At 38.3% G+C, this 288,358-nt stretch overlaps 1 protein-coding gene across 10 annotated transcripts; it reads left to right on the top strand.

The window, feature by feature from the left end:
- Positions 1-57,669: 57,669 nt before the first annotated feature.
- On the top strand, positions 57,670-267,067 carry MAN1A2 (mannosidase alpha class 1A member 2). 10 transcript variants are annotated; one of them, XM_070608060.1, is made up of 13 exons: positions 57,670-59,300; positions 104,785-105,040; positions 118,329-118,425; positions 135,368-135,486; positions 139,165-139,245; positions 153,067-153,161; positions 172,696-172,819; positions 177,507-177,600; positions 197,744-197,859; positions 201,707-201,926; positions 207,122-207,294; positions 210,762-210,877; positions 264,582-267,067. In XM_070608060.1, exons 1-13 carry the CDS (start codon positions 58,999-59,001, stop codon positions 264,583-264,585), a joined length of 1,797 nt encoding a protein of 598 aa, XP_070464161.1. In that variant the 5' UTR covers positions 57,670-58,998; the 3' UTR covers positions 264,586-267,067. The 10 variants fall into 10 exon arrangements, with proteins under 10 accessions (XP_070464161.1, XP_070464163.1, XP_070464160.1 ...); XM_070608062.1 differs by having other exon boundaries at positions 207,122-207,216; positions 264,582-265,060; XM_070608059.1 differs by lacking the exon at positions 264,582-267,067 and adding an exon at positions 242,138-248,214 and having other exon boundaries at positions 207,122-207,216.
- Positions 267,068-288,358: the final 21,291 nt, after the last annotated feature.

Here is a 288,358-nt window from a genome sequence, read left to right as displayed (position 1 = left end):
AGCAGCCCGCTTGAATTACCTGAAGTGAAGTTGGGCAAACATATTTATGTTGCCCCAACTTTTGCATATGTGTGTGCCGATGTTTATCATGCATAATTTATGGACAGTCAGCTCTTGATTACCCACACAAATGCCAGTGAGCATTGGCACATATCATTCAAAACAGCAGATGATCACAAAATTAGGGTTTTGGATAGCTGTCCTTGGAATGTAATTGGTGATTCTTTTTAATATAGATCATTTTCCACATAGATTTGCTTGAATTAAAATTAACTTGTAGTCTTTGTTTCATATCTGCTGAATATAACAGGACTGAGGGAAGGTAGAGCAAATCGACCAGAGATTAAAGATTTATTTTGCATAATCTGCATGGAGGGATTGAGATCACTCTATTTAAAATCATACTTAGGTTTCTCTTTCTGTTGTAACATAGCAGCCTTTCTGCAAAACTAAACATTCAACCTAAGCCAAAGTAGCTTTTCTTCAAAATGTTTTCTTGTCTTTAATAAAATTCTTTTATGTGTGTGGTCTTAATAAATTTGATTTTACAAAGCATCCAAAACCTTCTGTTATTTTAGTGGTAGCCACTTGAATCTAGGTCAGTTTCAAACCACTTTCTCTGGTCTTGTCTTCAGAGAGAAGCATCACCAGCTCATGAACTTTTAGGATGTTGGCACTAAATACCGTTAAGTAAGACTTGCTGCATTGTCACAATTACAAACATAAATGGAACTTCACATTTTGACTGTTGCCTTTCAGGCTTAGGGTACCAGGAGAATGGGTTTTCCAATATATTAATTACATGTACTAGATGAGTGTGCATGCGTGCGTGTGTGTGTTTACCCATGTTTTGTGAGGGTTATGCCTGATCCAGACACACATTTTATCAGAGTAACGTTTATCCACAGAGCAATACTGCTTCTCACATGACGGAATTAAGTTTACATATTCACTAATGGGCCTATCCATTATGACCCCTGCTCTAAAAAGTACAAAATAGATCACTGTTTGCTACAGCTATTGGAGCATTGAGAAGCAGGAAATTTTCCTTCTTTCTCTGTTCTTATTTTCATGGGGACTCCACTGCTCTACACTCGGCAGTCTGAGTGCTGCAAGTGACCCCAGAGTTTATACCCAAGGGAGAGGTGGGCAGGATCAGCCCAGCCCATATACAGGCCGGTCATTCGAGCAGCAAACTGCAGCTTGTGGCTCACCAGATAAATTTGCCAGGATTGAAATGTCAATTTCAGCAGATGTGTTTTCTGTTTTTATAATACAATTTAGAGAGATGGAATGGTTGTCATAGTGTAGGAGTTTTAGTGAGAGTTTTAGATTCAATAGAGAAAGAACCATGTGGTACATACACAAGCGAGGAATGAGAAAGGCTTTTCATAATTTATCAAGAAACTGATGCTCCCCCCTTATCCTTCACCTCAAAGATTTTTGAAAAACAGAGATGCTTGTTCCAAGTGCTAACAGCAATGCCATGCAGAGGCAACCAGAGTTGTTTCATGATTAGAGGAGGCTGGCTTGTAACCAGCTGATTGCCTCACGCTTGAAAGCCAGAGTGGCTGCGTCGGGTTTAGCTGGGTTTGGAGCCAGGATCTGCCATTTACTGGCTGTGTGACCTTGGACAAGAGGCCCATCTCCTTACCTATAAAATGTGCCTATCTAGTGCTTCTCTAATAAGGTGACTAAGAGGATTACAGATAATAATACAGGTGGAAAATACATGTGGATTATGGATAATAATACCTGTAATAATGCATGTGGATTACGGATAATAATACACGTAGATTATGGATAATAATTCAGATAATAATACATGTGGATTATGGATAATAATTCAGATAATAATACATGTAAAGGGTTTGGCACAGTGCCCAGTAAGTGCTCAATGAAAATGTACTTATCATTATGCTTAAGTATCTGAAAACAGTATGTCTTCTTAAGTAGGCTAATCGCCTTGAATATTTTTCAACAAATGCTTCCTTCACAGAATACATACAAGTAAACTCCAATCAAACCCAGGTGAAATTATCATAAATTCCAAATTAGTGCTGGCTTAAATAAATGCCGTGTCACTGTTTTCTGTTATCTGTGTTAATACTCCCTTCCATTTGTACAGATAATGGAGAGCAGAATGTCGCCTAAATAAAATGTAAAAGCTGTAATGCCCAAGTGGAACTTATTTAAGGAGTGATTATGGCTAGAAAATGGTCTGTAAAAATAGCTCTCCTCCTTACATCACATCACTTGTTCCCAAGCCTTCCTGACAAACAGGCCTGCCCTCCTGCAGACCCTGGATCCTATTCCGCCTCACACATCCCCAGCACCACTGCCAGCTGAGTTCTAATTGCAGAATCTTCATTACCAGGGATGATTGAAACTATAAAAAGAACCCAGCTGAATTTTTCACATCCTGCTGGGTGAGCACAAGGACCAGCTCTCCTGCTCCTGCCCCCGCCTCCCCCCAGCAATTATCCTTGGTACATGTGTGGTCCAGCTTCTGCAGAAAGCTCTGAGCAGTTGATAGATGCTACCTCCCTTGTCCTCTGAACTCCCTCCGCAGGAGGTGGCTGACGACCATGACAGATATACCTGGCCTTCCTTCATAGCTGCAGAGGCAGGAGCGTCATTTCTTCACCTCCCCACCTCATGTATCTTGCCTAAAGTCACCTGAAAGTGTGCAAACAGAGAGAGATTATAGACATTTGTCCTGGCCCCTTAGGCCTCTGTGATAACCTAAAGGTAACTCTACCTGCAAATTAGCCTTTTTCAGTTACTTCCTTTCTTATTTTAGTCCATCAACAAGCATTTATAAAGCACCTGCTAGTGCTCAGTGTTGAGTTAATTGCTATGAAGAGAGGTAGCCTGAAGCAAGAGGCCACCAAGGAATTTAAAATCTAGTTAGACGGCAAAACTAGACAGGACTGTTTCTGGTGCCGCAGCTAAAATTTAAAAATCAAGGGAGTCATTTATGCAAACTTTGTATAAAATTTATGCAAAACCTTTTCTATCTGCAAGCATGTGTGTGTGTGTGTGTGTGTGTGTGAGAGAGAGAGAGAGAGAGCACATGTGTCTATCTAGAAAAAGAAAGACAGAAAAAGAAATGTCTGGAAGGATGTTCACCAAAAAAGGTAACAGTAGTCATCCTGAGACCTGTGTCACCAAATGATTGAGTGTATTCTCTGAAGACACAAGGCAAATTTAAACCCCAATTCTGCTACTGACTGTGTTACCTTGTCCACTTAGCTTCTCTAAGTGTCAGTTTTCTTGAAATGGGACAGTGATAGTAGTGTCTCATAGGGTTGTCCTAGGACTAACTAGGATAATGTATGTAGAGCATTTTTGCAGTGCCTCGTGTTTAAACACAAGTGTCCAATAAAAGGAACTATTCACAGCGATGAGATGTTGGAAGAGCAGGGGTGTGGGCCAGGAAGTCTGGAAAAGGCAGCACTGGAACTGGTCCTCGAGAACAGTGAAGATTCGGATGGCTAGAGGGAAGGCTGGAGGTGTCTGGGTTAGGGAGACATTCTGAGCAGAGGCAAGCCTCATGCGTTCTCCAGGAGAGAGAGGCTGTGTGTGAAGTGAGAAGCAGGGTTGCACCAGAAGGGAACCTGAGATAGTGGAGGGCCTCAAGGATTTCAGTTGTCCAATCAGAAAAGAAAGCTCTTGAATGTGTTTGAGCCAAGAAGAATCTAATCAGTTTAGTGTGTCAGAAAATTGCCTCCTAGATGAGATAAAAAAGTGGCGCTGGAAGGGGAATAGAGGCAAGATGGCGACTACAATGGTGTGGTTTTTAATCTCCCTGACTTCCCTCAATAAACATAGAGACAAAAACCAAGATAGCAAAACAAGCAAGAAAGAAGCAACTGGACTAGAAGGCAGCAGAGGAAAGACAGTCTTAAAAGCGAGAGAACCTAGAGATTACTACTAAGTACTCACCCTCAGAAGAGGGGTTTCACAAAGGTGTAGAAGGCCAGCAGACCCCACTGAGACTGTGGCCGGTCCACAAAGGCTCTGGATGGTGGTTTACAGGGGGTGTGTGGCCAACGCCCCTTCAAAGGGAGCATCAAAAGTGAAGAAAACTTTTTAAAAGATTTGAAAAGAGAAGTGCCCTGGATGGATCACTGCCCGCCCCAACGTTATTGAGAGACAGGAAAAGGGAACTCCAGGCCAGTAGAGGGTTGGTGTGTTAACATTACGTGAGTCTAGAAGCCTGTTGTGACGAGAAGTGAATGAATAGACACAGAAGCAAAGCTTAAACCAGGGTGTCCTTTCTTCATGCCTTCCTGTCAAGGGAGTAAAACTCCTAAAAAACAGTGCCAAGGACAGAAGTGTGGGGACTTGGACTATGGGGACAAGGTTGCCCTATTAGGCGATAGCAATCAGGGATGGTCAAACTCAGACTCTGATCCATTGATTCTTTCCCCTATCCTCCTTTAAATCAGCAGGAATGACACACATGAGAAGCTGAGTTTAGGTTTCTCCCCACTAAAGACACATAAGCAGCCAAATAGCTGACACCTATAAGGCAAAAAAACTCACAGAAAAAAATACCCACATAACTGAATAATGCAACCACTAATAAAAGAAAGGTAATAAACTGAATTACCCACACTAGATGGGATAGACAGATTTAAAAAATGAAATAAGTATAATATATATTATTAAAGAGGGACAAATAGTATATTAACATGAAATTAATACAATATTTTTAAAAGATCAAGAAAAATATTGAGTAGGAAAAATATAACAGTTTAATTAAGGAACTCAACTGAAGAGATGAATAACAGAATGGATACAGACAAATTTGAATTAGTGAACAAAAGATTAGGTTGAGGAACTATCTTACAAGTCCTCAGGAAGAAATAAAGTGAAGAAAAATGTATTAGAAAAGGTAAGAGTAATGAAAGCTAGAAGTAGAAATTTTAACATTCATATAATAGGAGTCCCAGAAGGAGAGGAAAAAAAAGGTAAACAGGGAGATGTGGTCGATTGTAAGACTGTGGGCCCTAGTGAATCAGAGCTCTTATGATGTACAGTCAGTCCCCCTCACATGGACACTGAGCTTGGCAGTGTGCCTGACTTTGACCAATGGGATATCAATAAACATGAAGCAAGCAGAGAGGTGCTAAGGACATGTGCCTTTGGTGGGAGAACGTGTGACCATGTGACTTACTTTGATTTACTTTGACTAATGTAGCATCAATAAATTTGAAGCAAGCAGAGACTTAGCAAGCACTTGTGCATGCTGCCCGGACCATGTGAGGAAGCCTAGTCTAGCCTCCTTGAGGATGAAAGGCCTCCTGAAGAGGGAAGCCCAGTCATCGCAGCTGTCCGGAAGAGCCTAGTCCTCCGCAGCCTGTTCAGCTGAAAGCAGCCACAGGAGTATTCCCAGGTGAAATCAACACAAGGACCACCCAGCCAACTCAGAGAATCATAAGAAATCATTGCTGTTCTTTTAAGCCACTATGTTTGGGGTCATTTATTATGTAAGCAGCAATAGATAATTGATATAGGAGGTATGGATAAATAATGACCTAACATTCCCAAGGTAAAAGATTTTAGACTGAAAGGCTAGTACAGTGTGAAAAGGATAAGCAGAAAAAGAGAAAAAAAATCCTCATCCAGGATTTATAGTACAATGTGATATCTTCAAATTCCAAAAGGCAATTCTAAAAGCATGCAGAAGGAGAATATATAACTTGCAAAGTAACATGAATTTGTTGATATCAGATTTCACAGTTGTGACTCCGAAATCAAGAAATCAACGGAGTATTATTTTCAAGGAGTAAAAATAAAAGAACTTCTAACCTAGAGCTAAACTATCCCATTTAAATGTGAAGATTCAATTAAGATATTCTTAGATAAACAAGGATACAGGAATTTTAACCTGCAAGAGACACGCCTAAAATACTCCTGGACCAAAAACTAATGAGTTATCAACTAAAAAAGTTAAATATAACAAAGAAAAACCAATATATATATATATCCAAGGTATATAATATATAAAAAACAAAAATACACATTTATATATATGATAAATACATAGAACAAAATATAATAAAGAAGAAAAGCAAAACCAGAATTTTCTTTGAAAACATTAATAATGTAGACAAACCTCTGGCAAGAGTAATGAGAAAAAATAGTGAGATGCTACAAATAAATAAAACACAGAATAAAAGGGAAAAATAACTAACGATACAACAAAGGTCTTAAACATAATCAAAAAGTACGTGAAGAACTATGTGCTAATAAATTTGATAACATGAAATAGGGGAGCAACTGTTCAGGCAAAATTATTGAGGCAAGAAGAAATAGAAAATTTAAATCAACCACTATAAATTAAAACAGTCATCAAAAACTTTCTACCTAAAAATTCACACATAAACATACCTCAAGTAAATTTTACCAAACTTTCAAGGAATGGACAATCACTATCATTGAAGATGTTCCAGGAAAATTTAAAAGACTGAAAACTACATAACTCATTTTTTTTCATAAAATATTTTCAAAGTTTCTTAAAGATATCTTTAGTTTTTCTATTCAAGTCAGTTTTTTTAAACATGAGGTAATTTGTATGACAATCTTTTTTTCAACTTTTTATTGAGATTATGATAGTTTACAACCTTGTGAAATTTCAGTTGTACATTATTGTTTGTCAGTTGTGTTGTAGGTGCACCACTTCACCCTTTGTGCCCATCCCTTGCCCCACCCCCTGCCGACCCCGCTTTCCCCTGGTAACCACTAATCTGTTCTCTTTGTCTACATGTTTAACTTCCACATATGAGTGGAGTCATACAGAGATTGTCTTTCACTATCTGGCTCATTTCACTTAACATAATACCCTGAAGGTCCATCCATGTTGTTGTGAATGGGATGATTTTATCCTTGTCTATGGCTGAGCAGTATTCCATTGTATATATATACCATGTCTTCTTTATCCATTCATCAGTTGATGGGCACTTAGGTTGCTTCCACGTCTTGGCTATTGTAAATAAGGCTGCAATGAACATAGGGGTGCATGAGACTTTTGGAATTGCTGATTTCAAGTTCTTTGGATAGAGACACCCAGTAGTGGAAGGGCTGGGTCATATGGTATTTCTATTTTTAATTTTTTGAGAAATCTCCACACTGTTTTCCATAGTGGCTATACCAGTTTGCATTCCCACCAGCAGTGTATGAGGGATCCTTTTTCTCCACAACCTCTCCAACATTTGTTACTTTTTGTTTTTGCCATTCTAATGGATGTAAGGTGATATCGTAGAGTAGTTTTGATTTGCATTTCCCTGATGACCAGTAATGATGAGCATCTTTTCATGTGCCTATTGGCCATCCATATATCCTCTTTGGAGAAATGTGTGTTCATGTCCCCTGCCCATTTTTTGATCGAGTTGTTTGATTTTTTGTCGTTGAGTTATGTGAGTTCTTTATATAGTATGGAGATTAAGCCTTTGTCAGATATATGATTTGTAAATATTTTTTCCCAATTGGTGGGTTGTTTTTTGTTTCAATCCTGTTTTCCCTTGCCTTGAAGAAGCTCTATAGTCTGATGAAGTCCCCTTTGTTTGTCCTTTCTATTGTTTCCCTTGTCTGAGAAGACATGGTGTCTGAAAAGATCTTTTTAAGACTTATGTCAAAGAGTGTACTGCCTACATTTTCTTCTAGAAGCCTTATGGTTTCAGGTCTTATTTTTAGATCTTTGATCCATTTTGAGTTAATTTTTGTGAATGGTGAAAAAGAGTGGTCAATTTTCATTCTTTTACATGTGGCTGTCCAGTTTTCCCAGCACCATTTGTTGAAAAGACTTTCTTTTCTCCATTGTATGCCCTCAGTTCCTTTGTCAAAGATTAGCTGTCCATTGATGTGTGGTTTTATTTCTGGGCTTTCAATTCTGTCCCATTGATCTGTGCACCTATTTCTGTACCAGCACCATGCTGTTTTGATTACTGTAGCTTTGTAGTATGTCTTGAAGTCAGGGATTGTGATGCCCCCTGCTTTGTTCTTTTTTCTTAGGATAGCTTTAGCAATTCAGGGTCTTTTGTTACCCCATATGAATTTTAGGATTCTTTGCTCTATTTCTGTAAAGAGCGTCACTGGGATTCTGACTGGGATTTTGTTGAATCTGTCGATTGTTTTAGGTAGTATGGACATTTTAACTATGTTTATTCTTCCAATCCATGTGCATGGAATGTCTTTCCATCTCTTTATGTCGTTGTCAATTTCTTTCAGGAAAGTCTTGTAGTTTTCATTGTATAGGTCTATCATTTCCTTGGTTAAATTTACCCCAAAGTATTTTATTCTTTTTATGGCGATTGTGAATGGGATTGTGTTTTTGAGTTCTTTTTTCTGTTAGTTCATTGTTAGAGAATAGAAATGCTACTGATTTATGTGAGTTGATTTTATACCCTGCAACTTTGCTGTAGTTGTTGATTATTTCTAATAGTTTTCCAATGGATTCTTTGGGGTTTTCTGTATATAAGATCACGTCTTCTGCAAACAGTGAGAGTTTCACTTCTTCATTGCCTATTTGAATTCCTTTTCTTTCTTTTTCCTGCCTAATTGCTCTGGCCAAAACCTCCAGTACTATACTGAATAAGAGTGGTGAGAGTGGGCAACCTTGTCTGGTTCCTGTTCTCAGAGGGATGGCTTTCAGTTTTTGCCCATTGAGTATGATATTGGCTGTGGGTTTGTCATATACGGCCTTTATTATGTTGAGGTACTTTCTTTCTATGTCCATTTTATTGAGAGTTTTTTATCATAAATGGATGTAGGATCTTGTCGAACGCTTTCTCTGGGTCTTCAGATGATCAAGTGGCTTTTGTTTCTCATTTTGTTAATGTGGTGTATCACGTTGATTGACTTGCGGATGTTGAACCATCCCTATGTCCCTGGTATAAATCCCACTTGATCATGGTGTATGATCTTTTTAATGTATTGCTGTATTCAGTTTGCCAAAATTTTGTTGAGGATTTTTGCATCTATGTTCATCAGTGATATTGGCTGGTAGTTTTCCTTCTTTGTGTTGTCCTTGTCTGGTTTTGGGATCAGGGTGATGTTGGCTTCATAGAATGTGTTAGGGAGTGCTCCATCTTCCTCAGTTTTCTGGAACAGTTTGAGAAGGATAGGTATTAAATCTTCTTCGAATGTTTGGTAGAATTCTCCAGAGAAGCCATCTGGTCCTGGACTTTTATTTTTGGGGAGGTTTTTGATTACTGTTTCAATTTCTTTACTTGTAATTTGTCTATTCAGATTCTCTATTTCTTCTTGCTTCAGTTTTGGGAGGTTATAAGTGTCTAAGAATTTGTCCATTTCTTCTAGGTTGTCCAATTTGTTGGCATATAGTTTTTCATAGTATTCTCTTATAATCTTTTGTATTTCTGTGGTATCCATTGTGATTTCTCCTCTTTCATTTCTAATTTTATTCATTTGAGTCTTCTCTTTTTTTCTTAGTGAGCCTGGCTAAGGGTTTGTCAATTTTGTTTATTTTCTCAAAGAACCAACTCTTTGTTTCATTGACCCTTCTACTGTCTTTTTTGTTTCAGTTTCATTTATTTCTGCTCTAATTTTTATTATTTTCCTCCTTCTACTGATTTTGGGCTTTGTTCTTCTTTTTCTAACTCTTTTAGGTGTAGCTTGAGATTGCTTATCTGAAATTTTTCTTGTTTATTGAGGTGAACCTGTATTGAAATGATTTTCCCTCTTAGGACCACTTTTGCTGCATCCCAAATGAGTTGGTATGGCGTGTTTTCATTTTCATTTGTCTCCACTGGTTGTTCAGTAGCATGCTGTTTACTCTCCACATTTTTCCCCCTTTCCCAGCTTTAGTCTTGTAGTTGGTTTCTAGTTTCATAGCATTATGGTCAGAAAAGATGCTTGAAATTATTTCAACCCCCTTAAATTTGTTGAGGCTTGCTTCATTTCCCAACACATGGTCTATCCTTGAGAATGTTCCATGCACACTTGAGAAGAATGTGTAACCTGCTGTTTTTGGATGGAGTGTTCTACATATAGCTATTAAGTCCACCTGGTCTAATTTTTCGTTTAATTCTACAATTTCCTTCTTGACTTTCTCTCTGGATGATCTATCCATTGGTGTTAGTGAGGTGTTAAGGTCCCCTACTGTTATTGTATTGTTGTTTATATCTCCTTTCAGTTTTGTTAATAGTTGCTTTACATACTTTGATGCTCTTCTGTTGGATGCATACATATTTATAAGTGTTATGTCTTCTTGGTGGAGAGTCCCTTTTATCATTATAAACTGCCTCTCTTTGTCTCTCTTTACCTATTTTGCTTTGAAGTCTATTTTGTCTGATATAAGTATGGCGGCACTTGCTTTCTTATGCTCATTATTAGCTTGGAGAATCATCTTCCATCCCTTCACTCTGAGTCTGTGTTTGTCTTTGGGGCTGAGGTGTGTTTCCTGGAGGCAGCATATTGTTGGGTCTTGTTCTTTAATCCATCCTGACACTCTGTGTCTTTTGATTGGAGAGTTCAATCCATTTACATTTACAGTGATTATCGAAATGTGGGGGCCTAATACTGCCATTTTATCACTTGTTTTCCAGTTCTCCTGCATTTCCCTTGTTTCTCTTTGTTTTTGGACTACCGATTCAGGTAGGTAGTTTTCTATATTGGCTTTCTTCTTATTTGTAATTTGTGCCTCTATTCTTGTTATTGGTTTAGTGGTTACCATGTGGTTTGTATAAAACATCTCATAGATGAGATAGTCCATTTTCTGATAGCCTCTTATTTCCTTAGATTAAGCTGTTCCATCCCTTTCCTCTTCCCCTTCTAGGTTGTTATTGTCAGATCTTTTTTTTCTTCCTTCTTGTGTTGTGAGTTTGTGGTTAAAATGACAAGATTATATTTATTCTTGGTATTTCCCTTCCTTTTATCTTTAATGTTATACTAACCTGTTTGCTAACCTGTTCTGATGGAGATCTGCAATTTTCTGATTTTGTCTTTCTACTTATCTCCTTTGCTCTGGGTTTTGTAATCCCTTTCCTTTTTTTTCAGGTATGAGGGTCTTCCTGAGCATTTCTTGTAGGGGGGGTCTTGTGGCAATGAACTCCCTTAACTTTTGTTTATCTGAGAAAGCTTTTATTTCTCCATCATATTTGAAGGATATTTTCGCTGGATAGAGTATTCTTGGCTGCAAGTTTTTGTCCTTCAGAGTTTTCAATATATCACTCCACTCTCTTCTAGCCTGTAAGGTATCTGCTGAGAAATCTGCTGACAGTCTGATGAGGGTTCCTTTGTAGGTTATTTCCTTCTGCCTTGCTGCCCTTAATATTTTCTCTGTCATTGACTTTTGCAAGCTTCACTACTATAGGCCTTGGGGTTGGTCTTTTTACATTGATAAAGTTTGGAGATATATTAGCTTCTGTCACATGGATTTCCATCTCTTCCCCAGGTTTGGGAAATTCTCAGCCATTATTTCTTTGAACAGACTTTCTGCCTCCTTCTCCTTCTCTTCTCCTGGGATACCTATAATCCTTATGTTGCATTTCCTAATTGAGTCAGATATTTCTTGGAGAGTTTCTTCATTTATTTTTAGCCTTAGTTCTCTCTTCTCCTCTATCTGAAGCATTTCTATATTCCTATCCTCCAAATTGCTAATTCTGTCCTCCATATTATCAACCCTACTGTTCAGAGAGTCCAGCTTTTTCTTGATCTCCTCCACTGTGTTCTTCATCTCCAACACTTCTAATTGTTTCTTCTTTATAGTATCAAGCTCTTTTGTGACATAGCTCCTGAACTCATTGAGTTGTCTATCTGTATTCTCTTTTAATTCATTGAAGTTTTTAATGATAGCTATTTTGAATTCATTGCCATTTAGGTTATAGATTTCAGTGTCTTTGGGATTGTTTTCTGGGTACTTGTCATTTTCCTTCTGTCCTGGAGATTTAATATATTCTTTCATAAGGCTTTATGACGTGTATTTGTGCCTCTGCATAGAGACAGAATTTGGTTACTGCTTCCACTTGCTTCTACTTGTGGGGAGGGGGCAGCAACTGTGTAATTTGTGCTGACAAGGATTCCTGTCAGCTGTTCCTGACCAAGCCTGGGCCCCTCCTTGCGATCACAGTGGCCCTGTGAGGTCTCCTGTCAGCTGGGGGAACAATCGCAAGGGAGCCTCAGATTGCTGGTGCCTGCTCTCGCAGACCACCCAGACACGTTCCCTCCTTAGGGCCTGCAGCAGTATTATGGGCTTTCACAGCAGCCAGGAGCAGGTTCACCTAGACTTGCAGCTCTGCCACTGTCAGGTCTCGCAGGATCTCACTTTTCCACTCTGGGCTGCAGCAGAGCTATGGGTATCTAATGCAGCCTGTGGTTAGCTTACCCAGCCATGCCACTTTTGCCCCATGCCTCCCAGTCTTTCTGTTTGATGGGCAGGGCCTCTCTACTAAGGCTGAGTAGAGGCTTTCCCTGTGGCTGCTGTGGGACTGTGGATTTTCCCCTTGGACCAAGGAGCAGTCACACTGAGGCTCCAAATTGTCACTGCCTGCTTGTGTGATCCCACTGGGTCACCCTTGCCCCCTCAGGGCCTCAGCAGGGCTGTGTCTATTATACGTGGCTGGTAGGTTGTTCAGCTGGCCAAGCCCCTTTTGCCCCAAGCCCTCCCAGCCTTTGCAATTGCCAGGTGGGGCCTCTCCACTAAGGCCAAGTAAAGGCTTTCCCTGCAGTTGCCGTGGGACTGTGGTTTTTCCCACTGGACTAAGGAGCAATCACCGGGGGCTTAGGGCTGCAGTCACCTGTTTCTACAGTCGAGCCACCGATGCGCACACATGCCCGGCTTCAGTGACATGGCGATGCTATGAGAGTGTCAGCTGGGAGAGAGTTGCTTGCAGGTACTAGGCTGTCTGGGGGTCAGAGAGTTTTCACCTATCTCCACCTCCTCCCGGGGGAAAGTCCATCCACCTTCCACTGTATAGCAGCGTGGGTCTCTCAGGCATCCCGAGGTGCTGTGTGGATATCTTTTGTTGCATGCTGACTGTCCAATTAGTTGTAGTTCGAAGGGGGAGAGACAAAGAAAACTGCTCACTCTGCCATGTTGCTGACGTCACCAGCCTAACTCATTTTATAAAGCATATATAAGCCAGATTTCAAAATTGGATAAGAAGCACAAGAAAGCATCTTCTATACCAGCAAGATCCAGCTGAAAAATGTAATATAAAATAAGATGCTATTTACAATAGCAGAAAGGTAATAATGCATCTGAGAATGAACCTAAGAAAAAAGAATGTCATAGAGAAAATTTTTAAACTCTATTAAATGACATAAGTGATTCTGCATAAATGAAAAAATATACCATGTTCATGGATGGAAAAATTCAAAATTTTAAAGAAGTCGTTCTCTCCCAAATTAATCTGCCTACTGTAATTTCAATGTTTTCAAAGTAATATTTTAAGATTCTAAATATTACATAGAATAAAGGTCTGTAAATAGTACAGCAATTTTGAAAATAATGAATAAATGGCAAGAAGGAGGAATGAGAGGAGAGAAGTAGGACAGGTCTCACTGTACTGGATATTTAGTATATAACATAAAGCTGTAATAATTAATATATTGATATACCTAAAAAATATGTAAAGGTAGACTGGAGACAGTAGGATCAACTGCAATCTCAGATGATTCCAATAGTGCAGGCAAAGAATGATGAGGCTTGGTACTATGTTGATAGAACAGCAGTGGGAATAGCATGGCAGGGGTGGCTATGAGATGTAGTTCGTTAAACTGTCAGGAGGAGTTTCTGAGTGAATGGATTTGGGGGTTAAGGAAAAGAGAAGGCTGAGTTGCATGACGGGAGTGGAGGCTGGCAAGATGGATTAGGGACAGACTGTGCAGGACTTTTATATGAGTAAATCTTAGAAAGGTTAAGTGTGGGGGCAGCACAGAGGATGAACTGGAAAAGAAAGAGACCACTTAGAGAAATTAGAGCCCAATTGGAGAAACACCCATTAAACTATTACTATAGACTGAAGGGCTGAACTAAGACTGGGGGAATTGGGATGGGAAGGAGTTAGACACAGGAGATATCAAAAATATTGAGTCTGAATGATTTGGTAGATTAGTTGAAAGTCTATGGGGAAGGGAGGGAAAAGTTCAAGGAAACTGAGTTTTCTAGTTTTGTTAGGAGGTAAGTGACAGCAGCATTAACCAAGATAGGAAATTCAGGGGGCACTGTTTTAGCCAGAAATTAGTTTAATTTTGAATATGCAAGTATGGATGCTTCCAATTACACATGTCCAGTGGGTAATTAGAAATGTAGGTCCAGGGGCCAGCCCAGTGCCATAGCAAAGTCTGCACTTTCCATTTCAGCGGCCCAGGGTTCTCTGGTTTGGATCCCAGGTGCAGACATGGCACCACTTGGCAAGCCATGCTGTGGTAGGCATCCCACATATAAAGTAGAGGAAGATGGGCACGGATGTTAGCTCAGGGCCTGTCTTCCTCAGCAAAAAGAGGAGGATTGGCATCAGATGTTAGCTCAGGGCTAACCTCCCCCCCTCCCCAAAAAAAGAAAGAAATGTAGGTCTGGAATTTAAGAGAGAGGTTAGGGCTGAGAACATAGAATTGAGATTCAGCAGAGTTTGGGAAAGTAATTGAAGCCATGGATATGACTAAGACTTCACAGAAAATGAATACGAAAGGTTAATATCAAGTAGTTAAGTTCTCTGGGAGTCCGTGGTCTGAAGGCAGAATCTGGTCATGACTTTGAAGGGTACAGGGAATACTGGGAAAAGTGAGCCACATTTGGCAACTGTCAGATCGCATCTGCTTTTGGTGGCGTGGTTTCCTCACTGACTGACAATCGGAATACATAAATATATGTAACACAACAAACAGACAAATCCACTCTGCACAGACTTGCCTAAATATTTAGACACAGCCAAGCAGTGAGAGAAATTATTAAGAAATTGAAATTCTAGTCACTAAAGGTGATCAGTGAAACAGAGAACAGCTTTCATTCCAACCTGACTCTCGTCATCAGACCTGTGGTTGATTTGTCACTTCTGGAATGAGGAAAGGACAGTTCAACAAATGTGGAAGTTTCTCTCTCTATTTAACTGATTGTGTGCACCTTATCCCACAATCCTCCTTTGGTGAATTTTCTTCTCATGGCGTCCCACTGTGAGAGGGTAGAATGGGGAAGTGAGCAAATGGCTGGGCACAGGTATAGGTAAAAGTATACTAAATTTGGCATCAGGAGACTGAGTTCAAGTACCAGCTCTACTGGTTACTACTTACCAGTAGATAGGTAGTAGATACTACCTACCAGTATCTAGTAGATACTACCTACTAGTATCTATATCTATCATGTGTCACAACCTCCCTGAACCTGTTCATATCTATAAAATAAGAACACTATGCCGTTCCTGATCTACTACTTTACAGGGCACATGAGAGTCAAGAGCTAACGCACATCAGTGGTTTTCGAATTGTAGTCTTCTGGCTTCCAGGCTTCCTCAGCGGTCCCTCAGGAGCCACAGCCATAAGGGGGAGGGAAGCTGGGAGTTATCACCGGGGGCAGGGCTCTGGTGCCCCCATGCCTGTCTACACCAGAGCAGCTCCATTTTTATCTGCTTTATATACTAAAGTTCCAAAGGAAATTTTGTTTGAAACTTTGTATTTGCTGCTAAAAACATCCTTGAAAACCACTAACATATGTACACGAAAGGGCCACACATAAACATGAATTATTATTATTAAAAGGTAAATTCACAGCCCTGGATAAATGCTGGATGAAAAAAAACACATATCTGAAATGAACTTTTTGGATTATCTGTGCTCTGCAATTTCTGATGTCCCCTCCTGAGCTTCATTATCAGATAATTAAGAATTCAGCATATGCAAATTTTTGCTACAATAATTATAACTTGGCTACCAGTACCACCCTGAATTACATCTCCTATAAGACCACAGACTTACTTATCTTGATTATCTCTACAGACCAGGTGCTGAGTAGCCAGGTAAGGACTGCCACCATCTTCCACTGATCCAGGTTTAATCATGATCCCCCATCCTGCAGCCCAGTGGAAGTGTTGGGAAGAGACAGTGTCCCAGCTGTTCCCCACTGTGGAGACATCATTCAGGACAGTGAACTGCCCCCTCAGCCCAGAGTTCCTGTGGGAGAACTCAATTTTCTTCCAAGTTTTGGCACATCATTCCACACCATTGGACAAGGCTCTATCACAAAAGAGGGTCCCAGACAGGAGAGGCACAGCTTCGCTTTTCTGCAGGCAGATCGTTAATGACTTACTCTGATGTGTTTTAATAGGATTCCCAGGAGCCCAGGATCTGAATTGTCTGTAGTGTTAATCTGCTGAATAAAAGGAAATTGGTTAACAAAGGAAAAATTTCTGACCCCCTCTAGTTTTAAGAAGAGCGGCATAAATCCTGACCAGGGGTAGTGACCATGGAAGCTGGAAGCAGTTAATTATTATTCATGTGTAAGAATATGATGGGTTAGCCATGGGTCCCTCCTTTTCAGCAAAGCACCCAAGAAATGCCAGTCAAGAATAAAGGGAAGATTCAATTTCAGAAAGCTCTTAAATTCTTAATTATCCTAGCCTCGGAAGACTGCGGACCTTTCAATCAACATCTCTCCAAGCTGTAGCTTTTGTAGTCAACTTCCTTCTCTTAAGTCTGCTTCCGCCTCCTCAGGGATGTATCACACAGCAGCTTGGCTCTCTTCAAGCATTGCTTTCTCTAATGCCACCTGGTCCTCCAGCCAGGACACTGGGAGGAAGGCTTGCAGATTTTTTTTCCATTTCTACTCAACCTGGGAAAAGGGAGGATTGGAACAGTGTTTCCTAAAGTCATGTTCCAGGTTTGGGTGGCCTCTATCACGGTAGGACAATGAGAAAAGTTTTGGGTCTCTAAATGGTAAACAGGATGTTATATAGGAGCTAAAGGGAAATTCCAGAATCCTTCATCTGTCCAAGCTGGAGCAGGAAAGAGACACAGAACCCTGTTGCCTCCTAGAAAAGCCAGAGGATCCCACCTCCTGTCAGCTTGCATCATTGAGGTTTGGAGTGAGGACAACGTAACTGAAGGGTAGGGCCCGAAGACCATGGCCCATACTGGCAGACCTCATTTGGGAACTTACTAGGAACTTTCAGCTGCTTCTTCAGATAGCTTAACAACACAAGAATTGCCACAGGAGCTCCAAACATGATTCACCCAGCCTAGAATTTGCTTTATCATGAAAATTCTGGAGGTGTATTATGGGAAGGCATGCTGCCTGCAAAGCCTCAGAGCCCAATGTTCTTAGTATCCAGAATGAGTATTTCTAAGAGCAAAATCTCCATAATTTAGAAGAGCCCTTCTGCACTATGGCCTGAGGAGAAGAAAAGGAAATGCGGGAGAAAACAAGTATTTGTGGAAAATCTGTTTTGTACAAGGCCCTGTGATAGACGCTTTTACATACAGCACTTTTAAAGCTCTTAACAGTCTTATGAATTAGGTATTATTACTCCCCATTTTCTAAATGAGAAAACTGAGAATCGGAGATGTCAGACACTGTGCCCAAGGGTACATCACTAATACGGAGTGGAAGGAGTTTCTCTCTCCATCCATGGTGTTCAAATAACTGATCACCAAATCCTATTGGTTCTGCCCCTTAAAGGAGACTCAGTCAGTCTCCTCTTAGCCAGTCTTATCACTATGAGGTTAGTTCAGTCTGGACCATTGCGATGACCACTTAGCTGGTCTCCCAACTTCTCTCACTACCCCTGGCTTTCTCTGCCCCACCTCTCGTCACCACCCCATCCTCTGCACTGGCCATATTTTCCTTTCTCAAATACAGAGCTGATCGGATTACTCTACTGCTTAGAAACCTTCCGTGACTCTGACATCTGTGGGATCCTTTGTGTGACTTTTGAGGCCCTCCATGGCCTGGTTCCTGCCAGCAACTCCAGTCTCCTCTCTGGCCACACCCATTCTAACCTTAAACTCCACGCATGTTCAATTCTCTTGCAATCCTCCACCATGGCATGCTGTTTCATGCCTTGGTACGTGCTGTTTCCCTGAACTACGATGCCCCTCCCACCTACCCTAGACTGTCTTAGTAAAGTCTTTTTTCTCCTTTAAGTCCCAACTTAGAACATCACCTCCTCTGAGAAGCCTACCTGGATACTCAGAGGCTTAGAAGATCCTGCCCCACTGCAGTACCTCTTAAAGATGTCCTTTATAGCAGTGATGGCATTATATCATAATTGGCTCTTTAAGGATGTGTCTGTATCCTCACCAGACTGAGCTTTTTGGGGACAGTTATTATGTCTCTTTTCATCCATTTACCCCTCACACTTAGCACAGTGTTTTGCCCATAGTAGGCACTAAAAAAGAACTTGTTGAATAAAATGAATTAAAGAGTGAGATTTTTAAAAACTCTTTGAATGAAATAGATGAATAAATGAAATTTTAGAAAACCAGATATCTCTCACTGAAAAGCTGTACTGAATCTTGAATCAATACTAGAATGTTAGAGTTCTCTTGCAAACACAAAAGGAATAGGAAAATTAACTATAGAACAAACTTGATATGTAAAATTTGAATTCAAAACAGATAAGATAATATTATCCATTTCAGTTTGCAAAAAGCATATGAAGAACTGTGATAAATTATACTGTAATATTTCACACTTTTCAAAGAATACTTATATATTTTATTTCATTTGAACATAACAGCAACCCAGTAGGGTAAAGCAGAGGAGGTATTTATTATTCCCATTTTTCAAATGAGGAAACTAAGGATCAAAGAGGTTAAAGTGACACACCCATACTTATACAGAGGCAGAGATAGGACAGAACCCAAGAATCATGAGTGCAAGTTTAGAATTCTTTCCTCTCTACCAGATGACCTCTGAGAGCAGGCTTTCATCATTCAACTGATGGTGAAAATATACGATGATTTCTAGTTGACAGCTCTGACAGACTTGTCAAATCCCTTTCTGACAATAGGCAATAGGGTCCCAGGCACCTCAAGACCCAAAGTGGATAATTCCTTCAGAGTCAAGACTTCACTCTCTCAATCTTCCTAGCAAACAGTTGACACAGGGGTTGATTTGACTGCTCCATTGTCTCAAGCTTTAGAATCATCTTTCTGAAGACTGTGGCCAGAGAGGGTAGGTAGGGCAAGGACAGGCAAGGGTGGGGACAGAAAATAGTGAAGGGAAGTAGAAAGAGGCAGACAGACCTAGGGTCAAACTCCAACTCTACCTAGCTGCTTGTCCATACAGATATCCAGTTGTTCCAGCACCATTTGTTGAAAACACTTTTTTTCTCTGTTGGTTTGTTTTGGTGCCTTGTTGAAAAACACTGGAGTGTATGTATAAATGGTCTATTCTTACGTACTCTATTGGATTCCCTTGATTGATTTATTTGTCTCTCTTAACACACTGTCTTGATAGTGGAGCTTGATAGTAAGTCTTGAAGCCAGTTTAAGTTCTCCAAGTTCTCTTGTTCTTTTTCAGCAATTTTTGGGGCACTCTAAATTCTTTGCATATAAATGTGAGTCAGTCTGAGAATTGCTACAAAAAACCTTGATGAGATTATGATTGGAATTGTTTTGAATCTATTAATCAATATGGGGAGAATTAACACCTTAACAATGTTGAGTCTTCCAATCCATAAACACATTTATTTAGGTCTTTCAAAATTTGTCTTAGTCATCTTTTGTGGTTTCCAGTGTAGAGGTCTTGCACATCTTTTGTTAAACTTATTCCTAAGTATTGTGTTTTTTGCTGTCATTGAAAATGGAGTTACAAGTTTTAAAAGATTTTTCATTTTCCAGTTCTACCTACAAACAGCAAACGTGAGCTTATCCTGGAGTTAATAAGGCTTAAGCATCAGAGTCCTCCCTTGTGAAGACCCTTTGCAAGACTTTTGGAGCTACCCTAGTTGTTATGTAATCATAATTTTGTATTATTTTTCTTAAATGGGATCCCCTAAATTGTAAAACATTCAGACAATACAAAACTTAGATCTGTCCCCTAATAGATGATCTGATAGTAATGTTCTTGATCTTTCTAAGATCCTCAGTCTTCTTATCTGTAAAATTGAGATAATGATATCTACCTCCTAGGATTATATTGTTTTATTGTGATAAAATATGCATAACAAAATTTACCATTTTCAAGTGTACAATTCAATGGCACTAGGTACACAATGTTGTGTAACCATCACCACTACCTAGTTTCAGGAGTTTTTCATGACCCTAAAAGGAAACCCTGTACCCAATAAGCAATTACACTCCCTTCTGCCTGCCTCCAGCCTCTAGTAATCATTAACCATCTTTCTGTCTGTGGATTTGCCTATTCTGGATATTTCGTATAAATGGAATCATGCAATCTGTGGCCTTTTGTGTCTGGCTTCTTTCACTTAACATAATGTTTTCAAGGTTCATCCATGTTGTAGCATGTATCAGTACTTGATTTCTTTTTATGATTGAGTAATATTCCATACTAAATACTATGTTTTGTTTAACCATTCATCTGTTGACATACATTCGGGTTGTTTCCATTTTTGGTTATTGTGAATAGTGTTGCCATGAACATTTGTGTACAAGTTTTTATTTAAATGCCTCTTTCCAATTCTTTTGGTTGTACATAAACCCAGGAGTGGAACTGCTGGCTCATATGGTAATTCTAGGTTTAACTTATTGAGGAAACGCCAAACTATTTTCCCTCCTAGGGTTATTTTTAGGATCAGATGAGCCTACACATTTGTCAAGTTTTTAGTATAGCGCCTGGCACATAGCAAGACTCAATAAATCACTGCTAAAAGATATGATCAAAATTATACACAAGTTATCAGCAATAGAGTACGTTTCTTGTAAAATATGTCGTGTGTAGGAGGGAACAATTAGTCCCTATTCCTCACCTTTTTGCATAGAGGGACTGCCATTAGAATAACATTCCAAGCCTCTTGCTCCATCCCTTTCCTTACTCCTTCCAGGGAAAGAGGAGCGGCTTTCCTTCCGGAAGACCAAACTTGGTGTGCTTATATCAACCCATTTCATTCTTCCTTTGGGATCTACATGTACTCAGCCTCCTACTCTGTCATGCCATGAAATCTAAAGGGGAAAAGAGAAGTCTGAGGCTGTTTAGCTCTGACTGAGGCTACCATAGCAGCGTGGTGGGCAAATTTAATCTGAGACATACTGCTAGCAAGCACACTTGCTAACAGATCTAAACCATCTTCTCCCAACACTTTCTTCATGAGTAACAAAGATTATATTTTTGATTTACATCTGCCTGACCCCTGTGTGTCTTACACAATTGGTTCTGTCAACGGGAAGGACAGCAATATTATATATTGCCCACCCCCCAAAAAGCCCTGAACATATCCCGAAAAATTAACAAGCCTGCTTCTAATTCCTAAGTTCTTCTACCTCAAAGATAAATAGGTTAAAAGACAAACTATAAATTGAGATAAAATATAATGAGTGACTATTGGTGTTTTTTCAGAGAGTTTTTTATTCTTTGATCTTGGAAAAGTTAGAATTAAAATGGAAAGGCTTTGGGCTATTCTGTGGTATTGTTATAGTAAACCTTGATATAGAAAATGTTTTGTAAGCAATTCTCCATTGTGGCGAGGCTTCATTTCAGAGTCTCCATATTCTTAAATTACCTTGAGATAGCATTTGTTTTCATTTTTACACTTAATATACCATAGCATCACATTCATTCTTTTCTCTTCTGGGGTGAGTGTGGAATTGATAAGTAGTGAATTTTTTTATTTCAATTCAATAAACATTTATTTAACACCTGCTATGTGCCAGGCACTGTGCCAGACATTTTGGGGAAGACCAAGACGAACAACCTTCAGTTTCATATATGAGAAGCTTTCAGTCTCGTAGCAAATGAAGGAAGATACTTACATAAGCAAATACACAGCACAATTTAGCTTATCTGGCTTTAAATGAGTTTTAGCCATTTGGTTTAGATGATTAAAATCTAATACATTTCATCAAAGGAAATTGGATTCAAAATTTTCATTTCATTACTACTCCCATGTTGGTTATCCTCCCTTCTGTCAGGCTCAATTCCTCTCTCCCTTTGGAAAATGACATGTTTCCTATAGTTGCAAACACATCATGACCTATTCAACAAATAGTTTATTTCATCGTTATGAACCAGTTCTCTAAGTAGTTTAACTGTTCAGTTTTGCTGCTATTTCTCAAGCAGGTGGCAGGCAACATCAGGCTGATGAATGAAAAAGCTAATGAAGAAATAGAATCCTGGACTGTGACCAGAAAACCTGAATTTTAATTTCATCTCACCTATCTCCCTTAGAAATTCCTTTTCCCAAAGCCACTTCCCAGGGTGCTAGCTTACACTGTCTAAATTTACTTGACAGGTAGATTGAGAGGAGTAGAAAAAAATGACATCAAGAACATCTATGTCCAGGCAAACCTAAGTATGAATGTATCCTCAAGGACAGCTATAGGTATGTTTAAGGCCCAAAGGAGAGGCAGCTGTAGCTACATGATTTAAGATGGGGCTTTGAAGCCAGACTGCACGGCCTCGAATCTTGTCTCTTTCCCTTACCAGCTATGTGACCTTGGGTAAGTAAGGTGACTTAACGTACTCATCTGTAAAATGAGGATAATCATAGTGTCTGCTTCACTTTGTTGTGGGGAATAAAAGTGAATCACTATTTGCATGTGTGTGGACCAGTGCCTGGCACATGGTAAGGACTCAGGCACATCAGTCGAAACTCAGTCACAAGTGTGGAACCCAGAAGGAGGGATGAAAACAGAGCCTTCAAAGGACACAAAGAGGGCAGAATGAGGTAGAACAGAATGAAACAAAAGAATGGGCAGGATGAAGGGAAAGTTATAGGATGGAAAAGAATACAAGGCAAATGCCTGGCTCAGAGGGAGGTGATGACCCTCTGCAGAGTTGGAAGGAAAGGACCAAAGCCCTTCTGCTTCCTGTTCCATGTGACCTTGTGCAACTCACATGACCTTCCTGCTCCTCTGACTCCTTCCCTGCAAAACAGACGAGAGGCAATAGAACATCGTGGTTACACACCAGCATCACCACTAACAAGCTATGTGACCTTGGGCAAGTCACTTAACTGCTCTGGGCCTTAGTTTCAATGGTTCCATGAGGATACCAATAATGCCTACCTTATAGGTACTACGGGGTCAGGGAGGGTGTGTTCAAGTCAAGAGTTCTCAGGATGTCAGTTTGTATATAAAGGCATTTTGTAAACTTCAAAGGAATCCACCCCCATAAAAATTAGAGATTATTATGGCCTTCAGATTCATTTACCATTTTTCATTTAGGCAGTGATATGGCCTGAACATTTTCTTTCTCTCCTCATCCAACTGATTTTTGAAACTAATTGAGAATCTCGGTCAGTGGAGAGATTTCATAGCTTCTATCCTCTCTGTGAGCTGACTTCCTGGCTAATTCTCTCCCTCTGGATAGCTGTAAAAGCAAGAACCACTGCCAGGACAGCTCTTATCAAAATATTTTAGCACTCCTGCATCTGGTGCTGGCCATAAAATAGAAGTGAAGAAACACTTATGTAAAGCTTTCGGAGCTGTGAAGGAAAAAGAGAGCTCTTATTTTATTGGCTCTGGTTCATGCATCTCCAGGACAGGAAGGAAAAAATAACTTAAAGATTCAAACCAAAAAGGCATTCAGTGAAAGAAACTTAAAGATATGACATGAGCCTCAGCAACTAAGATAAATAAGGGAGGAAAAAAGAGTGAATGCTTTTGAGTGAATTCTCTTTCCCTTGGGCTCTGTTTAGCTCTGTGTACCGAGTAAACTAATGAGCTGGGCCAGTGGGAGAACTCAATGATCCATGTGCTAACAAATCAGCTTTCCACACAATCCTTCCCAGGCTTGCCCAACCACTGCGCTGGTGGCCCACATCCACGCCAACGAGTTTCCCAGGACCCAAACCACTTCTTCCTCCCACTTTTTTCTGCAGTCCAGTCTTTCTGTCTCAGCCCTTCTTGTGATCAGATAGGAAATGGATAAGAAAGACAGCATGCATTTAATATTTATCAGGCATCTACCATGTTCCAGACGCCGAGCTACGATGTGGGGTATGAAGATAAATAAGACAAAAGCCCTGTACTCAGGAGTTCTCTGAGTGATGGAAGAAACAACTATAATGCGATGTGGCAAGAACTAGCATGGGGGATGCCCTGGAGCACAGATGGGGGATAACACTCTCTGAAGGTGGTGGGAAAGGCAGAAGCTTTAACTAGGCATTTCTTATATCAATCATCTCATATAGTCCTTGTTTATCCCTTATGAGGGAGGCATTATTTTTATCACTTTATAGATTAGAAAAACGAGGCTCAATGTAGTTAAGTAACATACTCAAGGTCACAAGTTATTGAATCTAAATCTGACTCCAAAGCCTCTATTCTTCCCAGTAAATTTGTGTTGCTGGCATCAGAAAAGATGATAATGCTGGTGAGATTCAGAGGAAAAGACAAAGGGTAGGAAAGAGACCCTAGACAAAATGGTGGGGAATAAGTGGCAGAGAGGGAGGGTAATTGGGAAAAACAGGGAAGAGTGAAGAGAGAGATTATATGAAGAAAGAGAGAGGGAAGCAGTGGTATGCTGAAGGATGCCCTTACTGGCTCCCCTATTCAGGAATCTTGCTAGCTGGTTGTCAGACATTCATTGCTTGATCTGCCATAGTGGGAGAATTTATAGGCCAGAAATTGCCAAATGTTACAAATCAGTGTCTTTTTCCCCTCAAAAAAGCCAGTTTATGAGCACACCACTGGAGGGAAGGCATGGGAGAGAGTGTGGATGGTCACTGAAGCATTTACAAATAGTAAATATCTTTGAAGGGATGGGAAACTGAAGTCTCAAGTGGTACACATCCCGTCATTCACATGCCACTATTTCTAGTGATCAGAGAAGAGTTCTGCATGGAGACCATGTTGTGTAAACATTAGCTGACTTTTCCCTCTTTAACGTGCTGTCATGGTCAGAATTCTTTGGATAACGAGTAACAGCAACCAAACTCAAACAACATTGAGCACAAAGGGACATTTATTTGATCAGACTCTCTAACCAGTGAGTCCAGGACAGAATTGGCCGTAGGCATCCCTGAGAGTTAGAAAGGGCTGTCAGTTACCAGATCTAGATCTTTTTCTCCCTCTCCATTTTTTCAACTTTATTCTGGGTGTTTGCCTTATTCTTTCCAATTTCATAGGGTGTTTCTATGCAGAGGAGGTGGGAGTAAGGGAATCTAGAGTGGGAAAGGGAGGAAATGGTCCCAGATATTGTCAAGCTTGCAACATCCTAGCCTGGTGACCCCAGAGGGAAAAGAAAGCTTCTCCCTTCCAGCATCCAACTGTATCCTAGGAAACAACTGTCTTAAGTCCTGGCTTAAGACATCTACCCATGTCTTGGCCAATCACTGTGGCCAGAGGAATGGGATACCCTGATTGGCTAGGCCTAGATGATGTGTGCAGGCTCGAGGCCAGAGAGAGTGAGGTTCTGTTTGGTAGATCCACCTTGTTTAGAGTAGCTCAGGTGGATACAGTTACCAGAAGAAATGGGAAAGGTAAGTCAAGTGGACCAAACCAAAAGACGTCCCTTTATCTACTAACCTTATTTTCAGAAGCATTAGCATTCTGGATCCTTAGAGTACTTAAATGGGGCACTCATGCTACATGGGACAAGGGCACAATCATTTGACTTCAGGATTATTTCTCTATCAAACTTAATTTCCCACTGCACTTAGAATAAAACCCCAAATCCCATAAGATCCTGCAAGATCTGGCCCTCTGCCTATATCTACATCTCTGACCTCCTTTTGTATCACTCCCTGGCCACCCCAATCCTTCCTTTATTTACTCCACTCCAGTGACGCTGGCTTTCTTCCTATTTCTAGAGGAAGTCAAGTTCATTCCCATCTCCCAGATTTCCAACTACTGTTCTCTCTGCCAGAAATGCTGGTCCCTGTGGCTGGCTCCTTCTCATAACTCATCTTAAATCTCACCTTTCAGAAGGACTTTCCTAAACTATCATATGTAAACTAGCTTTTCTCCCATCTCTAAACAACTGCTGTCTCACTATTCTTTATTGCATTTGCATCTATCACCATCTCACATTTTCTTTTTCGTGGATGGTTTATTTTCGTTGTTAATTGCTGTCTCTCTCTATTAGAGTGTAAGCTTAATCAGAGCAGGAGCCATGTCTGTCTTATTCACTGCTATGTTCCCTGCTCTAACACAGTGCCTTCTACAGAACAGTGCTAAATAAATACCTGTGGAATTAGTAAATAGATGAAATTGTGTGTATCATGCTGCTCTAAACAGCAGAATGAACTTGGGGCAAGAGAAGAGGTTCAGGCTTTATGTGATGTTAACTCAATTTCCTTGATACAATCCCCCTGTCTTTTATCCTCACTTCCACTCCACTTAAACTGCTCAAAAGTAAATAACGCTCACTTTCTGGCCAAATCTAATGATGTCTCTTAGATGCACTTCATCTTGATCTTTCTGCTGGCTTTGGCACTATTGCCGAACTACTCACTTGATTTTTCTCTTTCTAATATCCAGTTCCACAACTTGATGCTATCTTCCTTCCCCTCCCTACCTCTTCTGCCTTTGCTCATCTCTCCTTTGCTGGCTCCAAGTCTTCCTATTAATCCTGGGTATCCATCAGATCTCAATCTGTTTTATTTGCATATTTATCATCATGTGAACACAGTTCAGCTCAAATGAAACTTCTAGAAACCAAAGATTTACAGGAACCAAAGCTATTAAACCAACCAAGAGTAAGAACCAGAATTCACCAGTCTTATTGCTATAAGCCTATAATAATTTTTCCAGGAAATTTAATATCTAAATCATTTATATACTGACTAGAACAGATTTAGGAGTATTACTAAGCAAGTATCAATCTTTTACAAAATCTAATGTCAGAAGATATGACCTTAATGCAAGAAAAAATCAAAGATGAGGACAAATATCTATGCTTAAAGTTCTTCAGTGCATTCTTGTCCACAATAAGAAAACACTTGTGAGAAAAGCCAGTGTTCAACAAAAGGGGAAGAAATAAAGATAGCTTTAAAAATCATGATTGTTTAAAATAGTTAATGCATGGGAAAATAATCACACTATATTGTCAAATGAAAATGGAGGGCACAAAAAATTTAAATATGCGTACATATACACGTATATATAGAGAAAAATAACAAAGGGTACATTTATTATGGGTAATTTTCAATCACATTATTAGACATTTTTATACCTTTAAAATATTTTCTAAACTGTCTACAATAAGCAAGTATGATTTTATGATACCATTAACTTTTAAAAGAACATATGACTTTGCTTTACTGTAAGTACCTTACATACATTTCTTTGCATATATGATATATTTCTCAGTAATTTTTAAAAACATGACTTTGGACCATTTGCAAGGAATGTTTTTTTTTTCTTTTTGTAGTTTTTTTTAAGGAAGATTAGCCCTGAGCTAACATCTGCTGCCAATCTTCCTTTTTTTTCCCTTTTTTTTTGCTAAGGAAGACTGGCCCTGAGCTAACACCTGTGCCCATCTTCCCCTACTTTATATGTGCAACACCTGCCACAGCATGGCTTGATAAGTGGTGCATAGGTCTGCACCCAGGATCCGAACTGGTGAACCCTGGGCGGCTGAAGGGGAACGTGCGAACTTAACCACTGTGCCACCGCAGCAGCCCCCTTTTTGTAGTTTTTAAAAGAACAAAATTTATATAAAGTTCTGTAGAACCATGTCCCACACAGAGGTCAGAAGTTGACAGTTCTCACATAAACAGGATGGAGTAGCTGTAACGACACCAAGGTTTTGTGCGTCGAACGTCCGGGGTGGAAGAGGAAGTGGCAGAGCAAAGTGTGGAATCAACATTTAAAGTTTCTGTCAGTGCAGCTCGGCTTTGTTTAACGAGTGAAGGAGATTGTTTGTCAGCAGTGGTTTCTTGAGTTTTATGGGCAAGCCTCACGATGAGAAAACAACAGAAATTACAGATGAGGGGATGGATCTTTAATAGACAAGAAGAGCTGATACGTAGAAAAAGGGGTTCCGATTCATAAGTTGAAATGCATTATTTAATTATTAGAGATAATTGGTAAATCTTTACATCTGCTAATGGAATAAAACACAAATTTCATAGTCAGCACAGTTCAGGGGTGTCAAGCTATGAGGATAATGCTTAACAATAAAGAACAGCAGCTAAGTTAATTGACCATTTCCGTTTTTATTAATTGGAGAACTATATGGCAATCATTTAAATTGAAAAGAACTACATTTTGCAGAAAATGCATTTAACCATTCCAGATAACTTTCTTCAGTAAAATATTTATTTTCATCCTCTTATCAGATTATTTTTATTATTGAGTCTTTTTATATTAAAAGCCCAAGCAGTATGCAATATCTCTGGGCCTACATTTTCTTATCTGTAAAATAAGGGTGTTGGTTTTCATACTTCATTCTACGGCAGTGGGGCTACAGGATTTCACAAACATTTTACCCTATCTTGTAGAAGCTGTTGTTGACATAAGACTGTGATTGTCATCCTTATCTTTGGAGTTCCAACATTTCTTAATCCAACAGCCTAATCGATCTAATTGATAAGCTTTATAAGTAAATAGTACACATTTAAATTTATAAAATAAATTTACGCTGATGTTTTAAAATTGTTTTACTTATTGGGTAGAGTTCCACATAAGATTTTGTTGGGGGAAACATGGCTTAACTGCTTAAACAACAACAAGTTTGAAAACTACTGGGCTAGAGCAGCTTCGAGGCTGTGCCCAGTGCTCAGACTCCAAGATCATACACAGGCAGCACCCCCAAGCTTCTAGTTCCACCATGTATTAGATCCAGGCCTTGCCCTGCCCTAGCTCATCACCTCGAACTAATACCTTTGCAGGACCAGGGCCCATTCCCTACACTGCTTGTCACTTTTGAAAAATCACTCAAAGGATCTGATGATCTCTTTACACTTTTGAAACTGCCACACAAGGGAAGAAGTTCGTGCTATGTTGCTAAATGAAAAAAGCAAGCTACAAAGAAATATGAATACTTCTTTCCTACTTAATATGTAGCTGAATCTAGATACATAAATGTTAGATAAATATAGACAGCATTACTGTTATAGATCTTGCTATGCATCATCACTATTTGAAGCACTTTGTGTATACTAGCTCATGTTTTAGCCTCAATCACTCTGTGAGGTAGACAATATTATTATTATCTTCATTTACAGATGAGGAAAACTACACACAGCAATTAATTACCTAACTTACTTGAGGTTATACAAATGCATAGAAAAAATTTTCTGAAAGTATTTGTTGCAAAAGTTGTAAGACAGTGGATGATGTTTGCTCTTTTGCCTGTGTGTAATTTCTAAAAAAGAATTTATACTACTTATGTAACAAAGTGACAGGGGAGGTTGTTGAGTCCCCCTGCTCAGTTCTTCTGGAGACGCTCTCATTTGGAGTCTGAGTGGTAGAGGCCTCAGGATCAAAGAACTTGCTCTATTTGGGAATGGGGTAATGACCCATTCAGAGTTGCAGACGGATCTTTGCATAATATGGAATGGTATCAATTTTTATTCAGTTGGCGGGAAGAAATGGTTACAATAAAATGTCCTTAGAAAGAATCCTTGCCCTTACAGGCTTTTTCTCCCTTTTACTAAGGGTGAGTCTTCAACCTGCCCAACCAGGCTAGGCTAACTCTGTCAGCGCCATGCCCAGCCCCAGATAAGCCAGCCTTTCAGAAATTATGTCTGCATCCACTTGGCTCCACAAGAATCAGAGATCTGGAGCCAGCTCACATCAGTATTGTGTTAAAGGGCTTTTTTTTTTTTTTTTTTTTGGTGAGGAAGATTGGCCCTGAGCTAACATCTATGGCCAACCTTCCTCTTTTTGCTTGAGGAAGATTGTCACTGAGTTAACATTCATGACAATCTTCCTCTATTTTTTTTAGATGGGATGCTGCCACAGTGTGGATTAATGAGTGGTGTGTAGGTCCGTGCTTGAGACCAAAACCCAGGAAACCTGGATTGTGGAGCAGAGCTCACGGACTTAACCACTATGCCACAGAGCTGGCCCTGAACTGCTTATGTTTTGTGTGTGCTATTTATCTGCTTTAAGTCTCTGTGTTTAATTTCCCCAATGAGATTGTAAACTCCTGGACGTCAGTGATGCTCTGGGAAACACTTCTTTGCTTTTCCCAGAATGCATTAAGCATGGAAAGTGTTTGATGAATGGTAGTTGAAGGAAATGGAATCAAATATGCATAGTAATGGTAGATTTTAGCAATTTGGAATATTTATTTTCTGTTTTAGACCAATGGTCAGCACACTGATAATTAAATCCATCACTTCAAGGTAGTCTCCCATTCAAGAAAGATCACTTGGCTATATGTTCTAAAATAGAACAACACAAAAAGCCCTGGCTGTACCTGGTTATGCCAGGTCACACTGTGGTGCTATAAGCTACCTTAGAGGACCTGGACTGCAAAGGTGGACCCCATTGACAGTGCTTAACAAACAAAGAACAAAAGGGTCTTCTCTTTCTCTTCCCAATCCTCCTCTTCCTCTTCCCTTCCCCTTTCTGAACAATTCAGCCCTAAAGCCACTGTATAGGACAGAGCAAGGTAGACATCTATTCAGATGGGTGAACTGGTGCTAGATGTCAGAGCCCAAGCAGGATCAGGATGGCTTTATTTGGGAAAAGGGCAGTGGCAGTGATAGGAGATTGGCTACATACAGGGGAGTTGATTGAATCAATCAATATATTAACAATAATGGGAGACAAGTTTCTCACTGTTGCCTAAGAGAGTTACAAATAAGAGAAGGGAGAAAACGAGAATGAACACTGTGGTGCTGAATTGATATTGGAGGCATCAGCGTAAGCTCACAAATTTCAATAACTGTGTACACATAAGGAAATAAACAGATGTAAATATGTTTATGTATATCTATGTCTGCATATATATGTCTACATACATATACACATATGTATGTGTATGCACTTAAATACATACATATTCCTTACCCAAACATTTTTATGACTTTTTATATTTTCAATTCCACAACTACTTCATCTGGGATTTATTTTCATGCACAGCAAGAGATGGGGTGCCACATTTTTTTTGACCGAATAGCCAGCCAGTTTCACCAACACTATTTATTGAATAATTCATCTTTCCCCATTGATCTAAGATCATCCTTTTCCACATATTATGTTGACTGTAAACATCCTAGAAAAGCAACCTTGATCATCTCATTAATAATGAAGCAAGCCAACACGTCTCTGCTTATTCTCCTCTGACATCTTCTTGGGTGTCAATGGCCTATTTCCAACTGAGTGTCCAAAGGATGTCCTTGAGCTCAACACTTCCCAGACTAAACTGCTCCTGCTTGTCCTCAAGTACTCCTGACTTCAGGAAACAACGTCACCATCAGCCTAACTGCCCAATAGGCTCTCAACCACCTCTGACCCTGCACTCCCCTCTCACTAGTAAGTCTCTTCCTCCTTTCCCCTTCTTCTGCGACTCCTTAGTTTACACTGTCACCACTTTTCCCCGAGCCACTACAATAGCTTTTAAATGCTTACTCCTTCTATTTCACCCTTCATACTTATTTCTTAATAATGAAGACAAATAATAAACAAATGAGTAATACATAATATTAATAGTAATCTGAGCCTGTGCCTGTAACTGCAGCTCAGGAACCTTCAAGTTTGAGCATCATCCTAAACATCACAGTGGAACATTCAAGGTCACCGCGATTGACCTTCCAGCTGCTCTTTCTTCTACCTGACTTGCATTCTCATCACTCATACTAAGCTCCAGTCCTCAAATATGCCAAATACTTCCACAATTTAGTAATTTTTTCCCAGCCTGGAAAATCTATTCTCTTTCAAAAAAACTTTTCTCTTTTAAGGTCCAGCTTAAACACCGCCCTCTTCCATGAAGTGTTTCCCTATGACATAGGGGCTATTACTCTCCCCCTTTAGATTATTCCTCAAGAGTGCTCTCATATTTGGTAAGGGACAGAATGGGAATTCAAACTCAGATCTGTGCGATACCACTTGTCCCTAGCACCATGCCTTGCTGAAATATTTGTGCAACTGAAAAGGAGAAGTTTGTACTTTAAGAAGATTAAATAGCCTATCTCTTTAGGTGCTGACCAGAGAGGAAAACAATTATGTGTCACTGTTGCAAAAGCCATGACCCCATTTGCTATCTCTATGGTCTCAGAAAGTAGATAGAGAAACTGAGTCTTATACTCAAGTTGGATCCTTGTTCTGAGGGCCCACATTGCTTTATTATGGAAAATCGAACAGAAGGAAACTCACATTTATCGAAGTTGACACATCTACATAATTTACTTTTTAAAATCTTCATGAGAACACTGCAAAGTAGATACTGTTCATTTTTATAGGTGGGGAAACAGACCCGGGGAGAGGGGTTTAAACAACGGTCCACAATCACATAGCTATTTCTGTCATTATGTTTTAAAGGGAACTTTTATAAACACATATATAGAACTTGTATCCATCGAATCATATTAAAATGCGCATGGAGGAGTTGCTATTTAAAGGACTCCTTTAAAAGGTAGATTATTCAATAAATGGTAATTGGATTTACTGATTTGCCATTTGGGGGGAAAAAGACAAGTAAATCTGGATCCTTATCTCACTTCTTATACCAAAATAAGTTCCAGTTGGATCGAGATTTACATGTAAAACATGAAGTCTCAGACATCCTAGAAGAACACTTGGCTGCATATTTTTATAATTCTAGAATGGGCAAGACATTTTAAAATCTAACACAAAATCCAGAAGTTATAAAGGAAAAGACTGACAAATTTGATTACATAAAAATTAGAATTTTGTATAGCAAACTTCAGTCCCTTAAAAGAGAGGCAAGGGGCCGGCCCCATGGCCAAGTGGTTAAGTTCATGTGCTCCGCTTTGGTGGCCCAGGGTTTCACCAGTTCGGATCCTGGGCATGGACATGGCACTGCTCACCAGGCCATGCTGAGGTGGCATCCCACGTGCCACAACTAGTAGGACCTACAACTAAAATATACAACTATGTACTGGGAGAATTTGGGGAGAAAAAGCAAAAAACAAAAAAAGAGAGAGGCAAAAGGTAGACCTCAGCAAAGGATCACATTGAGGTTTGGAGTCTAATCCAGCTAGTAATATAGGACCGCATGGCCTGGCTTGTCTTCCGTAGGTATATCCATCTTGCTTGACAGTCTCAAGTGATAGTAGACAGCCAATCAAAACTAAGATTAGAGTCAGTTTTCTACATCCTGGACTATTTGTTTCTCCCTAGTCTCAAGTTACAACTAATTCACAAATTAGTACTTGGGGATCTTAACATAGGGAAATACATGATATGATTGATACCGACCCTGATATCAGTTTCCCCACATTAAACCCAGCATATATGGGGTTCAAACCAAAACACTCATTCCCTGCTTACTCTTTGGCTTCCTGGCTCCAGAATCCACTATCCTCCATGGAGACAGACACCATCAAGGACAAGCACCTGGATTATCTCCTCCCTGCAAAGAGATACAGGCTGGTGGGAAAGCTGCTGACCAGCAAGGTCATGGGCTCCCTCCTCTCTGCAAGTAGTCTCAAGGCCAAAGACAGGCTGGTGGGAAAGCTCTGACCAGCAAGGCCATATGCTCCCCCTTCCCACCTAAAACCCCAAATAAAAACCCTTCCTTTTAGCTTTTAGGGGAGTTTGGGATTTCAGCGTTAGCTGCCCTCTGCTCAGTGCTGTGCAACAATAAAATTCCTACTGCTTTCTTCCACCACACCAGATGTCAGAGATTGGCTTGCTGTGCAATGCATGAGCGAGCTCGCTTCAGGTTCGGTATCATGATACCTGAAGCTTTAAAAATGGAAAGAATGGATGTAATAGTGAAACATGTGGCCTGTTTGACAGTCAGGGCTGATCTGATGAATCTGAGTGACCAGATCCCTAGAGCTCCCTGCCACTCCTTGAAGCTGGGTCCCAGTCACAGAAGAGGGAAGAAAAGCAAGAACAAAAAGGGAGGTGAAATCTGTTTGACTCCTGGTGGAACTGGATTTCTGCACAAGGTACTACTTTGTTATTTTAAAAAGATATTAAGTTGAAGGGTAGCTGTGACTGAATTTATGTGACATCCCTTAGAAAAAATTATGGAATGAATCAATTTAGAAAACGTGAGGGACTGGGTTAGAGGCCTATGGTGGAATTTCTGTATATATATATATTGCATTTATATTTGCAAAGCGTGCATCCTCTCTTAAGCTCTTTGTTAGGCATGACAAACCTGAGCTTATTGGGGATGAGCAATAGACTTTTTTTTTTTTTTGTATAGCTGTGTTTTTATTCTCCATAGTCATTTAAGTTATTTTCTAATGAACCTTTTTGGATAATGCTGAAACTTTACTATAGGGAGCTAGGTGTCTAGAAAGGCCATTGACACATCCCAATCTAGTCAATTTTGCTTTGTGACAGAACCTCAGTGCTTGTGGTATGGCTCTGTGTGTGTGTGTGTGTGTGTGTGTGTGAGAGAGAGAGAGAGAGAGAGAGAGAGAGAGCAGGAGAGTTGAAAGAGCAGCATGATCAAAGAGCTATGCCACTTTGGGGCCCAGGCAGCTTTGTTGTGAGAAATCCTTAACTGAGCGTGACCCTGGGAAGATAAGTGAGGGAATCTTCTCTTTCCCACTTCAAAAAAGATTTCTGAGTCAGTCATAGAAGCCTGAGAATGAGATGTGAGATGAGGAGGAGCCAGTGAGAGCAAGGTGGATCATCACACCTGGAACTTTGAACAAGAGGGAAAGGGAGAGAGATTCCCAAACACGCATGATCAAGGTGGGCAGTTTCTGAGTGCCAGCTGCATCAGCAAGCTGGAGAGGATCTGTACAAACGCTCACAGGAACTCATGGAAACAGTTAAGCAGTGGAATGCAGGAAAGATTGGACTTAACGGTACATGAGCCAGGAGACGGGGAGTGGGCCTTGTAATCTGGGTGCAAATGTCCATGAGGCCTCACAGGGTGGTGGAGTTTCAATATTATCACATGTTAGAGTTCCTTCCAGGATTTTGGTGAATCCTAATGCTGTCCACACATGTAGCAAGGACTAATTATTCCCCATAAGAATTATAATCAGTTTGTATTTGGAAATGACAGTGGTATTGTAGGAGGCCCAATGCATGGAAATAGGTGTGGGTTCTCAGTTTGTTTGGGAGTTCCAGGAAACAGTGAAGAGCCTGAAATTAAAAACACCCAACAGTCTTCTATAAGGACTCCAGAAAAGAATAAAGTGCTTGACAAGTTTTTCAGAAAGTAAGAGAAAGCAAAGGCAGCTTTACTAGAGCTTAATTACTTTGTATCCCCTGGAGAGGTAAGTATCTGGAAGGCTGTCTTTCAGCCCTGCCCTCTCTACCTTGAATACTGAATTTCCACAGAGACTAAGTCTCTTCCTGGATCAAGACAGGCAATGAAGGTCAGACAGCAACAGAGTCCTTGGGTAAAAGATCACCCAGTGAATTTAAACCTAAACAGGCCACCTGCCATATGCACACAAGCTCATATTCTAGGATAGACAGTGGTGGAAACCATGGGAGGTCAGGGGCAAAAACTGGTGTGTTCTCAAGAGTATTACCACAGCACTGGAAAAAACATTTAAACTCTAGGGGAAACCACTTAGACACTGCAAAAATGGCAGGGGCCAGAAGTGAAATAATAACAGCACCAAATACAACCATGACAACAGCTCACATGTACTGATTGCTTACTAGGTGTTAGGCATGGTACAAAGCACTCGACAAGCGTTATCTCATTTAGGAAATTGAAGGAGGTTAATGGAGAGCCTTAAAGGCTGGACATTTGAGGCACATACATCTTAAGTCGCGAGGTACTTCAGTAAGAGTGGCTAGAGGTTTGAGAACTCTTAAGCAGGTATTTGGCGGTGTTATCAACAGTAGAGCTATACTGGCAAAATTGTTAAATCATCATTTAAGCCAAAAAAGAAAAAAAATCTTACTTATTAAAACCTGAGGGCCTTTGATGGAAAAATTGTAGAGAAGAAGGTATAGATCAGGCTCTCTGGGAACAAGCAATTATTGGGGCTGCCTTGAGTAGAATGCTCCAGTCAAAACTCCAGTCAGTCCAGGAGCAGGCCTGTAATTCCCTTCAGCTGTTAAGACGAGGGGCCGGAAGCAAGGAGTCAACAAAACCAACTGGAATATCCACTGAACTGCCAGGAAGGCAAAGGCCTGACCTTATATCTAGGGCTTCTGAGAAGACCTATTGGTGGCCTCTTGCCAGTCACAAGGCTCAAGCTTCCAAGAAAAAATGCAGGGAGCAGTGCCCAGAAAATTGTGAAACCAAACTGCCCCTTAATGAGTTATCAGTGTAGGGAGCCAGGCTACATGAAAAAAGCCTGTGATCAAGAAGAAAATCCATCTTTAGCATTCCCAAGGTAAAACAGCATCGCAGAGAGTTAGAAGTGGCAAAATGGCCCCAGATGTGAATTGGCCCTATCCCTCACAATGGCAGTCAGTAGGTGTGCAGAGATTGGAGGATATCAGAGTGCAGGCAAAAGGAACAAGGAGGGCTGTGGTCTTCAAGTGGTACAGGGCAGTGGATCACAAGCAATTATTACTGCTCAGTCACTCCATGACCTGCACCTGGCCCACTGCCTCTTACAAGAATTAGGTGGATTAGGATTATGTGGTTTTAGCACGAAGGTTTTACCCCTACTCACTTAGGAACTGTGAGCACAAGGCTCGAATTTTTCTGAAGGAAAGGATGCGGTGTGTGTGACGGCAGTGGCTGTGTGTCTGAAACAAGAAGGTAGGGCCAAGGAGAAGCTGCTTGGGTAAGAACCTGCTCCAGTTTATTGAAAGCTCTTGCTCCACACTGCCGACAGCAGGCTGGAACAGAGATCTGGAAGTTCTCCCCCCGCTCTGGCAAGTGAAGCCTATAGAAAACAGGTTTGGGCAAGAGCCAAAGGCTTCTACTCTTGAGGATGTTCCAATTGGATCCCCAAAAATAAACTTAGAAGTCTTCAAGAGTGCCTCTGCTGGACGAAAAGAGCAGCTGAGGAGAATGTAATCCCTAAGACCGAATTTTCCCTTTCTGGGTATGGGACTAAGCAGTCTTCAGGGAAAACAGCATAAAGAGAGCTGCATGGCCCTTCTCCCTTTAGGTAAAAGTTTGCAAAGATTGCATTGCTCGGGATTAATGAGATCACCTTGAATAATTCCTAATTAATAAATGTTAAAGTCTTGAAGTCCCATAGCCTCTATGCTTCCTCATGGCTGAGCGGGAAAAATGAGTAAAAAAGAAAAATAAGTGTAGACTTGAGCACTCTAAAGAGATTAATTAACCCAGACCACTGTACCCAGCCTGCCTCTGGAACACCAGCGATTTTCAGCGTCGGTTTGAAGAGAGGCTTGTCAAAACCCTACGACTGAAGGGAATTAAAAGAGACCGTGAAATAGTCTGTAACAGTTTCAAATGGAAAAATTTGGAAGTAGAATGGCTTGTGTCTAGACCTAGATGTTATTAACAAATATGCTTTGAAAACTAACATGTAATGCTATAGAGCAATAAGAAAAAACAAAAGTTGATGGAGTGATTCTAGGCTGATATTTCCCAAATGGTGAGATACCGCTACCCTCAACATTTTTGCCATTTCTTTGTGCTTACTTCACTTAACATTTTTCTTTAAACAGATCTGCACTTTAAATTTATGTATACCTTTTTAAAGAAGAAACTTCATATCATGACTGTAAAAAGAAAACCAATATCACTTGCCATAAATAGGAGGTAACAGTAAAAACAAAAATTTTTGTAATAAAAACCAATACAATGTTATAAAACTCTAGCCGAGTACTATTACATGCCAAAGGCTCTCAGCCCAAGGCCTGCTCTCTCTTTTAAAAAGGGAGATTAACAAGTGATAGATGTACGAGGACCAGATGGAAACTTTTTCCTTGTGGTAATCAGCAGAGCTGAGAGAGAATTGAAAAGGGAATAACAATCTCTCTATGTGATTCAGTGTTGCTTAGTGTCAGCGTCTGGGTACCACTGATAATCGTCTCCAGCGGCGTGTAAGCCCAAACCAGTTTGTGTGCTACGTACTTTGGGAAACATAGTTCTTGATTCTCCCAAGATGAAGTAAACCTCATCTACCCTGAATGGAGTAGAAATAAGATGGGGAATCAGAGAAAGTATTAAAGAATCTAAAAAGCAGGAAAATTATGAAACAGAAACAAAGCAGGAGCAAAAGACAAACAAACATGAGGCAAAACATATGAGAAGCTGAGAGAATGAATTTGTGTTTGAATGTAAACAAAGACAACTAAGAAAAGGAGAGAGCAAAGCTCTTTAAGGCTGAAAGTGGCTGTGAAGAGACCTCGCAGGCAGTGGAGATAAGCATGAGCAGAAAGGCAGATGGTTATCCAAATGAGCACGTGGACTAACTCCGTAGGCCACATCTACCGTTGTTCACCGACCTCTGTCCTTGAGGGGAAGTGGAGGAGCTGTGGGGCTGATTGCCCTCTCTTAGGTCATCTCAAGGTTGAGCTAACTGCCTGAGGTCATAGGACCAACTGGATATTTCAGCTACTTTAAAACAAACGCATTCTTCATCCCTCCCCTCCACCCCTGGGAAAAAGAAAACCAGGAATTTGTCCAGCTGAGTTTTACTTCTCGGATAGCTATTTTTGCATGTGGAATGTGAATTACCCATCGCCTAACTTGTTTTTCTAGAAGGTAATAAAATGTGATTTATAACTGGTAGGTTCAGTGGCCAGAAAGAGTGATAAAATTCCAAACCCAAAGCATTGGTATTCAGTACCTTTAGCCATTCTGCCATATAATCTAGTTTACAGCAAAGCAAAGATGGGTCGCTTGGGGCTCCTATAGTTGTCATTTATGTCTCAGAAAGTAATTTCTAATGATTGGGGCAAGATAAATAAATGGAAGACCAATAAAGCTCAGGGTAAAACCTATGCTTAGATCCCATCAGAAGCTACACATATGCTAACTAACATAAAACTGTGTTTTGTTGCTTTAAAAATTCCACCATCTGGGTTATAACAGTGATTCAACATCATAAACATGTAACAATATCCTTAATATATACATAATGTAAAAATATGTAAATATATATATATTTTTAAGCTTCAAAATGCTGTTTTTCAAGTACTGTTCCAAATATGCTTTTCTGAATTTTCAAAGTCCCTTCCAATTTTGGTTTGTTCTCACACTGACAGAATAAAGCGGAATAAGATTTACTAGATTTTAATATAAATTTTTTAAAAAGAATAGTTCATATTTATATGGTGCTTTGCAGCCGATAGAGTATTTTCCCATACATAACATATCCCCCCTGATTTCACTATGATCCGATGAGGCAGGTAGGCTTTATGGAGGAGTTAAGTGGCTCAACAAGATTAAATGACTTACTCAAGCTCACACAGCCAGTACATGAAGTTGACATTCAAAATGAGCATGGGTTGAAGCTGCTGTGTTGCCAGGGGAGGAGAGGCTGGCTGTCTCCTCAGAGTCCTCACAGGTGGCCTTACTCCATTGAGTCACCAGGTTGCAAGCTCTGTCCCTAGCTTGTCAATGTCCCAGAATTTTGCTCTGAAAGTCAACTGAAGAACAGTGACCAAACCCACAAGGGACCAAAGTCTACACCAGAAGGCCGATTTATTTATTGTGAGAAATATTATTGCCATGTGAACCAGACAGAAGGCAGTTGCTGGCACACCACAGTATTCTCTCCCTGTGGGAAGAATTACAGGGGATGTCAGACTACAATCACGAGATTGAACAATGGGCATCAAGGGAGGGGAGGAGGCAGATGTTGAGGAGTGGACAAGGTAAAACCTGACATGTATTGACACAATGCGCCTATCATTATTATCAATTCCCTTTTTGCCGGTACTTATTACCATTATCTGTCCCATTCCAGAAAGGAGGAAATTTAGACACAATGAGATTAATTAACTTGCCTAAAGTCATACAACTAGTATGAGAGACAGGATTCAAACCCTGGTCTATCTGCTTTCAAGGCTCTTGGACCCTCTAGGAGGGAATGTGGTAGTGATGATGGGGGATGGTGGCAATGATAGAAGAGAGGGAAGAGGAAGGAGAGGAGGAAAGGGAAGAATGAGAAAGGACAAGGTGAGGGGGAGCCAAGGCGGGAGAGAAGAGGAACAGTGAGGCAGGGGGAGAGGTAGGATGGAGAGGAGGAAGAGAGAGAGGGAGGAGATCAAGGAAGAAAGGAAAGAGGAGGGTGAAGAGATGGGGGAAGGAGAGGGAGGGCCAGGATATAGGCTCTAATTGAAGTAAATCTCAACATTTTCTAGAGGCACCTTGCAGTACCTCAAGTGTGCGCAGTCTGCAGGGCAGGGTTGAAAGTGCTACCCTGGGGAGCAAGGCCATTCTTCTGGGGCCAGTGGCAGGGGAGAAGGTTGTGGGGAGAGCCCGGCAGGCATTGCCGCAGCTGGTGCCAGCCGGCGCCAACCGGCAGCCCTTCTTCCCACTCGTGATTGGGGATTTGTAGAACAACCAACGACATGAAACAAATTCTAGCTCAGATCACTTAGAAGTGACTCTACTGTATCGCTAGACCACTAATTTGGGATCCTGGACTCACCGTTAATTTTCTAACTTAAATACATCATCACTTAAACTATCTGAGCCTCAGTTTCCCTATCTGTAAAATGGAACTAAAACTACTTTTCCTACTTTCCTTAAAATACTTAATATTTCTTAAGCACTTACCAGGTGCCAGCACTGTGCTCAGTGCTCTCTCTATAGGCACCATTGTTTTTAATACTTATAACAGTCTTGGGCTTCATAAAATAAATTATGATTATACTTGTTTTATAAATGATTAAAATGAGGCTCACCAAGGCTAAGTATCTTGCCTGAGGTGGTATTGGGATACCTTTGTTATAAAAATCTCAGAGATTTAGCCTAAAAGTTTTTTGACTCAGGGAAAACTTTTTGTTTTTGAATCTTAGCCCATGGGACCACTGGAAACTCATGAGGAATAAAACATTTGTTTGATTTCATTTCTAGGCACTGCCCCTTGAGATGGTGTTCTCACACTTGAGCCGCAAGCTACTTGCTCCGAATTATGGCAAAAGAAAGGGGAGGAAAGAACTTCTCCTGTAGTGAGCTGGAGCGTACAAGCTTGCAAGGAGTGGATCTGTCTGTGGGTAAACACTCCATGTCAAGGGCCAGGGTGATTCCTTTTGAGTCTCAGCTTCTTGACTGGCAGCATCAGTGAATATATTTAGCAGGATGCTTCATACACAGCCTGAGACATTAAGTGCTGCCCTCTGGAACGCCACCCTGTGCAGAGGTGCCCTCGTGCAGTGGAGCAGGTCCGTCAGACTAGAACTGGTTCAGGTCTTGGATTTAAAGTTTTCAAAAAACTTTTAAAAATTCTTTTTTGAGGAGTGCCATATATACCCTATGACTAACTTATAATTTGATGAGCAGTAAGAGAAGACCCTTATTCCTGCTCCTTTTGTAGTTTTATAGCTTCCACATTACTTTTTAGAGCTTTAAATATATCATCTCTTCAGGACGCTGTAGATTTTAATTACCATAGCAGCTACATCAGTTTTTACCAAAAGCAGAGTGACCTTATCTTACAACTGAAACAAAGCTCAAAGCTTGGTCCCAGCAGCAGGCAGTTAGTAGGTCACTCCATAAAGATTTATATGTGCTTTGTGGACAGAGAAGAATTTCACATAGGGTAAATCAAACGTATGGATTCGCTTATCTTTAATCACTTCAGGCAAGTTAAGATTTACTTCAGTTAGACGCCGCATGCTGGTTAAATGAGGTTTGTTTTTTAGGAAGACTCCAAAAAATACTGCCATTTAGCAGTTGAGAGAATAGTAAATTCAGCCACTAATTTTAATACACCTATGGGGGAAACAAAAACAACCACCAAGTTTTCTTTTGTTTCAGCTTGAAGGTAGCTTCACAGTGGGACTAGAGAAACAGGCAGTGATTCATAATTGCGTTTGTTCACCTGACGTAAGAAAATGTTCCTCCGCAGCGAAAGCAGAAACTGGGACAGAAATAGCGGGGTGCTGGAGGGAGGTGGGTGTGTGTAGCGGAGAGTGAGGGCCTCTCTTCTGTTATCTCTTGGATTTGGCAATAGCAATATCAACCTCTCTTTCAGCTCACTTTGCCACTGTGGAATTCTTGAGAAAAAAAATCTGCGATTCAAATCCTCAACCTCTGCCTCTCTATTCCCACACCCACTATCCTCTTACCTCAAAGGAATCTGTTGCCAGTGCCTTTGCTATGAGCCTTTCCTGGTGTGGGTTTCCTCTCTGGAATAACAGCTAAATCAGGAAAAGGTCTTGGCTGCAGCTCACTGCTTCAGTGACGACCTCAAGACCCAGCTGGGGACCAACAGCTCAGGCACCGGCCAGTTGCCACAGCCGCAACGGCATTGAAAGCAGGTTCTCCTCCCTGTTACCCTCATGCAGAAAAATGAACATGGGAAACGCGGTGATATTTTATTCAGTTTCCTCCTGCTCACTCGAGGAGTTAGAACCAAGGCAACATATAAAGGGATTGAAGTGAGGCTTTTCTTATCAAATAAACATTCCACATGCAGAATCAGTACAAAATGTGCTTTAGAGGCTATTCTAAAAACATTAATGGCCATTCTTTATCTTCCTATCGTGGGGGGCTAGGGGAGGCGTTGTAAATGGTTGATGAGAACAAGCCTCATTATTCTTGTTTTTGAAAATAGCATTGAAATGTATATACACTTTACAAACTATAATTTTGTCATTACGGATAGAAGTATACTTTAAACATGTTTTGGTGAGATACGAGGAAATGTGGTTGTTATGATGTTTTGAGATCTCAGTTGAGACCATTAGAATTTTCTGCAATATGCGTTATCCTTCATCTGCAGTGTGAAGCCCAGAGCACCTTTCCTCTCAGAGATGAATATCAGGAGGGCTGGGCCTCAAAGTGAGAAAGACACCAAGAGCAAGTGGAATGGGAGCGGCAGTTTGCTCCCAAATATAGTCTACATCTTTCAGCCCTGACACAGTGAATACACGCTCCTAATAACCTGCCTGTTCCCGGCTCTCTTTCTCCCCTACAGCTCATTCTGTCAGTTAATGGTCTTTTTCGTCTGTCTGAGTGGCTGTGTCCCCTGTGTGGGGGAGCTCGCTGGGGCCCACAAGCCTAAATGAGCAGAGAGAGGCGTTACCCTGGTATAATCCTGCCGTGAAATCACAGCATTCTCTTCACTGTGGGAATGGCAAGGGCCAGGCTCCCTATAACCCGGACGCCGGGTGAGCCAGCAGGAAATATTACCCTGATTAACTAGACTGAGAGAGACGCTGCTTGGCCCAGGGGCTGGAAGAGCTCAGCCTCAGAAACCAGATTCCAGAATGAGACGGGAAGTCAGGATGGAGGCCAGACCTGCCCGGCCAGTGGGAGAGGAGGCTGCTGTCTCTGGAGGCAGTTCTGTGCAGTGATTGTAAGTCCAGGCTGTGGGGTCAGACAGTCGGGTTCCTACTGACCAAGTGATCTTGGGCACATTTCTAAACCTCTATAGCTTCAGTGGCAGCCCTGAGTTTCCTTATCTCTAAAATGGAAATAACTGTGTTCTGACAATTATAAGAGAGAATGTGGATGAATTGTCTGGCATGTAGTAAGCACTTAATAAATGTTAGATATTATCATCATCAAAAGCAAAACAGACACCAGTTTTTCAGACGGCCTCTCATGTGGTGACTGATGGTCCTTTTGTCCTTGAGTCCGGGTTCTTGGATGGGCAAGGAGAAAGGCACGTTTAGCTGGGCTTTGAATTGTCTTTTACTTCAGTTCTGCAAATGTTGATTTTGTGTTGGATTAATTTCTGTGCGGAGGACCTGAAATGAAAGCAGGCTGAGCTCTCAGTTGGGCATTTTCCCTTTATGCTCTACCTGGTTTCTACAAGTTGTCTAATGAATATCAATAAATCAGTATTAACAAATGTCTACCTGAGAGAATTGCAGAGCAGTAACCTCTGTCCTTTCATCCTGTCTCCCCTGTTTTCTAGGGGTTTGATACTGACAATTATGGCTATAACATCCATTTTTATTAAATAAGAAAAGAGACAAAATGAGGAAAATGAAAGTCGTGGGTGCACTTGGCTGTGCTGCTTTTTAAAACGTGTGTTAACTAGTAACGTTAACTTTGTTCTGGGCACTGTGCCAGCTGCCTGCCTCGTGCTCCATCCTTTAGTCATTGCAAGAACCTACCAGGAAGTAATTTAGCTCTGGTTTATTGAGGATCAGAGAAGCCAAGTAGCCTGCTCCAAGTTACACAGCTGCAAGTGGCAGAGTCCTAACCCATCAATAGCTAGATCTATCTATTCACTCCTCAAATATTATTAGAGTGCCTGCTATGTGTTATTCACGGTGCTAGGTGCTGAGGACACAATGGCGACCCAGGCTGACCCAATCCTGGTCCTCTCAGAGCTTTCAGCCTGGAAGGCTGACAGTAAATAGGCAATTGTAATTCAAGGTCACAATACAGAGGGTGTTCAGTGGAAAAGGCATTCTAGGCAGGAAGAACAGACTCTGCCAAGGTCCCGGGGCAGAAAGGAGCACGGCCCTTTTGGGGAACTGCAAGGAATTCACTGAGGTGTTAACTGTTGCAGGCACAGGTGGAGGTCTGTGGGCTCTCCCTCTGATTGGGGGGAGTTAGGTGGAGTGTGAGTTTATTTGACAAATTGTGGTGTGGGACTCTGATGTTTCCGAAGCAGTAATATTAGGCTTTAAGGATGATTATGTTTCATTTCTCTGATTAGAATTTTCCAAGAAGGAGCAGAACTCCAGATTTCTCCCTGATTGTTCCGTGTTCCTGTGCCTCAACCTGAGCTGAGGAGCAGCCCTGACTGGGTCACAGCACACCAAAATCACCAAAGAAGTTATCAAAACAAGACACAGCATGTGTATGTGGGCCCATGTGAGGTCCTGGTGTCCAAAGGCCATGACATCTCTCCTATTAATATCAGTTGACCCTGTACACCTAACATTTTGTGCCAGGCAATATTCTCCAGCTGCACAGGGCCCGACTCATTGCGTCTTCATAATAACTCTATGAGGTAGGAGCAATTACTCCTAATGCTTCAGGTGAGGAAACTGAGGCACAGAGAGCTTAACTGAGTAAGATACCAATGCTCACATAATGAACAGGTGCCAGAGCCAATGTTTAAACCCTGGGCAGTCTATGCTCCTACTCACAGCCCTGCACCTCCTCCTCCCTTCCGACTGTTGGAAGTGTATTCGAATTGCCAAAAGTTCATTAAATCGTCTATGTAAATTATGGAAGTTAAGCCATAGTTTCATTCTCTGGCAGAATATGAATTCAACCATTTATAGGCAGTCTCATGGATAAATCTACCACCACCCACCTCTGCCTCCAGGGCTTGTGACTCATCACCTTTCCACCTTCACCAAAAAACCAGATGTTGTAAAGCTGTCCCCGTCAGGGGAGCAGTAAGCAAAGGCATCCTGCTCACACCTTGATGATCTTTCACGGAACTGGACTCATTGCCTATAGGTGGGTGTTTTTTCATCCAAGCCCTGAACCCTGGCTCCTCCTCAGAGAGCTCCAGAAAGGCTCAACCTAAGGTGGATGGTGGGGACACTGTGGCAGCCTTTTGCTCCCAGTGAAGCACCTTAGGGTTTATTGCATGACCACATCCTGCCACAGGAGATTCTAATTCAGTGTCTCAGGGAAGAGGCTGAGGCATGCAGATTAAAAAACCCCAAAAACTCCCTGAGTGACTATGATATACAGCTAGAATTGAGAACCGCTGGAACTGGTCAATCAGATGGGGCTCATTAATCTGTCTGGTTAACAGAGAGGTGAAGAATGCCAGACACCAATGAGGACGATGACAATGTGGTAATATTAATAATAAATTAAATTAGTTGAATGAATGATTGAAGTAATGCTTCCATGAAGCCTTGGAATTTAAATGCTCCCAGACTAGTTGTCCCTCTGTGTCCCTTACCCATAATCAACTCACAGCTCTGTGCCCCTTGGTCCATCTCCCTCCAGATTTTATTCAGAATGCTCTCCAGTGTACTTTTTCCATATTTATGCAGAACTAAGTTTGATTGCTTACCTTGGGGTTAGTGGTTACCCCCCAGCTCTGCTTTTCTCTGCATATGGAATTTCTGCTTCTGTTACATTAGCCGAAGTGAACTTGAGGCCCAGGAGATGCTGTGATTAGCATTTTCCCCATTGCCTACAGGAGTCACTGGGAGAGTAGTTCAGTTGAGATGCAGAGAACAACTTTGTATGAGATAGCAAGACACACATTTAAGGAGGCTTCATTTTCCTCAAATTCATAAAAATAAGATAGTCTACATCTTGTGTGGATAGTGGGTATTTCACTGAAAAATGAGAGAAAGCACTAAAGACCTTTCCAGCTTCCCTGTTATTATGCTATTATAATGATTAACATTGCTACTGTAGAAATGATATAACTAATTTTTTTCCTGATGGGTGCTGATTATATCTTCAAACCTTGATGAATCTTTCTGTGTAGTGTGGATAAATTTTGAGCATTATTTACATCTATTGGTGCATTAGTTTCTTCCTTCCTTCTTTCCTCCTTTCCTTCCTTCTTTCTTTCCTTCCATGCATATATATTTCCAGGAAGTACAAAGATCTGAAGAAAAAATTACCACCAACACAAAACCAAAGACAATAAAACCCTCAACTTTGATACATATCTGGCTCAAATGGAAATATAAAGAACTATAATTTCATTACTGTGGCCTAATTTTTTCCATGCTGTTTAAAACTAACAAATGGTTACAATTTTGAAAAATATCAAAAAGCATAGTGCATCACTTCTTTCAGCTTACATAATAGGGAGAAGAACCCTACCACATCTTGATAGCAGGACCTCTGTGATTTTAGCATTTCTCCATTAAGAGAGAGATGTCCATATAGAATGATGGTAACCAAATCATGCTTTAGGTTGGGTGATATAGCAACTGACCCTAAAGGAGAAGAGCCCACTTCACTATTTTGGTTGAACTGCTCCTGAATGCAGAGGGCTGCAATTAAAGACGTGATGTTGTCTGAAGTAAAATGATAGGATAATGGCTTGTAATAAACAGCAGACTCCATGTGTGAAATTTAATGCAATATTAGCCCTCAAATAAGTGTTAACTTTAAACATCAGACACAAGAAAGATTTTATCTTTTAAAACACATCTTTGCCATCATTTAAGAAGCAATACTAGAGTTACACATCTCATGCCTCTATCACTACCAGGAAGCTTCTGGTCTGCAGCCTCCCAAGCAGATTCCCTTTAATGTTCCAAAGGGTTTTGTGGCTTTTTGAGCAGTCCTGTTCTGGATTACAGGCTCAAAATTTACTCGATGCATTAGAATATTAGGCTGAGATTGCACAGCACGTTTGGAACTTTAAATCCTGTTTGCATTTTGGAATGGCTGTAAAACAAATACAAAACCTTAAAATTCATAATTGGAAATCTGTATGTCCTTTACACCTTTTTCATGCTTGAAGCTATTAAATAAAGTGCCTTTGGAATAATCGCTCTATAATTTTCAGCATTTATAAGTAACCTCAGTTTGGTTGTATAACACGTATACCCCTCCCAACTTCATTCAACGCAAAATCATTGTTCTCTGAAGGATAAACACACGTCATAAACTCAAACATTAGTTTAATAACAACCAGGAAAAAGAGAGGAGTTATGTGCCAGGAAATTTACAACTTTCTGTAAGAATTCACGGGTCAACAGATTGGATTTACTTATTCCTAATACCAGCTATGCATTAAGGAAAGTCATGATTACTTTGTGACTTCAGTAGTTAAGCATATAGGTGTGTCTAAAAATCCATTATGTATAGAAAAGTATGAAAATCTGCAATAAAAATATAAGTAATCTTAAAGGACTATTATTATTATGTGGAAAATGATTATTTAGAATATACACACATTTTTCTGGTCTTGTTAAACTGTAATTTCACCCCTGATTATTGAAACATCCCCTAAGCACAACAGTTTAAAATAGAATACTTTCTGATAGACATCTTATAAAATTGATTTACATGCTTCTTGTACATTGAGTATAATTTAACTTTTTAATGAACCATTTGAATGTCAAATTGAGGGGCTGAGAGTTAAGTGGTATAATCAGAAATAGGAAACAATATCTTCTGCCCCCCTCAAAAAAACCCTGCTCTTCCTCCTCATTGCCAGGCATCAAGTTTTCTAGAGCAGGAATATGGATGCTATCTCTGATGCCCTCCCTGCCATCCAACCAGCTATGCTATCTGAATGCCTCTTGAAATGCCTGCTCTCCTTTGCCAATGATACTACTATAGTTCAGCGCATTACTGTCTGTTGGCTAGATGGTAGGAAAAGTTTTCTAAGTGGTCTCTCTGCCTTTAGGTAGTCTGACCACCCTGAAGTCCATTCTCCATTGTTTAGCCAGCGTGATCCTTCTAAAAACACACATCTGATCTAATCATTTCTCTGCTTAAAACCCTTTAATGGCTTTCTATTGCTCTCAGAATAAAACCTAACTCCTTAATGCAGCCTCCTTAGAGGCCCTTGATGATTCAATCTCTATTACCTCTGTTTTTCGTCTGCTTGATCTAGCTGTGTCTGACAGATTGTTAAAATCTCCCACTTAGACAGTGGGCTTGTCAATTTCTCTTTGTAATTCTGGTGGTTTTGCTTTGCATAATAGAAAACCATGTTGTTAGGCATACTCAACTTCTTGGGAGTGACCCTCTTTATTTCTATTAATATGTTTGGTTTAAAAGACTTTTTTTGTCTGATATTAATAATGCTTCATCAGCTTTCCTTTTGATAGTTTTTTGATAATTTATCTTTTTTTATTGCCTTATGTCCAGTATTTCTGTGGTTCAGTTTTGTGTGTCTTTTGCTAGCATTACATACCTGAATATTATTTTAAGCCAACCTGATAATCTGTCTTTTAATAAGTAATTTAAATGAGTTTAGGTATTGTGCTTGCTGATATATTTGGACTTAATTCTACTATTTTATGTGTGTGTTTTGTTTGACATGACTTTCCTTTCTTCTTTTTTTCTCCTTTTCTTGAATTTTGAATGACTTTTGAATATTGAATGATCAGTTTTCTATATCAAATCTCTCCAACCCTTGGCCGCTCTTTTCTCTCTGTAGGTTTAGAAGCTCTAGATCAGCTTTTTATTAATATAAAATATCTTATAGACAAAGTATTCAGATAAAGTCATTATTTCTACTCCTCTCCCAAACATGACAAAGGCCTTAGTATGCTTAAACTACCCATTGTTAATTTCCTTCCTTCTTGTTATTTTTTTTACCATTAAAGTGGTTATTTTTAATTCTACCATCACATTTTATTAATCTCCTCCCTCACTAGTATCTCTTTACCCTGTGCTTCTCCTCTGGGCTTATTCTTCCTGTCGGGGAAGCACATTCTTCAGCAGTTCTAGTCTGGGTCTCTGGGTGGCAAACTCTCTCAGTCTTTTATGATCGAAAATGTCTTTGTTTTACTGTCTTCCTTAAGTGATAGTTTATCTGGAAGTGAAACTTGTGGTAATACTGTTCGATTCAATACTTTGAAGATATTCAATTGTCTTCTTGTTTCTGTTGTTGCTTTTGAGAACTCTAGTTATAGTCCCTTTGCAGATAATCTGTGTTTTCCCTTTGGTAATTTGAGATTTTATCTTTATCCTTATTGCTCTGTGAAATTACAGAGTGACAAAAAGTGACAAAAGTGTTACTTTTTTATTTATCTTGCTCAGGACACATGGTGTTCTGATGTTTTGACTAGAAAACCTCAGTCATTTCTTTCTTCGTTTTTTTTAAAGCATAGCTTCTCCACTCTTCCCTTCAGTTTCAGTTTTTCCTTCTGGAACTCCTATTAGACATATGTTGGAGCCACTTAATGGAACTCCATGAATCAAATTTTTTTCAATCTCTTTATTTTTATATACTGTTTTCTGGGTGAATACTCAGTAGTTTCCTATAATTCATTACTTTTTCTCTTCAACTTTGACCAGCTCCAGAGTTAACCCCATCTGTTGACTTCTTCATTTCAATGATCAAATTTTTTTTTTTTTTTTTTTTTTGCTGAGGAAGACTTGCCCCAAGCTAACACCTGCTGCCAATCTTGCTCTTTTTGTATGTGAGCTGCTACATCATGGCGACTGACAGACGAATGGTGTAGGTCTGCACCTGGGAACCAAACCCTGGGCCACTGATGTGGAACATGCCAAACTTAACCACTAGGGCACTGGGCCTGGCCTCAATGTTCAAATTTTTATTTTCAGGATTTCTATTAGTTCTTTTTCATTTTTACCTGTTCTTTATTTGGCTTATATCTGCTCCCTAATTTCTTATCCTTTTAAAATGAGTGCTATGCTTTCATTTATTTGAGAATACAAAAATATTAATTTTAAAAATCTTTGTCAGTTCCATAGAGTTCACTTTATCTGGAGTAAATTCATGCTCTGAGTGTTCATTTTGTTGGCCATCTTTCTTAGCATTAGACGTCTGTATGTGTTTGCAATTTGGTGGTCAGGCTCATTTTGAGTGGGAAATTTTTATTTGCTTTGTTCTGTTTTATTTTAGTTTAGTGCTGTTTGTTTTCCTCTCACCTGCTCTGTGCTCTCCCCTCCATGTTCAGTGATTTTTGCCTCCATCTGCCTCCCTAGACCTCCATTCTAGAATTGGATCTAATGTTGGCATTTTGATGCTCCTACCCACAGTGATGTTGGGGATATCACAGAACCAGCCACTTGGCTAGCTGCTTGGCTTAGTTCCTGATTCTGAGGCTGCGTCTTTGTCCTTCTGTTTCCCCAGGCAGTGGGTTGGCAGCAGTTTATTTTTGGCTTCCTTTCACAAACTCCTGACTTCAAGAACTAAGCCTGGCTCCTGTCCTCCACCTTGTTTGGAGCATCTTTAGTTCTTGTCACCTTGCAGGAGACAAAAATCTTGGCTTTTGAACCTGAGACCCCAGGGGGCCTATGGCCTCAGACTTGCTAAGTGCTTTCTGTTTTGGTTCCATTTCTGGTCTATGAAAAGGGTTATTTTGTTTTTGAGCCTGGTTATACCTTTTTGGTTTTCTCTTTCTGTATTTTAACTATAATTACTATTTGCGTGGATCAAATAGTGGACTTGTAAAGGGAGTGGATCAAAGCATGACCTTACTGTACCAACTAGAGCAGAAATCTTTCTGTGTTTACCTCTCCAGCCTTCTCTTTCACCATCCCTTCCTCTGCAATCTATGATCTAACCATAGTTAATCACTTTAGAGGATCAATAAATTGCATGCCTTTTCTCCTGCCTCCCTCCCACCGATTTTGGATGAAATAAGACACAGAGGATAGTCAAGTGGAGACTTTAAAAATATCAGCTTTATTACAGACAAGCTGATAAAGAACAAGGTTCTGGATCTGTAACCCAAAGAGCTTGCTAATCCTCTACTGACTCCCAACCCCGACAGAACTTAGCCTCAGAACTGCCCACCGAAGGGGAAGGTTGGGTCTGCAGGGCAGACATGTTCACCCAAGATTATTGTCTGCACTGGTCTGGGGCAGAAAGTGAACAGGAGAATAAATTCTCAGTAATTGGGGCCTTCTAATAGATTAGTTCCATCTAGTTAAGAAGTACCAGCCAATGAATGCAACAGTAGTCACCAATCAAGTAACTCACTCCTACGTGGGAAGGATAGTGGTGTAAGGAGCCAAAAGTTATCTTCTAATGGAACAGCCTCCTACCCACCCTGCTCCATGGAAAAATGAGGCCATGGGAAAGCAGCTTACCCTAGCACATGCCATGCTCTTTCTCCTTCCTCCAAGTATTTTCACATGTTCTTCCCATCTTTTTCGTCTGCCAGCTCCTCCTCATCCTGATGCCTATAATAAAAATAATAGTAAATATTTATGGAATCCCAACTATGGAGGAAGCACTATCACATACATTATCTCCTTTAATTGGTATAACAATCCTATGAGGTATGTATTGTTATTTTAACCTATGGATGAAGAAACTAAGCATAAGGAAGGTTTTCAATGTTTCCAAGATCACACAGGTAAATGGCGGAGACAGGATTAGGCCCGGGATTCTCTAGTTCCAGAGCCTATATTCTCTTCATCATATGCGGCTGCCTTTCATATTTTATTCATCTTTGAATATCTAGAACACAGCATAGCATCAGCAGAGAGTTGGATGCTCAATAATATTTAACAAATGAATGTGTAAATCAGTGAAACATATTCTCAAGCTAACTGCCTTGAGTGGATTAAAAACAACTTTAATATGAGGATTTATGAAGAATGGTTAACCTCCTTTGGCATCAGTTTGCTCTTTATAAAGGTGGATGTAGAATCTAATTTTGAAGCTTTCTGTAGGGGCTACTAAATTTGATATACCTCTGCTGTCACTTTCAATTTTAGGTTTTCTCCCCTTGGCTGCCCAAAGGGAGCACTTGGTTCTACCCTACTTTTGTCCCTGGCCCAAGCCTGTTGGCCACCTGAAAGAGTGGGTTCCTTCTGGTCCCTGATCCTTTACACTTGTACAACTACTGATGCTTCACATACTACTTGCAGCCACAGCACCTTCATGCAAAGACATGCTGTGTATTAGTCAAGACTTTTTACATTGCAAACCACAGAAACTAATTCCGACTGAAAAAGAAATTTACAGGCTTGTATAGCTGAGAAGTTCAAAGCATGACTAGCCTTAGATATGGCTGGACTCAGAGCAGAGGGAAATTTACTATGAGCCCAATGAAGCGTAAGCTTCTGGGTTCCTCATTGATTGGCTCTGTTTTAGGCACTGGGAGAGGCCCTAGCAATGTGTTGACATAATCATTTGTTTTTCTAAAATTTGAAAGTTTTGTAACTGCGGGCCCTCCAGTACCAGTTCAGCTGATCCCATCTCTTATCAACAGAGTGATTAAGAATTGCCTTTCAGAAAATGTGCAAAGTCACGGAGCCAGAGCATTGTGCAGAAGAAGAAATCTTGACGTGAAATGACTGCGGAACCAAAGATTCTCCTCCCCCAAGAACCAAAGGACCAGGACATGACTGCAACTTAAAAGTCAGACTCTTATCAGAAGCCAGGGGTCTGCCATTCAGGAAGTTCCAGTGTTAAAATTCCTTCCCCACTTCATCATAAATGTTTAGAACCCTGTCACAAATATTTAGAATTGTACCATAAATGCTTGAAGCCCACCAATCAAAACCTGTCCTGACAGTGTTTCCATGTGCCTGCCTGTTCTCCTTAACTTCTTAAATTTCACCCCAAATCCTGAATTGGGGAGACAGATCTGAGGGCACATGCCCCCCGTCTCCCTGCAGATGGATCTCACAGAATAAAGCTGATCTCTTTCCCCAAAGGCGGATGCCATAATTAATTGGCTTGTTTATGCACATTGGGCAGAGAACCCCAGTTTTGTGCGGTACCAATGTCACTTTCCCAGCTCAAGAGTATTGGGGGATTAGGGCCAGGCAAGCTATTTACTGGCAGAGTAAAACGGGAGGGTTCTAGATAAGCGGCAGGAAAAAGCAAGTAGGGGTGCCTGTGCATGTTCTGCTCTCTAGATTGGAACACCACCCTTCTCTTCTCCTGGTTAAACAAAGGCTCAGCTTGGGTGGCACCTGATCCAGGACCTTTCCCTGACACACTCCCAATCTCCCTCTCCTCAGGCTGGTGCCCCTCCTGTGTTCCCATGAACCCCTGGGGCTTTATTCCAAAAGCACTCTTCCCTGTCATGTAATTGTCAGTGCTCATCTATCTGCCCACACCAGACTTCAAGCTCATTGAGAGGGATTCTGACTTGTTTCTCTCTCTAGCACCTAGAAGAGGGCATGTCACACAATGGTCCTTATAACAAATGTGTCTTTTATAAGCAAATGAATCTCAAATACTTTGGCTCAGAGAGACAGCTGAAGCTTTTTTGGCTTTGCTGACTTTCACAGAGCTGACTTGAGAGTTTCATAACACTGAACTTCAGCTTATCCCTGACATGGAGGAAAAAAGCTTCATAGAAGAATGCAAGAGTGGAGAGAGCAGGGCCAAAGCCTGGTTATTTCTCTGCACATTTAGTAGTCATGTCTGGTAAGTTCTCCTTTAACATCTTCCTTGGATACTTTGGGAACCAGGTGAAACTAAGAATGAACAGGTTATGTAAGTAAACCCAAAGCCTCTTTTTTATACCAGCTGTATTTTTTTTTTCTCTAGCATATGAGTTCAGTTTCACTTAAAGCAGAGCTAGATGGTGTGTGTGTGTATAACAGAGGCTAAAATTGTTTCTACAATGGAAAAGTTACCACATGATTGAACAAATACAAGTAACTTTTACATTGCAATACGTAAGCGGATCTCAGTCATGGTCCTATAAATCTGAAATATGTAGGAGTAAATTTTGTTTTGTTAGGAATTTAATAATTCTGATTTCCCAAAATATTGATTAATTTATATGGATTTGTAAAAGGGAAATCATCACTTTATCTGCTACTTTGGAATCTTGTTTATGCCTTAGATCAAAGCATAGCTACTCTTTGAAAATGAAACATTCTCTTTACACTCTCTGGAATGAGATCCTTTCCTGTGGTGTATATACATATATATACACACACATGTATTCATTTATTTCAGGTACTCTCTGCTTTCTGTCGATTGCCCTCAGATGTGTGTTCACCTTGATACAACTGAGTCAACCTATTTGAAATCCGACCTTAAGTTTCAGAACTTGAGAAGTACCAGTTTCTTTAAAATTATTTATTTAATTATGAAAGTAACACAAACAGAACAACATGTGGGGAAAAATCATACGTAATGCCAATATCTTAACACAATGGCTATAATCTTTTTCGAATATTCCCTTTTGATCTTTTTATATGCATATTTTAATATATTTGTCATCATAATTTATGAATAAATTTGCAACTTGCTTTAAAAAAACCTGAGCAAAACAGTACTGATTCTTTTAAAACTCATCTGAGAGGGACCTAGTTTCTAGAAGAGAACACACATACACACACACACAATACTTTCTGACGCTGGTGTAGGATTACAATAGTCCCCTCTTATCTGCGGGGGATACATTCCAAGACCCCCAAAGGAGCCTGAAAACAAATAGTGCCGAACCCTATATATACTATGCTTTTTCCTATACATACATACCTATGATAAAGTTTAAAGTATAAATTAGGCACAGTAAGAGATTAACAACAATAACTAAAAATAGAACAATTGTAAAAATATACTATAATAAAAGTTATGTGAATGTGGTCTCTCTCTCTTAAAATATCTTATTGTACTGGGGCTGGCCCCGTGGCCGAGTGGTTAAGTTCGCGCGCTCCGCTGCAGGTGGCCCAGTGTTTCGTTGGTTCGAATCCTGGGCGCGGACATGGCACTGCTCATCAGACCACGCTGAGGCAGCGTCCCACATGCCTCAACTAGAAGGACCCACAACAAAGAATATACAACTATGTACCGGGGGGCTTTGGGGAGAAAAATGGAAAAAATAAAATCTTTAAAAATATATATATATATCTTATTGTACTGTACACATTCTTCTTGCGATGATGTGGGATGACACAACGCCTATGTGATGAGATGAAGTAGGGTGAATGACATAGGCATTGTAACACAGCATTTGGCTACTACTGACCTTCTGACCACACGTCAGGAGGATCATCCAGCTATAATGATGCTGATGGTTGGAGATCCAACAAAGGGATGATTCACGTCCTGGAATGGGATGCCTCGGGATTTCATTACGCTACTCAGAACAGAACTCAATTTAAAACTTAGGAATTGTTTATTTCTGAAATTTTCCGTGTAATATTTTCGGACCAAGATTGACTGCAGGTAACTGAAACCATGGAAAGCAAAATTGTGGATAAGGGGGACTACCGTATAATAAAATAACTGATAACATCGATGGCTTTGGAATCACACTGTATCTGGACATGTGCAATAAACCCTAATTTGAATAATGATGTTTTTACTCTCCTGAAGAAAAAAATGAGTTTTGCAAAACAGGAGGGCAATAAACAGGAGGGGCACATATAAGCCTGCTTCACAGGCTGTGAAGTTGAGCCCGCTTAAGTTACACTTGTCAACTAGGTTATGGCAGTTTTCATATGATTGATGTCACTGGGGTTAATGATTTGGCAGCAACCTAGAAATACTTACTTTTCAAGACGGGTAAGTATAACTCACTATTTCATTTAGAGGTCAATATTTATTTCCCCTGATCTTTTCATGGAAAATAAATAACTTTGACAGCCAGAAAGCAAAGTGGGTTTCTTTTCCTTTGTCTTAGAGCGGCTCAGCATTAGAAACTGTCAACTTGGCACCTTTTATAAGGACACGTGGAGAAGGCAGGAAGTTTACTACATTTACTCTGAACTGGGCACTCTTTACTGCCAGCTTGACTGGGTGAACTCGTGACAGGTGGCCTTTAACATGTTTGTCTTTATTTGGTGAAGCAAGTTCAACGACAATGGCTTCTTTTGTCGTATGGTAGGTAGTTAGACACGCAGAGCTTCTGGAAACAGTGTAGACTGGAATGTACTTTTAATTGTGCCAACGAACAGGACTTTTTGCTTGATATTTAACCTAAGGCCGACATTTTTTCCCCTCCTATTTAAGGGCCACCTCTCCAGTTCCCAGGCACCAGTAAGGATGTGTTGAGGGAATGACAACTTACCTTCATATTTGAATAAAACACCATCTGCAAGTAAATTGGAAGCAAGAATATATACGTATTAGAGAAACTTTTTGTACTTAATCACAACATGGTTCTTCTGAATACTATGGATAATAGAATTGACTCAGATTGCTTTTAAGCCTGAATTTAAACAACACTGTCATTTTGGATTTTAGCCCCTCCTCCTTCATACGTCTCTTTTACTGGAGGGGTGGTGGTGGGGTGTGGAGACGGCGGCAGAACGTCTTCAGAAATTGAAGTAGGAGGAAGCTGCTGTCATATAGGCTGCTGTCACAGATTCCTCAGAAAGGAAACCTAATCAAAAGGGCAAGATCGCCATTTTATTTTTAACACACAGCCTGGCACATGGTTGGGGCTCAGTATCGCTGAATCGAGCCTCAGGTGCCCAACAACGTGCCCATGGGCCGCCTGGAAGTCTGAGACCCTGTCACTGAGCCCTAGGCACCAATAGTCTATAATGGAAGACAAGACTTCCAGAGAGCAAGATGAATAGATTGAATAGAATAGATTGAATAGAAGAATAGGTTGAATAGAACCATAAACGTTAACCTCGGCCGTCAGCGCCCGTTAATTCCAGGAACCCTTAATTGCAAGAAACCTTCACGACCTGAGCCCTCCTCCCTCTCGCCCAAAGGCCGGGTCAACCCCGGAAAGCTGGCGATGGCCCAGCGCTCCGCGCCGGGGAAGCGACCACGGAAGCGTAGACGGGCGCCGTTCCCCTGTGGCGCGGCCGGCCGGCAGCGGCAGGACGCTTCCGGGGAGCGCGGGCGGCGGAGCCCGCAACGGCGCTAGGCCGGAGCGCGGCCGGGGGAGGGGCGGCGGCGGGGCCGGGCGCGTGCGCGCGCACCTCACACTCGCCGCCCGGGGACGCCCACTCGCGAGTCGGGGCGGTAGGCCGGCCCGCACAGTCCGCCCCTCGGCCCTCGGGCCCGCGCACGCGTCTGCCCAACGGGCTTCGGTTCCCGGCTGGTCGGCGCTCTGCGGGACGAGGGAGGCAGGGCCGAGGCCCGGGCCGCAGCCCCGCACCGCGTGGACGCGCTGCCTCTCCTGCCGCCGCCGCCGCCGCCGGCAGATCGAGCAGCTGCGAGCGCCCGGAGGCATCGCGGAGGAGGCCCGAGGGCGGCCGGCGGCCGGGCGGAGGGAGACGGAGCCGACCTCCGCGCGCCCGGGGCCGCCGCCGCCTCCCTAGGGCTGGGCGAGGAATGAGCAGGCGCCCGTCCCGGGCTCTCGGACCGAGGGGCCGTGGCTTGGCTTCTTCCCACGCAGCGGGGCTCGCGCGCCGGCGGCCTCGCTGAGGGAGCAAGCGCCGGGGCTGACTTAACCGGCCGCCGGGAGAAGGAGGAGGAGGAGGAGGAGGAGGGGAGGAGCCGGGCGGGGCGGCCGCCGCGCTCCCCTCCCCTCGCCCGCGCACGCCGGGGCCGCTCAGTGGCCGTCCGCGGAGGAAGTTCCGCTCCTCGCAGAGACGGGCGGTAGCAACAGCGGCGGCGGCGGCCGGCAGGGCAGGTAGCGCGGCGGCGAATGCCCTTCGCGCCGGCCGTCGAGGGGCAGCGTCGGAGCTCTCCCGGGGGCCCGGGGCTTGCGGGCGGCGTCGGGAGGCGCGGGCGTCCGAGCCCCGCCGCTCCTTCACCCGGCGCTGCTGCCTCGGCTTCAGCGAGGTGGGACCTTCCTCCCTCCCCGGGGGCGGACTTCCGAGCAGACCCTTCTTTTTCCACCGCCGAGGTGAAGGGATCCTGGCGTCGAAGCGTCATAGGGGGTTCAGCGAGCCTTCTACAACTCCTCGGATCTCATCAGGCCCCCTTTTGGGGCGGGAGACCACAGCAGAGCATCTGGCTGTGTACAGGAGTGGGAGAGCCCACCTTGCATCGTCTCCGCAGTGCTGCTTGCCTCGTCTACCCTTAGGAATGGAGAGGAGGCTTGGAATAACCCGATGAGGTACCGAAAGCCAAATGGCCAAGAAAATATAACAGAACATACACTAGCCATCGTTTGGGGGCCGCGCACGTTTCTGAATGTAATTGGGCGAGCGTGAAAGAGGTGCCCTATTAAAAAGCACAACAGTCCGTTAAGGGGAGAAAAATTGAGTTTCCCCATTTTTGCCAAGATTTTGAAGACTGTTCAATGCATTGTACATTTGATGTAAGATGAGAACTTTATAAAATATTCTGTCCAAGAGCGTAAACGATGACTACCCCAGCCCTGCTGCCCCTATCCGGACGAAGGATACCTCCTCTGAACCTGGGGCCGCCTTCCTTCCCCCATCACAGGGCGACTTTGAGACTTTCTGAGAAGTTTATCCTCCTCCTTATTCTAAGTGCCTTCATCACCCTGTGTTTTGGGGCATTCTTCTTCCTTCCAGACTCTTCAAAACACAAACGCTTTGATCTGGGTTTGGAAGATGTGTTAATTCCTCATGTAGATGCCAACAGAGGGGCTAAGAACCCTGGAGTCTTCCTGATCCATGGACCCGATGAACATAGACACAGGTTTGTTTATTTCAGAAGTTCTGACATTAACATTTGGCAGAGCAAGGTATGGCTTATTGCCTCAAATCGGTCATTTCTTTTTGCGTTGTACTTTTGAATGTAATTCTCCCTGAGTTGTAAGAGTTGTATTGTTATTTCAGAACTGGATGAATAGAACTATAAGCTGAAAGGACGCCTAGAGCCCCATCTAAAGACGACTCCTTCGTTTTATATAGGAGAAAAATTTGTGCTCAGAGATGTTGTGTCTAATGTGAACAACTGGGAATGGAGGTTATGAAAACTTAATCTAAAGCGATAGCAGCATATGCTGCGCCTTCATTTGTGAAGAATGTGTTGCATTGAGTTATTGTGTCACCCTGTGAAATAGATCCATGGTATCCTGATATCTATGGGTTTGTTCCCTACCAAAGGGCTGTCATTCTCTGGCTTGTAGTTGAAGCTTAGTAGTGAATCTTAGCTTTTTAGGAAGACAAAATGAGCAGAATATACCTGTCGTTTCTTAACATGCAAAAATATCCTGATTTTTGTTATTTTCAGCGGGTGTGTTTTGGTGCTCTGTGTGGAATTAGTTAACGATATCATTGAATCTTAAATCATTTCACTTTGTGAGTCTTGTAGACAAGATTTGATTATGTTTTTAATTTAATATTGCTCTGATTTTTTTTTTTAATGTGAGAGATAGAGGGTGTCAAGTAACTATTAGAATCTGTTCGATTAAAGAGGTCACGTTCTTTCAAATCAAATCTGAAGTGAGCTCTTGGGAGAGTATAGCAAATTAGGATAAAACGGGAGCTCTAGTTACATTTCCTTTGAATCATTTATGTAATTTGTATCAGAAGAGTTTGAGAAAGTAGTTTACTTTTTTCAAACCTACATTTTTTTTTACCTGTGAAATCTTTTCCCTTTCTTCTCTATTTCTTAAAATAATTTTTGAGTATATGAAAAAAAATCGTTTACTCGAGTTCTGTTTTCAGCTGACTTTAGTTTTAACTTTTTATCAAGTACCACGTTTTTGAAAAAGCTTGAGTTCAAATGTGAGTCTAAGTTAAATACTTGGGAGAATGCACTGTTGTAATGAGAGCTGGTTTTTCCTTTTTCTCAATCTGCTTAATTCATTATTTGCTTGTTGGTTCTTTGACTTTTGGCTGAACTTTATCGAGTTGTTAGTTCTAAAATTGTCTCATACCATTCTTCTGTCACTAAATTAATATGGAATTTTTGCCATCATTTTCAACTTCTGTAGTCTTTTGCATTTGTTTCTTTTATTTTGCCCTTTGCTCTTTGTGACTGAGAAAAATCTGATGTGATGTGTGAAATATGTTGCTGAAAAATTAACACTGAAAGTACTGTTTCCTTGAAAATCTGATTTCCCGTGGTATTTATATAAGCTATATAATATTTGAAAAAAAAGATGTAAGATTGGCTTTAGAACTCTTTGATAGTCACACATTAACATTTTTTAACTCTTTTATTACAGTCATCTGTCATATAGTAAACAGTTTTTTAAAATATTTTAAGTGTGATCTAAAGGTTAAAAATATGTGACAACATTTTAGTTTAAAAACATTTACGGGGGCCAGGTTGGTGGTGTAGTGGTTAAGTTCCCATGCTCCGCTTCCGTGGCCCGGGTTTCTGGTTCAGATCCCGGGTGCGGACCTAGCACTGCTTATCAAGCCATGCTGTGGTGGTGTCCCACTTAAAATAGAGGAAGATTGGTACAGGTGTTAGCTCAGCACAGTCTTCCTCAAGCAAAAATAGAGGAAGATTGGCAACAGTTGTTAGCTCAAGGCCAGTCTTCCTCACACACAAAAAAGAAATTTACAGAAAAATTCTCAGTTAACTGGAGGTAAAATTTAAATTTTGAGTGGAAATAATAGCTATGTGCATTTTATTCACATTTTTAAAAGCCTGCTTAAATCTCTTAAACAAGGATTCTTAAATTTATATAGCCTGTGAAGACATGTGCTTGTGTGTTGCTATCCAAAACTATTGGGTTCCTGAGTTTGGAGTGAGAGATGAATTATTCTGATAGCAAGGGTTGGTGAGTGAGCCAAATCCTGAGTTTTGGATAGGAAGAGTCTGGATAACAAGTGGTATATATGAGAATTTATTCGAATATGTTTGGTTCCTGAGTTTTGAAAAGCAAGACTCTAAATAGTGAGAGCTCAGGTAATGAGGGATCCGTGTATTATCTCTGTGTATATTTCTGTGGTTATATCAGTGTATTTTTATATTTGTTTAGTATGTTATTGATTGTCGCTTACCATATCTGAAAAGACAGTCTGTAATGATAAGAATTCTTCTAATTTGAGCAATGAAATACACTTCAAATTAGAGATTGTTCAAATGATGTTTAAAATGTGAGATGTAAAACATCAAACTAATGTATAAGCACTAACTTATTTAAAAGTAATTCAGAGAGATAGCTTTTTTTTTTCTTTTTTTCTGTGAGGAAGATTGGCAGTGAGCTAACGTGTGTTGCCAGCCTTCCTCTATTTTATATGGAATGCTGCCACAGCGTGGCTTGACGGGCAGTGCTAGGTCTGCACCTGAGATCTGGGCCTGCAGACACCAGGCCACCAAGCTGGAGCACGTGAACTTAAGCACTACGCCGCCAGGCGAGCCTAAGAAAGATAGCATTTTAACAGAATTAGTTGGTACTAAGATCATACCTGTTTTGGGTGTGGTCAAAAAATCTTTCTTAATTTGGAAAATACAAATTGATAATTTATATTAATTTTGCGTGTGTGGAGAAAGGTGCAGGATAGAGGGATGAGCAGCCTGACTTTAATGGATAAATAATGAAAAAGAAATCATGGCCATTATTTCTTATTCACAGTATTTACGAGATACTTGTTGAATAATGGCTTTTCTTTATTAATGAATCAGTATAGTAGTTAGGTGCTTAAGCTCTGGAGTCAGACTGCATGGATTCATACCCTAGTTTGTTATTGATTAGATATGGAATCTTGAGCAAATTTGTAAACTCTATGCCTAAGGTGCTTCCTCTGGATGACAGTGGGGCCTTCTTTACAGATTGTTATATTGAACGGGATAGTCCATGCAAAGTGTTCAACATAGTTCACGGGATAGTACATGTAAAGTGCTCAACATAGTTCCTAGCATTTAGTAAATGCTCAATAAATATTAGCTATTATTATTATCAATAATTATAGTTTTAATTGAATATTTTCATTCTGAGCCTACTTACCTTTAAATACCGTGCATGTTTCTGAAAAGTTGCGTATAGGTTAATTAATATTTTAAAAGTGCACGAGAACCTTATTGTCTAAAGGAACATTTTATAACCAAACCTAGTTAGCAACAAATGTATATTGCATATCTACTATGTGTCGGGCCCTGCTTTTATGGAGCTTCTGGTCTGGGGGGGATGATGGGCATGAAACAAATACACTTATTTTCGAGGTGTGGTGAGTGTTATGAAGTTGTGCTCACTGCTATTAGAACACATAATGGTGTGATTTAGCCATCGGGGGTGGGTGCGGTGGGCAGTGGGAATAGGGAAGGCTTTGCTGGGGAAGCAGTGGCTCAGAAACTTAGAACAGATAGGAGATGGATTGCTAAGTGAGGGGGAGATGTAGGAGAAAGTGGGCAAAGCAGAGGACATGACCTGTGTGAGAGCCCTAAGGTAAAAAATCTTGGCATCGTTGAGGGTCTGAGAAATGTTCGGTACGCTTGGAGTAGAGATCAGCGGTGTGGGGCTGGCTGAAGACACTAGAGGAGAGGTCAGATTCAACCTCCTTATTGTTGGGACGGTTTGAATTAGTTGCCAGCATTCACAGATTAGGAGATTGCGCATGAAAGTCTAGATTTCTGATTTCTCTTGAAAAATTTGAGGATATGGCAACCCCCAAGTCTGTATTTCAGATGGCAACACTCAGCTGCGTCTGGGCAGCAGCTACTCCCTCTAGAGGGCCATGTGCTCTTCATTTTATGCACTCAATTAGGTTGCCAGATAAGTAAATCTCTCTAATGAATCAATATTTAACCTGGTTGTTGTTGAGTTTGGAATCCCTAGGCAGGATCCTGGAGAGTTTGTAGTTAAGTATTTTGGTCTTTATCCTAAGTACTATAGGAAGTCATTGCAGAGTTTTCATTAAAGCAAGGGAATGACATAATCATTTTTAAAAAATTTAAATAATCACTTTGGTTGCAGTGTAAACATAGATTGGCGAGGAGCAGGAGGAAATGTAGTGAAAGCAGTTGGGGGTGTCTATGTCACAGAGGATATTGGCTTAGACCACAGTGGTGACAGTGGAGGAGGAGAGAAATTAGTGGAGAAAGGTGGTTGATTGAAGAGATGTTAAACTGTTCACTTTTGCAGAAGTTGGTGGTTGATTGAATATGGCGGCTAAGGTGGGAGGACGAAGGAGTCCAGGATAACTCCCAGTTTCTGTCTGACATGGCTATGGATTACTAAAAAATATACACTATATGTAATTAATACTTTATATAATTGATATTACATGAATTTAAGATAAAGTATTTTCATGAGAAAACCTATATGTCCCTTCTGTTAAGTGGTTCCTAAATAATCCAGAGTTTTTAAACAATATATACCTTTCAGATGATAGCAACATAAAATGTGTAGTTTGATGTCGATGATAGTCATTTTTAGCATCTGTGATTTTAAAGTAATCAAAACAGGTATTGGTTGTAATAGACATGAATGTTGTTATAAATATACACTGATAGACAAAATAGTGTGTTCATAATTTGTGCACATAATAGACTTATCTAATTAAAATTTTACTTACTAATTTCTTTCATTTCTTTTTCATTTCTTCTGACATTGGGCTTTGTGCTTTTGTTTTGTTTTTAAAATATTTATTCGAACTGCCAATAAGTTGCCTCCTGTAGTTAGCATTTAGTTAGTCTGAATTGAGTACTTGAGGGTCAGGTATATGTTAACTGCTGACGGTTTCCTCACACAGAAAGAACATAGGCTTTGGAATCAGAAGGAGCTGAGATTGTGACTTGGGTCTGCTAACTAGCTGTGTGATATTGTACTAGACATAATCACTCTAAGCCTGTGCTGGCCAGTGTGGTAGTCAGTAGTCACGTGTGGCTGTTGAACTTGACATGTGGCTGGTCCAGATTGCAGTATGCTTTAGTGAGATTTTCTTAAGATTTTTATGTCCTGATTTGTAGCTTTTCCTTGATTGAGTTTTGCTTTTTATTGTGAGTAGAGATTTTAAATCTCACTATTATGATTTTAATTTTCTTACTATCTTTCCTCATCTCGTCCTTCTTCCATGCCTTTTTTTCCCTATCTTGCTCTTTGCTTAGGGCTTTCTGCTCCTGTTTTGGGGCGGTCACATCATTTTATCCTTTAAGTCTGATGGACTTTCTCTTATATTTACCCCTACTGGCTCATGGTTGTTTTTCCTACTTCCCTTTACTCAGACGTGAGTAAGGTAAGGTCTGTTTGTACTTGATTTTATTGACAGTCTGATGTACGTGTCTTCGTTGCTTTTTCTTTTTTTTTGTTTGTTTCCTTATGTATTGAGTGAATAGCCTTTTAGCTCTGTAGTTGCAGCTCTCAGTCTGTTTTTCTCTGTTCTGCTATGATAGTAGCATCTTTAGTCCTCTCAACTGCTTTGGTGCTGGAGTAGATTTTTATGCACTTCCCACATTCAGAGCACAATTGGCCACATGGATGGCTACTGAGATTCTTCTTGTCTTGTCCCTTACCACCTAGAGTACAGTTTTTCAGTTTGCTTCTCATGCGCTTACTTCCCCCATTCTCCAGGAGCTGTTCTCTCACAGAACCTCGCTAGTTAGATAATAAGGTAAGAATTGGGAAGAGACTGTGAAGAAAGGCAAGTTGAACAGTGCGCTGACTGCGTGGAGATCTCTGTCACATTTTCTCACTGGGACAGGTGCTTCGGTCTCTGAGCTAAGTTGTAGTTGGGGTAAGGTGGTAGTTTGGGCATTGTTTATTTCATTGAGGTAAAGTTGGTTCTGTACAATCGAGGTGTGGTTATAAATTAATAAGAGTTCTTCCAGTTTCTGACATGATGACTCTTATTTCTTTGATAGTCTTAGTTTTTCTCATTTTCTACTTCTTTTGTAAGTATTAATAGTGACTTGGAAGAGCTGTATTTGGGGGCTGCTCACCAGATGACATTTTGTATACTCTTATTTAAAGTCTAATTTTGATCCTAAGCAAAGTGACAGTGACGTTGTTTTTATTAATTCAGCATTATAAAGTCACTGAGTATAGCAGTATGTTTTTCATTCTCCTCAGAAATGAATAAACTGTTTGTATGGTACGGTTAAAGTTCGGAATGCTGAGGTGGAAGTCGTGATTTTCACGTTTGGTTAATGAGTATTGAAAATTCCAGGAGATGACATACTGTGCAATGCCCCAGAAGCTGAATGTTAATATCTGAACAGTATTTATTGGATGAAGTTAAATATTTCAAGGAAATAAAATTTGTTCAAGCATTAGTTTATTTGCTTTAAAAGCTATAATAGCCTTTTCAGAATTTGTTTTTTTTTTTGAGGAAGATCAGCCCTGAACTAACATCTGTGCCCATCTTCCTCCCCTTTGTACGTGGGACACCTGCCACAGCATGGCTTGCTGAGTGGTGCCATGTTCGCACCTGGGATCCAAACCAGCGAACCTGGGCTGCCAAAGCAGAACATGCGAACTTAACCGCTGTGCCACCAGGCCGACCCCTGTCTTGGGTTTTATAAGAAGTGTTCTAGGCCTATGAAATATTTATTTACTCTTATTTATTAGTATTTCTTTTGGATTTTCTTCTTATTAAAGGATCAAGCACAATCTTAGAGTATTCCTTCCAAATTATTAACATAGACTGATGTAGATTTATTTATTTTTTTTGAGGAAGATTAGCCCTGTGCTGACTACTGCCAGCCCTCCTCTTTTTGCTGAGGAAGCCTGGCCTTAAGCTAACATCTGTGCCCATCTTCCTCTACTTTGTATGTGGGACGCCTACCACAGCATGGCTTACCAAGCAGTGCCATGTCCACACCCGGGATCCGAACAGGCGAACCCTGGGCTGCCGAGAAGCGGAACGTGCACACTTAACCGCTGCACCACCGGCCCGGCCCCTGATGTAGATTATATAGCCTGTATAACATGTAGTTTAAGATTAGATTTTATTTTTTTATCATTATTTATTGTAAATCTGTGCTTGAGTTACCTTGAGTGATTTACATTTAATCGTATTTACTAATAGTATTCTCTGGTCTACAGGGTTCTTGTTAATATTAATTTACCCGTTAACAGCTGAGATTGCCCAAACCCACATATAGATTTATTCCCTTATCTCCCCTGCCTTTAGGTAGTCTTTTTCCCGTGTACTTCTTTCTCCCGTATTGTCTGTGATTGCATATTTGCACTCATTTGCTTACTTATGTCTCTCCCAATAGAAGATGGGCTCCTTGAGGACAAATGACTGTCTTTTATTTCTCTTTATATCTCCAATGGTAGAAGTACATTCAATCCTTAATAAAAGTAAATACCTATTGAATAAATGATGCTCATGGCAAGGTGACAGATTCCACAAAGAGAAGGTCTAAACACAATGCAAGGAAGTATTGAGAGAGAAGATGCAAAAGTAGGAGGAATGATGTCTTAAGGTAAGAAGGATACAGTCTTTAATAAAGGCCGTTTATAAAAATAATTAAAAAAAAATTAGGCAATAATTTGTGTTCATCCTATCTAGAATGTACTTAATCCTACAAATATATCTAAGGTATTTGCATGCCCTCACATTGAGCTCCTTCTTTAGGAAAAAAGGAAGAAAACAGTAGAGAGTATGTGATGAGTATTTTCACATATTTAGCCTTTTGTGTTTACATCAAATCTGTAAGATAGGTATTACTAATCTCACGTTTACCACTATGGGTGCTGTAAAATTTAGATCATGCCGAAAGTTGGAAAGTTGGCACCGCAGAAGCTAAACGTCTATTCAAAATCAGTAGCATGTGGTAAACATTAATTTAATTGATTAACTGGACAAACATTATGTTTACTGTTGTTTGAAAACTATAGCAATATTTAACTTATGGTTTCAGCTGACTCCGTGTATTCATTAACTAGGAAAATGATTTTGCTGCTTTCATTTTCCATAATTATGCAAATTCTGTCAGAAAAGTTTATTTTGATTGCCGTTGAATTTTTGGTGGAACTTCTTCCTTTTAGCACATGGCTATAATGAGGAATGTACTGGAGATTTATTTTCAGACTGGGTTTTAAGATTTATTATAAAGAATAATAAAGAAAAGAACATTGGGCTCAGTGTTAAGAGAGAGAGTTTCTGGTTTCAGCATTGTCCTTAATTTTTGGAGTGTGTTTAGATAAGCTGTTTCACTTCTCTGTGCCTTATTTATGAAATGAGAGAATTGATTGGATCTTTAAAGATTTCCTTCGAGCTCATGCATATGAAATGCTAGTAATTTTATGAAGTAAGGAACTGAAGAATGTGTAGTAATGTAGTTCAAGACATCACAGAGCCAGCCCTGATGGCCCGGTGGTTAAAATCTGGTGCTCACTGCTGCGGCGGCCTGGGTTTACTTCCCGGTCGCAGAACCACGCCACCCACCTGTCAGTTGCCATGCTGTGGCGGTGGCTCACATAGAAGAGCTAGAATGACTTACAACTAAGATTTGCATCATGTACTGGGGCTTTGGGGAGGGGGAAAACAGAGGGAAAGATTGGCAACAGATGTTAGCTCAGGGCAAATCTTTCGCTGCCAAAAAAAGATCACAAATGCTGTGAAAATAAAACGTATTCTAAATAGGAATTAGCAGTGTCATTTTTATATATAAAAATTAAGATTTAAAAAATCATTTTATAAATGTAATTTATTTATATTATCATATGATTATTTATTTAGTCATGCACTGCATAGTGATGTTGTGGTCAATGTCTGACCACATATAGGATGGTGGTCCCATAAGATTAGTACTGTGTAGCCTGCCTGGGAGTGTAGTGAGTTACACCATCTAGGTTTGTGTAAGTACATGCTGTGATGTTCTCACAACAATGAAATTGCATAACAATGTATTTCTCAGAACATATCTATCATTATGTGACGCGTGACTGTAATGAAACTTGTACCAGTTTAAAAAGTGTAAATGAATGAAATGCTGTTTTATATATTTTTGTTTCTCATAAGCTTTAAAGTGGACTTTATTGAACATTTTGTATACCAACCTCAAGGCAATAGGTATATTTATAAAAATATCTCCAGGTGTCATTTTTGAGCCCAGTTAACAATTGCATATCTTAATTCATTACTTAAGACTTGAGGATAGAGTCTGTGGAAAACAAGAGTCCTTGAATAATTCAGGCCTTGGATTCTGTGAAGGCACTTATTACTCCTGATGCAAAATTTTCTTTGATGTAAGGCTATAGTTTCATTACCTTAATATTGAGAGATGCCATTGAAAATGTCTATTCTCTTTTGTTCTTTGTATCTTAATAAGAACTTTAGGGACAAGTTATATAGGTAGTTTAAAAAAAATGGTATGAAATAATCTGAAGACTACAAAGGGCGATGTGTGCACTGTTTTTCCTTTTACATTTTTGATGTTTATGTATTTATAAAATCAACCTCTATTACTTAGGAAGATTGCTTGGCCTCTCCTTAGTGATATTGATGTTAACCATTAAAAAATATTGGTCATGTTCATTTATTCAACAAGTGTCTTTGAGTATTTATTGTGTGTCAAGCATTATACTAAATATTGGGGATATGTTATAGAAGATTAATTTTGACTCAGACACTACTGAAAAATTTAAATCTTAGGTTCAAATCTTAACATCATTTTTAAAGTGTATATCATTATCTTTGGAGTCAGATTCTAGGAGTCTTAGAGAAACCTTTTTGCCCCGTTGAGGCTCTGGTGCGTGCATTTAGGTCATTGACATTTTTTGAGACTTCAGATAAATTATTGCCTTATCTCTCTTCCTCTTTGTTTTTTTTGAATATGCATTTATACCATTAATTTCTGCATTTCTGGCATATGGACTGGGTTATCTGGAAATAGGGTACAGTGTTCTGAAGCTTTTTTCAATCGGGAACCAGACCCTGGCATCTGAAAAAATATGCCAATCATTGTGCTAAATTGAGATCTGGCACAATGGTATGTATTTATGTATCTAAAACCATTTATATGTAGCTATCTATGGTTATATTTGTACATTTATTTATAAAGTTATATGTACATACATAAACTCTTCAATTACTTGAAAGAAAGGTGACATCTGATGCAAAGTTTATCTCTGTTTGGTGTGTATCTGTTTTGTATATAATAATAAAGGTGAATTATCTTTCCATTAATATATGATGCCATTAATAAACATTTACCTTTTCATGACCTAGATTTTTTTCCTTTACTTAAAAAGATTGGTAATACCTAGGGTGCAGTGAACATTGAGCAGTTGGGCTCCTCTTGTGCTTACACTGTTGGTGTAAGTGTAAATTAATAGAATTTTTGTGAAGAACAATTTAGTAATACCAACTAATTTAAAGTACATATTTTTTGATTCAGCAATTCTTCTAAGGACTTGTCCTTGGGAAGTCTTCACATCAGCGCACAAACAAATGTTCAAGAAGGTCCCCTGAAGCTATAACATGACGTACTGTAAATGATTCAAGTGTCTGTCAATAGGGGATTAGTTAAATAAATGATAATATATCTCAATATATAGAGTTCTTTTTTTTTTTTAAAAAAAAACCATATGGATCTTTCCAGTTACTCCTGAAAGTACCACAATATTTTAAATTCATAGTTTTATAATAGTATGTTTTGATATCTGGTCTAAGTCATTTGTATCATTCTTGTTTTATAAAAAGTTATACGCATACATAAAAGTTTCAACAGATAACATCACTGTGCCCACTATTTCAAATCTTAACATTTTCCTATTTTAGTTGAAGATTACCCTTGTTGAGGTAAATCTCTAGCCTGAGTTTGACATTGTCTTTTTCAGTTCATGGTTTTATACTACAGCATATATATTGATATAAATTATATAGAAAAATAAATATATATAATTATATATTATGTATATTATATATACTTTACATATAGAGTATATATGTAAAGTGTATATACATTATTATATTTGTAATGTATATATACGTTAAATATATCATTATGCAAGTTTTTTTAATGATTTATGTATGTTGATATATTGGGCTCTGGTTCAATTACTTTATCCACTTAGATATTCCATTGTATAATTAAACCTCAAATTATTTATATATTACCCTGTTGCTGTATTTTTAGGTTAAATCCATATTATTACTGCAAAAAATTCTCATACATGTGTTCTTGGGCATATGTGTTTTTTTTCTTCAGGGTAAAACTTAGTAATAGAATTATTGAGTTGTAAAATATGTGCATCATTGACTCTAAATTTTGTTGCTAAGTTAGTCTGTACATTAGTTGTACCAATTTATATACCCACCTGCATGTTACAAACCATGATATTGTTAGATTTTAAAAATCTTTACCAATCCAATGCTAATTTTAGTTTTTATTTCCCTGATTACTAGTGAAGTGGATTTTTTTAATAATGTATTTATTGGTTGTTTAGGTTTCCTAGTCTTCAAGTTGCTCATTCATAATTTTTGCCAATTTTTCTTTTGAGGTATTCTCTTTTTTCTTATTTATGCATTCTGGATGAATTCTTTGTTACATGCATTACACATATCTTCTTGCAATGGATGCCTTATTTTTATACTTTGTTTATGGTGTTTTTAGTTTTACAGAAATTTCAAATTTTAATGTAATTGAAATTGTCAGTATTTTCCCTTATGATATTGCTGTTTGGATTTTGCTTAGGGAATGCCTTTCTACCCTGAAGTTATAGTCTCTTATATTTTTAATTATGGTTGTTTTAAAGTTTTATTTTTCACATCTAGGGATTTAATCTACTTGATTTTGATTTTTGTGTATGATGAGGTAGAGATCGAATTTATGTTTTTTTATGTGGGTGTCCAGTTGTCCCTGTGCTCCTTATTGAATAGTCTGTCCTTTTCTATGGATTTGTAATGCCGTTTCTGCCATATAACAATTTTTCATATTTTCTTAGGTTTGTTTCTGGGTTTTCTACGTCCTTTTGTTTATTTCTGTTGTATTAGCATAGCATGCTGTTTTGATAATAAGTGTGATAATAAATGTTGCTTTAGATAAGCCTTGATATTAGGCAATGCTATGGACTGAATGTTTGTGTCTTCCCAAAATTTATATGTTGAAATCCTTGTTCCCAGTGTGACGGTATTAGGAGGTGGGGCCTTTGGGAGGCAATTATGTCATGAAGGTGAAACCTTCATGAATGGGATTAGTGGTGTCCTTATAAAAAGACACGAGCGAGCTTGCCTTCTCTCTCTCTGGTCTTTCTACCATGTGGGAAGTCAGAAGTCTGTAACCTGGAAAAGGGCTCTCACCAGAACTCAGCCATGCTGGCACCCTGATCTCAGACCTCTAGCCTGCAGAACTGTGAGAAATAAGTTTTTGTTGTTTATAAGCCATTCAGTCTATGGTACTTTGTTATAGCGGCACAAACTGACTGAGACAGGTAGAGTGGGTTCTTCTACTTTGTTCTTTAAAGTTGTATTTGCTCTTCTTGATTCTAAGTTCTTTCATAAGTATTTATTTTTTTGAGGTAAACTTTGCATAACAAAATTAACCATCTTAAGGTAAACAATTTAGTGGCGTTTAATGTGTTCACAGCATTGTCAAACCACCACTTCTATTTAGTTCTAAAACATTTTCATATCCCAAAAAGATACTCCATACCCATTAAGCAGTCACTCCCCACTCCCTCATCCCTGCCAGCCCCTGGCAAAACCAGCAGTCTGTTGTCTCTAAGGATTTACCTATTCTGGTAAATATTTTACTTATGTGGTAAATATTTCACATAAGTGGAATCATCCTATATAAGACATTTTGTGTCTGACTTGGTTCACTTAGGGTAATGTTTTTGAAACTCATCTACCTTGTAGCATGTATCAATACTTCATTCCTTTTTATGACTGAATAATATTCCATTGTATGTATATATACAATTTGTTTCTGCATTCATCTGGTGATGGACCTTTGGATTGTTTCCACCTTTTAGCTATTGTGAATAGTGCAGCTGTGAACATGTGTGTGCATGTATTTGTTTGAGTACCTGTTTCCAGTTCTCTTGAGTGTATACCTAGAAGTAGAAGTTTTGGGTCATATGATAATTCTATGTTTAACTTTTTGAGGAACTGCCAAGCTGTTTTGCAGTGCAGCTGAATGATTTCACATTTCCATCAGCAATGTCTGAGGGTTCCAATTTCTCCACATCCTTGTCAACACTTAAAAAAGTTATATCCACACTAGGAAGTGTGTGTGAAGTGGTATCTCTGTGGCTTTGATTTGCATTTCCCTAACTACTAGGGATGTTGAACATCTTTTCATGTCCTTCTTGGCCATTTGTATATCTTTTTTGGAGAAATGTCCGGCCAAGTTCTTTGTCCATTTTTAAAATTGGGTGGTTTGTCTCTTTGTTGTTGAGTTTTAGGAGTTCCTTATATTTTCTGGATACTAGACCCTTATCAGATGTTTGGTTTGCAATATTTTCTCTCTTTCTCTAGGTTCTCTTTCATTTTCTTGATAATGTCCTTTGATGCAAAGTGTTTTTAATTTTGTCGAAGCCCAACTTATTTTCTTTTGTCGTTTATGCTTTTGGTGTCATATTGAAGAATACTTTGCCAAACTAAGGTCGTGAAGATTTATTTTTCTTTTCTAAAGACTGTTGTGATTTTAACTTACATATTTATTTATTTATTTATTAAAGATTGGCCCTGAGCTATCATCTGTTGCCAATCTTCCTCTCTTTTTTTCCCCCCAAACTCTGCCAGTACATAGTTGTGTATCCTAGTTGTAGGTCCTTCTAGTTCTTCTGTATGGGACACCACCTCAGCATGGCTTGATGAGTGGTGCTGGGTCCATGCCCAGGATCCGAACTGGCAAACCCTGGGCCACTGAAGCGGAATGCATGAACTTAATCACTTAGCCATGGGGCTGGCCTCCTTAACTTAGATTTTTAGGTTGTGGATCCATCCTGAGTTTTTGTGTATGGTGTGAGATAGGGGTCTAACTTCATTATTTTGTATGTGGCTATCTGGTTGACCCAGCACCATTTGTTGAAGAGACTATTTTTCCCTGTTGAATAGGGTTGGCACTCTTGTTGAAAATCAGTTGGCTATCTAAGTATGAGTTTATTTGTAGACTCTCAGTTCTATTTCATTTATCTATATATTTTTATCCTATGCTGCTACCATACTTTTTCTTCTTTTTTCCTTTTTGAGGAAGAGTAGCCCTGAGCTAACATCTGCTGCCAATCTTTCTCTTTTTGCTGAGGAAAATTGGCCCTGAGCTAACATCTGTGCCCATCTTCCTCTATTTTATATGTGGGACACCTACCACAGCATGGCTTGGTAAGCAGTCTGTAGGTCCATGCCTTGGGTCCTATCTGGCGAACCCCAGGCTGAAGAAGTGGTGTATGTGAACTTAACCGCTGTGTCACCAGGCCAACCCCTGCGTTGCTTTGATTATTGTAGCTGTGTAGCAAGTTTTGACGCTGGGAAGTGTGAGTGCGCCAAAACTGGTATTCCTTTTCAGTATTGTTTTGACTATTTGGGGCCACTCGCAATTGCTTATGAATTTGAGGATCAGCTTTTCAGTTTCTGCAGATGCAGCTGTTGGAATTTTGGTAGGGATTGTGCTGAATTTGTAGATCACTTTGGGTAGTATTGTCATCTTAACAGTATTAAGTCTTCTGATCCATGAGCCCCTGACATCTTTCTGTTGTTTAGGTCTTCTCTAATTTCTTTCAGCAATGTTTGTAGTTTTCAGTTTACAAGTGTTTCACCTGCTTGGTTAAATTTATTCCTAGATACTTAGTTCTTTTGTATGTTATTGTGAAGAGAATTGTTTTCTCAATTTTATTGTTTGGATTTTTCGTTTCTGATGCATAGAAACACAACTGATTTTTGAGTGTGGTCTTATGCCCTCAACTTTACTGAATTCATTTTTTAGCTCTAGTATTCATTTTGTGGATTCTTTGGAACTTTCTTTATATATAGGATCATGCCATCTGTGAATAGAGATAGTTTTACTTCTTCCTTTTCAATTTGGATGCCTTTTATTTCTTTTTCTTGACTAATTGCTCTGGCTAGAACTTAGAATACATTGTTGAGTAGTAGTGGTGAAAGCAAGCATCTTTGTCTTATTCCTGATCTTAGGGGCAAAGCTTCCGATCTTTCACCATTGAGTATGATGTTAGCTGTGGATTTTTCATGAACGCCCTTTATCATGTTAAGGAAGTTTCTTTGTATTCCTAGTTTGCAGAATATGTTATTATGAAAGGGTGTTAGACTTTGTCAGATAGTTTTTCTGCATCAGTCGAGGTGATCATGTATTTTATTCCCTTAGTTCTATTAATGTGGTGGTTTACATTGATTGATTTTTTTGTGTTGAATCACTTTTGCATTTCTGGAATAAAGTCCTCTTGGCTCGTGGTATATAATCCTTTTAATATGCTCTTGGAATCAGCTTGCTATTATTTTGTCGAGGACTTTTGCTTATATATTTATAAAGGATATTGGTCTGTAGTTTTCTTGTCCTCTCTTTGTCTGGCTTTGATATCAGAACTAGCTTCACAGAGTGAGTTAGGAAGGGTTCCCTCCTCTTCTGTTTTTTGGGAAGAGTTTGAGAAGGATTGGTGTTAATTCTTCTTTAAATGTGGTAGCAGTCACCTGTGAAACCATCTTGTCCTGGGCTTTTCTTTGTTGGAAGGTTTTTGATTCCTGATTCAAGCTCTTTCCCTGTTAGAGATCTATTCAGATTTTCTATTTCTTCTTGAATCAGTTTTCGTAGTTTGTCTGTTTCTAGAAATGTGTCCACTTCATCTAGGTTATCTAATTTGTTGGTGTACAATTGTCACAGTATTCTCTTTAATCTTTTTTGTTTCTGTAAGATTAATAGTAATGTCCCCATTTTTATTTCTGATTTTGATTATTTGTATCATCTCTGTTCTTTTTCTTTTTCATTTAGATAAAGGTTTGTCAAATTTGTTGATCTTTTCAAAGAACCAACGTTTGGTTTTATTGATTGTCTCTATTGTTTTTCTATTCTTTATTTTGCTTATCTCTACTCTAATAGTCATTGTTTCTTTCTTCTGCTAGCTTTGGGTTTAGTTTGATCTTCTTTTTCTAGTTCCTTAAATTGTAAAGTTAGATTATTAATTTGAGATTTTCTTTTTAAATGTAGCTGTTTACTACTGTGAATTTCCCTCTGAGCATTGCTTTAGTTGTATCCCATAACTTTTGGTATATTGTTTTCCTTCATCTTGTATTTTCTAATTTGCCATGTGATTTCTTCTTTGACCCATTGGTTGTTTAAAGAGTATGTTGTTTAATTTCCATGTAGTTTTGAATTTTCATTTTCCTTTTGTTACTGATTTCTAATTTCATTCCATTGTGGTCAGTGAAGATACTTTGTATGATTTAATCTCTTTACGTTTATTGAGAATTATTTTGTAGTCTAACGTGATCTTTCTTGGAGAGTGTTCTATGTGCACTTGAGAAGTTGGATTCTGCTGTTGTTGGGTAGAGTATTCTGTATACGTTTGTTAGGTCTAGTGGGTTTGTAGTGTTGTTCAATTCTTCTCTTTCCATGTAGATCTTCTGTCTAGATGTTCTAACCATTATTAAAAGTAGGGCATTGAACTCTTCAACCGTTATTGTAAAATTGTCTATTTCTCCCTTCAGTCTTATCAGTGCTTGCTTCATATTTTTTTGGGTTCTTTTGTTTGCTGTGTATATAATTGTTATATCTTCTTGATGAATTGACTTTTGTATATATTTTAGAATTACGTTATCAAGATCCTATCCTTTGCTTTCCAGTCTCCCTTTAGTACTTCCAGTTGGTTGAACCCTATAGGAAACCAACTGACAAGAGAGGTAATTAGCAGAGTCAAAGCCCCTAGCATCATGAAGCAGAGTATGGAAGAGTGGATTTAGGATTGAGGGTTTTGGTTTACTCACTGGTGCTATCTGGCTTCCTTGTTTTTAGTATATGGAGTTTAATTAGGTCTAGATGAGCAGTCAGTGGAGCAGTCTATGAGAGGCCTTTTCTTTGCAGAGTTGGAGCTCAATAGTCAGCAGCTCACCTCAGGCAAATTGGATGCCTGTTGGGATGGGCCTTTTCTCTGGAGAGCTGGCAGTGTCCCTAAGGTGATAGTTTTGAACTGGGTAGATGATCAGGAGGACCTCTTCCCAGGAGTGACTGAGACAGGCCCTCTCAGCTTGTGCTGAAAGTTATAGCAGTTCTCAACTCAGGCAGGAAAGTAGCCTTGAAGGAAAGCATGCTATATAGGTTAGTGCCTTTCTAGGTCCCAGTCTCTTCTCAGATTCTTGAAAGTACCTTCTATATGAGTGAATAATAGTAAATAATAATTATGGGCTTGTTGACTGCCTTCCTGCATTCCACTATGTTCTCATTCATATCATATTTGGAATAACTTGAGGTTTTAAGCATGTAGGTGGAACTTCTCTATTTTTCAGTGGTGTTGGTGTGTCAGAATTTTCTATTCTACATTGGTTGAATTGCCTTAGCAGGCTTTGAGAGGGAGTGAGTCAAAGGCATGTGCTTAGGTCATGGTCCAAGAATACTTCTCCATTTGCATTAAAAAGAATTATAGAAGAGGAATCTTGGATACAAACAGTAGAAACCAACAGTAATGCATGTAAAAAAAGGTATTTATTAGTTGGCTTTCAGAATTATATAAAGTCTGGACAGCTAGTTTTAGAAAATAGTCCAGCATTAAAGGAAGCCGGGTTTGCAGAACTGTAGTAAAGGTTAAGGAACAGTTAGCGTACCACTACCGGTGCTGCTAGTCACTGAGTGCTGGTTATAGCTTTGTTACTTCTGGACGCTGAATTCCTCTGCTTTCTGAGTGATTTCTCAAACTGAGTCCTTGTTTCTTTATGTCACTTACTCCAGATCTGTAGAGCTAGCCAGAGCATCTGATTGCCTCAGTGTAGGTGATAGGCCCTTGCTTTGCTGTTAGATGATAAAGTCTCTTGAACATTCTGGCTTCTATAAGAAGAGAAGGGATTCTGCTACCAATATACTGATGAATTCCTGAATTTAGATAGAAGATTACATATTAACATCTTGAAGAAACATAAAGTAAACTGCAAAGAACCCGAAGTTTTATTACAGTGACTTGTATTTTAGTTGGGGATAAGTTCTTACTTGTGCTGTGCTATTTAGAAATATAGATATAGGGAGCAAAATGGTGGGGTGAGCTGACCCGGGATTCTCTCCCCTCCAAAATACAATAAAAGATTGGAAGAACTGAATTTCAGAGAACAAAAATAATGCCAGCTCATTAGAGACCTACAATTCCAGGAAGGCGGAGATCATAAACCTTGCTTTACACCTGCGGAGGTGCTGGAATGGTAGGAGAGAACATCGCTCCCTCCCCTAGAGTCTGCGATCGCTGCAGCGTGGGTCGGGAGGGAGTAGGGGAGGGATAGCGTGACTGGGGGATCATCCAGGATTCCTGCCGCTGATTCACTGGAGACCCGCTGACGGGGGAAAGCTTCCATCCGCGGGGACCCCATAAACCAAGGGCCTTGGGAGACCAGAGAACAGAACTGATCTGAACCCAGACCTGCACATGTGAGTAACAGCCCCTCCCCGCCAGCGAAGCCAGTGGGCGCAGCCATCTTGCCCCAAGGCGGAGAGCTAACACACTGCTCTTGACCCCCATCTAGTGGCGACAGGCTGTAACTGCAACTGAATTCTACCACCATGAGAAAAAACCGCTCATCTACCATCCAGCAATTTATAAAAGCCCCAGACCAGAAGGAAAACAATAAAAACACAGAATTAAGTCCTGAGGACTTGGAATTAGGTAAAGTAAGTGATAATGAATTCAGAGTAGCTGTAATTAAAAAACTCAATGAGGTAGAGAGAAAGAGAAACAAGTTGAGTTCTGGAGTTACTTCACAAAAGAGATTGAAATCATAAAGAAGAATCAAACAGAATTACTTGAGATGAAAAACACAATGGACCAGATAAAACAGAATGCGGATTCCCTGAATGCCCATGTAGACAACATAGAGGAGAAAATTAGCATAATCGAGGACAGACAGGCTGAATGGCGCCAGACAGAGCAAGAAACAGAACTAAGAATTAAAAAAAATGAGGAAAATCTCCAAGAGACAATGAATTCAATGAGGAGTAAGAACATAAGGATCATAGGAATTCCCGAGAATATGGAAAAGGAAAATGGAGCAGAAAGTGTGCTTAACGAAATTGTAGAAGAGAACTTCCCAAATCTAGGGATCAACGGAGAAATGTGTTTAGAGGAGGGTTTTAGATCTCCTAGATTTGTCAATGTAAAAAGAGCTATCCCAAGGCACATAGTAGTAAAGTTGGCAAATAGGAATGATAAGGAGAGAATACTCAGGGAAGTAAGGGAAAAAAAGAGAATAACCTATAAAGGAGCCCCTATCAGACTGTCAGCGGATTTCTCTACAGAAACCCTACAAGCTAGGAGAGAATGGAGTGATATATTCAAAGCTTTAAAGGATAAAAACCTTAGCCAAGAATACTCTATCCAGCAAGAATTTCCTTCAGATATGAGGGAGAAATTAAATCTTTTCCAGACAAACAAAAGTTAAGGGAATTTGTTACTAAAAGCCCTCCATTCCAAGAAATCCTCAAGAAGGCTCTCATACTTGAAAAAAGAAAAAAGGGAGAAAGGGGACACAATCCACAGACTAGGGAGACCGATGGATAGAACCAGAAGAGGATAGCAAATATTCAATTATAGCATTAGGGTAAAGGTAAGGAAACTACCAAAACCAGGGCGATCTTAGCACTCTAACTACAAATGAAAAAGACGAGTTGGAATAAAATGTGAAAATAATTATTTAGGAGGGGAAGAGCAAAGGGTCTAAATCAGTATTGGCCAAGTAGGTAAGAGACCACCAGAGAATAGACTATATTATACACAAGATTCTAAATACAAACTTCAAAGTAGACACTAAAAGTACAGAACAGAGTCACAAATCATAAATAAGGAAAAATCTAAGAAACCCAGCATAAGAAATTGCAGTATTAAATGGGTAGGCTAAAGCACACAGGAAAAAAAACACAGGAAAACAAGATAATGAGCGACAGATTAACAGCATTAAGTCCACATGCATCAATAATCACTCTCAATGTGAAGGGATTGAACTCTCCAATAAAAAGACACAGAGTGGCAAAATGGATTAAAGAACAACATCCAACAATTTGTTGCCTCCAAGAAACACACCTCAGCCCCAAGGACAAACACAGGCTCAGGGTGAAGGGGTGGAGGACAATACTTCAAGCAAATAGCAAGGAAAAAAAGGCAGGTGTGGCAAGTCTCATATCAGACCAAGTGGATTTCAAAATAAGACAGGTAAAGAGAGACACAGAGGGACAATATATAATGATCAAAGGGACACTTCATCAAGAAGAAATAACGCTTATAAATATCTATGCACCCAACACAGGAGCACCAAGATTCATAAAGCAACTATTAACAGACCTAAAGGAAGATGTTAAAAACAACATAATAATAGTAGGGCCCCCAACACCCCACTCACATCAATGGACAGATCATCCAGAAAGAAAATCAACAAGGAAATAGTGGAGCTAAATGAAAAACTAAAACAATTGGACTTAATAGACATATATAGATCACTCCACCCTGAAAGAGCTGAATACACATTCTTCTCAAGTGCATATGGAACATTCTCAAGGATAGACCATATGTTGGGAAACAAGGCAAGCCTCTACAAATTTAAAAAAATTGAAATAATAACAAGCATCTTCTCCGATCATAATGCTATAAGGCTAGAAATTAATTACAAGAAAAAAGCTGAGAAAGGCACAAAGATGTGGAGACTAAACAACACACTACTGAACAAGCAATGGGTCATTGAAGAAATAAAAAAATACTTGGAAACAAATGAAAATGATAGGATGCCCTACCAACTCATATGGGATACAGCAAAAGCTGTATTAAGAGGAAAATTCATCGCAATACAGGCACATCTTAACAAACAAGAAAAATCCCAAATAAGCAACCTTAAAGCACACCTAACTGAACTAGAGAAAAAAGAACAAATGAACCCAAAGTCAGCAGAAGGAGAGAAATAATAAAAATCAGAGCAGAAATAAATACTATTGAAATGAGAAAGGCAGTAGAAAGGATCAATGAGACAAAGAGCTGGTTTTTTGAGAAGATAAATAAAATTGACAACCCCCTAGCCAGGCTTACAAAGAAAAAAAGGGAGAAAGCTGAAATAAACAAAATCAGAAATGAGCGAGGAGAAATAACAGATTCTGCAGAAATACAACAGATTATAAGAGAACACTACAAAAAACTATATGCCAACAGAATGGATAACCTAGAGGAAATGGATAAATTCTTGGACTCCTACAATCTCCCAAAGCTCACTCAAGAAGAGGCAGACAATTTGAACAGACCAATAACAAGGAAAGAGATTGAAACAGCAATCAAAAACATCCCAAAGAATAAAACCCCAGGACCAGATGGCTTTCCTGGGGAATTCTACCAAACTGTCAGAGAGGATTTAATACCTATCCTTTTCAAGCTATTCCAAAAAATTAGGGAAGATGGAACACTTCCTAACACATTCTCTGAGGCTAACATCACACTGATACCAAAACCTGACAAGGACACCACGAAAAAAGAGAACTACAGGCCAATATCACTGATGAACATAGATGCAAAAATTCTAAACAAAATTTTGGCAACCAGAATTCATCAATTCATCAAAAGAATCATACATCATGATCAGGTGGGATTCATACCAGGGACACAGGGATGGTTCAACATCTGCAAATCAATCAACGTGATACACCACATCAACAAACTGAGGAATAAAAAGCACATGATCATCTCAATAGATGCAGAGAAGGCATCTGACAAGATCCAACAGCCATTTATGATAAAAACTCTGAACAAAATGGGCATAGAAGGAAACTACCTCAATATAATAGAGGCCATATATGACAAACCCATAGCCAACATCATACTCAATGGGGAAAAACTGAACACCATCCCCATGAAAACAGGAACGAGACAAGGATGCCCTCTATCACCACTTTTATTTAACATAGTACTGGAGGTCCTGGCCAGAGCAATCAGGCAAGAAAAAGGAATAAAAGGAATCCAAATTAGGGAGGGAAGAAGTGAAGCTCTCGCTGTTTGCAGACAACATGATCTTATATATAGAAAACCCCAAAGAATCCATTGGGAAATATTAGAAGTAATCAACAACTACAGCAAAGTTGCAGAGTATAAAATCAATTTGCATAAATCAGTAGGATTTCTATACTCCAGTAATGAACCAACAGAAAAAGAACTCAAGAACACAATACCATTCACAATCGCAACAAAAAGAATAAAATACCTTGGGGTAAACTTAACTAAGGAAGTGAAGGACCTATATAATGAAAATTACAAGGCCTTTCTGAGAGAATTGGATGACGACATAAGGAGATGGAAAGACATTCCATGTACATGGATTGGAAGAATAAACATAGTTAAGATGTCCATTCTACCTAAAGCAATCTACAGATTCAACGCCATCCCAATCAGAATCCCAATGACATTCTTTACAGAATTAGAACAAAGAATCCTAAAATTCATATGGGGCAACAAAAGACCCCGAATTTCTAAAGCAATCCTGAGAAAAAAGAACAACACGTGAGGCATCACAATCCCTGACTTCAAAACATACTACAAAGCTACAGTAATCAAAACAGCATGGTACTGGTACAAAAACAGGTGCACAGATCAATGGAACAGAATTGAAAGCCCAGAAATAAAACCACACATCTATGGACAGCTTATCTTTGACAAAGGAGCTGAGGGCATACAATGGAGGAAAGAAAGTCTTTTCAACAAATGGTGCTGGGAAAACTGGAAAGCCACATGTAAAAGAATGAAAAGTGACCATTCTTTTTCACCATTCACCAAAATAAACTCAAAATGGATCAAAGACCTAAAGGTGAGACCTGAAACCATAAGGCTTCTGGAAGAAAACGTAGGCAGTACACTCTTTGACATCAGTATTAAAAGGATCTTTTCGGACACCATGCCTTCTCAGAGAAGGGAAACAATAGAAAGAATAAACTAATGGGACTTCATCAGATTAAAGAGCTTCTTCAAGGCAAATGAAAACAGGATTGAAACAAAAAAACAACCCACTACCTGGGAAAAAATATTTGCAAGTCATATATCTGACAAAGGCTTAATATCCAGAATATATAAAGAACTCTCACAACTCAACAACCAAACATCAAACAACCCAATCAAAAAATGGGCTGGAGACATGAACAGACATTTCTGCAAAGAAGATATACTGATGGCCAATAGGCACATGAGAAGATGCTCCTCATCGCTGATCATCAGGGAAATGCAAATCAAAACTACACTAAGATATCACCTTACACCCGTTAGAATGACAAAAATATCTAAAACTAATAGCAACAAATGTTGGAGAGGTTGCGGAGCAAAAGGAACCCTCATACACTGCTGGTGGGAATGCAAACTGGTGCCGCCACTATGGAAAACAGTATGGAGATTCCTCAAAAAATTAAAAATAGAACTACCATACGATCCAGCCATCCCACTACTGGGTATTTATCCAAAGAGCTTGAAGTCAGCAATCCCAAAAGTCCTATGCACCCCAATGTTTATTGCAGCACTGTTTACAATAGCCAAGATGTGGAAGCAACCTAAGTGTCTAGCAACAGACGAATGGATAAAGAAGATGTGGTACATATATACAATGGAATACTACTCAGCTGCAAAACACAACAAAATCATTCCATTTGCAATAACATGGATGGACCTTGAGGGAATTATGTTAAGTGAAATAAGCCAGCGAGAGAAAGATAATCTGTGTATGACTCCACTCATATGAGGAATTTAAAATTATGGACTAAGAACAGTTTAGTGGATACCAGGGGAAAGGTGGGGTGGGTGGTGGGCACAAAGGGTGAAGTGGTGCACCTACAACATTACTGACAAACATTAATGTACAATTGAAATTTCACAAGATTGTAACCTATCAATAACTCAATAAAGAAAAAAAGAAATGTAGATATAAATAGTCTTTCTAGACTCTACCTTTTCAACACTTTCTGTGCAGTCGTTTAAAAAAGGGGCTGATATTACTCCCCTTCCATGTTCTTGGAAATGTGGAGGTACTTTTTGGTTGTCACAATGATGAGAAGGGTGGCACTGTTAGCATTTAGTGGATGGGGTCTAGGCATGCTAACCACTCCACAGTGCCCTGGTGGTTTTTCACAACAGATAATTGAATTATCTTGCCCCAGGTGCCCATAGTTCATTTGAGAACCACTAGGTTATATGGATTGTCTTAAGAAAGGGCTACAAATGATTATTGGCCTCCTTTGCTTCACTGTCTGCACTCTCTAGCTTGAGCATTATTTCTGACTTCCTTGCTTTGCTTCTTGGTCTCTTTCCTTAGTTCAAGGGACTTGATTCCTTTTCAAGACCCCCCAAAATTTAAAATCTGGCTTCAACAACATATACAAAAATTAACCCAAAATGGATCAAAAATGTAATGTAAGAGCTAAAACTATAAAACTCGTAGATGAAAACTTAGGGGAGAAGCTTCCTGACTTTTGATTTGGTAATAATTTCTTGGATATGACCCCAAAAGCACAGGCAACAAAATAAAACAGACAAGTTTGACTTCATTAAAATTAAAAAGTTTTATGCCATTGTTAGTTTGTGGACTGTAGGGCTTGGAAATTAAGATTGGGGATTGTCTTAGTCTGCTCAGGCTGACATAACAAAATACCATAGACTGGATGGCTTAAGTAACAGAAATTTATTTTTTATGGTTTTGGAGGCTGGAAAGTCCAAGATCAAGGTCCAGCAGGGTTTGGCTTCTGGTGGAGGCTCTCTTCCTGGCTTGCAGGTGTCCACCTTCTTGCTGCATTTTCTCATGGCCTTTCCTGTGCACTTCGGGCTGGGGGAGTGAGGGAGGAGAGAGAGGGAGAGAAACAGAAAGGAAGGAAGGAATGGAGATAGTAAGATGGTGGTGGTTAGAGTTTCAACATATGAATTTTTAGGGACACAAACATTCGGTCTAAGAGATAGTGTCTTATTAGGGATAAACCAAATAAACCTAGGCAGACCACAAAAACAAGTTGTCAGTTTGAAGGTACTAGAAGGGGAAGGAAGGTGTGAGCCAATAAGACCGAAATTAGAGAAACATGAAGAGAAGGAGGATTCAAACCAGAAAATGGGAAGGCAGAGCTTAGAGGAGTTACGTAGAACAAGAAGAGGTGGCTACAGCATTTGTTATTGGGTCGTACTGCCTCAGGTGTAGGCAACGGGGTACTTGGTAAAGTTGCTTACAGTGAAAATAGCAGCTCTGGGCCAGGGGCTGCGCTAAAGCCTGAATTGATAATGTTTTACTCCACATGAAAATAATGAATAACTTAACAAAAGCATTTTAAGAAGAGTGTTTTATGTCTTGACAGATGACTTATAGTGACATTTTGTTTTGAACTGATGATTTCTTATAATCAACAATCTAGTATATTAGTGTTGTCTCTGGCCTCTCTCCATTTAATGGTAACTTTTTGATGATATGTAATTTTTTTGGGAAAGGGTCTTTATAATAATCAGAAAATGATTCAACTTTTATCCTTAATGCTTTTTCAGTCTGTCAAAAGGACTACTTAAATACCAAATCACCCTCTAAGACAGAAAAACAGTGGAAGTCTTATAAAATATTGGAGCTGAGAGAAAGAAGAGGGAGGGAGTTACTGTGTGCATGCAAGTTTCTTCTTTTTTCTTTGAGTTTTATACCCATTTTCAGATTGTGATTCAATTGCAGGAACCCCAGGCTTTGTTTTATTTAGAACCTGTATACTGGGGTAGTGATTTTACTATTTTTTTAAATGTACTTTTAAGCTACAACAAAACAATTTGAAGGTCTTATAAGATCTGTTTTGTAATGAGTTTTTACATATGTGGTTTAATTATCTGTGTGTTTGCATTATCTATGGTTAGATTCTAGTCTCAGGCTACATGGAAACCTGAGGGAAGAGAAGTGAATTGACAAAATGTGTTTTTTTGCCTTCAATATAAACTGTAAAAATTGGCTTGGTTAAAAACAAGATACATGAGAGAAACAACAATCAAAATGGTCACATGAAGGAAATGGAAACTTATATAGCACTATATTAATTGTAGGGGGATGAAATAGTGTGGCCAACATAGATGACCAACTTGGAATAATATAGGGTCTGAGATACATGATGAGAATTAAGGTGACAGTCCATGTGATCATTCATCCATTCATTTATTCATCAAATATTTATTGAGTACTGTGTTTCAAACAGTGGGGATATAACATAGAGTAAGATAATACCCTAAACTCAAAGAGCTTAAGGAACTCACAGAAAAATGGTAAATATGAAGATAAGATTTATAAATAAAGGGCTATCAGAAGAGTGATGTCAGCATCATGCCTGGATAAGACGTCCTTCATTTTTGTCCCTTCCACCACCAACAAAATTTCAGCATCCATCCATGAACAAAAGTGCCTTTGTAGGTACTCTGGGATCCAGTACCATACACCAAGGGATCCAGGAGTCTCACCCACCCATGTGTTGGATAATAGGCAGACAGATCTCTGTCCCAACTGTGGACCCTGCACTGACCTGTGAACTGACTCCATCCTTTCTTGGGTGTGGTTTGGAATGTCTGGAGAACACTGACTTAGACCACCACCCAAGGACGAGAAAGCCTTGGTGGACATCTGGGTTTCCGGAGAAGTTCCAACACACCATTTGAACTAAAAAAATACGAGTTTGGATCATTGGAGTGGGTAAGAGGAACAAGTTGACTTTACTTGAATCACCCCCTTTCCCCAAGGTGGCACAGCTTAGGGCCGAAAGAGCCCATCTCAGCCTGTGATTTCTCCCATTGGGAAAAAGAAGAGCAAGTGATGAGTATCCAGCTTCCCCAGCTGTGCAGGATGCTGCCAAAGAGGCTCATTTTTCTCTCACCCCATCCGGAGTATTAAGTTGGGAGCTCCATGACTGGTGGGGGCAGGGAGTGGGGGACAAGTGAGAAAAGACTGGGGGAGTGGCAAATAGAACTCTTGGAGAACATTAAAGGGACATGGATCCTATTAACTGCTTCATGGACTCCATCAGGAAGCCCATTCACAAGTTGCTGTGAATGCCTCACCTGCAGATTCCTCCACCTGGCCCATAGGCACCCCTGGCATCCCATGTGTCTCACTTACACACCCTCCCACTCTGCAACCAGCTCTCTCTGCATGCTCCTGAGGCAGCGGTGAGGGTGAGGTTTGGCACACCGGAATCTGTGGACCAGGGAGAGAACACAAACTTGAACTGTAGTGCCACCTTTGGGAAAACAAAAGAGAGACTGTCAGCACTTGCCTGGTGCATTGCAGGATGGAGAGAAGGCATGCAAGCTTAAGAATTCTGTGACAAGAGGGAACAAGAAGCATGAAGCAGGTGTATCCATGGAAGGTCTGAGAAAGCCTCAGAATCTGTAACATGGCTGACAGAAAGTATTTCTCCCCAGAAGGCAGTTAATAAAGACTAGAGGAGGTGACTGATACTTCAAATGCAAAGGTAGCAACACAAAACTTCCAAGAACGTGAAAAACCAAGGAAACATGACACCATCAGAGGATCAGAATTATCTTCCAGTAACTGAACCCAAAGACATAGAGGTCTGTATAGGGATAGAAATCATAAAAAAGTAGCGAAGAGAAATTCTGGAGCTGAAGAATTTACTGAATGAAAGGAAAAAGGCAATAGAGAGCATCAGTATCAGACTGGACCAAGCAGAGGAAAGAATCTGTGATATAGAAGACAGGAACTTTGAAATCATACTGTCAGAGGAGAACAAATAAAGAATGAAAGAGTGGAGAAAGCCTACATGATCCATAGGTATGATCAGAAGAACTGGTTTGAGAATTATTAGAATTATTGGTGTTCCAGAAGAAGAGAGAGAGAAGGGGGCAGAAAACTTATTTAAAGAAATAATGAGTGGGGAAGGATTTTTGGATATCCAAATTCATGAACCTTATAGGTCACCAAACAACTAAACCTAAGGAGATCTTCTCCAAGACACATTACAATAAAACTGTCAACAATCAAAGACAAAAGAGAAACCAGAAGTCAATAATAGGAAAGCTGGGAAATTCACAAATATGTTGAAATTAAATGACGCAGTCTTAAACATTCACTGAGTCAAAGAAGAAATCCAAAGGGAAATCAAAAAATGAAAATGGAAACACAACATACCAAAACCTATGGAATTCTGTGAAAACAGTTTTAAGAGGGAAGTTTATAGTGATAAACATACATTAAAAAAATATCTTAAATAAACAGCCTAACTTTATACCTCAAGGAACCAAGAAAATGAAGAAACTAAGCTCATAGTTAGCACATGGAAGAGAATAACAAAGATCAGGACAGAAATAAGTGAAATAGAGACCAGAAGAGCAATAGAAAAGATCAACAAAACTAAGGTGTATTTTTTTGTAAAGATAAACAAAATCGATATACCTTTAGCTAGACTAACTAAGAAAAAAAGAGAGGACTCAGAAATGAAAGAGGAGACATTACAACTGATACTGCAGAAATAAAAGGATCATGAGAGAGTACTATGAACCATTACACACCAACAAATTGAATAACCTAGAAGAAATGGATGCATTTCTGAAAACATACTACCTACCAAGTTTGAATCATGAAGAAAGAGAAAATCTGAATAATCCCATAATGTGTAAGGTAATTGAATCAGTAATAAAAACCTTCCCAACAGGGAAAAGCCCAGGACCAGATGGTCTCATGAGTGAATTCTACTGAACATTTAAGGAAGAATTAATGCCAATCCTTCTCAGACTCATCAAATTTGAAGCGAATACTCCCAAACTCACTTAATGAGACCAGCATTACCCTGATACCAAAGCCAGATCAGGACACTACAAGTAAAGAAAATTACAAGCCAGTATCCCTGATGAATATAGGTGCAGAAATTCTCTAGAAGGTGTTAGCAAACCAAATTCAACATCACGTTAATAGAATCATACACCGTGATCAAGTGGGATTTATCCCTGAGATGCAAGGATGGCTCAAAATATGGGAATAAATATATATGATATGTCACATAAATAGAATGAAAGATAAAAATTATATGGTCATTTCAATAGATGCAAATGCAAAAAAAGCATTTGGCAAAATAAAACATCCTTTCATGATAAAAACTCTCAATAAATTGGGTATAGAAGGAACATACCTCAACATAATAAAAGCCATATATGACAAGCCCATAGCTAACATCAAACTCAACAGTGAATGGTTGAAAGCTTTTCCTTTAAGATCAGGAATAAAACCAGGGTGTCCACTCTCACCACTCCTATTCACCAGAATACTGGAAGTACTAGCTAAAGCGGTAAGGCAAAATAAAGAAATAAGAGGCATCCAATCAGAAAAGAAGAGGTAAAATTGTCTTTGTTTGCAGATAATGTGATCTTATGTATAGAAAATCCTAGACTCCACCAAAAAACTATTAGAACTAATCAATGAATTCAGTGAAGTTGCAGGATATAAAATCAACATACAGAAATCAGTTGTATTTCTATACACTAACAACAAACTATTTGAAAAAGAAATAAAGTAATCCCATTCACAGTAGCATCAAAAATAATGAAATACTTAGGAATAAATTTAAGGAGGTGAAAGATTTGTGCACTGAAAACTATAAGACTTTGATGAAAGAGATTGGACAAGACACAAATGAATGAGAAGATATCCCTTGTTCATGGATTGGAAGAATTAATATTGTTAAAACGTCCATATTACCCAAAGCCATCTATTCAGTCAATGCAATCCCTATCAAAATTCCAATGGCATTTTTCACAGAAAAGGAACACCAACTCTAAAATTAGTGTGGAACCACAGAAGACCCTGAATAGCCAAAGCAATCCTGAGAAAGAACAATAAAGCTAGAGACATTACACTTCTTGACTTCAAACCATACTAAAAAGCTATAGCAATCAAAACAGTATGATCCTGGCCAAAAATAGACACACAGACCAATGGAACAGAATCAAGAGCCCAGAAATAAATCCTGACATGTATGGTTAATAAAACTTGACAAGGGAGCCAAGAATATTCAGGGTGGGGAAAAGTGTTGAGAAAACTGGATAACCACATGCAGAAGAATGAAATTGGATCCCTATCTTATACTGCGCACAAAAATTAACTTGGCATGGATTAGAGATTTAAACAAAAGACCTGAAACTGTAAAACTAGTAGAAGAAAATAGGGGAAAACTCCTTTTCATTTGTCTTGGCAATGATTTTCTGGAAATGAAACCAAATGACGAACAAAAAAGTGAAAATTAATAACTGGACTACATCAAACTAAAAAGCTTATGTACAGCAAAATAAACATTCAACAAAATGAAAAGGCAATCTACAGAATGGGCAAAACTATTTGCAAATCATGCATCTGATAAGTGGTTAATATCCAAAATATATGAAGAACTCATACAACCCAATAGCAAAAAACCAAACAATGCAATTAAAAAATGGGCAGGGGAGCTGAATAGACATTTTTCCAGAGAAGAAATACAAATGGCCAAAAGGTACAAGAAAAGATGCTTAACACCACTAATCGTCAGGGAAATGCAAATCAAAAGCACAATGAGATATCACCTCACACCTGCCAGATGTTTATCTATTACCAAAAAGGCAAGAGATGACAAGTGTTGGCAGATATGTGGAGAAAAGGGAGCCCTTGTGCACTGTTGGTGGGAATGTACGATGTTGAGTAGGTTAAGTATTAAATGCATTTGCGACTTAACAATATTTTCAACTCATGATGGGTTTATCAGGACGTAATCCCATCATAAGTTGAGCAAGATCTGTGTAGTAGATATTATTTAAATTTTATTGCTGAGAAGATTAGGGCATGCAATTTAACTTGTTCCAGATCATATAGGTTTCAAGTTTTTCTGACCATACAGACCATATAAGCATAGACAATTGATAGTTTTCAAGTAGTCTATAGAATATAGCATAAGTAAATATAAGATTTTCATTAGACTTTTGAAATGTTGAAAATATCTCAAGGATCTTCATTGTTACCATCCTAGGGAATCTTAGTAATCTGTGGATCCCAGATTAGAACCATTCTTTTTCAGTGTAACTTACTATTTTGTTTGTTTTTTTGTTTTTGACTTCAGAATACAGTCTCTGAAGAGACACTTTCCTTTGTGAACACAATATTATATCCTGTGGCTATTTAGTTGTTTCAACACCATTTGTGCAAAAGAATTTAGTTTTTCCTTTGAATTGCTTGTGCACCTTTGTTGAAAATCATGTGACCATATATATGTGAGTCTGTTTTTATACTCTCTATTCCATTCTGTTATTTGTATGATTTTATGCTAATGTTATAATACTCTCTTGATTACTGTAACTTTATAATCTTGAAATCATGTATAAATCCTCCAATTTTGTTTCTTTTTCGAAGTTGTTTGACTCTTCGAGGTCCTTTGCATTTCCACATAAGTTTAAAATCAACTTTTCAATTTTTCTAAAAAAGCCTTTTGGGATTTTTGTTGGGATTGTATTGAATGTATAGATCAATTTGGGGAGAATTGATATCTTAATATTGAGTCTTCTGATTCGTGAACATGGCATATCTTTTCACTTATTTAGATTTTCTCTAATTTGTTTCGTCAGTATTTTGTAGTTTTAAGTATGCAGGTCTTGCACATTTTTCTCAAATTTATCCCTAAAGTAATTAATATTTTTTGATGCTAGTGTAAATATTTTAGAAATTTTGCCTTTGGTTCTTTGCTGGTGTATAAAAATGTAACTGATCTGTGAATATTGAGCCTGTATCTAGCAATCTTACTAAACTAATTTATTAGTTTTAGTGGCTTTTTTTTTGTTTTCTGTATTCCACAGGATTTTCTATAATCATGTCTGTGAATAAGTACAATTTTACTTCTTCCCTTCTGAAGTGGATGCCTGTTTTTTGCCCCCTATTGCACTGGCTAGAACCTCTAATACATTTTTAAATAGAAGTAGTGAGAGTGGGCATCCTTCCTTTGTTCCTTATCTTAGGGGGGAAGCCTTCAGACTTTCACTATTAAGGATGATGTTAGCGGTAGGTTGCCCTTTACTGGGTTAGGAAGTTCCCTTACGTTCCTAGTTTGCTGAGAGTTTTTATTAGGAATGGGTACTGGATATTGTCAAATGCTTTTTCTGTTTCTACTGAGATGATCACATAGTTGTTTTCTTTAAGTCTGTTAGTATGGTGAAGTACATTGTTTGGTTTTTTTGAATGTTAAACCCCATTTGGTCATTATATATTACTTTTTTAATAATACAAGTGGTTTTCTGTGTTCATGAGGAGTAATAGTCTCTAATTTTATTTATTTAGTCTGGTTATGGTATCAGATAGGTAATGTTGCCCTCATGAAATAAAGTATTGACATATTCATGAAATGAAAAATTATAAAGTATTCCCTCTTCAATTTCCTAGTTTCTGTAGAACTGATATTAATCCTTTCCTACTTGGTAGAATTCACCAATAAAGTCATCTGAACTGGAATTTGGTCTGTGGAAAGGTTTTTAACTGCACATTGTTTCTTTAATAGATATAGGCTATTCCCATAATCTAGGTCTTCTTGAGTTCGAGTACTTTTTTTTTTAATAAGGAATATAAACTATTGAATTTTTGGTGTAACATTGTTAATAATAGTCCCTTACTGTTATTTTAATATTTGTAGAATTGTAGTTATGCTACTTCTTTCATTCCTGTTATTGTAATTTGTGACTTCTTTTGTCCCCCCCCTTAGCAGTATTTTCAGAAATTTATCAATTTTTTTAAATCTCAAAGAACCAGCTTTTGGTTTTATTGGTTTTTCTCAATCTTCTGTTTTCTTTGTACTTTTATCTTTATTATCTCCTTTCTTCGGTGAACTTTCTCTTTTTCTATTTTCTTAAGTTAGAACCTGAGGTCCTTCATATAAGATCTCTTTTCTTTTATATTATAGATTGGTTCATTCTCTGACTTTCCCTTTGACCTTTCTTCTTTTCTTCAAATAGGCATTTAGTGCTATGAAATTTCCTTTAAGGATTCCTTTAGCTTCATCTGCAAACTTTGATATGTTTCCATTTTCTTTCAGTTAAAGGCACTTTCTAACTTCACTTTTTGAAAGAATAGCTGTATTGAGATAGAATTCACATAGCATAAAATTCACCTACTTAAAGTATACAATTCAGTGGTTTTTAGTATCTGCACATTTATATGCAACCATCTAGTCATTTAGTTTCACTTCTGATTTCTCTTTTGAGCTATGATTACTGAGAAGTATTTTACTTAGTTTCCAAATATTTGGAGATTATCCAGATGCCTTCACGTTACTGGTTTCCACTTTAATTCTATTGTGGCAAAGAACGTACTTTGTATGGTTTGAATCCTTTTAAGTTTGAGACTTGTTTTAAACAACAGACAATGTTCTATATTGATAAATGTTCTGTTTGCATTTGAACAGATTGCAAACTTTGCTGTTGTTGGGCATTGTGTTTTATAAACGTCAGTTAGATCAAGTGGTTGATAGAGCTGTCTTTTATGTCCTTACTGATTTCCTTCTACTTCTTTTACGAATTATTGGGTGAAGGGTGTTGAATTTACCTACTATATTGTGGATTTGTCTACTTTTACTTTTATTTCTATCAGTTTTGCTTCATATATTTCAAAACTTTCTTATTGGATGTGTAATGTTTAGTGTTGTTATATTTTCTTGATGTATTGACCCTGTTATTATAAAACTCTCTTTATCTCTGCTCTGAAAACTATTGTCTGATATCAATATAGCTGCTCCTGCTTTTTAATAAACATCTTTATTGAGGTGTACTTTACATACCATAAAATTCACCCATGTAAGTGAATAGTTAGGTGGGAGCTTCAACTGCCTCCTGTAGGCTGATGATTTCCAAATCCATGTCTTCAGTCTTGGACATCTTAACCTGTGTGCTTTGTTGACTTTTTAAACTTAGCACGTCTAAAACCATACTTATTTCTTTCTCACTCTTTCCCTTTATTCCAAGTCACTTTTCCTCTGTTCTCTGTCTAGTTAATGGTCCCCTTTCTATCCAGTAGTGAAATCATCCTTAACTCCTTTTCCTTTTCATGTTTAATCACTTACCTAAACTTATGGTTTTGCCTTTCTAAGGTCTCTGATATTTGGTTTCTCTTCTCTGTATCTATTTTAGATAGATTTTATTAGGCCTTTGTCATTTTTTGCCTAGATGGCTGCTCCTAACTCCATTTCCTACTTCCAGCCTGTATCATCTCCCTTTTTCCTTCCTCCTCCCAAGTCAATAATGAGGAGGGATTTTTTCCAGAATTTAAGTACACTTATGCCATTTTCAAGTGGAAGTTTTTTAGTGGCTTGTTTTAGTCCTCAGGATGCAGTACAAGCTCTATTTGTGATTGAGCTTTGTCTTCTCTGGCTTCCTTGTGATGGCCAGTGTATTCTACTCTACTGCACCCTCTCCCACCCTGCACGCTATACTTTAGTGTCCATACCAACTTGTTTGCTAACTGGTGTGTTGTGTCACTTCTTCCTTGTCTTTGTACACTCTCCCTTCCATACCTAGCATGCCCTTATTTTCTTGATTTGCCTAGCAAACTAGTGTTTTTTCCTTTTAATTTCTATTTGAAGATATGCATTTCTAATACTGTTTTCTTATGCTTGTGTGCTCAGCAAATGCCTATTCTTTCCTATGGATATCTTACCTCTTCTCTCTAACCTACTGTTTCTGGTACCCCACCTGTAGTCATTTACTTCCTCTGTTGTGATCCACCCATTTTGTACTTACTTTGTTTACTTATCTATTACACTGTGAATTCCTGTGGGCAAATAATGTGTCTTTACTTTGTATTCCCTGCTTCTAGCTCAATGCCCTTCACATTTGGTAAATGTTTGTTGATTATCATTGAGTTAAGCTGAAATTAATTCAATGACTGGTAACTATTGAGTTAACCTGAAATTACTATTAACTCAAACTAAAATCCCCTAAAACCCAAGATAATCTATAGCAGCTCTCTATGTAAACGAAATCTTTTAATAGACACATAAATGACCTATGTCTCAGTCACTTTAAGAGAGAGGCAGTGAGTTTGTGTTGATGGTCCATGAGCTGCATTGTTAAAACAGGAGCACTTAAAGAACTTGGTGTTTTGTAGGAACCATGTGACCAGAGTAATTGGGTTTGGTATAGAAGCGTGAAGGTCAATGGATTTCTCCGTGTTTCGCTTTGAATCTCTTTCAGGTGTCTGACCAATTACTTGTTTTGAGAAACAGTTGAGCTTTTCTGTTAACATTAACATTTTCTATTAACGTCCCATTCTCAAGAATGGGATTCACTCTTATGGAATAGGGAGCCCAAATGTGATACAGTTTGTTCTGTTTGGTGCTTAACTACAAATCAGTACACTGGAAGGTACATGGTTTAGCTTAAGATGGAACATTGAGAAAGTTCTTTGTTATCTATATGACAGTGTTATTTTGTGCAAATAGAGTATGCTCATTTGCTATTGAGAATCATCTTAGACTGTATTTGTGAACAAATCCCTTATAGCTGACACTGTTTTACCTCTTGGTTACCTTGAGTTTAAGGAGTTCTTCCTCCATGACCTTGAAGGAGTGGCACTTCTCTTTGAAAGGTCTTAAGTTGCTTGAGGCACTTGCCACTGAGCTCTGTAGAATACTGTTATTTCAGTATTTTCTGTCCCAATTGCTGACTATATGTAGCCATTTCCTAAAACCATATTTGGCCTATAATTGTGCATAAGTAGCTGTTTACATAACTGCTTCAACTATTTTTCTTGCACTTCCCTGGATCCTCTGAAATTTCTTTAGAGTGTTATTAAAATATTACGATGTTTGAAAAGGTTAATATCTAACTTTGTCATTTAAAAAAAGGCCATTGTATAGGGCATTGTCATTTATCTTTTAAAAGATAGCATTACATTGTTGATTCATTCAGCATGTCATTTAGTGGTACATAGGGGCCTTGGTGAGTCATTAGATTTGGAAATTAGTAAGAATCAATTAGTAAAATTGACTTATAATAGTTGAGAATAGTTATCTGCCAGAGTCTTTAAGGGCCCTCATGTATCTTGAATCTAAATCAGAAGAAGAAGGTCTGGAAATCTTAGCAGTGAAATAATGGATGTGAATGAAAGCTGATGTAAGCATAAGAGGAAAGAAGTTTAAATGCTTGGAGTCTGGAAAGATGAGACCCAACAGGTAGAAAGGGAAGGAGATTACATTTACTGAGGGCCTGCTGTCTGTTAGTTTCTTTCCTTTCCTCGCTGCACTCTTATTTATGATAATTTCTAGATTCTTTTTTTTTTTTTTAAAGATTTTATTTTTCCTTTTTCTCCCCAAAGCCCCCCAGTACATAGTTGTATATTCTTCGTTGTGGGTCCTTCTAGTTGTGGCAGCGTGGTTTGATGAGCAGTGCCATGTCCGCGCCCAGGATTCGAACCAACGAAACACTGGGCCGCCTGCAGCGGAGTGCGCGAACTTAACCACTCGGCCACAGGGCCAGCCTCTAGATTCTTTGGATTTTCTGTGTAGAAGTCACATTACCTGTGACAGAAGACATTTTTCTTAACTTTCTTTTTCTTATATTTTAATCTTATTTTCATCCTTTTGTTTTACTTTGCTGGCTAGGACATCTAGTACAGTCAAATAGAAGCTGTGAGGGGCCGGCCCAGTGGTGCAGCGGTTAAGTGCCCAAATTCCGCTTCGGCCACCTGGGGTTCGCCGGTTCGCATCCCGGGTGCAGACATGGTGCCGCTTGGCAAGCCGTGCTGAGGCAGGCATCCCACATATAAAGTAGAGGAAGATGGGCACGGATGTTAGCTCAGGGCCAGTCTTCCTCAGCAAAAAGAGGAGGATTAGTGGCAGGTGTTAACTCAGGACTGCTCTTCCTCAAAAAAAATAGAAGCTGTGATAGTGAGCATCCTTGTTTGTTTCCCTCATTTTCAAGGGAATGTTTCTAAAGTTTCACTGTTAAGAATGATATTTGCTGTAGATTTTGGACGATATCTTTTATTAGGTTGAAATTCTCTTTTTCTCTTTTGCTATAAGGTTTTAAGAATGGGTGTTGAATTTTTATCACTTTCCTTTTCTACCGAATGATTTATACAGTTTTTCTTCTTTAATCTGATAATAGGTAAATTACATAGATAGGATTTTCCCATGTTAAACTATTCTCATTTCTGGGGTAAGTCCAATTAGTTATGATATATTATCTTTTTTTTCTGTTTTTTAATGTTGCTGATTAATTTTGCTAATATTAAAAATTTTTTTCCAAATCTGTGTTCGTGAATGAGCTTAGCCTGTAATGATTGTCCTTTCCCCACAGTAATCATTCAGTTCTATTTTGGACATGCTGAATTGGAGGTGTTTGGGAAATAGTTGATGGCAGTGTCTTACACAGTGTTAGAAATTTGGACCTGGAGTACTTAGTAACCAGGTAAAGGCTGACTATATATATTTTGGTATAATAGTTGAGAAAATACAGTTGGATGATGTTGAATAGGAAGAGTGAGAAGAGAAGTGAGGATGGAAAACATTTTTGGGGTGCATTGACCATGGTAAAGCCAACGATCAGAGGCTTGTAAAGAGGGAATTTCAAAGGAAGGGTAAACTTAGCTATACATTTTTAACTGTAGTGGATAGAAGAGTGATAGGAGGTTAAGGAGTGGAGACAGCAAGTGTAGTACTCTGGAAAAGTATAGTGGTAAAAGGAAGGAGGGGGGACACCAATGAAGGTGGAGGCAGAGGCAGTTTCAGGGAAGTTTTTGTTTATTTTTTTAAGGATGGATGAAGCTTCATATTTGTAGGTGATAAAACTCTAGTGGAGAGGGAGAGAATGAATATAAAGGGGAAATATTTGTATCTCTGCTTAAATCTTTGCCAAACAAGATTTCAGTGTAATTTTATGTATCCTTATGTAATCTAGGATTGTATTTGTCCTTCAGAATGTTTCCAAATGTCATTTATTTAAATAGTTTAATTGGAGAAAGACATCTATCACTTGGTTAGTTTATTTCTGGCAAATCAACCCTCAGACACTAATGAGAGCCTCAGGGAAAGAGAACATCTAGGATGGAGAGTGGCTCAGTTAAGACTAGGTCACTTACCAGTCATAAAAATCACAAAATAACAGTGGCTTAAACAAGATAGAAGTTTATTTCTGATCAATAGGGCAGTTTCAATAAGGGAGGCTGAGAAATAGAGTTTTTATTTAGCAGGAGCATGTGCTTAGCTGAAAATTGAGGGCTGTAGGACTAAGGAAGAAGGGAGAAAAGATATTGAGAGTTAGGTATTAGTATCTACATAGTAAGAGACAAACTCTGAATTAAAATTTGTCCCTTGTATGAAAGGCAGGATTTGCATAATGTTTAAGACGTCAAAATGCACGTGTTTGTGTCTAGGCTCTCTACTTACTAGCTTTGTGACCCTGAGCACATTACTTAATTTTTCTCTTTGTGTGTTAATGTTTTCTTAGTAAGATGGAGAACAGTGTTTAATAGAGGGTATCTCATAAACTGGTGTGAGGATTAAATAAAATAATCTCAGTAATTGACTAAGCCAGTGACTGGTACTTGTAAGCCACAATTATTAGTTTTGTCATCACATGCCTTTACTTTTCAAGGACGAGGTGTGTGTGTAAGGACAAAACCAAACCAAAACCAAAACAAGACAACAAAAACAAGAAAAAACCAAAACTTTACTTATGGGATATCAAAAAGTGCGTTAAATATTACATCTTAAGATATAATTAAAAAAAGTAATTTCAAATCTCACGAAAACCTGTGGACTTAAGGCTGGATTTTACTGGAAGCCTTAGAAGCTACCCAGAGTTAGCCACCCTGCCAAGTTAGAGGGCACAGTCCTTCACGAGACCACCCTTACTTCTGACACCACCTGTAATTTCAGAGGGCTCCCAAAACCACTCTTAGGTTTCCTAATTCACTAGGACTCACAGAACTCACTGAAAGCTGTCACTGCAAGGATTATAGGTTACAAGGAAAGAGTAGAGTTTAAAATCAGCCAAGGGAAGAAGCACATAGGGTGAATGCCAGAAAGGTTCCAAATGCAGAGCTTTTGCTGTCTTTTCTTTGTAGTCAGGAGGTTATTCTCTCAGCATCAATGTGTGATAATATGTATTGTCAACCAGGTAAACTCACCTGAGCTTTGGCATCCAGAGTTTTTATTGAGGCTTCATTATATAGGCATGATTGATCAATTGCCCACATGGTTGAACTCAGTCTCCAGGTTGACTGATCCTGTGTGACCCAGACCCCTCACCCTAAGTCATATTGTTGGCCTTTCTAACATGGTCAGCCACTACTCTAGCACTGCTGGATGTGGCCAACCGCACGCTGAGATGTGATGTGGCCAGCACTCACCATAAACAAGGACACTTCTATCATGTATGACAGATTACTTTCCAGGAGATGAGGACAAAGTCCAGACTTCTCTTTGGACAAGGCCAAATTCTTTACTACACAGGAAGACACAAGGCACTGATGAAAAGGAAGACACATTTACAAATGGAAGTTCAACGTGATTATCTATTGAAGATATCAAATTAAAAAAAAATCTTAAAAATATGTAAGTAAAAGAAAGATTATCCAGGTGAAAATAAACATCCAAAAGAGTTGGCCCAGCTGGTGTAATTTAAAATCTAGAAATTTGTCCACTAAAACAAAATTTGAGAGGCCCCTTGAAAGGAAACCAAAATGAAAATAAAAATTTGAGTTATACAGGGGAGAAAACTAGCTAAAAAATTTATGGTGCTCCTGAATAATTATTGTGAAAAGACACTCTTAAGGAAGAAAGGAAAAATAGGAACAAAGTGCATTTTTTGCTTTGGTAGTTGTGGGGATTGCTGCATTCACCTCTGTTTTGAAGCAGAGAGATTAGAAAGTTTGATATAATTAATGGCTTATGTGTTTATAGAATATTACAATTTACTAAGTACTTTTACTTACCTTGGATAGCTCTATCCAAGTGGTATAGTCAGGATAGTATTATTACCTCTTTTCCTGTCTTTATTGAACAAAGTACTGATCTGGGGGGTTTTTTAGTCATTTGTGCCAGGTTACAGAGTGAATCTCAGGGGCAGAGCTGGAACTAGAATCCTTGTCTCCTGACTTCTGGATTAAGTCCTTTTACTTTAAATACTTTTTTCCAACCACTAAATGGTTCCTCCTGGCACCTGGGTAACAAGAGATCTGTCTTAGTTCTCCGGACTCTGGAGTTTTTCTCAAGGACTAGACTGGTTGGTCTTTCTTTGAACTCGAGTTCATGCTGGTTATTCTGAAATGGTGAGTATAGTTACTAAACTCTTAAACAAATAATTATTTTTGAGGAACAAATGCAAATACATTTTTAGATATTTTAGATTTTCAAAATGTCTTTGAATAAAACTCTACGCAGGCTTGCAACAGTATGGGTTCTGATGAACAATGTTTGGTTGCCATAACAATGACTAAAGTGAGATAAGGTGACTGGGGCTTTCCTCTGGAGCACTAAAATTTAAAGTGTTCATTTTTTTATTTTTATTTTTTATTTATTTTTTGCTGAGAAAGATTCACCCTGAGCTAACTTCTGTTGCCAGTCTTCCTCTGTTTTGTATGTGAGTTGCCACTACGGCATGGCTGATGAGTGGTGTAGGTCTGCTCCCAGGATCTGAACCTGTGAACCTGGGCTGCTGAAGTGGAGTGTGCTGAACTTAACCACTGGGCCATGGGGATGGCCCCTTAATTTTTTATTTTTAAAAATAATTTTAAAAAATTGTGTAATTTGAAAATTATCCACACATACGTGTTGCTGTCAAATCTGCTTCTTTACTTACAGAGAAAAAATTGATCTTAGCATTTAGTTAGTAAGAATAATAAATGACAGTAGCCTTCTCTGCATTCATGGCCACTGTACTTTTAATTTCTAAGGCAATCTCAAAGGCCCTAACTGCTGTTCTAGACATATGGACAAAGGCCAGTGCTGGCAATGGAGTCAGGAAGGTAGAGAGACGGCCCAGCTCTCTGCCAGTTGTACAAGAGGCAGGCCCCCTTTTAATAGCATTTGGTGTCCTCTAAATCCTTGGAGGTTTGTCCAGAAGCTGTTCCTCTCATCTAGTGCAGGGAACCTGAGAAGTTGCAGGATGTCACTGGGTGTTGGTCTTGGTCCTGAGGACACTGATGTTAACCCAAATCTTAAATGGCTCTGTGTGTGTGTGTGTGTGTGTGGTGGCCGGGTGGGTGATGGTGGTGAGAAGGAGGGTAGACAGAAAGGGAAGGAAGGAAACTGAGTTGATAAGGACTTTTCTGTACTCTTAGACTCATGTGTCATCTCGTCCAATCCTTAGAACAATCTTGTGAGGTTGGTGGGGATTCTGTTTTCACAGATGAGAAAAGGAGGCTCAGAGAGGTGACATACATCTAATGTCACAGAGCAAAAAAGTGGCAGGGTTCTACCAAAGGCTTGGTTGATGGCACAGTTGGAGGCATTTCCTCTATGTCACTGTGTTTCATGGCATGCTAAAAGGGGTTGTGTGCAGAAAAAGGGGACTGTGACTAAATAACTTTGGAAAGTGTTGTGTTAGGCATCTCTATTGTAGAACTTCTCAGAGCCTTTAAAATACCTGTGTGCATTATGAAGCTCTGGAGAGAGGATATGGAATGAGTTGTGACCCATATTCTTCTCCCCCTCAGGGTGGGCTCTAGAGAGTGGCATGTGATACCCGACTCTGTGGAGGTTCACTGGTGAGTGAAGGTACTTCCACAGTGATGCCTACAAGCCATTGCAAACATGGTGGAGGCTTCCATGTGCCATTCAGCAGGTAGCGTGGTGCTTGGGGATAGAAATGGAAAGCTTGGTTCCCCGTGGAGACTCTCCCACTTGTTATCAGGACAGAAACTGCCCTTGAAAGAACCAGCCTCCCTATTTGATATTGTTCTTCTTTTAGGCTTAGTCCCAGGCCCTCTGCTTTCCTGACTCTTATGTGTGTGCTTGCTCCATGAATGAGTGAGTGAGTTGGGAAGACTCTCAGCTGGAAGTGACGGAACAGCCAACTGATAGTTAGTCCACAGAATCTGAAATCTGGGAACTGGTAGCTGAGGGCCCTGGCTGCAATTCAATGATATCAGCAGGCATTTTCCCCTCTTTGTCTTCTTTCCTGAACAGTGTTGGCTGTTTGTCCCTAGGCTTGTTGCCTTTTCATTGAAAGACGACTATCACAGCATTAGGCATCATAACCACATTTGAAGACAAGATTAGGTGGTTGGGTAGGTTTGGTAGTAGCTAAAAGGCCCTTTTCTCAAATGGCTCCATTTTTTAATCTGTAAAGGAAAATATTTCCCAATAGTCCTCTTTTGTCTCTTTGGTTGCAATGGAGTTATGTGGCCACCCCAGCTGTTAGGGCATCAGGGAAAGATTTGATTGGCGTAGACGGATTATGATTTGTTCTCGGAGGTTTGGCACAGTGTTTTTCTGTCGGTGAGGAGAGGGAGGGGGATTGGAAGGCTGTTGGATGGTGCCTGCCTGTGTCTGCTTTGGCTATCTTATCTAAGACTTCATTCAGCACCTGTGTGCTGATGATGCCCTCATCTGCCTGAGTCTCCCGAACAGATCAGCCCAGAATTCCTCTTCAGTGCACTCAGGGGCCACCCTTGGCTCCTCCCTGCCGACCTCTTCCTCTATCTAGTCTATCTGCAGGCCCCGTGGATTCTGTCTCACTACCAGAGTGACCTTGTGTGTCCCTGACTCTCCAGCTCTGTTGTACTTCCCCGCTTTTCTCTCTCCTGTTTTCCTCATTAGCCTCTTCTCACTGCTCGCAATCCAGTTTTCTTTTTCTGTAAACATTTAACATTTTATTTTTAATGTTAGTCTGTAAATTGATATTTTTCTCTTTTGATGTACAGTTCTATGATTTTCAACACATGTACACATTGGTGTAACCACCACTATAGTTAAGATATATAACAATGCTATCATCCCAAAAACCTCTCCTGTATTATTACTTTATATCCCCCCATCCATAGCTCCTGGCAACCACTGATCTTTTCACAATTCCTGTGTTTTTGTCTTTTCGAGAATGTCATATGAAAGGAATCATAGAGAATGTAACCTTTTGAGTGGCTTCTTTCACTCACGTTATACCTTTGAAATTCATTCAAGTTGTGTGTATGAATAGTTTATTTCTTTTTATTGTTGAGTAGTATTCCATAGTGTGTCTGCACCACAGTATAAACAGTGGTATAAAAGTACCATTTACTTGTTGGAGGGCATCTGGATTGTTTTCAGTATTTGCCTATTACAAGTAAAGTTGCTATAAATGTTTGTGTATAGAGTTTTTTTTCCAATTTCTTTTTTATTGTGGTAAAATACACATAACATAAAATTTACTATCTTAACCTATTTTCGTGTATGTGTGTGTGTGTGTGTGTGTGTGTGAGGAGGATTGACCCTTAGCTAATATCTGTGCAAATCTTCCTCTATTTTGTATGTGGGATGCTGCGATAGCCTGGCTTGGTGAACGATGTGCAGGTCCACACTTGGGATCTGAACCCAGGGACCTTGAGCCGCCGAAGTGGAGCACCTGAACTTAACCACTGTGCCACTGGGCCAGCCCCTGTCTTAACCATTTTCACATGTATAGTGCAGTGGTATTAAATACATTCATATTGTTGTGCAGCCATCACCACCGTCATCTCCAGAACTCTTTTCATCTTGCAAAACTGAAACTTTATACCCATTAAATAATAACTTCTCATTTCCCACTTACCCCAGCCTCTGGCAACCATCATTCTACTTTCTGTCTCTAGAATTTGACTACTCTAAGTATCTCATATATGTGGAATCATACAGTTCTTGTCTTTTTGTGACTGTCTTGTGTATAGGTTTTTGTGTGAATGTAAGCCTTCATTTCTCTGGGATAAATGCCCAGTACAAGTGCTGGATTTTATGATACTGGCATATTTAGTTTCTTAAGAAACTGCTAAGCTTTTCCAGAGTGACTGTGCCACTTTACATTCCTACCAGCAGTGTTAGGAGTTTAGCCTTCTGCAGAGTTTGAATTAAATTTCTGGAGAGGTGACTCTGGTGACTGTTGGGTTAGACGTTTACCCATAGAGTGGTCATCATTGGCTGATTTGGAAACTAGTAACTACCGTTCCTCTATTTATTTGTGTGGAATGGGCTGGAGGTCGAGAGAAGGTTGAGCTCTCACAGAAGTTGGGCTGGGTACAGCCCAGTAGGTGTCCACTGCAGTAGTGGTTTCCAAACCTGTGTGTGCACCAGAAGACAGGGGAGCTCTCAGTAGTACAGATTCATGGGTTTCACACAGACCTGCTAAATCATAGTATATGTTTTTAACAAGGGCTCAAGAGAGTTTTAAGTAGTCATACCCACATCAGTCGGACCATTGTGCTATAAGATCTGTGGTGTTTCCAAAATGTCCAAGTTTTAGAAGCATATGATGTACTATATAACAATGAAAAATTTCCCATCCTTCTATCTTTTCCACTTAGCTCTTTCTTTGACCCTATGTTTATATTTTTGTCCCCTCTCGATATTTAATTCTATTTTTATTTTCTCTTCTCCATCTAATTTTTCACTCATCTTCTTCTCTCTTTCTTTTTTCCATATGTCTACTGATAAGTTACTGATGGCTATTTTCTTTGTTCTCACTTGGCCCTGAAATTGTAACTTTCTAGGTTTCCTCCTTTCTCCGCTGTGTGAAGTGTTTGCTCTTCAGCATCCAGAGCTCATTTTCTTTCTCATTCCAAGATATATTTACCCTATTCTTTGGGCAGGTAGATCTGAGTCTCTCTCACAGATCATTCTTACTTTTTCTTTGAGGAAGATTAGCCCTGACCTAACTACTGCCAATCCTCCTCTTTTTGCTGAGGAAGATTGGTCCTGAGCTTACATCCGTGCTCTTCTTCCTCTACTTTATACGTGGGACGCCTACCACAGCATGGCTTTTGGCAAGCGGTGCCATGTCCGCACCCGGGATCCAAACCAGCGAACCTCGGGCCACCGAGAAGCGAAACATGCGAGCTTAACCGCTGTGCCACCGGGCTGGCCTCTCATTCTTACTTTTTAATGGTAGGAGTAGAAAGCAACTATCAGGGTTTGGTGGAGGAAACTTGAAGTTTTATGTTTAGAGATTGATGTTCTTTAGGGTCATTTTTACCAGTCTTTTTTTCTTTTCTTACAGGGAAGAAGAAGAACGTTTGAGAAATAAAATCCGAGCCGATCACGAGAAGGCCCTGGAGGAAGCGAAAGAAAAATTAAAAAAGTCAAGAGAGGAAATCCGAGCAGAAATTCAGACAGAGAAAAACAAGGTAGTCCAAGAAATGAAGACAAAAGAGAAAAAGCCACTGCCACCAGTCCCTATCCCAAACTTGACAGGAATAAATGGTGGAGATCCAGAAAGTAGTGACATAAGAAAGAAAAGGGAAAAAATTAAAGAGGTAATAAGCTGAGATTTGTGATATGGCATGGTTATGGATATGTGTTTGAATGGACTTATATATATATTCCTACCATCTGTGGTGTCATATTTTCATTTTGTTCGTTTTTGGGTCAAAGTTGTAGTTCAGTTTCCAAGTTGGCAGTAAGGACTAGAACTCTGTCTCTTTCTTAATATTCATTGTAATATAACTATCTGACACTTAAAAATTCAATATAATGTTGTTTGGATGGTTAAATCACTCACCCTGTCTTCAGAGATCTTTTGATATTCAGCATTTTATAAATAATGTAGAATAGATCCATCAATAATTTCTCATTGACTAAGAAATTTCTTAAGTGTTTAGTTGCAAGGGTCTCTGTTAGATGCCATGCAAAACTCGTCATAAACATGCTTCTGAAGAATTAGCATTATATCTGCTGTCTTTTAAGGAACATGTCATGATACCCATCAACCATCCTGCACATTAAGAACACATTTTTTCCACAGAGTCTCAGTGGATTGACGAATGGGAAAGGATTGACCTCAGAATTCTTGAAATTTGTTTAGTCTCAGAAGTCTTTCAAGTTTTCATTCTAGGAATTACTTGGAGATAAAGAAAATACTGGGGTTGGGATGGGGGGTGGCAAATCTAGTGAATATTTCAGTTGAACTTTGTTAATTAGAACTCCTGCTAATACTGGGTGGAGTTTGCAGTTGTACTATCTATGAAGAAAAAGAGTTTGTCAGAGTGTAATAGCATCAACAATATTTCAGAGGGATTATTTATCAAAATAGGATGATAAGTTTAGTTCAAATAGTCAATATCTATTTGGATATATTCTAGTAATGAATATGGAAGATTTAGCAGATAGTTTAATCTTGGCCTTATGAATTATAAGACCTTGACCTTGGTGGAATCAAAATAGAGTTGTATTCTGAGTTTATGCACAGGCTGCTTACGGCACTTTCTTTGGACATTGATAGATTTTTGTTGGGGACAGATAGTGTTGGGGAGACTCTGATAGATTTTTTTTTTTTCAGGTGCCTGACCTGCTTTTTTTAGATGTCGTTAAAATTAATTGAAACACTTCCTCATGTACATGATAATTCAGATAGATAACAGTGTGTGTTTAGGGGACCTCAGTACCACCCACAGGCTCAGTGATTCAACAGCAAGACTGTTGTATTCATGGTTTTGGTTTATTATAGCAAAAACATACAGATTAAAATGAGTAATAGAAAAGGCACATAGGACAGAGTCCAGGAGAGACCAGGTGCAAGCTTCTAGTTGTCCTCTCCCCGTGGAGTGATATGGACAGTGCTTAATTCTCCCAGCAGTGATGTGTGGCAATGTGTATGCTGTATTGCTAACCAGGGAAGTTCACCCGAGCCTTGAGATTTTTTATTGGGGATTCATTATATAGGCTTGGCTGACCTTAGTTCTCCAACCCATCCAGAGGTCAGGCTGATGCCATGTGGCCCTAGGCCCCCAGCATAAATCTCATTGTTAGCATAAACTGTCTGACACGGCCTGAGGCCTCAGATAAACAAAGATTCTCTTAACAGGCAGGATCATAAAGGTTCAGAAGTTATTTTCCAGGAGCCAGGCACAGGCCGAACCTTTTTATGAGATGTGCCGGGTTTGGTCAACCCAGACCTGCTGAGTTAATCCTTTAGAGCACACCATATTATCCAGTGTTCTTGTAATCAACAGAAAACATATTAAAAACCCATGTGTAGGCCCCTGTTAAACATTATGCTTACTGACTTAGCAAGCAGAAAAAGTTGAAACCTAGTCCTGCAGGAGAAGAAGCTACCAAGGTGTTGTGAACTGCAGAATACCTGAAAGTTTCGAGAATTAGAGACACCATTTACCTCTGAGGGCAAGGGTATAAAATAGAGCTGGAAAAGTATTATTTGTAAGTTTTAAAAGGAGCTCTTAAACCCTAGATCACCAATTCTCTAGCCTATATTCAGAAACAATACAGGGAGCAGAAAAAATATATCAAAAAATTAACATCCTTGGAGTGACAAAAAAATTAAATTCATGAAATGAGAATAAGTCATGAAAAGGAACATTTAGAGAATAAGAAAGAGCTCTTGGGAATTAAAAATGTAACAATTACAAAATTCAATAGAAAAGTTAGAGGATAAAATTGAGTACATCGTGTAGTAGACAAAAAGATTGAGAAAACAAGCAAAATGGTAAGATAAATCCAGAACATCTAACAGGTGATTGTTAGGTGTTTTAAAAAGAGAATAGGGAAAATGGAGGGGAAAAAGTCAAAGAAACAATTCAAGAAAATTGACTGAAACTAAACGGTGTGAGTTTCCAGAATGAAAGGACCTGCCAGGCGTCCAGCACAATGAGCAAAAAAAGGACTTCTACTAAAATTTTAGAAAAAGAGACATAAAAAACAGATCCTAAAAGTTTACGGAGGAAAAAAAATGATTCCACCCCAAAGATGGGGATTGTACATAATGGCACATCAGATTCCTCAACATTAATGTTGGAAACTGGAAGAGAATGGAGCAAAGACATAGAAAGAATTATATATTCAGCCAAATTATGAATCAAATCTGAGGGTGAAGGTATGTTTAGACATTTTCTCAGATTGCTGCTGGAAAATATGCTTTTGCACAAAAATAGAAAGGTAAGGGGTTTTGGACATGGGATCTGTCACTGGAGAGAGAAAGGAAGGGCATTTTCAGCATCGTGAATAAGGGAATTAGCAGGATGACAGCTGTGCTTCTGGTGGAGAGAACAGAAGTCCAGTAGGAGGATAGAGAGCCTCGGGAAGGATATGTCCGAGAGTAAAATGGAACTGATAGTTTATCTGATGTGTTTGATTATATTGAGACAAGTTTTGAGACTCAAGTATAATTTGGAAACAAATCAATAATTGTTACATTAAAAACTAAGCAAGCAAGCAAACAACAACAGAAAAACATTAAACCTTCAGACCAGTAGTTAACAGCAGAGGAAAGAAAAGTTGTTCAAAAGTTTGTTCAAAGGAAATTTAATAATTATAATAACTGTATTGGGAGGATGTGGGCCAGGGAAAAATATGTGGAGGTGAGTTGATAGTGGTTTAAGAGAGCTAAAGTATCTTAACTACAGGAGAATATAGTAAATACTAAAACTTAAAAAAGAAAATTAAGAAATAGCACTGTAAACTGTATTTAGAATTGTAGTGGTAAGTAGAAAAAACAGGTGAAAGAATTTAGATAATTGCCTCACAAGAGTGGGAATTTGAAGTTATGGCAGGCTATTAGATTTTTTAAAAATTCAACTTTCTTCACATATAAAATAGTACAGATGAGTTTTGACAGATGTATACACCTGTGTAGCAACAACTGTAATCAAGATGTGAATATGTCCATAATCTCAAAAACGGTTTTCTTGTGCCCCTCTCCCATTAGACTACCCTGTTCCTTGGCTCCAGTTCAACACTGCTCTGCTTTTAGTCATTATAGATTAGATTAGTCTTTTCTGGAGTTTCAGTCAAATTGGAATCATAAGGTTTGTGATATCTTGTTTCCAGGCTTTTGCTCAGTGTTATGTTTTTGAGATCCATCTATGTAGATTGCACATAAAAGTAATTTTTTTCTTAGTGGTATTCCGTTGTATGCATATACTATGATTTGTTTTATTTATTCATCTCTTGAACATTTATTCAACATTTATTTCAGCCTTTGACTATTTTGAATAATGTTGCTATGAACATTTGTGTATAAATCTTTGCATGGGCACATATTTTAGTTTTGATATTTCAGTCTGTGGGTCTGTTGTGAGTTAATTTTTGGTTCATTGTTTGTAGTAAGGGTCGTGCTCCCTGTTTTCCCCACAGTGCTTTCTAGTTGTTCCAGCACCATTTGTTGAAAAGATTATCCTTTCCTGATTCTGTTACCTTGGCACTTTTGTTAAAAATTAATTGACAAAATCAATAGGAGTTGAGTCTCTTTCTGGACTCATACCTATTCTGTTAATCTATATGTGTATCCTTAATGTGAATATAGCACATATAACACTGTGTTAATTAACTTATATTAAGTTTTAAAATCAGGTAAGTCCTCCAAATTTGTTCTTCTTTTTTTTAGGTTATAACCATGTTGCTAAATTCTTTTTTTTTAATTGAGGTAATATTGGTTTATAACGTTGCATAAATTTCAGGTTTATGTCATTATATTTCTGCTTCTGTATAGACTGCATCATGTTCACCACCAAAAGTCTAGTTGCCATCCATCACTATACACTGTGTCCCTTTACCCCTTTCGTCCTCCCCCCACTTCCTTTCTCTCTGGTAACCACCAGTCTGTTCTCCATATCTGTGTGTTTATCTTTCACCTATGAGTGAAATCATACAGTCATTGTCTTTTTCTGTCTGAACTTATTTTACTTAGCATAATATCCTCAAGGTCCATCCATGTTGTTGCAAATGGCAATATTTCATCTTTTTTTAAGGCTGAGTAGTAGTCTATTTTATATATATATATACACACACACCACATTGTCTTTATCCATTTATCCATTGATGGGCACTTAGGTTGTTTCCAAGTTGTGGCTGTTGTGTTGTGGCTGCAGTGAACATAGGCATGCATCTGTCTTTTCAAATTAGTGTTTTTCAGTTCTTTGGATAAATATTCAGAAGTGGAATAGCTAGATCATATGCTATTTCTGCTTTTAATTTTTTGAGGATTCTGCATACTATTCTCCGTAGTGGCTGCACCAGTTTACATTCCCACCAGCAGTGTGGGAATGAGTGTTTCATTTTCTCTGCATCTTCTCCAACACTTATTTCTTGTCTTTGTAATAAATAGCCATTCTTATGGGTGTGAAGTAATATCTCATTGTAGTATTGATTTGCATTTCCCTAATAGTTAGGGATGTTGAACATCTTTTCATGTGCCTGTCAGCCCGTCTGTATGTCGTCTTTGGAAAAATATCTGTTCATATCATCTGTCCATTTTTTGATCAGGTTGTTTGTTTTTTCTTGTTGAGTTGTGTGAGTTCTTATATATTTTGGCTGTTAACCCCTTATTGGATATATGATTTGCAAATATTTTCTCCCAACTTGTAGGTTGTCTTTTCACTTTGTTGATGGTTTTCTTTGCTATGCAGAAGCCTTTTAATTTGATGTAGTTCCATTTGTTCATTTTTTCTTTTGTTTCTCTTGCCTGAGGAGCCATATTCAGAAAGATACTGCTAAGACTGATGTCAAAGAGTGTACGTCCATGTTTTCTTCTAGAAGTTTTATGATTTCAGGCCTTACATTCAAGTCTTTAATCCATTTGGAGGTAATTTTTGCATGTAGTGTAAGATAATGGTCTACTTTCATTCTTTTGCATGTGGCTGTGCAGTTTTCCCCAGACCATTTGTTGAAGAGACTTTCTCCATTGTGTTTCTGGCTCCTTTGTTGAAGATTAGCTGTCCACAGATATGTAGGTTTTTTCTGGGCTTTCAGTTCTACGATTCCATTAATCTGTGTGTCTGTTTTTCTGCCAGTACTGTTCTGTTTTGATTACTATAGCTTTGTAGTATATTTTGAAGCCAGGGAGCATAGTACCTCCAGCTTTGTTTGTTCTTTTTTCTCAGGATAGCTTTGGCTATTCAGGGTCTTTTGTTATTCCATATAAATTTTAGGATTCTTTGTTTTATTTCTGTGAAAAATGTCATTGGTATTCTGATTGAGATTGCATTGAATCTGTAGATTGCTTTAGGTAATGTGAACATTTTGACTATGTTAATTCTTCTAACCCATGGCCACAGAACATCTTTCCATTTTTTGTGTCTTTGGCTTCTTTCAACAATGTTTTATAGGTTTCAGTGTATGGGTTTTTCATCTCTTTGGTTAAATTTATTCATATTTTATTCTTATTGTTATATAAATGGGAAGATATTCTTGATTTCTCTTTCTGCTAGTTCATTGTTAGTATATAGAAATGCAACTGACTTTTGTATGTGGATTTTATACCCCACAACTTTACTATATTTGTTAATTATTTCTGATAGTTGTTTTTGGGGATTCTTTAGGATTTTCTATGTAAAAATTGTGTCATCCACAAATAGTGACAGTTTTACTTTTTCCTTTCCAATTTGGATACCTGTTATTTCTCTTTCTTATCTAATTGCTCTGGCTAGGACTTCCAATATTATGTTGATTAAGAGTGATGAGAGTGGGCCTCCTTGTCTTGTTCCTGTTCTTAGAGGGATAGCTTTCAGTTTTTCACTGTGGAATATGATGTAGCTGTGGGTTTGTTGTATATGGCCTTTTTATGTTAAGGTACTTTCTTTCTCTACCCATTTTATTAAGAATTTTTATCATAAATGGATGTTGAATCTTGTCATATGTTTTCTCTGCATCTGTTGAGATGATCAGGTGATTTTTATTCTTCATTTCATTAACGTGGTGTATCATATTGATTGATTTGTGGATGTTGAAGCATTCCTGTGTCCTGGAATAAATCCAACTCCATCATGGTATGATCCTTTCAATGTATTGTTGTATTCAATTTGCTGCTATTTTGTTGAGGATTTTTGCGTCTGTGTTCATTAGTGATATTAGCCTGTAATTTTCCTTTTTTTCTGTTGTCCTTGTCTGGTTTTGGTATCAGGGTAATGTTCGCCTCATAGAATGAGTTAGGAAGCATCCCATCCTCTTCAGTTTTTTGGAAGAGTCTGTGAAAGATAGGTGTTAAAGTATCTTTGAATGTTTGGTAGAACTCATCAGAGAAGTTGTCTGGTCTTGGATCTTTGTTTTCTGGGAGGTTTTTGATTACTGTTTCAATCTTTTTAATAGTGATTGTTCTATTCAGAGTCTCTATTTCTTATTGATTCAGTTTTGAGAGGTTATAATTCTAGGAATTTATCCACTTCTGGGTTATCCAATTTGTTGGTGTATAGCTTTTCACGGTATTCTCTTATAATCCTTTGTATTGCTGTGGCATTTGTTGTAATTTCTCCTCTTGCATTTCTGATTTTATTTGAGCCTTCTCTCTTTTTTTCGTAGTTTTTGTTTAGCTTTTCAAAGAACCAGCTCTTAGATTCATTCATCTTTTCTATTGTCTGTTTAGTCTCTATCTCATTTATTTCTGTTCTGATTTTTACTATTTCCTTCCTTCTACTGAATTTGGCCTTCATTTGTTCTTCTTTTTCTAGTTTTTTTTTTTTGGTGTAGTATTAGATTGTTTGAAATTTTTCTTGTTTCTTGAGGCCTGTATTGCTATAATCTTCCTTCTTAGTACCAGTTTTGCTGCATCCCATAGATTTTGACATGTTGTGATTTCATTTTCATTTGTCTCCAGGTACTTTTTGATTTTTTTGATCCAGTAGTTGTTCAGTAGCATATTGTTTAGTCTCCACATATTTGTGACTTTCCCAGCTTTCTTCTTACAGTTGATTTCTAGTTTCATACCATTGTGGTGGAAAAGCTACTTGATATAATTTCATTTTAAATTTATTGAGACTTGTTTTGTTTCCCAACATATGGTCTATCTTTCAGACTATTCCATGTATTCTTGAGAAGAATGTATTCTGTTGCTTTTGGATGGAATGCTCTATAGATATCTATTAGGTACATCTGTTCTAGTGTTTAATTTAAGGCCAGTGTTTCCTTGTTGACTCTCTGTTGGATGATCTATCCATTGATGTTAGTGGGGTATTAAAGTCCCCTACTGTTATTGTGTTGCTGTCAATTTCTCCCTTTAGATTGGTTAATAGTTGCTTTATGTACTTAGGTGCTCCTAATAAATGTTATGTCTTCTTGATGGATTGTCCTCTTTCTCGTTATGTAATGTCCATTTTTGTCTCCTGTTACCCTTTTTGCTTAAAGTCTATTTGTCTGATATAAGTGTAGCCACACCCACTTTCTTTTGGTTGCCATTTGCTTAGAGTATTATTTTCCATCCCTTCATTTTGAGCTTACGTTTGTCTTTAGAGCTGAGATGTGTCTTCTGGAGGCAGCATATTATTGGGTCTTGTTTTTTAATCTGTCTAGCCACTTTGTATCTTTTTATTGGTGAATTTAATCCATTTACATTTTGGATGATTATTGATATATGAGGGCTTAATACTGCCATTTTATCTTTTGTTTCCATTGTTTCTTTTTCCTTGTGTTTCTGTCTGCCATTTCAGTTTGGTGGTTTTCTGTGATGTGTTTCCCAGTTTCCTCTTTTTTTATGTTTCATGACTCTGCTCTGAATTTTTGTTTTGTGGTTACCATGAAGTTTATATAAAAGATCTTACAGATGAGAGAGTCCTTTTTCTGCTGATAGCATCTTATCTCCATTAGCCTATGCAGGTTCCATCCTTTTCCCCGTCTATGTTTTTGTTGTCACAAATTATTCCTTTTTGTATTGTGAGCTTATTACCAAATTGAAGTGGTTATAGTTATTTTTAATGCCTTCTTTCCCTTTAGACTTTATGTTATAATTAGGTTTTTACTAACCTATTGTGATACTCTGTTGCAATTTTCTGATTCTGTCTATTTGTCCTCTTGCTTAAGCTTTGTAAACCTTTGCCTTTTTGTTTCAGGTAGGAGGGCTCCTTTCAAGATTTCTCATAAGGCAGATCTAGTGGCAGTGAACTCCCTCAGCTTTTGTTTGTGTGGGAAAGCCTTTATTTTGCCTTCATATATGAAAGATAACTGCTGGATAGAGTGTTCTTGGCTGACAATTTTTATCTTTTAATATTTAGAATATATCATTCCACTCTCTCTTGGTCTGTAGTGTTTCTGGTGAGAAATTGCTGATAGCCAAATGGGGGTTCCTTTGTAAGTTGTTATTTTCTTTTCTCTGGCTACCTTTAATATCCATTCTTTGTCATTGACTTTTGACAGATTTAATATAATGTGTCTTGGAGAAGGTCTTTTTGCATTGAGATAATTAGGTGTTCTGGTACCTTCATGTACTTGTATATTCAGTTTCTTCCCCAGGTTTGGGAACTTCTGAGCTTTTACTTCTTTAAATAAACTCTATGCCCCCTTCTCCCTCTCTTCTGCCTCTGAGATACCTGTTATTCTTATATTATCTTTCCTAATTGAGTTGGATATATATATATATATATATATATATATATATTTTTTTTTTTGATGACGAAGATTCGCCCTGAGCTAACATCCATGCCAACCTCCTCTATTTTGTATGTGGGTTGCCACCACAGCATGGCTGACGAGTGGAGTAGGTCTGCACCAGGATCTGAACCTGCAAACCCAGGCTGCTGAAGCAGAGTGCACAGAACTTTAACCTCTCGGCCACAGGGCTGGCCCCATTGAGTTGGGTATTTCTTGTAGAATTTCTCCCATTTTTAAACCTAAGTCTCTTTCCTCTTCCACATAGTTCATTTCTAGATTCCTATCTTTGAGCTCTCTACTTCTCTCTTCCATGTGGTCTGCTCTGTTTCCAGTGCTTTCTGCTTTATTCTTCAACTCATTTATTCTGTTCTTCAACTCCAGAATTTCTGTTTCCTTCTTTTTTAGAGTTTTAATCTCCTTGGTGAAGTAGATTAAACTGTTCATTCTTTCATTATTTTATTCCTGAGCTCTTTGAACTGGCTTTTTGAGTTTTCTTATAACCTGTTGAATCTCTTCATGACAGCTATTTCGAATTCTCTTTCAGTTAGATTGTGATCTTCCATGACTTCAAGTTTGGTTTCTGGAGAATCGTCATTTTCTTTTTGTGATACTGTGTTACTGTAGTTTTTCATGGTACTTGATGAGTTGTTTCTCTGCCAGTGCATTTGTGATAGTACTCATCTTTCTTATTTGTGTAAGACGTTGTGTACTTTGATTCAGAGCTGCTGCTTTTTGTATTTGAGAGCCTCCGCTTTCTACCCTCCGCTGCCTTTGCCAGAGGTGTCATCAGTGCCCTTGTTGTGCTGCTTGTGCCTCCAAGGTTGCTGGTGCCTTGCTTCTTATGATGTTGCTGCAGCCGTGGGTGTCACCATTGGGGTTACTAGGCTGGCCAGCACCTCTATTCATTCTGGGTTCACCTGGGTTGCAGGTTCCCCCACTGCAGCTGGGGGAGAGGGAGAGTTGGGTTGGAGCTGGGGTCAAGGTCACCTCCACCAAGACTGAGTTTGTTGTGTCTGCAGGCGCTTCTGCCATGGGAGGGGGAACTGAAGTTGTGGGCAATGCTGCAGCTGGAGAACTGGGATCCTGGGTTCTGTTGTTGCTGTCTCTCCATTGACTTGGGTGCTACTGCTGTGTGTGCCACTTATGTTGCTGCTCCTGAGTTTTCTCGGGGCTCTGGCGCTACCACTGCCAGGGGTGCTGAGTTCACGGATGTCACTTCTGCTGCCAGGTAGGCTGAGGTTGTGGGCAACACCACTGCTTCCATGGGGGGATGTAGATACCTGAGTTGTGAGCACTACTGGGATTCCTGCAGCTTTTGGTCTTGGGTGCTGGTGCTGTTCCTGAAACTTCAGGTCACAGGCAACGCTGTTGCTGCCAGGGGCCCAGTGTCTTGTACGCAGTCCCTGCTGCTGGAAGGGCTGGTTTTGGAGGTGCCACCACTGAGGGAGGGGGAGAGGCTGAGTTGCAAGTGCCCTTGTGGTTCCTGCACTCTCTGGTCTTAGGTGCTGGTACGATTCCTGGAAACTTAGGTCATGGACACCACCGCTGCTGCTGGAGGTATCGGAGTCTTGGATGCAGCCACCACCTCTGGGAGGGCTGGGATCAAAGGCACCATGACTGGGGGAGGGGGCTGGGTCACAGGTATCATCACTGTTCCCAGAGCCTCTGGCCTTGGGTACTGCCGCTTGAGCCTCTGGTTGCAGGCATGTCTACAGTTTCTGGAGTCTTTGGTCTCTGGAGCTGCCACCACTGCTCCCCTGGTTCCACCACCTCCAGGAGGTGTAGTCCATCCACCTTCAGATGCATAGATGTAGGGGTCTCTCAGGGGTTCTGGTGTGCTGTGCAAAGAGTCCTTTGTTGGTCAGTGGATATCCTACTGGCTATAACTTAGAGGGGAAAGAAAAGGGAGCAACTCGCTACACCGTAATGCTTACACCGCTCCCCAACTTTGTTCTTTTTAAAAATTGTTTTGGCTGTTCTAGGACCTTTGCCATTTTAGAATTAGCTTTCCTGTGAAAATAAAAGGTTGGTAGGATTTTGATTGGGATTTCATTGAATCTGTAGATGAATTGGGAAGAATTGTCATTTTAACAATATTCCATCTTCCATTCCATGAACATGTTATGTCTTTCCGCTTATTTAGGTTTTCTTTAATTTCTCTCAGCAGTGTTTTGTAGTTCTTAGTACATAGTTCTTTCACATTCTCTGTTATATTTATTCCTAAGTATTTTATGTTTTTTGATGCTATTGTAACTGGAATTGTTTTTTAATCTCCATTTCTGCTGTTCATTTCTAGGATATAGAAATATATTTGATTTTAGTTTGCAGAACTTGTATTCTTTTCCTTTACTGAAGTCATTTATTGGTTCTAGTGGCTTTTTTTGATTGCTTAGGATTTTCCTTCTACATAGTCAAATCCTCTGAATGGAGGTAGTCTTCTTTTTTCCTTTCTGATTTTTATGCTTTTTATTTCTTTTTCTTGCTTATTGCACTGGCTAGGACTTTTAGTACGTTGTTGAAAAGGAGTGCTGAGAATGGACATACTTGATTTATTCTCAGCTTTAGGGATTAAGCATTTAGTCCTTTACCGTTCATATTATGTTAGCTGTAGGTTTTTTGAAGATGCGCTTTAGTAGGCTGAGGATGTTTCCTTGTAGTTATAATTTACTGAATTTTAACCATGAAAGGAGATTGAATTTTGTCAAATGCTTTGTTTAGGTCTGTAAAGATGATTGTATATTTTTTTTCCTTTATTCTGTTAACATGGTGAATTATATTGATTTTTTTGTGTGTGTGTGAGGAAGATTGGCTCTGAGCTAACATCTGTGCCTGTCTTTCTTTATTTTGTATGTGGGACACCGCCTCAGCATGGCTTGATGAGTGGTGTATAGGTTCATGTCTGGGATCTGAACCTGCGAACTCCAGGCCACCGAAGCAGAGCATGTGAACTTAACCACTACCCCACTGGGCCAGCCCCTATTGATTGGTTTTTGAATGTTAAATTAGTCATATATTCCTGGGTTAAACTGCACTTGCTCATTGTATAGTGTTCTCCCTATATAAGCTAATTTTTGTTAAGGAGTTTTTCATCTGAGTTTTTGAGGTATATTGGTTTTTTGTTTCCTTGTAGTGTCTTTGCCTGGTTTTGATGTGTAAGTTACGTTGGCTGCAAAAAACAGGTTGAGAAATGTCTTAATGAATAGTATACTGTTAAATGAATAGATTTTTGGTACACCACAGTCTACTATTAAATAATTCAGCTGATATATAATTAAATAGTCTGTTATTGTGTAGCTTAGAACTCCTTGGGTTGTAAGAAACTCAGTTCAAATTAGGTGATATAAAAATATTTATTAACTTAGTGGCTCTAAACTAGGGCTTCAAGCTTTGCTGAATCCACGTCTGAAGATGTTTTTGTCAGTAACATGCATCTGTCTCTGTCTCTTTCCTTTGGTTATTTAGTTTCTCCATGTTGGGAGTTAGCCCCCATCAGCTCCAGGATTGTATGTTAGGAAGACCTTGAGATTGTAAAATGAGAGAGTCCCTGTGTCTCCTAGTATCTATAACAATATGCGTAAAAAGACTTGATTGCCTCTGCTTGAATCACACGTGCCCAATCATTTTGTCTAGATCAGGGGTGTGCACACTACAACTTGCAGGCCAAATTCTGCATGCTGCCTATTTTTTAAGATAAAGTTCAATTGGAACACAGCCTTGCCCATTTGTTTATGCATTGTCTAGGGCTGTTTTAGCAGAAAACAACCAAGTTAAATAGTTGCTATACAGGCTATAAGGACTGCAAAGCCTAAAATATTTACTTTACGATAAGAGTTTGCTGGTCTTTGGTCTAAGGGTAAGGGGTTTTTAAGCCAGGCTTTGTTAATTGGTGTGAAATGAAAGGCGCTTGATTGACAGCTCTATCATAACCACATTGAGGGAGGGGGAACTGTTTCCAAAAGGATTGCAGCTCCTAAAAAGAAAGAATGCCAGACAGACACCTTTCTCCCCAATAAAAACAGCTTGTCTGTTACACTCAATTTTTTCTTCTGTTGTGTAGATTAAGGTTGAACGTGGTTACGTGTGTTTTCATACTGATACAGATGTTAATAGAATAATATACTGATGTAGGAGATATAGGAGAATGTGTAAGGATACGGTAATAGAATCTCTCAATTACATAAATATAACCATCTGTGAATAACGTATATTGATAGATTATAATTTTTCCTTTCTCAGATGATGAAACATGCCTGGGATAATTATAGGATATATGGATGGGGACATAATGAACTCAGACCTATTGCAAGGAAAGGACACTCCACTAATATATTTGGTAAGTTTACTTTTTCTAATTACTATTTACATTTTCTACCTCCATTTTAAAAATAGAACCTAACTCTTTAAGTACTTTCTAAAACCTGAGTATTTCTGTGGAACTGTAATTTGAAGCAACATGTATTTTTTTTGTAAGTTTCAGTCAAGGTGTAGTTACAGTTGCTTTGGAATACACAGATATGTGGTAGATTATCTATTTACATACAGATGCTGTAGTCATTTATCTGAGTATTTTGAAGCTTTTTCTGCATTTTTTTTCTTTAATATCAGGGAGGGTAGGTACCTATTTGTAATTTCTTTTTCTTCGACATAATACTAACTCTGATACTCACATTATAGAGGAGGAGGGGAAGAATAGTAGTGCTATGTATATTAAAAAAAGTAACATGCCCAAGGTGATTTGGTTGGTAAATTGAGTGAGTTATGTTGTACATTCAAAGTTACAAGGGAAAAATTAGCAATGTGAGTGTGGATGCAGGTCCGGGGAAGAACTGTTGAACGTGAGTTCTCTCTCTCTGCCTCTCCTGAGTTCAGTCCACTTGTTAAACTTGTCAGTTTAAAAGAGTAAGTTACTTAATTAACTTAGCTAATAACTTCTACTTAACCCAAAGATAAGTCTTGAGAATTACCAGGCTGTTCTTTATAGTCATTTCTCTCCCCCATTTTAAATGCTGCTTGTGATGTATATCTTTAAAGTAACTATAGGTGAAGGCAAGAAAATATTAATGGGGTAAGAAAGCACGTGTACTAGTCATATGTAATACAGTTGTCTTTACTAATTGTAATGCACAACTATAGTAGTCCAAATAACAGCATTTTTCTTTGTGACTCTGTGGAAAAATTTTTCTAGTGCTATGATTTCTTTAATAATTTGTTTTTTGCTTGGTTGTTTTCTGTCAAAAAAGAAAATGACTGAAAAGATCATTTCTCCTGGGTTTGAGAGTTGGTGGAATGCAGGAATAATGGAAAAAATTTTCCTTTAGGTAATCAAAGACACCAAAGATCTCATAATAAGACATTCAATTTAGTAGGTGTCACTTAATGAAATAAAGTTCATTTCCTCAGCAGAGGTTGCAGATTGGGAAGTTCCCATTGTTTGTGGATGCCACAGTATGAGAGATTAGTGCAGTAAGAGACATTATACATAATAATTAAGTAAAATTAGACCCTCTCTTCAAGTAACTTATCCCTCTGCATAAACTCAGTGTTAAACCATGAGCCCTTTTAAAGGATTGGAATATAAATATGTAAAGAATTGGATGTTAATTTTCCGCTTCATTTTTAACCTTATTTCTCAGAACATCTAATGGATTAACATTTATCAAATAGATACTGGTCCAAGGCAAGGTAGTAGATAAATAACATACGTTATTTCATTTAATCATTGCAATAACCGTGTAAGGAAAGATTGTTTGCTGAATTTAAATCTTGAAGATAAAGGAGCTTTCAGGTAACTTGTAAAATTTCATTCCTTGTAAGTCAACATAAATCTTTATTTTAGTGAGCAAAAGGGATGTTTCTTTCTTACATAATTTTGTTAAAATCCTAATGGAGAAGTTTTGACTTAATGTTTTTTCTTTTTAAAAATAATAGCATTTATTTTTTTCATAAAACGTATTTTTTAATGAAACATGGTTTTAATTTGTGGTGAATTTGTCAGACTTCTTCAAAAGTGAACTTTGTAGATCGCTGTTTGATGAGGTTGGTAAATGATGACTGGGGCCTGGCAGGCTCAGATGGTTGTCAGGTGAGCTTGTCTGCTGGTCATTAGGAGCACTTAAGCTGATTGACTGGGTTGACTGAGAGTTATTTGTGAGAAAATGGAGATTAAAGGAGGTTAGAGTTGGAAAGGGAAACTTTACAAAATGAGCCCATTCATTCTGAGTTAAAGGGGGACAGAAGCAAGACTTTGCTGGCTTTGGTCTTCCATTTCAAAGGGATCTTCGTGTAAATGAATAGCAATTGAGTATATTCCAAAAAAACGGTTTACTTTCTTTGCTGCCAATCTGGCGTGTGGTCAGTTATTTGCTTTAGAGATTCTATAATTGGGTTTGTAGTAAGACTCTGTTTTCCTTTAGAACAACAGTCATATACATGTTAATAGTAACAGCATGAACAGTATTTATATAGTGCATACAGCTGTGGACTGAACAGTGTCACCCCGCACAAATCCATGTGTTGATGCTCTAACCCCCAATGGGACCTGTATTTGGAGATAGAGCCTTTAGGAGATAATTAAGGTCAAATGAGGTCATAAGTGCTTGGCCCGGATCAGATAGGATTGGAGCCCTTAAAAGAAGAGGAAGAGGGGCTGGCTGGGTGGCGCATTGGTTAAGTGCGCATGTTCCACTTCAGCAGCCCCGGGGTTCGCTGGCTCAGATCCCAGGTGCAGACATGGCACCACTTGGCAAGCCATGCTGTGGTAGGTGTCCCACATATAAAGTAGAGGAAGATGGGCATGGATGTTAGCTCAGGGCCACTCTTCCTCAGCAAAAGGAGGAGGATTGGCAGCAGACTTTAGTTCAGGGCTAATCTTCCTCAAAAAAAAAAAGAAGAGTAAGAGACACCTAAGCTCTCTCTCCCCATGCGCATGCACCAAGAAAAGGCTGTGTGAAGATAGAGAGAAGGTGGACATCTACAAACCAAGAAGAAGGCCCTCACTAAAAACTGGAACCTTGAGTTTGGACTTCTAGCCTTCAGAACTGTGAGAAAATAAATCTCTGTTGTTTAATTCTTGTAGTCTATGGTATTTTGTTAGGGCAGCCTGAGCAGACTAATAAATGTACTATATGGCAAGGACTGATGTAAGCGATTTATGTGAATGAACTTATTTAGTATCCACAACAGTCCTGTGAGGCGCAGGTACTATTACTATTGTTCCCATTCTACAGATGAGGAAACTGAAGCATAGTTACGGTTTACTAACTCACCCAAGGTCATACAGCTAGAAAATAATGGAACTAGGATTTGACTCCAAGCAGTCTAATGCTGAGGTCCATGCTTCTAACTGCTGTTTTATATTGCTTAAGTAAACTTTAAAGATAGAAAAAAACTAATACCAGCACATGGGAAAAATCCACTGTGAGTAGAAAAGTATAGTGAAATGGTAGAAAAAGTGATAATGCAGTCTGCAGAATTTTCAGTAATAAACTAGGTACTTATATCTTTTATTAAAATTTTTGAGTGGTTGCAATTTTTTTCCAGTCAAATAAGCTAAGTAGGAATGGCTCCTTTAATGTTTATTTTGTCTTATGTTTTTAGATATGAAGTTAGTTTATTAAAGGATTAGTAAACAAAGTTTAAGACTTTGTTTCCTACTTTGTTTCTTTTCTTCATCTCATATTCTTGCTAGTGAGAATGATTTTGGATTTTTTAAAAAAATTATTTTTTACCTTTTTGTTTAAATAGGAGTCTAGGAGAGAAGTAGTAGTTCTGAGTGTCTCATTTGACCTCCCAAATTCAATATGCCTTTACAGAATCAGAATCTTAGAGTTGAAAGGAACTTTAAAAGTCTAGCCTCTCTGTTATTGTTGGAATATAGAGGCAGATATTGAACCTTTACTTGCAGTATTCTAGATTATAAGGAAAACAACCTAAAACATGTCCTTTTCCTTTTCTTAACCTTAATTATTAAAAAATTATTTTATATGATAACTGAAGTCGGTATTCCTCTGACTTCTATCTAGTTAGCCCTTGGCGTCAGAGGGTTCTTCATGTCCAGATAACAGAAAATCCATTTCAAAATGGCTTAAACTAAAAGATAAATTTAATCAGCTCACTGAAGTCCTCGAATAGATATGATTCCAGCTAGGCTTTTTCCTTTATCTCTTTCCTCTGATTTCCTCTATGTGTTGATGTCTTCAGGATGGCTTCTTAGCAGGATGACTGCAGCAACTCAAAGCTTCCTGTCTTCATACGACAACGTCTGTAGAAAAGAGAACTCTGTAGAGAAGAGAGCACTTTGTTTTCTTAGAAACCACATTGTTTCTTGTTGTCTCTCATTGAGTCTTGTGCCCATCCTTGAACCAAATACTCTACCCTGAAGGATGGGGTATATTTGTTTGGTTTTGCCTAGTTTGAGCTCACCCCCGGGAACTTTTGAGTGGGGAGAGGGAAATGTTGTACTGATTTTTCCAACAGTGATTAATACAATGAATTCTTTTTACTTATTCTGGAGAACTGAAAGAATTTTTTTAGGGATAGATTTTTTTTGCATTTAAAAGAAATAATTTTGGTTTGGAAAAAGAGTATTATTGGATTTTGTAGTGTTTTTTGAAGTGTTCCTTTTGTTTTCTCTGTGTGTGTGTGAGATATGTGTGTAAATTATTTTTGTTATTTCTAACTTGGTTATGATTTCTTATATTTTGTTGAAGATTTTCATGTTCATATTAGGGAGGGATATTGTTTTGTATTTTTCTTGTACTGTTTTTGTCTTGTATTGGTATCAGCTTGATATTGGCCTTATAAAATGAATTTGGAAGTGTTTTCTGCTCTTCAGTTTTCTAATAGAGGTTGTTTAATATTGATTTTATTTTTAACTCAAGTGTTTGATATAATTCACCAGTGAAACCATCTGTCCCTGGAGCTTTTTTTCCAGGGAGGTTTTTAAACTACAAATTTATTTTTTCTAGTCATAAGGACCATTCAGTTTATCTGTTTCATCTTGAGTGAGTTTTGGTAGTTGGTGGCTTTGAGGAATTGGTCTATTTCGTCTAAGTTGTCTACATTATGTTTGTAGAGTGGTTTGAAGTACTGCCTTGTTATCTTTTGAATGTCTGTGGCCACTGTAGTGATAATCCCCTTTCATTCCTAGTATTGGTAATTTATCTTTCCTCTTTTATTCTTTGTCAGTCCTGCTACAAGTTTATCAATTTTATCGGTCTTTTCAAAGAGACAGCTTTTGGTTTCATTGCTCTTCTTTATATTTTCTTTATGTTTTCAGTTTCTCTCATTTCTGCTCTTTATTATTTCCTTTCTTCTACATGATTTGGGTTGATTTTCTTCTTGCTTTTCTAGTTTCTTGAAGTAGAAGCTTAGATTATAGATTTGAGATCCTCTTTTCCAATGTAATCATTTAGTGCTATAAATTTCCTGGTATGTGCTGCTTTAGCTGCATCTCAAAGATTTTGATATGTTGTGTTTTCATTTTCATTAAATTCAATATGTCTGAAAACTTCCATTAAGTTAAATTCTAAATGTTTAGGAATTTTTCTTTTATTTTTCTGTCATTGATTACTAGTTTAATTCCGTTATGATCAGAGAATAGACTTTGTATGATTTCAATTCTTTTAAATTAAGATTTACTCTATGACTCAGAATATGGTCTGTCTTCTTGAATGTTCTGTTTTTGCTTGGAACGAATGTTTATGTCATTGTTATTGGAGATAGAATGTTCTGTTGATGTCACTTAGATCCCATTGATTAATTAGGTTGTTCAGGCTTCCTCTATTCTTATTGATTTTCTGGCTGGTAGTTCTTTCAATTACTGAGAGAGGGGTATTCAAGTCCCCAGTTGTAATTTTGGATTTGTTTCGTCTTTCTGTTCGGTCAGTTTTTGCTTCCTGTATTTTGAGGTAAACTCTTGTTAGGTGATTACATATTTGGGATTGTTATGGCTTCTTGGTAGCACCACCAAAGCCCTAATACCAAAACCAGACAACAATATTACAAGGAAAGGAAACTATAGACCAGGTCTAATGTCCTTCATGAACATAGACACAAAAATCTTTAACCAGATCTTGGTAAATTTAATTCAGCAGTACGTAAAAAGAATTATACTTCATGACTAAGTGAGGTTTATCCTGGGAATGCATGGTTGGTTTAACATTTGGAAATTAGTCAATGTAATTGAAGTTATTTAGGAAATAAAAGAGAAAAAACATGTGATCATCTCAGTAGATGCAGAAAAAGCATTTAACAACACTCAACATCCATTCATGATAAAAACTCTCAGCAAACTTGGATTAGAAGAGAACTTTCTCAACCTGATTAAGGATATTAACACACATACACACACACACCCCAAAACAAAACAAATAGAAAAAAATCCCCACATACTTGCTGTTGAAAGACTAGACACTTTCCCCTAAGATTGTGAATTAGGCAAGGATGTCTTTTCTCTCCTACTTCTGTGTACATTGTACATGAGATCCTAGCCAGTGCACTAAAGCAAGAAAAAGACAAAAAGAAGTGCAAATATTAGAAATGAGGAAGTACAACTCTCTTTACTTGTAGTCAACATGATTGTTCTTGAAGAAAAGCCTAGGGAATCAACCAAACAGTAGTAAGAAAGTACTAGAGTGAGTGAACAAATTTACTAAGAGTGTAGGCTACAGGTTCAATACACTGAGTAATATTTCTTTTTTTTTTCCTGCTTTTTCTCCCCAAATCCCCCCAGTACATAGTTGTATATTTTAGTTGTGGGTCAGTAATATTTCTATATGCTGGAAAATAAGTAGTTATAAATGCAACTTAAAAATAGTATCATTTGCAATAGCATAAAAATATGAACTGTATGTGGATGAATTTAACAAAATATGTGCAAAACCTATACTCTGAAAACTGTGATTATTGAGAGATTTAAAAGGACTTAAATAAATGGAGAGATATGCCATGTTCATGAGTCAGAATACTCAATATTGTTGAGATGTCAGTTCTCTTGAAATTGATATTTAGATATTAGATATCCCAATAAAAATGACTTTTTCATATGAATTGATAGGCTGATTATAAAATCTGTGTGAGAGCACAAAGCATGTGCAATAGTGAAAATAATTTTTAAAAAAGAAGAACAAAGTTGAAGGATTTACACTACCTGACTTGAAGGTTTACTGTAAAGCTGCAGTAATGGGGACAGTATGGTTTTAGCATAAAGATAGACATAGGAATCAGTGGAAAAGAGTAGGAATAGAACTGCACATACATGGTTAATTGATTTACAACAAAGGTGCTGAGGTAATTCAATGGGTAAAAGGATAGTCTTTCCAACAAATGGTGATAGATTATCTATACATGTTTGTGTAGAAAAATAATGAACCTTGACTCGTTTTTCAATGTTGTACACAAAAATTAACTTGAAATGGATCATAGATTTAAACATAAAAACTAAACGTATAAAACTTCCAGTAGAAAGCATTTGAGAAAATCCGTGACTTTGTAAGCAAAGTGTTTTTAGAATACAGAAAGAATAAACCATAAAAGAAAAAAATTGGTAAATTGAACTTCATGAAAATTAAAAACTTCTGCTCTCCAAAAGACATTAAGAAAATGAAAAGGCAAGCCACAGACTTGGGGAAAATGTTTCTGATACATATATAAGGATGTATTCAAAGTATATGAATAATTCCTCACCAAAGAAGGTCTATGAATAGCCAGTGAGCACATCAGTCGTGAGGGAAATTAAAATTCAAACCACAATGCAATATCCTACACACCCATAAGGATGTCTAAAATTAAAAAGACCGAGCATACCAAGTATTGACAGGGTGGTAGAATAACTACAACTCTCATACGCTGCTGCTGGCAGTAAAAAATGGTACACTCTGGAGAGCAGGTTGTCAGTCTCTCATAAAGTTAAACATAAGCTTATCATTACAGCCGAGCAGGTCCACTCCTAAGTATTTTCATGATGCTCACAAATGAGATCAAATAATAATTTTGTTTTTCTTGCTAAGGTAGGTTTTTGTATCAATGGATGCAGAATTCATAAATCGAATTTTAAGCTGTCTTTTCCAGTGTTCTATAAAAGTTTAAGTAGGAGTTATCATCCTTAAAATTAGAGTTTATTTTATGAAACTTCCAGAGTATGGTACTTTTTTAAATAGTGGGTAGCTCTTTGAAAACTTCTCAGTTTCCTCTGTTTCTTGGTCTGTTTGTTTAGACTTTCTGTTTCTGCTTTCGTAAGTCAAAATAATATCTATTTTCTTAGGAAATCAGTTCCATTCATATTTTCAAGTTTATTGGGAAGATATGACTAAAATGAGCTTTTTCTAGTTTTTGTGATTTCCTCTGTGTCTGTCTGTTGATGCATTCTCATTTCTTATTTGGTGTTTTTGTATTCCCATAAGTGCTTTTTAAAAATAAGTTAGTGGTGGATTTATTGTATAGTTCTTTTCATAGAACTATCTCTTGAAGTTATTATTTTAACGCTTTTCTTCATTTCTTTTGTTTTAATTGAATTAATGATAGGTTACAATCTTGTGAAATTTCAGTTGTACATTAATGTTTGTCATTCGTGTTGTAGGTGCACGACTTCACCCTTTGTGCCCACCCCCCACCCCACCTTTCCCCTGGTATCCACTAAACTGTTCTTAGTCCATAATTTTAAATTCCTCATATGAGTGGAGTCATACACAGATTATCCTTCTCTCGCTGGCTTATTTCACTTAACATAATTCCCTCAAGGTCCATCCATGTTATTGCAAATGGAGTGATTTTGTTCTGTTTTGCAGCTGAGTAGTATTCCATTGTATATATACCACATCTTCTTTATCCATTCGTCTGTTGCTGGGCACTTAGATTTCTTCCATGTCTTGGCTATTGTAAATAATGCTGCAATGAACATTGGGGTACATAGGACTTTTGGGATTGCTGACTTCAACTCTCTGGATAAATACCCAGTAGTGGGATGGCTGGACCTTATGGTAGTTCTATTTTTAATTTTTTGAGAAATCTCCATACTGTTTTCCATAGTGGCTGCACCAGTTTGCATTCCCACCAGCAGTGTATGAGGGATCCTTTTTCTCCACAACCTCTCCAACATTTGTTACTATTAGTTTTAGATATTTTTGTCATTCTAATGGGTGTAAGGTAATATCTTAGTGTAGTTTTTTTTTTTTTTAAAGATTTTATTTTTTCCTTTTTCTCCCCAAAGCCCCCCGGTACATAGTTGTGTATTCTTCGTTGTGGGTTCCTCTAGTTGTGGCATGCGGGACGCTGCCTCAGCGTGGTCTGACGAGCAGTGCCATGTCCGCGCCCAGGATTCGAACCAACGAAACACTGGGCCGCCTGCAGCGGAGCGCGCGAACCTAACCACTCGGCCACGGGGCCAGCCCCTATCTTAGTGTAGTTTTGATTTGCATTTCCCTGATGATCAGTGATGATGAGCATCTTTTCATGTGCCTCTTGGCCATCAGTATATCTTCTTTGGAGAAATGTCTGTTCATGTCTCCAGTCCATTTTTTGATTGGGTTGTTTGATTTTTTGTTGTTGAGTTGTGAGAGTTCTTTATATATTCTGGATATTAAGCCTTTGTCAGATATGTGACTTGCAAATATTTTTTCCCAGGTAGTGGGTTGTTTTTTTGTTTCAATCCTGTTTTCATTTGCCTTGAAGAAGCTCTTTAATCTGATGAAGTCCCATTAGTTTATTCTTTCTATTGTTTCCCTTCTCTGAGAAGGCATGGTGTCCGAAAAGATCCTTTTAATACTGATGTCAAAGAGTGTACTGCCTACGTTTTCTTCCAGAAGCCTTATGGTTTCAGGTCTCACCTTTAGGTCTTTGATCCATTTTGAGTTTATTTTGGTGAATGGTGAAAAAGAATGGTCACTTTTCATTCTTTTACATGTGGCTTTCCTGTTTTACTGGCACCATTTGTTGAAAAGACTTTCGTTTCTCCATTGTATGCCCTCAGCTCCCTTGTCGAAAATAAGCTGTCCATAGATGTGTGGTTTTATTTCTGGGCTTTCAATTCTGTTCCATTGATCTGTGCACCTGTTTTTGTACCAGTACCATGCTGTTTTGATTACTGTAGCTTTGTAGTATGTTTTGAAGTCAGGGATTGTGATGCCTCACGTGTTGTTCTTTTTTCTCAGGATTGCTTTAGAAATTCGGGGTCTTTTGTTGCCCCATATGAATTTTAGGATTCTTTGTTCTAATTCTGTAAAGAATGTCATTGGGATTCTGATTGGGATGGCGTTGAATCTGTAGATTGCTTTAGGTAGAATGGGCATTTTAACTATGTTTATTCTTCCAATCCATGTACATGGAATGTCTTTCCGTCTCCTTATGTCGTCATCCAATTCTCTCAGAAAGGCCTTGTAATTTTCATTATATAGGTCCTTCACTTCCTTAGTTAAATTTACCCCAAGGTATTTTATTCTTTTTGTTGCGATTGTGAATGGTATTGTGTTCTTGAGTTCTTTTTCTGTTAGTTCGTTACTGGAGTATAGAAATGCTACTGATTTATGCGAATTGATTTTGTACCCTGGAACTTTGCTGTAGTTGTTGATTACTTCTAATAGTTTCCCAATGGATTCTTTGGGGTTTTCTATATATAAGATCATGTCGTCTGCAAACAGCGAGAGTTTCACTTCTTCCCTCCCTAATTTGGATTCCTTTTATTCCTTTTTCTTGCCTGATTGCTCTGGCCAGGACCTCCAGTACTATGTTAAATAAGAGTGGTGATAGAGGGCATCCTTGTCTCGTTCCTGTTTTCAGGGGGATGGTGTTCAGTTTTTGCCCATTGAGTATGATGTTGGCTATGGGTTTGTCATATATGGCTTCTATTATGTTGAGGTAGTTTCCTTCTATGCCCATTTTGTTCAGAGTTTTTATCATAAATGGCTGTTGGATCTTGTCAAATGCCTTCTCTGCATCTATTGAGATGATCGTGTGGTTTTTATTCCTCAGTTTGTTGATGTGGTGTATCACGTTGATTGATTTGCAGATGTTGAACCATCCCTGTGTCCCTGGTATGAATCCCACCTGATCCTGATGTATGATCCTTTTGATGAATTGCTGAATTCTGGTTGCCAAAATTTTGTTTAGAACTTTTGCATCTATGTTCATCAGTGATATTGGCCTCTATTTCTCTTTTTTCGTGGTGTCCTTGTCAGGCTTTGGTATCAGCGTGATGTTGGCCTCATAGAATGTGTTAGGAAGTGTTCCATCTTCCCTAATCTTTTGAAACAGCTTGAAAAGGATAGGTAGTAAATCCTCTCTGAAAGTTTGGTAGAATTCCCCAGGAAAGCCATCTGGTCCTGGGGTTTTATTCTTTGGGATGTTTTTGATTGCTCTTTCAATCTCTTTCCTTGTGATTGGTCTGTTCAAATTGTCTGCCTCTTCTTGAGTGAGCTTTGGGAGATTGTAGGAGTCCAAGAATTTATCCATTTCCTCTAGGTTATCCATTCTGTTGGCATATAGTTTTTTGTAGTGTTCTCTTATAATCTGTTGTATTTCTGCAGAATCTGTTATTTCTCCTCGCTCATTTCTGATTTTGTTTATTTCAGCTTTCTCCCTTTTTTTCTTTGTAAGCCTGGCTAGGGGGTTGTCAATTTTATTTATCTTCTCAAAAAACCAGCTCTTTGTTTCATTGTTCCTTTCTACTGCCTTTTTCATTTCAATAGTATTTATTTCTGCTCTGATTTTTATTATTTCTCTCCTCCTGACTTTGGGCTTCATTTGTTCTTTTTTCTCTAGTTCAGTTAGGTCTGCTTAAGGGTTGCTTATTTGGGATTTTTCTTGTTTGTTAAGATGTGCCTGTATTGCGATGAATTTTCCTCTTAATACAGCTTTTGCTGTATCCCATATGAGTTGGTAGGGCATGCTATCATTTTCATTTGTTTCCAGGTATTTTTTTATTTCTTCTTTAATTTCTTCAATGATCCATTGCTTGTTCAGTAGTGTGTTGTTTAGTCTCCACATCTTTGTGGGTTTCTCAGCTTTTTTCTTGTAATTAATTTCTAGCCTTATAGTATTATGATCGGAGAAGATGCTTGTTATTATTTCAATTTTTTTAAATTTGTAGAGGCTTGCCTTGTTTCCCAACATATGGTCTGTCCTTGAGAATGTTCCATGTGCACTTGAGAAGAATGTGTATTCAGCTCTTTCAGGGTGGAGTGATCTATATATGTCTATTAAGTCCAATTGTTTTAGTTTTTCATTTAGCTCCACTATTTCCTTGTTGATTTTCTGTCTGGATGATCTGTCCATTGATGTGAGTGGGGTGTTGAGGTCCCCTACTGTTATTGTGTTGTTTTTAACATTTTCCTTTAGGTCTGTTAATAGTTGCTTTATGAATCTTGGTGCTCCTGTGTTGGGTGCATAGATGTTTATAAGCGTTATTTCTTCTTGATGAAGTGTCCCTTTGATCATTATATATTGTCCCTCTATGTCTCTCTTTCCCTGTCTTATTTTGAAATCCACTTCTCTGATGTAAGAATTGCAACACCTGCCTTTTTTCCCTTGCTATTAGCTTGAAGTATTGTCCTCCACCCCTTCACCCTGAGCCTGTGTTTGTCCTTGGGGCTGAGGTGTGTTTCTTGGAGGCAACAAATTGTTGGATCTTGTTCTTTAATCCATTATGCCACTTTCTGTCTTTTTATTGGAGAGTTCAATCCCTTCACATTGAGAGTGATTATTGATGCATGTGGACTTAATGCTGTCAATCTGTCGCTCATTATTTTGTTTTCCTGCATTTCTTTTCCTGTGTGCTTTAGCCTACCCATTTAATACTGCAATTTCTTATGCTGGGTTTCTTAGATTTTTCCTTATTTATGATTTGTGACTCTGTTCTGTACTTTATTTTAGTGTCTACCCCGAAGCTTGTATTTAGAATCTCGTGTATAATATAGTCTATTCTCTGGTGGGCTCTTACTTACTTGGCCAATACTGATTTAGACCCTTTGCTCTTCCCCTCCTAAATAATTATTTTCATTTCTTATTCCAACTCGTGTAATGAATTTGTAGTTAGAGTGACAAGATCATCCTTGCTTTGGTGGTTTCCTTACCTTTACCCTAATGCTATAGTTGAATATTTGCTATCCTGTTCTGGTTCTGTCCATCGGTCTCCCTAGTCTGTGTATTGTGACCCCTTTCTCCCTTTTTTCTTTTTTCAGGTATGAGAGCCTTCTTGAGGATTTCTTGTAGTGGAGGGCTTTTAGTTACAAATTCCCTTAACTTTTGTTTGTCTGGAAAAGATTTAATTTCTCCCTCATATTTGAAGGAAATTCTTGCTGGATAGAGTATTCTTGGCTGAAGATTTTTATCTTTTAAAGCTTTGAATATGTCACTCCATTCTCTCCTAACTTGTAAGGTTTCTGTAGAGAAATCTGCTGAAAGTCTGATAGGGGCTCCTTTATAGGTTATTCTCTTCTTTTTTCTTACTTCCCTGAGTATTCTTTCTTTATCTTTCCTTCTTGCCAAGTGTACTACTGTGTGCCTTGCTGTAGGTCTTTTTACATTGACAAATCTAGGAGATCTGAAAGCTTCTTCTATACACATTTCTCTGTCAATCCCTAGATTTGGGAAGTTCTCTTCAATAATTTCGTTAAGCACACTTTCTGCTCCATTTTCCTTTTCTACGTTCTCGGGAATTCCTATGATCCTTAAGTTCTTACTCATTGAATCCACTATCTCTCGGAGATTTTCCTCGTTTTCTTTAATTCTTAGTTCTCTTCCTTCCTCTGTCTGGAGCCATTTGGCCTGTCTATCTTCAATTATGTTAATTTGCTCTTCTGTGGTGTCTACATGGGTATTCAGGGAATCCGTATTCTGTTTTATCTGGGCCATTGTGTTTTTCATCTCTAGTAATTCTGTTTGACTCTTCTTTATGATTTCAATCTCTTTTGTGACGTAACTCCAGAACTCATTGGCTTGTTTCTCTATCTTTCTCTCTACCTCATTGATTTTTTTGATTATAGCTGCTGTGAACTCATTATCACTTAGTTTACCTAATTCCAAGTCCTCAGGACTTAATTCTATGTTTTTATTGTTTTCCTTCTGGTCTGGGGCTTTTATAAATTGCTGGATGGTAGAGGAGCGGTTTTTTCGCATGGTGGTAGAATTCGGTTGCAGTTACAGCCTGTCGCCACTAGATGGGGGTTGAGAGCCGCATGTTCTGAGCTCTGTGCCTTTGGGCAAGATGGCCACAACCAGTAGCTTTGATGGGAGGGAGGGGCTGCTATTCTCCAGTGCCGATCTGGATTCAGATCAGTTCTGTTCTCTGGTCTCCCGAGGCCCTGGGTTTATGGGGTCCCCGCAAACGGAAGCTTTCCCTCGTCAGCGGGTTTCCAGTGAACCAGCGGCAGGAGTCCTCGATGATCCCCCGGTACATGGCCCCTCCCCCTGCTCCTTCCCGGAACCCCGCAGCAGTGATGGCAGACTCTAGCTGGGGGAGCGACCTTCTCTCCTACCCATTCCAGCGCCTCTGAGGCTGTCAGCAACGTTTATGATCTCCACCTTCTTGGTATTGTAGGTCTCTAACATGTTGGCCTTAGATTTATTCTCTGAAATTCAGTTTTTCCAATCCTTTGTTGTATTTTGGAGGGGAGAGAATCCAGGGTCACCTCACCCCGCCATTTTGCTCCCCTTTTCTTTATTTCTAATTCATTAATTTCTGTCTTTAGTTTTTCTGATTCTTCTAGTCTGTTGTTCAAGTTTATCATTCTTTTTCTTACTTCCTTTGTAGAATGTTGTCACTTCAATTATTTTCATTTCTTCTTATTAAATAATATACAATTTCAAGTAGGAGTTTTTCTCTGAGAACTGCTTTAGTTGATTCCTATGTTCTCATAATAAATTTTTATAAGTGTTTTATATATTCTGCAATGTCATGTTTCACTTCTTATCTGACCCACGGGTAGTTTAGACCTTTTAATTTTTTCCAGTTGAAATTTTGAGTTGTCTAGGTAAATACTCATAGTGCCAGCCAGTAATTTCAGTTTTGCCTTTTTGGTCCTTGGGCTTTAGCTCGTTGCATGAACCTCTCCTTGTGGAACTAACCAGAGTGGGTACAAAATAGGTGGGTTCAGGCCTTGTTCCATTCCGGAGTAGTCAGCACTTTAGAGGAATATGCACTTAGAGGACTAAATAAATAACTAGAGAACTGAGAAGCATAACTACCTATAAAAACTGAAATAAGAACAAAAATAGGTATTCTTAAGGATTTAAAATAAACATGATAAATGTTTTGGATGAAATACTGATAAAAAGAGATACATATTCAAGTGATTATTCAAAAGATACGGATATATGGATGATTAAATGTCTTGATAAAGTTTTTATTATCTTAATAAAAAGCTGAGGAACAAGAAAAGTAACAGGAAACTATGTCTGTAATAAGCCGGAACAAATGTTCTAGTTAATAGCAACATGAAGGAAACTGAGTGAGGAGAAGACCAAGGAATTCATCAGCGTATGGTGGAGCACTTGTCTTGTTAGAAGGAAAATGTACTTATTGATAAGTTGAAGAAATTATTAGGAGCATATGAACAAGAAAATGTGATGTAAGTTAAGGACAACCATTATAAGAACAAATTTGTATAGCTTTAAACCATCAAAAGAAAAGACTATTTACCCAGTAGAAAAAGGAATGGAAGAAAAAAGGAAAGAAAAGAAAGAATAGTAAATGGAAAAATATGGACTAAGTGATGTCGAATGCTGACTCCTAAAATATCGCCAAGGTAACTTGTTGATAAGACAAAGCTTAGTTTAATGCTTACTATGTTAATGAAGACCACTACTTCACCAGAGCCTTGGTAGCCTGTCAGACAAGAAAGGCCAAAGTTGAGGTATTTATTGAGATTTTAAGTCTAGTTTAACATGGACCCTTCAGTTGGCTGGGGGGCAGGCAGGATCGTTGGTTATGATTGGGTAAGGATGATGGTATAATAATTTAGGATTGGTAAGTGGAGAATTTAGAGGCAAGAAGTTCATAGGTTTAGAGTGTAAGCCATCATTTGGTACTTTCTGTTGAGGAGTTGCTGGGTCTTTAGGAAGTTCCTGGAACGAACAATAAACTTATTTTGTAAGTTTTATCTTTCTGGGCAAGTGTCTTCTGGAACAGTAAACTCATGTTGATGAACACAGTATAATAGTAAAGTTATGTAGATAGGAAACTGTGTGGATGATTTTATTCTCAGAAGATAGAAATAATAATTGCATTTCTTGGGTTGGGGAGGACCCATCTGCTCCCAGTTATTTATTTTTTACTATGCTGTTAAATTTGTTTTGCTAGTATTTTATTCAGGATTTCTGCCTTATATTCATTAGTAAGGTTGGCCTGTTTTCTTGTCATGTGTTTACAGTATCTAGTTTTGATATCATTTGGACCAGCTTTGTTGAATTAGTTCCTACCTTTCTGAAATATTTCCTTTAAGATCAGGATTATATCTTTCTTGAAGATGAGTAGATCTTATTAATTTGATTTTCTCTACTCACATTTTGTTTTATGACTTACTTTTTCAGTATGATCTATCTGCTTTTTGATTGTTAAGGATTATTATAGTTTTTGTTCCACTGTGGTTTTCTAGCCTTGCTGTATTTTATTATTATTTTTAAGTATATCTTTTGCCCTTTTTATGAGTTTGAACTAGAAAAGCATGGTTGTCTTAGGACTTATTATCATCTTGAACCACCCTCCCCATTTCTTGAATTAATCCTCTTTTTGTACCTGTCTCAGTTGAGTAGACAGATAGCTCATATTCTGACCAGGAAGAAAATTGAGGAGAATTATAACTTTGGTTTTCCTTTATCTTCCTGTTAGATATCAATTTGTCATCTTTAGGAAAATATATTAAACAATGTATATTATCTATTCTTGTGGAAAAGTGAACTATGTTGGGTATTCTTTTTGGTCCTTATATTTCTACTTTGATTTACTTTGTGTATATAAAAAATTAATGGGACTGGCCTGGTGGCGCAGTGGTTAAGTTCGCATGTTCCACTTCTCGGCAGCCTGGGGTTCACCGATTTGGATCCCATGTGTGGACATGGCACTGCTTGGCAAAAGCCATGCTGTGGTAGGCGTCCCACGTATAAAGTAGAGGAAGATGGGCATGGATGTTTGCTCAGGGCCAGTCTTCCTCAGCAAAAAGGGGAGAGTTGGCAATAGCTAGCTCAGGGCTAATCTTCCTCAAAAAAAATAATAAATAAAAAAAAATTAAAATAGACCTTTTACAAAGGCTATCTTTTTAATTTCAGTTTTCTTCCCCCAAATATAGGAAGTTCACAAATGGGTGCCACCATAGTAGATGCTTTGGATACCCTTTATATCATGGGACTTCTTGATGAATTCCGAGATGGGCAAAAATGGATTGAAGACAACCTTGATTTCAGTGTGGTGAGTATACAATTGATAATTTCTTAGATTGACTGTGAAAAGACACAGTGTCTAACAATAGTAGTTTTGAGCATTATACTAGCAATTTAAGGAAATCCTAAGTCCCCTTTCTTCTTTTACTTTTCTTCCCCTAATCCTTTGAGGCACTGTGTTAAGGCAATAGTTAGGGAGAAAAGCACATTGAATTAGAAATATCAGGAAACCATAAAATACTTTATAACTAATAAATATTTTCTTAATTTTTTGAAGACTCAGTGATTTAGCACAGCTTTGATGAGCCTCCATAATTAGGCCTATGCCCATCCTTCCAGCATTTTGGCATAACTGTCGAGTGGTACTGCTTAGGTTTTGAAGCTCAGCACAGCTACAATCTAGTGCTACTTGGGAAAGTTCCTTATTCTTCCTAAACCTGTCATAAAATTTCTATCCCATTACAATATTGTGAGGATTATTTGAGATAATCTGGTACATATTAAGTGTTCAGTAAATGGTATCAATTATTTTCATTATTATTAGTCTTCACCTAGAAGATGTGTGGGCTGTTTTGTCTTATTCATTATCACCTTCCGTGATGTTTGTGTTTGCTCTTCCTTCTGAGTGGAGTCAGAAGTCACTCCTCTCTGACTTTTTCTCTTTGGCTGACTCAGCATGATTCAAGTTGTGATTTAAATCCATAATTATTTCTTCTCTGATGCCTCTCCTGATGCCAAGGTAGATAAAGACTGATTACTTTCTTTTATATTATTTTAATATTTTGGACATATCTCAATTAGAGCAGTTTTTATTATCAATTAGGTTTAGGTTTGGCTGTGAATGGTGGAAAATCCAACATAAAATAGCTTAAACAAGATAGGTGTTTTTCTCTCTCATGCAGATCAAGTACGGAGGTAAGCAGTGTAGGGCCGGTGTGGGTCGCTCCTTGAGGACCAAGGACCTAGGATCCTTTGTCTTGTTGCTCTGTCAGTTTCATGGTTCAAAATGGTTCCTCAGGAGAAGGTGGATAAACCTTCCAGTTTCAGAAAGGAGGAAGGGACAGAGGAAAGATATGTGACTGTTCTTTTAAGAGCACTTCTCAGGAGTTGGTTGCGCCATTTTTGCTTGTATCCTCCTCAGTTGGTCTTACTCATATGTCTCCACCTTACTGTAAAGGGAGACTGGGAAATGTAGTCTCTTTTTTTTTTCTGGATAGCTACTTAGCCCTTATAGATTGTGCTTTTTGTATTAAGAAATCCCTACTCCAAAGTCATGAAGATATATTCCTATATTTAATTCTAAACGTTTTAAAGTTTCGCTTTTGCGTTTAGGTCTTTAATCTATATGAAATTGATTTTGTACGTAGGGTGAGATAGGCAACTATTAATTGCTCATAGCACCATTTAATTCTCTACTTTTTGTACATGCCACATTAGTCATATTAGTCTATTCTTTTCTACTGACTTTTCTCTTTATCCCTACATCAGTATTAAACTATCTTAACTACAGTATTTTTATAAGAAGCTTGATATCTATATCTGAATCTTGATATCTGATCTTGTTCTACTAGGAAATTATCTTAGTAATTCTTTATTCTTTTAAGCTCCATAAAAGTGCATTGAAATTTTGATGAGGATTGCATTAAATTTATGGATTAAATTGGAGAGAATTGGTATCAGTGCAATTTCAAATACTCCTGTTCATTAACATGACAGCTTTATTATGTCTAATAATTCACTGGCATATCATTGTATTGGTTGGCTCAATCAGGAACCAGAACTATACTATTTATTTTAATTAGAGGATTTAATGTTTAAATTGTTAACCAAGTAATGAGGAACTGCAAAGGGAATATTGTGGTATTACAAGAGATAGTAACTACAGTAAACAGCTACCACCCCTGGCACTTTGAGAACAATGGGAAAAGGTTGGAATCATTAAAATTTAGTAGTTTGGGACTCTGTTTCTGGTGTCTTAGGGGTTCTTAGAAGGGCTCTCTCAAAGCTGGGACTCAGACCTCTGAGGAGGGGACACCTAGCTAGAGTTTGGTATCTCTAAGGGCCGCAATGAGACTGATTTGGGGAATATGTATGTGTGGGAGGGGAACTGTAACCTGGAACCAACTCCCAATGTGAAGCCTGACACAGGAGTGAGTTTGACAATTCTGCAATAGTGGGTAGACCCGTTTGGTAATCATAAAGTGAGTCAAAGGGATATTGGTAGGCGATGACATCTGAGAGGTTGTGGGGAATCTGATTATGTTGGATTTTATCAGTCATTTTACTCTTGAGTGTAACCAGAAATCGTTGTAAGGGTTTGCACAGAGTAGGAACCTAGACTGACTTAAGATTTACAAGGCTTACTCTAGCTATGGGGTGCTGAATGAATAGAGTGTAGGCAAGAGGGTAAGGATGGAAGCAGGGAAACTGGATAGAGGGTTATTGTTCTGGTGAGTGATAGAGGCCCTCCTTGCTTTTTCTCTTCCTCTGTGTATTTAGTGAATGTCTGCTGTGTGCCCTGCAGTATGCTATATATTGGGAATATATGAAGTAATAGAAAGCACTTTGCTTTCAAGGATGGGGTGGATTGACAGTTCTGTTACTAAAACATGACAGCATATTGTGGACATTCTATCTTAGAAAAATAGACTTGTGTTAGCAAGTGATGTGTTCTGCCTATGAGTGTTGAAAAGACTTCAGGGTAATATATATTTCCTTTTAATTTTCATTAAATATTAATTATGAGTGTTATTTTTATATTAGTCAATTGTGTATAATCTGTGGATTCTTTGATCATATTCTCTGTCACTTCTACTTTTCTTTCCATGTATTAGAATTTTTTTTATATGCATTTCTAAATACAAGAATATAGGCTCTATATAGTAAGTTTATTAATAGTGCTATATTTGTGGCAAATTTCCTTCTGTTTGTTGTTTGCCTGTTAATTTTGTTCATGATTTTTTTCTTATAAGTAATGTGTGTTATGGGAACATTCAGTCTTTCATCATTTATTATCAATAAATACTATTGATTTTATGCTTACCAAGTGCTTGTTTTCTCAAGAAAGTTTATATACTGTCACATTTTTTCTGTTTTTTGTTGTAATTTTTCTACATTTATTTCTAAATCATTTGGATTTCATTTTAACATATATGTGAAATGAGTATCCAAATTAATTTCTTACCTAGGAGCCAGTTTTCTCAGCATTATTAACTGAAAAATCCATCATCCTACCATTATTTTTGGTGCCTCCTTTAACATTTATTGTTATTATATGTACCAGGAAAAGTATTTAAAATTCATGAGGAGAGAGAGGACTAAAATGGACAGTGTACTGTAGTGATAGAACAGAAGGGAGGGGACCAGAAGAGAGGGTGCTACTCCGGAATTCAAGAAGTGGAGGATTTCATGAGGAAGGGAGAATAGTTAACAGCATCCAGTATCTTGATAATTTCACAATAATCTGTACATGAAAATGGCCCATTGGTTTTGGCAGTTAGGAAGCTGTGGTGACGGTAATAATAGAGGAGCTTCAGTAACATTAACACACGGGAGGTGAGATTGCAGTTGGATGAGAAGTGAAGATGTAGAAAGCGGAAAAAACATTCTCCACGGGATGTTTGAGAGAAGTGTATGAAGTATTGAAAATATTTTGCAAACTGTAAAGCTTTATGTATGTGTGAATATTGTCACTATGTTTTCACAGAATTCAGAGGTGTCTGTGTTTGAAGTCAACATTCGATTTATTGGAGGCCTCCTTTCAGCATATTATCTTTCAGGAGAGGAGGTAAGCAAAATCAAGTAATATTTTGTTTGCTTTGGGGAAAGGAGTTGTGAATAGGATTTAATAAAATGAAAAATTTCCCTAGCAGCATATTGTTTTTCTGAATTGTCTAATATTGAAGTAATCTAAAGGTTTGCTGGAAGAGGTGGATGCTTCAGGTAGAACTGTTCCTTGGGAATAATGATTTTTCCATTTTGAGAATCTCAGTCAAACATAAATTTATCACACATCCCAGCTTTATGTGCACCACGTCTCCTTTGCAGGAGCAATCCTTCTCCAGAATTTTGCCGTTGCAGTTAATTACATGGTTGAAACAAAGGGAGAAAAGAAATTAAGACCTGAATTAGGGAATGAATCAGGAAGAATGACTATGGATCCTCCTAAGACCAAATATTAATTAATAAAACTGCCTGTTTAGAAATTGAATTTATTGCTACATATTAAAAAAAAACAAAATATAACAAGAACTCTGAATCCTCCTTTCTGGAAGTCTTGGTGTAATACACACAGACACACTTGAGACCTATGGTGATGGAGAAGTGGGTGTGGGAAAATCCTTTTTACTACTCAGGTGGGTTAAAGGATGGGATTGGAGAATGGGAGAAAGAAACTAAAGGAAGAGATTCTAAGTCATTTCTATTTCATTTTCTGAGAAACTACTTAGCCTATATATTTAATTGGTTAGTCTAAATGATTGTAAGAGCTCTTTGCAAATTTAAGAAAATTCATCTTTTGTTGTATGTATTGTAAAGATGGGTTTCTATGTTGTCTTTACTTTTGTTTTGTTTTGTGTGGTTAACTTTAAAGTAGTCGTTTTTAGGATTTTTTCCCTTAAAACTTCTAGACCTTGGTCCTTAGAAAGCCTTCCCTATGTCTGTGTTATTACAAAACAGAAATCCTCATTTTTCTTCTGGATTTTGTGATTTTATATGCTTATATTTAATCTTATTTCATCTGTCTTTGCTTGTGTGTGAAAGAGTGAGGTATTCATGTACTACTGTTTTTTAGAAGAAATATGTTTGAAGATGCTGATATTTAATAGATAATATTAGATAAATAACATTTATTGTGTAATTTTACTGTTAGACTTTATTATGGGACTTGGTTAAACCTCCAAGCTATCTTTCTATTGTCAGGACACTTCAGTTCACATTTAATAAAATAAAAAGAGTGATTTATGCTCTGATGAAGAGTTTTTCAAACTTCAGTATGTATCGGAATCACATAGGGTGTCTTATGAAAGTGGAGATTCCGAGTCCTACCCACAGGACTGTGATTCAGTTGGTTTGGTGTGGGGACCATTATTTATTTCTATCAAGTACTCCTTATTAAAGGAGATTTTGGAAGTGGTGGTTCCATACTTTGAGAAACTCTGACCTAACTTATATGAATAAAATCATTGTAAATTTATTTATTTATTTATTTATTATTATTTTTTAAGATTTTATTTTTTCCTTTTTCTCCCCAAAGCCCCCCGGTACATAGTTGTATATTTTTAGTTGTGGGTCCTTCTAGTTGTGGCATGTGGGACGCCGCCTCAGTGTGGCTTGATGAGCAGTGCCATGTCCGTGCCCAGGATTCGAACCGACGAAACACTGGGCCGCCTGCAGTGGAGCGCTCGAACTTAACCACTTGGCCACGGGGCCAGCTCCTGTAGATTTATTGATAGGATTTTTTTGTCAGGCTTACTGAGGTATTGCCTATTATTACATAGAGCACAATTCACCCATTTTAGTGTATACCTCTATGAGTTTTGACAGTACATACAGTCTAGAAACCACCAGCGCAATCAAGGTATAGAAGAATTCTTATCATGCCAGAAAATTCCCTTTTACCATATTACAGTCACCCCATCCCCTACTGCCGGCCTCTGGTAAGTACTGATCTGTTTTCTGTCCCTACAGTTAGGAATACTGGGTTCTTTCAAGTAGCACAGTGCATTTGAGATTTATTGATGTATTTATTAGTTCATTTCTTTTTACTGCCATGTGGTATTCCATTGTGTGGATGTAAGTCAGTTTATCCATTCACCAATGGATTTGTTTTTAGTTTTGGAGATTATGAGTAAAGCTACTATAAACATTTGCCTGTAGATTTCTGTAAGACCATAAATTTTCATTTCTCTTGGGTAAATATCAAGAAGTGGCATTGCTGGATCAAATAGTAAGTATATATTTAACTTTGGAAGAAACTGCCAGACTCTTTTCCAGTAGTTGCCTTCCATCCAATAGTTGTCTTGATATTGTGAGTTTCTTTATTATTTTTAGCTATTCTAATAGGTGTGTAGTAGTATCTTCTTTTCATTTTGCTTTTCTCTAATGACAAATGATGTTGAGCACCTTTTCCTGTGCTTATTTACCATCCATATATCTTCTTTATTTGTCTGTTCAAAGTTTTGGCCATTAACATTTTTTGTTTGTTTTCTTACTGAATTTTGAGAGTTCTTTGTATAATCTGGGCATAGATATTTTATCACTATGTGTTTGCAAATATTTTCTCCCTGTCTGTAGCTTATCTTTTCAGTGACTTAGCAGTATCTTGTGAAGAACTGAAGTTGTTACATCTTGAAGAAGTCCAGTTTATTAGTTTTATCTTTTATGGTTCATGCTTTTGGTATTATATTTAAGAACTGTTTGCCTAATCCAGGCTCACAAAGATTTTCTGTTACATTTTCTTCTAACAGTATTGTAGTTTTACTTTACTTTTACTTTTAAATCTGTGGTCCATTTTAAGTTAAATTCTATGTATGCTCTGAGGTATAGGTTGAGCTTCATTTCTTTCCATATGGATATTCAGAAATTCTAACACCATTTGTTGAAAAGACTATCTTTTCCCTATTTAATTGGGTTTGAACCTTTATTGAAATCAGTTGACCGAGTGTGGGTCTCCTTCTAGACTCTGTTCTGTTGATCTGTGTGACTGTCTGTTTACCATTATCGCACTGTGTTCATTATAATGGCTTTATGGAAAGTCTTGAAATCAGCGTGTTTGAGTTCTCTGGTTTTGCTCCTTTTCAAAGTTGTTTTGGCTATTCTAGTTACTTTTATTTTCTATATAAATTCTAGAACCAGTTTGCTGATTTCTACAAATGTCCTCCTGGATTTGGATGGAATTACATTGCATTTATAGTTAAGTTTAGGGAAAATTGGTGTCTTAACCATATTGAGCCTTCCACTTTATGAACATAATATATCCCTCTATTTATTTAGTGCTTCTTTAATTTTCCTCGTTGGTGTTTCTAGTTTTTAGCATACAGATCTTGTACATGTTTTGATAGATTTATACCTATTTTATGTTTTGTGGTGCTGTTAAAAGTGGCACAATATTTTTTAATTTCAATTTCCAATTATACATTGCCAGTATCTATAAATACAAGTGACTAAAAAAACTTTTAATAAAGACTTAGTTTTCAGCTGGCTCAAGGCATTTTGTTTCTCTCTAGATAACCTCCTGATATTATCATTTAAGAAAAATTTTGGTAAAACGTACATAACGTAAAATTTTCCATTTAACCTTTTAAAAGCATACAGTTTAGTAACATTAAAGCAACATTCAGGGGCTGGCCTAGTGGTGTAGTGGTTAAGTTCATGTGCTGTGCTTCAGTGGCCTGGGGTTCACTGGTTGGGAGCCTGGGCACAGACCTATGCACCACTCATTAAGCCATGCTGTGGCAGCATCCCATATACAAAATGGAGGAAGATTGGCACAGATCTAGCTCAGCAACAGTCTTCCTCAAGCAAAAAGAGGAAGCTTGGCAACAGATGTTAGCTCAGGGCCGATCTTCCTCACCAAAAAAAAAAAGAGAGACCATTCACATTGTTGTGCAATATACAATTGATTTTTATATTGACCTTGTACCCTGAGATTTTCCTAAATTCACTAATTAATTTTAGTCACTTTTAAATAGATTTTAGTAGATTCTTTGGGAATTTCTTTGTAAACAAGCGTGTCATCAGTGAATAGAGATATTTTATTTCTCTGTATAGAGAACAGTTTTATTTGTGTGGTTCTTTTATTGCTTTTTCTTGCCTTACTGCATTGCCTAGAACCTCCACTATGAAGTTGAATGGGAGTGGTGAGAGTGGACATCCTTGCTTGGTTCCTGATCTTAGGGGAAGAGCATTTAGTCTTTTCACCATTAACCCTAATGTTAGTGATAGGTTTTTTGTAGATTCCCTTTGTCATCCTGAAGAAGTTCCATTCTGAGATTTTTTTTTTTATCATGAATGGATGTTGAATGTTATCAAATGTTTTTATGGCATTTAATAAGATGATTATATGATGTTTCCTCTTTATCTGTTGATATTATGAATTGCATTGATTGATTTTTTAATGTCATACCAACCTTGCATTTTTGGGAAGAAACCCCACTTGGTCATGGTGTATTATCCTTTTTATATATTGCTGGAATTGATTTAGTAATGTATTGTTGATAAGTTTTTGCATCTGTGTTCATGTAGAATATTGATCTAAGTTTTCTTTTAATATGTTTGTGTGTGTATGTGTATATTTTGTTTGAGTAATGCTGACCTCACAAAATGAATTAGGAATTGTTTCCTTTTTTTTTTAACTGGAGAAGTTTGTGTATAATTTGTATTATTTTTTCCTTAAATGTTTGGTAGAATTCCTCAGTGAAGCCACGTGGGGTTGGAGTTTTTGTTTTTGTTTTTCCTCCTAAGTTTAAAAGGTATTCAGTTCTTTCAGTAGATATAGTACTGTTCAGGTTGTTTCTTCCTGAGTGGTTTTTGTAGTTTGTGTGGCTTTTTTAGTTTGTGTATTTCAGGGAATTTGTTTCCTTAAGTTGTCTAATTTGTGGACATAAAGTTGCTTGTTATATTCTCTTATTATCCTTGTCATATCCGTAGGATCTTTAGTAATATCCCCTATTTCATCTTCTCTTTTTTTGTTGGTCTGACTACAGGTATATTAATATTACAATATTAGTTACAATACAATATAAATAATATTCTTTTCAAAGAACTCATTTTTGGTTTTATTAATTTTTCTCTGTTTTTGTGCATTCAATTTTATTAATTTCTGCTTTTATCTTTATTTACTTCCTTCTGTTTGGGGTTAAGTTGCTCTTTTTTTCTAGTTTCTTACGTTTGGAGCTTAGATCATTAATATGACAACTTTCTTTTTTTAAAGTATAAGTATCGATGTCATAAGCTTGCTTCTCAGCCCTTCTTTAGCTGCATTCTGTAAATTTTGATATTTTCATTTTCCTTTAACTCAAAATATTTTCTAATTTCTCTTCTTACTTTCTTTTTGATTCTCTATTTAGAAGTGTGTCATTTAATTTCCCAATATTTGAGGACTTTCAAGATATCTTTCTATTATTGATTTCGAGTTTAATTGTTCAATGGGCAGTGAATAGAGAACAAATCTATTGAATTTGTTGAAGGTTGTTTCATGGGCCAGAATATGGTCTATCTTATAAAGAAAGTGTGAAAGGATGTGTATGTGTATTCTGCCGTGATTGGGTTAAAATATCAATTAGGTCAAGCTAGATAATAGTGTTGCTCAGATCTTCTGTAGTTTTACTAATTTTCTGTCTACTTGTTCTGTCAAATACTGAGTAGAAGTCTTGAAGCCTCCAACTATAATCATGGATTTGTCAGTTTCTCCTTTCAGTCCTATCAGTTTTTACTTTATGTATGTTGGAGGTCTATTCTTAGATGTGTACGCATTTAGGATTGTTATGTTTTTTTGGTGAATTGATTCTTTTATTGTTTTTTAATTTTTCTCTTTGTCTCTGGTCATACTTACTGTTCTTAAGTCTAGTTTGATACTGATAGAGTCACACTGGCTTTCTTTTAGATAGTGTTTGCGTGGTATATCTTTTAACCTATATGTTTTTATCTTTTAAGTTGGTTTTCTTGTAGAGAGATTTGGCAATCTGTTTTTACTTTGTGTTAGACCATTTGCATTCAGTATAACTGTTGATACAGTTATATTAAAATCTACCACTTATTTGTTTTCTGTTTGTCCCATCTGGTACCTCATTCTTATTTTCCTTTTCTCCTGCCTAAATTTGTATTATTTTTTGTGATTCGATTTTATCTCTATGATTGACTTCCTATTTATACCTAAAGTTTTTTTAGTGGTTGCCCTTTGTTTACTATGTACATTTTAATTAATCCTGGTCTACCTTCCATCAGTATTATACTGCTTCATTTGTATTGTAAGAACCTTGCAACAGTATATTCTCAATTCTTTTTTTTCCGCTTGTTGCTGTTTGTTATTATACATTTTTTTAATGCTAAAAACCCATTGTACATAGCTGCTAATTTTTGCTTTTGATGGTCAATTATTATTTAGAGCTATTGAAAATAAGAAAAGAATAGGCCTTTTTTTAATCTTTTCAATCATTTTCATTGGTTTTCATTTCTCTATGTAGTTCAGGTTTCCGTCTGGTATATATTCCTTTTGTGTGGAGAGCTTCCTTAACATTTTTTGTAAAGCAGGTCTGCTGGTAGTGAATTCTCTCAATTTCTGTTATTCTGAAGGTCTTTATTTCTTCTTCATTTTTGAAAGATGTTTTCTTTGTATGTAAAATTTCGGTTGGCAGTTTTCCCTTTCAACCCTTTGAAGGTACCACTGCACCGTCTTAGAGTTTGCAAAGTTTGTGATGAGAAGTCTGCTTTAACTTTTTGTTCCTCTATATGTCATATGTCGTCTTTGTCCTTTGGCTGCCTTTAAGATTTTCCGTTCATATTTTGTTTTTTGTGAAGAGTCTGAATGGTTTTACTTACCCTTTTTTTGGAGGGGCGAGTAGGACTCATTTATCTTGCTTGTGGTTCTCTGACATCCTTAGATCTATGGTTTGATGTCTTTATTTTTGAAAAAGCCTCGGTCATTGTCTTTTACATATGTTTTTTCTGCCTCCTTTCTCTTCTTCTGGGATTCCAATTACAAATAGGCCTTTTGAGATTGTCTCAGAGTTCTTGAATTCACTGCTTTTTTTTTTTTTTTGTCCCTCTCACTGCTTTTTTTCTCCTTGTGTTCCAGTTTGGGTAATTTTTATAAACCCGTCTTCAAGTTTGCTAATTTTTTTCTCAGCTCTGTTGAATCTCCTTTGGAACCTGTTGAAGGCATTCTGCATCTCTGTTACCTTGAGTTTTTAAAAAATTGTTTCTGGTATTTCCATTTGACTTTTACATTTTCCTTTTTTCTGTTAAAATTCCTCGTTGTCTTCATGCTTGTTTTCCACCATATCCACTAGGTCTTTTTTTTTTTTTTTTTGACTATTAAATCATTAAGAATATAATTGTATCTTTCTAACATTTTGAGTTTCTATATTGGCCATAGGAAGTAAAGGGATGAACTACTGCTTCTTCAGCAGTTTTCTTTTTTTTTTATTGAGGTAACATTCATTTATAACTTTATGTAAATTTCAGGTGTACATCATTATATTTCAATTTCTGTGTAGATTACATCATGTTCACCATCCAAGACCAGTTACCATCCATCACCATACACATGTGCCTAATCACCCCTTTTGCCCTCCCCTCTTCCACCTCCCCCCTTCCCTCTTCCCTCTGGTAACCACCAATCCAATCTCTGTCTCTGTGTGTTTGTTTGTTGTTTTTATCTTCTATTTATGAGTGAGATCATATGGTATTTGACTTTCTCCCTCTGACTTATTTCACTTAGCACAATATCCTCAAGATCCATCCATGTTGTCACAAATGGCCAGATTTCATTGGTTTTTTTCATGGCTGAGTAGTATTCCATTGTGTATATATACCACATCTTCTTTATCCATTCTTCCCTTGATGGGCACCTAGGTTGCTTCCAAGTCTTGGCTATTGTGAATAATGCTGCAATGAACAGAGGGGTGCATGTATCTTTATGCATTCATGTTTTCGTGTTCTTTGCATAAATACCCACCAGGGGAATGGCTGGATTGTATGGTATTTCTATTCTTGAATTTTTGAGGACTTTCCATACTGTTTTCCCTAATGGCCGCACCAGTTTGCATTCCCACCAGCAGTGTATGAGGGTTCCCTTTTCTCCACATCCTCTCCAACACTTTTTATTTTTTATGTTGTTAATTATAGCCATTCTGATGGGTGTGTGGTGATATCTCATTGTAGTTTTGATTTGCATTTCCTTAATAATCAGTGATGTTGAACATCTTTTCATGTGCCTGTTGGCCATCTGTTTATCTGCTTTGGAAAAATGTTCAGATCTTTTGCCCATTTTTTAAATTGTGTTGTTAGTTTTTTTGTTGTTGAGATGTATGAGTTCTTTATATATTTTGGATATTAACGCTTTATCAGGTATATGGTTTGCAAATATCTTCTGCCGATTGTTAGGTTGTCTTTTCATTTTGTTGATGGTTTCCTTTGCTGTGCAGAAGCTTTTTAGTTTGATGTAGTCCCAATTGTTTATTTTTTCTGTTGTTTCTCTTGCCCAGTCAGACATGGTACTTGAAAATATGCTGCTAAGACCGATGTTGAAGGGTGCACTGCCTCTAGTTTCTTCCAGAACCACTAGGTTTTTTAACATAGTAATCATAGTCGTTTTAAATTCTGTCTGTTTCAACCTCACTGAGTCTGGTTTGTCACTTGCTTTGTCTCTAGAGAGTGGATTTTTTTTCCTGCTTTCTTAGATATTTCATAATTTTTCATTGAATGACAAATGTGTATTTGGATGGGACAGTAAAGACTAATATGTATGCCTGAATAGCATGCCTGTGCTGTTAACACTGGGAGTTGAGTCAGTTTAGTTTGAAGTTGAACGAGGTTTGGGTTTTTTATTGCTAAGGTTAATTGCAATGTACCACCACCTTAATTCCTCTAACATTACCTTGTAATTAGAGTGGGCTTGGTTTGCAGGCAAGTTTTTCTTAATAATCTTGCTGTACCCTCCACTTTAGTCATTCCCTGTCTGGCCTCGGGGAAAGTCTGTCTCTACACCCTTGCTCCTCCCCCAGCCATGGACTGCTGTTGCTTGTTACTCCATGTTTCCTGCCCTTTATGTCCGTACTCTTTTTCTGTTTTGATCTCTATATATTGGAAGCCATGAATTGACACCAGTAAATGGCTTTAATTCTAGCTCTCTGCCTTTTCATATTTCTCTTTCTTTTTTCTGATATTGAGAAACCCATCTCCTCTTATTCCTAACGTGTTTAGCTGTTTGTTTAATCCTGCTGTAGGAAACCAGTTTCGTGGCCTTGCTAGGCTGCTGCCGTGTTTAGTGCATCTGCCTCACGTGAACCCCTCAGACGTCTCTCCCCTTTGTTTGGCTGGCTTCACTTTCTGCATGTTGCTTCTAACTTGTCTCCAGGACCTTGCTGCCCACCCTAGGCATAACTTCTTGGCACAGACCCCTAACTTCAGGAGCTTCTGGAGTGAAATATTAAACAATGAAAGGAGGAAGAAAATGGAGCTATTTTGATGCCTTCAATTTCAGAATTTCTTTTCCATGTTAGACATTATAACAGGGCCTTGAGATATGAGAGCATTTTTTTCCCCTTACTTTCATTCTTATCTATGTAGAGGACTATGTAGAGGAAGTACTAAGTTTTTTTGGGTATAGTTGACATACTGGATTAATTTTCATATCAAAAGGCATATGATTCAGAATTAATTATGAGCAGCTTATGAAGGAGAAGCATCAGTCTTGGCTGTTTCACGTTAGCCTCCCTGTCTGAAGGTTGAAACAAAATGTTGAAATTTTGGTTTTGCTCTCGCTGTAGGAAAACACAAGAAATGCTGAAAAAATATGTGATGTTACCAGTATTTTCATTTTTGCCATTTTTATGCCTCAGACCTCAAGAAGAAACATTTTGGAGTGGAGGGACGCATGTGTACCTTAGAGTTAGAGGTGTGACTCCCTATTCTGCCTCCCTTTCGTAAGGATATCTGGCAAATTATTTACCTTCTATAACTTAACTTTCTTCATCTCTGAAAATGTGCAAGAGCTCATTTGAGAGTTGTCGTGAGGATTAAATTATGGGAGAGCACCTAACATAATACCTGAGTCAATAGATACTACTTTACTTTTCTTTCTCCTTTGACTTTTTCTTACGTGGTAAATATTCTGTGTTTCTAATGGATGGGGAATCTTTTATTTAACAATAGAAATCATAAATTAATTTCTTGGAATACAGTCTATTCTACTAAAAAGTAAATAGAACATGTTTTACTTTTCTGGTTTTCTTATATAATAGGATTTTACTGGCCATTTTGCTTTTCTACTTGATCATTTTACATTGAAAGCTCTGGTCCATATTTATTCTGGGAAACCAACAACAAATCTCTGCGATCTGCTCAAAATAAATAAAACATAGAAAAATAATTTGAATATGACTTTATTCTAATACTAGATAGACAATAACTTCCTACGTCTTACATAAGCCAGAAAACTAACTATAATTTGTAACGTGGCTTATGCCTTTCTTATATTAAGGTAGTATGTAACTAGAATAATGAACATTTGACATGCATTCTGTTTTCTTATATTGGGAACCAAATGAGGGTTATATGCCATCCTAACAAAGTGTTCCTCTCTCCTGTTGATTTATTAATGTCATAAATGTGAAGCTTTATTATTTTATTTTCTTAGGACAAGGCTATTTATGTTAAATATTCACAAGTTAAAAAATCTTGATGATTTATTATGTTTATTTGATGCCAGTTTCAAATATATGGCATTTCTTTTACAGGATTGTCTCTTCTCATTTTTTAACGTTTATCAAAGTGGCATCCCTGCCTGAGTCAGATGATAATATAATTTATGTGGATAACTGCTTCTGAAATCTCTCAGATGAAAAAGAGAAATGGTTATGTGGAGCTTAATACATTTCACAGATAATAAAATCAAAATAAAAGAAACAACAATAAAATCTTTCTTTACCAAAACAAATATTCTCTATTGCCTATATAGGTAGGATCATTTCTGAATAAGTTCAGAGATATTTTCTAAGACAAATAGGATATCTTTTTTTTTTTTTTTGAGGAAGATTAGCTCTGAGCTATCTGCTGCCAATTCTCCTCTTTTTGCTGAGGAAGACTGGCCCTGAGCTAACATCCATGCCCGTCTTCCTCTATATGTGGCACGCCTACTACAGCGTGGCGTGCCAAGCAGTGCCATGTCTTCACTCGGGATCCAAACCGGTGAACCCTGGGCTGCCGAGAAGTGGAACGTGTGCACTTAACCACTGCGCCACTGGGCCGGCCCCCTAGAATATCTTTTTTTGACCTAAAGTCTTTTAAGTAAAGTTCTAAATAAAAACAGAGAAATGTTAGAGTGTTGATTTTCCTCATTTAAATATTAGCCATTATTGTCCTTATTGCACTAATTCTCATTTTATTTTTGAAAAGCCTGACTTTGCTCCAGAAATTGCTGCCATTTTCACTGAAAATTCCATCTGTTCGTTTTCTATAGATGTGCTGGTAATTGGGCAAAACTTTCCAGTAAGCTTTGCTGACCCAGATAACATTTTTAAATATACTCTCCAGCATTTTCCTCTTAAATGTGTGAGTTCATCTATACATTTGTATACATTCATACATGTTTAAAGTCACAATAGTAATACCAATTCGTGTGTCATAATTGCAATTACAGTTACTGGTTTGACAAGTCGGAAGACAGAGTTTGGAGCTACCACAGAAATTAGAAATTATGGTTTGAAATCCAGGATAAAAGGGAGTCACAGAGGAGGAGCCCCCAAATTCTGCATGTATTAAGCTATGTATTTAGACCACAATGTTTTATTTCCCTTTATGTTTACAAAGCTATACAGTAATTTTCTGAATGAAAACTCTCACCTTCCACATTCTCTGTAAAGAACTTGAAAGCCCAGCTCAAAGATTATTTGTTTTCAACAACTCTATTGAGGTTAATTTACATACAGTAAAATACACCCACTTTAAATGTATAGTATGTAATTAAATGTATAGTTTGAATTTTAACAAATGTATGATAGCTGTTGGAGGGAATACAAATGATACGACATAATTTGGCAGTGTCTGGTAAACATTTAAAACTTAAAATACTCTGATCCTGTTAACCGACTTCTGGGAATCTATTATCTAAAAGTAACTACTTGAATACATATAGTATACTTAGAAGGATATTTAGTTGCACTAGTGTTTGTAGTAGCCAATGTTTGGAAATACCTGAATTGTTACATCTGTTACGATAGAGTACTTTGCAACTATGAATGTAAATTTGATATATTTTAACCAGGAAAAATATACTTGATATATCCAGTGACAAAAGAAAGTTATAGACCAAGAGTTCTAAGTTATAGCTGGGGGTGGGGGTGGGGGTAGTTGTGTGTGTTCCATTCATCCAGTTAGCCATTGTGATATTTTGGGCAAGAAATAATGGCAGCTGGAACTAAAATGGGTTGTAGAGATGAGAGATATAAATGGTTTCAAAGGATTTGGGAGGCAAATTCAAAAGGATTGGGTGATATTTTAGAGGGGGAAATGAGGCAAAAGGAGGAGAAACCTGTCTCCAGGTTTCTGGGTTTTGGTAGTTGACTGATGGTTGAACAGTGATTAGATAGTGAACATTTTAAAAATAGTAGGTTGAGAGAGGAAAGTTTTCAGTTCATTTTAAGTATTTGGAGCATGAGGGGATTTTGCTATATGTTCAAGTGGAAATAGGTAGTAGACACATGTAATGGATCTGGTACTCACTGGAGAAGTCTTGACTGGTGACGTAAATTTGGGAGTCACTTGCTGTGTAGCTGATAATTGAAACAAGCACATGTGAAATTGATCAGGGAGACACTTTAGGATAGGAAGAGAGGGGACCTAGAATCAAGCCTCGAGAAACACAACATTAAAGGTCAGATATGAGGAGGAGGAGTCAGTGAAGGAGGGAGGGGAATTGTAGGATTATTGAACACAAGGGAGACAAATATTTTAAGGAGGAGCTGGTGAATAATGACTGAAAATGCTCTTTGCTCATATGTGTGGCTAATACTTAGTAGGAGCTGTTTCAGGGGAATAACGGGGACAGAAGAATTAGAATGAGTGAGTGGTAGGAGAGGAAATGGACACAGGAAGTTAGACAACTTTGTGAAAATTGGAAAAGATACTTGTGTTATTATGTTAATAGCAGGAAAAGATAGAGTAAAAATCCAGCTACTTAAAAATCATATGTATGGGGGCTGGCCTGGTGGCATAGTGATGTTTGCATGCTTTGTTTCGGCAGCCTGGGGTTTGTGGGTTTGGATCCTGGGCAGGGACCCACACACCGCTTGTCAAGCCATGCTGTGGCAGCGTCCCACATACAAAGTAGAGGAAGATTGGCACAGATGTTAGCTCAGGGCCACTCTTCCTCAAGCAAAAAGAGAAAAATTGGTGACAGATGTTAGCTCAGGTGCCAGTCTTTAAAAAAAAAATAATAATGTGGTTAAATCTTGATGGAAAATGTTGAGACATAAACATGCTTATAGTAATTCAAGGGCATTTATCCTGATTGGGTTGTGTCTCTCTCTCGCTCTCTTTTTCTTTTTTAATATTTCTACTAAGCTTTTATACTGTGGATGAAAATTCCACAGCTTAATGTTTTCTCTTAGATTTTTTTGCCAGCTGGAAATGCAGATAGTATCAACATCAAAACTAAGACCTTCCCTTTCAATTAATTGTAGTTTTAAGCCATTCCATCTTGGGTAGCTTTCCTCAATATCCAGTTTGCAAACATTTTCTCTGATTGCTGTGTGTTCCAGGTACCAAGGAGATGCCTTTTTTACCCCTTTACTTCTGTGTATCAGTATATTGAAGTAGCGTCCTTTAAGACGTTAGCAAATACTTATTGATGGCTATAATTTATGAACATTCATGCTTTTTATCTCAGATATTCAAGATTAAAGCAGTCCAGTTGGCTGAGAAACTCCTTCCTGCCTTTAACACACCTACTGGGATTCCCTGGGCAATGGTGAATCTGAAAAGGTAAATTCTATTTTTATGTAGTTATCTTGTTTTTAAGGAATTAGATTGAAGGCTGGCCTAGTGATGTCGTGGTTACGTTCATGCGCATTGCTTCAGTGGCCTGGGATTTGCTGGTTTGCATCGCGGGCACAGACCTACACACCGCTCATCAAGCCATGCTGTGGTGGCATCCCACATAGAAGAACTAGAAGGCCCTACAACTAGCATATACAATTATGTACTGGGGCTTTGGGGAGAAAAAAAATAAAATAAAAAAGGAGGAAGATAGGCAACAGATGTTAGCTCAGGGCCAATCTTCCTCACCAAAAAAAAATAAATAAATAAAAAAATTAGAGATTAACTGATTTTTTGACCTTTTTAGTTATAGAAATTTCTAACGATCTGCCTCCACCATACTTTTTAAGACGTAAATTGTTTTTCTCTGCATATGTGCAGAAGGATATTTCTTTAAAATGTTTTCTAATTTTTTAAAATATGTTCTTTACTTTGAAACAGTTCACCTGCCTTAACTGTATTCTAGTTTCTGCTGCTTGTATCTCTAAGTTTAGATTTCTCTTCCTCTCTTGTATGGTTATATATGTTTTTTTTATTTGCTTATTCATTTCCATTTAGTGCTGTAATGTTTTCAAAGTGCTTTTCCTCTCTTGCTTTTTGTACCCTACCTGTTGATCTTCTAAGTCAAAATGGAATGCAGTATGCCTTAAAATCAGGGCTTCCTGTTGCTGAATGCCTTATAGTGATAAGGGAAGACGTAATTTGTGATGTTGACTGTAGGATCCTTATTATAGTATTTACACTATTGAAGTTCAAAGTGAGCTCTTAAAACATTCTTTGCAATCTGTTTTGTTCTAATAGAAAGCACTGGTTTGACTTAGAAATAGATGAGATGTTTTCTTTAGACAACTTTGTAAGTCATGCAAAGATATGCAATAAAATTTGAATAATGTCAACATATTTTAACTTGTATTTAAATTATTTATGCTGACTGAAATTTTTGCTGCTCATTTTTTCTCCAAATGAAATTTATTATTCATTTTAATGTTGAAGCTTGGAAATTATGTGAAAATTTGACTTTTAGGTTTCTTTCCCCCAGACCCTTTAGAATAAATTTAGGAGTATTTATTTTCTGTAGACGTGGTTCTGTGACAACTTTATTTGAAAAAACTGATCTATTTTAGTTATTTTTTTCTAATAGAGGACTTTATGGAGTTTAGATTTACACTGAGAAATCAGCATTTAATACTGAACATGAAGTCTAACTTTACTATTCTCTGATTTCGTGCACTATGTATAATGTAAATTACCTCCTTGTGAGGAAGAAGCTGCCTGGAGTTCCAGAGCAACCTCCCCAAAAGGATATGGCCAAACGGTGGTGTGTACATACCTGTTCTCTTTCCTTAGTTTCATGACATATTTTCTGGTGTTTCCTTCAGTACCACTGCAGAGTCATATAACTCTCATAGATAATAGGAAATTAAATTAATTTAAAATTTAATTCTGAGATGAAGAAAGACTGCAGGACTTTTTTTTTTTTTTTTTTTCTGTGTAGAAGAAGAGAACTGAAAAATCGAGCTTAAATTGCAAAACTTCAAACTTAGATTGAGATGAAAGAAAGATTTTCAAGGATCATATCTTGAACATTTTATAAGTTTAATTTTCACTTAGTTTCTTTGTATACATACAAATACGTATTTTACTTGAGTTTATAGATTATAAATAATTATTTACCTAAGTTTTAAAGGTCATTTTTTCCTTTTTGTTGGTTGAGGTCTACACATATCCCACACATATGCCTTCGTCCTCTCTTGATGCCTGAAGGTCAACCCATGTTCACAATCTGGCATATTTATCTTCTACAATATGATACAGTGTGCAGGAACACAAACGTGTACACTGATGCAACTTTTAAAATGTTTTATGGTTTGTTTGGTTGTCAGCTTTTCTACTTATTTTTGTCACTCAACACTATCTCATAGACTATCTCATATTCCGGGTCATCTGAGAAAGCTTTAAGTCAGTCTTTGGGATGACAACTTATTGGAACCTAGAGTATATTATCATACATAGGTTAGGTAACCTATCCATAGGTTATACCGTAATTTATCCAGTCAGTTCCCTATCAGTGGTAGTTGTTTGTTTCCATTATTTTGCTACCATAAACATTGTTACAATTGTACCCTGTTATATATGTGCTTGTGTAGTGGGGATTTTTCTCTGAAAGTGATCCTCAAGAATGTGATTGCTGGATCACAAGACATGTCTTTTTCATTTTTGTGGGACACATTCTAAAGTGTGGGATTGCTGGATCAAAGACTATGTGTATCTTTAAATTTAATAGTTACTCCCAAAATGTTTTCCAAAAAGACTGTAGTTCATCATGTTTTCACCTGCAATGTATGAGAGTGTTTAAATGCCTGCAGGTCTAAGTTCTGTTTACTTTTTGACAGACAACAGATGGCTATAAAGTATTATTCATTGTTATTTTCAGCCTAATAAATTTGAGCATCCTTTTCATAAATTTATTGGACACTCAGATTTGCTTTTTTTGTGACTTATCTATTCCTAAGTGTTGATCGACTTGTCTTTGCAGAAGTGCTTTGTAGATTTTAAATTAATTCTTTTTTCCCTGTTGTACTACTTGTCTGTTGTCTTTATTTATAATAATTTTTCATTCTTAAGTTTTAGATTTTTATCTATTCAAATGTGTCTTTTGTAACTTTTGGGTTTATAGTCTAGGTTAAAAATATTGTCTCCACTTATATCATATAGTCTTTTAGATTTCCATAAAATGTTTTTATAATATTGCGTTTTAAAAAAAATTCATCCAATATGATGTAGATTTTTCATCAGTTGCCTTATCAGATTGAGGAAGTTTCTTCTATTCCTGTATCACTGAGAGTTTTTATCATGAATGGGTGTTGAGTATGGCCAGATACTTCTTTTTCTTCATATAGGGAGATGATCATATGATTTTTCACCTTTATTCTGTTAAATGCTAAATTACTTATTAGATTTTCAAATGTTAAACCAACTTTGAATTCCTGGGATATTCCCTGGCCATAATGTATTATCCTCTTTGTATTTAGCTGTATTTGGTGTTAGAGTTATCTGGCCTCATAAAGTGAAGTGGGAAATAGTCTTTCTTCCTTTATTTTCTGAAAACATTTGTGTAACACTAGTGTTACTTCTTCCTTAAGTGTTTGATGGATTCACCTATACAATTATCTGGGCTGGAAATTTTCTTTGTGGTAAGGTTTTGATAAATTCAACTTTTCTAATATATATATAATGGCTATTCAGGTTTTGTTTACATTTTTTGTCAGTTTTAATTAATTGTATTTTTAAGGGATTTCTCTGTTTCACGTAAGTTATCAAATTTTTTGGTGTGCAGTTCTACGTATTACTTTCTTATGCCTTTCCTGTTTCTAGGCTTTGTAGTGATAACCTCTCTTTCATTCCTCATTTTGGTAATTTGTGTTCTCTCTTTTTATCAGTATGGTTAGGCTTTTTTCACTTTGGGTAATCTTTTTAAAGAGTTAACTTTTGTTTTTAGATACATTAAGTTAGCATTAGTTCTATCTTTTGTGTTTTCTGTTTCATCAATTTCTGCTGTAATTTTAGTATTTCCTTCCTTTTCCTTATTGGAGTTTGATTTTGTGTTTTTAGGCTTTTTTACATTGGAATCATGGCCTTTGATTTTAGACCTTTCTCTTTTTTATCCCCTAATAAGCACTTTTTCCTGTAAGAATTTTAAAGCTATAAATTTCCCTCTAAGGACTACTTTGCCTGCATCCTAGAAATTTTAATATGTTGTTTTTTCATTATCAAAAAATATTTTCTAATTTCCCTTGGGATGTCTTCTTTGGCACATTCAGTTGTTTATAATTGTGTTGTTCAATTTGTCAAATTTTAGATTTCTTAGGTATCTTATTGTTTTGATTTCTAATTTAATTGTGATCAGAGAAAATGCTCTATGATTTCAGTCCTTTTAAATTTATTGCAACTTATTTATGGCTCAGTATATAGTCTTTGTTGATAAATATGTAGTCATGCATTGCTTAATGACAGGGATATGTTTTGAGAAATACGTCGTATGTGATTTTGTTGTTGTGTGAACATCATGGAGTGTAGTTACACAAACCTAGATGGTATAGCCTACTACACACCTATGCTATATGGTACTAATCTTATGGGACCACCATTGTATATGTCGTCTGTCATAGACCGAAACATCATTAGGCAGTGCGACTATGCTTGATTGTATATTCTGCAGTTGCTGGGTGTAGTGTTCTACAATATCAGTAAGGTTAAGGTAGTTGATGTTGCCTGTCTTTCCTGATTTTTTATTATTTAAGTTAATCAATAAATTAATTAATTGAATTAACTAATGGTATGCTTGTTTTATGAGTTACTGAGATGAGATGTTAAACCATTCCAACTATGATTGTGGAATTGTCTACTTCTCTATTTCTGTAAGGTTTTTCCTTCATGTATTTTGAAGCTTTATTCTTAGGTACTTACACATGTATGATATGTCTTTCTGATTTCATCCTTTTATCATTATAATGTGTCTCTCTTCATTTCTGGTAATAGTTTTGTCTTGAAGTTTGTTTTATCAGATGTTAATGTAGCTACTCCACCCTTCTTATGCTTACTGTTTTCATAGTATATCTTTTTTTACTCATTTATTTTCAACCTCACTGAATTGTAATAATTATAGTCCTTCTTTTGGAGACAGCATATAGTTGGATCTTGCTTTTGTTTTTCAGTCTGACAATATCTGCCTTTTAGTTGGAATGTTTAATCCATTAACATTTAATTTAATTATTGATGCAATTTGATTTAAGTTCTCTGTTTTTTCTTCATTTCTCTTTTCCTAACTTCTCTTGAATTAACAAATATGTTTTAGAATTCTGTTTTAGTTTATCTATTAGTGTTTTTATTTATTTCTTAGCTTTCTTTTAGTGATTGCTATAGGGATCACAGTATACATAATTAAATTTTCAGTTAACAGAGTTAATACTGTACTACTTTATGTAAAGTATAGAAACATTTCAACCATACCTGTCCGTTTACACCCTTCCTCCCATCCTTTATGTGCTATAGTTGTCAAGTGAATTACATCTAATATACTATAAATCTCAAAATACATTGTTAAAATGTTTGTTTAAATAGATTTATTTCAATGAAATTGAGAGGGATAGTAGTCTAATATTTATTCAGGTGTTTACTATATCCAGTGCTCTTCATTTCTCTTGGAAGATCTGAGTTTTACTCTAGTATCACTTCACTTCAGCTTTAAGAACTTTATTTAGCATTTCTTGTAGTTCTAATCTGTAGGGGTGAATTCTTACTGTTCTTTGTTTGGAAAAGTCTTTGCGTTCATTCTTAAAGGATATTTTCAGTGTATGTAAAATTTTTGTTTGATGGGTTTTTTCTTTCTATACTTTAAAAGATGTTGTTTGGCTCTGATCTAGTTTCCATTGTTTCTGATAAATAGGAATTTGAATTGTTGTTTTAATAATATCTTTTTTCTCTGCATGCTTTGAAGATTTTGTCTTTATTTTTGGTTTTCAGCAGTTTGACTAATAAGATGGGCCTCAGCATGGTTCCTTTTTTTGCTGCTCCTCGCGCATGCTACTTTAGCTTTGCTGAGTTCATATGCAGAATTGGGGGCGTCTCCTCTCCAGGATTCCTGCTCCCTCTTTCTTCAGCAGCTGTTATTGCTTCGAACACTGGCTTCTGATTCTTCAACAAAGAAAGTCTGCTAGTTTCTATCAGATTTCAGCTGTTCTGCCTATTTTGGACTTTCTTTGGCCTAAAAGCTATAAGAAAATGGGTAACTTACCCCATGGTTGCCTATTTTCTTAGGTCTCTACCATCCTCAGAATCTGCCTGCTTTTGTTCATTATTCAGTGACTTCAGGTCACTGTCGTTTTGCGTTTTGTCCAGAGTTTATAGTTTGTTTTTCTGCAGGGGAGACTAGTTCAGTCATTAGGAGATTTCAGGGTCATAATTTGGAGTAGAAATTAGAAAAATTTTGATAGATTTATTCTTAGATTCTTGACTTTTTAAAAATGCTATGATAAATGGTATTATTTTAAAATTTTCATTCTCTCTTTACTGCTGGAACATAGAATATGACTGCTTTTGTAAAGTTATTTCGAATTCAACAATCTTCTTATTTTGAATTCTCTTGTTCATATCAATAATTTGAGGTTTTTTAACATTTCCTTTATATACAGTCATGTCATGTGTGAATAAGGACAGTATCTCTCCACTCCCCCTTTTACTGTATTGGCCAGGACCTTAGAGTACATTATTGAATAGAAATAGTGATCAAGGAATTCTCAGTAGAAAGTGAGATTTTCACCATTAAGAATGATGTTAGCTGTTGATTTTTTTGTAGGTAACTGTTATCAGTTTAAGGCAGTTCTATTTATTTCTAATATTTTAAGATTTTTAAAATAATCTTGTATTGTGGAACTTCTTAAAGCTATTTTTCTGTAGTGATTAAAGTTTTAAGAATTTTGTTCCTAAATCATTTTATTGCAGCCATTTATACTGATTTGTTTTCCAATGAGAAACCATTATTATATTCAAGGAATAAACCCAATTTGATCAAGATGTCCTATCCGTTTTTATATATTACTGGATTTTGTTTGCTAATATTTTGTTTAGGATCTTTGCATCTTATTTTTTTATGTATGAGATTGGTCTGTACTTTTTCTCTTAATCTTGTTCAGTTTTGATATCAAGGTTTGCTTCTCTTATAAAATATGGTAGGTATTGCTCCTTCTTTTTCTATTCTCTTGAAGAGTTTGTATAAGAATTTTCTTTTTTCCACAGATGCTTGATAGAAACTTCTGGTAAAGTGACTTGGGTCTGGAATCTTATTTTGAGAAAGTTTTTATACTGCTGATTTAATATCTTTTATCACTTAAATAAATTACATTAGGCAATTTGTTTTCTCTTCACTTAAAGTAAATTTTAGTAAGATATACTTTGCTAGGGCTCTGTCCATCTGATATAATACATTAATTATATCCTTGTATCGTTTACTCTCCATATTATCTGCTATGTATCTTTTTATACTAATATCAGACACTCAGTAAATGATGGTGTTCAATTTTTTTCTTCACACCCCTAAGCAAGATACTGTAGACATTTTGAATGAAATGACACAGTTCTCACTTTCAAAGAACCAGCCAGGGCTACGTGGTTGTGATATTCAGTGGAATGACACATGACAGGTACCTAAATATTATGTTATAATGCAGATGACATCATCGTGCAAGCAACCTGATAGGAGATTGTTGGTGAAAAGGAAATTTACTTTTATTTAAGAAGATCAGGGAGTTTTCATGGATCAGTTTAGTTTGCTTTTGTAAAGGAGTAAGATGTTAGTAGGTGATACAGGTGGGATAGGGCATTTTGAGTGGAAGAAATAGTTTACCCAAAAAGGGATGCAGAGATGAGAAAGTATAGGGGAGAAACTTGGACTTTTAGAGGAAGGGCTGGTGATGAACTATGGGGGACCAGTATATATGAACCTCCAGATGCCTCAGCCAATCCTTTAAGTATGGAGACTTACAAAAGGGCAACAGTGCCATTTCTGTAAGGGGCTCAACTTTTAACTAGAAAGCTCGCTTTGGAGTTACTGAGATAAATTTCATTATCAGGAGACTGAAGGAAGATCTGGAAAGTGTATTTGAAATTCTTCTCTCTGAAAAAGTAGCAAGACGTCTCTGGGGCATAAGTAAAGAAGGTCCTAGACATCATTACTACCCCCTCATTTGTAGGGATAACTTGGGAGACAAACAACATTTTTCTTGGAATCCTTTGCTCTCTTGAAGGCAACAACATTGAAAAGCAATGATACTTTACCCCTGTACTAGATTCAGTCCTTTTGCTATGTACATCCATCCAACAGAGCCATGCCTGTTTTGTTGACCACTGTCTGCTTAGCACTTAACATGATAACTGCATGCATCGTGTGCAAATAACAGTTATCCCAGGCAGAAGTCTGATAAGCAGTGTTATGATTCTGTCATGGTTGGCAAAAGCACAAGGAATGAAGCTAAGCTGAGTATGCAGAGTAGAAGCTGAGCCAGCAGAAAACCATACATGGAAGGCTTCATTAAAAAGAGAGAAGGAACCGCACAGATTAAATTTCCCAGCCAACAGCTTCAGCATCCTCCACGTAATCCTCAAACTACTATAGCACTGAATTTCTGCATCTTGACCACAGAGGGTTATTCTGTTATCATCCGGTGTTCAGTGAAGGGTTCTAAGAGGAAATGGTCTACTGTGATTAGGGGTAAATACTTAGCTTGGATTGATCTCTCGTTGTTCAAGAAGGAATAAGTGGGTAAAAATTAGGACCTTTAAAAAGATTTTATGCCTTAAAATTTGGAGAACCCAATCTAAGAGGCAGAGAAAGCAGGCATTTGACAAAGTTTTACTTCAGGAAATATTTAAATTTTAAACATATCCTTCTCTTGAATTTTTCAATCATGTTGAACTTAAGGATACTATAAAGTAACACAAAATTTAGGGGAAATAAACTAGGAAAAATGTTAGTGGCAGTGATGGTATTGGTAGCATATGAGCATCATTCTTAATATATAAGTAGCTTTTTTACACTATAAGAAAAACACCCACCAATTATTTAAAAAGCTGCTAATTACATGAATAGGTAATTCAGAAAAGAAATAGAGTTGAAAGATAAACATGAAAAATCTTTAGTCACTTAAGTAATCAAAAAAATTTAGATTTAAAATATAAGATTCCAATTTTTTTTTGCCTAGAAAATTGACAAAAAGGGAATGATGTTATCTAGGATTGGCAGAGTGAAGAAATGAAAACCGCGTATGTTCTTGGAAGTGGAAATTTGAGGAACTCGGAAGGTAGATTGGCAGTAGGTTTCAGAAACCTTGAAATACGCCTGCGCTATGATCTTGTAATTTTACTTCTGGAAATTTATATTAAGGAAATAAGTGAAAGTATGCACAGAGATTTAACTGTAAGGTTGTTCACGGCAGTGATGTTTATATTAATGAAAATAGAATGAAATGGCATTAAATACAAAGGAGGGGCATGTCCATACAGTGGAATGTGACATAGCCATTTGGAATGATGTTCCAGAAGTGAATTTTTGAGGAAAGATTATATTTGTGATGTATTAAGTGAAAAAGCAACATATACAAGAATGTGACCCTATTTTTGCATTAAATAAACGTACTCTGTCATGCTGGCTACCCACTTCTAAGTAGGAACCAGAATTCACTTTCTTACTGTCTCTTCCCTTCCTTCTCAGACTACACAAGCAGCAGTAAAATAGATTCCTCCCTCCCTCTCCCTCTTTGCCTTCTCCTTCCCTCTCTCCCTTCCCTTCCCTCTCTCTGTTTCCCCCCACCAACATTTTCTCTTCTCTTTTTATCTAACTAGATGTTTTAATTGGAAAAAGAAATGCATGTATTGGGTGAATGTACATGTATTGAAATAGCATATATTCTCTATAAAGTAAGCTTCGATTCCAAACCCCTAGTCCCTCCAGGAAACCACTATTAAAAGTTTCTTAGGTATCCTTCCAGACATGTTATGTATTATATATGCGCACATGCCCTTGTATGTATGTATTATTTACTTGTGGTTTTCATTTAACAATAGGTCTTGAGACTTATTCCATATCAGCACTTTATATGTATTTACTTCATTCTTTTTAAGAACTTCATAATATTATGCTTACAAAAACACTAAAATTTATTTAAAGTGAGTTTCCTATTAATGAACTGTTAGGTTATTTCCAGTTTTTTGCTATTAAAAAATGCTAGAGTTAGTCTGCATATGTTGGGAATCATGTGTGTGCATATGTGTGTGTACATGTAAACGTGTTGGTCTATCTTTGGTAGAAATGCTGGATCAAAGAGTTATGTGAACTATTTATATTGATAGACACAAAGAGGATATACCAGTTGACATTTCCATAATAAGTGTGTGAGAATGCCCTTATCCAAAATTTGCAGATACTGTTTATTTTTATCAATAGATAAAAAATGAAATCATTTTAATTTTTATTTCATTGATTTTTGAATATGTTTTATTCAGTGCACATCCTTTTTATATCCTTTCCTGTTTTCTATTGGATATTTTAGACATCAGTTCTTAAGATCTGTTTGTATATTAACTAAATTAGTACTTTGTCATATATATTGCAAATGTTTTTTGCTATTATTTATGAGAATTTTTTTCTTCAAAAATTTCCATCTTTTTCTGTACAATAATGGCTTAATTTTTTCTTTTATATCTTTGATCCATCTGGAATTTATTATGGTATAAGAAAGAAGATAAAAATTGAGCTTTAGTTTTCTGAAATGTTTAGATTATTGCTCTGATGTTACTTATGAAATAATTCCTCTTTGCCCACTGAAGTAGTAATTTTATGATAAAATATAATAAAGTATAAAAAGTACTTTCTTATTTTTTGTTAATCTATTTTATAGACTATCTTATATTGCATTAATGCATTTATTCTAACTCTAGTTTATTGATTTAATTATTATACTATAATTGCTTTATGGTCTGATAGTATTAGTCCCTTTAGTATCCTGTATTTCAGCATTTTCTTAGCTGTTCTCACGTGTTTGTTTTCTTCGTGTGAAATTTAGGATTACTATGTCTAGTTTGTTTTTTTGATCTTTTATATTTTAGTTGGATTTGCATTAACTTTAGAACTTTATTTTGGAAATATCTTTACATTAAATCTTCTTTCCCCATAATAAGTTATGTCCTTTCTTGATTTAAGTCTTATTTTATGTCAGTCAGTAGAGGTATAAGGCTTTTTTACATAGATTATGAACATTTCTTAAGTTCACTTCAAAAATGCTTAACCTTTTCAATTTTTATTGATACTCTTAATGTAAAATAGTAGAGGGAATACATGGAGAATGATTTTATTTATGTAATCTAGGAGTCAGGAGGCTTTCCTAACATGATACAAAGCCTGGAATTTGTACAGTCTTTCTTCAACAAAAGATTTAATGAATTGTTAGGGATGTCTCATTAAAACCAAGAGTAAGACAGTGTTTAACATTTTTCTGGAGGCTCTAACATGTGTAACCAAATAGGAAAAATGAATAAGGTAAAGATGATTGGAGACAAAATTGTAATTAATTACAGATCATATGATTGCTTTCCTTGAATAAAAAAGATGATTGATTAAAAAACTCTAAGAATAATGAAAGAGTTGAGTAAATGGGCCAGTTGAAAAGCAGAACCTCTTTTTGAGCACTTGGGATATTGGATTGCCCTACAAAAGCATCCTGCCTTAGTGAAGAGCTAAACTAGCCATAGAGTAAGGGAGCTGTGGACCTGCCCTGGCAGAGCCTGAAAACAGTCCCTGAAAGAACCAAGCCATCCACAGGCTGTTTAACTGTCAGTCAAAAGAAAATTGAAAATTTTTTGAGAAAGAAAATAAAATTCAGATACTCAACAACATATTTTCATACTGTACAGAGTCTAATAAAAATTAGTTGTGCAAAGAAGCAAGAGAATATAATCTATAATCAGGAGAAAAACTGTCAATAGAAACATCCACAGCAATAACAGGGATGATAGAGACGTTAGTAAAGGACTTCAAAATAGCTATTTTAAGTATGCTCAAAGATTTAAAGGAAAATGTGAACATAATAAGATGAGAGATTTTAAAAAGAAAAGACCTAATGGAATGTCTAGAGCTGAGAAATATATGAAATAAAAAATTCACTTGACACACTTTATGGGAGATTTTACACTGCATCAGAAAAGATCAGTGGGCTTGAAGACCTAGCAACAGAAACCACCCAAACTGAAGCATAGAAAGAAAAATAAAAGGCTGAGGTGGTGGGGAGGAACACAGCCAAGTGACCTGTGGGACAATATCAGATGTTTAACATATAATGGACATGCATGTAATGTAGTAGTTGAGGGTGGGGGGCAGGAGGAGTGGCAGAAAAACTATTTGAAGAAGTAATGGCTAGAAATTTCCCTAATTTGATGAACAACTACAAACTCACAGATCCCAGACACCTGATGAAACCTTAACAAGATAAACATAAAGAGACATAATGAAAATCAATGGAAAAGGAAAAAACACTTAAAAATATCCAGAGGATGAAAGACATACACAGGGAACAAGGATAGAAATACTGCTTGCTTTCTTGTCTGAAGCCGTGCAAGCCAGAAGACAATGGAATGCATCTGGAAAGTGGTGAAAGAAAAAAGTCAGCATAGAATTCTAAAACCACTAAAAATATTCTTTAAAACTAAAGGTGAAAATAAGACTTTTTTAGACAAGTAAAAGCTTAGAGAATTCGTTACTGCCCAAAGCAGGGAGTAGGGGGTCATCTGCGTGCCGCAAGACATGCCCATAGTCAAGAGGCAACGTGGTAGGAGAGAAAGGACTTTTTATTACACCTTGTTAGCAAGGGGGAAGATGGCTGACTAATGTCGGAAAGAACCATCTTACAGACCAAAGACTACAGGCCAGTTATATAAGGGGCTGGTCTCCAGGTTGGGGGAGGCATCTGATCTCCAGGTGGGGGCAGACATCACGTCTTCTTTCCTGATAGTCTTTTGTTTTACTGGATATGCATCAGAGACGGGGGCAGCAAAGCCCTATACCCCGATCTTTCAGTTGTCATTGATGATGGCTATCAGCATGGACTCCCTGCCTGGGGGTCATCACATTCCTAGGGAACTCAAAGGAACAAAGTTACCAACTTGTAGCAGCTGGAAACGGCCATAAAAGCTGCAGAGCATGTCTGGGTTAGGTAATCAGAGATCATTCAAAGTTACAACACAGTTTCTTTTCTACAATATGGCTTCCCTTATGTCAACCTTGTGTTGAGCATGTATCAGATTTATTGCCAGCAGGCCTCTATTATCAGAAGTGTTAAGGGAAATTTTAATGACACTAAATGGAAAGGCAGACCTGCATAAAGAAATGAAGAACAGTGGAAAGGGTAATTATGTGAGAATAAAATGCTTACTTTTTTGTTTCGGTCCTGGAGTATTACTTAAAAGAAAATAATAACTTTGCATCCTGAGGTCTGTAATATGTGTAGAAGAGAAGTGTGTGAGCAGAGTAGCACAAAGGATGGTATGGGGATATGAAAGTATGCTGTTGTGATGTTCTTACATTACATGTGAAGTGGTATGATATTTGAAGGTATATTGTGATAAGTTAATGGTGCGTATTGTAATCCCTAAAGGGGTCACACAGACAAAAATAAGCCAGTGGAGAAATGGAATACAGACATAGTTGGGAGATATTGTGGGTTCAGTTCCAGACCATTGCAGCAAAGCAAATTTTGTAATAAAGCGTCACATGAATTTTTTGGCTTCCCAGTGCATATAGAAGTTATATTTATACTATACCGTAGTCTAAGTGTGCAATAGCGTTATGTCTAAAAAAGCAGCATACTTACCTTAATTAAAAAATACTGTACTGCTAAAAAATGCTTACCATCGCCTGAGCCTTCAGCAAGTTATAATCTTTTTGCTGGTAGAGGGTCTTATAAAAAATGCAGTATCTACAAAGTGCAATAAGGAAAGTACAAGCTAAACGAAGTATGCCTGTACTAAAAAGTACTCGATCCAAATGAAGCAGGAAATGAGGACTAAAGAACTGGAGAAAAATAGATATCAAAATATCTATATCTATAGGAAAAATTATCAAAAAAGCTTGATAGTAGACTTAGATTGGTGGGATGTCACAAAGTGGTAAAGCCACTTTGGAAAACAGTTTGGCTGTTTTTTATAAACTTAAAATAGAATTATGATATGATCCAGAAATCATACTCCTAAGGTATTTATATGCCCAAGAGAAGTGAAAGCATTTGTCCATATGAAGGTTGTTTATAACAACCTTATTCATAACAGCCCCAAACTGTAAACAGCTCAAATGTTTATCATCAGGTGCACAACTAAATAGTTGTATTCATACAGTGAACACCACTTACAATAAGAATCGAATTAGTGAGACAGCATGAGAGAGTCAAACACAGAATGTATACTGTGTGGTTATTTTCATATGAAATTCTAGAACATGCAAAACTAATCAATAGTAGGAGAAAGCAGACTGGGTGGAGGAAAAGTATGACTTGACTGCAAAAGGGCATGGGGACACGTTTCGGAAGAATTGGCTTGGTTCTTATACCATTGTATTCATTTGTCAAAGCCCTTTAAACTGCGTACCTTAATGGATGCATTTTTGTGTTACACTGTACCTCAATGTTGTTTACTTAAAAAGAAAAATAAACCAGATAGATCCAAGGCTTGGCTGAGGGGCTGTGTAATTAAAAAAAAAACCCAAAAGCAACAACAAAACATTCCATTAACCGATAACTGAAAGACAATCTTAAATTTGAAAAAAATATTTATTAAAAATGTTCGGAAAAATACAGAATTAGAAATAGAAATGACCAATCAACATATAAAATGATGTTAAATCCTCATGTAATAAACAATTCAAATTCTGCTTTTATAGGCATAAAATTTTCCGAAAAGAGAGAAGAGAAACTGAGAATGCAGACTGGTTTGGGGCTGGACTGGTGGGAAGAGGGCGCAGAGGGAGACCTTGACTTGTGCTCGTTTGTGCTTTTGAACTTTAGATCGTATGACTGTATTACATCCCTCTCCCAGTTAAGTAAAATGTAACAGAATGAGATTTCACGTTAAAATCCAAATGAAATAAACCTGTTGCATTCATATTCTGCCAAATAGTGAAGGTTTTAACTTTTTTTAAAAAACTTAACGTCTGTTTAGATAAGGACGCGGGAGGATGACCATTCTTACATTGTAGCTTTACTTGTATACAGCATCCTTGAAGAAGAGTTTATCATTATCTATTAAAAGCTTTTAAAACGTGCTCCTTTTGACCCAGCAATTCTATCTCTGGCAATTTACCCTAAGGAAATAATTAGAGGCATGAACTAAATGAGACTTATGTAGGAAATGATGTTTATCATAGCATATTTTGTAAAAAGAGAAACGTTAAGTACACATTGAATGTCCAAGAGTAAGATGATTGGTTAAGCAAATTTTAGTAGTACATTATATTAAATAACATGCTGTCACAGAGAAAATATTTACATTATGCTAAACTAAAAAAGCCAGGTTATGATATCATATAATGTGGGTAACCATATAATGTATTATTCATAAGTGTGCAATTCGAGAATGAATGGAGGAGCTAAAATAATTAAAATTATTTGATTTTTAAAGTATTTAATGACTGTCAAATTGGCTTCATTTTATTGGATGATCTGTAAAATAGTTCCATTCAAAAACTGTTTTCTAAAAATAAAACCATTTCTAAACAAAGACATACATCCTGGTACTTTTATCCGAATTTGCAATTATCGACACCTTCAGTTGACTCTTTTGGTATGCTTTTGTTTGAACAAATGTTTTCTCTGCAGTTGCTCAGAATAAATTATGCTTGAAAGCAGGATATTCTCAATTTTAAATTTTTGCATATTAAAATGTGTAAATATTTCAGACCAGATATTTTCACAAATTGCCTTCTATTGCTTTCATTCAGAGTACCTTCTACATATTTTTACATTGAAAAATAAAACTTCTATTTTTATTTTATTTTTAGTATTTCTTCTAATTTAGATGATTCAAAAATCATAGGTCTTTTCAATTTCATTCTGTAAAGTATACAATATAAATTATATCTAATTAAAAATAGGAGCTCCATCACAAGATTCTTCGTACAAATCAAGATATTTCAACTTAAAATTATTCATTTTTTGAGTGTTCATTGTTTAATTTATTTGTTTCCTTGCTTTTATTGGGATAAATTTCAACATCAATCTGTTTGTGTGCTTTTTTGTTGTTGTTGTTTTTTAGCTGAGGAAGACTCACCCTGAGCTAACATCCATTGCCAATCTTCCTCTTTTTGCTGAGGAAGATTCTTCCTGAGCTAACATCTGTTGCTAATTTTCTTCTTTTTGTATGTGAGCCACCACCACAGCATGGCCACTGACAGATGAGTGGTGTAGGTCTGCACCCAGGAACTCAACCCCAGACTACTGAAGCAGAGTGCAGTGCACTGAACTTGACCACTAGGCCACTGAGGCTGGCCCTGCATGCTTTGTTTTTAATAATTGCAATATTTTAAGCAAAATGCGAATGGAATATAGGTAACTCATTATCAAAAAATTTTAATACAATATGGGACACTTAGGTTGATTTATCATACAAATCACCAAAAGTTTATCAAACATTTCTAAAATCCAGTTGCTTGTGGTTAGCCAAAAGAGAAATCATGTTTTTTGCTTGTTTGCTTGTTTTTATCTTTTGGTGTTCATTGCAAATTTTTTGTTCAGTTTCTCTGAATATATATAAAAATACTCATAGATTACATAAAAATATGCAAAGTTTAATATCTATACCTTTTATTTTGATCAGTTGAAAAATCATAGTATTTGTGTGAAATTATGATCTGGTTGGTTTTTGACAGCTCTACCTTTTTATAGTTGGAACTTTTCTGTCCTCAGCAGTGTTATATCCTGTTTTTAGGGTTTTTCTTATTTTTCTGAGTTGTTAGAATATACGTAGATATCAAATTTAACATTTTAGATTGTTCCTGTGAGGCTGTGTGTAAAATAAAAAGTGAACAACATTGTTTGGAATGTAGTATTTTGAAAAGTGTTTAAATGCACTATGAGTGAAACTTTCATTTGGGACCTTTGGCCAGAAAATTTTTACAGCTGTTGGCCTTCCAGGGGCTTTGTGTTTATACTCAACCACACTATAATCCATTCACCATGCTGAAGCCTGGGTAATCTTTCTAAATAGTATGCTTTATTCCTTAAATATTAGGTTACATTTTTTAAAATCCTCCATGACTTTCCATCACACTAAAAATAAAAGTTTTTGATTTTACCATGGCCTACAGAATTCTTACATAGCCTGGATTATATCTAGTTCTCCAACCTCATCCTGTTTCATTCACTTCCCCTTCCTGAGCTCTGGCCACACCAGCCACCTTTTTCCTCAGCGCCACTGCATTTGCTGTTTCTTCAGTGGGAGTTCTCTTCTCCCAGATCTACTACTCATTGGCTCCTTCTTGTCATTCAGGTCTCAGTTTAAATTGTGTCATTTCAGAAACACTTTCTTTGAACATTGTACATAAAGAGTTTTTCTTCTAACTCATCTTCTATCACCAGGACTCAATATTTTATTTCTCTATTTCGTTTTCTTCATAACATCGCTATTTAAAATGGTCTTATTTATTATGGGAGCAGGAATGTTAGATGTCAGGTTCACTGCTGTATCTCCCAGAGCGTAGTAGGCACTTACTATTTGTGAAATGAATGTCCTGTATGGTTACTATGTCTATATTCTTACTTGATTCTCATGTCTAGCTGCAAAAACAATTTATTAGTGGTATTTGCCTATGATAATTTCAAAGACAATGTAAAAGTAGCACTAAAGGAATACAAAACTTTAAGCAAGTTAGTGATATTTCCTGATATCTATTTTAATGTTTTCTCAAACAGATAAATAACATATAGCATATTGAATTACCAGTACACAAGTGGATATAAAATAAGAGAAAGATTTATGTTTTTACTTTCTCCTAAAAGTAGAAAAGATCCTAGAGAATGGTTTCTAGTAGGAATAACCCATGAACTCTGCTACTTGAGTAATTAATCTAGTCGTCCAGTTCCAACCATGGAATAGCTTATATTAGACTAAACCTCCCACCAAAAACAATCATGAGAGCTAGACAAAATGGTGTGAAGGCATTGGAGAGCAACTTAACTGACATAGGACTTGAGCACTATGATCCTAAGAGAAGGTCATCTCCATGTAAACATTGAGTTCTTCCCTGAGGGCCTGTTCTAAATCATGGTGTAGGGCAATAGAGGCCAAGCCTAACGTGGTGGTCATTTGGGGCAGAGGAGACTATGCTCAGGACTTGGAGCTACCAAAAGGGCTGAGACATGAGGGACAGAATCTCAAGATGGAAGGAATTGCAGAGGTAGAGCCCAAAAATTTATGTACAAATTCCTGCAAGTTGTTGGCTCATTCTATAACTGCACCTGCATGGGGCAAAGCTCAAAGAAAGCAGAAAACAGCATTTGGAGGCTAAAGGGCAAAGGAGAAATTTAACAGCTGTGTGGTACTGGAGAGACAGAGGTCAGTGTTTAGAGCTGCCAAGGTGGAGGGCCCTTGGTGGATGCCCCAGGTTTTCAGCTGAGATGCTGGAGGGCCACTTCCTAGAAGTAGAGGTGAAACTGAAACAGACTACCCTTAACAAAGCTTAAAGCCAAGGTAATCTGCTTGTGCTCAACCTGTGTTTCAGAAGAACCTTAACCTTCATGGACAGAAGATAACATCCAAAGTTACTATGCTTTTTCATTTATATAGTCTGGCTTCCAATAAAAAATTATAAGGCTAAAAAGAAAAGGGAGAAAGATATCCTAGAGATATACTGCACAAATGAAATGTACACAAGATTCTTCATTGTAAAAGTTTTCATAATAGCAAAATATTAGAAATATGCCAAGGACCACCAATTGAGGATTTTTTTCTTTTTAAAATTTTTTTAAAGATTGGCGCCTGAGCTAACATCTGTTGCCAATCTTTGTTGTTTTTTTTTTTCCTTCTTCTACACAAAGTCCCCTAGTACATAGTGGGATATTCTAGTTGTAGGTCCCTCTGGTTGTGCTGCATGGAACACTGCCTCAGCATGGCCTGATGAGTGGTGCCATGTCCACCCCCAGGATCTGAACCAGTGCAACCCTGGGCTGCCGAAGTGGAGCGTGCAAACTTAACCACTCGGCCATGGGGCCGGCCCCCTCGCCAATCAAGGATTTATTAAGTAAATTATATCTGTTTGCATAATGCAGCAGTTTTCACACAGGCACTGTCAGCATTAGGGGCAAGACAATTCTTCATAGTGTGATCCTGTCCTGTTACATCTTTGGTGCCAGCACAATAAATGCAATTTGAGAGAACTCAAAATGCCCTCACACATTTTCATGGGCCTCTGGGGTGGGGCATTCCAATTGAAAATTATTAATGTCATAGAATTCTGTGCAGCTGTAAACAAAATGAGAAAATTGTTTATGAACTGATATGGAAAGACCACTGAGGTCTATCTTAAGAGTAAAATGTAAACTATGAAGCAGTAAGTATACTTTGCTATGTTTTGTTTAAGAAAGGAAGAAAATAATATATATTTGGATTGCTTATATATGCATCAAAAATTCTGTCCCAATACATTAGAAGATAATGAAAGAGATTATATGTGAGAATGGGGTGAAATATACTTTTCTATATTATTTTGATTTTTAAAACATGTAGATGTATTATCTATTCAAAAGAACTTTAAAATAATAAAATTTTACATGTAAGCAAGCTATTGTGTTAGAAATAATTTCTAAGAGATGTAGTTGAAAGTTACGTATTCATTTAAAAAATGTTTTGCTCTTTTCCCAATCCTGTCTCCTTTTACCTTACTTTCGTTCAGTGGAGTAGGGCGAAACTGGGGCTGGGCATCTGCAGGCAGCAGCATTCTTGCTGAATTTGGTACGCTACATATGGAGTTTGTTCACCTCAGCTACTTGACAGGGGATCCAGTTTACTACAAAAAGGTTAGTTTTTTTGCCTTCTTTTCTTTGCAAGATTTACCCAAATACTTGATTAATGCTTAGAAGATGTTTGCCTTTCTAGAAGTATGTTTATCAGGACTCTGGGCTTCTTTTTTCTGTTTAAATTATCTAAAGAAATGTCCCACTGAGAGCATATTTAAAATATTTACTGTTGAGAAGTTGTAACTGCTAGCAGGTTTTTAAAAAATTCCTTTGCCAACTTTATTTAGCCTTGTGCTGAAGTTCCTTCTCAGCATGGTAAGACAAGAAAAACAAAATGAACAAAACATTTGAGAATTGGAAAGGAAGAAGGAAAACAGTAATTATTCACAGATTGCATGACTACCTAAAATATTGACAGTCTACAATTAAATTATTAAAAATAAGAGCTTAATATATTTTTTGAATAAAAGGTCGATAGATATTAAAAATCAGTAGCATTTCTCTGTACCAGCTACAGAAGACAAGAAACTATCGTTTTACAAAAATATACCTTCTGTGGTGGGAACAAAAGTGTAAGTTTTCTACAAATCAACAAAAGATAAGCAAAATTCAAAACGTAAATAAATGGAGAGAAGTATGATGTTCATGTATAGGTAAACAATATTATAAAAAATTTAGTCATGTCCAAATTGATCTGTAGCATCAATTCAATGCCAGTCAAATCCCCACGGGGTTTTTTGTTGTAGTGGAACTTGACTAGACACTTATAGAATTTATATAGAAGAGAAACTTTCAAGATATTCCTGAGGAAAAACATTTGGGTGGGTTTGCATTACCCACTTATCAACACTGACAGTGTAGTGTTGGTGTACAGAGACAAATAGACTGATGAATGGAAGAAACAGCCCTTAAACAGACCCTCATATATGTGTGGAAATGTTATGGCAAGGGTAGCGTTGTAGATTATAACAGTTAATTCCAGCAGTATTGAAAGCTTATATTTAAAAGACAGAAATTTAGTCAAGTTGAAAATACATATACCCTATAATCTAGCATTTCCACTCTTTGTTATATATATTTATATCATATACATAGAAACATTGTTTGCATTAACAATTTATATAATAAAATCAATACAGCAGTGAAACTGAATGCATTGTGGTTATATTCATCAATTAAGAGGACATAATACAACATTTTTAAAGTTCAAAACAAACAGAGCTGAACAATATATTGTTTAGGCATTCAGAAGTGATTTTAGTAAAGTCAAGATAATGACCAACATAAAATTCAGGACTCTGACTGCATCTAGGACAATGGCAGTGATATATGAGGGGCAGTGGTTAAACAGAGCATCAAAGGCGTTTGTAGTGTTATATGTCTTAAATTGGGATGTGAGTAGACTATGTATTCCTTTCATTTCATCACTTGAGAAGGATTTTCAGGTAAAGATGGCAAAGTGGAGCCAGATCAGAGAATTTTCCCTTTCCTGACTAAATGAACAATAGCAACAAAAATAGTAAAGACCAGCATAAATTCATCAACAGCAGTGAAGGAAGGAAAGGCAGCAACCTCATGTCATAAACATGTGACAGCCAAAAAAAAGAAGATGATTTCTGGCATGGTAATTAAGTCATTTTCCCTATCCTGAATCCTTAGTGGGCAGAGAAAGTGAGTTAACAAATTCGTGGTATTCTCTATTAATCTTACAAGGGAGACCAGTGCCTAGGATGTCCAGTATACAACTGCCCACAGCTCCAGGGGGTTCTCACCGTCCATCCTCCTTGAATGCATGGACTTCAGGAAATCAGCTAAGGCACTGGTACTCCAGATCTCAGATTGTATCCAGGAGGGGAGGGACACCCCCTCCCCCCCCCCCACACACACACAGTAGGGAGGAATTCAAGGACAATTCAGCTATATAGTGTCAAATCAAAGTTCAGGTCATAGCTGACCATGTTAAATGTGAGCAAGATGAAGAGAGAAAGCATGGAAGTTATGCAAACCTATTGCAAGAAACAAAAGCAAGGTGGTAAATAGCATGTAAAAGAATGACAAAGAACCTAGTTTCAAATTTTAAAAAGTCACCATGAGTAATTCATACTTAATAGAAATTGAATTCAGCAAAATAAGAACTCCAAACAATAAAATGATACAAAAAGATTGTGGAGCTAAAGAAACAAATTGAGACCTTAAATAATATCTTTCTATAACAAATAAATAAATGAGAAAGAACAAAGAACTGACTGTACATAGTTGAAAACTGAATTACTGACATAGAATAAAAGCAAGAGATCATCATAGTGAAAACAAGGAAAAATGTAAAGTGATTAAAAAGGTGATAAATTCAGGGGCCAGCCCGGTGGCAGAGTGGTTAAGTTCATGCAGTCATCTTCAGCAGCCTGGGGTTCATGGGTTCAATCCCAGGTATGGACCTACACACTGCTCATCAAGCCAGGCTGTGGGGGCGTCTTACATACAAAATAGAGGAAGATTGGCACAGATGTTAGCTGAGAGACAATCTTCCTAAAGCAAAAAGAGGAAGATTGGCAACAGATGTTAGCTCAGGGCCAATCTTCCTCACCAAAAAAGAAAAAAAAAGATAAATTCATAAAATGAAGGTAATCTAACATGGTATTTCTGAAGTGGAACACCTAACACACATAGGAATCACCTAAAAGCAACAAGGAGAAACAGAACTGTAAACTCCATTTTTAGCAAAAGTAAGAGATACTTGATGTTTCATATCACAAAATAGGAAGAAAGGTTGGCTGAAGCAATCAAGAGCAGAGAGAGGTTTCGGACACTGAAGAGAGGATGTTTGTGGCTGCAGGTTTCAAAACCAAAAAGGCAGTAGAGCACAGTTCTTCAAAGTAAGTGGTACCTCTTGAGGTACAAAAGCAAAATGCTCGTTAGCAACAATGAGAACAGGCTGACAGGCTGATGATGTGATGGATGGATGCTCCTTTGGATCCCACTAAACAAGATGCTCTTGAGAAGCTAGAAAAATAGAATTCAGTGAAGATTTATGGACCAGCTATATTTGTGCCTGACAACTTTGGAGAGGGAAGAGAATAAATTGACAGATTCTCTGTTATGAGCAGTGCTGCATTGCTAGTTTCAGTTGTCTGGGGAGAAGCATAGACTAACAAAGCACATGTACATGTGGACTCTCCTGACCTTTTATGTCAAAAAACTCATGAATAACTGGTTCAAGAAAAAAAATAGCAATGAGTAACTCATGAAAAAAGAACAAGTATAGAATTTATATAAAAATATTACCAGAAAAAAAAAGGGAAGAAACATGAAAAATAACTTACGGCCAAAAAATACTTATCGGAAAATAACAATTGAAAACCCTGACCAAATGTCACCATGAGAGAGAAGAGAATGGAGCTTTCATCTGTGTAAAACAAGTATATATACAGAGATACAAGTGCTCAGAGACAGTAAGATATGATAATCAGTAAAAAAGTGTAAGAAAAAATAAAATTATCAACAAAATGGAGGCCAAAATGGAATCAACACAAAGAAAGTTTTCAAAATATGGTAAGGGACTTAGAAAACAAAATTGAGACAAGTTAGTAAACGTATGGAAATCAAACAACAGCTAGAGAAAAATTAGGAGGGAAATGATAAATGTTGAAGAGAGGCAGAGAGGATTCAGTGTCTGCCTAATTTTCAGAAGACAAAAGAATGTTGATTTTTTCATCTTTAGTGACAGCATCGTTCTGAACTGACTAAACCTGGTGCGTGGAATTATTCAGATTGAGATTGTTGTGCGTAGAATCGGCCTCAAACATGAAAAACCAGGGTAATAGAGCGTCCCTGAGCATGTTTGTAAAACTACTTGGTGACAAAATGCAGCCAAATGAAAGATGTTTAGAAACTTTGTGTTAAAAGTTCAAGTGTGTGTTCAAGTCCAGAAGATAGTGAAGTATAGGTAAGGTCCGGGGGGGGAAAGTTTTCCCAAGTGTTTTATACCAACTAGGTTATCCTTCCGATGTAAGGATAACTTTCTCAAACAAATAAGAATACCAGGAATAGGACACCTTTGTGCCTTTTTTTTTTAATTAGCACTTAGAAAATCCATCCAATTTAGAGATGAATCAAAATAAAGTCCCTGGGAATGTCTTTAGCTTCTTAATATATTTCATGACTTTTTTTCCCCCTAACTCTGGGGAGATCTTTTAGGAACTGAAAGTTCTGGAATTATAGGAATTTAGGGATATCTGTTATAGGATCAGTATTCAAAGTTCAGCAGTTTAGTTTTACTTCATTTGCTTTTTAATCTATTAAATTCAGATTAGTTTCATTTTTTTATTACAAATGTCATATTATGATTACATTTCTATGAAATTATTTCTGTTCTTATATTTATTTAGGTATGTACATATTGAATATGTCTGGAATGATATTTATCACTAATGTTTCTGATGTCTGTTTTTGGCTGCTAAAATTTTGGGACTTAAATTGGTTTCTCTCTGTGCTCTTTTTTTTTGTATTTTTATTGTTGTCTGACTCTTAAATAATGATCATATATCATCTTATAAGAATAATGAGTCATTTAAAAAATAGAAGCTTTTCCTGACCCCACACACACACACACACACACACACACACACACAGAAGCTGAGAAGGTCGTATAGGTTCTGAGTGAGGAAAAAACACAAAGCCTAGATTAATATAAAGCCTTGATGACATTTTATTTTTCGTTAATTGCATTCTTAAATTTTCTTTTGCTTAGGTCATGCACATCCGGAAACTGCTTCAGAAAATGGATCGTCCAAATGGTCTTTATCCAAATTATTTGAACCCAAGAACAGGTCGCTGGGGTCAGTGTAAGTGTTTCTAGTATAACTAATACTTTGTTAAAAGGTTGTCTGAAAACTTTTGTTTGATGTAGCGAAAAGTACACTGCGTGTAGAGTTAGAAACCCTCAGTCACTGTCTAACCCTGTGATCTGCTAGTGCTGTTACCTTTGGCAAGTTTCTAATCTCTTGTAGCTTCAGTTTTTCTACTTGTAAAATGGGAATATTAATAACCTATCTCACAGGAATATTTTATTTCGTGTCTATGTAAGTACTTTGCTAAAATGTATTGTGGCGTTTATGAAGGGTTGTACTTTAAGCCCTTGTTTATAAATCTTCTCTTTATGTAAATAAGTGTATTACTTGGGATCAGTATTTATCAAAGGAATATCAAGAACACATGAGTATGTTCGATGACTGGAAAAAGGGGCAACTGCTCTCGGCAACTGTCAGGTCTGATCGTTCATTTTAAAAGAAGCCATCAGCGTCTGCATTTACCAAATTCGGCGCCAAGTTCTTGGACGAGCCTGGAGATGGGGAGAGAATATATAAGACCTGGTCTGAGTTCAGTGAGCTCCCAGGCTGGCAGGGTAGGCAGACACACTCAGAAGCAGTTGGAATATGTGATAAACGTGCTCGTAGAAGAATGTCCCAATTGTCGTGTGAGACTGTGGCAGAAGTGGTTCCCTCGGTCTGAGGAGACAGCGTTTTGTTTGGGGAAGGGATAATTTTCTTATTAGAGCTTTAGAATTGATCTTTGAAGGAATTGATTTTTTAAAAACAATAAAGTGTTTATGTGGAAATGTGAAACTTAAAGAATTTTAATAAATTAAGGCTTTTTCAATGGTATTCTCCCTTAAAGGGTAGAAAAACTAAAACAAATAGTAGCACTTGCAACTTTGCCCCTAGTGTAATGTGTCTGATTATTTTTGAGATTAACGAAATCATACTGAAGTAGTAAATAAGAGGTAAAAGTAACAATCACTTAATTTTATGTGTGGAAAATGTGTTGGATCCGCTAGGGTGTCCTACCAAGAGGAGGAAAACGTTTGCCATAGAATTGTCTTTGGGCTGCTCTCCAGGAAATTGTCCTTTATTTTATGAAAGAAAAGCAGATTGATCAATACAGTTATGTCTTTCATGGCTGTAGGAATAGATCTCAAGCTTCTCGCTCTTTTTATGTACTTTTCTTTTCCTCTATCCTGAAATTCTTTACCTGTAGCTCATTTTTCTTTCTCTTTTGAATAAAATATATAAAGATCTAATGCCTAGATGGGGTAAAAATGATATTGTCTAAAAAAAAAAAAACCCTTAGAGTAGCATTTCTAAAATATAAAAATGTACTTTTCCTATTCCAGATAAGGGTGACTAGTTTGGATGTCTACTCAGTAATTTGGGTAAATCTTATTATAAACTTTGTCCTCTTAGAATTATATTAAGATTTGGGAATATTCTAACGTTGGGGGAACAATTATATTTAATTCCTTTCTTATATCATATGCAGTATATATTCTATATGGTATAACTATTTAACTGTAAAAAATATGAGACTGTAAGATATTGATTATATAATCAGGAAAGCCTTTTCTAAGAATGTCACGTAAAGCAGAAACTGTAAAGAAACAGATGTCAGTTTTTAGTCTATATAAATGTTAATCTCTTACATTTCATAATGAAAGGCAAGTAACAAGCTAAGGAAATATATTTGAGCATGTTTGGAAAACAACGTTTTCATATCTCTCTATATCAAGAATTCTTATAAGATCATAAGAGAAAGATGATCAACCCAGTAGAAAAATGGACTGAGAAAAGTTAGTTCATTAAAAAAAGAAAACCACAAATGGGCAACAAACAGATGCTCATATTTAACCCTAAGTGGTGTTAATGCAGATAAATGGTACATGGGGACAATGTAGTATGACAGCATACTCTTTCTGTACGAATGGTGCTACTTGACTGCAATTTACAAAGACTGCCGTCTTTGTACTATATTTGTAGCATCTCCATAGACTGGTCACCAGAGACCTTTGCCCCTCTCTTTTCTCGCTTCACCACATCCCTAGTCAAATCAATGCAGCTTTTAAACAGAAGACACTCTTCTTTATCTATTTAATTGATAAAGGAAATGAACACATCCCTATATCCATTGCGTCAAAAAGTGTGAAAATTTGGATGTTCTTTGAACCAGAGACTCATTTTTAGGCATTTATTCCAAAGAAATTTTCAGAATATATATATATTTAAGAACCAAATATTTAAGAACCAAAACTGTAAAACTCTCAGAAGAAAACAGGGACAAGTATATATATAAAGTTTATTTACAATAACTTTGGAATGATTTATAATAGGTATAATTTGGAAACATTCTAAAGCAGGCTTGTCCAATAGAACTATCATGAAGAAAACGCTCATATCTGTTCTATCTAATATAGTAGTCACTAGCCGCATGTCGTTACTGAGTGCTGGAAATATTGCTAGTACTGTGTGGAACTGCATTTTAAATTTTATTTACTTTTAGTTAATTTAAATTTAAATAACTACTTGTGACTAGTGCCTACTGCATTGGGCAGTACAGTTTTTGAACATCCTATGAAAGAGATTTGGTTAAATAAATTATAGTTTGCCCAGATGTGGTATACAATGCAGCCATTATACATTATGTTATAGAATATTTGACTTAGATAAACGTATACAGACAGATATTTAGAAAAAGAAAGAGAAAACAAAAACTACAAGAATAGAAACCGAAGTGTTATGTGTTTTTTTCTGAATGTTCATTTTTATTTTCTTCTTTTTGTTTACTTTTATTAATCTAAATTTGATAACAGACATCTATTACTTTTGAAATAAGATTAAAAACGATTTTAAATACTAAAGAAGATGCCATCTTCCACACCAAAATCCTAGAATACTCAAAAAAAGTAAATCACTGTTTGAGAATTGCCAGCCTTTGAAATGACCAGCAGTGTAGCATTGATGGCATCTTAATTTTTAACAATGTAACTCTTTCTCTTCATCAAATGATGTTGTGAAAACTGGATGGCCACATGAAAAGAGGGAAGTTGGGCTCTTACCTTATACCGTATACAGAAATTAACTCAAAATGTATCAAAGACAGTATATTTAAGAACCCAAACTGTAAAACTCTCAGAAGAAAACAGGGACAAATCTTCATGACCTTGGATTTGGCAATGGTTTCCTCAAAAGCACAGGCAGCAATAGAAAAAAAACAGGTAAATTGGATTTCATTAAAATTAAAAAAGTTTTGTGCATCAAGGGTCACTATCATGAGAGTAAAAGATGGCCCACAGAATGAGATAAAATATTTTCAAATCGTATATCTGATAAGGGCTTAATATCCAGAATATATAAAGAACTTCTACAACTCAACAACAAAAAGACAAACACCCAATTAAAAATGGGTGAAAGACTGGAACAGATGTTTCTCCAAAGAAGATACGTAAATGGAAAATAAACACATGAAAAAGATGCTCAGCATCATTAGTCATTATGGAAATGCGAATCCAAAGCACAATGAGATGCCACTTCACACCTACTAGGATGATTGTACTCAAAAAGACATAAAATAAGTGTTGGCAAGGTTGTGGAGAAATTGAAACCTTTGTACATGGCTTGTGGGAATGTAAAATGGTGCAGCCATTGTGAAAAACAGTTTGTTGGTTTCTCAAAAAGTTAAACATAGAATTCCATGTGATCCAGAGATTCAGCTCCTAGGTATATACCCAAAAGAATTGAAAACAAGAACTCAAACAGATATTTGTATGCCAGTGTTCACAGCAACATAATTTACAATAGCCAAAAGGTAGAAACAACTCGAGTGTCCAACAGATGGGTAAACAAAATGTGGTATATCCACACAGTAGAATATTATTGAGCCAAAAAGAGAAATGAAGTTCTTGGGACCAGCCTGGTGGTGTAGCGATTAGGTTCATGCCCTCTGCTCTGGCAGCTTGGGGTTTGCTGGTTCGGATGCCAGGCACAGACCTATACACCGCTTATTAAACCATGCTGTGGCAGGCATCCTGCATATAAAGTAGAGGAAGACGGGCACTGATATTAGCTCAGGGCCAATCTTCCTCAGCAAAAAAAAAAAAAAAAAAAAAAAAAAAAAAAAAAAACACAAAAACAAAAGAAAGAAAGAAAAAAGAAAAAAGGAGGATTGGTGGCAGATGTTAGCTCAAGGCTAATCTTCCTCAAAAAAAAAAAAAATGAAGTTCCAAGTGGTACTACAACATAGGTGAACCTTGAAAACATTATGCTAAAATGAAAAAAGCCAGTCGCAAAAAGGACAAATATTGTATGATTCCTCTTGTGTCACATATCAACAGTAGCCAAATTCATAGGGACAGAAAGTGAATGAGAGGTTACCAGGGGCTTGGGTGACAGGGGAATGGAGATTATTGCTTAATAGGTTCAGAGTTTTTATTTGGGGTGATGAAAAAGTTTTGGAAATAGTGGTGATGGTTGTACAACATTATGAATATAATTAAGGCCACTGAATGGTGCACTTAAAAAATAGTTAAAATGGGAACTTTCATGTTACGTATATTTCACCACAATAAAAAACTTGCAATAAGAAATAATTCTTTCATTCTTCTTTGTTTTTTTGCTACAAAATAAATTCAAGTTACTTTTTCAGAATATGTTCACTCCCAGCAGTTATTTGTTTTGAGAATGTTATAAAAAGAGCTACTCACTGGTTATTTTGGCATGAGACCTTTACATTCCTGGGGGAGCTGCCCTGATATCTTTTTAGCAGCTGCTGTCCTTACTCAGTTGTTCAATTTGTTCCTTTTAATGTTTTTGTATATTTTATATCAGCTTCTGAAAAGTATATCAAATTCCATTATTATCCTTGAGCGGTATACATCTGTCATATCTATAAATAGTGTGCAAAACAAACAGTGGATTGAACCAAAATGCAGCAGTTCGGCTCCAGCTAACTGTATTATAATTAGAGGAATGATGATGTCTGTGACAGGCACATAGCAATCACAGAATAATTACTGGTAATTACCTTCAGGAAAAGTACTTGGCAACAGAAAGAAAAGAATATAGTAAGGAATCTAGATTTAAAGGCACATCATTAGTATTTTCAATGTTTTTTTACTTTATTTTTTCACTACTTTTCTAAGTATATTGCTTAGCCTATTCCATTTAATGACTAAAGTGAATAAATTGTGAGAAAATTGGTTATTACTGATTCATTGAATTTTATACTGCTGAGTTTAAGAATTGTGGACAAAACAAGAATGGATATACTCTTTGGAGTCAGCAGCCTAGTTCTGTCTTTCCTGCTTAGTAATTTAGATAAGCTGTTGACCTTCTCCGTGCCTTTGTTTCTTTATCTCTTCTAGCTGTACTTATTTAATAGGATGATCATGTGGGTCATATTTATGAGGTAATATATTTGAAAATGCTTGATAAACTGTAACACATGATAAAATTTTAGTTTTAGTCTAGAAATTCCTGTAAGAACACATCAAGAAATAGCTTCTTTTGGAAACCTGCCATTAACTCCATGACATGCTGAGATAGAGCATACTGAATCATTGGTATTTACTAGGGCTTTATAATATATTATCAATTTCTGAATATCCAAAAGACCTTGGGGTGACGTGATTCATCAGATTTGTCACCTCAGCAGTCATGGCTCAAGTGGTTCAAGTCAGTCAGTCAGACTACAGGGTGATAAATTCCATGGTTCCCATGGACCTCAGGCTTCTGCTGTGTATTCATTTATTAAGAATGTAATCTTCTACTGGAGCAACAGTCTAGAAAAACTGGAGAGAACCTGTCAGGCAAGGCTGGGACTACGTCCTATAACCTAAGTAACCTATAGCTAAATCTGTAAACCCTGGCAATAATTCGCAGATCTAAAAGAAATTTCCCCTAAACTGTGATGCCAAAGACTTTTACCTTTCTCTGCTTTTTTCCCTGTTATTTCATCTCCTTTAGTTCTATCATCTTTATCTTGTTTTCTTTCCTGCTCATTTATTAATCCTTTCTGTATCCAGATCTACAACATATCCAGAATATACGTATGAGGCCAAAGTACAAATGAAAAAATACCCTATATGTTATTTTAATGACTCTTACTTGTAAAGTGTCATACTGCAAAGTACCATTTGTGTTCTTTAATCATTCCATACGTTCTCTCTGAGTGAACTCCCTTTGCTTAAATCCATTTTATATATTGATAACTCCCAAATGTATACCCCCAGCTTAGCCTCTTTCTGGATTTCCACATACCTGATTACCTGTTTGTCATGTCCATTTAGATATCCAACTAGCACCTCAAATTTCAACCTATCCCAAATCCAAACTCCTTCCACTTAAGCTATTTCCCCTGCCAGTATTCCCAATTTCAGTGACAAAGACTATTGTTTACCCCTTTGCCCAAGCCAGAAATCTAGACATCATCCATGATTTCTCTTTCTTCACTCTTTCAGCAAACACTTGATATAAATCAAACTAAAGGAGTATGGGAGAGTCAAGAAAGGTTTTTAGATTATCTTAAGATGTTAATAATAAGCATTTAAATGCTAAGAGGTCGATTCAGTTGAAGGGTAGAAATTGAAGATAAACCAGGATGGGGAGGACTCCTGAGAAGGAAGCAGAAGTGGTTGGGCCCCAGAGCTTGATGGGGTGTGTAGAGTAGAGAAGTACTATTTCTTCCTCTTTGACAAGCAAAGGAAACAGATAAATTGATAGGTTGGGGTGCAGAAAGTTGAAAGGTGCACTTCGGGGAGGTTTCTCCCTCTCCCGCCAATGGTCTCTATTTCTTCTGTGAATTAGGAGGCACGTTTGTCTGCTGGGAGTGAGGAAGTTAGAGCTAGGGACTTTTGAAGACGAGGCCTCCAGTTTCTGTGTTAGGGAGTGTGAAAGAACACTAAACAAGGAGTCATAGAAAAACTGACAGGCAATGTTGAGGTTCGCAGTGATGGGGAAAATTGTCCGTTTGGGGATAATAGTGGGACAAAGTGACACCCGGGCTAATGTTTTACTGGTTGAATGCAACAGAAGAACAAGGTAGTAAGAATCCTGAATGTTCGGCTAAGAGGATTATCTTATTGCTTCCTTTCCCATTTAGTCTAGACTGCATAGGTTCCAAACCAAAGTGGGAATATTCGAGTGCCTTTATCTTTCCATGTTATCTGTCCTACAAATCCCAAAACTTGTATCAACCCAGCCATCTGCCTTTCCCGTTCATGTACAGAGTCAGCTGAACATTGCTGATGAAAATTATCAATATTACAGGTTAAAGTCACTATAAACTTATAGTTTCAAATTTGAATTGGGTCACTAGTACCCCTGACAACTCTTCAACTTTATCAGTTCACTTTCCTATTCTTTCTTTTTTTTTTTTGAGGAAGATTAGCCCTGAGCTAACATATACTGCCAATCTCCTCTTTTTGCTGAGGAAGACTGGCCCTGAGCTAACATCCATGCCCATCTTCCTCTACTTTATATGTGGGACGCCTGCCACAGCATGGCTTGCCAAGTGGTGCGTAGATCTGCACCCAGGGTCCGAACCAGTGAACTCTGGGCCGCTGAAGTGGAATGTGCAAACTTAACTGCTGCACCAATGCCTGGCCCCTCACTTTCCTATTCTTTACTCTCCAGAAGACTGTATAAGCCTCCTATCCATGCCCAACTCTCTCTTGACCGTTTCTTTATTTTTAATTTCCTGGACAATTTTAGTTTAGTATGTCTTTAGTAAAAACTATTTATATAGGTTTTTAAAAAATCTTTTTAATTCCAATGCGAGTGTCTCAGTATTTTAGAAACTGAAAACAAGTTAAATTTTTTGATGTACTGATAGGTTTGGACTCCACATATCCTTTTTGTTTTGTTTTGTTTACTTTTTTAAAAACTGCTTTATTAAAAGTAATTGACATACAATAAACTGTACGTGTTTAAAGTGTACAATTTGGTAAGTTTTTAAATAAGTATACACTTCTGAAAACAATCACTACAATCAAAAGAATGAACACGTCTGTCACCTCTGAAAGATTTCCTCGTACCCCTGTACGATTCTTCACTTACTTTCCTTCTCAGTCCTTCCTCAAGCAACTGCTCATCTGCTTTTTATCATTGGAGATGTTCGCATTTTCTAGAACTCTATGTGGAATCCTTTTTATGTACGCTTTATCTTTGTCTGGCTTCTTCCATTCAGCATAATTATTTTGAGATTCATCCATGTTGCATATATCAATAGTTCTGAGTAGAATCCCACTTTGTGGAATGCCACATTTGTTTATTCATTCACCTGTCGATGCACCTTTGGGTTATTTCCAGTTTGGGGCCATTACAAAATAAAGTGCTATGAACATTCACGTACAAGTCTTTGTGTGGACATGTGTTCTCATTCCTCCTGAGTAAATACCTAGGAGTGGAATGTTTGTATCATATGATAGATGTGTATGTTTAACTTTTTAAGAAACTGCCAAACTGTTTTCCACAGTGGATGTGCCGTTTTACGTTCTCATCAGTAGTGTTCTTCCATGTACTCACCAGCGCTTTATATGGTCAGTTTTTTAGTGTTAGCCATGTTCATAGGTGTGTAGTGGTAATTCTTTGTGGCTTTAATTAGCACTTGCCAAATGACTAACGATGTTGAACATTTTTTCATATGCCATTTGTCATCTATCTTTGGTGAATTGTCTGATCAAACCACTTTCCAATTGCCTGTTTTTAAAAAATGGATTATATTCTTAATATCTGAGTTTTGAGAGTTTGGTATATATTCTAGACACAAGTTCTTTATTAGATATGTTTTTGGCAAGTATTTTTCTCCTGGTCTTTGACTTGTCTTTTCATTCTCTTAGCAATGTTAAAGAGCAAAAGATTCCAAATATGAAGTCCATTTTATCAATTTGTTCTTTTGTGAATTGTTCTTGGTGTCATATTTAAGAAATCTTTGCCTCATACAAGGTCACAAAGATTTCCTCCTGTGTTTTCTTCTAAAATTTTTATAGATTGAGCTCTGAAATCCACTTTGAGTTGATGTTTGTTTAGAGATCAAAGTTCGTTTTCATCATATGGATAGCTATTCTAGCACCGTTTGTTGAAAAGGCTGTTCTTTCTCCACTGCATTGCCTTCAGAGCTTTGTCAAAAATCAGTTAGCTATATAGGTGGGAGTTTATTTTTGGATTCTATTCATCTATTTATTTGTCATTATGCCAATAGTATGCTGTTTTGATTTGTTAGCTTTGTTACAGATCTTGAAATCAAGAGTGTTAGCTCTACAAATTTATTCTTTCTCAGAATTGTCCTGGTTATCTAGGTCTTTTGCATTTCCATATTAATTTTAGTCACCTCTTCAATTTCTTTAGAAAAGCTGGGATTTTGATTGTGTTGAAATCTGTAGATCAACTTGGGGAGAATTGACATTGTAACATTTTCTTAATACTATTGACATCTTTCAATCCATAAATTATATCTCTCTCTGCATTTATTTAGGTGTTCTTTATAATTTCCCTCAAAAATATGTACAGATCTTTTACATGTTTTGCCAGATTTATCTGTAAACATTTCATATTTTTGATGCTATTACAAATGGTATTTTTTATTTTAGTTTCTGATATTTTCTTGCTGATATATCAAATAAAATTAATTTTAGTGTATTAATCTTGTATCTACAAGTTGCTAACCTCACTTTTTAGTTGTAGTAGTTTTTTGGTAGCCTCTGTTGAATTTTTTACACAGATGATTGTGTTATCTCTAAGTAAAGATAGTTTTACCTCTTTATTTCCAGTATGGCTGCCATTTATTTAAATTTATTTTATTTAATTAATTCCTTTCTTTTTTGGCCTAATTGCACTCGCTAGAATCTGCAGTCCAGTGTTGAAGAAAAGTGATGAAAGTGAACATTCTTGTCTTGTTTCTGATCTTAGGGACAAAGCATTTAGTCTTTCACTGTGAAGTATGATGTTAGCTGTAGGTTTTTCTGTTGGTACCCTTTGTGAGGTCGACAGAGTTCCCTTTTCCTGGTTTGCTGAGAGTTTTTATCAGGATTGGGTGTCAAATTTTGTCAAATACTTTTTCTGCATCTGTTTTCTTTTTTGGCTTGTTAATGTAGTGAACTACGTTGATTGATTTTTAAATATTAAACCTGCCCTGCATTCCTAGGATAAATCACAGTCCTGGTGTATTATCCTTTTAATATTTTCTTGTATTTGATTTGTTACATGAGAGATATTGCTCTGTAACTTTCTTTCTGGTTTTGGTATCATTGTAATGCTGGCCTCAGAATGAGTTGTGAAGTATTCTTTCCTCTTCAGTTTTTTTGTAAAAGTTTGTGCACAATTGATTGTTTCTTCTTTAAGTGTTTGGTAGAATTTACCAGTATAACCATCTGGGCCTGGAGTTTTCTTTGGGAAGGTTTTAACTACAATTTCAATTTCTTTGACAGATAAAAGGTTCTTCGGATTATTTATTTCTTCTTGAGTGACTTTTGGTAATTTCTGTCTTTCAGAGAATTTGTCCATTTCATCTGATTTTTCTCATTTTGGGGCATAAAGTTGTTCATAATGTTCTCTTATCTTTTTAATGTTTGTAGATCCTATTTCGTTGATTTTTGGCCTAGCTTTTATTATTTGCTTTCTTTTACCTCCTTTGTGTTTAATTTGCTCTTCTTTTTCTAGTTTCTTAAGGTTGATGCCGAAGTCATTGATATGAAACCTTTTTTCTTTTCTAATAGGTTTTGAGCTATTAATTTCCTCCTAAGTAGTGATTTAGTGACTTCCCAAAAATTCTGATATGTTGTGTTTAATTTTCATGTGAGTTTATATTTATTATCAAATTTGGAAAGTTTTTGGACATTATCTCTTCAAATAGTTTTTCTGTCATGCCTCCGCTTCAGAGACTTCAATTATCTGTATATTAGGCCACTTAGCTCACTGATGCTTTTTTCTTTTTCTATTTTTTAATTCTTTTTTTCTGTTATTTCATTTTGAGTAACTGCTATTGCAATACCTTCAAGTTCACTTATCTTTTCTTATGCCTTGTCTAACCTACTGTTAATCCCTTCCAGTGTATTTTTTCTCTCTTAACATTATAGTTTTCATCTTTAGAAGTTCAGTTTGGATCTTTCTGTAGCTTCCTCGTCTTTACTTACCTTTCTAACATAGGTACCACAATTATAATAAATTCTAATGTTCTTATCTGGTGATTCTACCTTCCGTGTCAGATCTAGGTCAGTTTTGACTGGTTCCTTGTTCTCCTCATTGTGAGCTGTTTGTTCCTGCCTCTTTGCATGCCTCGGAGGCTTGGAGTAGATGGCAGACATTGTGAGTGTTACCTTGATGGATGCTGGGCATTTTTGTATTCCTAGAATCTTCTTTAGCTTTCTTCAGGGATACACTTAAGGTATGGGGAAACTATTTTACCTTTTCCTGTCTTACTTTTGTGATTTGTTAGGTGTATCTGGTGTGTTGCTCAATTCAGAGCTAATTATCCTCCCTACTGAGGCAAGATCTTCCTGAGTACTTGATGCCCCGTGAATTGTGAATTTTTCTAGTCTGACTGATGGGAAGAGGGCTTATTACCAGTAGGCTCTTTGTGAGCACCAGGCAGTGTTCCCTCCAGTCCTTTCATGTGGTTCTTTTCCCGGTCTCAGGTAGTTTCCTCACACGTGTGTGCTGCTCAGTCCTGCTGAATACTCGAGGGGAATCCTTTGCAGATATCCAGGGTTCTCTTTCTGTGCATGTCTCATCTCTCTGTACCCTGGCCTATGAGCCCTAGCTGCTTTGGTCATTCTGGACTGTTCCTTTATTCCTCCTCCCTGTGCCTCCGCCTGGAAACTTTCCTGAGGCAATAATCTGGGGGCAATTGTAGGACTCGCCTTGTTTGTTTTTGATCTTTCAGAGATCACTGTTCTTTCTTGCCTGATGCTCAGTGTCTTGAAAACCATCATTTCATGTGTTTTGTTCAGTGTTTTTGGTTGTTTCAGGTTGCAGGGTAAACTCAGTCCTTGTTACTCCATCTTGGTCAGAAGCCAGGTCTTTTCCCAAGGTAATTCCTGTTATCTTATTTGGGTTTTTTTCTAGCTATTATGCATTCATAAAATATCCTCCCCCCTGGGGCCGGCTCGGTGGCACGGCAGTTAAGTGTGCACGTTCTGCTTCAGTGGCCCGCAGTTCGTTGGTTTGAATCCCGGGTGCGGACATGGTACCGCTTGGCAAGCCATGCTGTAGTAGGCATCCCACGTATAAAATAGAGGAAGATGGGCATGGATATTAGCTCAGGGCCAGTCTTCCTCAGCAGAAAGAGGACAGTTGGCAGCAGATGTTAGCTCAGGGCTAATCTTTCCCAAAAAAACAAAAAAAGAAAAATCCTTCCCCATGCTGCCTTATGATTTTTATTTCGTAGTTTTTTTCTTTACTAGTTTGAAAATTATATATATAATTCCATCTAACAGTTGCCCTTGAGTTTTACCTTATGCCCTGATTGTTTATATTTTTCTAATGACATCCAGAACTGGTCATGACTGTGTCTTCCCTCTGAATAAGATGAGAACTTGAGCACACTGTCACTGCTCCATTGCCTAATCTCATCATGAACTTATGGTTCAAAGTATTAATTTCTCTGTTCATTATTGCTTCCTGAATATCCCATTCTATTCTCCTAGATTGTCTGTTGATTTTTCTCATTTGCCTTCCGTTTACTTCTTAATACATTGTATTCTGGGCTCTGCTCTCTGCCACCCCACTAAAAGTTATTTCTTGCATGGCCCAGTGACTGCCCTATAGACTAGTCCATGAAGGACAATGTATTAGTTAGCTATTGCTGAATAACAAACCACTCTAAAACTTAGTGACTTCAAATAATTTATTATTTCTCCAAAATCTACAGGTTTACTGAGAGGTTCTTTTGATTTGGCTTGGCTCTGCTCATCTTATGTGGACTTGCTTATGTGTCTGTAGTTAGCTGGCAGGTTGGCTGGAGGCTGGCTGATCTAGCAAGGCCCCATTTGGGAAGACTCAGCTCTGGGCCCTGTGGTCTCTCATCATCTCTCAGGCTATCCCAGGCTTCTTATCATGGCAGCATAACAGGTTCTCATAAAAAGAAGTGAAGTGTGCAAAGCCTCTTGAGGTTTAGACTTGAAACTGGCACACTTTTTACCACATTCAGTTGGACAAAGCAAGATTCAAGGCCAGCGCACTTTTAAGGGATGGGAATTTGTTTCATTTTCTTCACCCAGCTTCTTAAATGTTGATATTCTAGGAATTTCTACTTCTTCCCTTTTCCATTTTTGCCTCACCAACCTTGTCTCTTCTTATTGGATGATCTATGTGCTGTATATTGGTGAGATTCAAATCAGCAATTGACAAACTATGACAGGCTAGCCTATGGCTTGTTTTTGTATGTTCTATGAGTTTAAAATGTTTTTTACATTTTTAAAGGATTGTTTAAACAATCGTCATCACCAGCAACAATAGCAAAAGAGCGGACCATGCAACAGAGCTATATGTTGTCTGGCCCTTTACAGAAAAAATTGCCCCCCAGCCCTGATGTAAGTCAGTATTTCATTACTGATTTTTCTTGGCTTTATACTTATATCCCCACAGGTACAGGATATTTGCTCCTGAGTATTTTGTAGGTACCTTCAACTCATTATGTACAACACTGAGCGTATTATCTCTTTAAAATTTACTCCTCTTCATGATTTATTTCACCCACGCTGTACATAGTGTGGCTCGTGTCGGAAACCTGACAGTCTGACCAGCTTCCAGGGCTGTTGTTTCCTACCTTCTTAGCAGCTCTAAAATCTGTTCCTTCATTTCTTCTTCCCTTCAATTAAGTTAGGCCTTCAATTATCTCTGTTAGTTCAGTATCACCCCTTTCCAGTTCATCCTCCACAGTGCTCTTTGTATGATCTAATCATTTTATTCCCGCATTTAAAATTTATTTGATGTATTGGGACTGAGAAATGTCTGTTAAACCGTAGAACACCATTTTGGTTTGGTTGTGTGCTGTACACCACAGCCAGAATGTAGGGGGTTAAGGAGCAAGTAGATTATGAGAAAGAAGCAGCAGTAAGTTTAAACTCTTTTTAAAGAGAGGAGAGGAATGGAATTGGGTATTGGGATATTTTTACAAAATACATTCTTACTACAGTCAACTGAGAAGCTTGAAATATTTCATCTGGGCTCTAGGCACAAAGATGTGTTTATAGAAGATTAAAAAACTCCAAAGGGAAAATCTTAATATCAAGATTTTTATGCATTTTCCTGATAATCCACATTAATGAGGTATTGTAAGTTTTTTAAATTATGTTTTCAATGAATATTTCGTGTAAACAATTGAATATTCTACAATTATAGACTTAGTACTGGGGAAATTAGGAAAGTGTTTAAAAATATATACATGGAAATTTTATTAAAACTTGTAAGGGTGAGTACTTCAGGCATTTAATGCATTCATTCTGCAAACGTTTTTTGTGGACCTTTTAAGTATTAGGTATTATTCTAGGTATTATTACTTACCTCATAATCCATTATTTGTTTCCCTAAACTGAAAAAGAGTGAGAGGCTATGAAAATGGATTCATTTTTTTTAAAGGTCCTTCAGTTACAAAAAGAAAAAGTACCTTAAAGACAAGTTGTTATAATTGTGAAATGCTATTTATACCTGAAAATGGAAATTAAGCCATTCGTTTAATAATTGCTTAGTGAGCACACATTACCAAAAGTGAGAATTGTGCTAGGTGCCATAGGGTGTATAAAGAAGCCTAAACTGTAATGAGTGTCTGTTGTCAAGTTGCTCATAGTTTGGCACACAGTCTAATTTCCTTTAAGATAATTGAAACTTCTCAGTATATTAAACAAGACTGTTTTTAGATTCATCATCTAATATTTTTCTGATTTATCAGTTTTCAAATAAGCATATTGAAATTTTCTATATTTGCAATTTTTCAATGTAATTTTATCAATTTTGGCTTTATTGTCGGTGTCGCAATCCAATGTACACATCAGGATAGATGTGTAGAGGGCTGATGGCCACTGTGAGTTTATTATAACCAGCGTTTCAATATATACATAGCTTACATCTGTTAAACATACACAGGTGTTCTGGATGAAGTAATTAGCAAATGCCAAGAATTCTTAGTGATTTCTCAAGGAGCCCTCCCTTGGCCTCTGTTTTGATATTATCATGTTATTGCTGTGCTCGTATACTTTCTCTCGGAGCATGCAAGGCCTCCTAGGCAACACCTCCTGCTCCCGATATCGTGTCTCCGTCTGTGCCCCCGGGCGGCCGATGCCTGTCTTAGGTTGCCTCCCCCTGGAGGTCTTACCCCTCATTGGCTAACCGGCCTTCTCACCTCCGGGTCACAGTTTGTTGGCAAGCTTTTTCCAGTGATTATTAACCCTTCCTATGTCAGGGGCGGCTAAATTTATATATTTACTTTTTCTCTTAGCACACTTTTTTTCCCTAAAGATTGGCACCTGAGCTAACAACCATTGCCAATCCTTTTTTTTTTTCCTGCTTTTTTTCTCCTCAAAACCCCCCAGTATATAGTTGTATATTTTAGTTGTGGGTCCGTCTAGTTGCGGCGTGTGGGACGCCGTCTCAACGTAGCCTGACGAGCGGTGCCATGTCCGTGCCTAGGATCCGAACTGGCGAAACCCTGTGTTCATCGGTTCGATCCTGGGTGCAGACATGGCACCGCTTGGCAAACCATGCTGTGGTAGGTGTCACACATATAAAACAGAGGAAGATGGGCATGGATGTTAGCTCAGGGCCAGTCTTCCTCAGCAAAAAGAAGATTGGTGGCAGATGTTAGCTCAGGGCTAATATTCCTCAAAAGAACAAAAAGAAAGCATCCAGTCAGAATTCCCACTCAGGAGAGAGACCTAGTGACAAATAGGTCTACTCAGTGGAGGAATACCTGCTGTTCAGTGGAGGAAACAGAAGAACTTCACTCCTAAACATAGTGAAGTAGATAATGGCTGATTGACACAATGGAATATCATACAGCAATGCATGTAAATGATATACTGCTATATACAGATATACAGCTATATACAACAACATGGTTGAATCTCACAAAGTGTTGAGCTGTAGAAGCCAGACACAAGAGAATAAATGGTGCTGTTTGTTAAGCATACCAAAAGAGTTGAGAGAAGGTATTAGATGATGACCATATAAAAAAATCAAAGTGATAACCCCCCAAAAATCAAGAAGTTGGTTACCTTTTGGGGGGTGGGAATTGTGATTGATAAGGGATGCATGATTGCTTTTGGGGTATTGGCATTATTGAGCGGAGATAATGCACGTGTTCTCTATAATGAACATTCTATTTATGTGTTATGTACTTTTTATATGCATGTTAAATTTCACAGTAAAAACTATTTGAAGTCAAAAAGGGAATCCCAGGGGAAACTGAGGCAGTTCTATAAATAAACATTGTTAATCCTCTCTTTTATTCAAAGCACTCTGAGAAGATAATATATGCATAAAATAGGAATAGAATACTATGAAAAATAAGCAATTAGAGAAAAGAAAAGAGCTCAGAGATTAAAAGTATAATTGCTGACATTAAAACTTCAGTGAAAGGACCAAAAGATAAGGTTGATTTTTAAAAAACTCCCAGTATATAGAGAAAGAAGACTAAGAGAGTAGCAATTCAGACAAAAGAGTAATAGAGAATCAATCCACGAGGTCCAATTTCCAACTAGTAAGAGCTTCAGAAGAGAGAACCAAGCAAGTGAAGTGGAGAAAATAATCAAAGAAATGACAAAAGAGGATTTTCCCAGAGTGGAGAGATGCTAATCTTTAGTTTGAAAAGTGCCCAGGACAGTGAATGTAGGAAAAAATTTAACCAATGTGGAAATGAAGATTCTAAAGCTAAGGAAGGCAAGTCAAGTGTAAGGAAGGGGGATTGAGAACACACAGAGCCTATAAAATAACATCAGACTTCTCACCATCATACTTGATGGTACAAGACACTGGAGCACCACCTTCGAGAAGCTCTGAGGGAAAATGAGTTCCAACCTTGAATTTGATACCTAGACGAAATGAAATTAAGAGGAAGAGCATAATAAAGACATGTCAGACAACACAGTTTCATCCCACCTACTCTTTCTTGGGAAATTATATGAGAATTATGATTCAGTGAAACTGTGTAAACTAAGACCTAGGATTGAGGAAATAGTGTAATTCAGGGAAGCAAGAAAAGAGAAGCCTCAGGATGATAGCCGTACGGTGTGTTTAGACTGTAGAGACTGGAAGGCTGGTCTCCAGGAGAATAAGAGGGGCAGGGCTGACTCAGTGACTGAGAGACTGGGAAACAATAAAAATGATGAAAGAAAAAGAGGAGAGACAATAGAAGAGCAACTAGAAAATCTAGGGGAAATCTAAAAGCTATAGAAGAAAGTCATGGTTAAAATATGAGGACAACTAAAATACAGCGTAATTTTAAGCAGTTGATGAAATCTAAGAAAAGCTCTGAGCAGCTGGTAGGATAGTAATGGGATCATTTACTGAATGAGTCAGGACATTTTGACATTACCACAAAACTGGAGTAGCAGTATTGATGGGATATTTTGATACAGCTGTTTTAAAATAGTAGCTCTCCAAATATAAAATTACTACTTTCTTGTTCATTACCAAATAATGTGCCCCAAAGGCATCCTTAATCCTTACTCTGTCCCAAATGGCCATTAATGAGGAATTTTCCATGTCTACTCCATTTTGTTTATTTTACAAGTATGTTTTATCTTCTACAGTTTTTTTTTAGTTATAAAATGTTTAAATCTGTTAGAATTAATTTAGCATCTAAGTGTAATTTATCCTTTAAACCCATCATCATATGTTACCATCATTTAAAGTTCTTAAATGTAAGTATGAGGAGTATTGAAAGCTGTTAGAAGTTTAATGGTGATTTTCTTCTGCAGTCTGAAGCCTAGAATAGGGGGTCATATTGTAACTGTCTTAATTCCTCTAAGTGTCTTTTCTAATACCCACTCACTTAATGTTAACGATTCAGGAATTCTACAGAAAGCAGAGGTGTCCTTCTTCTAGATATTTGGATGGAAAGTGAAAGAGAAGATTGTTAAGCTAACAAATCATAGTTAAAAGTAAATTGCCATTTTATATGAAATGGCTATTTTATACGAACTGGGCAAAACAAATCTGTGGTGAGAGAGGTCAGAAAAATAGTTATCTTTGGAGTTGGGTATTGATTGTGAGGGCCACATGGGGAAGACTTTTGGGATGCTAGAAATGCTCTATATTTTATCCTGGTGGTGGTTTTGTGGGTGTATACATATGTAAACGTTCATCGAAATGCACATTTATGATTAAAGAAAAAAAGTGAGAAGTAAGAGCATTTGAGATGCAGCCTATTTAAGGTACAAATGAACTATTAGTGTATCAGCGGACATATTGCTTAAAGTGAATGATGGCACTTTTCTCCCGTTTATTCCTTTCTACATCAAAAGATGACTTAACTACGTGTTACCTGTATTCCAATAATACATAAGCATATAAAATAAAAATTGAAGGACTCCTTCCTTAGAGCTAATCACTGTTGACAGTTGTCTTTTCATACGTTTTGTATGTGTCCAGCAACATTCTTTAAAACGGATGAATTTTCAGTAGTATCAAACTACATTGTTCTGAAACTTGCTGTTTTCCTCCCCTCTTAACAGCGTATAATAAGATCTCCTCCAATATCAGATTACAGATTCACCTGATTCTCTTTAATGAGTGCATGATCCACAATAGTTTGTTTATGCTGTAATTTATGTAGCCACTTCCCCAGATGTTTGATGTTATTTTATTTTTTTACTAATGGAAATAGTGCTGGGATGAACTTTTTTCTTTTACATCTATATTTGTGTATTTGTGCAAGTATTGTTACAAGATAATTCCAGAACTAGAAAACCTAGGTTAAATTTTGATGGTTACAACAAAATTGCCTTCCAATCCCAGCAACTGTGAACCTTATCAACACTGGATGTTATCAGTCTTTTAAAATGTTTGCCAATTAAGTAGACAAAAATGGAATCTCATTATTTTAATTTGCTTTTCTCTGATCACTAGTGAAGTCAAGCTTCTTCTCTTATGTGTTAACTGTTAGTTTTGTGTTTCTTTTTTTGTCAATTACTTGTGTGTGCCCTATGTCAATTTTCCTATTTAGTTATCAGAGTTCTTTGTGTAGGGCATTAACCCTTATTTCTGTTATGTATGTTGCAAATATCTTCTCCCATTCTATTTCTTGTCTTATTCATTTATGGCAGCTTGTACCATATGGCGCTATAAATCTTTTCCTTTATGGCTTCTTCATTTTTGTGTTTTGCTTAAGAAGATCATCTGCTTAGGAAGAGAGACATTTTCTTGTACTTATAGTTTTGTGTTTTACTTTTAGATTAAATTAACCCACCACAAATTTATTTTTGTGAGCTAAAGATACAAATATTAATATATGTTTTCCCCCACATAGCCATTTGTTCCATAAGCCACTAAATAGTCCATCCTTTCTTCACTAACTTGAAAAAGCAATGATAGTACTATATGAATGATTGAAGGGTTGTAAAAAATGTGATATTTTTCTGTTCATGCAGGGAGTGAGTTTTGAAACAAAGTTCAAAGATGTAGGGCAGGGTTTATAGAAAGTCAGGGATAAAAAAGTAAGATCGCCTTGGGAGTTTTTTCTTTGTAGATTTAATTTACTTTCTATGGCACAGAAATCACCATCAACCATCCTATAAAAAAATGAGCTAGTTTTGGTTAACATTAGACTTAAAGCAAACCTCTTATATTTAATCTTATAGCCATTATAATTATTGTAATTATGATAGTTACAGCCATTAATATATGAAAGATAGTTATTTTCAATTCTAGAAAAGTTTGGTTGTGTGACAGTGTACAAACTATGTGACTGAAGAAAAAACCACTAACTATGTGAAATATCACATCCAACAGAAAAAAATTTTCTAGAAAATTTGATACACATATAGAGGAGAGTGATTATGGTCTACTCTTACTGGATTAAATTTAGAGTATGTTGGCAATAGGGCTATGAATATAATTTTTAAATTATTGACCTATAATATAGTTACTATAATTGAAAAACATTATTTAATTGTCTTCTGTCTTCCCTTCCTCCATCTCCATCCTTCTCTTTTCTCTTTTGTTACAGATCATACATCAGTTGGAGGGCTGGGAGACAGTTTTTATGAATACTTACTAAAAGCGTGGTTGATGTCAGATAAAACAGACCATGAGGCGAGAAAAATGTATGATGATGCTATTGAGGTAATTACTGTCAGAACATTTACCTACTTAACATGTTGAGTACTCATATTTGATAGTGACTGATGAACATCTTGTACACATTTTATTATATGCATTCACTGTAGAGTTTGTTAGTATTTTAAGATAATTTTCCTTTATTGTGGCATTTTAAAGAAATTGTTGAGAGAATTTCGTGTAGCATATTTATATATGAAAATTTATTTGAATTACTTTTAGTTGTCTACAGGGACTGGAAAACTTCTGACTTCACGTACATTTCCATCAACATTTCTTCATTCAAATGACCCATTGAACCTACACGTTGAGAGCCTTATTGGTAAATAATAAGGGCAAAACACTTGTATAGTACTTTTCACATGCCAGGCACTGTACTAACCGTTTTAAAAACATGAAATCTTTTAATCTTTACTCCCATTTTACACATGAGGACCTTAAGGCACAGAGAGGTTAAGTAACTTACTGCAGGTCGCAGAGCTAGTAAGTGGTGGAGCCTGGAACTGAACAGTCTAGCTCCAGAGTCTATGCTCTTCACCACTGTACTATATTGTTTCATATTTATATAATCTCATACCATGATACTGTGACTGTTTAAAATTGGAACAAGTTTCATTCTTGGAAACAGTTAACATGCAATATTTCCAAGCAAAAACTGTGAAATAGAAGAGCGTATTAAGCACTTAATAAGTTATTTGCTTTCCGTTCCAGTATAAACTCATATCCCTTTAAGGATTTTGATCCCTTTAATGGTCATATATTTTGTGTATAACAACACTGTTCTGACTGTAGTCAATGATCAGTATTCAGAGTTAGAACTGTTGTTTTGTCTTTAAATTAAACCAAGGATCTTAGTACTCATTTTATGTCCTCACTTTTTAGTGAACTAGCTTCCTTTAGTTGTTTACAAAAATGCACAGGAGTTGAACTGAAATGTGGCATATAGTGCTTTGCACATTATAGGCATTTGATAAATGTTTTTTGAAGGATCGTGTTAACTAAGAAATTGAACTAAGTTGATATGTAATCAGGAATGTGCATTTTAATACGTGACTTATAAAATTCTTTATAAAGTCTTACATTTTGAAAAGTTGGGAGAGTTTTATTCTCTGTTATTAAACTTTAAACCTAGAAATTTTTATGATCCAAGAAAAGTCATTATCTAAGAAAAATGTAATATTCTTAGAATCGTAGTGTTGAAAATAGCCCTCAGTCATTCCCACTTAGTCAACCCAAGACGGGTTGTTTGTCCTTGAAGGCAGACTAATTTGTTTATCGTTGTTTTAGCACCTAGCACAATAGCTGATATAATAGGTTTTCAATAAGTATTTGATAAATGAATGTATTTAATGTTTTTATTTTTGAGAAAGCATGACGTGTCGTATACCATGTAATCATTTTTTCTCATATTTGCTGCTTCCTTGTACTCTAAAGCTGTTTTTTATTTTACTTTGCTTAATTCTTTCTAAAGGAAAAAGAACATTATTTTATATTTGTCATGGCTTTTTTAATCATATGTACTTTGAAAGGCATGATACCTGTTTTCAAAGTTACTCATAAATTAAAATTATTTCCGTAAATCATCTGCTATATGTGTACTAAAAATCTTTCCATACTTGTTTTCTGTGTCCTGTTTTTGTTAGTTAAATCTAAAGTGGGCACCTGCTAAGTGTTTTTAAATGACCAGTTGGCCAACTTTCATTTTGAGACATGTATGCAGTTTTTTCAATGTTAATTATCGTTGATAACTATTAATTCTGTTAGGAGACAGTATATACAAATTATAAAATATGTGACATATGGAATGCACGGAAGAGATATAAATGATTACTTATTTTAAGATCTATTCTAATTTGAGATAAATCATTTTTTAAATTTACCTTTATGAGCTCATCTATTTAAATTATTCCATCCTCATCTTGCCCTCCTCTACGCTTACAGGTGCCCATATCCCTGGTTCCTACATCTTAGCTTTCTTTTAAAAAATTATGCACAGTTATAAGTTTCATACTCAGATCAAGTTTATACTTAGTCTTTAATTTTTAAAATAGTGAAGAAAAAATATACCTATTAAAGGTCCTTTTAGAGCAAGAAAGTAATGCCAGTCTTTGTGAAGATTTGTTTAATACTTTTAATAGAAGAGCAATAATATTACTCTTAACTGCCATTCAACAGTTTGGCATTTTATGTAAGTTGAACTCTTAGACATTTGTCACAGTTTTAGAAAGAGAAGAGAGCTGAACAAGAAATTTCAGGAGTCTATAAATGAATTACTGGTAAAAGTCCTGTCTTTACCCACCTTTTATTTTAATCCTAGTAGGTTTGTGGGGATATGTTTGGATATCTTTTAATTATAACATAGTAAGATTTTTGTTACAATGAATAGAAATAACAAAATGACAAAGCTGTTATACAAAGGTTTAGAATCTAAACTAAGGATATCATTCTTTAAGCATTTATTGAGTGCCTTAAATGTGGAAAACATGCTAGATACCATGAGGTCTGCAAAGATGAAAAAACATTGTCTCTGTACTCAGAAAACTAATCTTTTCATTTGTGCTTCAGAGTAATATGGTTAAAAGAAAACAACAACAATAAAAACTTATAATCCACTGGTGGTCCCTTATCATTTTGCTTATCAACCATACCTCATTCACCTAACAGGCCAAATACAATTATCTCAGAGTACCATTTATTTATAAAATGACTTATTAATTAAACATTTATTGAGTACATACTACACTTACAGGTTTTGTGGAGTATAAGATGATGAAGACATAGTCCTTATAGTTCTATAAAACAAACATTATTATTATAAAGAATATAGAATAAATTTTTCTAAAACTCGTATTGAGCTTGTCAGAGAACGACCCACGATAAAAATGTGGCTTAATTCTTATTCCTTTTTTTGTCAGAAAAGCATAGTCTCTAATCATGTATAATAATTCTACCAGAGAGAATTGAATTAATGCAATTTCTTATACTTTTCCATAGAAGTACCTAAGGAGAATTCACCTATAGCCCCTCTCAGCAAAGTCTGAGAACATAGTCCAAAGGAACAAAACTCTTAAAAATCTCATTCTTACAATTGAGTGTGATTATTGAACTCTACTTCATGTTATATTCAAGTTTAATATAAAATATTTCTCTTAACCATCCTCACATCTTATGGGTAAAATCGACACTCGAGGAGGATGGACTGTGTTTATCAGGTGGCCTCTCTTAACCATGGCACAACATCAAAAACAAATGCCTAAGTTTGCAAAGTAAGGGACTATGGAGTTAAGTTTGAACTTTCACCTAGTTTGGTAAGCTTTATCACATATAAGATGTCTCCCCTAATGGTGCCTTTTTAAAGTACTTTGGCAAGAGGTGTAGGTACATGGAAAAGGAGAAACCATTTTAACTAGTTCTCAAAATCATTTTCCTGATTAACTTAGGTATTCTTCCTAATCAGTTTTTGTTGTATGAAATTGAAAATAAGTCAACAGAGCCTTTTGGGTTATAACTTGTTGTTATGATCTCAGTTGACGGATTATTATGAATTTCATTTAGCATAAGAAGAAAAAACCTGTAATGTGGCTAGTGTGATGTCGATAGACAATCTTGAGGCCAGTGTCCCCTCTCCCACCTCGTCTGTTACAGTGGTGATTGGGGTATTTGTTCAAGGTTATATGTGACTTGATTACTCACTCCAAAAATTCCTTATTGGACTTAATTAAGTCTCTCAGTTTGGGAGGGTTACTCCTTTATAGAGTATCATATTACTAAGGTTTTTTGATAGCCAGAGGGATGTAGGAAATTTGAACACTAACACTTTACTTCTAAAATTTTGAATCTCTCTTTCTTGTAGGCTATAGAAAAACATCTTATTAAGAAGTCCCGTGGAGGTCTTACCTTTATTGGAGAATGGAAAAATGGACACTTGGAAAAGAAGATGGGGCATTTGGCCTGCTTTGCTGGGGGAATGTTTGCACTAGGAGCAGATGGTTCCAGAATGGATAAAGCTGGTCACTATTTAGAGCTAGGGGCGGAAATTGCACATACATGTCATGAGTCCTATGACAGAACTGGTAAGAAGATTAATCATGCTAATTACATAGTCCAAAATAACCTCTAAGTTAAAAACATGTCCAGGAATTAGAAGGAAAATATATAGACATTTTTCACTTCAAAATAGTGTAACAGTAAATCATTTTCTCAAGATTTTGAATTTTAATTCTGGAAGTGTGTTCCTGCATCATTTTTAAAATTATTATTCTGAATGCTGCTACTGTTTGTTTTAATAAAGATGTTGAAGAAATTGTTTTAAAGAAAAGGGCATTTGGAGATGTATGGGATAATATTATTTTAATATAATAAGAATCCATTTTAGCTGTTCATTTCAGCTTCTATAAAACCAGTTACTTGAACACACAATTGACTGATTCAAGTTACATACCTTGCCTATCCTCTTATGAAAATAAGAACAACCAAAAGATAGCAGTGGTTGCATTGAATGTGTAATTGGTGTAGGGAACTAGTAGTTTGCCTCTTAGTCGATTCACCAGTAATTTTTGAGTTGTTCGTGCATTTAGCTGAAGAGATCCTCTGACATTGCTTTAGGGAAGTGTATAACTTGTCTGGGCTTCAGTGTCCTTACTTGGGAAATAAGATGATTCTCAATGGTGACAAATATTGGTTCTTGGGGGTGAAAAAAAAATCTTTTTTATGTATAAAGCCTAGATATACATACAGTCGTAGGTAGATTAACAATATATATTTATTATTAAAATTTCATGAAGAGAGAAGGCACTTAGGTTTAAAAAAAAAAAGCCTGTAAACAGGGTTGAGAAACACTGGACTAGACCTTCAAAGGTTTTCTCTGGCTTTAAAAATGTATGTTTCTATATGAAATAATGGATAATGAGTTAATGAAAGACTGAAAACTAGTAATTTCTATTTGTGATTTCAGAAATTGAATTGTTGCTTTTATTAAATAACTGAATTTCTGTTTGGGGGTTAATTTATCATTAAGTACCATGACACAAATACGATTGGCTTAAAATTTATTCTAGTTCATAAATCTGTCAAGTTATTTTAATGTAATAAGGAATTAAACTTATGGTGAAACTGATCCTTCAGTTCCCTCAGTAACTAAACCAAGGATCCCATTTCTTGACAAAATATAACTAGGTCCACAGGACATTGAAGTAGATGTTATTTTCGGGTGTTTTAAGTGTTGGCTGTGTGTGGGTGTGTGTATATATATATTTACGTATAAATAACTATAAAGTCAGTGATCTGAGTTACAGATAGAAGCTCAATTATATCATGTTGAGGATATTAAAATAGAGCTAAAATGAGTAAAACATTTGAGGACCAGAATGGATTTTCAGTGTCTGTTAGGACCCATGATGAGACTTGTTGTTATGTAGGTTTTGACCACAAATCAAATCCTAGATCTAAAATAGTAGAATTTCATACAACAGACATATTAAAAATTGTTATACCATAGTTGTTATATTAATCATTCACTGTATTAAACATAGAGTACGTATTATGTGCCAAGCATTATGCCAGATGCTTACAAGTTAAACTGTGAACAAGCTGCATCCCCTGACTTTGAGACGTTCATAGAATACCAGGGTTACGAAAGGATTTCCTATATTATATTTCTGACTTCCACATTTCATAATGACATTGCTGATGCTTATATGAAACTGTGATATCATGAAAAGAACATTTGAACTAGAATTCAAATATCCCATGTTTTACTGTTTGTTATCTGTGAGCCTTAGGCAAATCATTTAACCTTCCTAAGCCTCAGTTGCTCCATCTGCAAAAAGTTGACATAAACAATACCTACCTTGTCTTCCTCAGCATGTGGTTGTGAGTAAAATGAAATTTTAAAAAATGCAGTCTATGGTTGTTGCTGTCATGCTTGTTCTAATTGTCATTCTCACATTGCAAGTCGATGAACCTGTGACGCTCTTTGCCCTGGTATTCCCGAAAAGATTACTATTTGATTTGTGTCCTATATTTTCAAGTCTTTCGCTGTTTTTACTTATATTTAATCTCAGCTTAGATCCTTTTATTAAAAAGTACAATCCTAGTTTTGCTGACTTCCCTCCAGGTTATCACGTCCTTTGCTGTGTTTTCTTATAGCCGTACTATAATTTTTGGCTACTTCATTTAAAAATATCCATCTACTTCTTAGCAGTTATTCCAGCTAAATTCATATAATTGCTGCCTTGGAATTTCACTTTCATTTGTTGTTGGAGGTAGAGGTGATATTCATATATTCTGTCTTACTGAAGAGCATGGTCTGCTGCTTAATGTTTAGCTGGGTTTGTAGGAAGCAGTGCTGAATCTGTTCATGAAACTGAGCAGTAACTTAGTGGTAGTTTCAAACGTTATTATCTCTATAAGGGAAGCTAGAGTGATACATTATTTTAGTTTATTCTGAAGTATGGTACAGAATTGGTGCCAAACCAGATCTTAAATTTCCAAAATACAGTACTTTCTTTTTCTGGGTTTCTGGATTAAAAAAAAAAAATTTGCTGAACATCACTAAAATAAAGACTGCTCTGTAATCTAACTTGCTTCGTGTTGAAATTAGGTAAAGCCTTCCCTAGACTGTGCTCTGTCATGTTGCAGGGTAAAAGTTAATCTTTTTAGATACATGTAACATATCTGTCTGACAAAAAAAAAATCCACTGACCATGGAGTATTGGATATGTTTCAAGCATTTCTACAACTATTTTTTTTTAAAGGAAGTTAATAGGAGGGAAGGATACAGGAAAATAGTTTAAGATCTCCCCTTACTATTATCCCATTCAAACTATAGTCAGATTGCTGTCCCAGAATATTCCTTATGCTTTTTATCTTCTGTTGAATTTCTTTTATTGACTTGGGTGTACTTATTTTTTCATCTTTACAGGTTCTACTTGTCTTAGAGGACTAATTGCATTTCCCCATAACTTTACAAACTAATCTGTCCCTTCTTTAAACTTGCCTTTTATTGTTTTACTGCTGACCTTTATCACGTTTGCTATTTTACTATAATTTTTTATTTAGGCATGTTTCTTTTCTTACCTACATTATATGATTTTTGTATCCACTAGAGTTTTTTTTACCTAGGTACTAAATTACTTATGGTTTTGATTCAGTTTTTACTTTTTGGGTTGGTTATTTTCCTTTTAGAAATGAAATACCAAATGTAAATGGGAACTTTAAGATAGGGAATAGAAATTAAGTGCAAGGTAGAGTGTACTGAAACTATTTTTTACAATGTATGTTAAACAAAAGAGCAACCAAGAAATAATGCCCTCAGAAACATGAAACCAATAATTTGGCCAAAATAATGGATGTGATATGTATATAATTTAGACATGTACATTTTTACTCACCAGCTCCTCACAGGACAAATATGTTATCTTACTAGTATGTTTATTTTGTGAAGTTATGAATGATCAGTAAGCGAAATAGAGTTTTTAGTAAGAAGTTTAAAATATTAGTTTCCTGCAGCCAATTTCTATTTCAGTTCAGGCGATGTTATCATTATAATTACAGAAGTTATTATCTAATTTAAAGTTAGCCTTAAGATTAACATTTGATCATTCCTTGTGATCACTTCTTAGCACTCATAGTCTTTGAGAAAGGAAAAATATAAGAAATCTCGACAAAATGACTTGCCTTACTTTTTTGTTGGATTACTGTCATCTCAGTGTTTATGATGCTTGACTTTTATCATCATTTTGAAAGTGTTTATTAAATACCAGATAATATTTGATTGTATGCCAGACCTTCTTGGTAAGCTGGATAAAAGTTTTCTTACAAAATAGTGATAATTTGTTGGCTATTCCTAACCTCAGATCCCATTGAGGAGCTGGTCAAAGCTTTATATGCACGCATAAAGTTTTGCATACAGTTTCAGAGGCTTCTGGGACCCACACTGTCTCCCTCTTCCAAAGCCTACCCGAGAGTTCGTGAGCCTCAGGTTAAAACACCTACTTGAGTTCTGCTTTAGTTCAACAAGACTTAGCAGCAAACAAGCTGTGGTTATTAACTCTTCTGGGTCACATGTTTCACTTTTTTAATAGAATTATCTACCATCACTATTTATTTTTGGTTTTGTGTTTTTTCTTGGGGGTGAGTGGTGGTAAAAAAAAAAGGCTTTGTTTGCATTTCCTTTGAATTGTGATTATTTGGAGCTTACATTGTCACCCTTATAATACTGAAATTTAGCCACAGAAACACATGTCATGCCAGCAACTATGGCATGATTTTATTTCTGGTCCACCAGCATTATAGTTCTGGGCTACCTTTTCTTTTATGAGAAAATATAAAGGTGTCCAGCATTTCTTGAAAGAAGTGAGAGACCTTGAAACTGTTTGCCAGAGTACAACTTAGTAAAAAAAAGAAAGATGGCAGCGGAGAGTGGTAATTGTGTGTGACTTTAACATCCCAGTGGAAGATGACTTTATATTTCTCAGGTTTAGGGTACTGGCTGTGTTTAGAAAGAGGTCCTTAAAAAGTCTTTCATGTAGTGCTATATTCCAGCCTGAATGGAAATCATATCATGCAAGGAGTAATATGTAATGTTGAAATATATGTGTAATGGCCATGTTTTCTTCAAACTGATAAATGGGAAAATTGCTGATGAAATTCTTGGTGACTGGCAATTTGAACCTCTTCCTTGCTATATATGCAGAGACTGTAGGAGAAGAGAGTTTGTTTTTAAAACTGGTTTAAGTTTTAAAATATATTATTTCTTGAATACTATAGCATACTTTATGTAATCTACAGCTAAATCTAATTCGAGATCTTAGCTCTAAAATGTTTTCTTATATGTGTGTATTATATTAAAGAAACTTTAAAATAGTCTTGGATTTTTAAAAAATAATTCTGCACAGTGCCATTATCTGTCTCATTTTATTTTGGACCAAAATGGAATATGTAATGTGCTTATGTCTAACTTGCATTTGTTTCCAAAGGATTGCTAGATTTTTGTTGGTATGGTTAGATTTAGCAGTATCTTGAAGTACATTATTTATGAGAAATATTTCATATCAGAATAATAGGAATATTTATGTCTGTTAAGCTGCTAGAAAACCAAAGGTGGATCTCTGAAAGTCACTGATTTTCCAAAACAGCAACAATAAAAATACAACAAACAACAAAAGTAACTTTACTTCTTCCTCAGTCCTTTCTGGGAAGAGAAAAGCTCCGGCAGACAGACCCAAATGGTTTATTGTGCTCATTTGTTTCTTTTGTCGTGTTACAGCATTAAAGCTAGGTCCTGAATCATTCAAGTTTGATGGTGCAGTAGAGGCTGTGGCAGTCCGGCAAGCGGAAAAGTATTACATCCTCCGTCCAGAAGTAATTGAAACTTATTGGTACTTATGGCGATTCACGCACGATCCAAGATACAGGCGGTGGGGCTGGGAAGCCGCATTGGTAAATAAGCCAATATTTCACTTGCTGTGAGAGCAACTCGAGCCTTCCTGTAGTGCTGTGCGTCCTTATCCGTGTTCCCTCACATTCAGTTACTGTAGGGTACTTCCACTTATCTGGTGGAAAACTCTGTTACTCAGTTAATTTAAGATTCTGAAGGAGTAGAAGTAAATCTTAGAATCCAGTTTAGTTCTCTATTAGAACTATTTTTCCACTAGTGTTCACTCATTATTCTCATTGAATAACTATAAAGAGTCATTTAAAAGGCAGTTTTTCACTATGATTATAAAATTTCTATACTTGCCTATTAATGCTTAACCTCTGGAAAAAAAAAAATCATTGTAAAACTTCCCAGAATCACAGCCTTGGTGGCTTACCCCAGGGGATCACCATAAGAAGGATGAGTGAATTGCTAAAATCTTTCTAGATTGAAACAGTGTATCTGTATATACACACATACACACACACACACACATACTGTATATAATATATGTTTGAAATGAGGTATTTTTAATGGTTGATAAGTAAAGGAAGCAAGTGGTTTACTCTTAGAGTACTAGCCTTGGCTGTCAGTACCTGGGAAGGAAGAAAATCATTAGTCTTTTCATGAAATTATAGCTTATTCCCAGGAATAAGAGGGTGTTTTAGTCTTTGAGATATACTAATTATGATAAATAGTACTAATTATGATGGATATTCATATTCAAATTGTTTAACTTAAGCTTGCAGTCCAGATAGAATGAGGACATTCTAGGTGAGATAAGTAGTGTTAGTAAATTGCTCAGACGGGAATGTGCAAGATATGTTTTAGGGCAGAATGTAGTCCAATTTATATAAAAAGAAGGTTTCACAGTGGCAACCAGAGGAAGAGAAGTTTGGAGCCATTATGTAGATGACTTTACATGCCAGATCAAAGGGTGTATACTCAATGCTTCAGGAACAACACACAGACACACACTTCTGTCAGTTACTGCATAAGTGTTTCTCGTATCAGGGAGGGGGTAGAAAGTCATTTGCCTATCTAAAAAGCCTGTCAGATTGTCTTTTTCGTCACCATCTCCTACCCACCAAAGCTCCCTAACTTTTAGAATCCAGTACAGGACCTTTAGTAAAAGGTTTTTCAAAGGGGAAGAATCTACTGAAGGCTTTTTAGTGGGGAGTAACAAACAGAAGGATCTCATTGTAATCTGTAAGTTGGTGGGTTGTGGAGACCACTGCAATAATCCAGGATAATATGATAAAGACGAGCTAAGCTGAGGACACTTATGTGTCATTTGTCATTCAGACCTAGATAGTGCTTATGGAGTTCAGCAGTAAGAGAAGATAAATGGAAGCAAGGTGGTTACGTGGAACAGGAAGAGGTGCTGCATTTATTGATGCTGCTTTTGCCTGGTCACTTGAGTCCAGATTTGGGAACACAGCCGCTAGTAAAACTCTCCATGCAGGAGGGTCCTGCGCAGTTGAGAAGATAGCCAAACTGTTGCCACAATGGTTCGGGAAAAGGACACACACCCTTCTGTTGGTAGCAGTGGCTTACTAATGCTTATGTAAATCAAGCAATATTTTATGTAGGGGAAATAGATAAGTAAAGAATTCCTGCAATGAATGACTTGAATGTCCCCTAATATTTAATGGTTCTTATTTAGAGGAATAAGGGAGATATATGTGAATCATGTGAGGCAAGGAGGTTGAGGGGAGGTGGCAGAAGCATGTTCTCTCATTGAGAAACACTGTAGAATAATTTATCCTTTTCCTAAGATCCTTTTCTCATGTGTACCTTCTTAAAGTATCGCCCTACTCTTATCTATTAAAAAGATGTTTGACAGCTCAAACTTTAACCCATATCTGTCCAAATTTGAAGTATAGGAGTTAGAATCTTCCTTCTATAGCCTAAAGGGACACATGCTAATTATAAAGAACAAGAACTGAAATAGTTATGCTTTACATTGAAGTTTCAAAAGTATGCCGTGCTGAGAAAAATGGGGATGGAGACAAAAGAGGAGAATTCACATCTTAAATAGAATTTGCATTTTTGCCCACTGCTGGCCTAACTTGTAGGGTGTGAAGAAAGTAAATGGAAGACAAGCTAAGACAAAATAGAGGTATCTCCTGTCTTCTGTAGCTTCAGCTATTCCATTTACATCTATAAACTCCCAAACTTGAGTATATCATGCATGAAAACTTGCCTTCAAATAACGACTCTAAGTGGCTTAAAGATTAGTCATGGCTTGATGGTTCTATGGTGGTCAAGACGCATGATCATTGTGAACAATACAGTGTTCCAAAACTCTTGTACTCAAAATACGTTTAAACTATTTAGGTAGAGAAAAGGACCAAACCCTTTGGTAAGGAGACATTAAAACCCAGCTATAATCAAAATGGAACAATATGAAAATGAACAGTTTGATTAAATAAACATTTTCAGTGTTAATTAGCTTTTCATTAGTAAGGAAGAAGACCAGAAGAATATGAAAAATACCAAGACTAGGAGCGACACGCCGCTGCGGTGACGGTTGGTTAAGTCACTGTCCCGGCGCTCAGTGTCCGGGGTCAGGCAGAGCAGAGAAAGAGAAGAACCACGGTGCTTTCAGCTCTTTGTAAATGGCTTAATTCTGGAGCTGGATAAACCTGCATAAGCAGGTTATTGGGTTGCTTTGAATTAAAAACAGGGTTTTGAATAGATTCCATTTAATTCAGTGTACTTTATTTTGACATATTCAAAAATTAAGAAAATATAAATTAATGTTAGCTCCCAATCAGGCAGTAGAGCACAGTAGTTAATAATAGTGTGGAGCAAATTACTCTTTGCCTCAGTTTTCCTGTATGAAAAGTAGAGCTATTAAGACAACCTCATAAGGTTGTTGGAAATTTAAATGTTAATGCATATAAAGTTCTTAGAAGAGCCTTTAGCCCATAGTAAACACTTTATAATTGTTAGCTCTTAGTATTGTACCTATAATGCCTAACTCCTAGGGTTATGATAATACAAAGTCTGGCATATAGTCTGTTTGCAGTAAATATTGTCTCATTGCTATTACTATGGAGAGCTCCTACATAATACTTTTTAGCGTGTTTTGGATTATTGTTTTTCCTTGGAAGTAATAAAATTGCATTTAAAAATTTTAATTCAAACTGACCTCTCTCTTGATTTGTCGGAATTAAGGAGGCTTCACTGTGCCAGACAGGTCTCTAGTTCAGTGTGAACAGCCTAAATTTGACTCCTAAGTTAGGAAAATATAGAATGTCTTAAAAAGATTAAAGAGGTTTGGAGAGGGAGAAATTCCGCAGGAAGCGGGATACTTCAGTTAATTTTTCCAGTGTAAGAATGTTTCGATTTGATGATAAATCTTATTCTTAAACTGTCAAATTCTCATATGGATCTCTGTGAACTTTTGACTTTGGTTCCTTAACTTGTCCTTCAAAACTTGAAATTCTGTGGAATTGATTCTTTTATCTGATCTCCTTCACAGGCTATTGAAAAGTATTGCCGAGTCAGTGGTGGGTTTTCTGGGGTGAAGGATGTATATTCCTCTACTCCTACACATGATGATGTACAGCAGAGCTTCTTTCTTGCTGAGACATTAAAGTAAGTAGATGCCTTTTAGAAATGTTTTATCGTAGGCTGGTTTTGCTATATGGTCACTATATGATGAATTATGTCTATGTGATATGTTATACTAAGTTTTATTACAAATATCTTTTTATGTAATTGGGTCTTAATTTTTAGCTGCATCTCAAGAAGAGTGACTTAGACTATGAGGTAGAAATTTTGTCAAATAAGAGTGTAGTAGCTTTATTTTGTCCCTAGTTCTTTAGTGTGCAGTGAAATCACCTGGAAAGCTTCTTAAAACACAGATAACTGGGCCATACCCACAGTTTCTGATTCAGTAAGTAGATCTAGGGTGGAACCTAAGAATTTTTATTTCTGACAAACTCCCAGGTGATGCTGACGATGCTGGTCCTGGGACCACACTTGAACTGCCTGCTGTAGCTAATGAAGTGTTAATAAATAATCATGGAGTTTTGATGGTACTAGAGGGTATATGACCATAGTCACCCATCCTCCCAGTGAGGTTCCTGTGAAGATACACATAAAGGGAACAATGGAAAAGAAAAAAAGACAACTCTATTATTTGGGCTTATACTCAAAACCCCAGGCAGAGCTCTCTATAAATATGTCCACTTCCCTAAAGACCTACAAAGTAAATATCTCTTGATACCTTGTCTTAAATTTTATCTTTCTATTTTCTGTCTCTCTGTACCTGAATGCCTCATAAAGGGTCACTTCATTTGTTCAAAAAAATGTTTATTTACAGACATTGTTCAGGTTACTTGGGGATATATCAGTAAACAAAAAGAAAAGAAATTCCTGGGGCTGGCCCAGTGGTGCAGCGGTTAAGTTCGCACGTTCTGCTTCAGTGGCCTGGGGTTCGCCAGTTCAGGTCCCAGGTGTGGACCTAACGCACCACTTCTCAAGCCATGCTGTGGCAGGCGTCCCACATAGAAAGTAGAGGAAGATGGACATGGATGTTAGCTCAGCGTCAGTCTTCCTCAGCAAAAAGAGGAGGGTGGCAGCAGATGTTAGCTCAGGGCTAATCTTCCTCAAAAAAAAGGAAATTCCTACCTTCTGGAGTTTACATTCTCGCATACTTCTAGCTTACATTCTGGTATATTACAATTGAAATGTACATGTCTCAAACTAAGTTTCTTATCCTAAATGGCAATCTTTATCCACTTTTTCTTTTATTACCCCTAGTACTCCTATTTTCCCATCTTTTGAACTTGTGTATTGTAGAGTTACTTCTTTGTTCTCCTTCTAATATATCAGTAAGTCTTTATGATTCTTGTTAGGTTGTTTCTTTGTTTTGCTGTCTCCCCATGTGTATCTACAATTGACCCTAACCTCGACTCTTATTACTGCTGAGATGGTTCAGAACATCTGCTCAGTAGTCAGTTCTCTACCTCCAGTCACTGCTTGTTTTGATTTATCCTGTGTCATTATGCTTGAGATTGGGTGAGAGAGTTGAAAGACCCCTGGACTGGAAGATAAAACCATAGGACCTTTAATTATGCACCTGCTACAACCTAAGTGAACAAACATGACAAAATAAAATTTCTTTGCTTTCAGTTTTCATATCTGTAAACTGGAATTTGACCCAAATTATGTAAGCTCTCTTACTTTTTTTAAATCCAGAAAAATTTTAGGAAGAGTACAATGAATATTTGTGTATCCTTCACCTAGGTTTACCTATATTGTTAATTTTTGCCACATTCCCCCACCCCATGTATATGTACGTATGTGTTCACTCACACACACATAGTTTATTTATTTATTTATGTGTGTATTTACTCATTCTATAATTTGAAAGGTACTCACCAGCATTCTGGTACTTATGCTAGAGTTTTCAGGCAAAGGGTATAATCCTACATAATCACAATTCAATTATCATGCTTGGGAAACTTAACATTCGTACAATACTGTGGTTTAATGTGTAGTTCATTTTCAAATTCTAGTGTATTTTGTAACTATTTTTTTTAACTCCAATCTAGGATCCAATAAAGGATCATTTGTTGCATTTGGTTGTCAGCCTAGGACAAAGTTTCCCTGTTTTTCTTTAGTCTTTTATGACATTGACATACATATTCAGGCTAATTGCTTTGAAGAATGTCCCTCAATTTAGATATTTGTAATTGTTTCCTCATGATGGGATTTAGGTTAAACATTTTTAGCATGACTATTATATAGATGATGTGTCCTCATTGCATTCTACAAAGAGGTACATGATAACATTTTAGCCATTATTGGTGATTTTAAGTTTGATCATAAGGTTAGATTTGGTTATAAAGTTGCGTAAAGAACTTTTTTTCTTTTCGTAATTAACAAGTGATCTGTGGAGTGATAACTTTGAGACTGTGTGAATATCCTTTTTCCAACAGTCTTTCACCCAGTGTTGTTAGGATTTTTCCTGAATCAAATATTACTATAGGAGCAGTAAAATGCTAATTTTGAGCCCTCTTCTAGTCTTAAAAAGAAATTACTTGATTTCCAACATTCGTATACTGTTTTCTTCATGTCACTCTCTTCATGTGCAAAAGCTACAGTGGTTCATTCATCTCTAGCTTCATTTCTCATTTCTTTTACTTATAGATTCAATCCTTAAACCAAGCTAATCTGTATTCAAATATTCATATATATCTCTCTAAATTTGTTCCTTTGCATTTCATTGTCTATTTCATATTTTATTGGCTCTGTCAGGAATGCCTTTATATCAATTAATGCCCCTCTCTTGTTTCTAAATTCTGTTCAAATCTCACCTCTAGCAAATTGACTTTCACAGTTAATTCTCAAATGCCTCATCAGTACAGACCTTGAGCACTTTAGCATTTGGGATAGGACTGCAAATGTGGGCCATGCTGCCTTTCCCCTTCCAGTATGTATGTGGAAAATCACCAGTTGACCTTGGTACTTGTCTTTCCAAGTTCAGGAAGACTCCTTCTTAACACGGTACTCTGGGTAACCGGTTATATTTTTATATATGTAGTTGCTACATTACTCATTCCCAGAAAAATACGTATAGGTTTAGATCAATACAAGTGGAAAAGGTCAAACAAGAAGAATCATACAGACAATTATAGCAAAACCTAGGCTAAGAAAATTATCACAGTTGAGCACTACGTTCAGCACTGAGCTTGCTGGCAGCTAAAGCAAAATGGAAGCATCCTGCTCAGTGTCATTCTCATCTTTGTGAGTTGGAAGAACATATTACTTTGACAGATGAGACAAGTTTTTTCTTACTGCTAAATTATAAGATGACTTAATTTGATAGTTCATTATTTTTTAAAAAATTGAACTATTAGGTGAACCATATAAAATTGCCCTTTTTAAAAGTCAAAAACAGTTGAATACTGGCAATTTCATATGGTTCAACCCAATAGATAATATCTTCAAACGGTGATGTTGTTGAAGATACAAGAACACTCTTAATGTGACTTCTCTTTATAAAAACTGATGTCATAATATTAAAGTGCAATTGAATCGAGAAATTTCTCTGAAGACTAATGTAGTTGTAGGCTTATATTTTCCTTATTATTAAGATAGAGCTTAAAAGGCTGTAGAGGAATGAAGATTAGCATGACTCCATAGATGTTTCTCAAATATCAGTTAATTTAAATAGGCTTTTGTCAGAAACTGAGTAACTGTTAATTTAAGATTGTATAGTCTATCAAGTGGTTGAAATTTATCACGAATTCATTAAAGGGCAACAATCCATGTGTTTTAGCTGCCAGAGATGGCAGCTGATGGGCCCGGCAGTGGGAAAGTTAAATGAAAAAGCCTGTGTTCCTGACCTAAGTCGAGGACCATTTTACCTTTTACATATTGTCACGGATGCTCTACTATAGATATGCTGTAACTATAGCTATAGATAAACATTTTTCTCCAGAAGACAGGGTGCTATGTCCTCTGTTTCTTTTGTTTCCCTCAATAGTCCCAAATTCATTTATTCATTCAGCATATAAACTGATGCCACAACAAAAACTATGTGATGAGGAAGGTCAGAGATAGATTCCTTCAAAGCCTGTTCCCTTAAAACTCTTACACTCTAAAAGAGGAAATAAAACACATGCAGATTTGTGAGAAATGTTAAATATGTTAAGTGCATAGGAGAAATGTTAATAAAGTGCAGAAGTCTTTTAGAGGAGGAAGAGTGTACTTAACCTGGAAAGCATAAAGGAAGACTTCATGGAAGTGGCAACATTTAAACCAGACTTGAAGGCAGCAAGATGGGTATAATAGGATGAATTAGCATTCAGGGGAGTAGCTATGAGGCAGGCCATGGAATATTAAGAATGAGGTAAGAGAGCTCTAAGGGTGAGATTGACAAGCCCTAGTGTCTTATCAGATATAGGAAGATGCAGTAAGAAGAGTCAGAGTTAATATTAAAGTTTCCAGTATGGGTAACTGTAAGGATTATGGCACTGTTTCAAGAACAAATAGATTTTCCGAAAAGATAATGAGTTACTTTTGACATATATTCCCAAGAGGCATTTACAAATATAGATCTGGACCTCAAAAGGTAAGTTGAGAAAGATTTTGAGGATGAAGAGAAAAGAAGACATACATCTGATCCTTTGATCCTTTGAAGATGCCTACATCTAACAAATGAGAGGGAGTTCCCGTTTAGCTTGGTAGGATGAACACTTGAATTTATCCTCCACTCTCTTGAAAGCCATTAAAATGACTGTAGAGGACTAAGAAGGTATAAAGGACAAGGACAAAAAGAATGAGAAGGAAATCAACAGCAGACAAGAGATGTCAGCAAAGTTTTAGAAGATGGAAAACAGAGAAAGCTAAGTACTTGGATCCAGAGAAGTTAATTTAAAGCAAGCTGATGAATACATCAGAACCTTGGAAAGACTCAAGACTAGGGTGGAGGATAGAATGGAAAACTGTAGAATTTTTTTTTAAGTTTATATAAGGAGTAGTTAGACCCCAAATCCACCCCTGCCTCATTCCTACCGTGAAAGAAACTAGAGATTGCCTGTCTGAAGAGGGTGAATCATGGAAGCTCTGGACTTAGGGATACCAGGCACAGCTGAAAGTAGGCAGGAGATTGGAGGGTTCCTTTCTGGGAAAATTGATTAGCCTACAAGAAAAAAAAACTAGAGATACTGATACATGAGTTTCCCTCAACAAAATGGACATGTCCTCACCCATCCCCCAATGGTGAAGCCACCAGTAAATGGCAACACACCTCCTGTTTCCAGTAAGCATTATATTGCCTCACTTTTAAATATGAATAGACAGTATTGACTTAGAAATATTTATCTAGCTATAGACATTAAAGTATGTGCATGTTTGTTATACCTTGAGTTTTTAAAGTTTATTTAAAAAATAAAATATGAATACAACAAGGTAATTCAAGAAAATATCCTAGAACTGAAGGACATGAGTTTCTAACTTGAAAGAAGCCATCAAGATCCCAGCACAGTGGATAAAAATAGGCCCATGCCAAGGCACAGTGCCGTGGGATTTCAGAACCCTTGCGGTAAAGGAAAGATCACAGTTTCCAAAGAGAGGAGGAATAAAAGTCTTGAAAAAATGATCTGGGATCAGAATGGCTTCAGACTTCTGAAGAACAACAGTGCAAGCTAGAAGGCAGTGGAGCAGTTCGTTCAAAATTATGGGAGAAAATTAATTTCAGTTTGAATTCTAAGTTTTTAGCCATGCGAGGTCTCAGAAATCTACTTCCAGATACTCTTTCTCAGTATCGTCGTGGAGGATGTGCTCCATCAAGACTGAGTATAAACCAAAAGGAAGACGGGGAATGTAGGCCACCAGCGAAGGGAAGGTTAAGAGGGTCATCAGTCCGCATTGGATGGGGCAGAAAGCTCTGGAGAGATTTTTTCAAGATTAAATTTATAGAGGGTTTATATCTAAGTATTTGAGAGGAGATTTAGACAATTGAAGATTTTAATGTGTTATTAGTAATAAATACAAGTCAGTCTGCTCTTTAGGTGAGGGAAGGAGTTATGTAAGAAAGAAAAAGCTAGGGAGAGCTTTCAGCTAACATGAAATTGTTTAACTTGAAGACTTTTGTTTGGAGTCTGGATTGTTTTACAGAAATAGGTAAACAATGCCACTCTGCCACATTTCTCCAATTGCAATAAAGAGAGATCTGTTCACTGACAATGGCTTTGTCCCTCCGAGAACTGTTTTCATTGATTTTAGTGAAATAGCAGTTCATCAAAAGCCCCTTAAGCTGAAAGAATTCCAAGGGCCGCTGCGAGTGAAACACCAGGACTTCCTGGAGCCGGCTTCTAGCAGCAATCCTGGAATTGTTAAATGAGTGCCTCCCATTTGGATTCTCTATAGTTCTATACCTGGTACCATTTACTATCATAAATCAATTCCTCTTCACAAAAAATTTGAAGGAGGAGTGTATTATTTTATAGCTGTACCTTAGTATCTGCATTTATTAACCTAGGTCTAATTAGGCTTTCATCAAATCTCAGCTCGATTCTGTTGCATCTTTATTTGAAGGTCTCATAAATTGAAAAAAGTGTACCTGTTGAGGATACATTTCAATCACTTTTTCTGAGTTGATATATATCAGGCATTAAATGGCTAAGAGAAATCACAGGTTAATTGGAAACATAGTCTTGTTAATAAATTTGTTGTTGAAAGAAAGAGAAATATGATAAAATAAGTTTACCATCACAGTGTGTCTGCCTTCATTGGTATCAAAATCTTTGGGGCAGAAATTATGTTTTGTGTATGTATCTGTGTGTGTATGTATCTGTCTGTCTATGTATTTTGCTTATGTACCTTTTTTCTCTTCCTCTCTCTTAGAATTCAAACTTTGAATATAAATGGCAAAATTCTGGAAAACTATATAAGAATATATCAGGAATCTTAAATAGTCAAAGCTATGGAAAAAGGTTTAAGGATGTTTATTACTGTTATAAAAATTGAGTTATCATATGTTCGATAATAATTGAATGGCTAAATAAATTATGGCACATCCAAAATGGATATTATGGAGCCAATAGCAATTATAGACTCTTCATAGTATAAATACTAAGTAGGCTATTAAATGCACATATACATATGTATATATAAAATATATAGATGAATATCTTAATATATATTTCAACAACATCAGAATTTGTACTGTGGTTTAGCCTAATTGATGTTATTTTTAAAAAGTACTTCTCTACTTTTTGCTTTTGTAGTCGGAAAAAGTATTTTTTTAATAAATAAAACTGCAACTGTATTTTCCTGCCTCAAATTCAGTTGCTGTCTTTGTGCCAGGATCAAAAGCAATTTTTGGAGATGCAGAAAATTTAGAGGTCACTCAGTTCAACAAACACCGCCACAACCCATCCCTCCCTCCTACAGACAGACATTCCCAAAGTTAAAAGTCTCTTTACAACAGACAGAATGTTTTTGTCATAAAGTCTGTGGTTAATCTCTTCAGTTGATAGGGAGCTTACTGCCTCATAAGGTCAACCCATTTCATTGTTCCAAAGCTGTTATTATTAGAAGGATCTTTCTTATGTTAAAATCTGCTTCACTGTGAATTTCATTCAGTGTTCCATGTTTTGTTCCTCAGAAATATAGTCTTCTGCATGAATGTTCACTAAAAATACTTGTTTTTACCAGGGTAAAGATTGCAAGTTTCTGTAGTGTTTCTTTGTATGGCGCCAGTCTGGTTTCCTTCTCTGGAGGTGACTCTGTGCTTCTCTAGACTGAACCCTGCCTTCGAGATATGGTTCAACAGTTGCAGAGTGCCAGCCCCCAGTTTGACCATCATCCTTTCATCAGTGCAGGATAATATTGTACTCTGTTTTCTGGTAACCCTGTCAATAGTCAACATAGCTTGAAATTTTGCTCTACGTCTTTTTTTTTTTTTAACATGAACTGAGATAATTATTTTCTCTCATATTTGATACGATCAACTTTTCTGAAAGTTATTATATTTTATCTTTATTCTTTTTTTTTTTAGGTTTAACACTGTTCTAATTTACTGAAATGTTTTGAACTCTCAAGTTTTTCATTTAATGTGTTAGCTCTTCTAGCTTTGTGTCTCTCAACAGATTTAGTAAGCATGTGTTCTTTGTATATACCCACGTTAATCAGATGATAAAGACTTCTAACCATATGTTTTTAACCAGTCCATATCCCAACTGTTCCCCTTAATAGCTATGTGACGTTGGACAAGTTAGTCTGTAAAAGAGGAATTAATAATAGTATCATTTCAAAGGGTTGTTATGGGGGTTAATATAGTGAAGCACTTAGAATTATATCTGGCACAAAATACAAGGTAGCAGGTGTAAAGTCACTTTGGGACAGTAGGCCTAGCAGTCAGGGAAAGAAGCTAGACATGGAGCAAAGGGCAACGAAGACAGACTGGAACTCACAAGGACATGTGGTCCCACATCTGTGTCGCACTGCCTCCAGCATTGATAAGCAGGTGATTTGCAGAAGGAGCTGGTACCTTTTGCCGTGGGGCTATCCATGCCTGGCCGGGAATTGGAGAAATTGATAAGAGCTCCAAAACGAGCTGCAGCAGCTGCCCCACACCTCCAAGGTGAGCTGGGCAACACCACCAGCACGCATAACTTTAACCGCGTGTGGCGACCTTACACTGCCCCCAGAAGCATGATGGCTGCTGCTGTACTTCCGCTTCCAAATGACACACGTATTTTTTTATAGCTAACTGTGACCCAGAACCATACAAAGTAATTCTGACATATGTACTTCCAGCTTAGCTGTGCTGACAAATGCACTCCACCACAGGAGACAAGCCCTTCCAGATAATGAAAAATAAGCTACTTTATATCATATAGTATAGAATATTTATGTATATGAGATCATTTAAAAACTATCATAAAGCTATAGTGATTAAAAGAGTTTAGTAGTGACACAAGAATAAATGGAACAGTGGAGCAGAGTAGAGTTCAGAAATAGGCCCCTTATATGTGCAAATTTCATCTTTGAAAAAAAGACGATTTGGACAAATCATTGAGGAAAAGTTAGGTAATTTAATAAATGATGTTAGAAAAATTATCAGAAAAATATAATAAAGCTGGATCCTTGCTAAATACCAAAACTGATCTTATATAGAACATAGCTGTAAATATAAAAAGTGAAATAAAATAAATATAAAAAATTGGAAGTTTTTTCCAACTCTGAGAGTGAAGATGGCATGACACAAAACCCAGAAACCATAGAAGAAATGATTACAAATTTTAACTACATAAAAATGGAAAACATCTGTAAGAAAAAAAAGAACATCATACAAAGTAAAAGACATATGACACGCTGGGAAACATATTTGCAATACATTTGATAGTTGATGGGTAAATTTTCTTAAAATTTGAAATTATTAAGAAAAAGTGTTAAGTTAAAATAAGTAAAGGTATTTCACTGGAAAATACCATAAAAACATGAAAAATAAATGTTTGACCCACTCATAAAGAAATGAAATAAAATTAATAACCAGATATGTTTTACCATCAGATTCCTTAAGATTATAAAAGTTTGCATTCTGGTCTTGGCAAGGATGTAAGCGGTCACTTACAAACACTATAGTGAGAGTATATATTGTTTGATGTGAGGGGTGGGATCTTTGGAAAAGAACCTATTGAAATATTAAGTACACATTAATTTTGCTCCAGTAGTCCTACCTCTAGAACTTATCCTACAGGTATACTCCTCAAGTGAAAAAGGTGGATAGGAAAGGATACTGTTCACTTGCAGATTGTTCAGTATTCTTTACTCATGCTGATAATCAGATGTTGCATGTACTTTTCACTCACATCTCCTGCTAGACCACTTGCCCCATGCTCTTGATCCGTACCTTCCCACTGTGCATTTTCACTCATGTGTCTTTAACTGTTGTTGGCCTTTCTGCCTGGAATTCCTCATTCCTTTTTTATCCCTAACAAAATCCTATTTCCTTTTCAAGGCCTAGCTCAAATATCACTGTCTCTGTGAGTCCTCTCCAACGCTGAGACAGAATTAATCCATCGCTAGGTATGCTTACAATACTTCCCTTGTCCTGATAGTCTGCGTGAAATATTAATATCCTCAGTCCTTAGTTCCATGTTTGGGTTAGAGTGTACACTCAACAAATGTTTGTTGAACTGTACAGAATTAACAGCATAGCACTTGTCATATTAAAATTAGTTGTATAAACATCTATCTCCTCTATATTGTATAGCTCCTCAAAAATCAAGGCTAATGTGGTTGTTTTTAACAGAGCTTATTTTTTTAATTGTAAAAATAATGTATTGATATGGCAAAGTGATTTAAATATTATGGAACAGAAAAAATGAAAAATAAAAGTTTCTCTATACCCCACATCCAGTCTCACTTCCCAAAGACAACTATCTATTAATGTATACCCTTCTAGTGATAGCCTTTTATTTTTTCACCACAAATACCATCATATATACCTACTGTTCTGAAACTTGTATTTTTCATCTTACTCTTTATCCAGTAAAGATTTCCATATGGACACACATAAATCCAGTGAAGAATATATCATAATTTGTTTAATCAGTACCCTATTGTTAGATATGTAAGTTGGTCCTAATTTTTTGCTGTTATGAACAATGTTGCAGTGGATGCCCTTTTACATATATCTCTACTCCCTATGTGAATATAAATGTTGGTTAGATTCCTAGAAGAAAAATGACTGGATCAAAGGGCTTATGCATTTGAATTATGATAACTTTAGTTAAACAAAATAAGCCTGGAGAGCTAACTCTTCACAAAACTTCTCACAGAAAGAAAGCTCTGGAAGTTTAGGGGGGAAAAATATGTGTTTTAGAAAATTAATGGATTAGAAATGTTGGAATCAAAAGGGTATGCTGAGGGGCTGGCCTATGGCGCAGCAGTTAAGGTCGTGTGCTTGGCTTCAGTGGCCCGGGGTTCGCCAGTTCAGATCTTGGGCGCGGACATATGTACCACTTATCAAGCCATGCTGTGGCAGGTGTCCCACATATAAAATAGAGGAAGAGGCACAGATGTTAGATCAAGGGTAATCTTCCGCCAAAAAAAAGAGGGCATTCTGAGAAGTAAAGAGACCTTTAGGCAGTACTTGATAGCTGAGGTAAGGTTTGAATGAGCAGGCTATTTTTTTTTTAAGTCAATCTTAAATTATTTTGAATTTGAAGTGATTTAGAATAAACTCAGACAAGAGAATAAATCACTTTAATTTTCTTCTGTAGGTTAAGAACACAGATAAAAAGTTAAACAATCAGAGGTTCTTAGGGAATTAATGAAGATACATGTTTCAGCATTTATTCACCCTTTTAAACTATTATTTCCTCGAATTCTTAGTTCCACCTCTTTGCTTTTTATCTACATCTGAGCTCTGTTTCTTTATCTACTACATAAATGGTGATCAAAGTATAGAGATGATACAGTGTAATATATGAAATAATTCATCCAACAGAAACTTATTGCTAAGTGCCTCATGTGTGCCATTGCTGTGAATCAGTGAATGCAACAGGGCAATCTTGACATCAAGGAACTTGCAGCTCGCATTCATACTGTCCCTAACGTATAATTCCTGTATTTTTTAGTGACTGCCTGTGAAAATATGCTCTACATGTATATATCATCTGTACTCTCCATTACTCTCTTCCCTTGCCCTGCTTCATTTTTCTTCAAAGCACTATTACCACCTGACATACATGTTTGTTTTTTATCTGTCTGCCAGTAGAATGTAAGGTTCACAACCGCAGGGACTTTTCCTTTTGACGACTCTCACCTCCCTAGTGCCCAGCACACAGTATATGAGGGCCTCAATAAATAGGAGTTGAATTTGTTGAATAAGTCTTTAGCCTGTGTTATGTAAGAATAAAAGAAGTGGCTCTTTGCATCTGTACTGTGACTGCTCCTATGTAATAGGATTTTTTCCCAGCTTTATTGAGATAAAATTGACATATAATATTGTGTACGTTTAAGGTATACGATGCTTTGATACATGTGTATGCTTTGATACATTTGTATGTTGCAATATGATTACCACCAGAGCTGGCTGACACCTCCATCATGTCACATAATTACCATTTCTTTTTTGTTGTCAGAATATTTAAGATCTACTCTTTTAGCAACTTCTAAGTATATAATACAACGTTGTTAACTGTGATCATGGTGATATAAATTAGATCCCTAGAACTTACTCATCTCTAATGGAAAGTTTGTACCCTTTAATCAGCATCTCTCCAAACTGCCCACCTCACCCTCTAGCTCCTGGTAATCACCATTCTACTCTCTGTTTCTTCATGAGTTTGACTTTGTTAGATTCCACATATGGATGTCATGCAGTATTTTTCTTTCTCTGACATATTTCACTTAGCATAATGCCCTCAAGGTCCATCCTTGTTGTCACAATGACAGGATTTCCTTTTTAAAGACTGAATAATATTCCATTGTATATGTATACCACATTTTCCTTATCCATTCATCCACTGATGGACACTTAGGTTGATTGCATATCTTGACTATTGTGAATAATGCTGCAGTAAACATCAGAGTGCAGATATCTTTTTGATATCTTATGTTCATTTCCTTTGGATATATACCCAGAAGTGGGATTGCTGGATCATATAGTAGTTCTATTTTTAATTTTTTTTTCCCTAGTGGTAGAATGGTAGTTCTATTTTTAATTTATTTTTATTTCATTAATTTTATTATTAACTTATTTTATTTTAATTTATTTTTAGTTTTTTTGGATGAGCTTCCATACTGTTTTCCATAGTGGCTGCACCAATTCACATTCCCACCAACAGTGCACAGGGTTCCCTTTTCTCTACTTCTTCTTCAACACTTGTTATCTCTTGTCTTTTTGATAATAGCTAGACATGTAGCAGGTATGAGATGTCTCATTGTGCTTTTGATTTGCATTTGCCTGGTAATTAGTGATGTTGAGCATCTTTGCATGTATCTGTTGGCCATCTGTACGTCTTCCTTGGAGAAGTGTCTATCCTGTTTATCTGCCCATTTTTAATCAGATTGTTTTGTTTTTGTTTTTGTTTTTGTTTTTGCTATTAAGTTGTATGAGTTCTTTATATATTTTGGATATTAACCTCTTATCAGACAATATGATTTGCAAATATTTTCTCCCATTCTGCAAGTTGCCTTTTCATTTTTTTGATTGTTTCTTGGGCTGTGCATGAGATTTTTAGTTTGACATAGTCCTACTTATTTATTTTGCCTTTGTTGCTTGTGCTTTTGGTGTCACATCCAAAAAATCATTGACAAGATCCATGTCAAGGAGGTTTTTCCCTATATGTTGTTCTAGGAGTTTTACAGTTTCAAATCTTAAGTAGTGGTTTTTAATTTACCTTTTTATTATTTCTAATTGTATTCTTTAGGGCACTCCCTGATCATGCTACATAAAATTTCAGCTTACGCCCTTGTTCCCTATCATTTTCCCTAACTTTGCTTTTCTCCATGGCACCTATCTTCCAGTATACCATGTATCTTCCTTAGGCATTCCTCAACTAGGATATAAACTCCCTGAGGGCAATGATTTCTGTGTATTTGAGTTATCGTTGTTTCCCCAGCATCTACAGTGAGGCCGCCTACATGTCTCAGTATTAACTACTTGTTGAATAAAGGATTGAGTCATTTGATTCCAAGAGAGACAGATGGAAAAACAGCGATTTTGTAAGATCTTGCCAAAATGGAAGTGAGAAGGAGAAAAGAATAATAGACCTATTTTATTTCCTGTCTAGAACTCAGGGCTGGAACTCAGAATTCAGTTAGTGCTAGGAGATAGCTAATAATGAATGGGTCAAGGAATTTATAAAGCAAGAAGAAAAGGCCCAAGGCAAGATGTGAAAAGTGGGGGAGTCAGGGCAGTGGATCTGTTTTTAGTAAAGAGTCAAAGGTTCATATGCCCACATGAAGGAGAAAAGCAGAAGTGGTACAAGCTAACTGGTTTTAGAAGTTACACAAAGGTGATAAATCTAGGGCAGTGGTTCTCAAACTAGAGCAGGCGTCAGAATCATCTGGAAAGCTTCTTAAAACATAGATTGCTGGGCTGCACTGCCAAAGTTTCTGATTAGTAAGTCTAGAGTGGGGTCTGAGAATTTGCATTTGTAACCCGTTCCTGGGTGATGCTAAGGATGCTGGCCTGGGGGAATCACACTTTGAGAACCACTGACACCTGTGACTCAGTAAACCATTTATGGAAGCAGTTAAGGATCACGGCATTGCCTACGCTGACAAGTAATAGCTAGTACACCATGAGATCAGGTGGACAGATCATCATTTAACTGCTGTATTGATGTATAGTCTACCTCAAATGGTATACTGAAGGACTAGAACTGTGGTCTCCACATTTTTTAATCCCTTTGAGGACCTGTCATAGTGTCACAGTGCAGTCCAAATATTAGACACTAGGGGATACACACACACACAGTGAATTTCATTTTCTCAGTTTCAAAATTGTTCTTTGAAATATCCGTGCCAATTTTTTTTGCCACAGTAGAGGGAGCTACAACCCAAATTGTACTTACGTAGCTATAACACATAAGGTTACTTTCGTTTCCATCCTTTTCCATTAGTCCCTTTTTTAACTTTAAAAATCAGCTTTATTGAAGTATTTTAAGTGTACAGTTCATTGTATTTTGGCAAATCTATAAGCTTGGGTGACTACCGCCCTAGTTAATGTGGAACTTTTCCGTCCTAGTCTTGCAGTGAGTTTTGCACCACCTCAAACACATAGCTGCTTTCTGTCACCTTAGATTTGCCTGTTCTAAAATTTCATATAATTGGAATCATGCAGTATGCATTTATCTTTTGTCATTTTTTTCAGCATAGTTTTTAGATTAATCAGTGTTGTTGAATGTATTGGTAGTTGGTTCCTTCCTATCGTGAAGTAGTAGTCTTTTGTATGGATATACCACATTTTGTTTATCCGTGCACTTTTTGATGGTCCATTAGTCATATACTTTTGAAAGGAATCAGGAAATATTTTTTCCTGATTATAATAATTATCAAATAAATATTATCAAATAATTTGCTATTATTAAATAAAATTCTAAGTGTTTTTAATCTTGGTGCTTCTTAAAGCAGAGGTGGCAAAGGTAGAACTGTAGGAGCTAAAATTTGTAGCAAAAATCTTCCTCTCAAAATTCAAGTAAATATCGTTGCCTGAAAATGATTGTTCTAAGTTTGTCCTGGTTTTTAAAACATTTCAGTGAGACTTCTGGTTCTTCCTTTGCAAACAATTTTACTAAGCAAGTTTCTCTTGATATTTAGCTAGGTTTGCTAATCAGCTGCTTTTTTCTAAGGGGAATATTATAGTATTAAACAGAAAGCCAGTAATCGGTGAATAGAGTAATAGATTTATGATAAAGAAATATACCAAAATATTAATTGTAGCATCCAGGAGGTAAGCAGATATGCACTGTAAAATTCTTTCAAGGTTTCTATAAGTTTGAAAGCTTTATGATAAAATATTGGGGCAGCTGGGGAAGGCAGGGAAAAAGCTAGTAAATTGTTCTCTAGGACAGATGTTGTTGTCATCTCCTCTAGCAGTTCTAGTTCTCCTTTTCATAGCTACTGTAATCTTCATTTGCCTGTCAAGTTATTCTCAGTATAAGCAAATGAATGCACAGTTAGCCAGCTATCAGACTGTGAAAGCTAATTCCCTAGTGAACAGGTTTTGAAGTAGGTTCGAAGGCCGTTCCGAGAATGGTTTGTTAACAAAGCATTAAGAGTAGTACAACTTTTAAGTTTATAAGCAAAAATGTACAACTAGTATATTTGCGAGAGTGGGGAGCCAGTGAGACGGTTGGGGTGAGGATTCTTAGACAAGGAAAAAATAGTTCAAGATGGGAGACTTAAAAACAAAGCCACTATTCACTTCCGTTTATCTTATCTTTCGTCTTGTCTGTAAGTGGATCCTAAAGTTGGCCTCCTACCATGAGAGAAGGACTATTTTTCCAGCTAGCTGAGAAAAGTGGCCTCAAGTCTCCAGTTCTCTGCTAGTCTCTGCTCACTTATCCCTGAAAGCTGATTTTTAAGCTAATTCACATCAATAAGTATTTATTAAGTAACTGCTCTCTTCTCAGAATTGTGCTACTGAGAATTAAAGTGTATAAAAGATATACTCTGCCCGTGAGGTGTTTGCAGTCTAGTTAAAAAATCGCTTACTTTTGGTCATGGGCAAATTAAGTAAAAGTACAAAGTATATATAGTCGAGTGCTAAATAGAATATAAATGTTTTAGAAATTCAGAGACAGGAACTTTGATATGGGCTAGAGTGGTCATGAAAACATTGAAATGAGGCTAAAATGATACATAAGATGTTAATAGGTGAGTTTAAAACAAAAAATCATTTCATGAAAAGAGGGATCCAGCTTGAGAAAATAAGTGCTACTACCTTTCCTAAAAAATGATAGTAAGAAAATGAGACTGACTGAAGACTATTCACTGGAAGTAATGGGAGATAGGATTCTAGAATCAAAATCAAGGAAGCAACACAATGGGTGAAATTTCAGGATATTATGTTAAGTGAAATAAGCCAGTCACAAAAAAGATAAATACTGTATGATTCCACTTAAATGAATTATCTATAATCAGATTCATAGAAACAGAAAGTAGAAGGCAGTTACCAGGGGCTGGGGATGGGGGAAGAGGGGAGTTGTTTAAAGAGTATAGAGTTTCAGTTTTGCAAGATGAAAAAGGTTGTGGAGATCTGTTTCACAGCAATGTTCATATACGTAACACTACTGAACTTAAAAATGGTTAAGACGGTAAATTTTATGTTACATGTTTTTTACCACAATAAAAAATCAGAGAAGCCATGGCATGCAAAAGAGGGAATCATAAGATAAAATGCAAAGCATCCACACCTTAACTCCAACCCCTCCTCCAACTCCTGTACTTATATCTGGGACATAATTAAAGGAAAACAAATATGACTGAGAGTAAACTTAGGGTCCCAAAGGGAGAAAAGTAACTTGTCATTTTAAATGATTGCAAGGACCCAAAGAAATTACCTATCAAGATACTACTACAAATGTGATTTTGTAATCAATATCAATATTCTTTCAGGAAGTATGGAGAGAACCATGACAGAATAGATATATAATTTTAAAGAAGGGAAAAGTTGGATTGAGAAAAATAAAGATAGATAAATTTAATGTTTATTTTCATAAAATTTTAAAAAGTCATCATATGAAGACTTTAGAGAAGAATTAGTGATCATGAAGAGCCAGAACATGTCCCTCAGAACAAGTTCTTGCTGGACCAACTGCAGTGCTCTTCCTGAGTTAGGTTAGTAATAGAGGATAAGGAATTCCAGGAAGATAGTTACATGATATTCAGCAAATCGTCTGACAGCGTATCTCAAAATGGAAGAGTAGGACTTTCGCTTCCTCCAAGATGGACTAACAAGGATCAGATTTACCCTTCCATCTCAAACAGATAACACTGTAGGAAACATTGGTTTTCAAAATACTGGACAGGAGGTAGTGAAGGACCGTGGTGTCTAAGAAATGGGAAACAAACCAAGTGAGCCCAGCTTACTGTATTAATAGTTTCCAGGCCATTGGCACAGGGAAGGGGACCTGAGGCAGAGTGCAGCAGACTCCCTGAGGAGATGGAGCTGTGAGTCCAAGGAAACTTACAGCTAGTTTTATAGGCAGGTACCAGAGAGGAGAGAGCTGCACAGAGAGAGAACTCAGGAGAACCCCCTGGAGTTCAGCAGAAGGAAGAAACTACCTGAGCTGAGGGAAAGAATCGTCTGTAAGAGATTAAAAGGAATAATTTATGTTGATCACACAGGGCCAAGAACAGAGCCTGTTCCCAGTAGCCTGACTGAAAAAAACTCATAATTCACAGGGCACTGAATAGAATACTCAGGAAAGTCTGCTTCAGTAATGGGGAATAATCTACTGCTAGGGAGCCACATAACAAATCATAAAATCAAGACCTGAAAAGCTCAAACTGTTTCCAAATAACTTAACTATATCCCTGAACAAAACTCAAGATTTATAGGTGTACAAAAAGATCCAGCAGCCAATAGTATAAAATTCACAATGTCTGGCATCCAGTCAAAGATACCACGTGGGCAGTGAGATGAGAGAACATGACCAATAATGAGAATAATCAGTTGAAACTAACTCAGAACTCATGTAGATGTTAGAATTAACAGATGACATTAAAACAGTTATTATAGCTATTTTCTATATTCAAAAAGTTAAGTGGAGACATGGAATATATAAAAACCCAAATCAACCTTCTAGAAATGAAAACTGTAATGTCTGAGTTGAAAAATATGCCATATGGGATTAATAGATTAGACATTGCAGAAGAAAATTAGTGAACTTGAAGACATTGCAGTAGAAATCAAAATGAAACAAGCAAAATCTGAATCTTATAGAAATGGAAAGAGCATCCATGAGCTATGTAACAACTGAAAGCAGCTTAAAATATGTGAAGTTGGAGTCTCTGAAGGGGAGGACAGAGAAAAAAAAATTGGCCAAAATCTTTCCAAACTTGATGTAAACTCTATACCCATAGATTCAAGAAGCTGAACACACTTTAAGGACAAGAAACATGAAGAATACTTCACCAAGTCACATTATAATCAAATTGCTCAAAACCAGTGATAAAGAAAAAAAATCTTAAAAGCAAGCAGAGGAAAAGGACAAGTTAGGCAAAAAGGAGCAAATATAACAATAGCAGCAGATTTCTCATTGGAAACAAGACTAATATCCATCATGAACATAGATATAAAATACCTAAAACAAGATTTTAGCAAATCATATCTGAAGCATATTAAATAGGTAATAGTGGGTTTATCCCAGGTATGGAGGTTTCATTTAACATTTGAGAATCAACCAATGAACTGAGAAAGAAAAACCGTATGGTCACCTCAGTACACAGAAAAATAATTTGACAAAATCCAACATCCATTCCAGGTAAAACTCTTAGCAAACTAGGAATAGAAAGGAACGTCCTCAACCTGATAAAGGGCATCTATGAAAAACCTCTAGCTAGCATCATACCCAAAGACTGAATATGTTCCTCCTAAGATCAGGACCAAGAGAAGGATGTCTCTTCTGTTTACTTCTGTTTAGCCTGGTACCGGAGTTTCTAGCTAGTGCAGTCAGTCAAGAAAAAGAGATAAAAGACATCCAGACTAGAAAGAAAGAAGTAAAACTATCATTTTTCATAGAGGATATGATCCTCAATGTAGAAAATCCTATGGAGTTTACCAAAAAGTTACTAGAACTAGTAAGTGAATTTACAGCATTGCAGATACAAGATTAATATATTAAAAGTAATTGCATATACTAGCAATGAACAGTCTGAAATGCAAACTAAAAAAATACCACTGGAAGCAGCATAAAGATATGAGATATTTAGGGATAAATCTTGACAAAACGCATAAAACACCTGTGCATTGAAAACTGAAAGTAATTGCAGAGAGAAATTAAAGACCTAAATAAATGGAGAGATTTGCTTTCTTTATGGTTCTGAAAACTCAATATTGCCAATTCTCCCCAAATTGATTTTGGATCCACTACATTCTCAATCAAAATCCCAGAGGCTTTTTTTTATAGAAATTAATGTTTGTCAATTTCATATGGAAATGCAAAGAACCTAGAATAACCAAAACTAGTTTGGAAAAGAACAAAGTTGAAAGCATAGCACTACCTGATTTCAAGACTCACTATAGCTGTAACAATCAAAGCACTGTGGTGTTGGTGTAATGATGGACAGAGATATCAAGGGAACAGAACAGAGGGTCCAGCAGGGAAAACCACATGTATATATATATGGACAACTGATTTTTGACAAAGATACAAAGGTAATGCAATGAGAAAAGATAGGCTTTTCAACAACAGGTGCTGGAGTAATTGGATTTCTGTATGCATATACAAAAATCAACTCAAAATGCATCATAAACCTAAATTTAAAACCTAAAAATATACAACTTTTAATAGAAAACATAGGAGGAGATTTTTGTGACCCTTGGCTTAGGCAGAGTTTTCTTAAATATTACATCAAAAGCATAATCCATAGGGGCTGGCCCCGTGGCCGAGTGGTTAAGTTCCCGCGCTCCACTGCAGGCGGCCCAGTGTTTCCTCGGTTGGAATCCTGGGCGCGGACATGGCACTGCTCATCAGACCACGCTGAGGCAGTGTCCCACATGCCACAACTAGAAGGACCCACAATGAAGAATATACAACTATGTACAGGGGGGCTTTGGGAAGCAAAAGGAAAAAATAAAATCTTTAAAAAAAAAAAGCATAATCCGTAGAAGAATGAATTGATCAATTGGTCTAAAAATTAAAAACATCTGCTTTTCTGAAGATGTTTGAAAGAGAATGAAAGAAAATGAAATGATGAAAACACAAGCCACAGACTGGGATTTTTTTTTTTTGCAAAAATCTTTGCAAAGTATATATCTGATAAGGGACTTGTATCTAGGATATATAATAAATTCTCAAAATTCAACAATAAGATACCATGTAACCCAATTTAAAACCGAGCAAAAGAATTGAACATAGACTTCACCAAAGAAGATAGGTGACAAATAACCTCATGAAAAAATGCTAAACATTATTAGTAGAAATTAAACCTACAATGAGATACACACCTATTAGAATATCAAAATAGACCGACACCTGAAGAGATGTCTCCCTTTACTTTTGGACTTCGGACTTTTTGTGTGGAAATGTAAGGCATGGAGCATCTTATAATTCTAAGGAAGAAGTCAAAAAAATCACGAGATCCAGATTACTGGGGAAAAAATTAAAAACAAAATCTCCCACCAACCCAAAAAAATCTTCTCCACAAACGTAGCAGAGAAAGAAAATATTTTTATCACTGAGTAAGCGTTAAACCAGACTACAGACAGATTGCAAAGACAGAAAGAAATCTCACCTTTCTGTATAACCAGGCAGATGCAATCCATTGCATACATTTTCTGAAGATAAATGATAACTTGTCCTTATGTAAGAGTACTTTCTCGACAGCACCATTTGCTATACATAGTTCATTCTAAATTCATCTGGTAATTGGGGTGGCCACTTGTGTTAATTAATTGCCTTTATCCAAAGGAGAAATAATATTTCTATCTTTATGACAAGGAGGTAGTCTTGTCATATAGAGAAAGACACCTAAGCTAACCTCCCACAGTGGCAGGGATTGGGATGCTATCTTCCTCAATGTTTACATTTCAAAGATGTGGCTCCCAGGCCTTTGAGAAAAACATTCCTGGAGGCCGGCCTGGTGGCGCAGGGGTTAAATGTGCACATTCCGCTTCTCGTCTGCCCAGGGTTCACGGGTTCGGATGCCAGGTGGGGTCATGGCACTGCTTGACAAGCCATGCTGTGATAGGCGTCCCACATATAAAGTGGGAGAAGATGGGCACAGATGTTAGCTCAGGGCCAGTCTTCCTCAGCAAAAAGAGGAGGATTGGCGGCAGTTAGCTCAGGGCTAATCTTTCTAAAAAAAGAAAAAAAGAAAAAGATTCCTGGATTGTTTTAGCTTTTAAAAAGATTTACATATATATCAAAGAGACAATTACAAGTTTTCTCAAGGCAGTGATCTAAGAAAAGGGAAAAGGGTAAGGTCTTTTGGCACCAGGAAAAATTTAATATTTTTTATTAACCTTTACAAAACTCAGAACTCTGACTATGTGTTACTGCTGAATTAACTAACCTTTGTTACCTCTGTAGTTTAAACATCCTGTATCCTATAGGCGAAATCCAACTTATCCAACCTCTAAAGGCTGAGGAAAATGAATCCTCGCCCCCTTTCCTGCCCTCTCTTATATCTCAGGACAAAGCCTAAACCATTGCAGCATACCAGAAATGTCTGCCTCCTTCAGTTTATCTTTTAAAAATGCATGCATGTTTTGCATTTGAATCCATAGTATACTCAGGTTTGTTTCAATATTTTTTCTTCCCTTCCCCTACTCTAACCCCCCCAAAAAACAACTTTAAGATTTGAGAAAAGATGTGGAGAAGGGCAGAGAGGGGCAGATCTTTTGGAGAGACTAACAATTTTATGTTTTAATACATCATCTTTTAGAATATAATTTCCACTGAGTATCTTCAGTTTAATTTGCTTTCTAACCAGTCTGTTTCAAAGACATTATTTAAACATTAGAAGTGTAAATGAAATGGAAGTTTTAAGTAAATTATTTTTCAAACAATCTAAACGTTTCTTATGAGTTACTTTAGTTGCTGATGCAAGCCTCTTTAGAATTGTAACATCTCTCTATAATGCACTGGACATTGCCATTGGTAACTGTGAAAAAGAATAGAGTCATTAATGCTTGTTTGATAAATAAACAAAGGACTAAGTAAGAACACATCAACCTGGTGGTTGGTTCTTTTAGCCTTACCATTTCTTTATAGAACTTAAATGTTTTCCCCCAGATTTGGTTGACTTTTTTTTCTGTAAAACTTTCCTATTTGTTTAACACCAACACTTAGTTTGAGATAATTTCTGCCACTGCCACCTCTTCTGAATGTCTTGTGTTTAGACAAGAGAAAGATAAAAGAGATGTGTGTGAACAGCATTTAAAAATAGCTCTAAAAAGTAAGCAAGACATCCGGTAAAACAGAAGTACTTTAATAGCAGTTTTTTATATACCTATAGGCTTTCGTCAATGCCATTTGTTATCTATTATCTCTAACTTTGAACTACAGTTTTAAAAAAAGTCCTTATTAGAAGAAAAAGTATCTAGTAGTCTGATAGCTAATTTAGACTGTGGAGTTTCCCCAACTTCCACAGCAAAGCTCATGCTTCTCCAATAAATCTTAAATTTAAATCAGTAATAGTATACCATGTCCTTGACATCTTCTTCTGAATGTGTAATCCAAAGTTAAAAAGCATTGTTTAACTACATTACTTTAATTTTAAACATTGATTTTGTTATACATTTTTAAATATATTTGACTCTCCAAGAAGTGGTCAGTCTTCTTCCAAACCCCTGTGACCAAGCAGCAGTGCTTAAGATCCAGGGGTATCCTAGAGGGTAAGGATAGAAGTTGTGTTACTTTCCTAGGGCTGCCATAACAAATTAAGACAAACTTGGTGGCATAACAGAAATTTATTCTCTTGCAGTTCAGGAGGCCAGAAGTCTGAAATCACTCCCCTCTGAGGTGTTCCTTGGCTTGTGGCAGTGTAATTTCACTCTTTGCCTCTTCACATGATCTTCTTCCTTGTGTATTTCTGGGTTCAAATCTCCCTCTCCTTTCTCTTATAAAGATACAAGTCATTGAATTTAGAGCCCACCCTAAATCCAGGATGATTTTGTAGGGGAGGATGAGAATTCTATACCCATTCTAGGTCCTTCTGGCTGGTCTAAAGTTAAATTGACATGAGGCAGAATAACAGGAGAAAATCAAACAACGCTTTATACCATGTATACGTGGGAGAAACCCAGGAAAGCTGAATAACTCCCCAGAGTGGCCGAGCTGCTAGCTTAAATATCATCTTCACCTAAAGACAAAGGAGGCTGTTGGGAGTAGTCGTTTGGGACTTCAAAGGAGAGGAAGGCAATTCACAAGGAAATGGAAAAGCAAATGTTTGGTAGATAAGAATGGGCTTAGCAAGGACCCTCACAGTCTACTGTTACCCAGAGTTATCTATGATGATGACCTGTCCTCGGGACAGGCCTTTCATCTTAAATTTCTTTTAGGCAGTTAGCAAGAAAGGTCACAGTTTCTTTCAGAGTCTTTTTTTTTTTTTTGACGATTGGCACCTAAGCTAACAACTGTTGCCAATCTTCTTCTTTTTTTCTTTCTTTCTGCTTGTTCTCCCCAAATCCCCCCAGTACATAGTTGTATATTTTAGTTCTGGGTCCTTCTAGTTGTGGCACATGGGACACTGCCTCAGCATGACCTAACAAGTGGTGCCATGTCTGCGCCCAGGATCCAAACCAGTGAAACCCTGGGCTGCCACAGCAGAATGTGTGAAGTTAACCACTCAGCCATGGGGTCTGCCCCCAGAGTCTTTTGTTCTTAAAAATAATCAAGGCAAGGCACAGAGACATATTTTGGGGTGGCAAATTCTGATCCCCCACAGTCCTGCCTTTGAAAGTTTAAGAAGTTTCATAGTCCAAAAGCTAAGTCGGTAGATAGTTCCATCTCACTGATCACATTTCTTAGTACAGATGATAGATCAGTCCAGTTATATTCATTTTATAAAGTCATGATGTGAGTGGCCTCCCCAAGTTAGTCCTATATTGTGTAAGCAAGCAATCAGATATTTAATAAGAAGCATTTCTATGGAAATAAAATGAAAAACTAGGTTAATGGTTAGAGCAAATTATAAGCCAGTTTCTGAGTCCAGGGGTCAGCCAGCCAAGAAGATCTTTAGATGTTATGGTGGGAACATCCTTTACAGCTTGAAATGTCTCTGATGATGTCATTTGGTGTTCAGGCATCCTTTTGAGTGGCTTACATAGCAACAGGCATGCTCTTGTGGTGCTCTCTCTTAAGTGTGTATCAAGTTATCCAGCTTCAGTTTGTAGGACTTCAGGAACAAGGGTGGTTTCAGTTCTCAATGTTTTCAAATAAAAATGATGGAAAAAATGGAAAACATTAGTTGGGAGATTTGTAGCCAGATATTTCAGGAGACTAGAAGAATTCAAGATCCAGTCTGGTTTACAGGTAGAAAACAAAAATCTCAAAGGTAATTAACAAAACTATAATTTATTATCCACAAATGTGTACTACAGTTTTTACTGAAACATAATTTTTCTCCCTAAAATCACTTTCATTTTTACCAACGATAGACAAATTAAGAGTAACTGGTTTGTAAAATAAGCCTAGTTTCAATAAATTTGGCCCAAGTATTTACATAAGTACAGCAAGAGTAGCAATTAATCATATAGGCTCTTTTAAATTTTGCTTTGCTGGAACTGTTTATAAGGAATCTCAGATTGAACTTTAAAGGACTCTTGAGGGCAGGCAAGCCAAGGACTTATCAGACAAAGCCTGTAATACCTACAGATTTGAGTGAATTCTTCTTTTCTTTTGAGGTTCCCCAAAATATTGAGGTTCCTTGCACCTGTCAGATAAGTGACCTTCTTTACTTAACTGGTAAGGTTTCTGGGAATCCTGTAAACAAGGTACCAAGCCAGTATTTCCAAGTGGCTTTATTTCATAAAGTCCAATCTTTGTTTCTGAAAAGCTGGCTGGTCACATCTGAGTCAATGCATGTTTCTCTCAAATATGGCATTCCAATCAAAGCTTTGGTAATATAACCAATGTTTCCAATTGTGTCTTGTTATAAGAGAACAGATTCTTATTGAACCTATGCAATAACTGTATTGCCATGTAAATAACAATACTCACTCACTAAGAGTTTTCACATTTTGGAGGGATCGGGTAGGGAGAAAAGATAAATGTTTCAATTCTGCTTACGAAGGTATAATTTCTACCAAATTGCTATAAGTCATAGTTAGCATAAGAGAGAAGAAGTTTTCCTTAAATCTGAGAAAACATTTTTAGAAATAAGTAATATTTTAAATGAAAAGTCATAAAAATTAAAATCATCATCATTAGTTGATTCAGTCCCATCTGATCACCTCTTGATCTTGACCTTCTGTTAGCAGTTTAATGAAGTCAGTTTTTCCATTAGAGTTCTGTAATTTCTTACCTACTTTAGTTTTATAAGCTGAAAGTTTGTCAGAAACCTGCGTACCAGAGTAAATGTCAGAGTCCTTTCCATGAATCTTTATAAAGATGTAACATACTTGCAAAAGAAGAGTATAACAATAGCTGTCTGTAAATGACAAAAGACTTAAAATGGCAATTGACAAAGAAACTTGGCTATTTCTGTGACATACAACATTTCAAGATAATAACTAGAATTATGGCTGACAACCAGGACAGATCAGATTTTAGGAATGGTATGTAATTTTTAAAACACTTATACCAATAGCATTTACGCACATAATAACACCTAAGAAGGTTTGTCATTGCTTATTTGATGATGCTTCCCAAGTAATTTAGCGTACCAAATAAGCCTAGTTTGGTATCTTTTTTTATTTTTTTTTTTAGGAAGAGAGAACAAATTTCAAAAAGACTTCATTTAAGATTTGAATTTTGGGGGAAGCTTGTCAAAAATATCAAAAGGTTTTAAGTCACTTGGTCAAATAGGGATCAATTCTTACTGCAAAACAATGCTTAGTTATCCAGTCAATCAAAATGACAACAGGAACAGTCAAGGGAAAGCAAAGAGTTAAAACAGTAAAACAAAATCTTAATAGAGAGACCTCAGTCTTTTTGAACATAGGAAATTGTTTTAACAAAACAGATTTTCTGTCTTTTTAGGTAGAGTTGCTCAAAGTTAAAGAAAAACCTTTTATAACCTCTTTATCAAGAACAGACTAAAAGGCCAGGAAAATTATCCTTTTAAGAGAGAGGGGGAAAAAAATTGTAATTTTGCATCAGCTTACTTTTGATATTAATAATGAAACTCATTTTAATCTTAACAGACTTGACTATGCACAACTCTTTTCTCAGGGTTCTTCCTCCCCAAACCTTTTATAACTTTCTTTTTTTACATTCAGAATTTGTCCCATGCTGCCTTTATTTCCTGCTAGTACTTTGGGACAAGTTGATCTTTCTTAACCAAACAAAAATATTTCCATTCTTTATACCTTCTTTAATGAAAACATACATCCTTTCATCTTACTTTCCTTGAATACAAATGTGTATATATATATTAATTTTTAGTAGCTTTAATCACATATTAGAATTTTTAACTCTTATAAACTTTAATTTCTAAGTAAAAACTAAGCAATTATAAACTTTCTTTTACATTAGCATTTTGTGGCTTGACATATTTATAAACACTCTTCATAATCTCTAGAAACGTGTTACTTTATAGTACAATCCTTTAATAAAACACGATACATGTTTACCAATAGACCTGAACACCTTTTAGTTTTTCTATAATAAGGAGCCAAAACTAGGAAGACCTATATTTAATAATTAGTGACTAATATTTTATCTTATTTGGAAATGATCTAGATACTCAATGAATTTTTATCATTTAAACTAACCTAGCAAAACTTCAAACTTTCAGTTACCAAAGAGATTTTGGAAGTTATTTTAAATACATGTAGTAAACTATAATTACTGCTAAAAGTTTATTTGTGAACTCTTATCTCACATCTAACTCATTAGTTGCTAACAATTATGTTTAGATTACTCAAGAAAACTTTGTGAGACATTGGACAAAATTAGCTTTTGTTTTAAGTTATTATGTTGACAAATTTGTAACAGGGATAACATGAGCTTATTTCACTTGTAAACCCAGGCTACATGTCTGTATCATATCCAATGCTGATAACTCTGAGGACATGCCTATTTTAATTAAACCAACAAACTTAAACAAGCTTTCACTTACCAAACATTTTTTCATATCATGTTAACTTGAAAGACATGTGGGTTAGTTTCTGTTACATTTAGAAATAATTTGTGTAATCACTTACTTTAAGCCAGTTAAACAGAGTTCTTAATTTTGGCCATACCATCCAGAGGTAAAATATCACACATATATAGCGTATGTATAGACACACGTGAACACACAGGTAGACACAGACAGAGACAGAGACCTTATAGCTTCTGTTAAATTTTTGTTATGAATCAGGTGTAATACAAAACTCACTAGCTTATGAGAAACATTTGCATTTGGGTCCTAGAGAAGATGGGAGCAGAAAATCTACATCATAAAGGCACAGAGAAAGCAATCAAGTTTTCTTCAAGATGGAGTTTCTGGGGCATATTTGACTCATCAGTTTCTAATGTCTCAAGTTTTTGTCTCAGTTAATATCTAGGAGCATTTTGAGAGGAAGGGGAAGCTTGTATTATCCTTTTTATTAACACCTGATATTAGCCTCTAGTTTTTATTTCATATGGTGTGGCTTCAGGCAACCCTATTGACTTCCCTCTAGTACATTTAATTAACACGGTCTGAAGGGCAGATTTATATGCTGTCTTATGATCAGGCGTTGGAAACGTTCCCTTTCCCCAGTGAGACATTGTGTCTGTCCCCACAGTATAATCTATAATACAATCAGGCAAAAAGAGATGCAATCACTTCACATAAAGCCTGTGAACATATCAATTTTCCTAAAAATTCTATCTGAATTCCATCAACTCTTATACCTCTAATCACAATTTTTATTGGGACTTTCTCAATAGGTCTTGGTCTTATAATATTGGCTAGGAAAAGCATTCCTAGTCAGACATTTTAAAACATACTCAGGCACAGTTGATATAACCTCTTTATATAAAATTAGCTCAAACATTCCAACCTTTATAATCTTATCAACACTTATATGTTTATATTTTCTCAATTCAATTGTAGCCCGAGTCAGGGTTTTAAGATTAGTCTTTTTTTTTTTTAACTTCCCTTTTTAATTTGACCTTTTCATAGGTACTAATAAAATAATTATGATGAGAGCTCTCGCAAATTTTGTTTTTGTGGCAACCCCAATTTAAAGGATCCATCATCTGGCCACATCAATGAGTAGAATCTGAACAGTGACTTATACCAGTAAGCTTAACCGTGGACACAAGAGGCATCCCCAAAAGAGATCTGGAACGTTTACTTCCAAAAATAGTCTAAGAAAACAAAGGCCATTGTTGCACAACAAGCAGCACAGGTTGAGACTACAAAGGCCCCTAATGAAAGCAATTGGGACCCCTTATGACAAACTGCTCTGAGAGCTGACACAGCCAGACAAAGAGAGTATGTCCCAGAACCCCAGTCTACTTGACTGGCCGCCAAGATGTGTGCCAGTACATGCAGTCTCCAGATGGCAGAGACCAGAAAGGTCACAAAGCCAAGCTCTCAAGACGTAGAACAAGACAAAAGAAGAAACCTCATACTGGCCCAGACAACCTGCTTACAGAGACGTCTGCATCTTTCCCTATGGTTTTCCCTTTTTATGACAAATGACACAAAGATAGAGACAAGGAAAAATAAGACCATCTCTGGGAGGAAAAAGATCAATAACCAATGAGTACTCAACCAAATTTCCTAGGGTTTCTGAGTCCAAGAAGCTAGCTTCACCAATATTTTCTCCTGCTAATCTAAATTTAGAAAAGGAAACAAAACTGACTACTCTTGCTTCCATTGGACCCTGCAGGCAGAGACCCAGGAGACTGATGTGGTCAGAACTCTTACCTCCTGCTGGCTCTTGTCAGGGGTCCACGATCTCTCAGCCTGCATTAGTCCAGGAGTGAGCAGTGTCCATCCTTGTTGCCCAACTCTAGGGGAGGAAGAGAATTCCTCTACCCATTCTGCGTCCTTCTGGCTGGTCTATGAGTTAAAATGACATGAGACAGAATAACAGGAGAAAATCAAGCAAAGCTGTGGCTGAACTGCTAGCTTAAATATCATGTTCAGCTAAAGACAAAGGAGAGTATTGAGAATAGTGGTTTGGGACTTCAGAGGGGAGGAAGGCAGTTCACATGGAGATGGAAAAGCATTGTTTGGTAGATAAGAATGAGTTTAGCAAGAACCCTCACAGTCTCCTGATACCCAGAGTTATCTATGGTGATTGCCTTTCCTGGGGACAGGCCTTTTATCTTAAATTTTTTTTAAGCAGTTAGGGGGGCAGGTCAAAGCTTCTTTCAGAGTCTTTTGTTCTTAAAAATAATCAAGGCAAAGCAAAGAGACACATTTTGGGGTGGCCAATTCTGATATCCCACAATTTCCTCTTGAGACCCTTGACTAATTACATCCCCAGGGACCCCTTTTCCAAATAAGGTCACATTCTGAGGCTCCAGGTAGGCGTGAGTCGGGGAGGGGGCACTATTCAACCCACTCCAGTGGTTTTTAATTGAGATCCTTTTTTTTAAATGATGGTTTAAAAATAATATTACCTTTTATTATTTAAAACTTTCACATTCATTATATTACTGATTTTTATAGCATTTGTATTTACATGAGGTACTTCTATAGCTTCCCCTATAGAAAAGAGTCATTTTCCAGGGAACTCTTGGATGTTCTCTCTCTATTCCTTCACTCACTCCTTTCCCAAGAAGTGATGAGATTAGAGCAAGCTTGATCCATTAGCCCATGTTTAACCAAGAGACGTGGAATTGCCCAGAACATAGCTCTCTGGACACATTTGTGCTCTGAACGCCAAGAGTTTGTGCTTCTGGGCTCTTCCGTAAGCGGGCCCAGCAGAGTCTCTTACTGTGTCCAGCCAAGTCTGTTTTTGCAGTTCTAACTTCTCTGCTGTAACCAAGTAAATAAATCAGAGTCAACCAGGTCCCAAGGCCTAGGGTCAAGGAGTGAGATTGGAAGCCCTGTTACTCTCCATTCCAGCTTTACCAGTTATAAAGCTGATGTGCAATCCCCATTACTCTGTCATCCAGAACTGTAAGAGCAATCAGACAAGATACTAATGTGCCTATTTTTAAAATACAGAAGTTTTAGCTAAAACACTATAAAGGAATTCTTCCATGAAGTGTAGTAAGGCCCAGCTAGTTATTGCTAAAATCAAGAGTTAGAACCTGGATTTCCTGACTCTGTATAGTTGGTGTTTATGCTCACTTTGAGGACCTCCTAATAGAATTCAGATTGGAATTTGCCCAACATTATGGGTAAGAATCGTTGTGTTTTAACACTGTCATTTTTAATTTCCAAGTGGCCACTGTCACTTGCAGTGCTCATGGAGAGGTCAGGAATCCTTGCCTTCATATAAACAATGCTATTACCTATTAAAAGCGGTTAATAAATTATTAATCCTTCTGTAAATCCATAATGTTTCTGAAACCTTTATTTAACAGTTTGCAGTACCTGCTCCAAGAACTGCAAAAACTACTATAGTATCAGGAGTGTGTAAAAGTCCTTGCTATGTCCAAACAGCGTACTATACTGGTTTCCTTCAGCAAATAAATAAATATGAGTTAATCATTGTGTACTTATACTATGCATTCTCTAAGCTGCCAAAACATATCATTGATATTATATGTTCTTTTTAAAAGAATGTCTTTGAAAAATTATGAAGTGGTTTGTTTTATACCATTTTACAGCATTCTTGTTTTCTGTGCTTCAGACAGGTATGTGGAGTTTGTTTTTTAACTGTCTTATTTTGAGGTCTAGTTGGGCATCTTACTGGATTTTCTTATGCGCTATTCTGGAACATACTGTTTTTTGTGTTTTAGATCATTTGAGTGACTGAGACTCGTTCTCTGATGCGTTTTTCATCAAAGCTGCTCAAAACAGTGTGTTGGTTCCTCTGCCATTATAACTGAAATTACTTGATCTTGTTGGATCCTAATTGAAGCTCATTTTTCTCCCTTTTATTTTCAGATATTTGTATCTGCTCTTCTCCGGTGATGATCTTTTACCTTTAGACCACTGGGTGTTTAATACTGAGGCCCATCCTCTACCAGTGTTACATTTATCCAACACCACACTTTCAGGAAATCCTGCTGTTCTATGAAAGCAGCTCCAGAAAGACCATTCTCACCTGTGTTTTGTTTACATGGACCACTACAGAAATCAGTCTGGAGGAGGGGCTTTTAAAAACCTGGACCTCTTAAGTCAACATGGCAGGGTGAAACGTCACTGTTCCCCACAGGACCTTTCAGCTTGTAGATAGCTCAACTTTGAAATGATTCCATTTTGTATCTGACCAAAACATATTCTGGTGTGTGTGGGACAGAGACCTGATGTGCTTTGATTCTTGGTGAAATGGTCACGTGAGAAATTACGCCTGTCACGACTATATTGTTTTTAGAGTCCTGGAATCAGGAGACTAGACTTCCTAAGAATAAGCCAAGAATGTGGAGCATCGTGCAGGAGTTAGAGATGGCCTTTGGAACCAATATACACTTGTTTCCTCCCAAAGTGGAGCAGCTTTCAAATCAAATGTTTACTCATTGTTTATCCCTTTTTTCTCCATTTTAAATAATGGAATGAACTAAAATAAACAACACCAGAAGAACAGTATAACTGCAGCAGCAGCAGGAGGACGCGAAAAAGAAACAGAAGTACCTATCCCTGTCTGAATTTTCAAGTTTCCCGATGGATGACCAGACTGGCAACCATTTCAAATCCCAATCTATTCCACTAAAATGTCTTGGTTAAATTTAATTTTCTCTGGGGGCGTGATCTCACAAAGAATGCTCTTCAAGTCTTTGTCTCCATATAGAATCATTGAAACTGCTGTTTGTCACAAGCACTGCTTACGAGCCTGGGTTGGGATTTTGTGCATGTTGTTCAGTCTAGTGTTGGTAGCATGATAAAAAGTGGGAAAAATGCCAAGTTTGTTGCCCTGAAAACTGTTGTGAGAGAAAGCCGTGGTTTTGTTGGTAGGAGATTATTTCCCCCAAACCAGCAAATCTACCAAGTAAATTTTATCCACTTTTAACCTCATTATAAACTTAGTAGAATCCCTCAACTTACAGCCTTATTTGCGTGGCTCGGCAAAATTCACCATGCTATTATGCAGCTCTGAATTTACCTTGATGAGTCAAATTACTTTCACAACTTTTTAAATCAACAACAAAATACAGTGAAACTTCCTTAAATATTCTGTCTGACATGGGAACAAGGGATCCTTTATTTATTATCTCATCAGATAAGTGAGCTTTTCACAAATATTTTATGTACAAAAAGAAATTCAACCTGTATTTCTCCAAGGATATTTATACAAATCCAAAGAATTAATCAGAAAAGCTTCAAAATAATTTTTAGTGATAAAAGTGTGGTATAATTCATCATATTACAGGAAATTTATATCCATATATCCAAGGGACTTTCTTTTACCATCAATAGATTTTGCAATGATATTTCTTTTTAAGGAAATTACTATTTCTTTATATTTTGTGGGAAAGAACTTAAATTTATCAGGAACTATATTGTAAGATAAATAGCTAATGATTATAAATTTTCTGACCCTTGAATTTATGTCACAGTGCAAGATACTTTTTTCTTCTTTACATTTAATACAAACAGCTTACTTTGATGATAAAAGTTGGGAGTAATATAATTAATTTTGATATTTGCTCTGATTTTGAAGATTTCATGAAACAATGTTTGTGCAAGAAGCTCACCTTGGAATTCTGAAGGTTTATTTCCTTATTTTGATAGCTTTCCTTTTTAACCTTTTATTAGCATGTAGTAGATTTAAATTGGGAAAAGATTTAATAAATTAATATAATTAAATATTTTCTAAGGGTGATCATCTTATACCACAAATAGTCAAACAGTCCTCACAGTTCAGTAAGTGATCCATGAATGTAACCACCCCAAGAATTTTCAGGATACATAGAAAACAAGGAGGGACAGCCAGTTGCATTGAGTTTTTAAGAGAGTTAAAGTTTAGCACATATTTTGAAATTGTAATATCTTTTACTTCTTGAAAAATAAAAATTTTTAAATGAGGAGGGTAGATGACTGTAACTTGAGAAGAGAAAGGGAAAGTATTTGCTTCTCAAAAATGTTTGCCCTCATTTTTATCCTAAAAATAGCACAAGCCCACTTATGAGTCACTGAAAAATGAAAAATTTGAGTTGGCAGAACCCAGAGCTGTGCAGAGGGCAATGAACCTTCCCTACTTTGTTTGGAAGAATGCAGAGTGAAGGGACCTTCCTGGTTCCCCAGGAACTTCTCAAGGAATGAGAAGACATAACCCCCAGCCCCAAGTGCTCTCTTTGTATTTCTCAGATGACTGGAACATAAGAGAAGGCAGAGGAGTGTACGAGCATGGCCAGCTCTGGTACAAAAAAGCGTTTGAGAGGGACAGTGAAAGGGTCTTCTTTACCCACCCGCTGCCTTCTTATGATGATGAGAAGATTAGAGCTTATAACAATGCCTCCATTTTTTTCTTCTCTGAACACCAAAGGCAATTAAATTAAAGTCAGCTACAAATGACTTGCCAGTGTCTTCTTTTATTTTTGTTAACAGAGTTTTGCAATTATTTCCTCCAAGATCAATCCTTATCCTTTTTCTGCTTAGTAAAGTATTTACTTTGCTGCTTAGTAAAGTAAAATATTTACTATATTCTTAGTAGTAAAGAGTATTCTTTACTTTCTTCTGTCCTTTACAGTCCTTTGCATTTTGTAGACCTTATTACTCAGGTTAAATACTCATTACATTTATAAGACCTTCTGCAAAGAGCCTAGAAATGCTTCTTTCCAGGTGCCTCTTGAGAGAGCTGACGCTTCACTTTGTGCCTCTGGCACAAAGGTGCAGAGTAGATAGTTCAGTTGGTACATAAAAGGAAAAAAAAAAGAGATGTTGAACACCCCTCTAACTTCTACATTTGTTTCTCTTTTAGAATTTTAGCATCACACTTTTTGGTTCAAACCAGTATGAAGTTGTTAAAACCCAGAGCCTGTGGCCCTAACCAAAAAGAAGTCCCAGCGCAGAAAAATAAGTCCCCGTCAGAGGGTTCTTACTTTCTGGTGGGTCGCACGTGTATGCTGTTTTATGTCTCTCTGACACCAAATTATTCCTGTCTTTGAGCACATGTTTATATGTAAAAGTAAAACCTGGGTATTGAGGTTTTTAATTATTAATTACATTAATTTTCATTTTAACTATTAAATACATTAAGGAATATTAATGTATTCCTTTTGTGGATTATTGACCCTGATTCTCTGTGACGTCGTCTAGGGCAACCCAGGGCTTCACTTGGTAGATGTTAATCAAGCAGATTGAAATTTCGATCAGCTTCTCATTTCCACCCTCCATGGCCGAAGTCTTTGTCAAATCTACAAATTTGTTGATGAAAGATTGTGTTTGCCATTCTCATTACACAATTTCTCCTTAAGCCTGGATTTCTTTGAGTGAATGCATGAGTGAGTGAGAGAACAAAGGAACAAACATGGAGACCCTACTATGTGCCAGGCACCGGGCTAGGCACTTTTCAAGCATTAGAACATTTCGTGATTCCAGTGGCAATTTCTGTATAAGAGTAGTTCATACCATTTTAAATGTTTTCCAGTATGAATCATATTACAGATCCTTAATATTATATTTCATTTAAATTAAAGAGGAAACGAAATGGTTTATAATATATTTTAAACAATGTGTTACTATATAAATACTAACAGCTATAATTCTAGTTAATAACTAAAGTCTCTTGGAAAATGTCAAGGAAATAGTTGATTTCTGATGCAACTTTGACTAAAATATTTACTTTAGAAAGAAAGAAAAACATTCTTATTTTGCTATATCACTTTAATTACATAATTAAAAATTAGTGTTTTATAGAAGTGCTGTTTATTATATATTCAAAAAATTTTGTCACATAATTCAAGGGTAAAACTTGCAGTTATAAGTTGTTTTTGCCCTGCTGTAGGTCCTACTAATGGTCCCATGCTCTTAAATATAAAGAAAAATATACTAAAATATTTCTAAGTTCCAAATAACAGTTCCTACTAACAGTATTTTGAGTTCTTTTCTTTAGGTCTCCTTACCCTCAAATTGGCTAGCTCATATCTTATCCACTCTTTACGTAAATACAATTATACACAGGGAGATTTTTAATACTGTCTGTGTGTGTTAAAAATACGGTTGTTAACTGGTTTTGGCTGCACAAATTCTAAGCAGAATATTTGAGCAACCAAATATGATCTGGAGATGTTTTAATGCACTTACTCTGGTTCGAGAACATTGGTGAAGATGATTTTCTGTTACTTTAGCTCGTTCAGATCATGATGGAGTTGTTCTTTTTGATCTATAATGGTCAGCAAGCTTTTCTGTAAACAGCCAGATATGAATATTTTAGGCTTTGTGAGCCATACGATCTCTATCTCTAGTACTCGGTTCTGCCATCAAAACGTGAAAGCAGGCATAGACAATATGTAAATGAAGAGGTGTAGCTGTGTTCCAATAAAACTTTGTAATGAAGGCTGGATTTGGCCCGTGGGTCATAGTTGTTAACCCTTGATCCCAAGTTTAATTTGTGGAAGACTCTGTAATTTTTGATTTGCATCTTTTTTCTGTTTTGAGTTACATAATTTATCTTTAAAGCAAAAAGATGTGTGTACGATTGTATGTATTTGTGTAACCTAAAGCTATATATTTTGTTGTCTTGAAAATAGACATATTCTTCCAGAGTTTGTTCAGGTTTCAATATGATATGACTATCATGAAAGAGGTGGATTTTTTGTTCTTAGGATGTGCTATCAACCAGTATCCTTGCCTTGTCATTTAATGCCACAATTCCAGAGTTCCCATGTGACAGGAAGAGTCTCTGTGGTGTCAAATTACATTCTCTGTAAGTTCACCCTGCTCGTTGACCTTTGCACTAGGACTCTGGATTGCTGGAGCTGCAAAAATTCCTCCCCTTGAGTACTTTTTAGACCCCTGTGACAAGAATATGATAGAATTTCTGACCTTTGTGCTGTAGAAATCAATCTCTTGAAAAATTTTAAGCAACAAAGACTGGGTTATGTGCCTCATTTGCCATTTAGCAGCCACTGTTCCTTTTTTAGACTGTAAAAGGGTCCTGCACCTGTTACCTCTAGAGCAGCCTAAATCCAAGTACAAAGCACAGGTATATCCAAAAGCAGTTTCCCTTCCTCTTTTCTCGCATAATACTTCACATCCTTTACACATCAATGGCATTATTTCCAAATGCCAATACACATCATCTTTAAATTAAAGCATCTCTTGCCCTCAGCCTTGCACTTCCACTGTTGAACGACTGATCCATTTTAAACTTTGTTTGAGCCCAGCAGAACTCATGAAATTGCTCATAAAATTACCTGACACCTATTACTCGTATATGCATTGCAATGCACCAATCATCCTGAGAGAATAGATTTTTCACTAAGAAGTTCATCAAGTATTTCAGTATTTTTTGGAAACTCTAGAGGAGGCAAAGCCTGTGTTCAGAGTGGTAGAGGGAGCACATTATAAATGAGCTGCCTTTCTAAGTCCAACATGCTGTACAGATGGCTTCAGCTGAGTGTCAGTGTAAATACACAAACACATAAACCCACATACATACATGTTCGTATGCAGAGGATTTCCAACTATTGCAAATGTCTTGCAGCTCTTTGAATGCTACAGAACTCTACTGCAAATTGCGTACCAGAAAACTACATGGAGATAAGCTCAGCTCTTTCTTGGGAAAAATTGTGTTTTAGAAAATTTAGAAATTAGTTTCCATTGGATTAATTAAATTATCTCCAGTTTTAATTACTGGATTTGGAATTTGAAGTGCTGTCCCTCAGTCTCACTGGTCTCAAATTCACTGATAGAGTTTTTCCCTAAACTAATAAGTGGGGTTAGTATAACCTCCGAAATCAGTACCCACTGGCTGCTCCTGGACTGATTTCCAGTCATGCTCTCCATGTGTAATTTTTACAAAATAAAGGTAATATTGTATATTAAAGATCAAATAAAGATATTCTTTAAGTGAAAAGTCATCATTTGTCCTTCATTTGCACCCAGTGATGGCAGCCCAGTTCAGTCATCCTCCTATTTACAGAGCAACTTTGGCTTTCACAGTAAATGTAATCGACAGTCTCCTACATTCAGAGAGTATTTCTTTTGGTTCAGCTAATCATCATATTCTTTGATGTTATAGAGAGACGAAGAGCTTGCTTTTAAAGGGTGGTTTTTATTCCATCTAATTTTAAGAAAACAAACTATAGACCTATATGGCTTAATACTGTAAGATTTTATAGGAGGAGGAGGAGGAGGAGTGGTACTAGTAGTAGTACTAGTAGTAGTACTAGTAGTAGTAGTAGTACTAGTAGTAGTAGTGTCCAGCCTCTGAGATCTTCAAGCTTAAAAATTGCCTCAGTCGGTGGATCTCATTCTGTCGCATTGAAATCTGACCCGGCCCTGCGTAAGTGATTCTTGGGCAGAAATAGGCCTAAGGAGCTTGAGAAATAGGATCAGCTAGACTGTAGTAGTTTAATCTATCAATGCTATAAAAGTACAGGATATTTAAAACTCTGTACCCATGGAGCATCAAAGAAGGTAGTGGTAAAGCCTGAAATAAAAGCTAATTTACATCCTCAAGGCCTGATTCTTCCTGGCAGAGTGGATTTCAACTTGATCAAAAATTTAAACTAGGAAATGTATATTGCGGATGTATCAAAATTAGTGGTGGACTTACCTTTTCAGAAGCAATTAAAACAGGACCAGGTAAAAGAATAAGGTTCTCTGACTAATTTGATAAAATCTGGACCTCTCTCTGTTTGCCAGATGCCTGAAATTTCCGTCATTTCATCAGGTTACAAAAGACTGACAGCATGCAAATAGCATTCATGTTAAGAGTATGGGTTCAGGAGGTGACGTCAGCATCATGGCAGAGTAAATTCTCCTGGTAATCTCTCTCCTCCAACAAGAAGAGTATGGGTTCATCATAGAAACAGAGAGTAGATTGGTGAATGCCAGGGCCTGGGGGGTGGGGGAAATGGGAAGATGTTGGTCAAAGGGTGCAAACTTACATTTATGACAGAAGTCCTGGGGATGTGATGGACAGCATGGTTGGTGACTATAGTTAACAATACTGTATTGTATACTTAAAAGTTGCTGAGAGAGTAGGTCTTCAGTGTTCTCACCACACACACAAAAAAGATAACTGTGAAGTGATGGATATGTTAACTAAGCTTATTGTGGTCATCACTGCACAATATATACATAAATCATGTTGTACACCTTAAATTTGCACCATGTTATGCCAATTATATCTCAATAAAGCTGTTAAAAAAACAGTACTGGTTCAGATGGTGAGATACTTCACCTTGTCAGCTGACCTAACACGAATTTCCTTTTTTTTAAATTTTTTTGTGATAAAATTTACTATTTTAACCATTTTTAAGTGTACACTCCAGTGGCATTAATAACTACATGAACAGTGTTAGATTCGCTCATCACTATTTCCCAGAACATCATTAATCTCTGTAACCATTAAGCATTAACTCCCCTTCCTTCCCTTTTCTCAAGAAAATCAATTTTCTTGCCTGTAAAAGGGGAATAATACAGAATTTTTAGGAGAATTAAATGAGAAAAATCTCTGTGCCTGGCCAGAAATATGCTCACAGCTTTGGTAGCTGTTTTTAATTATTTTCATTAGCAACAGAATGGAATAAGCATTCCTAAAGGAATAGAAACAATTTAGTACAGAGGGGAGGGCAACTGGAACAGGGCAGTAAAGGGCCGAGAAAACCCTCTAGTTCTACTTTCTTTTTTTAGACATAAGGAAACTGAAACTAAAAGGGTTTAAAATGAAGGCATTAAATAGTCTTTAAGATGGTTTTCCAGTTTTGTCATTCACTATTCTATGAAATAAGACTCGTGCAGTTTTTGTTATTTAAAAAAGTTTAATGGCATGCAAATATATCCATAATATATATGAACCAAGCAGTTTAAGAACTGTATAGTAAAAATCACTTTTTGTTAAAACACATGCAGCAAAAAAACAAACTAAAAGTTATCTTTGTGTGGTAAGGATATGAGAATTAATTTTTCGCTATTTGCTTGTTTAACTTTTTAAAAAAATGAACAGCTTTATTGAGGTACAATTGACATAAAATAAAACTTTCCCGTTCTAAGTGGGAATTTCAGTGATGTTTAGTAAGCTTACAGAGCTGTACAGCACTCCCACAAAGATCCACAAAGGTCCTGCATGCCCATTTACAGTCGATCTCCATTCCTGTCCCAGCCCTTGGCAATCACTCATCTGCCTTTTGTCTTTATAAGTTTGCCTTTTCTGGATGTTTCGTATAAATGACATCATACATATGTAGTCTTTGCATCTGGCTTCTTTAACCTAGCATAGTGTTTTCAAGCTTTATTTATGTTGTAGAAAGTATCAAGAATTTGTTCCATTTTATTGCTGAAAATATTTCATTTTATGGATATGCCATATTTTGTTTATCCATTCAGCAATTGATAGACACTTGGATTGCTTCCACTTTTTGGCTGTTCAGTAATGCTGTGATGAACATTTGCGTACAGGTCTGTGTGGACGTATGTTTTCATGTTTCTTGGGTGTGTGTTTCGGAACGGAATTGCTGGGTAATATGGTAAAGTTATACATAACTTGTTAAGAAATTGTCATACTGTCTTCCAAAGGGACTGTTTTTACATTCCCACCAGCAATGTACAAGGGTGAGAGTACCACTTTCTCCACATCCCCACCAACGCTTGTTGTTGTCTGTCTTTTTTATAGCCATTCTAGTGGATGTGAAGTTGTATCTCAGTGTGGTTTTAATTCGCATTTCCCTAATGACTAATGATGTTGAGCATCTGTGCTATTAGCCGCGCATATGTCTTTGGTAAAACATCTGTTCAAATATTTTGCCCATTTAAAAAATTGGATTATTGGTCTTGTTGAGTTGTAAGAGTTCTTTATATATTTTGTATTTATTTTCTCTAAGATAATAGTTTGTCTTTCTACTTTTTGATGGTGTATTTTGAAATGCAAAATATTTTAATTTTGGTAACGTGCAGTTTATCAATACTTTCTTTTATAGATTGTCCTTTTTTGCCTAATCCAAGGCCACAAAGACTTTAGACCTGTGTTTGCTTCTAAAGGGTTTATAGTTTTACCTCTTCCATTTAGGTCTATGATCCATTTTGAGTTGATTTCTCATGTTTGGTAAGGGTCTAAAGTCATTTTTGCATGTGAGTATCGAATTATCCCAGTACTCTTTATTGAAAAGACTATCCTTTCTCTATTAAATTGCTTTGGCGCCTTTGAGAAATGTCAACTGTAAATGTAAGGTTTTATTTCCATATTCTGAATTTTGTCCCGTTGATCTATATCTTTCCCTGTGCGTGGACATTATGCTGATTACTGTAGCTTTACGGCAGTGGCTCTCAACACAGGGCTGATTTTGCCCTACCTCCCCCGGGAGACATTCAGCAATGTCTGAAAACATTTTTGATTGTCATGACTGGGGAGTGGTGCTACTGGCATCTAGTGGGTGGAGGTCAGGGACAGAGACAATGTTTATTGACTGCTTTTTTCTCCCCAAAATAGGTCACTCTTCTGTTTCTTTGCATATGTTGTCATTTTTTGTTGAAAACTAGACATTTTAGGTAATATGTCTGGATTCTGGTCTGGATTCTGGATTCTGATCTGGATTCTGGTCTGATCTCTTCCACTCAGGGAGGTGGTGGTTGATGCTATTGCTGTTTTTTTTTTTTTTTTTTTTTGCTTAATGATTTCCCTGGACTACTTCTATGGATATTGTCTTTTCTGTGGTGAATGCTGCTGATGTCTCTGCTCAGTCTTGTATCTTTTAAATCTTATTTATATTTTAAAATCTGTCTTCCTAGGAGTCACCCATGTGTCAGTATAGCCTAGTGGTCAGCCAATGATTTGTCAGAGTTGCACTCAAATACCTTTAGCCAGTAAGCGGTTCCACCCTTTGCCAGTGGATCCGTTTGTAGGTTGAGGAACACACGTAAAGTTCAGGCCATTTACAAGTCTTCCCTAGCTCTTGCTTTACCCTGGGCCCTCGCATGTTTTCTGCCTGTGTCCAAAGCCTCACATTCAGCCAGGAATGTATGCAGATAGCTAGGGCTCTCTCTGGTCTCCCCTGAACGTGTGCTCTGCCTTGCCCTTGCATGCAGCGTTCCAAACCACTAGGGATATGTGGCAAGGTACACTGTGTTTGTCTCATTCCATGGATCTATCTCCCTGTTAAATATTTGACCAGTCTGCCAATCTGTTGCTGGTCTCAACCAGAACCAAAACCTCAGGCCAGCTACATTGATCTTTCCCACTGATTTGCCACTGAGATTGCTTCTCTTTCTAACAATGCTGGGGGAATGGAGTTTTTCACACTCAGAATCAAGTCATCCCCTGCCAGCTTGTCCTGCCCTGGGAGAACTGCCTGCTGATGGAGCTGGAAGGGGATGGGAGCAGCCTGAGGCTAAAACACCACACTGTTCTTACCCGAGGGTCAGTCATTTTTCTCGAATAAATGCTTCTTGATTTGTTGTATACCTTTGCTCAATATCTAGAAATTTGGGCCATTTTATTCCTTTTACGGGGAAGGATTTGCTCCTTACTCTGCCATTTGCCATTCCAGGAATAAGTAGAAGATAGATAGATGGGTTGACGGATGGATGGATACTTTTACTGATATGTTTTATAATTTCCTCTACAAATTGTAGCCTTCTTAAAGCTTTACTCTTCCCACCTGAAAGGCCCTATCCACTTCTATCAAAATCCTGCTCAGCTTTTGTGTTCTCACAGGTGGAAGCTTTCCCAGAATCGTCCCTGACTTCCCTAACTTCGAGTGATTTCTTCCATGTTTGCACATCCATCGTTCTTATTCTTAACTCACTTAAGATTTATCACATTCTGCCTTACGTTTATTTGTGGTCATTCCTTTACCCCTCTGCTAGATTGTCAGCTGCTCAAGGACATAGACAGTATCCTAGTCATCTTTTTAATCCACTTAACAACCTAAATACCTGTTGAAAAAGTACCCAGTTCAGACCTCAGTACTCTCCGCCAGACCCAGGCTGCCCCATTTAAGGGTGATTATAGTCCATTTGTCGTGATTTTGAGTTTTCTATCAACGTAAACTTTATCCAAGCCATAGACACTAGGAAAGTCTAAACATTATAAAAGGGACATGGCGTGTACTGTGTCCTTTTTATGCCAATGTGGGAAATACGCAATGCCGTTGGTGCACGGAATGTCAGTAGAGTCTAGAGGGATCTCTGACTGGTCAGGAGTCCAAAATGGTAGCCCTCTATCTTCCCCTGGCTAATTGGGAGGCCTTAGGCAAGTTATTCAACTTCTCTGGACCTCAGTGTATTTTCTATAGAATGAGGGACCTGGATTAGAAAATTTAAATATGATTCATGAGATAATTAAAGTGGTTATTATATTCCACACACATTTATTGAACTTTCACTTACTGTCTCCTGAAGTTCTAATAAGCTTCACGTATACAAAAATCAAAATAAAATCTTCACCCTCAAACAGGGACTGGTCTGCTTAATGTTGTGACACGCGCTCTAACAGAGAAATGCGTCCGTATTATAGGGGTCTAGGAGGAACATCTAATCAAGCTTAGGATAGGTTTGGAGGGCAGAGAAGAATCAAGAAAGATTCTTCAAGTAACTGACATTTGAACTGAATTTTCCGAGGAAACAGACTTTGAAGATAAGGGGAAAAAAGCTGTTTGATAAGGCAAGATACTTGAAGAAGCAGGGGGTTTGAGATCCAAAGCACAGGTGGGAAGACTAGCCTTGAACTTGAGAAGGGACATTCGTTTCACTGAGACCCATAAGACCATCCTCTCATGCAGTCCTTTCCAGGCCCTGAGCCTGCATTGTCCCTGGCCCAGGGTGGGCCAGTAGGGCCACCCACCAAGATCTGCAGGAGTGGCAGCTCCTGAAAGCATGGTCCAGCCATCCACCAATACCAAAGCACCCGTGAGAGGCGAAAAATGAATGTGATTTAGGAAGAGGTTAAGGGACTGCCTGGGAATATTTTTCCAAAATACTCCTCAAAGCTTTGGATGACTCCAAAACAAATTAGCATGCAGACAGTATTTTGAAACAGTTCAGCAGTAATAAGCCAGAGATGTATGCCGCCAGAGGGCGGTGATCTCAGTTTTGTTTCTTTTTTATCTTCAGCTGCTTGAAGCCTGGGAGGCTAGAGATGCAGTGAAGCCTCCTGCTTGAGCTTTTCGATATGCCCTGGCATTGCCTGATGGAGGGGTACCACGGCCCTTGGCTGCTCAGGCGAGCCTGTGACTCAGGACCTGCTGGGTCCTACAGCAGCCTGAGCCCCAGCACAGGATTCCACCTGCCCCGGGCTCATCCCCCACTGAAACCAAGTCAGTGATGAAATGTTTGCCAAACAGAAGACAAATATTGCCTAAAAAAGACTTTTCCATTTCTTTCCAAATGTGACCTCCCTTCCTTTAAAGCCTTTGAACTAATAGGTAAGAGTTATTAGAAGGTGAAAAATATCTCATGTCAGAAGACAGATCTAGAAAACCTCCAGTTTGAACCCTGCAAATGATTTTAGCTCACATAGGACAGTAGATATGTTGTGGAATAGCATATTTAATGACATTTTATAAATCAAATAGTCATTGCAGTTATTCTTATTTATACAACCCTGCTCATGTCCTTTGGGAATTATGTTTTTCTATAAACATTTATTAAACATCTATGTGCCAAGAAGAGGACAAGGCACTGGAGATACCGAGCCAACTGTGACACTTAACTTGTGGATCCGCTGCTGGGCTAACAGAGGATAGACTGGCAAGCCATAAGCTATGTTTTCTGGTAAAGGTGTGTGCCAAATGCTCCTGGAGCTCAGAAGAGAGAAATGCTGGTGAAGGAAAGGCAGGAGGATGTGGCAACGATATGCTGATCTGGAGCCCTGACTCTAAGGCTTCTCCTGGCATGAAACAAGAGAAGTGAGCTCTCCTAAGCAAGGCTGAGGCTTGGGGGCTGGCACCGCGCCTCTCGGAGTGGGCAGAGCTGCTTGGTGGGGAAGAGCGAGTGCCCAGGAATCCAAACCACCCTCCGTCGAGCCTTCAGAGATGAAGCCTTTGACTGAAATGTGGGGAAGGAGAAGTTGGTTGGATGTGGTAGGAGTTTGGCTACAATAGACGAGGGAAAGAAAGACGTTCTAGGAAAAAGAAATGTATTAAAAATGCTGAGGCGAGGGGGAGAGTGCATTTTACAGCCACATCCTTCCAGGCCGGGCGGAGGAACGGTTAGCACAGTGGGTGACATGTTCGAGTGACTGGAGACAGCAGAAGGGGAGGAGACCAGAGAGCTAACAGAGGCCCCATCACCTGGGACCTTGTGATCTGTTGTAGAGAGTTTGGCTTTTACACTGAGTGTGACGGAAGCCCCTGGAAGACTGAGCGAGGTGCATCATCATCTGCTGTGTTTTTAAAGGATCGCTCTGGCTTCTGTGTGGATAACAGATTGTTGGAGGACCAGTTAAGAGGCTACTGAAATAATCCAAGTAAGGTATGATGGTGACTTTGGCCAGTAGTGAGGACAGTGATTTGGCCCATCTTTTGAAGGTAAAAATGACAGGATTTGACAGGATTGTATATGGCTATGAAAGAAAGAGAGAAGTCAAGGTTGACGCCAAAGTTTTTGACTTGAGCAACTGGCAGAATGGCGTTGCCATGTACTGAATGGGAAAGATTAAGATTTAGGAGGGGTGCAATTAGGCGTTTGTTCTTGGACATGTTAATTTTGCGATTCCTATGAGACATCTCGGTGGACATGGAGCGTGAACAATTGACCGTGTGAACCTGGAGTTCAGGGGAGTCTAGGCTGGAGATAGAAATTTGACCGGTCAGCAGCAAGTAGCCATTTAGACTTGTTGAGATCACCTAGGGCGCTAGGTCACTTAGCAGGGACAGAGAAAAGAAACCCCCCAGGACTGAACCCTGGGCACTCCTTCTATTCTGCTTAGAGTCTATGGGAGGAGAAGCTAGTGAGGTGGGAGGAGAACCGGATACTAAGTGAGGAAGTGGTTTAGCACGGTGGGAGTGAGAGCTGCCACTGACAGAGCAAGTAAAATGAGTCCTGAGAATTGGCCATTGGACTTGGCAACCTGGAGATCATTGGTGACCTTGAGAAAAACTGCTCTGTGGAATGGTGGGGCTAAAAGCCAGCTCAGAGTAGGTTCAAGAAGAAATGAGAAAGGAAGAGATAGAGACAGAGAGTGTCAACAACTCTTTAAAGGAGTTTTGCTGCTGGGAGAAGTATAAAAATGGGTGGTAGCCAAATGTAAGAGATATGGAATCAGGAAAAGATTTTCTTTTAGAGGGAGGTATTGTAACATGTTTTGGTTCTGACGGAAATGTCCGTAGAGAGGGGAGATTTGATGTTGCAGGAGAAAGGAGAGCTGCTGGAGCCATATCTCTAGGTAGGCAGTAGCTTCGGGTCCCCTGCACAAGAGGAGGCCACGGCCTCACAGGAGAGTCTGGAAAGTTCGTGCATTGCAACAGTTGGGAGAGCAGAGTGGATGGGGAGAGACACAGATGAGAGAGTATTGGGAGGCGGGAGCATGTGGGTGTTCTCTTCAGATTGCTTCTTTTTTCTCAGTGAAACAGGAAGCAAGACTAATAGTTAAGATTGGGAATGAAGGAGGAGATGTTGGTATTTAAGGAGAAAGGAGGAGATGAGATAAAGGATGAGAAATAGTTTCATAGGAAAGAGGGAGTCTGAAGGACAGGGGAACTGCCTCAGTTCTGTCATCTGTCACCTGGACTAAGGAGGTCGCCTACGGACTTTCTGTCAACTCTCACACTGAGGACAATTTAAAAAGCCAAAAGAGATTTTAAAAAGAAAAGAAAAACCTCTTTAAAAGCATTTAAGAACTAGAAGCTAGTGAGGGATCAGTCATCGGTCAAAAATCTAAGAGAAGTGAACCCAAAGAAGTCAGCCCAGTACTCAAGGCTACCTCTGCTGGAGAGCATTGGTAACGAGGGAGAAACATCTGGACACTGCGTTCCTCCACTGCGCTGCAGGGGCGCAGCAAAGTCAGCTGCGTTGGATTCCCAGTCCTTTGGGCTCCCCTTCAGTTCTCCATGCATCTGGGGGACACTGCTGGGTGCACCTAAGCACTGTGAGGAGAGGACGAGGGCAGGGCCTCTGTCGTCCAGTCCCAGGAGCTTGGGGAAGGGCAGGTCATGCGGTTGTCCCCGAGGCCCAAGTGAAAATGCACACATGACCTGGAGGTTGGATTGTCTCTTCCTCTCATCCACCTGGGGAAGCAGACAGCAGTGTGGTGAAAGGAGGGGCCCCAGATGAGCAGGGAGGAGAGAAGGACATGCTTGGGGTGGGAGCGGCGGTGGGGTCTTCCAGGGACCCTGCGCACAGGCCTCCCACCCTCCACAGCACGGCCTTGCCACTCTCCGGGAGCAGGGAGCTGCAGAGCATGCCAGCCTCCACCCTGCACCCCAGGGGCTTGTATCTGACATTGCTTTTCAGAGGCTCTCTGTCCTCACACGTGAGTCCCCCGCCTTCAGCATAGCACACAAGCCTCTCCGTGCTCTCCCCAAGTCTGCCTCGTCACCCGCCATTCCCTGCTTCACTTCTCACACTTCACCAGCACCAAAGTGGGCAGCTCAGCTGGCTGACAGGGAAAGGAAATAAACTAGGCCATAGGAGTCAGAGGGACAAAGAATGTACACATGCAGTGCGCATATGCAGGATGGAGGGAGGTGAGGTGAAGCAGGCGTGTAAGTGTGGGAAAGTGTGCAAGTATATACGGCTAAGTGTTTCACTCTGTGACCCTCGAGAAGGGTTACACATGGTGGGGGTTGATGGCCTGGGCTGGCCCCCAACCCTCCCTGCTGGAGTCCTGCCCCTCTTGACTACAGCCACGTTCAGCTGATGGGGACCAGCAGGAACCCCTGTTTAGGAATCCCTGTGCTTAGTGAAGGGCATTTCAAGCCAGAAAGGATGAAGCCAAAGGTAGCCAGCTACCCTCTGCCCTGCACGGAGGGCCCAAAGTAGCCCCTGTGTCCTGTCCCTAGTCAAGATCGGCAGACACTGAAGAGTGACCGGATGTGGCTGTGCGCCTGTGTCTGTCAGTCTGCTTCAACTCAAGGAGCAGGAACCAACCTTGGCAACTTAAGCCAAAGGGATCTGTGAGAAGGATAGACAGGGCTCAGCCCACCTGCGGAAAGCTGGAGGCACAGGCATGGAGAGTGGGTAGGAAGCAGGGATTCGGGAAGCCAGGCGCAGCCTCCGCTGGGGGACATGGCAGACCTGTTTTCAGTGGCCCCTTGCTTTGCAACCTCATCTGAGGTCTGAAGTTTGTGTTTGGGGTGAACAGTGGAGAGGGGTCCAGTGACGCTCTGGCCAGCAGGCAGAGGGAGCCTTCTGCCCATTAAGACTCCCGTCGTAAGGCATTCCCTAAAACTCGGGAGGCTGTCTAGGTGCTGGCAAGCAGCCACAGCAGAAAAGAGACAGTCTATAAAGTCAAACGCTTGAGGTGCAGATCCAGGTCCGGTGCACATTCACTGCCTGTGAGCCACGAGTCTAACATCTCTGCGCCTCAATCTTCGCATCTGAAAAATGGAATAAAAAGACACCTCTCACAGGGTGGTTGTGAAGATTAAGTAGCTCGTCCCACACAGCATCACTAGGCCGGAGCAGCGGAGGCTCAGATCTCCTTGTTCCCTTAACAGCTGTCCTGCTGGACGGGAGCCGGGCCCGGGAGCCCGGGCTTCGCTCACAGACTCCCCACTTGGCTCCAGCCTTGCTCGACAACTCCCAGGCTGCTTTTAAACTACTCCCAGCAGCTTTATAGGTGGAGGGGAGTTGCCATACTTCTTGTGAAGACTATAAATCTCTCTATAACTCAGGCTCTTGTCGTTCACCTTAACAATAATACCCTTGTATTCCAAAGCCATTAAAATGCCAGGCACCCTGCTTTGCATTACGAACATCATCTCGTAATCCTCCTAACAAAGCATGGGGTAGGTACTATGGCCACTCCCATTTTCAGAGGAGGAAACTGAGCCTCAGAGAGACTATAAGTCTCTCCCCCATGGGCATTTGAAACGAAATCGTGTGTTCCTAACCACTAGGCAATACTGCCTGTGACAATGGCGGATTGACATTAGCCATTTTAGCTCACTTCCTTGAGAGCCAGTGCCCACTGGAAAAGTTACATGGATCCTGCAGTTTCTTTCAGAGCTGGGGGCGCCTCTTCTTCCACATCCTGGTCCGAGCTTGTTGCCAGGCTAGGGTGCCAGCTGGAGCTCTGGGCTGCGCACAGGGATCTGCACCCAATGGAGATCTCAGGAGCCTGGCCAGCTTCCTCCCTCAGGGGAGCAGAGGACGCAGCACCAGAGCCGGTGGGCCGCATGACCCCGAGGCTCCTCTCTGCCGGGGCTGTGGCTTACAGGAGCTGTGCTGTCCACGGTGCAGTCCCTCAAGTCCTCAGGAGTGAGATGAGGAGGAGCACTGCTGGATCCTTCCAGGCATGTCGAGGATATTCTCTTGAAAATGGGAGCAGTGCCACGCAATTGTGTGCGGTTCCCTCTGGGCACTTGGGGCCCAGCCCTCTTCAGCCTGAATACTGGGAAACGCAGCCCTGTTTGTGGAGGACGGAGGGAAGCAGCTCACACTGGGCTCTGGCGGAGCTGGCGCGTTTCATTTTATGCCTTTGATGAAATGTTTCTAAGAAACACAAAATGAAACATTCTGAGAGTTGGGTATTTTTCCACTTGGCAAACATTTATGATTTATAGGGCACATGCTACTCCTCGCTTACGCTAGTCCTTTCCTTCTTCCTCCACCCACATTCTCTGTGAGCCCAGCCCAGGCTGAGGGCCCCGACCAGCTGTGCACATGCAGCTCACAGGGCCTTCCCCCTTGGTGGGGAGACAGCAGGAGTCAGCCTGGAGAAGCCCAGCTCCAGCGTCCACACAGCGCCTACAGCTCAGGCTCGTGGACAAGCAGAGTTTCTTGAAAAGTAAGAACAGGGAGGCAGAGTGCTTGTTGGCCTTTCCAGGAGTGAGAAGATGCCAGAAGAGCCCTTGGTTGACATGGTTCCTGGGTTCCCAGTAACATCAGAAGAGCAGAGGATGCAAAGGGCAAAGCCAGGTGGTGAAGCCATCAAGCAAAGCTTCCCCTAGGTTTCAGTACTTGGGCTTGGAACCACCAGCCCCCTCCTACAAGAGGCTAGAATTTTTTAAAAATCTCGCTGGAAGGGGTCCTAGAGACTGTCCTTGGAGACAATTTGCAAATTAGGACAACAAAAAGAAGAAAAGGGGAAGTGGGGGGAAAGGCTTTAAAAAATTCATTCATGCAACATTTTTTGATTTCCAAAGCACATTTTGTAATCATTGGTGCTGAGTTACCGGGGGGTTTGCAAAGATTGGTTCTGTTTAGTCCCTGCCCTCAAGGACCTATCACTGTATTGTCATTTCTGCTTTGCTCTCAGGAGACTTTGAAGGAGGAAAATCACCCTGGAAAGGGTTTCATCCCATCTCGTCTTTTTGTCAATAAATTTTAAATCTGGTTTGTTTTGGCAAAAGTGACTCAGCTAACAATTAGGTTAAAGACATTTTTAACTAGAGTTAGTGTAGCCAATATGGGTTTAATTGAAGTCAACAAACACTGAGTGAGCATCTGTTACCCGGCAGGTACTGGGCTAGGCACCAGGGGTGCAGAGGTGAGGGAGCTAGGGTCCCTGTTGTCAGGGAAATCACAGTCTAAACATATCTAAACTACAGGGTAGAAGAAATGCCATAAAAAGGCAGGACGTGCTATTGGTAGAGAGAGTAAGATCGCATGGCTGGAAATGAGGAAAGCTTTCTGAAGAAGGTGGCATTAGAGTTAAACCAACCCTCCCAACTCTACACCCGCTTCTGTCCACCTGTCCAGCCCTCTTTTTCTCTTCCCAGCCAAGTCTATTTATTTATTCATTTAATCCTTCATTCAGACATTCACCAAATATTATTAAGCTCCAAGATGCCCTAAGCACTGTTCTAGACATGGGGTTACAGTGGTGAGTAACACAGATCAAGTCACAGCCATGTGCATACATTCCAGTGGGGTGGGGATGGGCAACAGATACCAACAAATGAATAAATAAATATATCATAATGTCAGCGATGATGAGTGTTGTAAATTAAAATAAAATAGGGTGGAGGGGACAGATAGTGAGCCTGGTTAGGGAAGGCATGGGTGTTCTGTTTCAAATATGGTGTTAGAAAAGGCTTCTCTGAGGGGGAGACATTTGAGTCAAGATGTAAATGAAGTTGGGCCAGCCCTGGTGGCCTAGTGGTTAAGTTTGGCATGCTCTGCTTCGGCGACCCAGGTTTAGTTCCCAGGTATGGACATATATCATTCGTCTATCAGTGGCCATGCTGTAATGGCGGCTAACACACAAAGAGTAGAGGAAGATTGGCAATAGATGTTAGCTCAGGGCAAATCTTCCTCAACAACAACAACAAAAACCTGAATGAAGTGGCAGAGTGAGCCAGGGGACTCTGGGGGAAGAATATTCTAGGCAACAGAACAGCAAGCACAAAGGCCCTGAAGTAGAAACACGCTTGAACGAGCATAAGCACGGTGAGAGAACTGGGATGGAGAGGCAAGCAGGGGCCAGGCCAGGAAGGGCAATGTCAGGAGTTAGGATTGTAGTCTAGGGGTGATGGGAAGCTGCCAGAGGATTTGATGATCTGATTTGTGTTTTTAAGAGATATTTATGTCTGTGGGGTTGAGAATAAGCTTTAAAAGGTCAAGAAGAGAAGCCAAGAAGACTTGTGGAATATTTTCAATGTAAGAAACAAAAAATAGAGTTGACCTTTCTGATATACAGAAACAGCAAGAGCAGTGAGGCGGGGGTGGTGAGAGGGCACTTCAGAGGTTCAAGCTTGGACATGGCAAGTTTGAAATGTCCGTTAGATATCTGAGTGAGGTACTGAGCAGCACTTGACATTTGGATCTGAACTTCGGGGAGTAATCAAAAGCACCCATTGCCACCCAGAAGGCACATTAGAGGAGAACTAACAAGAGTTCTTCAAGATTCGATATGCAGGAAATGATCAGAACTGCCCTTGCCAGAGCGACTTCTGTAGAAGGATGAGGGTGAAAGCCAAACTGTGGGTGTGAAGACAGTGAGTACAGATTATTCTCTCAAAAGAACCAACATTTGGCTTTGTTAATTCTCTTTTTCTTTGTTTTCTATTTCATTAATTTTCACCCTTGTCTTTCTTTACTTCTTTCTACTTTCTTTGAGTTTTTTGTTCTCTTTCTAGTTTCTTTGGGTGGAGACTTAATTAATTTTCAGCTTTGCTCCTCTTCTAATGGAAGTATTAAGGATATAAAAGTTTCCAAACACCACATATGCTGCATTCCACAAGTTCTGATATGTGGTGATCTCACTATCTTTTAGTTCTGAGTATTTTAAAATTTTCATTATGAACTCTTCTTTGATCCTGCCTCCTGTCTTATCCCAAACAAGGGTGCAATTACAAAGATGAGTTTACTGCAGAAAGCCAACAAAAATGGCAGACAGATTTGAATAACAAATGGAAATTCTAAGGATGAAAAATGTAACTACTAAAATGAAAATTACATTCAATAGATTAAACAGATTAGACACATTGAAAGAGAATTTGTTCAGAACGCAGCAAAGAAATATCAGAAGATAGAAAAAAATGACAGAGAAGTTAAGAGACATCAAAGATAAAATGAGAAGGCCTTAGGTGTCTGATTGGAGTCCTGAAAAGAGAACAGAAAGAGAATGGAGAAGAGGCAATATTAAGGAGATTCCAGAAATGATGAAAAGCATGGATGAACCCACAGATCCAGGAAGCATAACATATCCTAAGCAGGATAAATGAAGAGAAATCCATGTCTAAACTCATTATAGTGAAATGGCAAAATATCGAAAACAGAGAGAAGACCTTGAAAGCAGCAAGAAAAAAAGGACAGATCACTTTAAAAAGACAATTCAAATGACAGCTAACTTCTCAACAGAGAACAGTAGACGGCAGAAGATAGACCATAAAGGGCTAGGTGAAAATAGCTGTCAATCTAGATTTGTGTACTCAGCAAAAGTATTGTTCAAGAATAAGGGAAAATATTTTCAGGAAACAAATTTGAGAGCATTCGCCACCAAGAAAACTATTCTAAAGAGGAACCTTTAAGGGAGAAAATGATGCCAACAGGATGATATGATATGTAAGAAAAAATGGTCACTATCTCAATAAACTCAAAAATTTCTTCTGCTGAGTTAAAAAATATTCTAAACTCTTCAGTTCAGACATCAGAGAGGGAGAAATGGAGCTAAATTCTAGGAGAGGAAGGAAGTTATAGTTCAACTTTAAGACTTTAAGTTAAATATGTATGTTAAACTTTGAAGGTAACCACTAAAAGATGCAAACATTCCAAATGTTCAGAGAGAAGAATATGAAATAAAGGAAATAACTTGATCAATTTTTAAAAGAAGGCAAGAATGAGGAAAGACAGAAATTGTCAGGTTAAAGTAAAACAGTGGGATACTATTTATGCCAGAAAATACTAAATGATAAGGACATGGAAAAGTTAGGTGTCCCCACTGAGGAGTTTAACATAAGGGAAGTGACATGATCAGACGTGTGCTTTAGAAAGAGGAGAGTGCCTGTCACATGGAGTACAGACTGTTGGGGGACGAGACGGGAGGCAGCAATAACAATTAGGAAGCTTCACTGTAGTCTAGGCTGGAAATGAAGAAGGCCTGAGCTGAGGCTGTAATGGTGACAGCAGGGACAGGCAGGGTGGGCAGGGGAGATGAAAAAGACGTCAATTATCCTGAGATAAAACAAAAAATGGCCACGCTCTTAAATTTAGTCAAAATGCCAGCCACAAGCCTCTGATTTCAAACAGAGAAATGTAAGCACTTATGCCAAAACCAGGTCTGAATTCTGAGCCCAACACCAAGGCCTCTGGAACTGTGAGTGACTGACCTTTCTTCAAGTCCAAGTGACATCATGTGTGCTCCAGGTCCAGGCCTTCTAATCCTGCCGTTGAGGGAGGTGGTTGTCAAATTGTCACATTGAAAGCCTGTCTCTGGAATTGTCATTTGATGCTCTGCTCTCAGAAACTAGAAAAACACTGGAGGAGAGAGAGAAACAGACACACATGCAATATCTTAAAACTACCAACTCAAATGTTACTGCAATAAAAATTTCTTCCCTTGGAACAAAACGTGGCTGATTTCAAATGCCTGCTCTCACAAGTCCTTCACCCTCACCATGTGAGGTGATCCTATTATTTTATTAGGCTGGGCGGGGATTATTTTCCACATTTTCTTTTACAGATGAGGAGACAGTGACCAGAATTGATGTGGCTTGCCCAAGATCGCTCAACAGTAAGAAGCGAAACTGAGGATGGAAACTAAGTTGTCTGGTGTGGGGCCAGTTTGTCTTTCTGCTGTCAGGTGTGAACTTGTTTTGGTAATAAGAGGGAGTCAGTGAAAGAGAAACTGGCCAACTCCAGCCTCTATTTCCATCCACCTCCGCCCACTAGTCTTCCTTCTTCTTTATGTAAAGAGGTTTGGTTTTTTTCCAACAAATAAGGAAAATTTTGAGATAAATATAAAGCTTTGCATTTAGATTTTAACAGATTTCTCAAGTTCAAGTGACAGAAGGCAGTTCTTGAGAAAAAGACTAACATCCGAATAATAGTAGTTCTTGAAAGAGAAAGTTGAGGAGGAAGTCATCAAAGGTAGAGAATTTCCCCAGACTAAAAAACATGAATTTACACATTGACAGGACTCTCTGAGTGTCCATCACAAAAGATGAAAATAGACCACATATCTGAAACTGTGACATTTCTGAACACTGTGCACAAAGAAAAAAATCTGAAGAGCTTCTAAAGAGAGTTGGGGGCATAAAATTCATCTAAAAAGGATGAGGAATCAGGATGCATTTGGATTTCTCAATAGTAACCCTGGAAGCAAGAAAATATGAACCATTGCTTTCAATATTCTGTGAGAAAATGATTTCCAACTAGAGTCTTACATTTGGCCAACCTGTCAAGCATGAGGCTGAAATAGACATTGTCAGACAAGCAAGGTCTTAAAAATTTACCGCCTAATGTGACATGCTGCAAAATGGCCAAACTAAAATTGGTATTTGGCTGAAGCCAAAACTCACCATCATTGAATGAACTTCTGAGACACATGACCACACCAGAAATTTTATTTGTAAAGTTTCCTTATAAATATAATTTTATTATTAAAAGTTTTCAAGATTGATTTTTAAGGTTCGGCATTTTAATGCAGGGGCAATCTGTCAGCACTTCAAGCTGCTGGATTACTCTTGTGGTCGTTGTATTTGTCACACTAACAGAGGCTCACTTTCAGCTGAGGTTTGGTGAAGGAGCAAGGTATTTTTAGTGTCTCCTTGCCAGTACAGGGTATCCCTGATGGTGATGTTGCTTCCAAGTTATTAATCTTTTCTTTTCTCTGTGGTAGCTAAGGTAATGCTTATTTCTTTTTCAACTCCTACTTGAAGATTTGTTTGCTGCCGAAGATGCTGTGTAATTGAAGCAGTGTCCCACAAATTGAAGTTTTGTACTGTTGGAATTTTCAGATTTTTGTTCTCATATAAATTTGTATTTCTTTAAAACTTGGGTAAACAGATGTGGAAATGAAGTAGCATAACTAGATTTCGGAATAAGAAAATCTATAAATTTCCATCCGTATCTAAGATTTTATTGCATGCATACCAGTTTCAGCATCTTCCCTAGAGAAGAATGAAAGGAGAGTCTTTTCAACAGGCAAAATTTAAGAAAAAAAATCCCTCTCAAGGTTTATCATTTTGGTAACTTCTCCAGCAGATTTCAGCAAATGAATTCATTTCTCTGCAATCTCCCTTTGGGTGTTAGCAAATCCCAGTATCTTGGTATTACTACCCGACACACACGATATTAAGTCATTTTTAAGATATCAAGCCAGTTTTCAATGTATAATAGCTGCTGTTCCACCTGTGTGACCATCTCATATAAGTAAATGAAAAAATAATCCCAAAGTCATATTGTTTCTCTTTGGCTGAAGAAGAATGATGAAAATGGCCCATTATATTTTTGCTTCAACCTGTAATTCTGTTAAAATATACTGCTGTAATTACATTCCTTTTTTTTATTGAGGTAACATTGGCTTATACATTATATGAATTTCAGGTGTACATCCTTGTATTTTGATTTCTGTGTAGACTACATTGTGTTCACCACCCGAAGACTAATTACCGTCCATCACTGTACACACGTGCCCTTTTACTCCTTTTGTCCAGCCCCTCTCCCCTCCCCTCTGGTAACCACCAATCTGATCACTGTATCTATGTGTTTGTTTGTTGTTGTTGTTTCTATCTTCTACTTATGAGTGAGGTCATACGGTGTTTGACTTTCTCCATCTGACTTATTTCACTTAGCATAATGCAAATGCAAGATTTCATCTTTTTTCATAGCTGAGTAGTATTCCATTATGTATTTAATACATCACTTAAGGATGTGTACAAAATTTTTTGCTTATGATTCCTAAATCAATTATTTTCTTCACTATGATTTTTCTATTGTCAACCTAAAGATTGGTTTTCTGTTCTATGAATGTGTCTTCTGTCAGTTTCACCATCGTGCTGGTGAGATTGCTTTGCCCGCTCCCCTGCCTCACTCCTTGGCAAGCATCCATTGTAGTGACAATATTTATAAAACAAACTCTTCTTGGTTCTGCACGTCTAAATGACTGATGTACAGGTTACAGAAGTAGCATCCTGAATAATGAATATTATTAAAGATTATACTTCCAATAATGGTGGGATGGTTTGTTGGAGATCAACTCTCCCATCAAGAAAAAGTGTAAAAGCTAGACAAAATACGAAAACGCATCTCTTTGAGGGCATCACAGAGTTAGATACAAGGTCACCAGGTCTGGAGTGGCCAGATTCCTGAGAGAAGAAAGATGCACTGAGATGCACCCAGCCTTCTGCAGTGCTCTCTTTTGAGGCATTTGCCAGTATGGGAGCAGCACAGGGCTGAGAGGTTATGGATCTGAGTAGAGCTCTCAGTGGGCTAGAAAAGCTGAGGAAACAAAAGTTTGAGTCCTGGGATCACCAAGAACAGACTCTAATAAATATCCAGACTTCCCATTAGGTCCCTCTAGGAGTCAGGATAAACCAGAAATAGATGGTGCTCACAAAAGTCTGAAACCCAGCCTCGAAGCAGTGCAATCTCAAACTGAATTAATATAATCTGACCCTCCTCTAACTCTCTATCAGAAAGCAAAAGTAATTTCCCTCTAGAGGAACATAACATCAGCCAGAGCCTGAAATCCTCTCTACAGTTTTTTATATACAACTTTTTATACACAATCAAAATTTTATACACAATCATCAGCATTCAATACCAGGCTAGAAACAGAAATAGAAAATAGAACTACATAACTAAAAACCTAGAGAAAAGAAACCTTAAAATATAAACAGTCTCGCAGATGATCCAGGGTATTGGAGTTATCAGACATGATTTTAAAAATAATTGTCTAATATTTTTAAGACTAGACAACAAGGTGGAGAATTTAGCCAGAGAATTGGAACCTGTAAAAAGAGTCAGATGGAAATTATAGGACTGAAAAAAAAAACTGAAATTAAGCATTACAAAGATGACTTTAACTACGGATTATACACAGAAAAAGAGAGAATTCATCACCAGGAAGACAGGTTAATAGAAAACATCCATGCTGAAGTGCAAAGAGAGAGAAAGAAAATGCAAAATACATATAGAGAAGAGCATGAAATGTATGTGAAATAGGGAGAAGGTCTTATATAAATATACTTAGAGTCAGAGGGAGAGAAGAAAGAGAACGAGCTGAAGCAATATTTTAAGAACTACTAGCCAGGAATTTTCCAAAACTGTGAAAAAATTCAGACAACAGATTCAATTCAACAGATTCTATTAAATCCCAGTATCATAGATACAAAGAATGTCACACCTTGGCACATCAGAGTGAAAATACTAAAAATCAAAGACTAGAGCAGTCCGAGAAAAAAGACATCTTCAAGGGAGCAGCAATAAGCCTGACAGCTGACTTTTCAACAAAAATCATGAAAGAAGAGAGACAGGCATGATCTCTCTAAAGTGCTAAACAGAAAATGACTGCAAACCTGGGATCGCCTTCAAAAATGAGGATGAAATAAAGACACCTTCTGGAGAAAAAACCTGGCAGAACTGCTTACTGCACTAAAAGAAATAATTCTTTAGGAAAAATAGAAATTATCCCATATGGAAGCCTGGAAATGCAGGAAGAATGGAGAGTAATGGTCAGGGTACATATGTGGGTAAGTCTAAATGAATATTGACTGTATAAAACAGTAATAATAGGGGCCGGCCCCGTGGCCAAGTGGTTAAATTCGCGCACTCTGCTACAGTGGCCCAGGGTTTCTCTGGTTCGGATCCTGGGCGCGGACATGGCACCACTCATCAGGCCACGTTGAGGCGGCATCCCACGTACTACAGCTAGAAGGACCCACAACTAAAATATACAACTATATACTGGGGGGATTTGATGAGGAAAAGCAGAAAAAAAAAAAAAGATTGGCAACAGTTGTTAGCTCAGGTGCCAATCTTTTGAAAAAAAAAATGGTAATTTCTTCAGGGGTTGAAAATATTTTTACATTTAAAATACATGAAAAAAAATAGCACATAAAGCAAGAGGTAGTAAGGAAATTAAAACGTTTAAAGGTCCTTCCCTTATAAAAAGGAAAAACACCATTGTTTTCTCTACTGTTTCTTTTTATTACTACTACCTGAACCAATACTTCTAGTCACCGAATGTGTGGATTTTTTTTCTCACACCAGCCAATTCTCCACCACCAGCTGGGTGTCTTACAATTCAATTCAATTCTGACACTCTCTACCTGAGTTAGCCTAAGATCCCACAGGTTAAGGGCTCAGCTCCACAATACCGTCCCCACTTCATATACCAATGGCATGTATGGGGTCCCCCGGTTACCCACATTTCTGTTTGACTTGGCTACAAATCAGGAGTTCCCACAACTCCCTCCTCAGGTTTATTTGCTATAATGGCTCAAAGAACTCTGGGAAACACTTACTTATGTTTACCAGTTTGTTATATAATAAAGAATATGATAAAGGACACAGATGAACAGCCAGATGAAGAAATATATGCAGAGGTCTGGAAGGGCCCTGAGTGCAGGAGTGTCTGTTTCTGTGGAGTTGGGGTGTGCCACCCTCCTGGCACATAATGTGTTTACTCACCAGGAAGCTCTCTGAACCCCATACTTTAGGGATTTTTACAGAGGCTTCATCATGTAGGCATAATTGATTATTAACTCAGTCTCCAGCCCCTCTCCCCTCCCCGGAGGATGGGGGTGGGGTTGAAAGTTCCAAGCTTCTAATTATGGCTTGGTCTTTCTGGTGACCAGCCCCTATCCTGAAGCTATCCAGGAGCCCACCAAGAGTCACCTCCTTGGAACAAAAGATGCTCCTATCACCCAGGAAATTCCAAAGGGTTTACTAGCTCTCTATCAGGAACCTGGATCAAAGATCAAATCCTAAGACAAAAGATGCTCTTGCAGCTTTATTGCTTAGGAAGATACAAAGGGTTTTAGGAGCACTGGCCAGGATCTGGGGATGAAGAACAATATATACATTTCTTATTATGTTACAATATTATACCTTATCTGAGCGGTAGTAAAAGTCTAATTTATAGTAGACTTTAATAAGTCAAAGACACCTTTTGTAAATTATATGGGTAATCATTAGAAGAAAAATAAAAGCCAGTGGAATAGAGGAAAGAAATGATTTTTAAAAGCCTTGATTAAGTGAACAGAAGACAGAAAGGAGAGAGAAAGCCACACAGATCAGGTGAGATAAATAAAAAACAAATAGTGAGATGACAGATTTAAATCTAAATACCTCAACAAATACATTAAATATAAATTAACTAAATACAGTAATTAAAAGCAAAAGTTGTCAGCCAGGATTGAAAAACAAAAAACTCAGCTATATGATGCTTTCAAGAGATTCAGTTGAAATATAAGAATAAGAAATGTTAAAAGTAATAAAATATATTAAGGTACACCATGGAAATGCTAATCAAAAGAAAGCTGATGTTATATTAATATCAGAAGATGACTAATAATATTACCTCTTTTGCATAGCAAATAATTAGGAGTAAGTTTTTTAGTATCATAGTTTTCTTTTAGCCTGGAATTCACAGATTGAACAAATCTTAAAAATCCATCATCTTTTTTTTTTTTGAGAAAGATTAGCCCTGAGCTAACATCTGCTGCCAATCCTCCTCTTTTTGGAAGGAGGAAGATTGGCCCTGAGCTAACATTTGTGCCCATCTTCCTCTACTTTAAATGTAGGATGCCTGCCACAGCATGGCTTATGAGCAGTGTGTAGGTCCGCGCCTGGGATCTGAACCTGCCAACCCCAGGTCGCTGGAGCACACGAACTTAACCGCTGCACCACCAGGCCGGCCCTCATCAACTTTAATTACTGAAACTTGATTGTAATCTATTCAATTCTTTCAACAAGTATGTTGTTTTCATTTTTAACCTCCAAGGACTCATATCTATAAGAAACTCTTAAAGCACTCTTGTGTTGTCTATTACTTTGAAATCTGACCAGTGAGAAGAAAATGTGTTTTGTTTCCTCATTTTTTCCTAAAAATTGTCTTTCCTATGCATTAATTATATCTTGATTCTATCTAGATTGAAGATGATCTATCATGGATAATGTTGTATATGGTTCTGGAGTTCTTACTTCTTATGAAATGTCGAGGGGACAAAGTACATCCTCACAAGCTGTGACAAATTTTCTGGAAATACCTTTGGCCGAGATAGAATTAAATAACAAAAAGCTAAATATAGTTCTTAAAGTTTATTTTGTTAGTGTTTTGAATGCTAGTACATCAAACCATTCTATAATGATTCAAATTACGTTATAATCTAACCTCTATTATTCCTTCTTGTGGTATTTAGCTTTTTATTCATATTTTTGGTTCAAAAAGTTCTTCATATAGTTATCTAACTACCCACCCTATCTTACCCTTCGTAACTGACAATCTATTTCCTACAGGAAATAGTTTTTCTACAGGAAATAAATATTCAACTATTTGAATGTTTTTATACATAAAATCACTCATTAATTATGGTAGCATTTCAATTTTATAATGATACGCATTTATATTCAACGTATTTATAGAATTAAAACATGTAAAGTACAAAAGGAGATTCTCCAAAATACGTCTAAAATGACTACTTATATTTGCCCATCTTCCTCCACCCTATATGTGGGACGCCCACCACAGCATGGCTTGCCAAGCGGTGCCATGTCCACACCTGGGATTCGAACCAGCGAACCCCAGGCCGCTGAAGCAGAACGTGCGAACTTAACCGCTGCGCCACTGGGCCGGCCCCTGAAGGGAGTTTTAGACGGATGGATGGGAGCTGAGGTTGCATTAGTGACAAGTATATGGAAAACTATATCAGACACACATTCTTTGAGCCTCATCTAGCTACTGCTGCGGCTGGGCCAACTAGCCAGTTTGTGTCCTCTCATCACTTCCGGTGTTGGAGGAAACACCGTGCCACAGGGTGTGGGATCTGGTATCCCTAGTGGGCAGCACCTGAAGGGACTGGATAATGCAATCTGGAAGTCCAAGGGAACCAATTCACACGAGGCAAACTTTACCAAAGGAGAACCCAGAGATGAGAAGGAAGTCTCACAAGGCTGGAATCGAGGTGTCATCTAGGCTGCGTTACTTTCCAGAGCAGGGCGTCCTCTTCCAAGCTCCTGTGGTTGTTGGCAGAATTCAGTGGCACTTGTAGGACTGAGGTCCCACTTTCTTGCTGGCTGTCAGCTGGGCACATTCTTAGCTTCTGGAAGCCCCCATATCTCCTCGCCACATGGCCCTCTCTTGGGCTCTCTCACAACATGGCAGCTTCCTTCTCCAAAGCCAGCCAGCAGAGTGTCTCACTCTAGTCAACGAAGATGACGTCTTCTACAGTGTAACATAATGGTAGGAGTGGCATCCATCACCTTTGCCATGTTCCATTGGTTAGAAACAGGTCCTTCCCACACTCTAGAGGAGGGGCTTATACAGAGCACAGCACCAGCTGGCGGTGATCATAAGGGCCGTGTTAGGATTCTGTCCACCACACCCCATCACCGGTAACCTAGAAATTCCCCTCCTAGGAATTCACCCAAGGGAAAAGAAAAACATGTCCACAAAAAAAGACCTGTACATGAATGATCAGGGCAGCTTTGTTCAAAATAGCCAAAAACTGTAAACAGCCGGGATGTCCATCAACAGGAGAATGGAAAAGCAGACTGTGATACATCCATGCGATGAAATCCTGCTCAGGTATAAAAAGGATCAAACTGCTGACACGTACTTCAAAATGGATGGATCTCAACAATAAACAGAGGGAAAGAAGCTGGACACAAAAAAGTACACAGTATATGAACTAAATTATGTAAAGTTTGAGAAGAGGTAAAACTAACGTATGGTGACAGGAATCAGATCAGCGGTTGCTGAGGAGGTGGAATTAACTAGGAAGGGGCGCGAGGCAACTTTCTGGAGTGACGGAAATGTTCCACGTCTTGATATGCATTTATTAAAATGGGTAAGTTTGAGCATTTCACTGTATCTAAGTTATACCTCAATTAAAACAAGTTCAAATTATTTCAGAGCAAACAGGGAATTTGGGTGGGGTCCTTAAACTTCAACAGACATAAAAATCACCAGGTTGCTTGTTAAAAATGTTGGGGGCTGGCCCGGTGCCATAGTAGTTAAGTTCACATACTTTGCTTTGGTCGGCTGGGTTCGTGGGTGCTGACCTAGCACCATACGTTGAGCCATGCTGTGGCCCCCTCCCACATAAAATAGAGGAAGATTGGCACAGATGTTAGCTCAGCAACAATCTTCCTCACCAAAAAAATAAAAACCAAGGATTCTGGTGCAGGTGTCTGCAGTGGTGCCAGGAGCTGTAGGGTTAATAAAGAACCCAGGCTGGTCTGCGGCTGCTGGTCCCTGGCCCCGATTTAGAGAGACACCATCTGAGATGATTTGATTCATCTCACTAGCTGGCTCGCTGCCTCCCTCATTCTCATTCTGAGCCTGGGCTTCTCCTGGCAATTATGCCATGGCAGAGGGGCCCTCAGGACAAATTTCTCTCACCTCGACCAGAGACAAGATGAGAGACAGCCCATTGTGCTTCTGGCTGGACTCTGCTTGGCCCAGGTGCCCCTCGCTCCCTTTTTTAATATGCTTTTTGTGTGTTAGGGAGGGAAACTGTCTCAAGTGGAGCCTCCTCGTGCCAGTGAAGAAAGCTCAGGTGTATACTGTCTAGGCGATGCCCCAAACAGGCCGGAGAAGGGAGCGGCTGCCTCATCCCACTTGTGCATGAGCAGCCCCAGCCCTGAGTTCCACCGAGGGTCAGCTCAGTCTCAGCTGGGCATGGGAGCCCAGCAGGTCTCAGAATGGGGTGCTCTGAGTGCCACCTGGGAGCCCTGGAGGCCTCCAGGGGCTCCATGTCTACACTTGGCACTGGACTGAGATAAGCTTTTGCTATTGCTCATGGTACACATGAGACTTTTCCCCATGATGCTTCCTCGAAAGTGTGGCCATCTTCTCAGAACTTCATGATAAACAGCAACGGGTGCAAAGGGTCTGTGGGGCCGTCTGTCCATCTGCAGTGATGTTTCAGTGTGAGTCGGACCCAGTCTGCACCCCTCACCCCAAGGCCATTCTCAGCATCAGACCCAAGGCTTCCACCAGCCCCAGGAGGCTGGCTCTGCCCTGCACCCTGCAGGGCTCAGGCTGCTTGCCAGCTCTGGCAGCCAGCCGCATCAGAGGCAAACAGAGGTGGGGAACAGAGTAACTTGAAAGCAGCCTCTCTAGAGGGGGTTTCTTATGTGCCAGCGAAGAAACCTCGTGGTTTCTCAGGATGGTGGTGTCCAGGCTGGTGCCCAGGATGGTGTTTCCCAGCGCATGGACTCGTGTGTAAGTGAGAGAATTGTGTTAGACCGGGAGACACCAACTACAGAACAGGAGGATGGACACTTGCGAGGCACCCACTAAGTGCCAGATGCCCTGCTAGGCACTTTATGTGCACTGTCTCCAAGCCCCGCAACAGCTCTGCAGGGTAAGCCTTGTTATTCTATCTTGCAGATGAGAACCTGAGGTTCAGGGAGGTTAAGTAATTAGCCAAAAGGCACACAGCACTAAGTGGAGAATCAAGGATCCACCTACACTCAGAAGCCCCATGTTTCTCCAGTGGCCCCCCTCACCAGAAAGGCCTAAAGTAGTGGCTGCTGGAGGTTGAGAGCTAGCAGTTGGTACAGAGATTCCCAAGGAAAAGTGTTCCAGAATCTGTTTGCTCTCAGATCACTGCCACCACCCTGGGCTAGAGGATGACTCGACCCAACAGCAACATCTTCAGAGAGCTTCTGCCCATGGCTTTCATGGTCATCATCATCATCGTTGTCGTTATGCTGCATGGCTTGACAACTAATGGAAGTCTTGCACATCCCTTATTTTATCTGAACTTAGAACACCCTAGGAAGAGGGTGTTATTATTCTGCTCTTTTTTTTTTTTAGGAAGATTAGCCCTGAGCTAACATCTACTCCCAATCCTCCTCTTTTTGCTGAGGAAGACTGGCCCTGAGCTAACATCCATGCCAACCTTCCTCTACTTTATATCTGGGACGCCCACCACAGCATGGCTTGGCAAGCGGTGCCGTATCTGCACCTGGGATCCGAACCAGCCTACTCCGGGCCACAGAAGTGGAACGTGTGCACTTAACCGCTGCGCCACTTATTCTGCTCAGGCCGGCCCTTATTCTGCTGATTTTTCAGATGAACAGAATGAAACGCAGAGAAACCCTTCCTCCTGGAACTTTCCTTTCTGGTGAGCTCCCTTTAGGCCACAGAGCCCTCAGGGCAGCCCCTCTGAGGGACAAGGTATGAGGGCATGGGGCCGGCTCCTGGGCATGGAGGGGCCCTGCCAAATATTTGTGGGTGTGAGCCCTCACCCAGGTGAGGGAGGAAGAAGCAGGCCGAGTGGATTACTGAGCATTTGAGCTCAGCCTCAGAACAGCAAATATTGATTCAAGAAGCTGCCCAAAGGAGCTGACATTTTTATAGTCAACAAATAAAACCAAGCCCCTCCCAGCTCTCTTTAGTCAAAGGCCCTTTCTCTCTGCGGCTGCCAGGGCACATTTCTGTCATCTGCGCCTGGGAAGAGGAGGAAGAGCCGGTGGGAAATGTCCACAGGGGCCTTGCTGACGTCATCACTTCACCTTTAGAGGGAAAGGCGAGCCCCAGGCCCCAGGGGTGGGACCTTGAGGAACCAGCCAGCCAGCCTGACAGGTGTCAGAGCCCCCAAAGACAACAGACACGCCTCCCACACACGGCTTAGCCCTGTGCTGGCTTTTGGGCTGCTGACCATGGCTTGGTGCCCCTCATTTGTGGATGAGGAACCTGGGGCCCAGAGATAGAAATGACTCTCCAAGGTAAACAGTGAACTCTGTCCCGACCTTCTGTTTCAGGGCAGAGGGGAGGGTCAGCCCTTGCTAAGCTGGAAACGAGAGGTCATTGCCTGGCAGATGCTGTGCCTGCCCTCTAGGCTCTGCCTGCGTGCCCCGGAGCCTGATGTTCATGCTCCAGCCTTCACACTCAAGCAGCTCCCTCCACCTGGAATTCCTTCCTTCCCAAACTCTTTTGGAACACTGCTCATCGTTCTCGGCCTTGCTCACCTGTCGCCTCTTCAGGAAATCTTCCAAACTTCCTCCCCACCCTCCCCCGCTCCTCGGGGCAGCAGAAATCCCCACTCCTTCTTCAGTGCTCCCAAGCACAGGCCTGCTTCCTGTCTTGTCACACTTAGCCTGTTTCTCCTTGCTATTCGTCTCTCAGTCCTTCCAGGTTAAGAACCCCAGCAAGAGCAGGGATGTACTTGACCCATTCCTGTTGCCCTAAAGAGCCTAGGACAGTGCCTGGCGCTTGGCAAATGCTCAGTGGTTGCCAGTGGAATTGCGTTAGAACAATCCAAGACATGCAACTAAGAAAGCCAAGGTGCAAATTCAGCTGCATCTGGACCAGGGAAGGAGGCTGACCAAGCCCCAGGCAGGCCCACCACGGGCGGGAGGCTTATGGCATTTGTTCCTTTATTGGCCCGCTCAGCCCTCTCGTCATCCATCTATCCATCACCGTGGGGTTGAGCTTCTGTTCTGAGTCAGGCCCGGGTTGAGTGCTGGGAAGACAAATGCTGGGAGCACATAGCCCTGCACTCTGTCTGGAGCTTCTGGAGCATGCCAGGATATGTATGTGGCCAGGGGAGCCCAAGAGGTCCCTCGGCTCCCATCCTGGTCCATGGGCCACCCTCCGTTAGCTGTGGCTCTGTGACTACGTGGAGTCGAGCGCAGCCCTTCTCAGGACCGGCCCCAGGGCAAACTGTAGAGAAACCGTAGAGTGGTACTCATTATTGCACTTCACCAGAGGCTCTCCACCTTCTGGGCACGTGGTAGAATTAGATTTCCTGGCCCCTTGTGGTCGGGTGGCTGCATGGAGCTAGTTCAGGGCAGAGGTGGCAAAGCTTCCTTCTAAGCTGTATATATAACTGGTATATTTCATCACCTGCAGAGGATCCTCAAGGACTCTCTTGTCTGCTGAGTAGGCAGTCCTGTGTCCCGAGGCCATCCAGGGACCAGTAGTGGGACAGCTCTGCTACCCTCCACACAGGCCTCTCTATCTGGGTGTGTCCAAGGCAACTGCCCCATGTGTCACCCATTCCCAGACAGCGGGAAGGGGAGCTAGGGCATGCAGGCCAGCAGCTGATTTTTAGGAAGGCGACCCAGAGGTGTTTTGTTCACATCTGTCATCCTAGACTTTGTCACATGGCCACATCTACCACAAAGTCATCTGGGGAATATAGTTTCTAGCAGGGCAGCCATGTGCCTAGCTTAAGCTCAGCAAAGTTTATCATTCAAATGAAAAGGGGAGCATGGATACTGGGCGCAGTCAGTGCTCTTCGACTGACTCACCATCCCGCTCTAAACAGTGCCTGGTTCTCCTTGACAGGCCCTGGCTGCCCACAGCCCATCCACTGGCCAGCTCGGCCTGGGACCTTTCCCTACCCTTCACCATCTACCTTCCAGCTCTGAATGACCTTGGGCAAGATGGGTCTCCGCCCAGGGCTTCCTTTTCCTCATCTGTAAAAGAAGGCTTTTAGGCCAGTGATCGCTGAGGTTCCTCCCAGCACTGGCACTTGACGGCTTTGGTTATGGGCATGTTATTTAACTTCTCCGGTTTCAGTTTCCTTACCGGGAAAACAGAGAGAAAAAATGGTTCTCACCTCAGTGGATTGTTATGAAATCATCTAGGGTTGTGCCTGACATATAAGAAATAATCAATACATGTTTGCTATAATCAAGATCATCTGAGTTCCGTCTGTCATTTCCTTAGAAAGATTCTGATGAACTTGTTCGTCCTAACGGCTAACACAGGGTCAGTAAATGTTTTGCACAAGTCCTGTCGTTATCCTCCCTCTGTAACTGACATTGCTAGTTAATCAAGACGTTTTCTGCATGAGCCAGGATTCAGCCTCACAGTCCTCAATCAACCCAAGATGCCTTCCCCTCCTCCGGGAATTCTTCCTGATTCACCCCCAGGTGTGTACCCAAAGCAGCCCACACACACCCTATCATGGCTTTTGTTACGCTGTATTGTAATTTTCTTTGTACTTGGCGGCACCCTAACTAGGCTGAGTTCCATGAGCAAGACTGCAGTTGGTTTCTCTGAGGTCTAGCCCGGTGCCTGGGACACTGTGTATGTTAAAAAAATGAATGCTAGATCTTGTGGCTGCAAGTGGGGAGAAGTCTGGGGGAAGGTCAGTGGGCTGCGGAACTGCCTTACAGACGACCGTGTTCCCAGCCTCTGGAAGCTCCTGTAGGAGCTGTGGGGGCAGTGTGCCCAGCCACATTGCCCCTGCAGGGCTGGCTGGACACTTCTGAACACATGTGGGGACCGAACAAGGCCAACAAACATGGAAGCTTTCAAGACTACTCCTGGGGAGCTGCCCTCCCAGGGTCCGGGGGTGTCTGCCTGCCCCTCAGGCTCCAGGCTGCAGGGTGACTTCAACTTAGCAACTAATGGACCTGGGAAAGCTCAGGCACCTGCTCTGCACTCTCGCAGACCAGAGCTCAGCATCACCTTGGTGACAGAATGGAGGGCAGGAGGGGGCGGTAGAGCTGCCATCTGCCTGCTTAGCCCGGAGAGGTGCTCACTGTGGGGCTCCAGCAGGCCCGGGGAGGAGGCAGTGACCACAACCATCCTCAGGAGATCCTGTCATGCCGCATGGAGTGCTCACAGACGAGGTAGACCACGGCGTGGCCACTTGAGCCCCAGATTTCCAGTGCCTAGCTCATGACCACACACTGCCACCTGATTTTGGACTATAAGGATGGTTACCAGACCTGGGTCCAATGGGGAAGCAGTATGTGATCTGAGGGGACCAGGACGGCCTATGTGAGAGGCCCTGAGATGCCAGAATCAGGAAGAAGCCAGGTCCCCTTACTAAGAGTACCTGCTGGCTACCCAATTGCAGCCATTTTATAGATAAGGAACCTGAGACTCAGGAAAGCTAAGTGACTTCCAAAGGTCACATAACTTGGAAACCAGGTCACGTCCCTCCAGGTGTGGGCTTGTCTCTCCGTCCTGCAGGCCTCTAGTGAGGATCCTTTCCTCAAACCAGTCCCTGATGCCACTGTCCCACAGCAGACGCAGATCCAATGGGCCGGGGTCACTGAAGAATAACTAATTATTTAAATATTTAAAATTTTCTGTCCCTGATCTCAGGTGATCCAAACGGCACCCGTGGGCCAGATACTGGGTATTAAGATAGCAGGGAGCCACGGACCTTGACCTCCAGGACGTTGGGGCTGGAGGTGGACTCAGAACTGCTGGGTGGTGGTGCTTACAGGGTGTTCAGCGATGGGTTGGTGGCATCTCCACTGGATCCTTGGGTTAATAATAATACATACATACATACGTACACAGACCTATTATATAGCGAGAAAATGTGTTCAACTATCTTTGTGGACTTTCCCTCCCTCCCACCACTTCCATGTCTGCCACAACCTTGCCTGGGTTCAGCCAGGGCTGTCCATTGCTTCTGGGAGGATTAGGATTGTTACAACAGGAACACAAAGGAGAGAAAACCATGATGCAGATTTTGACTTCCAAAGAGGTTCTTAAAGCCCCTTTCAAAGTCAAGTTGTGAAAGTCGTCTCTATTGATTTACAAAATCAGGGAGTATGGAGAGGAAAAAAGATTGTTTGCAAATCCAAATTTGATCACATTTACTTATTTAACAAGTATTTTTGAGAACCTCTTTTGAGCTGTTCTGGATACTAAGGCTGTTTATCCATCTACACAGTGGGAAAGGAGGGCAGATAAAGAATTAGTCAGCCTCCAGGAGGGGTTGGGAATTGCTTGCTTTGTGGGTTTGGGAGGGTGTGGTAAAGTTGAGGTGGGAGTGTGTGGAAGGCAGAGGTGGAGTCCAGCGGGACCTCCTAGACCAGAGGTCCTCAGGGAGAAGGGGGTCAGTGTGGGGGACGCTGCCTAGCTCTGCCTGAGCACCCACCGTCTCCCTAGTTGGTGCTGCCCATTGAGCGGGTCTCCACACCGTCTGCGCCAAAACCCGTGTATGGCCCCCCCGGACGACCTGCTGAGTCCTGGACCATAGGAAGAGAGATGCTCGACCGTACCCTAGACTTGGCTCAGGGCCTCTGATCCTGCGTGGCAACCCCTCATCTTCAATGCCCCAAGACGCTTCAGCAAATTACTGATCTGCCTGAGCACCAGTTTTCTCATCTTGGGACTCGAGGTTAGCATTCCGCTTTGCCTGGAATGTCCTAAGTCCTCACCTGAACTTTTTCCTCAGAACAGATTATTATAAGTGGAAGTCCTGGACCAAAGGGCATCAGCAATTTTAAGACTGGAGCTACATATTGCCAGACGGTTTTCCAGAGAGATCATACTGACTGAAGATTTCCCCAGCAGTGGGCATAATCCTTTCCCTGCATCCTCTTCAACGTGGAAAGTTAGCATTTCCAGATTGTTTCCAATTTGGTGGGTACAAAAGGCACCCCATTGTGGAGGTGCAGCGTGGTGCACTGGTTTAAGAGCAGGTTCTGGGGGCAGACTGGTGAGTGCAGTCACACCCTGCCCCCTGCAGGCTGTGTGACCTAGGACGTGCTCCTTGGCCTCAGTTTCTTCATCTGTAGGATGGGGATACATCATAGAAGTGTCGCGAGGCTTAAATACAATAGCATAAGCTATGTGGGGTGTGGTTAAGTGCTTAATAAATGTAATTTTCCATTTACTTGGTTAATGGTAAAGTTGAACTTTCTCTTGTCTTTCTTGTTCAACAAATAACATGTTTGTTTTTTGCCCACTCTTCTATTGGAGTACAGGACTTTTTCTTACTGATTTTTAAAATTTTTTTGGAAGAAGATCAGCCCTGAGCTAACATCGGCTGCCAATCCTCCTCTTTTTGCTGAGGAAGAGTGGCCCTGAGCTAACATCTGGGCCCATCTCCTTCCATTTGATATGTGGGATGCCTGCCACAGCATGGCTTGGTAAGCAAGGAGTATGTCCGCACCCGGGATCTGAACCGGTGAACCCCAGGCCGCCAAAGAGGGGCGAGGAAACTTAACCACTGCCCCACCGGGCGGCTCCTTACTGATCTTTTAATAAGTCCTTATGTGTTAATTATATTAACACTGGGTCCTCTAATTTTTAATAATAGATACACATTAGAATTTCCTGGGAGCTTTTAAAACTTAAATCAATCCTGTGAGTGAGGCCTGGGCATTAGAATGTTTAGTGCTCCCCAGGCTATTCTCCTCTGGAGCCAGGATTCAGAAACAGTGGCCCATTTTAATGTCATCATTTGTTTGCTAATTTTTTACAGTTTCTGCAGTCACAGGGCTAGGTTCTGAGATACCCGCTGCTGGGTGATTTCGTGGCTGTGCGAACATCATCGAGTGCACTTCACAGACCTGGATGGTGTAGCCTACCACACACCTAGGCTCTATGGTGTAGCCGATTGCTCCTTGCCTACAAACCTGTGCGGTGTGTTACTCAGCTGAATACTGTAGGCAATTATAACACAATGCTAAGTATTTGTGTATCTAAACATAGAAAAGGTACAGTAAAATATACAGTATAAAAGATAAAAACGGTACACCTGTGTAGGCCACTCACCGTGACTGGAGCTTGCAGGACTGGAAGTTGCTCGGGGTGAGTCAGAGCGTGAGCGGTGAGCGACTGTGAAGGCCAAGGACGACACTGTGCCCTGCTGCAGACTGTCCAAACACGGAACACTCAGGCTACACTAAATTTATAAAAAATATTTTTCTCTCTTCAGTAATAAATTAACCTTTGCTTACTGTAACTTTTTTACTTTATAAACTTTTTAATTTTTTTAACTTTTTGACTCTCGTAACAATACTTAGCTTAAAACACACATTGTACAGCTGTACAAAAGTAATTTCTTTCTTTATATCTTTATTCTATAAGCTTTTTCCTATTTTTCAATTTTTTTTAACTTTTTAAACTTTTTCGTTAAAAACTAAGACGTACACACATACCCATACACAGGGTCAGGATCTTCACATCACTGTCTTCCACCTCCACATCTGGTCCCACTGGAAGGTCTTCAGGGGCAATAACACACATGGAGCTGTTGCCGCCTGTGGTAACAACGCCTTCTTCTGGAACACCTCCTGAAGGACCTGCCTGAGATTCTGCTTGAGGAGGTGTCATTTTTTTCAGAAATACATCCATGGTGGTTTGATGGTTTGTTTCCTTTTTTCATCATAGATTTGCCTGTAAGCAGATAACCATAAACATTCGCCTCTACTAATGAAAACTTCCAGCGTTGGGGTCCATGTTTTCAAACTTTTTTAAGGAGCTCGTTGAGGTCTGGAAAAGTTTCTGCTAAACCCTTCACTGTGAATTTTCTTGCAGGTTTCTCTTTTTCTTCTTCTGTGGTTGCCTTTTCTCTTGCCTCTTCCTTAGCTATGTGTTCCTGTTCCAGTTCCAACAACTCCTGATTAGTGAATTCCTCAGGAACCACCTCTAGGAGCTGCTCAGCGTCATCCTCATCGACAGCCAGGTTAAAATTATTTGTCATTTCAACCACAGCCTTGATAATTTTTGCAACCTCGCCCATCATCCTTGGCAAACCCTTTGAGGTCACAGGCAAACCTCTTGAGTGTCTCCTTCCAGATGCACTAGGCGATAGGAATTTTTCAGCTCCACTGAAATCTTGTGGGACTACCATCGTATATGCAGTCCATGGTCGACCAAAACCTCGTTATGCAGCACATGACTATAGTCACATATTTCTTCTGATTTCCTGCAGTGACTTCACCTCTCACTTCCTGTGTGATCTTGGCAGATTGCTAAACCCATCTGGGCTGCTGTTTCCCCAAAATGAGGGGATTGGGCCAAATCACACCTTCCCGAAGTCTTCTAAGATGCTTTGTGGAAAAACGGTTTCTTGGTCAAATAAGTTTGGAAAATGCACATTATGTCAAAAGTTCTAAGAAACAGGGGGCCGGCCTGGTGGCATAGTGGTTAGGCTCATGTGCTCTGCTTCAGTGGCCTGGGGTTCGCCGGTGTGGATCCCAGACGTGGACCTATGCACCGCTTATCAAGCCATGCTGTGACAGGTGTCCCACATATAAAATAGAGGAAGATGGGCACAGATGTTAGCTTGGGGCTAATCTTCCTCAAAAAAAAATGTTCTGAGAAATAGTACAGTAAAGGAAGGTGACTCAGCAGTTCCACTCCTGGGTATGTACCTAAGAAAATGGAAAACATATGTTTGCGCAGAACTTGTACACGAATGCTCATAGCAGCATTGTTCATAATAGTCAAGAGGTGGATATAGCCCAAATGTCCATGAACTGATGAATGAATAAACAGAATACCCATGCAATGGAATATTATTCAGTTGTAAAAAGGAATGAAGTACTGATTTATGCTAAACATAAACCTTGAAAACGTTTATGCTAAATAAATAAAATTGGTCACAAGAGACCACACAGCATAATTCGATTTATACGAGGTGCCCAGATTAGGCAAATCAATAGAGACAGAAAGTAGATCAGTGGTTGCCTGGGGCAGAGGGAGTTGTGGGGAAATGGGAATGACAGCTGATGGGGACAGGGTTTCCTTTTGGGGTGATAAGAATATTCTAAAATTAGATTGTATTCCTGGTGATCCAATTCTGTGAATATACTAGAAACCACTGAATATACAGTTTAAAGGGATGAATTTTATGGCATGGGAATTATATTTCATAAAGCTGTTAAAAAAAACAAAAGAAAAGAAAGGTTAAGACTTTGGAAGAGCTGGGTGCTTCCCAATTTGTGTCTGCCTAACCCCAGGACCTTGAGCAAGTGCACAGTTGAAAAGACCTAGCCCCATCTGCTCCTTGCAGCATCTCCAGAAAGAGGCCAAAGCAACGGGAGTAAAATCCGAGGCACTGTGTGGGTGACTTGGCTCACACAGCCGCTAAGTGGTGGTGTCTGGATTTGAATCCATTTCCGTAAGGCTGGGCACGTTGAATCATGTCGGCCCAGCCAGGGACACTGAGTGCTGGGAGGTTTGTGGCAATACTATCTGAGAGTGTGCTCTGAAAACTGGAAGGTGCTGTGCAGATGTGAGCACTCGTGCTAGCTGGTGACGATGGGAGAGGAGTGGTGTGGGAGAGTCACACCGACACTCATTCCTCTGAAGCTGGAATAGCATTTTTGTTTCAACCCGTGGCCCCTGATCAGCTAGCTCACCACTCTGAGTTTTGTGTTTCTTGTTAAAATGGAAGGCCAGCCCTTGTCTCATGGGAGCTGGTGGGAGCTAATAATAGTAACAGCCCCTTTTATTGAGTGCTTGCTGGGTGGCCTGCACGCCATGAGACTCAGTGCCTCATTGAAGGCACACATCATACTGTGAGACCAGTGTGGTCACCCCCTCTCACACAGGAGCAAAGGGAGGCATGCCAGCCAGCTGTTTTACAGCCTGATTTGTTCCATTTAACTTTCTGCCCGTTGTTCAATGGTCTTTGAAGAGATTATGAAAAGCTATATAATCTGTCAGAGGCATATACCTCCTTTAACTATATACCTAGTATTTGACATTTGTTCCTATTTTGTTTTAAAAATGCAAACAATGCTATGATGGACAAATTTACACATAAAACTCCATGTGCCTCTCTGCTTACTTCCTTGAAGTCGATTCTTGGAAGAGGAATGACTGGGTGAGAGGGTATGAGCTCATTTACTGCTCTTCGTGTGTGTTGCCAAGCTACTTTCCAGAAAGAGAGCCTTGGACATCCACACTCCCATGAGCCGTGTTGGCAATGCCAGTGGAGGTGGATTAGTAACCAGCTTGGGCCTCTATTCTTTCTCTCATCCATTGGGATCATCCTCTGGAGACTGACCTTACCCAACCTCACACTTCCTAAAACTTATGTTAACCAGTGACTGGAAATAGTCAATTCCCTGGGTCTACTTTATGGGTCTATGGAGGTCCCCAGGGCACCTTCCCATGGAACCCCAATGGGCAAGGTAGACAGTAAATCAAGAGGGAGTTACTAGTCCTGCTGACAGGCTGGTATCAGAAACTTTGTGCTGAGGTCTCAGGTGTCATCTGCTCCATGAAAATGCCAGTCCTGCTAAGAAATACAGGACTTTGAATCTGTCATCGTCAAACCAACCAATCCATAATAATTCCTAAAATTTATTGAGTACTTACTTCATAGTTATGTGTATTAATTAATTTAAACTTTGTAATACTGCTATGAGGAAGATTTTATTATTATGCCCATTTTAACAGTGGGAATGAGGAGACTAAGGCACAGAAATTTGAGTAACTTGTCTGAGATCACACAGTAAGGAAGTAGGTGGTGGGTTAGGGACTTGGTTTGGTTCCAGTCGGTCTGACTCTACAGGCCCTACCCTCACCCACCACACTGGCCAATGGGCAACAGGTACTCTTGGTCAACCAGTCTTGAATTGGCAAGAGGGAGCAGAGGCCTGAGACCCCGTGAATGAGGCTAGTTTCTGATATACTCTCATGAGAACACCAATCAACAGAAAATTTGGCAACCCTGAGGCAATGTGATGAGGTACTAGTACCCATCAGAGGAGTCAGGTATAAAAAACAGATGGAAAATGATTTTCCTTCGTGTTTAGTGAAGGAAACATTTCCTTATACTTCTTCCCTGTGCTACCAAGAGTGACCAGTGCTAAGAATCCATGTGACCACCAAGATCCTCCTGGGTCCTGCGCAGCCACACCCATCCCTTCCCCCACCCCCTCAGCAGAGCTGTGAGGACTGTGGTGTGTGTGTGCACAAGTGTGCCCACATGTGTCCATTGTGCTCACTTCCAGGTTTGCTGTTACACAGGGTGCTGCACTGAGAGCTGGGCCTGGCGTGGGGAGGACGTGCTGCTGGCCCAGCCTGGTGTCCGGTACAGCAGGTGCTCAGAGGGGGATGAAGCCAGGAAGGGCCTGATGTGTGCATGGAGGGGTAGGTGAATGGATGGCTCCGTGAAGGTCCCAGTGCCATTTCACCTATGAGTCTCCAGTAGACGGTGAGCCCCCTGAGAGCCATAGTCCTGCCACTTCATCCATTGCTGTGTTCCCAGGGTCCAAAGCTGTGTGAACTGTGGTAGAGAGTTGACAAATGCTAGATGGGTGAATGGAGGCAGGTACGGTAAGACTGTCAAATGTATGACCCAAGAATTCCACTTTTTGTAGTTAGGAAAATAGACATAGAGTTTGAGGAAGGGAAAGTCAGAGCTGGAAGAACACAGCAGTGAAAGGGAGTAAAGTGAGATACTGAGTGTGGGGACAGAGATGACAAAGGGACACCGAGTCTGCCTGCTGGGAAGATGGTAAGCGGACATGCAGGATGAAGGAAGAGCACAGCAGAGCAGGGTGTGGGCTGTGGTGAGAAACGAGGTTGGAGGTGGGGACTGGGAATCCCCCATGGTGGGGCACATCACAGTTTCCTGGAGGGCCTGTTAAAACAGACTGCTGGGCCTCACCCCTAGAGTTTCTGACTCACTAGGTCTGGGTTGGAGCCCGAGAATCTGCATTTCTAGCCATTCCTGGTGATGGCTGCACAGCTTTGGGCCCAGCCTTCCTGTCTGCCTTGGGGCACCCTGACCCTTCATCCCAGATGGAGCCCAGGGCTCAGAGCATCAAAGCTGGGGCGGCTTCCCCTGTCAGCGTATGAGGCTGCCTCAAGTGATGGGGACCTATGAGGCTTGAGGCTGCCCTGCGGCTTCCTGCCCACACACTGGTCATATTTGTTTTCCTCCAGAAGTAGGGTCCTTGTGAGAGCACCCAGTGGAAGTGAGACGTCAAGAGCAATGTGAAGCAGGGCCAAGGAGCTGCTGCCCCATGAGGCTGACTCACTGAAAACAAGGTGGGCTTTCTTCCCCCCATCTTCTTGCTGCCTGGGTGCAGACCATTGCAGAGACCAGCAGTGGGTCTAGTTGGAGGAGGGTGAGGAGGGTAGGCTTTAGAAATAGACTCCTTCTGCAGGGAGATTCTCAAGGGATGTTGGACAAAACAGACTCATTCCCATGCTCCGGGATGTGAGAACCAGGTCAAACGCTGACCCCTGAAAGGGAACCCCCTGGCCACCGAGACACCAGTCTGCACCCCAACACCTAGCTGTGGGGATGGGAATGGGGGTCCTCACACCAAAGACGGAGGGAACCAGGGCTGAGACCAGGAGAAGCAGTGCCTCTGTCGCATGGGTTCAATGAGTTCTGCAGTTTAGGAGTGGGGCAGCCTCAGGCTAGTTACTAAACTCTCTGAAACCAAGAAGCCGCATCTATAAAATGAGGATACTCAAGTTTGCAGTTCAACAGAGCTGATGTGGGATAAAGGGGATGAAATGTCAGTGGAGGGTCCTTGGCATCCAATGGGTTTCGAGAAGTCCCTGCGTGCGTGGCTATGCCCCAGCCGCTCATGCCTGCTCCAGGGCGGCAGGTCTGTACAGGGGCTGAAGCCACTGCTCCTGTCTGCCAGCCCAGGAAGCCAGGCTGCCAAACCCAGCACTTGGGCAGCAGGAGGCAGCAGGTGCCGCCTTTGATCTGTCGGGTTTCCCTTCGGGGCAGGCATGACTCACAGACTCTGAGGACTCAGGCCTCCTGCACTCCTGTGTTCTGGTTCCTCAAGGGCCCACCCTCCAGGCCCAGCCTGCTGTGATCAGGCCATCACTTAGAATGCTGGGGAGACGGGGATCAGGGATTCCTTTAGGCCGGAGGTTCCCCAAGTTGAGTGTGCATCAGAATCCGCTGGAGGGCCTGTTAAAACAGATGGCTGGGCCCACAACCAGAGTTTCTGATTCAGGAGCTCTGGAGCGTGGCCCAAGAGTCTGCATTTCTAACCAGTTCCTGGGTGAGTCACACTTGGAGAACCACTGTGTTAGGCTCATCTCCGCCAGCCATTTTCCCCATTCCACCCAAAACGGTACTGAGGTCTGGCACTGTTCAGAACTGATGTCACCAGCGTGGGGCTCTGGGAGCCTCTGCTGGCTGGTGGCTGTCATGTGGCTCAGTGTGCAGGCCCTCAGTGCCTGCCATCCCCGCAGCAGCTGTTTCTGTTGTGGTTCTGTCCCTGGGCCCCTTCCCTTCTGCTGTTTCCCCTGGAACCACCTCTGCCTCCTTAGCCCTCTGGTCTGGAGGGATGCTCAACCCTGGACTAAGCTTCTGGGGTGCCTTGCCTGATGGGGAGAAATAACCCACTCACAGCCTTTCCGATGTCTGCGGAGCCTCCTCCGTGGGCCCTGCCCATTGCACTCACCCCACATCCGTTCCCTCCTCACAGGACCTCTTTTCCACAGGGGCCTCCCTCTTGCTCCTGAAGCCCCGGTCCTCCCTCCACACCTCGCTGGCCTGGAGCTTTATCTTGCTTGGGTCTCTGTTGGGCCAGGGCCCTGTACCATACAAAGGGAGTGGTAAGGGAAGGGCCAAGGGCTCA

The sequence above is a fragment of the Equus przewalskii genome, unplaced genomic scaffold (assembly GCF_037783145.1).
Source record: "Equus przewalskii isolate Varuska unplaced genomic scaffold, EquPr2 ChrUn-13, whole genome shotgun sequence".
Taxonomy (NCBI): domain Eukaryota; kingdom Metazoa; phylum Chordata; class Mammalia; order Perissodactyla; family Equidae; genus Equus; species Equus przewalskii.
This window is presented reverse-complemented; position numbering and strand designations above follow the sequence as displayed.

Excerpts from the sequence above, each read along its gene's own strand:
- MAN1A2 (XM_070608058.1), top strand. The coding sequence starts at position 58,999 with ATGACTACCCCAGCCCTGCTGCCCCTATCCGGACGAAGGATACCTCCT. Across the intron at positions 139,246-153,066 it reads ATTATCTTTCAGGAGAGGAG|ATATTCAAGATTAAAGCAGT; the intron begins GTAAGCAAAATC and ends TTTTTATCTCAG. Across the intron at positions 201,927-207,121 it reads TGAGTCCTATGACAGAACTG|CATTAAAGCTAGGTCCTGAA; the intron begins GTAAGAAGATTA and ends GTCGTGTTACAG.